At 47.2% G+C, this 268,435-nt stretch overlaps 8 protein-coding genes, 1 long non-coding RNA gene and 1 pseudogene across 14 annotated transcripts in view; 7 read left to right on the forward strand and 3 right to left on the reverse strand.

Annotated features, from left to right (window-relative positions):
• LOC149336334 (XK-related protein 6-like) overlaps positions 1 to 2,806 on the forward strand; it is a 20,125-nt gene extending 17,319 nt beyond the window's left edge. Inside the window, exons 6-7 of the mRNA XM_089554130.1 lie at positions 1,431 to 1,531; positions 2,699 to 2,806. Coding sequence (XP_089410256.1) covers positions 1,431 to 1,531; positions 2,699 to 2,806 — 209 coding nt within the window. The remainder of the gene's footprint in view (positions 1 to 1,430; positions 1,532 to 2,698) is intronic.
• Positions 2,807 to 40,632: 37,826 nt separating this feature from the next.
• Positions 40,633 to 56,540, reverse strand: LOC149336335 (dermonecrotic toxin StSicTox-betaIB1i-like; annotated as a pseudogene). The gene is made up of 7 exons (XR_016284562.1): positions 56,469 to 56,540; positions 53,455 to 53,544; positions 52,629 to 52,866; positions 49,785 to 49,913; positions 45,464 to 45,589; positions 41,090 to 41,330; positions 40,633 to 40,827 (listed from the first exon to the last, which is right to left on the reverse strand). The product of XR_016284562.1 is annotated as a dermonecrotic toxin StSicTox-betaIB1i-like (transcript).
• Positions 56,541 to 69,499: 12,959 nt separating this feature from the next.
• Positions 69,500 to 87,003, forward strand: LOC149336336 (uncharacterized). Its single transcript, XM_089554699.1, has 7 exons — positions 69,500 to 69,601; positions 75,034 to 75,140; positions 77,836 to 78,031; positions 79,492 to 79,635; positions 81,885 to 81,967; positions 85,031 to 85,259; positions 86,912 to 87,003. Exons 1-7 carry the CDS (start codon positions 69,500 to 69,502, stop codon positions 86,927 to 86,929), a joined length of 879 nt encoding a protein of 292 aa, XP_089410825.1. The 3' UTR covers positions 86,930 to 87,003.
• Positions 87,004 to 111,096: 24,093 nt separating this feature from the next.
• Positions 111,097 to 119,702, forward strand: LOC149336337 (neprilysin-11-like). Its single transcript, XM_089554131.1, has 3 exons — positions 111,097 to 113,690; positions 116,179 to 116,527; positions 119,388 to 119,702. Exons 1-3 carry the CDS (start codon positions 111,097 to 111,099, stop codon positions 119,700 to 119,702), a joined length of 3,258 nt encoding a protein of 1,085 aa, XP_089410257.1.
• An 11,385-nt stretch (positions 119,703 to 131,087) lies between these two features.
• On the forward strand, positions 131,088 to 149,831 carry LOC149336338 (endothelin-converting enzyme 2-like). The gene is made up of 9 exons (XM_089554700.1): positions 131,088 to 131,119; positions 134,722 to 134,856; positions 137,940 to 138,275; positions 139,892 to 140,143; positions 142,948 to 143,172; positions 144,891 to 145,049; positions 146,758 to 147,243; positions 148,063 to 148,266; positions 148,709 to 149,831. Exons 2-9 carry the CDS (start codon positions 134,788 to 134,790, stop codon positions 148,877 to 148,879), a joined length of 1,902 nt encoding a protein of 633 aa, XP_089410826.1. The 5' UTR covers positions 131,088 to 131,119; positions 134,722 to 134,787; the 3' UTR covers positions 148,880 to 149,831.
• A 4,929-nt stretch (positions 149,832 to 154,760) lies between these two features.
• On the forward strand, positions 154,761 to 167,084 carry LOC149336339 (astacin-like metalloprotease toxin 5). Its single transcript, XM_089554701.1, has 6 exons — positions 154,761 to 154,866; positions 155,513 to 155,583; positions 161,499 to 161,571; positions 162,103 to 162,220; positions 165,326 to 165,501; positions 166,800 to 167,084. Exons 1-6 carry the CDS (start codon positions 154,770 to 154,772, stop codon positions 167,021 to 167,023), a joined length of 759 nt encoding a protein of 252 aa, XP_089410827.1. The 5' UTR covers positions 154,761 to 154,769; the 3' UTR covers positions 167,024 to 167,084.
• A 14,845-nt stretch (positions 167,085 to 181,929) lies between these two features.
• On the reverse strand, positions 181,930 to 195,128 carry Gmppb (GDP-mannose pyrophosphorylase B). 5 transcript variants are annotated; one of them, XM_089552825.1, is made up of 8 exons: positions 195,000 to 195,128; positions 194,363 to 194,508; positions 194,211 to 194,291; positions 192,593 to 192,784; positions 190,280 to 190,435; positions 188,013 to 188,222; positions 183,925 to 184,107; positions 181,930 to 182,164 (listed from the first exon to the last, which is right to left on the reverse strand). In XM_089552825.1, the coding sequence occupies exons 2-8, from the start codon at positions 194,489 to 194,491 to the stop codon at positions 182,033 to 182,035; spliced, it is 1,083 nt and encodes a 360-aa protein (XP_089408951.1). In that variant the 5' UTR covers positions 194,492 to 194,508; positions 195,000 to 195,128; the 3' UTR covers positions 181,930 to 182,032. The 5 variants fall into 5 exon arrangements, with proteins under 5 accessions (XP_089408951.1, XP_089408953.1, XP_089408952.1 ...); XM_089552827.1 differs by lacking the exon at positions 195,000 to 195,128 and adding an exon at positions 194,587 to 194,968; XM_089552826.1 differs by lacking the exon at positions 195,000 to 195,128 and adding an exon at positions 194,587 to 194,968 and having other exon boundaries at positions 194,363 to 194,534.
• Positions 195,129 to 195,301: 173 nt separating this feature from the next.
• On the forward strand, positions 195,302 to 203,745 carry LOC149336341 (uncharacterized). Its single transcript, XR_016284256.1, has 4 exons — positions 195,302 to 195,731; positions 197,567 to 197,893; positions 199,892 to 202,352; positions 202,403 to 203,745. It is a non-coding gene; the product is annotated as an uncharacterized LOC149336341 (long non-coding RNA).
• Positions 203,746 to 213,942: 10,197 nt separating this feature from the next.
• LOC149336342 (signal peptide peptidase) lies at positions 213,943 to 231,391 on the reverse strand. The gene is made up of 11 exons (XM_089552830.1): positions 231,121 to 231,391; positions 230,344 to 230,442; positions 229,608 to 229,690; positions 227,814 to 227,923; positions 225,342 to 225,427; positions 223,095 to 223,220; positions 222,900 to 222,957; positions 219,662 to 219,782; positions 218,723 to 218,825; positions 217,768 to 217,853; positions 213,943 to 215,256 (listed from the first exon to the last, which is right to left on the reverse strand). The coding sequence occupies exons 1-11, from the start codon at positions 231,310 to 231,312 to the stop codon at positions 215,115 to 215,117; spliced, it is 1,206 nt and encodes a 401-aa protein (XP_089408956.1). The 5' UTR covers positions 231,313 to 231,391; the 3' UTR covers positions 213,943 to 215,114.
• Positions 231,392 to 234,244: 2,853 nt separating this feature from the next.
• Positions 234,245 to 238,200, forward strand: LOC149336343 (protein FRA10AC1 homolog). Its single transcript, XM_089552831.1, has one exon. The coding sequence runs from the start codon at positions 234,724 to 234,726 to the stop codon at positions 235,672 to 235,674; it is 951 nt and encodes a 316-aa protein (XP_089408957.1). The 5' UTR covers positions 234,245 to 234,723; the 3' UTR covers positions 235,675 to 238,200.
• Positions 238,201 to 268,435: the final 30,235 nt, after the last annotated feature.

Here is a 268,435-nt window from a genome sequence, read left to right on the forward strand (position 1 = left end):
TTTTTATTCATTAATGTGAGAAACCGAAATTTGCACAAAACCCTTGAGTGACCGATTTCTTCACCTGAGTTTTCAGCGCTTCTAGATATTCTTCCCTTCACGGAGTGGATTCCAAGACAAAGCAAACGTAGCAGGGGACGGCAGAAAGTTAGGTGGGCGGATGAGATTAAGAAGTTTGCGGGGATACAGTGGCGGCAACTGACAAAGGACAGGGTTAATTGGAGAGACATGGGAGAGGCCTTTGCCCTGCAGTGGGTGTAGTCAGGCTGATGATGATGATGATGATGAGATATTCTTCGTTCACACACTGTGTATGCACCACAATATGCAGTTTTCAACGCTGTCCTAGCCGGAATCCTCCATAAGGATCGTACCCTCTTAAATAACAGCAAGAATATCAAGTATCGTGGATACGAATTGAAGCAAGGGAGAGCAGCGAAATGTACAGTCGATGGATTTTTGCCGAAGTCAGTCAAAAGGTGCCAACTACTAACGCAAAAAGGCTTAAGCAGCACCTTGTGATCGCGATGAAGCTGAGTCTGTTCCTTGTTTCTGTTGTGTATGTAACTATAACTAGAATACCATTTTGACGCTAAATTTTTGTATGCAAAACGTCTCTTTATAACTGGGAAGTTACGGCGCCCAATCCAAAATTTAGAAAGCAACATAACTGTTCAGTTTGTTTGACTTGCGCGTACCACTGATCTTTCAGAACTGCGACTCGATTAAAAAAGAAAAGACGCCGATTTCCCGCTGCTTCTTAATCACCGCAAAATTGTCACACCCATTTTCATGGACATTTTTAGATTAGTCTACGGCACGTACACATCGTGCAACGCTCTCATTTCTCTTACGGCAGAAAACATAGCTGAGAATTTCATACTCTCTCAAAACGACTGAGTCATCCGAGCTCTTATTCTATGCCCAGACAGCGAAAGACTGAAACTTCCTTTCGAAGATATTTTTCATACCATTCTCTTAGAACGGTTCAAAGAAAAACTGACAGCAACGGAAAGGGAGCGCCCTGCTTTCTTTTCGTCTTACTTGTGTACAATTTCTTTTGCCTTTCTCCAGCTTTAGTCGTATTACTTCCTTACCTTATCAGTATTTTCAACTCTATGTACTCGTGTTATCCTTTGGCTTTTCTTAATTTTTTTTATCTACGTTCACCTTTTTCCTCTGCGCATGAATCGTATTCTTTCTTTCTACAGCATATACGATGTAGTGTGCGCTCATTGCAATTTCCTGCTGGTGTCAATCACTGTAGTTTGCTTGGTTGTAAGTGCCTTTCATCCGGCACAATTCCTAATTCAGTTTCGAGCATTTTTTATCCGGCAACGTTACGTATCGCAGCCTTCCATGTAGCGCTCCACGTCTGAGTTGTTTGAAATATTTTCATAAATAAGCAAAATCGGCCTCTTTCACCGCAGGCGTGGTGTGCATGTGCGGCTACCACTGCTGTTACCGCCAAGCGTGCGAAGTACCCCTGTTCCCCAGCAGGACCCCGCTTGATGCGGACGCCGATGAACAGGTAACGCCAGCGATGGAAAGCAGAAACAGTCGCACTCTTTTCACTTCTCCCGGTGATGAAGTGATAGCGACAGTTGCGCGCTGTGCACCCCGCCCTCCACCACAGCGCGTGCACCCGCTTTCAGGCCTGCCTAACCACGTGACTATAAATAGGACAGTAACATCGTAACCATGCGGACTTTTTAACAGCGATGCTGTTTAAGCCGGAAGTTGTTCCGTGAGTCCTACGCAGCAGTGGCTGTGTTCGCATTAATGAGGTCACGGACGGACGGACGGACGGACGGACGGACGGACGGACGGACGGACGGACGGACGGACGGACGGACGGACGGACGGACGGACGGACGGACGGACGGACGGACGGACGGACGGACGGACGGACGGACGGACGGACGGACGGACGGACGGACGGACGGACGGACGGACGGACGGACGGACGGACGGACGGACGGACGGACGGACGGACGGACGGACGGACGGACGGACGGACGGACGGACGGACGGACGGACGGACGGACGGACGGACGGACGGACGGACGGACGGACGGACGGACGGACGGACGGACGGACGGACGGACGGACGGACGGACGGACGGACGGACGGACGGACGGACGGACGGACGGACGGACGGACGGACGGACGGACGGACGGACGGACGGACGGACGGACGGACGGACGGACGGACGGACGGACGGACGGACGGACGGACGGACGGACGGACGGACGGACGGACGGACGGACGGACGGACGGACGGACGGACGGATGGACGGACGGACGGATGGATGGACGGACGGATGGATGGATGGATGGATGGATGGATGGATGGATGGATGGATGGATGGATGGATGGATGGATGGATGGATGGATGGATGGATGGATGGATGGATGGATGGATGGATGGATGGATGGATGGATGGATGGATGGAAGCGCCCCCTTTGAAACGGGATGGTTGCAATTGTCACCATGCTCAGCTTTTCTTTCTTTATTATCTTTTTAACTGTGCTGTCAATTCTCATTAAGAATCGCCATCATCTTTACCTACAGTTTCCTACAATTCTAAGCTTATGCCACATCCCCTCTTTTCAGCCACCAATCCTCCAATCGCATTTTGCTAACTTCTACTGCAGATCTATTTACGTGACCATTGTTATCTTTAAACCCTAGGGCCTCAGGAAGAGTGACTGCGCCTGCATCGACATCCGGATGGATACCATCACATTTGATTATGAGGTGTTCAATTGTTTCCACAGATCTACCACACACGGTACATGAGTCATCTTCTTCATTAAATTTCTTTTGTAGCTGCGCGTTCTAAGACACCCTGACCTAGCTTCAAAACGTAGGGCACTGCCTCTTGAGTTATCATGGTAAAATTCTTTCCTGATCTGCCTTTTCCAGTATCGATATAGTTCTACACTATGTTTCTTTTCCATTGAATTCATTCAATTTTTAACTTCCGCGTTTTTAACCTGTCGTTTAATGCTCTTTCTTTCTCCGTCCTCATGACCGGCATACTTAGTGGTTAGTTTTATAGTTCTTTTCCGCCACTGTGAGTCAACGCTCTTTCTGTATAAATATTTAAATACCTTAGCTGCCCACCTGTTATCGTCCAATTTCCTCAGGCGTTCTTCATATAGTATTTTACTCTCAGCTTACCGTGTTTCGAACGATGCCCAGCCCATATCCCCTTGTACTGCCTCGTTTGTGATTTTGCCGTGGGCACCTAGTGCTAATCTTCCAACAGCTCTCTGATTTACGTCTAATCTCGGCTGAACTTCTGCCCTTAAGCACAGAACCGCATTGCCGATAGTAAGTCCCGGCACCATTATTCCTTTCCAAATACCTCTTAGTACTTCATATTTGTTGTACGCCCATAATGCCCTATGTTTCATTATCCCGGCGTCTCTTCGTCCTTTTGCCCTAAGAGCCTGTTCGTGCTTTTCCGTGTATATCTGCCCTTCGTTTAGCCATATCCCGAGGTATTTGTATTCGGCCACTTTGGGTATTTCGTGGCCTTGTATTGTAAGCACCTGGTCAGTTGTATCGGTAAAAATTATCAGACCTGATTTAGTCGCGCTAAAACTGAATCCTAGAGCGTCTCCTTCGTCTCCACAGCAATTAACCGAAGTTTGTAAATCTTCCTGGCTATCTGCTAACAGTACAATATCGTCCGCATACATTAAACCCGGGAGTCGCTGCTCAACTACATTTCCGCCTAATCTGTACGACAGATGTCACGTTGTAGTGACGGCAGGCCAGCGGTGAGGAATACAGCAACAAGGCTTGCAAACGAAGCTCTTTATTTGGGCTGACTTGCGCCCGCAAAATAACTGAATCACTCGGCGGCGGCGCAAGCAACAAACGTGCTCGTCGGTCGTCGAATTACGAATGTCCGCTGCTCGCGGCATCGCTCAATTTAAAGGCGGCAAGGAAACTTCCAGATAACAGGTCAAGATCATCTACGGTAATCTGGAAAAACCTAGATGCAGCCTTGCATGGCTGCGAACAATCGAGATTAGTCTGGTCGCTTCTCGCGCCACGAACAAAAGTGATAACGACCCTTTCCTGTTGCCTTGAGCGTGAACGAACACACACTGCAATGATACGTGGCATTACCCCCCTTCCAAAGAAGCATCGTCTCGATGCTTTAAAATGAAAATAAACACGGACAATGAAAACTTCCAGTCCTTTAGCGTTCATAATATGGCTTCAGGCGTACGACATGTACGACTTCCGGGCGTGTGCGGCGTCGCTGAGATGCTGTCGTGCCGTCGGGGATGACTTCGTAGTCGAGGTCACCGATGCGACGGAGAACCTTGTACGGGCCAAAGTAGCGTCGCAGCAACTTTTCACTCAATCCACGGCGTCGAACTGGCGTCCATATCCAAACACGATCACCTGGCTTGTAATGCGTGTCTCGCCGGCGCAGATTGTAGCGTCGGGCGTCGGTGTGCTGCTGGTCTTGAATGCGAAGCCGCGCAAGTCTTCGGGCTTCCTCGGCGCGATGAAGGTAGGCGGCGACGTCGAGGTTGTCTTCGTCGGAAACGTGCGGGAGCATTGCGTCGAGTGTTGTCGTGGGCTTCCTGCCGTATACCAGCTGGAATGGGGTAAACCTGGTTGTCTCCTGGACGGCAGTATTATAAGCGAAGATCACGTAGGGCAGAATGGAGTCCCACGTCTTGTGTTCGGCGTCGACGTACATGGAGAGCATGTCTGCGATGGTCTTGTTCAGACGCTCTGTGAGTCCGTTGGTTTGTGGATGATAGGCAGTGGTCCTCCGATGGCTTGTCTGGCTGTAGTTTAAAATGGCTTGCGTCAGCTCCGCTGTAAACGCCGTTCCTCTGTCTGTGATGAGCACTTCCGGGGCGCCGTGTCGCAGGAGAATTTGTTCGACAAAAAATTTTGCGACTTCTGTTGCGGTACCACTAGGCAACGCTTTTGCTTCGGCGTAGCGGGTCGTGTAGTCGGTGGCCACGATGATCCACTTGTTTCCTGATGAAGAGGTCGGAAAGGGGCCGAGGAGGTCCATCCCTATTTGCTGAAAGGGCTTAGTTGGCGGTGGTATGGGGTTCAGGAGTCCGGCTGGTCTAGTCGGAGGCGTTTTGCGTCGCTGACACTCATGGCACGTTTTCACGTAATGGGAAACGTCGGTAGCTAGCCGTGGCCAATAGTACTTCTCCTGGATGCGGTGCAACGTGCGAGCAATCCCGAGATGTCCTGCAGTCGGCTCATCATGACATGCCTGCATAATTTCTTGCCTGAGATTTTTGGGCACGACAAGAAGATGCACTGTCCTGTTCGGCGCGAAGTTCTTCTTCAGGAGGACATTATTGTGAAGTACGAAGGACGACAGTTGCCGCTTGAACCCTCGGGGAGGCGATGCGGTCTTGCCTTTCAGATAGTCAACTAGGCTTTGCAAGTCAGGATCCGAGTGCTGCTGCTGCGGGAAACTGCTGGTGCTTACCGGTCCTAAGAAAGCGTCGTCGTCTTCCTCTTCGGATGCTGCGTCGACAGGAGCTCGTGACAAGCAGTCTGCATCGGAATGCTTGCGGCCAGATTTGTAGACTACGGTTATGTCGAATTCTTGAAGACGCAGGCTCCAACGAGCAAGGCGGCCGGAGGGATCTTTCAAATTGGCCAGCCAGCACAGAGCATGGTGATCGCTCACAACCTTGAATGGTCGTCCGTATAGGTAGGGACGAAATTTTGACGTGGCCCAAATAATGGCGAGACATTCTTTCTCTGTCGTCGAATAGTTGGCTTCGGCTCTCGACAGTGAACGGCTAGCGTACGCGATAACTTTCTCCTGTCTGCCATTTTTCTGAACGAGGACCGCTCCTAAGCCCACCCCGCTTGCATCGGTATGAACTTCGGTTTCGGCGTTTTCATCAAAGTGCCCGAGCACAGGAGGGGACTGTAAGCGACGCTTCAGCTCGTTGAAAGCTTCCTCTTGTGGCCTTTCCCATTTAAAAGGCACGTCAGCCTTGGTAAGTTGAGTCAAAGGTTCAGCGATGCGCGAAAAGTTCTTGACGAATCGTCGGTAATAAGCGCACAATCCAAGGAATCTGCGTATAGCCTTCTTGTCATTAGGCTGTGGAAACTCTGCGATCGCAGCCGTCTTCTGGGGGTCTGGGCGAACTCCATCCTTGCTTACGACGTGACCAAGGAACAGCAGCTCCTCGTAGGCGAAGTGGCACTTCTCCGGTTGCAGTGTCAGGCCTGAAGACTTGATCGTTTCCAGCACTATCCGAAGCCTTCTGAGGTGGTCTTCAAAGCTTGCGGAGAAGACAACAACGTCATCTAAGTAGACGAGGCAAATCTGCCACTTCAAGCCTGCGAGCACCGTATCCATTACTCGCTGGAACGTCGCTGGTGCAGAGCAGAGGCCGAATGGCATCACCTTGAACTCGAAGAGTCCGTCTGGCGTGATGAACGCAGTCTTCTCGCGATCTCGTTCGTCGACTTCAATTTGCCAGTAGCCGCTCTTCAGGTCCATCGATGAGAAGTACTTAGCGTTGCACAGCCGGTCGAGTGTATCGTCGATGCGGGGGAGGGGGTAGACATCCTTCTTCGTAATGTTGTTCAGGCGGCGGTAATCGACGCAAAAGCGAAGGGTGCCGTCTTTCTTTTTCACTAGGACGACCGGTGCTGCCCAGGGGCTCCTCGATGGCTGTATGACGTCGTCACGAAGCATTTCCTAAACTTGCTTGCGGATAGCTTGGCGTTCTAGCGGCGATACGCGGTAGGGGCTCTGTCGGAGTGGTCGTGCGTGCTCGTCTGTGATAATGCGGTGCTTGGCAAGCCGGGTTCGTCGCACATTCGATGCTGATGAGAAGCAATCGGTGTACCTTTGAAGAAGACTGCGTATTTGGTCTTGTCTGCTCCGGGGTAATGCCGGGTTGATGTCGAACGTGGGTTGATGGCCTTGGTCAGATGGTTCTGCTGGTTGGTCGGGTAGGGCAAATACGTCTCTGATGTCTGCCAACTCGTCGAGGAAAGCGATCGTCGTACCTTTGTTTAGATGCCGGTATTCTTCCGTGAAGTTGGTTAGCAACAACTGGGCTTGGCCATTTCGGATTTCGGCGACTCCCCTCGCGACGCCCAATCCTCGATCCAGGAGTAACTGGGTGTTCCCCTCGATAACGCCTTCGGCATTTTCGATGTCTCCAGTACCTATGCCGACGAGAACACTTGATCGGGGCGGCACGCTCAATGCTTCATCGAGGACGTTTAAGGCAACGTGATGAGTCGCGCCCGTCACAACAGGTATGGCTTTTTCCGTGGAAAGCTTGATCGACTTAGATCGAAGGTCGATGATCGCCCGATGTTCGTTCAGGAAGTCCATTCCCAAAATCACGTCTCTCGAGCATTGCTGTAGGATCAGGAAGGTTGTCGCATAGGTTCTCCCATTTACAGTAACTCTCGCGGTGCAGCGTCCTGACGGCGTAATCAGGTTGCCACCTGCGGTGCGGATCAGCGGGCCATCCCAGGTTGTTGTTACCTTCCTGAGTCGGACAGCGAGTGGGCCACTCATGACAGAGTAGTCAGCTCCCGTGTCCACCAAGGCAGTAACCGCGTAACCGTCGACCGTAACTTCAAGGTCACTTGTTCGCGTTCTCGTATTGTACGTTGTCTTCGGTGTCCGATCTCGGCTTCGTCGAGTAGTGAGGCTGCGGTGGGCGTACTGCGAGGTTACTTCTCTGGGCAGCGGTAAAAGCTTCAAGTCTGGCCGCGTCGTCGACGTCGGTGTCGTCGTCGTCGTCGGTGTCGTCGTCGTCGTCGGTGTCGTCGTCGTCGTCGGTGTCGTCGTCGTCGGTGTCGTCGTCGTCGGTGTCGTCGTCGGTGTTGTCGTCGTCGGTGTTGTCGTCGTAGTTGAGGCATGGTCTTGAGTACTCGTCGATGGAGGATCTTTGTCATTGCGCTTAGAAGCAACCTCACCTCCAGAGGCTGCTTTATTTAGTTTAACCTTCGGGGGCTCGGGGAGCGTCCACGCACGGCGTAACCTCGGCTAGGAGAAACAAAGCGCGGGGACGATGGCGACGGGGAACGTGATAGGCGGCTCGGCGATGAGTATTCTTCCCGACGCAAAAACTCCTCGATTTCGGCTGGTCGCTGGCCGGGTCGGGGTCGTGGAGCGTCGTAAGAGAACCCTCGGATGCCCAGTCTTCTGTACGGGCAGTGCCGGAGGACGTGACCGGCTTCGCCACAGTGGAAGCACAGTGGGCGGCGCTGGTCGGGAGTTCTCCACTCGTCGCATTTCCTCGGCTGCGCGCGTCGCTCGTAGGACGGGCGGGTTGGGGCGAGTGGGCGGCGGTCCAACGCAGCTGGCTGAGGGCGATTGGGGCTTGGGTCCTGGCGTCGAGGGGCAGGGCGGCGCACAGCTGCGGCGTAAGTCATGGCTGGGGGCTGCAGTGGCTGCGTGGGTGTCGGCGTCACACCCAAGGCCTGTTGAACCTCGTCCCGGATGACGTCAGTGAGCGATGAAAGTTGCGGCTGCGTTCCCGTTGGCAGCAATCGTTGGAGCTCTTCTCGCACAACTTGACGGATAACCTCCCGCAAGTTATCGTTGTTAACGGTGTCCAGGCAGTTTGCTGAGAAGACGCGCTGCTGGCGGTCATATTGGCGGGCTCGGGCGTCAAGGGTTTTTTCCATTGTGGATGCCTCTTCTACGAATTCCGCGACGGTTTTCGGTGGGTTGCGGACGAGGCCGGCAAAGAGTTGCTCTTTAACTCCTCGCATAAGCAACTTCACCTTCTCTTCTTCCTTCATGTTCATGTCGGCACGCCGGAAGAGACGCTTCATCTCCTCAGTATACACTGCAACGGTCTCGTTTGGGTGTTGTATGCGAGACTGTAGCAGCTGCTGGGCTCTCTCCTTTCGCACGACGTTTGTGAAGGTCTTCAGAAGCTGTTCCTTGAAGGTTTCCCAGTTGGCAAGGCTGGCTTCCTCATTCTCTAACCAGACTCTTGCTGGTCCCTCCAGGGCGAAGAAGACGTACCTAAATTTCATGGCATCGTCCCAGTTGTTGAAGACAGCCACACGGTCGAACTGCTCCAGCCATTCCTCGGGGTCGGCGCCAGGCGAAGCGTCGAAGGTTGGTGGCACCCGGGGCTGCTGCAGAATGATTGGAGTGGTCGTCTGGGGCAAGGTCATGATGGACGTTGGTACTTGCTTTCGCTTCCGGGTAGGGTCCGGCAGGGTCCCGAACTCAGGTGCGTCCCCTTGCAGGCGTCGGCTTGCGCGGTGGACTGGACTCAGGTCCTGCGGTAGATGACTCAGAGGGCTGGCGTCACGACTTGTTGGGGGTGTCCGGAACATGAAAGGCTACCCAGCACCTCCACCAGATGTCACGTTGTAATGACGGCAGGCCAGCGGTGAGGAATACAGCAACAAGGCTTGCAAACGAAGCTCTTTATTTGGGCTGACTTGCGCCCGCAAAATAACTGAATCACTCGGCGGCGGCGCAAGCAACAAACGTGCTCGTCGGTCGTCGAATTACGAATGTCCGCTGCTCGCGGCATCGCTCAATTTAAAGGCGGCAAGGAAACTTCCAGATAACAGGTCAAGATCATCTACGGTAATCAGGAAAACCTAGATGCAGCCTTGCATGGCTGCGAACAATCGAGATTAGTCTGGTCGCTTCTCGCGCCACGAACAAAAGTGATAACGACCCTTTCCTGCTGCCTTGAGCGTGAACGAACACACACTGCAATGATACGTGGCAATAACCTAGATTACTTTCTTCTAGCCTTCTTTCCATATTTATCACGTAAAGCATGAACAGCAGCGGTGATAGAGGACAACCTTGCCTTAATCCTTTGTGCACCCCCACAGCTGTGGTACTTTTTTTTCCTTCCCATGTAATTTCAACTTCATTATCTCGGTAGATTTCCTGTAGAAAATCAATTACCTCATGACCGATACCTAAATCCTTCAATATGCTCCACAGGAGTTCCCTGTTCACGTTATCGTATGCACCGCTTATGTTCAGAAAGGCTAAAAACAGAGGTCTGTTTTCCGGCTTAGCTATTTCTATGCATTGGGTAAGCACGAACAGGATATAATCTAAACGCCTACTCCTTCTGAACCCATTCTGGAGTTCTCCGAGTATCCGATCACCTTCTACCCATGCCTGCATTTTTAATTTCACCGCCTGCATTGCCAGCCTGTACATAACAGACGTTATCGCAATCGGGCGGTAGGATTTGATGTTCATTTTATCTCCTTTCCCTTTATAAATCAAATTCATTTTACTCTGTCTCCAGCTGTGCGGAATTTGCTGATTTGTTATGACTGTCTCCAATGCTTTTATCAGCGCTTCCTTGCTTCTTGGGCCAAGTTCATTAATCAGCTTAATTGGAATTTCGTCTATCCCTGCGGATGTGGTTTTAGGAATATTCGCTTCCCCCTTTTCCCAGTTAAGACTAGTCAGTTCTAAGCTGTTCTCTATTGTGCTGTCCTGTGTTGCCGCCTCACTTGGGGAGATTACCCCATTGTCGTTCCTAAAAGACCCAGCTATAAATGATGTAATGTAGTTCACAGCATCGTCTCCCTCTAAACATTTTCCCTCAGTATTTATAATCTGTTCCTGCGTTCTTTTATTTGTTTTTCCAACCAGCTTATATGGTTCCAGAATTTTCTTGGCCCCCATTTATTTGCCTCGCGAACTTCAGCCAGCCATTTATCAGAGGACTGCTTCATTTTAGCCTGGACTAGGACCTGAACTTGCTGTTTCTTTTGTCGATAAGATTCCCATTTTTCGCCTATTTCCTCTTCAGATAACTGCGCCTTCTTTGCTTCTCTGTGCTCCCTTGAAGCCACCCGTCGTTGTTCGATGGCCTCCTTAATTTCCATATTCCACCAGCTTCGTGGCTCCTCTTTCCTTCCCAGCGGTTTACTCCTTTCACTTGTTTCATTTTTGTAGCGATGAGCAGTTCTAACTGATTATAATCCCACTTTTTCATGGGGCGTTTCTCGATTACTTCTTCTATTTCGGCTGATCTTAGCGCTATTTGTTCATCGTTTAATTTTGCGTTGTCTTTTTGACTTCGCTGCATTTCTCTTTTCACTAGGGCTCCCAAGTGTAGACTAATACGTTTATGATCACTTCCTAGGCTGTACTTCCCCTCTTCGTCTATTTCCATTATTGCGAGCTTGCTATAGATGCCCTGAGCAAGCTCGCAATAATGGAAATGGAAGATGACAAGATAATGGAAGATGACAAGATAATGGAAGATGACAAAGGTCACCCACGGACGCCTGACGCCACCTGTCGGAGCGGACGACAACTATTGTATTAGTTGTCGTGCGCTCCGATAGGGGGCCTCGGGCGTCCTGGATTGAGCTCATTACTGCGAACAAAGCTCAAGTTCAGGATTTCCTTGGACACCAATTTTAACTGTGAGACCAATGTAGAACGTTTTAAGGTACTGCTGTAGAAACATTGAATGTAATGGTCGATTCTTCCGATGCGTAGCATGGTCCTTTTTATAACACTTTGTCCATCGCTCGCATCAAGTAGTTAAGACTACTATCGAAAAGCAATGAAGAACGTTTTCGACGACAACAAAAACGCTAATAGCAAACTTAGTCGAACCAAAATCAAACAGCATCGCTGTGTCATCAGTCTTACACGAGAGTGTAATCCGCCCTACATTTTTTTTTATGCGAAGCATACTACTTTAGCTACCACTTCAGCCTTTTACCGTGGTTATGCGCCTCCAAATCACGTGATACATGACGTCACACCATGTGACACGATGACGTCACGACAGTAGAGAAACGGGGGCCCACCTCGCGCCGTCGCTGTGGTTGTGCGCCTCCAAATCACGTGATACATGACGTCACACCACGTGACACGATGACGTCACGACAGTATAGAAACGGGGGCCCACCTCGCGCCGTCGCTGTGGTTGTGCGCCTCCAAATCACGTGATACATGACGTCACACCACGTGACACGATGACGTCACGACAGTGGAGAAACGGGGGCCCACCTCGCGCCGTCGCTGTGGTTGTGCGCCTCCAAATCATGTGATACATGACGTCACACCACGTGACACGATGACGTCACGACAGTGGAGAAACGGGGGCCCACCTCGCGCCGTCGCTGTGGTTGTGCGCCTCCAAATTACGCGACACGATGATGCTTCGCATTCTCCAGGCTTAACCAAGTTAAGCCTCAGCCATTTTTTTTTTGGCAGTGCAACTGCATAATGGGACAAGTGATTAAACACGGGAGCGCCAATAGAAGACGTACGCAGGACAGCGCTGGACTTTCATGTCAAGTTTTATTGACAGGCGGTCAAGCCAGGAAGCCAAACGACGCATGCGTACCACGCGCAAAAAGCCCAGGTGCAGAGTCACCTAAAACACGTGCAAGCTTCAGGCACCCAACCCTCAGACAAGATTACTCTTTTCGTTTCCCGCACGTGCACAGAGCTTTTTTAGCAGCTGAAATTCTTTATTCGTAAGCGACAGGGACAAGGACTATGCAAATGATCCACATGTCACTTCCTTGCAACCTAATGTAGAAGGCTTCCAGCGTCTCTTTTAGTGGGAAAGCACTCAGGCGCTCACCAAACCCGACGATGAATCTTGTGAACGGGTCTTACAGTCTTGAGCCGTTGCCTATAGCAACAGCGAGGACACGTAAAGTTCCTTGTTTGTGAAATAAATAAGCAAATAATGAAAAAAATAGGGAAAGAATGTTTGCAATATTCGTATTGCAAACAATTCGTATACACTGCGAAACCACGGGGTAAGATGGCAGGTGCTGCCAGCGGTGGAATATGTGCGATCCAGGTTGGTCTCGGACAGACAGACCGAAAAAATTTAGGTGATTTCGCTCGCTTCACAACCACCGGATCAGTGAATATTGCCGCGAATGGGATTCGATCCACGGCAGCACGAACAGATCTTCTTCGTTAGCCTGTGCATGACAGCATTATATGCTGTCGCTGCAGCCGATCACGCCTCGTGTTAAACTGCAACACACTCTCGCGCTGTGCAGTGCAGATCAACTTCCACAACTTCATCAACTTCCACCTGCGACGCGAACAGATCAGATCAGCTTAACCTCGATCGCAGTCTGAGTCTAATATCGTCGCCAGATGTGCCGACGCCCCAGCAAAGCAAAGCCATGAGCTATTCAGGCTAAACGCATGCTTTCGCGCACCTACTCGGTTCAACTAGGTTAAAACCCTGCAGTTTTTTTTCTTCCTGTTTTTACTTTTGCTCTCACCGAAATCTTATCGAAAGCCGGCTCGCAATTTTTACATTGTCTACAGTAATTCGGGAGCTTAATTTGACCAGGCAAATTTTCAAAACACTTATTGTGCCCACGTGCCCGGACATTCACTCAACCACCCGCATGACTTGTATGCACCCTACCGCGGGAGAGGGGTACCATGTACATGAAACCAGTGGCACACCCAGTGACCACGTTGGCATATTTGATAGTGCAGCCGTTGGATGCTTGCTTCCTTTCTGTGCCTTTCGCAGTTCTAGAACACAGGCTAGGCAGTTTAATAGGTGCACAGAAGACTACAGCCACGTCGTGCCGTTGTGCCACTTAACTTAACTTGACACCTCATAACCTGAAGAAAGTTTGCCAATAAAGAATTACATGACAAAGCATATATTAGGATTCTTTGAAGAGCACAAAGTACTTACCAATTTTCAGCATGGTTTCAGGCGTGGGTTTTCTACAAGTACACAGTTAGTTTTAAGTGTGCATGACTTTGCTCAGTCGATTAACCAGGGAAAGCAAACAGACGCAATATTCATGGATTTCCGCAAAGCATTTTATAAGGTGTCGCATAACAAATTAATTCATAAATTAAGTTATTACATTAAAAACGACAGGATACTTCATAGATTAAAGCTTACCTCTCGAACAGGTGTCAATTCGTCACTCTAAACAATATTTCTTGCTGCAGTGTCCGGGTTATGTCTGTCGTCCCCCAGGGATCTGTTTTGGGACCACTCTTATTTCTTTTGTTTATTAATGACATTGTGACAGATCTTTCAGTCCGCGTGAAGCTGTACGCGGATGACTGTACCCTGTATCAAGTGGTATCTTCAGTTGACGATCACTTGTGTCTAAATAATGACCTAGCGAAGGTGGTTGCATGGTGCAACAAATGGCAGATCTGCATTAATTTCGAAAAAACCGTCTTCGTGAAAATTACGCACAAGAAAATGCCTCTACAATTTGTGTACGGTAATAACAGCATATCATTATTAGAGGTGACGGAGTATAAATATTTGGGCCTATGGATTACTCACAACTTTTCGTGGTCAAAACATACAGATGCTATAGTAGCAAACTCAATGCGGAAACTCTCTTTCTTGAGGCGCTCACTAAAGTCATATCCACCTAGTGTTCGTCTATTGGCCTACAATTCCCTCATCCGTCCGTTACTACAATATGCCGTAATCATTTCAGACCCTTTCACGTTAACAAACATTCAGAAATTAGAGCGAATACAGCATAAGGTAGCTTGATTTGTTTGTAACTCATATGGCCGTGCATCTGTAAGTGAGCTCTTGAAGCGAAGTGGGTTACCCCCCGTCGCAGAGCACAATCGTCTTTGTCGATGAAAGTTTTTGTTCCAGCTTATAAAAAGGACATTATAAAGTTGATACTTCCAATTATTTTTCTTACTCCTCAGGTTATAACACGAGACAAAGGCATGCACTAACAATAACCCCTTTGAACGCGCGAAATAACTGCTTTAAATATTCTTTTTTTCCGAGGACAATTACTGAGTAGAACAAACTAACTTAATAGCGAGACTGTTAATCATAATTCTTCACTGCTGTTTGAAAAGTGCCTGCAAATGTTGTGAATTTGAGTGTGTTTATATGCTTGTATTTTGTTTTGTCCCACCCTGCTATGATCTGTACAAGATCGCAGTATCAATAAATAAACAAATAAATAAATTTAAATAATTCGTTTATCAGAGCGGAAGAGTCTTTTCTTTTTGTTGTTGAGACGTTTCAGCGTGCGGTTGAACCATTGCAATGATTGTTTATCGGTTACAGTGATAGTCGGTATGTACGTTTTTATCAGCTCATCCATTTCATCCTTGAAATGTAACCAGTTAGTCTCAGCGGAACGTTTTGAAAATTCCTCAAGAAGACAGACGAAAAATTCCCCAAGTCCAGTATTTATTGCGGAATAGTTTCCTTTGTCACATAATGTTATTGTTTTCATTACGGTTGGTGTACTCGGTCGATGACAATGGAACGAACCGTGCATTCTATATCCATCGACTCCTATATGTACCCATGTTTTTCTTTGCTGTATCATGATCATTGTATGTGAATGCACACCTGCAATGTCTCGCTCTGAGAGACAAAAGTGTATGTAAATGAATAAAATAAACGAGAATAATCTTTAACAGTCTGTTTTTCTAGCTTTCTTGTCCACAAGTGTTTAAAGGAACTGCAAGATCTTCACTATACATTCAAACACCTTCGATTGATCAAGTATCTCTTTTCTGATTGCCTAACGCTGTCTGGGGAGTGGTTTGGAACGAATTTCGGCTATTTCAACAAGTTGTGTGCACTGGAGAGGTTGCTCTGCCTGCAAGCTTCTTGAAGGCGCATGTATTTTGTCGCCGTGTAGGCAGAATTTGTTGCGCCACATCCCCGAGGGTAATCACATTTTCGAAATTCAAAAAATTGATAAGGATATTACTTGGGGTGGACTACAAGCTTCTCAGTAATTAATGAGCTTAGCAGTGAATAAAAAGTTAACTATTCAATTTTAGGTAGCCAGCATGCTATGTATGACGCCTTAGCTGCGTTCTGATGCACTTCCCCGCTGACAGTGCCATGCCTGAAAAATCGCTCTTCTAACTCAGAACGACTATTTTAAATATTGTGTAAAATATTAGGTGAAACACACTGTATGTTGCTGCAGTGGCAAAAAAAGGCATTACTTGAATGCGAATGGGACGGTTTTTGTTGCCGCTGTCGAGAAGTAGCGGAAAGCCGCTTGAGACTGGCAATTATGCGTTATGTTTCATCAGACAATGGCTCTTGACCCACAATGGCTCTTGAGAAGAATTCGAGGAGACATTCACTCATGTGTCCAGGCAAGTAAACCTACGGCCCATCCATTCTGGCCGTGACAAAGAGTAGCCTCTAAAGCTTGACTCCAAGAAACATGCTCGTGCAATAAGCACAGTCGATTCTGGGAGCGGAAATCTAGGCGACGGCTCGAGGGGTGTAGCAATGCGACTGCAAAGTGACGGGGTGCCGCGGGCAGATATCATGGGTAGGAAACGCCCCGGTTCCGGTCGACTTCTCTGCAGAGAGCTTCCTAGTGCATCCGGCTTTGTGCGCTCGAACAGAAGCTTCTCAAAATATAACTAGGGTGTGGACTTCTCGGTTTAATTTTTTGAAAATTCGGCGATCTTTTCCGGTGTTTATTTCCGAACTAGGAGTTGTTGCGGTAACTTGCTGCAATCATCTGCGGAAAAGCGGTAATCTGACTTTGCAACTTTACACTGCGCACGCGTGTCCCACATTACGGCCATCTTTCACCGCTCCTTCGGATGTAAATCACTAGATAGCAGGTACCAGATAGAACCTCATCATTTTACGTAGGCTTGCAAACATGAAAAAGTACTCTGCGCTGATTGAGGCTTAATAGGTGAAACTGCAACTGCACACTGCAAAGGCGCATGAAGTGGCTGCGCAGTGCATACGCCTACACTCCTGGAAAGGGAGCAACGTCACGGAAAAGATAAGGGCGTCACGTATTGTGGCCATAACAGCGAGTCAGCCACGCAAAATCGCGGCAACGATTCATCGCCCCTATAAATTGTCATCGCTTCCTTACGTCGCTGCACGACGCTTCGCTTACTGATCGCCGACGCCGCAAGAGCGACGACAGATGCCTCGCAACGATAGCAACATCTTGTTGCTGGGCTAGTTGGTGCATTATTCTTCGTACAAAAGTTAGCGCAAAACACGACACTCACAAGAAAGGTGGACAGGACAACGACCTGTCCTGTCCACCTGTCCTGTCCACCTTTCTTGTGAGTGTCGTGTTTTGCGCTAACTTTTGTACGAAGAATAATGCGCCAACTAGCCCAGCAACAAGTGTTACTTGAGTATCTTTCCAATACAGCGCGTTGTCCTGTCCACCTTTCTTGTGAGTGTGGTGTTTTGCGCTAACTTTTGTACGAAGATAGCAACATCCATCACAGTGTCTCACTGTCCGGTTTCGACGAGTTCCTGGACGGGAAGGCGCTGCTTTTCAATGCCCCGCCGACCAGGAATGTCTGCGTTGACTGCGGCGTTCTATCCAGTTCCGTCAAGGTGGCAGCCTGTTCCCACCCCTTCTGCTCCTGCAATGCCAGCGACGACACCAAAAACTCGACGTGCCCCGCCGACGGTCAACGACTTAAGAGAGGGTGCAACGGTCTGCATCGGCGAAAGCGGCTTGGCTGAGTTCGTGGTGCATTGCTTCAATTTCTCTCGGGGATGTCGATGGGAAGGTGAACCGGCCCACCTGAAGCAGTACAGTCATGGTCAAAATTTTGTGAGATGCCGGAGCGCCGTTTTCAAGCTGCCTCTGCGCCACTAGGCGCGCAGTGGCCGCGTCGAGGCTGCAGTCGACGATGACTAGGCGCATGTTCGTCCTATATTCGCCCGCTTGCCTGCCTGATAGCTCGTTTCGCTTGAGTAGCTGCTTTTTCCGAGTTTGGCCGCCGTCGGCCGCCCTTTTCACAGCTTGCGCTCGCCAGCCGTCGTCAGCTCGTCAGCCAGCGCTCGTGCAGACCAAAGCGCCAAGAAGAGAAAAAAGTGTGCGTGGAAGTTTTCTAGAAGCGCACGTCCCTGGCTACGCCGCTGTTGACCCTAGACCTCCTAGAACCTCCATCGATGGCAGAAAAGTGCAAGCGGTATTGCTTTCGCAATAAAACAACAACGCAATCCAGGTGTCCATCGCAGAAGCCACTTTGGGAGAAGCCGCCGTCAACAGCAATCGCGCTTGCGAAACGCCGCAGCATCTATTTGTAGAATTTGTAGGAATCGTCGAATGATTAGCGAAAGGAAAAAAGTAGTCAGCGCTTCATTTCTGTCCTACAAAAACACGCCATAAATGTGACGGCCGCCGTGAATGCGCACTGTCATCACAGTAGGCTGGACGCGCCCCAAGTATGGCGGCCATATGCAAGGGCGTCCGCAGAACTTTTTCGAGGGGTGCGTGGGGGGGGGGGGGGGGGGGGGGGGGGGGGCGGGGGTAGGTTAGCACGAAAAAGGAACTAGGACATAAATAATATCCGTAATTCCAGGGGGAGGGGGGCCAACCGCCCCCCCTTGACCCCCCACCCTTTTCCCCCCCCTTCCGGATGCCGATGGCCATATGGCTCCTGACGAGCGTGAACAGCGAAAAGCGACCGCCCGCTGCCAAGCTCAGAAGACGCCGCTGCTCACTTCAAACGAGCTATAAGACAGGCGAGCGGAAGAATATAAGACGCGCATTCGCCTAGTCATCGGCAAGCGCCGCCTCGACGCGGCCACTGCGCCGCCTAGTGGCTCAGAGGCAGCTTCAAAACGCCGCTCCGGCATCTCGCAAAATTTTGCCCATGACTGCACTTCCTCGAGCAGTGCAAGTACAGCGAAGTGTGCTGTCGAAGCTCGGAAAGGCACATCGTGCAACTACAGGCCATTGGAGCAGGAACGCAACAAGCAGGCACTGAAATGTGTAGCTGCGCTGGAAACAAAGAACTGGGTGGCCTGTTTGAGGAAGAAGGAAAACAGTCGAGCACGGCTACGCCACGAGAGCAGTCTTCCGCGGTGGACGCTGACGCTGCGGACGCTGATGCTGTGTACACGTGTGGGCTCGCGGAGCCTTCGAAAGGGGGCCAAGAGGTGGCCGTTGTAGCCTTTAGTGCTGCCATCGGAAGTCCCGGGGTAACCGAAAACCCTACAAGCAATACCGGCAGTACCGCAGCGGCCGAACGCTGCGGGACTGCAGAAACGGCAGAAAATGCCAGCGAGTTTGAGGGTGCATTGAGCACAACCATCTGCGACGCAGCCTCAGTGTCCAGACTGGGTGCTGCAAGCAACAGCAAAGATGTAGAAACCGTAGCTTCGTATCGGACCGGGAACGACAATTTTTCATTCAGAACCAACTATGCAGACTTCCTGGCTAACAACGTGAACTTGGATCACGCCGTCCGACATATGGAGCACACGATGTCCGGGGATGGGAGCAGCGGTAGGTTAGCACCAAAAAGAAACTAGTACATAAATAATCCCGCTCTTGGCCGCCAAGCCGGCGCCTGGGCTTCCCCCTTTTGGCTTTCTCAGCCAACCGCTTCGGTGGGATCGTGTTCAAGAGGCCGGCTTTGTTGCTGACGACGTGCTGCTAGTCGACGTAATGTTCGTATGACTACTGTTTCCTATACTCTGCCAGTGTTTTTCTAGAATGTGACCAGGCGCCGTGCGTCAAAAGCCGAGTTTTTATCAAATGTCAGTTTCTTCATCGACACAGTTCCAAAGATTTCTAACGCTCTCCTTCCACCAACTAAAGATTGGCTTTTAACGTATATCTTCAAGCGTTGTTACCCTCTGGACTATCATGGGCGAACGCATCTGCAGCCATTGTGTTGGCAGCACGCGGTCCTGCACCTCAGCTTCGCCATTTTTTCCAGCATGATGTGCATAAACACCAGTGCGGATGTCGAAACTGAGCACCGTTCAGCTCCGCCGCGTTTTGTAGCGAACGCTACATTGGCCACGAACTTGAAATTTCGCTGTGGCGGTGCTCCCTTGGTGCTCCGAGCAGGCACAGAGACCAATCCTGAGCCGTTGCCTAGCAACCGCCGCACGCTTGCAGCGACATCTGGCATGACGTCGCACTGCGCGCCTCACCGCGGAGACAACGCCGCCGTTTGGTATGACGTCACACAGCTTGCCTCGTCGCTGCGCTCGCCTCAGTTCGCTTCGCCAGCTTTGTCGCATGCCTGATAACATGTCGGAGGATTGAAAAGGAAAGCTCGCCTGCGCGGCAACCACAGTACAGGCGGCAGTATGAACGGCAACAAGTCTGCTAAGCAGAAGGAGGCCTGGAATCAACATCGGAACGAGATGAAGGGCAAACGAATCGCACAGGAAACAGTAACAGCGCGCCGAACGACTGGCTAAACACTTTCGTTCCGTGTATCTTGTCATAGCCGAGGTAAGGCAGTGCCAATTTTTTAAGCATTATATGCAACAACAAAAGTAAGGCTGTCGAAACAGAGCAGCGTTAAGCTCATCTTGTGTTTTGTGCGCCTGTTGGAACGAGATGTATCGTCGTGGGATTTTGAGCCCGCACGCGGGAACGGCTACCGCGCAAGCAGCGCTGGAAATGACGTCACGTGAGGCAATAGCGCTATTACGGCTGAAGTAGAATCCACATTTGAGCTAGTTGGTATAGCGTGATAGAAAAAATATAGCGCACTCAGGACAACTGACAAGTAAGACCAAACACAAGCGCTGCTCTTCCTTGTCTGTTGTCCTGAGTGCGCTATATTTTTTCCATGATGCTATTACGGCTGTTAGACAAGCGGATGCACTCCTATCCAGAGTCGCGTGGTGCGGGCAACGTACGGCGGTAACTAAGAACGAAGAGCATTAAAGGGCTGCTTGTTCATCACGCCGAGAATATGTCGCTTTTGAGCCAGCAAGGAAGCCAGTTTCCCTTAAGGACAAGAACGTCTGACCTCGGGCGCACACCTTTGTAACACAGAGGAGCGAGAAATGAAAAAATTGCGGCGGTTTAGTTTGCAGTTCGACACGAACAATTCCGCGAGAAGCTGAAGTTGGTGCAGCTTAACTCTTTATAGCTGATACGAGCACACTCTTTCTCTTTACTCTTCCCCTCCAACGACGCACAATTTTCTTGGTAGAGTAAACGACGAGAGCTGTGCGCATGCGCTCGCTGTGAGGCTAACGTTGGCCGAGTTGTCTAAGGCGTCGGGAGACGAATTAAACTGCTCTGCTTGCCCCAGCGGTGGTTGGAATCCCGCTCAGAGACATTTCGTTGCGAAAGCAACACTACGCCCACGGTTTCGCCTAGTTTTGCCTCTTCAGCGTGGCCGCAGTTTCGCCATGGCGGCGGCTCTACGACTGGCCTTCAGCCGTCGGCTAGCAACCTAAGAGCTGCCGCCGCCGCGCGTCGCCAGATGGCGCTGTCGCCGCCGGCGCTCGCTTCTACGCCATCAATGCTGTAGAAACCAAGACACACTACTTTACTGACCATCGAAGCGTACTCATTGGTGTAAATAAAGTTGTAACCAATGCTTGACTATGTCTCTTCTGAGTGTATAAACAACAGGGCTTAGCCAAGACGCCTAATCACAAGCGGATCCTAAGCGTAACCAGGCAGCCGTTGCTTTCCCAACACAACCAGGTTTAACCAGAGCTAAACCACTCCCATTTTTTTATTTGTCACACACTGTCACACACTCGTTCGTTTGGCGGACTATTGTCGTTCATTTGGCGGGTGAAAGAAATGCAGCTTCTCGCCGTAAAAAGAAAGACATTGGCTCTCGGCTGCTATGTGATTACAAAAAAGCAAAACTGGAAAAGTCGGCATTTGGCATTTCTTTAAAATTCTGTTGCTGATTGTGAGCAGTATGCATCGCTTCTTCAAGTCCACATTTCGTTAGTATTTATCAACGCTTGACAGCGTGCACAGCAGGTTGTAAAGTGAAATAGTGCCACCGACAACGACACGGCGGTTAGTGTGCGTGTTCGCCAAACTGCTGTAGCCACGCGAGTTCGAGGTATTACGTCACCCAAAGCGCACGCCACTCAAGTTCTTTAAGGGAAGCGGTAATTTTTAAAAAATATGGTTTGTGAGATATATAGAAGCTTTTTGGGGTATAGTAATAACGTTCTTGGCGTACGTCAAAAAGCACGCGAATCGTGTTTTGTGTCTGTGTTCTTCCTTTCTGTAGTCCCGCGTTTTCACGCTGTTTCGTTCCAGAATCGTGTTAATTAGACAAGTGCTTGACTAAATTCGCCGCCGCGTTGGCTCAGTGGTTATGGCACTCGGGTGCTGACCGGAAAGACGCGGTTTCGATCCCGGCTGCGGCGGCCAAATTTCGATGGACGCGAAATTCTAGAGGCCCGTGTACTATGCGATGTCAATGCACGTTAAAGAACTCCAGGCGGTCGAAATTTCCGGAGCCCTTCACTACGGCGTCTCTCATAGCCTGAGTCGCTCTGGGTAGTGATGCAAAACTATCGATAGCACTATCGATACTATCGATAGTTGGGTCAGCATCGAACTATCGATGGTAAAAAAACTATCGATAGTTAGTGCTTTCGATAGTAGTATCGATAGTACTACCGATAGCCGTATTGATACTACTTGCTATATATTGTACTATCCATCTTATAAAATCAATCACGCATATCCACTGCATCCTAAATTTGGTTTCCCGAGTGTGGGGTATGGAGGTGATGGTATGAGTAACTGACAGGACTCGCCCGTTTCTGCAGCCTACGCGTCACCGGGGCTCTGCAGACATTCCCTACGTAAAGTTACTAGATAAAGTGTTATATAGTGTCGCTAGTATCCTAGTTGCGAAGCATTTGTGCGAAAAGCATTCCTGCAGCAGTTACATCAGCAAGACGACGCCTGCAGTGCGCGATGGTGTCGTGTTAGCCAGCCCAAGTTGTGCTGATTGTTCTTCAATCGTATGAAATTCCAGACGTTTTTCCAAACTGTCCCAGCTACCTTTTAAACTGAACTGTCCAGATTTTGTCTCAGTTTAATGTGGTAGCCAATTTTTTTTAACTTTAGTGTGTTCTCACGACCACGCCAGTTATCTTTAAAATTGGTGAACTTGCGTACAGGACGGCGCATAGAGGAAAAAGGCATGTGACATGGGCAGTGCATATGCCATGCTATCACGAGCCTACAAATAATGAGATGCACACCAATTAGTGTTCATTCTGCTTGTTTCAGCTATCATGCTATCGAATGCCTTCATTACGATGTGACACATAAATAGATATATTTATATCTGTATATTTATGTAGAACTACTTCCTGTAATTTGCGATATTGTGCTTATATGTAGCTTTTATCTCCATCATGTATCAAGGTGTCCTCATCTGTTATTCTATTGGAAATACTTCCGAGGTCGGGCGATAAACCACAGCAACGCTTACAACCTCAGGATCGACGAAATGTTTGGTAAGCATCGCAACGCGTTTATACGTGCACTCAACACAAGTTAGATATGACCGCGCACGTTCTAGGCTATCATGTATGTTGCAATGAGGTTGCGACAGTTCAGTACACAAAGAGGATCGGTCAGCTCAAAGTCGCGCAACTTGAGAAAACCTTGTGAGCATGAATGTATCGATGAACATACTCCGGCTCTTTTGCTGCGGAATTACAGCTTTCATTCGTCCACAAGATATTTCATAAATGCATGAATTGAGTATTGCTGGTAGTCAGCCATCGGCGACACGGGGGTGATGCCACTCGATTGCTGACTACAAAGGCGCGGGTTCGGTACCGGGCCAAAGCAGCTCTATTTCGATGGAGGCAAAAGGCACGTGTGGCGTGCGATGCCAGTGCACGTTACAGAACCACAGCTGGTCGAAATTTATACGGAGACCTCCGCTACGGCATCCCTCATGGCTGAAGTCTTTTTGGAACGTTAAGCCTCATAAGGCAGTGAAACCAATCACGTATCGCAAATGTTTTGGCAGAATCGCTGGCCAACAATTGCATAATATCAACAATGTTTTTATAGTCTTACTAGTGACAGTCTCACTATCGATAGTTTTGCTATCGATAGCGGTACTATCGATAGAATATTATCGATAGCAATAATATCGATAGTAATACAGTTGAGTTTCCCCTTCACGTGGCGATGTGAGGAAACATTTGATGATGATGAATAGATGCTTCGGACTCGCAATCACATTACTCGATGGCGGGACAAGGAGGTTAACTATTATGCGAAGCATATTACGAGAGGTACACTACAGCCCTTCGCCGTGGTTACGCGCCGTGCACACCACGTGACACATGACGTCACGACAGAGGAAGATGAGGGTCCACCTCGCGCCGTCGCTGTGGTTACACGCCATGCAGACCACGCGGTACAGTGACGACACACCACGTGACATACCACGTGACACATGTGTCACGACAGATCACCGTCACGCGCTGGGAGAGAGAGAACGATGCCATCGCCCAGACACCGGAATGTCCTCGAGCGGCATTCCCGCGCATTTCGAACGCGCGTTCACACTCGGTGTAGGTGAAACGCTCGCTCCACCGGGCAGGCGGACGCGGCTTCCGTGACAATCCAGGCGCCCACCCAACGCGCGTCTCGGGGTTAGTCGGCGTTCCGCTGTAGCCATGCCGTTGTCTTCCCCCACGACGAAGGCTTCTAGTGGTTGTATTAAAATGATCAAGTATTCAACCAAGGAAAGCCATGTATTAACAAGCCTAGCCATCAATATGCTTCGCATCTGACCAGGGTTAACAAAGTTAAGCCTCAGCCATTTTTTATGAACACATGATTAAACGACAAGAAACAAGCAAGGAGAAAAGTATTTACAACATGACTGAACCGTTGATTACACGAAATCAGCCCCACTTAACTGGGAGCGTTCCGTTGTAATCCTTCTCCAAGCAACCAATCAAATACTGGAGAAAGGATGCCAGCCAATCAAATACCTAGGAAAACAGAGGTTCCGAGCACGAACACAAAAAGCACTGAACTCGCCGCGTTCCGCCTTCCTCTTCGTTTCCCTTCCCACACACGTGCATACGATACGCACGTATGCAACGGGAACAATCACAGAGGGCTCCTTATACAATAAAAAAAGGAAAGCTGTCGCTGGGGGGTCCAGCGTCCAGTGGCAACAAACACGACGAATGCAGGCGTTCAAACCTGCACGGTTAAGTGTTTAGGACGGCGTCAGGAAGGCCCCGTGCACCTGAAGCATGTCCTTGGACCCTGGAGTGATGTGGCTTCATCATCATTATCACCATCATCAAAACTTTTACTCCCACCGAAATGAAGATCCTTTTTGACCCCCCGGTACGCAGGCCTAAGGGATACCTACTCAGGAGCCTCGCAAACTAAGGTCTGGTGAAGATACATTGTGGCTTCGGCAGCGCGAGTGTTGAGTATGCTTGATGTCACCTTTCACCCTTTCTTTTTTCATTTTCCTCTCCTTTATACCCTCTTCTTTCACCCTCACCTGGAGTAGCATGCTAGGCTAACAAACAGCTAGACGTCCCTCTCATACGACTGCAGTAGCTGCATGAAAGTTTCCTCTTTACTTCGTAAAACTACGGAAACAGTGTCCCGCGCCTAACGAGCTTCTATGCGGATAAATTCACTCTTAATCTAAGGAATTTCCGTTTAAGACAGTAATAATAATAATAATAATAATAATCTTTATTTCCATCGGTATGATGGAGGAGGTTTTGGGTAAAAGCTGCTCGTAAACGGCAGCTTGACAAAGGCCCACAGCCCCCCTCTACAGGGCAACAGCAGCAAGGCATGGAAAGACACAAATATACACATCTAAAACTCTTCGCGATTTAGCAATGAAAATGAAATTATTGCATATAGTGTAGGGTAGATTTTGTCGGCTGGCTTGGCATGTAGCATCGTCATAACCTTTAACTTTATACAGGGTGATGTTACCAATTTAAAAAATAGGCTTATTTAGCTGGATATCACTTACGGTGGGCTACACGCGTCTCAATAGTCAAGTAGGTAACAATAGTAGGTAAAAATTTAACTGTTCAATTTTAGTTAACCAGGCTGCTAGTTAGCATGCCTTAGCTGTATTGTGGTCTACTACACCCCTGGCAATGCTATGCCGAAAAAAGCGCTCTGCTAACTCACAAAGCCTATTTTTAAAAAAATAGTGGCAAATGTTATGCGAATCGCCATCTACACAATCGATATCTTCGGTCCCAATTTCTATTTAGATATTTTTTTAAATTACGTTCGATTACGACATTTACCGCCTTCAATGGTGCAATATGACCAAAATATAATTAATAATAACAGTTAAATAGCCATGTTTGAACTGTACTGGAATTGCGGATTTATTGCTCAGCTTGCCCAAAAATGTGCCCGCATAGGTTACTTTTCAGTGCTTGTCTCTAATTTGGAAAGAAAACTCAGCACACAAAAATAAAAGGGTGATGATACTGACTAGTGAAGAACAAAAGTCATAGGCTCTACGTGACGAACAAAACGTGTTTCAGTAATTGCAGGAAAATTACAGAATGGTCAAGATCGAGCCAGGCTTCATACCGCCGGCTGCACAAGATTGTGAAAGTTTTAATGTCATTGATAAAAAACGAATTCGTTCTGGCCTCAAAAAAAAACTTACTTATTGAGTCGAAACGAATGAAACTGGAGAGATTCAATTTTAGCGGGACACCAGGTGATTAAAAAATCGTTCTGGCCTCAAAGAAGAACGTACTTCTTGAGTCGTAACGGGTAAAACTTGAGGGATCAATTTCAGCGGGACACCAGGTAAGCCTGCACTGAACTCATTGCTGTCACATGACCCTCGGATGATGCCACGAACTTTTTTTTTGCAAGTCATCCTTGTCTGATATAAGTACACATCCCCAACACAATTCACCGGCGTAGAAACGCGTTCGCCAGGTACCCCTGTAACACTGAGGGCCCCTGTTCGAACCACCGTGTCTGCTCATTCCTTTTTTTTAGTGGCCATTACGTGCGGACTCGCTGTGCCCACAAGCTCTGCTGACAGGTCCAGGACACACCACTCATGAGACAAGTGCTTTCGCATTACTAGCTGAGGTTAAGCCTGGATAGATCTCGAAGCGAAAAGCAGCGGCAAGGTGGAGGAGGAGCCGCGCGTGTAGTGAATACGGTGCTGTCTTAGAAGGTTGCTTTAGAGACATGTACTGTGGCGTGCATTCCTCTCGGGTGTACACCAAGATATGAGAGACAGGCATTTCCTTTCCTTAAAACCAATTTTCATTTCATTTCACTTTTCTTAAGGTCCCTACGGCGCGGTTCAAGGTATCCACCGAGATATGAGAGAGACAGGCGTCGTTTCCTTTCCTTAAAACCAATTTTCTTTTCATTTTCCTTCCCTTACGGCTCGGTTCGGGTGTCCACCATGACGTCATGCAGTTCTCGCATGCGCACGTGTGGATTTTTCTGACGACGGCACCCACGCTAGCCTCGGTGGGTGGATGGGAACAACCTTATTACAAAAAAAATCTTCCAGTGTGGTTCCCCACTGGTCCAGGAGTCCACGGGCTTGTGCTTCACGTAAAGCCCGATCCACCAGCCATTTCTGGCCGGCGGGCTGAGCGGTCCGTAAAGCAGCCTCCCAGGAAGAATGAGTGGGATTGGGGATGGGGGGGGGGGGGTACTGCCTTTGGGGAAGGACATTCCCAAAGGTAGTGAAAAAGTGTGGATCTTGGCACTCCACAGGTGGTACAATCAGGAGGAAAGGTGGGGTGAAAGCTTGAGAGACGGTGGGGGAAATAAAACAGCCTGTCTGACGCCTTCACCAATGACATGCGGGGTTTCCAGACCCAGGTAATGGACATGTTTAAACAGCTAAATGCTATGCTAGAGGTTAGATTGCCTCCCGTAGTCGGCCAAGAGCCGATGTTATTGAACCTAGGGCCGCACCATGGCCCCTCGCCAGCAAATTGAGGTTTGGCAGTGGAACTGCAGGGGCTTCCGTCGCAAGCGGGGGAACCTGCAGTTTGCACATACAAAATCTGGATAGTAAGCCGGACATTATAGCTTTACAGGAGGCTAGCGGCTCGGTGAAATTACCGGGATTTAAAGACATTTACACCACCAGAGATTGATCGAGGGGGCGTATCGAGCGTCTTCACGGCCGTGCTAGTCCATCGCAACACTACAGTTATTCAGCATACCATAGATAGCAGCAGGGAGGACTACGTCCTGCTGGAGATTTTGCCCAAAAGAAAGGACGATAAGAGTCTATTTGTTCTTAATGTATACTCTTCTCCAAAAGATAAGGGGGTGGGCTTGCCAGACCTTCTAATAAAGACGCAACGGCTAGCGGCTAGGTCTCAACTCATCGTGGTGGGAGATTTCAATGCGCCTCATCCGGAGTGGGGCTACATCCGAGCCAGCCCGAAGGGAAATAAGCTTTGGCAGGTTGCCCAGGACCTGCGATGGACGATCTTAAGCAACCCGCTAGATCATACCAGGATAGGCAACAGCGTGAGCATAGACACCTCTCCAGACCTCACATTTGTGAATGGTATTAGGGATGCAAAATGGGTAAACACGGGACAGCCACTGGGAAGTGATCACTATATCCTTTCCACGATATTTAGTGCTGCTAAGCACAAAGACACGGTGAAAGGAACTCGAGTGACGGACTGGGACCGATTTCGAAAATACAGGAATGAGGCAGTGAACGGGGAAATCGAGGACTTAGGAGCCTGGATTGACACACTCAAGCAGGCCGTGAAGAGTACCACAGAAGACGTTCCGACGGAGGAGGAGGGCTTTACGGCTGACTCTAGATTGTTGCACATGTGGGAAGCACATGCGAGTCTCCTTCGGAGGTGGAGGAAACAAAGGCATAATGGTGTCCTCCGTAGGAAGATGGCCAAGCTAGACCGAGAAATCGAAACCTACACATTGTAGTTGCAGTGCAAACAGTGGGGCAGATTTGTGACAGGATGAATGGACAATTCGGATGCAAAAAAACATGGCAGTTGTTGAGGCACCTTTTAGACCCGGCGGCAACCAAACATGCGCAGAAGGGACAAATGGCTAGGTTAGTGCATCGGTATCAAGGCACGATTGGGGAATTTATACATGAACTCCGAAGTCGTTACATAAACAGAGAGGCGGGCGGTTGCTTGCCGGATTACTCGGGAGAGGAAAACCTAGAATTAGATGCAGACTTTACGGTGGCGGAGGTGGAGTTTGCAATGGGCCAGCTTCGTACCACGTCAGCAGCGGGTCCGGACGGGGTTACTAATAAAATGCTGAGGAACCTGGATTTCAAGTCAGTGGGGGCACTCACGAATTTGATGAATAAATATTTGGCGGCCGGGGAGATTCCGCCAGAGTGGAAGCATGCTAGGATTACATTTATTCCTAAAGCAGGGAAGAAGCTCTGCCTTGAAAATCTGCGTCCCATCTCGCTAATGTCGTGCTTGGCCAAATTGATGGAGCATGTAGTCCTGAACAGGCTTCAGGGTTATGTAGAGGACAATGAGTTGATACCTGACACAATGATTGGCTTCAGGGCTAATTTATCAACGCAGGACGTCATGTTACAGCTCAAAAAAGACGTGGTTGATCCTGGGTATGGCACGGGCACCAAGGCTATCTTGGGGCTCGACCTCACTAAGGCCTTTGACAATGTTACCCATGAGGCAATATTGAGGACCCTATCGGACATAGGACCGGGGGGTAGAACCTTCCGGTACATCAGATCGTTTCTGGAGGGTAGGACTGCGGAGATTGTAGTCGGAGAAATGAAATCGGATCCCTTCCCATTGAGGGGCAGGGGGACACCGCAAGGGTCGGTATTATCGCCCTTCCTATTTAATCTCGCCTTGATCAAGATACCACCCAGGCTGCAAGGGATATCGGGACTTAAACATACATTTTATGCGGATGACATTACTCTATGGGTAACAAGAGGCAGTGACGCACAATTGGAAGAAACTCTACAACAGGCGGTGGATATTGTGGAGGAGCTAGCAGGGGAAGCAGGACTCTCGTGCTCTCAGCCCAAGTCCGAGCTTTTTGTGCTGAGGGATAAACCAAGAGGGACACATGCGAGGCACTATATGCCGCCACCATCTTTAGAGGTGAAAGTGGGGGGAGTACCGGTCGCTGAGGTCCAAACGATCAGGATCCTGGGTATGTATCTGCAGACTAACAGGAAGAATAGCGAGTCCTTGCAAAGGCTTAAAAATACGGTCAATGCTAACGTGCGGCTAATCAGGAGAATCGCCAATCGTAAGAGAGGTGTTAAGGAAAAAGACTTGTGTAAGCTAGTGCAGGCGTTTGTGCTGAGTAGAGTAGTGTATGCGACGCCTTATTTGAAGTTGGACGCGGCGGAAAAAGGAAAGGTGGAGGCTATGATTAGGCAGGCGTATAAAGCGGCCCTTGGGTTGCCGCACAATGTGTCTACTGAAAGGCTGCTGGGATTAGGGGTGCACAACACCCTAGATGAACTACGGGAGGCGCACTTGGTGATGCAGCTCGGTAGGCTTTCAAAAACAAAAGCAGGAAGGGACATATTGGAAAGGATCGGCATTGGAGTTGACGTTCCAGCCGGTGACACGAAAATTCAGATGAGGCGGGAAATGCACAAGGGCTTGTACATAAAACCTTTGCCCAAGAACATGCATCCAATACATCACGAGGACCGCAGGAAGGCAAGAGCCAAAGCTTTACATGCTAAGTACGGGAAGTACAACGGGGCAGTCTATGTAGATGTCGCCGAGTATAAGGACAAGGATGCATTTGCAATTGCGGTGGTGGACGGGCGGGGACGCTTGATCGCCTCTGGATCAGTCAAAACCCGCTCCCAAGAAACTGCAGAGGAAGCGGCGATAGCACTAGCTATAACTAGTAGTAATGCTGACCTGATCTTCAGCGATTGAAAAACAGCCATCCGAAATTTGGCGAGGGGCAGAATATCTGTCACAGCGGCTCGATTGCTGAATCGGGCCACGGAGCGAGGGATTATGGAGGCGGAAATTGTATGGGTACCTGCACACTCTGGGAACCCTGGGAACGAGACGGCTCACATGAATGCTCGAGGTTTCGTCAGCCGAGTAGGTTAGCCGGACGTCCCGGGAAGGTCCACGAGAGATGGGCTGGTATCCTTTCATGACATTACTAATCATTTCAGACTTGAGCGGAGGATTTACCCACCCCCGGACAAGCAATTGGTGAAGGCGCAGGAATGCGTCTGGCGACGATTGCAGACTAGATGTTTCTTCAACCCATACGTGTTGAGCAAAATCTACCCGGACATTCAGCCGGAGTGCAAATGGTGTCACGAATTGGCAACATATGACCACATATTATGGAGCTGTAGCATAGCACCGCTACCGGCGGACATTATGCGTGATCCTTTCCTCGAGCAGTGGGAGGCCGTGTTGGCCAGCTCAGACCCGGTCGTCCAGACCAGGGCCGTGGAGTGGGCCACCCAGGTCGCCGTCAGCCATGGGTTGATGGCTATCTAACACGGAATCGTCCGCACGTGCTCTCTGACGAAAATAAAGTTTTTCCATCCATGTAATTGTCGCCATGTGGCGCTGGATGAGGGCGACAGGGTACTGTGGGATGGTGGCAGTGTCATGCGGCTCAGTTTGTAGAATGTTGTGATTTGATGATATGTAGAGAGGACCCATGGGGCCTCTTTCGCAGGGTTGGGTGACTGATCATGCGGGGTCCGGGAGTAGAGTTCTCGGGCCACCGCATGACCACGCTCATTACCGGGGATCGAGACATGCCCAGGGACCCACGACAGAGTAACCGTTCGGTCGAGAGAGGTGACTGTGGCAAGAATACGATGTGCTGCCGGCGTCGCCACGCCCTTTAAGTAGTGGCGGTACGCAACCTGGGAATCTGTGCAAATTTCCGTTACATTTTTGTCAATGGTGGAGTGGGCCAGAGCAAGTGCGATGGCGGCTCCTTCCGCTTCTGCAGGCGAATTAGTCTGGATAGTGGCGGCGGCCCCCACTGTGCCGTCTTCATAGGCTGCGACTGCCGTGAAATACCCTGGTTTCAAATTTTCTGCCGCGTCAACATAACGGATATTGGAGAGGTTGCTGTATGTTTTCGTGTAATAGCTCGCTCGTGTCTGCCACCTACCCTGATGGAGACTAGCGTTCATATTGCGCGGTAGGGGCTTCTGATATATGTGATCCTGAGTGCGCAGAGAAATCATGTAAGGTGTAGGACTAGTTGGGGTGGGAATGGGTGGATTGAGACGTAGCTGTCGCAGTAGGCGTTGTCCTGTTTCTGTGCGACTCAGGCGGACTAATTGGTTGGTGTGTTGAGCCTCTATTAATTCGGTCACTGTATTGTGGGTACCAGTGGCCAGGAGACGTTTCGTGCTAACCGTCCGTGGAAGACGTATGGCGGAGGTGACAGCCGTGCGTATTAGGATGTCTGCCTGCTGTGTTTGCCGCTGAGAGAGTATGTGGTATGGGAGGTGGTATATAATGCGGCTAATGATTAGTACATTTGTCATATTGAGGGTCTCGCGTTCAGACAGCCCATGATTGTGTGCTGCCACCCGCCTGATAAGTGCAGCGGCCTGTTTGGTCTGTCTTGGCAATAGCTGAACGGTGGCGGTTGCATCGAGTGTGTTTTTAATGAGAAGGCCGAGAATCTTCACCTAAGGCACAATGGGCACTGGATTCCCGTACATGTGCAGTTCAAACTGGGGGTCACTGGGGAGGGGCTTGAGCTGCAGGAGTTCCGGTTTATTTGGAGAGCAACGGAGGCCTGTGTTTGCTAATTGAGTGGTGGTGATGTCTATGGCAGATTGAAGGATATCCTGGGCTGTTCCAAGGGATCCTCCCGTTGTCCAGAGGGTAATATCATCTGCGTATATGTCTGTGTGGAGCCCTGGGTTAGCAGCCAGGGCCTTTGCCTGTGGCGCTAGGGCAATGTTAAAAAGTAAAGGTGGCAGAACCGCCCCTTGTGGGGCACCCCGGGTAGGCAGAGGGAAAGGCTGGGAGGCAATATCCCCAAGGTGGAGTTCCGCCGTGCGTCCCTGAAGGAAGGTCATATGCGGGTGCCGCATCCCGGGGTGGCTAATGTCGTGACGATATGGTCATGGCTTATTGTGTCGAAAGCCTTATGAATATCCAGGGCTAGTATGGCTCGCGTACTGGCTGTACGGCGCTTGGTGCAAAAAAGGGACTCTTTAAGGGCAAGAAGTATGTCTTGCGCCGAGATGTTTGGGCGGAAGCCGAATTGAGCGTTGGAGAGAAAGCCTGTTGTTTCTAGAAACGGTTGCAGGCGATTGAGAATGATATGCTCGAAGAGCTTGCCGACACAGCTCATTAAAGAGATGGGGCGCAAATTTTGAAGGGTGAGGGGTTTACCCGGTTTGGGTATAAATCGCATGCTAGCATGGGTCCAGGCTGATGGGAGCGTCTCAGCTTGCCAGTGGTTATTAAAGAGCTCCGTGAGTTCCTGGAGGGAGACTTCGTCCAGATTGGTGTAGTGCCTTGTACGTCATGCCATCCGGCCCCGGCGCCGTAGAGCGGCGAATAATGAAGAGTGCTCGGCGGTCTTCGTTTAAGGTGATGTCGGCATCAAGTTCTGGGTTAGGTGGAGGTAGTTTGGGTGGATCTGCTGACTGAAAGGGTGTGGGTATATAAGTGTCGCGTAGTTGGCCAATTACGTCGGTTCCCTTTTGGAGCTCTATTTGTATTAGACGTTGTGTGATTACTTGTGTCTGAGACTTAGTGGTTGTTGGATCTAAGAGAGGGCGTAGGAGGGACCATGTGCGTTTTGTGCTTAATGTACCGTTGAGATCGTTAAAAAAGGTTGCCCAGTTTGCGCGGGCTAGCGCGTTGGCGTATTCTTCTGCCTCGCGAGTGAGAGCGGCTATGCGGAGTCTCAATTTGCGATTGTGTCGCTGGTGACGCCAGCGCTTGAGAAGTCCCTGTCGGGTCTCCCATAGATGATCCGGATGCGGATCAACCTGCGGTGCCTTAGCGGTATTTTTAATGCTTTTTCTGTTCGCCTGAATGGCCTTCATCAGACGGTCTGTCCAGTCAGCGACAGTACGGGGTTCTGTAGAATCAGCTGCCAAGTATGAGCGCAATTTATCTCAGTCAGTGAGAAGCTACGAATGAGGGTTCAAAATCTTGGAATCATAAGCAATAATAGTGCAGACTGGAAAGTGATCACTTCCAATCCTGTCTTGGAGCACTGTGTGAGATTTAAGGATTATGTTCGGTGTGGCCCATGTGAGATCGGGTGTGGTGTCGAGGGTGACACTTGTGCCAATGCGTGTGGGTAAGGTGGGGTTTGTGATCAGGCTAAGGTTGGAATCAGCCATTTCGGGAGAAATTAGGTTACCTTTGAGGGTATTCGAGGTGTATCCCCAGTGCGTATGACGTGCATTAAAATCACCCACCACAAGGAGCTTTGAGGAATGAAAGAAGCCCAGGACGCCCGGAATAACGCTGCCTTTATCTTCAGGATTGCTGTATATGTTAGAATAGTGAGGCCATATGTGTGTCCCGGTGAGCTGAGCTCTATCGCGGTATACTGATTTCCACGAAAGGAAATCAGAACAACGGTCCAAACAAGGCACTCACCGTCCATCAAAAGAAACCTTGGAACCGAAACACAGGGCCACCCTCGCACCACTGAGGAAGGAAAACCCAGTGGCCACCACGGCTGCCCAGACACCTTTGGAGCAGGCCATGGAGACCGAGAGCCCAGAACCGTCGGACAAACAAGATAGTAACAAGCACACGGAAAAGCACAGAGTGGACTCCGTGAACGCGGGACATAAGAATTTGGAACGCGATTTCGCACAACTTCAACCTCTTCGGGGGCCCAGTGGTGCCAAGATAGACGCCATTGAGCCGCGGGCCTGTACATCGAAAGCCAGTGATTGCACAGCCCACATCCAGCAGACCCAGGAGACGCAGTCACTCCGGTACGCTACACCCGAGAAAGGAGCTGGCACTGCTGGAAAGGGTGAGTTGTCCGTCCAAGCAGCCTCCACTCCTACCTCTTATCCAACCACTGACCCCCCCTTTACACCTCAAGAGGGAGTAAGGTAGTACATACGTTCCGCTGAATTTCGCTCAGAAATCACTAGCATAATCAACACTATAGCTGCTGAACAACTCGGAGCGATGCAGCAACAGCGCAAACTAGCCCAGGCACAGCTGATACAGACCATTACTGACAGGATAGAAGCTACGATTAACACACGCTTGGAAAAACATGAAACCGGCATCAACAAGCTTTTCGAACTTGTGCCTCATCAGGAATTGCCTCGCAAGCAGCGCGCAGTTCAACCCGCTGCCTGTCCTCATCCAGTATCTAGACCAGCAACATGGCGCAGAACAATAGCACGCGAAAAGGTCGGCGGCGACGCCAATCCACTACACTAACAGAAGCAATTATATGGCAATGGAACGGTCGCAGAATACGCCGATAACAAGCGCAACTAGCCGCATATATCGCAAACTCCCCAAATCCCCCCCCCCCCCATGTCATTGCTCTGCAAGAGACAGAAACAAATCGCATTCATATCCGCGGTGATCACACGGCAGCCCTTACACCACGTACGGCAATCCTGACAGTCGCATCCATACAGGTGCTAGACCGCACACCGACAAACACACCCGACAGCAAGGGCACTCAGCCTCGGTGTTGGCTAGCCTAGTGAAGCTGTTCGCTTCAAAAACTGAGGAGCATGCACTGAAACGACGGGGAGAATTGTTGTCTAGACGGTGGAAGCTGCTGCCCGATACAAAGGGTAAAGCCACTTACATCTATCCAGCGAGTGGACAGCTGACAGCATAGACGGCCGCTGGGCTCGCTGCGGCGCGCATCATTTCTTTGCTCCATCGCGCGAAGTTTTTCGGTAAGCGCTGCTTTATTGATTTTTGTGAACCATAATTACTACGCCCCTTATATTTCATGCGTTACATATGCTTCGGAACTCGCGTTGACGGCGCATTGCATTCTGCGCGTTTTTTTTTTTTATTGTCGCGCCGGAGATGCTTACTTCTGTCAATTCATCGACACAGAACCGTTGGTCGCATCTAGGGACCATCACAGGCAGGGCAGCAGGCATAAAGAATGGGGTAGACAAGTTCATTCCAATCGCTAATTCTAGAACACGAACTAAAGTGATAAAACCGCGTTCATGCAGGCACATTGGCATTGCTGTTCTTTAGCTATGGACACTTGTATATTTTTCTGAGCAGTCACGCATGTCTCCCCTTTTCTAGCGGCCGTACATCACATTCCTTGCTAGCTACGCCAGTTTACTGCAGGAACAATGTTTTATACGCAGCTTCAGCGTTTGTTTGGTGGCTCAAAACATCAAAACTTGTATAAACATTGGCATTCATGCACTTAGCTCCGTGTGTGGCATCATATACACTTACCGTGTACTTCTTACTGTTGCCCTTTTCATGGTAGATCCATGTGTTGCACTTCCGTCCACCAAGCTGGGCAGTGTTATCAGCAAATCCGAGATCGCAGAGGTGTTTCCCGTCAAATGCTATCGAAAGCCCTTACCAATTCAATCCCCCTTATACCTTTTGCAAACACTAAAGAATAACTGTGAAGAGGTTGTGTCATCTTGCAAAACACTTTGATTGGTATATTTAATCACATTTCCTACGGAAGACTGTGATCACTTTTCAGTCACCAAAGACATTTTCTGGCACCTTTAGAACTGTCTCTTTTGTTCCTGGACTTTGCAGTTCCACTGTGACAGCTAACATTCCAACTGAATCGAATGCTTTTCCCTAATATATATGAAGTCTGCATAGTATAGGGGCTGGTTATATGCTGTGCATTTCTGTACAACCAAGATGATGTTAATGTGGTCTGTAATCCAAAAACTTCTGGTGTTGATCAGTAGGAGATGAATACTGTTAATGATCTGTCGCTGAAAGCAGAAGAAAAAAACAACCACATGTCTGCTATATATGTATAAAGTGCATGTATGTGTATGAATCCCACCGCATGTTACAGAGAGGCTTCAAAAACTGCAGTTGACTTCTCAAGTGCGATTTAGGGGGTACTCCACGTAACTTGAACCAAATATTAATAGAAGTGGCTACCGGAGCTGGGCGATACAAACTGCATATTGTTTCCCGTCGTGTGAAGCTCCTCAGAGGATTTTTAAAATTCTGTTTAATCATTTCTTATTAGCCATGGTCCATTTTTCTATTATTCACTTCAGAGTCCAGTGCGTTTCGTTAAGTTGTAAACAGCGTTGAGTAAGAACCGATCCATTTCCTCAAAGCATCATACCTCCTACATGCTTTCTTTCCGGCATTTAATAAAGCCCGCGAAATATGAAAAACCACGTGTTTGCACTCATGCACTTCCAATTTCATGCGCTTCATGCGCTTCCAGCATAGCGGCCATCAAAGTGGACTCCCCCTCGGGGCCACCATTTCCATAAATTTTGGGGGCCACCCCTTTTGACACAGGATGTTCCAAGTGGTGTCAATTCGCTTGTCATGTTCCTGATGATAAAAGTACAAACTGAGATGAAGCCCAAAACATGTTTGGGATTCGCAACATTTCCGCACCCCAAACCGGGCAGTCCGAGGGCCTTCAGGCGGCCATTATGGCCGAACTGTTTGTCGCAGGGGTTGCGGATCGTGTCAAACGATTGGTCGTGTTGTGGCGCACACGTTTATAAAATTTATTAACTGCCATAACGAGGAAATATACCGGATATAACAAAGGTGGCTGTAAATCGCAGTAGTATACTGCAATATCCATGAGGTAAATCGCACTGATTGTGTCCTAGGAGGGATGTTTGGATTTGGTCTTCTCCGTGTTTGCCGAGCACACCAACGTAAACACTTGAAGTTCGCGCAGGTAACGCTTTTAAGTCGAACAATGAGGCATTGGTGGTGGATTTTGGATGGGATGACTTTTATTATCAACTTGAGTAAGAAGTAGATTAGTTGATCTTGCTAGGCGGACGGGAGTGGTGACTGGCGGCGACCTATTGGGCTCTTGTCGCGACCTGTACTTGGGTTGCCAGGTCGGAGCTCAGCAGCAAGGTCTCCCGCGGGCCCGGGTACGCAGCCTCTGAAGCGATATTAGTGAGGAATCTGTCCTACAGTAACACAGGATGTGGTCTTCGGTGGCTATGCCGCCACATCTGCTGCACTCCGGTTTAAATCTGCCCGGGTACAAATGGCTTAGGACAGCGGGGTTAGAGAGAGTTTAAGTTTGCAGTTGTCTCAACAGTATACGTCTTGTTCTTTGCTTAGGATTTATACGGAGGTGGGAAAATTAACCTTTCTAGCCTGTAATGCTGCGTGATCTCGCGATAGGTATTAAGGCCATCTCTTGTCATTCCGACGTCCGAGTTAGCATCCACACCTTGACCGATAGATCCTCGAGCTTTATCGTGGGCTGCTCCACTCCCCAGGTTTGACGAGTGAACAGGTAGCCAGACTAATTTCACGTCTTTCAAAATTCCACGTCGCCAAGTCGACAAACCCGCGAGCGGGAGTATCAGCGATTCAAAAGGAGCCATTCGATATTTTGCCAAAAGCAGAATATCTCCCATATCCTTGAGAATTCTAAAAAATTACTCGGAACACAGAGTTGGCGGATAACTTTTTTTTCTGTTATCTATGGGATGCCTGTCATTGACCTGCCCTATCATTTACCGCAGACCATGGAGTGTGCTTTCCACGTTCAGGGAGAATGTGCTGATACACTTTCAAGACTGCTGAGAGCGGCGTAGACCGCTGACTTCGAGACGATGAGCGCGCTCGCCTCGGTTATTCAGGACGCGCTTGGCAGCGCTACGATAACATAGAGCAGTTGCACAATGACATGTTTTTTTTTTCATATTTTGCAGGGCTTTCTTTAAATGCTGGAAAAAAGAACTACATAAAAGATAAGTTGCTGAAAAATTGGGTTCGTGTTTCGTATCCCTTCCTACAATTTAAGGAAACGCGCGTGACCTTCAAATAAGTATTTTGAAATTGCATAATTCACCTTAGCTAGTTACCTAATAAAGCGGATTTAAAAAATACTCTCAGGAGCGCCAAACCACAGGAAACAATATATCGTTGCTTTCACCAAATTCCGGAGCCCCAGTTTTTTTTTACGCTTGGTGAAACTTACGTGCCACGCGCTGTATAAATCTATTATTTCACATTATAATACATACTAGAGTGATACTCTTTCATCAGTCGTCAGCGCAGTCCTCGTGAGGCTTCGCAATTGCGTGGGTAGCTCATTTTGAGTTGAGAAGTTATCGACATGGTTGTAGCCATGCGTACACCATCTGCTTCGCAACTTCGTCGAACTTAAATGACGCCTTCAATAGCTTCTTTCAGCGGTCCCAACTCATGGATTCACTGCAGTCGAGATATTGTGTACATGGTGGATGTAGGAAGCACTCAAATTTCGTATCCTTGGCGTTGGCAACAGGTGTACGGGCAGTGTAGGGTTACGCATTCGCGCGTAGCTTCAAAGCACAGTAGTCATAAGTAAAGTTCGTTTGCCTCAAACATGAGGATAAGTGTTGGTTTGTAGCAATTCTGCATCCGCTGCACTGGTGTCATTCTACGCCCGGCATGTAGCGCTCAAAAGATATCCGTGACTTCGAAGCCTCGTTGACAGCGAGTAAGACGAAGCAGCAGTTAAACCCCATAGCCCACCCACCTGATCCCAGCGGCACCTTCAACATCCATATCAGGAAGAGGAAGAGGAAAAACTTTTATTAGAAAACTATAGCATGCTCGTCTTCGAGAGCACTTTGGCCGAATAACAACACAGGGCTAACTGTCGAAGATGCCGCTGCAAGAGAACCTTTCTGTTTCCCAGCATTCAAACGTGGAAATTCTTCGTTGGGAAGCACTATGAAGCCAGAGTCTACGTTGAAGTTGATGTCTGTGCCACTAATGTCGAATAAAATCCGTCTATCCTTCTAAAAAAAAACTTATCCCTGCGAAATCGGGTCTGAGACTGACATCATTGTGTGTGACCCTAGGCGAATGCGTTACCTTCAGGATACGAACAGATAATATTATCGTCTCTACGACAGGCATGTAGAGGAGAAACAACCATTCAGGAGTGCACCAAGCAATAACAGCGATTTGCAGAAAACGTTTTATGTGTGAAGACGTGTCACAGTCAATTTTCATTGTAGGATAATCAGTCAACGTTGCAACAGGTGTATGAGTCACAAACTCGAACCAAAAGTTTGTAAAGTTCTAAAATGACGTAGTACAGTTTTTTTTTCTTTCCATCTACCTTCCTTTCCCACCGTCCCCTGGCCGAGGAGAACTAATGGTTGTTTCAGCAGAAGAAATAAGCAGCTGTGCTAAGGGCTAAGAAATAGTTTGATTGAAACTCTTTATTTTAAATGGAATGTCTCAGTGCCCTCATTATCCAGTGAGGAAGTTGGGAGGGAGGTCACATATATAAAATTTCTATAACAAAAAAACGGAGGTCCCAGATAGGCAGAGTGTCAGCGGAATGCGGTTTCTGCTCGGATAATGTACAAAAGCTGCTCCTAGCATCCTGTTAATTTCTTTACGTGTTTTTCGCTTCTGATGAGCGGTGTTTTTATTGCTGAAGCTGTCTCTACCATGTTTGCATAACTGCGAGCAGTGCAGTACGCCGCGGCGCAGAGAGGACGCACTGCGAACTGTGCAGCGCAATCAATTGACGCTGCAAAGAATTTCCTTCACGCACCAAGTAATGCAGCACCTTGACTCAAGGTAGGCGGAATGAAAAGGTCTCCACTTCACATCGATAACCTTCAACTGACCAGGGACCACTTTTCATAATGTTTTCCTTCGTTTTCGTAGGCGTCACACGAGACTGCGAGATTTATTCCAAACTTGCAGGCATGGCCAGTGATATGAGGTTGATGTGTTTCTCAGGGCATCCTCTTCCAAGGGTCGTCGTCGCTTGTGGCTAGTCTGCAGCATTCGGTGAATTCTGGATCGGCCAGAACAGCCAGAACAACTGGGGGAAAGTTGGTAATTACTCCGTCGATCTGGTGCCTGCGAGAGGGAGGCGACAGATTAGACTATTCATGAAAGTTGAAAACTGAGGATTAAAGAAACTACATCTTCGCATCTGTTTCACCTTTAGGCTAACGCTTAAATTTTAGATTAATGTAGAAAAAAATTACGAGTTGCTTCATTTGACCCTTTTTTTTGAAAGGGTCAGTCAAGACAAATATGAGCTTCAAAATGTCCCTGAGTAGAGATGGAATTGCTTGCACCTTAAGGAAGTTTCCCGTTAGTGAGCATTTATCCCTACCTTAGTAACAGTCGTATCGGAGGTGTTTTGTCGACTGTGTGAACATAGACCTTGTCCACATAGTTTTCCGCGGAAGCGGGATGGGTCCTCAAGGTGGTGACGCTGTGAACGTATCTTGAATAGCTATCCTCCTTCCAGCTTCCACGCTGAAATGCGAACCCCTGCCAGAGATGACGTTTGATGCCGAGTTGCTGAAAGGTGCTTGCTATAATTGATAGCTTTCCGCTGATGAGGTCAAAACCTGCGAGGATAGGTTGTGCATTTTTTATTTGTCTCGAGTGGTTCATGCGCCTACAAACACCATCTACACAGGGCCTGTTAGAGTCTGGTAGCTGAGCATTAGCTTTCTTTGCATCAGTAACCTACTTGTAAGCGCTGACTCTAGTGTACAAATGCCGCATCCCTACACGGGCACATTCATTCATTTATCGCCATTACCACCACCATCAGCCTTACCACGTGCTATTCAAAGCGTCCAAACTGTGCATCATTGCAATACATGCTTTCTCACCTGCTGACAGCTGGCGGTTCTTCCTGACATCCCTATAGATATACTTCGTGACATAACTGAAAAGCCAGAGGTGGTATAGAGGCGAGCAGTACGCGAAAAAGTATTTTTCTTATATGAAGCCTGCAGTTTTTGTGTAGTAAACCAGAGGAAAGACCGATGCTGAACATACCACCAAAGTCCTAATTCGCGTTTGCGCCCGCGTTTACAGCATATGGGGCTCTTGGCAAATCACGGCGGATGGCCTATTGTTAGATAATGCGCGTGTTGCGAGGTGAGAAGTGCAGCACGCCTTGACAGCATGCGTGACAATGCGTCACGCTTAACCGTCACGCCTGCCCACTCATGAGCCCCATGCTTCATGGCTGGTTACTGCACCCGGCTACTACAACACCTTCAGGAAAAGGCATTCACAGCAGCTTAACTATGGAGCTAATGACTATGTTGTGGAAAGATCGCAACCGAGATCCCACATTCCTTCCTATAATTCCTAAACATGGCGTTTAACATAAGCGTTTCCCGTCACCTGAGCTGTGGCTGAAATTCGCTTTACAACACGGGTAAAAATCCAGTAATTTTTTAGCATCGGGAGTTCTAAGTGGGCCGCTCAAATGTTGCGCACCGTCGGGATGCCAGTGAAGTAAGGTTCTCTACAAAGAAAAACCCAATCCAACTTGGCTAAAATTTTGCGTGAGCCACCAGTTTTGTTGAGGTGAAGGATAGATACACGAATAATTCAGCCTTAAATGTGCCCACCTAAAATTTTCGGAAGTTGTGAACTTTCTGAAAGTCAGACCAGCGACTTGAAAATCAAGAATGCAGGTTTGCCGCTTTGAACGCAAGTAGGGGCACAATCCCTTTACTGTACTGTGAAACACACTCTAGATGATAGCTTTCGTTGTGACCGATTTAGAGCAATATCCTTCAGCGATTGGCACTGCTTTGCAGAGAGACTAACATCAATACAGACGTGCCAACCCTGAGTACGCGACTTGACAACTGCTGCTGTCAGACTAGACGGTCCCGACGCCGCCAATCTCGATCATTCATTGTAAAACAGGCCCCGCTGCTCCGTTTCGGGGAGTAACGTTCATCCGCTACCAACATAAAACCACCACGTTCAGCACAAGTGCATTTTTCACTAATGAAAATCTTGGCGCTAGTCGCACCGACAGCAGCTCAACGGAGTGCACTAGATCAAGAGGAGATTCTGTTGTAGAACGGCATCACTAGAAAACTTTCACTGCTCAAGACATCGGAATACTCTCAATGTGTTCTTCAATGAGAAACAAAACAGACCTTGCGCAGAAAGTATGCCCACTCTGCGACTTCTGTTCAAGATGTTCAAATTCCAATGCAGTTTATTTCCGTCAAAAATAACGAAGGGGCGCTCCAATAAAAAGTCAAACAAGTTCACTTGATAATGTTCAATCCCCCTACATACAGGCATACCGACATCCGTGGCATACAGTGACGATCGAATTCTATTCAACAACATGTACATTTGCATTTTGCATTCCAAAGCAATATTACAAAGTGTACAGAGAGATCGAAGTGAAATAACTCACATAATGCCATTTTTTTGGTTATACAATTCTAGATACACTATGCAATTCAGAAAAAAAAATTATAGTTTACCGAAAGAAGTTCTTTTTTTTTTTACAACACATGCACAAAGACCGGAGGTCAATCAGATCAGGCAAAAGATAATACTATTGCTTTCACGGTGTTGATAAATTCAATGGTCTGATGTTTAATCCTCAAGGAAAACCTTAAGATCGGATATGGTAGTAAGGTTAATATTATTTTGACTACAGTGAAGATTGTTCGGTAATATTGTAAGAGAATGAGGTAGCATTCGTTGGCCTAGCTTTAACCGTGAAAAACGAATCTTCCAATGTTGCCAAAAACGCAAATAACGTAAGCTTGTTGACTTGTTCAATTGTACTACATTAAGTTCTTTCCGGTTATAGCAGAGTCGCTGTCTGTATCTTTTTGTCAATGGGGTGTTTTACCTAAGACTAATTTTTAAAATGTTTTTCGCGTTACTAGAGTGCTTTTTTCGGCATAACACTCTCAGCGGTGTAGTAAATCAGAATACAACTATGAATTGCTATATAGCAGGATGGTTAAATAATATAAATATATAACTTTCTACCTATTGCAGTTATACTCCTTAATTATTGAGAGGCATGTAGCCCACCGTAAGTAATATCCACATCAGTTTTTAGAATTTCGAAAACGTGGTTACCCTTGACACTGTTGCCCAAGAAACTCTGAATGCATTGCGCCAAAATAGACGCGTTTTCAAGAACCTTGCAGGCAAAGCACCCACCCAAGCGTACGTAACACGTCGAAATAACCAAAACATGTCTGGCAACAGCACTGAGGATAACCGCGTTTTTGAAACTTAAATCTGATATGAATATCTTTTACGTTGGGCTACACGCTTCTCAATAATTAAGGAGCCTAACGGTAATAGTTAAAAAGTAAGCTATTCAATATGACTTGACCAGCGTGCTAGTTATCACCTCTTAGCTGTATTGTGAGGTGCTACACCCCTCACAACGCCATACTGAAAAAAGCGCTTTTCTAAATTAAAAAGCCTATTTTTAAAAATTGTGTAAAGTCTTAGGGGAAACATTTTGTAAACTATACGCACTTGTGCTTTTAAGCAGAGTTTGTAAAATATTCGTCCCTGTGAGCTTGTGTAAATCCAGTCGCTGGGTGAGTTGGTATATCACGCTTACGTTTACGCAGCGCGCAAGCGAATGTGGACAAGAGGGGAGACATCACAAAGCGCTATCTTCAGCGAAGGTTTATGGTGGCGCGCAGTGTATACATATACAGTAGAACGCGCATGCATGCCAACGCAAAGGAGATGCGGAGAGTCACGCTAAGACTGGCAGCGGCACCGACGCTTTGCATTAGGTGCTTAAGGTGAGATGTTAGAAGTGATAAAGCTGTTCCTGTCACTCGTTATATTTCAAGTCTCTTTAACACAATGTCTGATGATTAAGACAATCAAAGGCTTTTGAGTAATCTATGTACATACCACCTCCTATTTCCTTTTCCTCAAATGCTTTTAGTACTAATTGGCCCGCCGCGATGGCTCAGCGGATACGGCGCTCGGCTGCTGACCCGAAAGACGCTGGTTCGATCCCAGCCGCGGCGGCCGAATTTCGATAAAGGCGAAATTCTAGAGGCCCGTGTACTGTGCAATGTCAGTGCACGTTGAAGAACCCCAGGTGGTCGAAATTTCCGCAGCCCTCCACTACGGCGTCCCTCATAGCCTGAGTTACTTTGGCACGTTAAACCCCAATAAACCAAACCAAACCTTTTAGTATTCTTTCTGTGTTAGCAGTGCTAGCCTTGTTGATTTCCGTTTCCAAAAGCCGAATCGTGTCGGTGTTATTAAGCCGTTTTTTGCAACAAATTTGGTGACGTTAGTATAACTTATTTTTCTAATCCTTTTCAAAATATCAGTAGCAGCAAAACTAGACCATAGAAAAATTTTTGCGCTATAAGCTACATTTAAACAGTCTTTGTGCTTGCGAGAATTTATGACTGCCTTAGTGACGCTTTGGCTGAACTGTTCTGCTGCTAAGCTAAGGGTTGAGGGATGGAATCTTGGCTACGGCTAGCCGATTTCTATAGCGGAGTGATATTGTACGCTGCGTTTTGAGATTTCATTGTAATTTAAAAACAAAAACTTCAAGTGATAAGCAAACCCGGAGCCCTTCACTACAAAGTGTGGGACATTAAAACACATATACTCTGTGATTTTTCTAGGAGAAGTTCCGCGAAATTTGTCGAGAAATTTCCCCTCCCCTATACTTCTAGGGTCGTCAACAAGCAGCGCTCACCCAGATGGTCAAGAAAAACCGACGACAACTGATGCCGGGAAATGGTCTCGAAAGCACTTCGAAGCAGTTCCACGTCTTTAGGTAAATAACACGAGATCAACACGTTCATCATATCTTGAGGTTGAACTGAAAGAAAGAAAAAGAACCCATAGCCTTTTCTTAAACAAATTAAGAAACACAGATTGACATCTTTATCACATTAGGTGAGCGCAGAATAAAGAAGCAGAGTTAGTTGTAATTCTCAGCCATGAATACCTTAAAAGGCTGCATCCGTATGATTTTACATTCCTTGAGGTTTGAATTTATTTCAGAAAATTTTTTATTCTATTTATTTATTTTACTGCGAACCGTGCAGGCCTAATCAGGAGTGGGATACTGTACTGTAGGTCACCATTTCACGATTCTAAATGTAAGGTTCTGTACAAGCGATGAAGAAAAGAGAAAAGGCAGAAGCAGAAAGCAAGTTGCGACTAATTCCAAAGGTTATCGGTCTAACTCTCGTTGCTTTGGAGAAAGAGGATGTTCGGATTCCAACAACACAGGAGGGGGTAGATCGTTGTATTCGGCTGTAGTCCAAGGAAAGTAAGAATATTTAATGCTGTTTGTGCGGGGCAATAATGGAGGCAGCTTATGTGGCAATTCCTTGTTGTATTAAAGAGCTCCAACTGGGTTCAATGGTTAAGACGGAGCTGGAAATGATAGAGTTTAAGGTAGGGTGAGATTTTGACTAAGGATTGCGGCAAGCTGGTTGTAGAGGAATTGTAATAAAAACGATGGCTATTATTTATTTTTTATTTATTTATTGATACTGCGATCTTTTACAAGACCTTCGCAGGGTGGGCACACAATACATGAATTCTGGAAACAACAAAAACGACCTCAGGAACAAGCAAACAATACAAGAACAATTGATCGATAATTTAAGATCAAGAACACAATTTCAAAAAGTACAAACGAAACAAAGAAATGTAGCGGTACGACATTATAAAAAAGTTAAAGGTGGCTTTCAAACCTTTTTAGTGAAGTTTGGGTTACTACATCATTAGTTAGATTATTCCAGTCAGTAATCGTTCTGGGGAAAAAGGAGTACTTAAAGGTGTTAATTCGTGCGTTTAATGGTGTTACTGTAAAATCATGGCGTTGTCTTTTGTTGTACCCTGAGGAGAACGATATAATATTGGATGTGTCAATATTGTACTGACCTTTGATTAACTGAAATAAAAATTTTAGACGACAGATGCGATTTCTGTGAGAGACTGGAAACAAACCACTTTGATTAAGAAGTGCAGTGATAGATGTGCAGTTATATGAATTGTAAATAAACCGTGCTGCTTTCTTTCGGACTCTGTCTAATTTAGCAATGTTAGATTTAGTGAAAGGATCCCAGATTATGACGGCATATTCTAACATAAGAAGAATAATAGTGTTATACGAAAGTGAACGTACACTGGGGGGGCCGAGCTTCAGAGCACGTCGGAGGAAAAATAGTTTGCGTAGGGCATTAGCTGTAACGTTGTCAACGTGCTCTGTCCAGGAGAGGTTATTGCAGATCCGCAGACCTAGGTATTTGTAAGTATTCACTTGAGAGAGAACTTTGTTTTTAGCAGTGTAGTTAAACAAAAGAGGCTTCTTTTTGTGGGTTATACGCATGAACACTGTTTTATCATAATTAACGCACATTTGCCATTGGTCACACCATGTTATTATCTTAGTGAAATCGTTATTTAACCGTACTTGGTCCTCAGTAGTAGTAATCTTTTCGTATAACACACAATCGTCAGCATACAATCTAACAGAAACTGAGATGTTATCGACATTGTCATTAATAAAAATCAAGAAGAGGAGTGGCCCAAGAACAGATCCTTGGGGAACGCCGGAATCAACAGGAACTGGAGGGGAAGGGGAATTATTTACTGCTACAAACTGACGACGGTTTCTTAAGTAGGCTGTAATCCATGCGAGTAATTTGTCATTTTTTAGTACATTACCTAATTTGTGAAGAAGCTTGTTATGCGAAACTTTATCAAATGCTTTTTTAAAGTCCATAAATATAGCGTCAGTCTGCTTTCCTTCATTTATTGCCTGCGCAAAATCATGTATAGTTTGTACTAGCTGAGTGACAGTGGAAAATCCTCGTCTGAAGCCATGCTGTGCATTAGTTAGAAAATTGTTTTGTTCAAGAAAATCTGCTATATGTTTATGAATGATGTGTTCCAAAACCTTGCATGCTGTAGATGTTAACGATATCGGACGGTAATTCTGAATAGATGCTTTGTCTCCAGTTTTGTGAATTGGTTTGATTCTTGCCGTTCTCTAGTCATCCGGTAATGATCCTTTATTTAGTGATTTGTTAAATAAGATGCATAAGTACTTGGCACACCATTCTGCATAACGCTTCAGGAATGCGTTGGGAATGTCATCTGGGCCGGGAGATTTTTTTACATCAAGCTTCAATAATAAATTGAGAACACCTGCCTCGGAAATCACAATATCAGGAATTGAAGGCAAATTCACGGAATAGCAGGGAAGAGAGCTGTCATCCTGCGTAAACACCGATTTGAAGTAGTCATTGAAAGCCGTGGACACCAAAGCATCATCACGCTCACATATTCCATTTACTTTGAAAGTATCATGAGATCGTGAAACTGGAGTTATCTGCCTCCAGAATTTCTCAGGGCATGTTTTAATGAAGGTAGGTAGCTGAGTAGAAAAGTATTTTTCCTTGTCATGGGCAATCAGCTGTTTTAGTTTTTCTGTTTGTTCATCAATGATTGTTTGGGAATAGTTTCCTGCTTTTAACCTTTTTTTCATTCTTTTTAGCTTTCGTTGTGAGCGTAATGTCTCTCGTGTTATCCAAGGGTTACATTTTGGGGACTTTTTAGCAATTTTTGGAACGAAGCGTTCAATACACTGAAAGACAACACTTTTGAAAAATAGCCATAAGTCATTCACATTTCCATTAAAATTCATAAAGCGGTCATAATGAAAGTCGAGCATATCAAGAATATATTCATCATGTGCACGAGAAAAAATTAGGAAAGAAACTGACAGTATTTCGGCGATGAAAGTTTGCATTCATCAATGTCAATACAACAGCTTTGTGATCAGAAATACCGGTCGTTACATAGCATTCGACGTTTTCTTTGACAGTACCATTTACAAAAAATAGATCAAGAATTGAATATGAACCATTGTCGACTCTAGTAGGATCTTTAACTACCTGAAGCAGGTCAAAGGCAATAGAAATATCAAGCATAGTTTGCTCAATGATGTTATTAGAATACGAAAAGGCAGTCCAGTCTATGTTTGGTAAATTAAAATCGCCAGTCAAGATTAGCCTATCATTCTGTTTTATATGGCGCTCAATATATTTTTTTAGATTCGCTAGGAGTGCTACAGAGGAATTGGGTGGCCTGTACACGGCTCCTAAAACGTAACGAACATTGTTTTTGTAAAATTGTAACGAACATTGTTTTTGTAAATATACTAGTAATCTTCTAAGTAGATGCAGCTTGTATTAGCGCTAAAATTTGACTGAAAGTTCATCTATAGTCGAATAAAACATAAGAACGCAGAGACTTCTGCGCGCAAAGAACCCCCTTGCAGCCAATGACATCCGCTGATTCTCACGACCCTGCTAGCGTGACAATGCACAGAGCGGCGCCACAATGGAGAGAGGGTTCGATTCCCTACAGTAGAGGCAAGGACATAACTCCATCATCTACCACTCCCTGCGTGACAATGCAGGAAGCGGCGCCACAATGAAGGCGACAGCAGACGACCGGCTTATTCAAAGAACTTGTTCTGCATAACCTGAGGGCAGCTTTTTCGCGGGACATTTCCTAGACAGAGATTGGCTATCCCCTTTTCACTATCTTCGAGTGTGGCAAGGTGAAGGGTAAAAGGCCTCTCCTAGTTCGAGGAACATGCTTCCAGGAAACGTGGCCATCGTCAGAAAAGGTGAGAAGCGAGTCTAAGAACCGGATGTTGTCATTCAGTGCCACCTCATGAATGAAGTTCAGGTCAGTGGAAGTATAATGAAAGACAGATAAAATCTCATTGGCTGCTAAGCTGACGCTGTCAAGAGGAGTTAGTTTTAAAAGGATCAAAAAACGATCCACGTGTCAAAAACCTTAGCGAACCTAAAAAAACAGCAAACCGTCTTAGTTACAAGCCATGCATTTATAATCAACTATTGGGCTACAAGTGCGAAACCCATGAATTTTTTTTTTCATGTGTAACTGGACAGTCGCAGTCGCAATACTTATCTATTATCATTTTCATGCTTGTTAAGTGACCAAAAAATGGTATGCGTACTCACTACCATTCCAGAGGTGGTCTATCAGGTTGTTTGCGAGGCTAGCGCCAGCTGATTCCAGGTTTCCTTCAGCGCCGGCACTTTTGACGCGGATGTTGAAAAGGAGCATTTTGTCGTGGTACTTGGACGCATCTCGAAAAGGGTAGAAAAGAAACGCCAAACCATCAGCTGAGCTTATAGCTAATTGGTCCTCTATTCAAAGGAAAGTGAAAAAAAAACCATCAGCTGAGCCTATACCCGGTTGGTACGGTCTTCAAACGAATGTAGGACCCACATGAAAGTTGTACAGGCCCAAAATTTCAAATGTAAAAGAGCGATGTGATTTCTTTCATCGGCGTAAGGGGCGTATTTCAGCCCGAATTGATGACGTCAAGTTGCACTTGCCCCACTTTTTCTGACATCATTGAAACAAGTGGTCGCTCCCAGGACAAACCAGTGCTTGTCTGAGACGCCGACGCCACCAGGATGTGTAGCCAAGGTAGGCAGGTTGACCATGGCGTTAATGTGCATTCCAGTGCTGGCGCTGACCAAAACACACTGGCAGCACAAAATTGTTTGCAATTAATTATTCACACTGGGTACTGATGTTTTAATCTCATTTGCATAATAAGTAGGTTCCTCGGCCCCCTTCAGGACAAAAAACGGATCCCAAAACCTTTGTGTCTGTGCTCCTTTAAGAGAAAAAAAAACTCCAATAAGCATTGTCAATAATTGAGTAAGCCCACTCAGATTTCAAACTATTGATGGTATTTAGGTGCAAATTTCTTCCTTTCCCGTGAATTTCCGACGTCACCACGTTTGTCCTTGGGATAAGGTGAAACAGGTTGACGGGCTTTGAAAAGCGAGCGCAGAACGTTCCCCTCGTGCAAAAGCCCAAACAGTGCATTGAAAGCAAGAGTACTACTAAGGGTCTTGCGATCGACGATCATCGTTGTTCTTGGAGACGGGAAGCCTCGGAAGCGACTTTCAGAAGTTGGAGGTAAATGGATCGGGTACTTGCCAAAGTAACAATGTAGGCCTTTAGGGATACGATAGTTATGACCTGCGCGCTTACCACACCTTCTGGAGATATGTAAGGTGTCAGTAAACACGGCTTATAGGATTTAGCTTCGTTTCACGAATCATCCTGTTCATACAAGTAATAATAGATTATCGCCAATGTATAAATACGGCTGCCTTCAAAACAGAACTCTATTTTTTTCCAGCCAAAGTGGGGGCTCTGACTTCAGTCGAGAGAATGTCACGAAGTGCTTAAGAACTGGTATGCAAGGACAAGGGCCTTTCAATGTAACGTTCATTATATATAATAGTTCGCAGCAATTGGGGCTTTATATGTCTCTTTCGTTCAAGAACTCTATAAGCACTTTTTAAGTAATGACTGCTTATGGCGCTTTATTGGTTACTTCTTCAGCTACAACCAGAGCTGGAACATCGCTGTGAATATTTCCACGCATAGTCTCTTTTTGACTTCTATTACGAGCAAATAAGCAAACAATACGTACCCCACTCTTTTTTACCATGATAGCTGTAAGTCGCTCGTGTCGCAGAAAAGCCAAAAAATCGAGGAAAATATCCAGGCAACAGAGGTGGGCTCCCTAGGTAACGTGACCTTGGGGTGACATCAGAAACTGCCCATTGAATTCTGAGGAAACTGCCCCGCCGTCATAGGTGGCAGTTGCATTAATGGCTGGTCGCAAGAAGTTGCTCGGGAAGAGCAACCTGGGTCGCACAAGCCCCACCTGTGGCAAAACCTGCCATCGCAGGGCAGTGGCGCATCGCTTAACTGCTGCACCACTGCACCAGCAGTGGTATTATGACTCCCAGGGATCTACGAATGTGAAGTTCAGTTCAGTTCAGTTCAGTTCAGTGCATTTATTTCAGTCATGTACAATGGCTGAGGAGAAAGGAAAAAAAGCCGCGCACGCGGCTTGACAAAGCTCCCATCTCCCGTAGCGGCTTGGCACGGCGATGACAGACAGCAGTAAAACAATAACAAGAGAATGCATGAAATAACAAATATGTACAATATCTTCATAACAGATCACCAGAATAGTCTCGGTACTGTTACACACACGCAAATGATAGTTTAATCACAGCACATGGACACTTTGTTTATTTTACAGTTGGATATGATTCATTCTTTTGTAAGAACATATTTCTGACAGCGTTATATGAAACGGAAAGAATGGATTGATTAGTGAAAGCGTTACTATTAAGGAAAGATGGCAACACATACCTGAGAGTTTGAAAACCGTAATTTGTGCGTGGACAAGGTACATACCAATATTCGTGGTGTCTTGTGTTGTGAACAGCGGTATTTTCCCGTAGATTCGCAAGGTCAGCAAAAAATGTGGTGTCACTATGTACCTGAGATTTGTACTGCTGAATTACACGGTACTGATGAATAACCCTTGCATCCATAATGCGGTATTTTGCAAATAGAGCACTCGTATGTGCTAAGTATGTGGCACCCGCAATTGCTCTGACTGCATTTTTTTGTAATGTCAAAACCTGTGAAGTTGACAATTGCCAATTCCGCATGTAAGGACATTCACGCTATCATGTCATGACGCTATCATATCACACCCTTAATGCGGAGCTTGAGTATATACCCTCCATTTTTTTCTCATTGGGATTTGTCCATTACTGCGCACAGAGGTCAGGAGGCTTGTGAAAAGCCCTTCAAGCCTCCGCTCCAGAGTAAGGCTGCGCCACATTACGCTCCTGGGGAAACACTCTGAGTCACTTTTCTTTCGTCATTTCAGTCCAACTTTAATCCTAAGAATGACTATGTATCTGTGAAAGCTGGAATACCTCTGCCAGCTTTCCCACCGCAAGGCTACTCACAAGCGCTCGCTGTGTCCCTAACGTAGGTCAAGTAGTGCACGACTCCCTCTTGGGCCGAGCAGTTCAGTGGCGAGTTGCAGGGGGCACCGTGAAAGAACTTGGTCGCCGATCCGTTGGCGGCGAAGGACAAGTCGGCCTGGATGGCATTCGCCCCTTGGGCCAGGAATGCGTCCAGATAGGCAAGGCTGTTGGCCATCTGTCCGATCACGTACACTGGTTGACGGGCTACGTCGTGGACCTGGAAACGCCAATGCACCCGTACGTTCGCACGTAAGGTCGAAGGAGAGCCTTGTCTGCGGCGCAGCTGATTGGCACAGATAACGTAGGCATGTACAGCCGGCCAAATCTTTATCTGGCGTGCGTGACGGCCGCTTTTTCTGCGCTCCTGCGCTTTGCTACGAAGCAAACTCGCGGAAAGCTCAATATTACGCACGGGCTTAGTGAGCCTGTGCTTAGATTTGATGTTTTCGCAAGCTTGCTACGTCATAAGCTGCAGGAGCATGGAAAACGCGGCCATCGCGCACGCCAGCTAAAGATTTGGCTGGCTGTACTGTTCCTGAAGGTAAGGAAGCAAGAAATTGTTTCTTTCGAACCTAAAGACGTGTGCATCTTGCGCGAGCCTTCGATATCTCTTTTAAGCAGAATGTGCATGAATACTAGAAACTGGCATGGGTTTTCATGAAGTCTTCCTGTGTCAAGCAGTAACCATGGTGGAGTTGAGTCGAGGCTTGTGGGCAACATTTCTGTGACCAAGAATACACATTAAAAACTAATTCTGGAACTCGTTGAGGCCCGAGCTTCCCTCTAAAAAAAAGGCTTTTCATACCTGGCTGGAATGTTCTAGGCCTTGGTGACTCCTGGGTTCTTGATTGTCACTAAGATGTCCTTCAACTGGTGCCGGCGTTCTGTTTCCAATCTGTAGTTTGATCAGCAGAAAGGTTTGCTCTTGTTAGTTTCTCTTCCCGCCACGATCAAGAATCTAGGTACTTTGCCAAATTTTTAGCTTCTGATGTACGGCCTTAAAGTGGGACATCGAAATCGTCTCTGTTTTGTTTTATAGGGGAATTTTTACCTTTGGAAACCCACAGGCCGTAACCTGAGATGCTTCTTTGCAGTCATGATGGAAACGTTGCTTCAGGAAAATATTGTGTTAGAGGTGTTAAAAAAGCTTAGCAGCTTTACGCTGGAACCGGCAAACGTAATCGAACAAGCCCTTATTCTGTTTAAAAATGCGCAGTGCGAAACTGATGCGCGTGTCCGTGAAGAGCGACAAGCACCATTGCCTGAGACGTTTGTTCAAATATTCACAGACCGCTTATGTCATATTGTACACATCGGACAGATTGTGTAGATTGGCAGTCCATGTTTTTTAGATATTCTCAAAGCTCCTGTCACTGATGGGGCTGGCAGACCACCATGGGACACAAAGTTTCTGTACCTCACCAAACTTTGGGCACACGCTGTTCGTGTTGAGGACAGCGTTTCTTACCTCTAGCAAATAATTATATTGCGATGTTGTTAGAAATGAGTTTACGAGGGCAGTTATCTACAGGAGCTTACGCTGCGGTATGCATTTTGACATCATCACAAAGATTCTTTAATTTTATCCTCAGTAGATCAATAGGAAATAAGCTGCTGAAAATTTTAGTCGCCATTAGAAAGTCCGCCGAATTTTCAAAGCATAAAAACCAAAAAGTCCAACGCCTATAAGCTATACCTTTGCCAGTGACGCTGCGAATTCTAACCTCCTGTCAGAGGCGTCCAGTACGTTATAAGTGTGATAAGGTCACCATTCTGAACACCAATTAGAAGTTTCAAAGGGATCACGTTAATGATCATGCCACGATTCTTAGATCGAATCAGAAGCTTTGGTGAGGTCACGCGATGGGTTTACACCATCACCAGCATCTGTGATACTCTACCCGGGAATACGCCATTAACAGGTGCACTGTAAAGTTGGGAATTGCAAGAACCCATATTAAAGCAAACACCAGTAGTCTCTGATTAGCGATACAAACATGTATTAGGAAGCGCGATCTGAAGGTTGTGGCTGCCTGCCTTTGTTCAAAAGCACAAATATTTTATTGCACAATTGAGGTCCAAATATTCGTCAAATAACTGAGGCGCAATATCTCCCAATTACGTTGTGACAAACGCGCTTCGTAACATAGTACGGGAGTAAGTAAGTACTCATTAGCATGCGCCCAAGAGGCCCGTGTACTGTGCGATGGCAGTGCATGTTAAAGAACCCCAGGTGGTCGAAATTTCCGGAGCCCTTCACAGCGGCATCCCTCATAGCGTGAGTTGCTTTGGGAAGTTAAACACCAATTAAATCAAATTAGCATGCGCCCAAGTGAGCCTACATGGCTTGCTACCCTATCAGGCTCTGTGCGAAGCAGATATTACCTCCTCTGATTGCAAGTAACTTTTTAATATATAGATGGATAAGGTTTTGAGGTGTGTAGAGTGTGCGATTTTCGGCACAGCTCGTAACCTCGCTGTTCGTGTTTTTTTCTTGCCTCTCCATTCTTCAACAAAAAATGGCTGAGGCTTAGCTAAGGTTAAGCCTCGTCAGATGCGAAGCATATTGATGGCTAGGCTTGGTAAAGTTCCTCGCTTTGTTCTTCAGTTGTTGTAGAACGTTGTCGCCGAGCCGCATATTGAGCACGCCGCTTATCCAGACGTTCATCCCGCTCCTCATCGGTCTCTGGCACGCTGAAGCTTTCGCTTCTCGTTCAAATCAGCCCTGCTTCTAGGCGGCATCCCAACACGTGGCCGCCTCGTAAGTGCCCGGAGAGCGAGGCAAGCTCCGCTTTATACCGCTGCTGTAGCGTCACGTGGTCAGCTGCAGCTCCTCTGATGTGGAGCCTCCACCGCCGCGGCCGACCGCGCGAGCCGGCAGCCCATCTCTCCTCTGCTGGGACGTCATGTTGTCACGTGGTCAGCCGCCGCGCCTCTGATGTGGAGCCTCCACCGCCGCGGCCGATCGCGCGAGCCGGCAGCCCATCTCTCCTCTGCTGTGACGTCATGTTGTCACGTGGTGTCACGTGGTCACGCTAAAGGTCAATGGTAGCTCCACCGCCGCGCTCGACGGGCTGTAGTGTAGCTCTAGTAATATGCTTCGCATAAAAATTTATTGACAGTGAGGACCTCTGCCTCTCGCCGTATCCTTACCATCATGCTTTCCTAAACACTGTTACGCTTCAGTAATGTCGGGAAACTACAAATTTAGATTTTCAGCCTGAAATAACAATATTTTGGATATCTTAAGCATTTGTTTACCTGAGATAGACTAAGGATACCTTCTTGGCAGCTACGGTTGAAGCCTCTAATCATACATCTATCGGGGATTTACTGATCTTAAATAGCTTCTAGGCACGTGTATTATTGCAACTGCTGCCATTTCATTCATGCCTCTGTTACCATTTGCGACGTCAGCATGATCGTAGTGGTGATATTGGCGCAACGGCAATGCCCGGCATAGGGAATAAACACAAAAAGCGTGTTCTTTGAATGACTCCGTAGTTCATTCACACCGAAACTCGGTCCAGCCACTGTTTTATTGTGCGGCCGAAGGTGTTAAGCTGCGGTAAAAGTGGTTTTCTAAATATTTTTCTTCCTAAACCTTAGGCAGTGAAATATTTCGTCTGACTTCCTTGCAATCTTTCATTTCATATGCTAGTATAAATCAGGAAGATAACGCTCTAACGTAACGGCAATATTTTAAATAAAATATTTTATCTTTCATCAAAAATAAAGGAGCTGCAAATAAATTTTTATATCTATTTAATTTTAATGTTTCTAATATAGTAGATCATTGCAAGAAAACGATATACTCACCGAGTGAGCCAGTAGCACAAATATTGTCATCCTCTGCAGCATGCTTCTACTGCTTCCAAATACTATAGACATCTCTGAATTGCAGGCTCAAAGGAATCTGCTTAGTCGGGTTTCCACCTACGATGTAAAACAATGCTTAAGTGCGCGATATGAAAGTGGTAAACCTGAAAATCGAGAACTAAGCGGCACATGAGAAAGAAACGGAAACATGCACTGGGACTCCTGCTTCAAATGCACGATGTCAAAAGAAGAAAGCAAGGGAAGCTGAAAGCAATGACAGCTTTTCGTGGAGCGATGCTTTCGAATTTAAACAGCGAGAACTGGCTGCTCTCCTAAGAATGAAAGACGCCAGCAGTCAAGCCGACAGTCACCTGTCACAGTGTAGGTAGAAAAAAACAACCGCATGCATCCGATGGGATCCGAACCGACGACCTGCGAATTCCACGTACAGTGCTAGCGTATGGTGGAGCACCGTACACTTAATTCGGACGTCATCGGCTCTTCGGATCCCGCTAGCAGCACTATAGTTGTTTTTCTTCCTCTTTCTGATAAACTATCTTTCAGCTGTGAAACGATCAAACTATTGATTTGCTATAGACTAATGGTACAAAAATAAACAAAATTTAGAAAACGTGTCTTATGTTTTTGTTGCTTTCGATCACGTCAGCTTCCATCGTTTGTATGTGATGACGAGCCCTGATTTTCCTGTCATCGCCTGCTCAGTGCTCTCGTATGAGTCGTAATAGTCGCATTTATACAGCTCTCATTTCGGCTTCAGTATTCCATTCGGCGGAGTGCTCTAAAGAACTTTTTTAACGAACCTTTTAGAAGTTTTCAAAGGGATGAAGCTGATGATATTAGGGCAGGATCTTTGTGAAAAAATGCCATAAATCTTGGAGTCCCACAAATACCTCTTTTAAAGCTTCTTTTTTTTTAATTTATACTGCCTACTGCAGTATGCTTTTCACAAAAGGCGTACTCAATATACCAGGTATTTCGGGTAGGTCGCCACTAATTTTTGAAATATGAGTGTTTGAGATAAAAAGAAGCTTTTTGTGGCATAATAATACTAATACTGGTGGACATCAGAAAACAAGAGGGGCATAATACTAGCAGCGTGATTGAAAATTTTTAATTCTTGTCTTTTAAAAATTCCAGATAGGAATTGTAGGCGGCCGTGAGTAGTACCTTATCCGTTTTCAGAAGGATCAACACGCAATTACCCTCGCAGCTGTGGCTCAACAAATTTGGGCCATTGGGCTCGTTTTCGAATTGTGCAAGAAATAGTCCAAATTTGTTGAGCTACAGCGGTGAAAGTAATCGCGCTTTTAAAATTCTATAAACTCTACGGCTATTACCGACGGCCGCCTGAAAATCTTGATCTGCAATCAGACTCCTGTAGGAGTTAAAAAGGTAACTATTAGAATTCGGTTATACACTTTGCTAGTTAGCATGATCTCCCTATTTGCCCCCGAGGTGGCTCAGTTGTCACAGCGCTGGGCTGCTGACCCGAAAGACGCGGGTTCGATCCCGGCCGCGGCGGTCGAATTTCGATGAAGGCCAAAATTCTAGAGGCCCGTGTACTGTGCGATGTCAGTGCACGTTAAAGAAATCCAGGTGGTCGATTTCCGGAGCCCTTCGCTACGGCGTCCCTCATAGCCTGAGTCGCTTTCGGACGTTAAACGCCATAAGCGATGAGCCCTCATTCCTCTGTTTTATGACGTCCGCCAAAACTGGTATTACTAGGCAGCAAAAAACTTCTCTTTGCCTCATAAAACTATGCTTTTAGAAATTAGTCCCGAGCTTGCTTCAAACACCTTGCAAAAGCTTTACAAAAATGTGTTTGCTCTTCAAAATCGAATGTTTAGCAATGGCCACCCATGCGAGTAACCAGGTTAACGAATATTATGACTTTAGGAGGTTGGCAAACTCGTATAGATATGCAGAATTATTATGGCATTCGCACTGATATGTTTCCAAGAATGATCATTACACAGCTTTCCGCTGCCTATAGTAAACAGGTCGCTAGCCAGAGCTAACATGTTAGACGCCTAAAGTAACAGCAGTAGAAAATAATGGTGTGTAAACATTGCATAAGTAAAATATAATTCTTAGAGGTCCGAAAAAAATATTAACACCGCAATTAATTTAGAGGAACGAGCTCAAAACAACCACTGTACGTTTTAAACCTCATTAGGGTGAGAAAAATGAATATGAGAGATATGAAAACCATCCATTTGAAAGAGTGCATGGCGCGATTCTCAAAATGCGCATTCTTTAGCGTGTCCACCAGCTTCACCTTTACAAATATGGCTGTCACATGTGCACTCACAAAAAAGAATAATGTCGTGATTTCATGGCAAATACCATTTAAAATAAAGAATTTTCGTGTGAGCAGATTTCATTCTAATTTTTTTCGCATTAAACCGCCTTATATGCACCAAGGTTTGGTACGCAATGCTGCTAAGTTTTTAAACGACAATCCATATGTTTGCATGCTCTTGAGTGCCTACTAATCTTTCGGATGCTGTTCAATAATCACACTGCACTTGTATACTATGTTCTGCCTGCAGATGCCTCTCCTTTGCGAATTACGCCTTTATGAAGAATGGTGCACGGCGAGAGGCCACAAACATGATCTTGTATGTAGATTAGTGCTTAGAATAATTTTTTTTATAAGATATACAGAACCCTCCGTATGACTTCGTTAACACGCAATTATGCACCGTCTCATCGATGCTTCATAATCTGGTCTTCTTTTTGTGAGTGGATGCACACTTTCTGCCAGCGCCTCTAGTATTTTTTTATAGTGGCTAAGGCGTCCTGACTGGCAGGATATCGAGCCCATACGGCACTAATGCATGCTATTCTAAGGTATGTTTACTTGTGGAAACGTGCGTCCCAAACGAAAGAAGGTAACCCGAGGGCTGTGGTCGTAGTAATGTGTAGACTGGTTATTCGTCCGTATAACACTCACCGTGGCACTTTGCGTCATCGAATTCAAGTTGGTCATGAGTTCTCAAATACGGCCCAACAGCGCCCCGAACAGTCTCAATATCGCCCTAGCTGCTGGATGTGATCGCGATCCTTCTAGGACGGTCTGCTGGTGTCTAGAAAACATACTGGCGGCACCTCACGATGTTTGACATGATATGACAAGATAACGAAAGAATTACAACAGGGCTCAGCACAAAAATATCGCAAGCAACTTGGCACTACGTTCTTTTTTTTTTTGCCTCAATCTCGATAGAGAGACAGATTGCACTGACGTTCACTTCGAGCAACCATATCCTGTTTCTGATGCGCAGTACCCATCAAATAACGCTGCAGTAATTCTGTGCCTTCGGGTCGCGACTTCGGTAGAAACTTTTATCCGTGTGCGCACGGTCGAGAGTACACAACGGAACTCTCGAGGAAGTAAGTACAATCTACCGGAGAGGCGTTACTGAACTACGCGCTTTCTAACGTTTCATAACATATGAGCGTGTTAAGACGCTTACCATGACGCTGACAAACGCCGCAATGTTTAAAATACTCAGGCGCTACGTAAAGGTGAATTCTCCGATCCTAACGCAGTGGTGGCTTGCACAGTGTACGCACTACAGTCGCAGGGTTGATACTTTTGTAGCGTTCCAAATTCTCGCCATTTTCGGCACACATGTTTAATGTGAAAAACAGACACAAAGGAGAAGTCAACCGCACTGAAGGAATTCAGCAGTTGTCAACGATTTCTTTGTTGTTTAGAAAAGCGGGCTTAAACTCTTGCGTCATGCTAGCCATGTTAAGTTGTGTGTGTTCTTTCTTCGCCTGCCTCGTATGTTTTTCTTCGCTGGACCCTCACCTAGCGTGCGCATATACAGGCTATCATAACAGCGTGGGAAAACAGAAATAGTGGCCAAAAACGCGTATAGACCTGTCATGAATCTGATTCTTACCTACTTAACGCAAGAATGCTTGCTAGGAAGTCTCGGCATACATAGAAAGGCACTGTATACAAAAATTAGATAACCATGAGGCTACAGTCGAGGATGGGCTACTGATGTTCACTCTCCACAAACAAACTGCTGTGAAAGAGCTTCTATCATGAATGTTTGCAAGCCCTTACCTCATCCGAAGCGGGGTGCGATTTGTCACTGAGAACAGCGCAACTGCGAGCGGTAAACCCTCCCTGTTACATTGGCCGCGCCGTAGGGAACTACATCATTGCGTTGCTTCACACTTGATTGGAGCGGCACCGCGAGAAAGAGACGACGCGTACGGTACGTCAGGCGATGCGGGCTACCGGAGAAAGGGTAAAAAAAGAAAAACATGGCGCAAAGAGCAGCGGAAGACGACGACGCCGCTCAGCGAAGACTACGCGTGCCAGAGGCGCGGACCGAGCGCCCTAGATTGCGTGGTGCAGGCACGGGCGAAAAAACAGAAGCGGATGATTTTTATTCAGCTCGCTGGTTCTATATGCCGGACCCCGTTCTTTATGGTCATTGCAAAGGTTTGGCAGTATCTATGTGGAGCGTTGCGCCCAAATGATATTTGCTTGGCACTTTCCCTATGCTGTGTCCAAATTCGCAAGCAGTCATTCATTTCTTTCAGAAATACGCTGCTTCAACGAGACGACCGTAACAAAACGGGTGTAACGAAAACATTTTTGCCTTGTTATACATACTGAAACGAAGTGATCAACATAAATTTGCCTGGTGGGGTTAAGACCACTTGTGGCCCTTAATGGAACTATTTGATGCTGCTGCGTGCCAGGGTGTCAAGGTTCCTGGAGAGTTGCCACCTTCATCGCGGGAGCGGAAGGGTTGCTTTGTCTTTACATAGGAAGAGAAGCGGCTGGACTAGAGCATGCGCGTGCCCAGTGACAGTGCATCGAAACTTTGCTCGCGTCCAAGCCGCGTTGGCCGAAGGGTGGCGCCTTCCACATGTTATTTTAATTACCATAGAACTTATGACTGACGGTTCGTGTGGACACCTCTGCGGCCATCTTCCATCTACGACCATCATCCACGCCACTCATGATTTGAGAAAGGCATTCGCCATGAAATATGTTGTTTAGATGTTGCAGAGCCGCCCAAATTTTCTTCTTATCCACCACGGAAGCAGGCCACATATGTGCCCGCTTTTTTCACCGACGTCAAATTCTTTTCCACCCGCTCGATTCGACTTTACTGCTTGCGTACGCTCCAATACACTGGACGCGTATGCTACCGGCAATGCTCTTGGTTTTTCTGCTGCCATCGGAACCGTTGCCTCTGCCGTTACTCTTCGAGGTGTTTCGCGTGTCCTCACAAATCTGTTGACTGAAAATCAGCTACTCCAAGCACCTCCAGGAGCATTTCCTTGCATAGGGAAGGTGACTGCGTATCAGAGCTGATTTCGCTGCATGATTTAGCTACGTCAAATGTCTCTGCCGCAAAGAGGCCCCATTATTTTTATCTGGGACAACCACGCTAGCATTCTTCTGCTATGCCATACGATCTGAAGGAATTAAATCGTGTACCGTCCGCACCAAACGATATTCCGCGTTACGCGAAGTTCTAGCTTTTGAAGATGTATATTCGGCGAATAGTAGTCCAGAAAGTATGGTGTCTTTATACGAAAGCAGCATTCTCGTACGAGGATGTGTGTTTAAAGTTACTATAGTTTTATTACGCCATATTTTTTTTAAATATCGGTGTGTTCGTTGCAATATACTTTGGAAATAATGCGTAGCGCGCCTTTCCACATCGGGGATATATTTTAAGATTATTCTGCATTATACTACCCCACACCAAGTGAGCTTAATCGATGTGCGAAAGATATGCATTAAAGAGCAATATAATTATTGTTGGGGGAAAGATGTTTGTACGGAATAAGTAGATCAACTGCACTACTAAAATTGTTATGGACAGAATATGAGTGGTCATCGAAGTGCAATATACTAGGGAAGGTTACAGAAAAAAATTTTATTCTGTTGGCAACTTGATTACGCAAACTCTTGAACATTATTTGATGATTCAGTTTGCTATCTGTAATATTGGTTCGAAAAATTACAGCGTTGCGTTTATTGGAATGGCATGTAAACTCTTTTGCCTCTATCAAAAAGAAACTGTGGTTTTGGTTTTAAGGCGAAAGCCTTTAATGCCCCATACTGTCGTTAGCAGCAGTGTCGGCAGATGTGTGCGCGTTTTGGCGTCACTACTTAAAGAAACTGTGTCGAGGCTGGGAATTGAACCAGGGCCTTTGACATTTGAAGTGGAGACGCTACCACTCAGCCACGAAGGCCCAGAGTTTGAGCATCAATAAAGGCGCATTTAGTGAATGCATGGGTTTCATAAATAAAATAAAATAAATAAGAAAGAAAAAAGAAGAAAAGAAGCAAAAAAAGAAAAATGAGGAAAGAAAACAAGAAGAAAATAAATATAAGAAATGAAACAAAAATAAAAATAAAAATAGAAAAAATGAAATAAAAATACGAAAAATAGGAAAATAAACAGTGCGCCAGGAAACGCTTTCGCCTTGCAACACTTTAGAGAGCCAAAGTGCCCCCCGAATTTTTTTTTATGAGTTCAACTTCCGAAAAGATGCTGTAGGAGAGGACTGTTGAGAACAACGACCACCCGTGGGTACACGGGCCTCTAGCATTTGTATTACATCGACATGCAACCAGCGGGGCGAGGGTCGAACCTGCGTCCTTGGGGTCAGCAGCCGAGCGCCGTAATCATTGAGCCACCACAGCACTTCCAAGTAGAAAGTTCATGAAGTTCCTTTCGTGTTCGCATAAACTTTGCGTAATTAGAACATGTTAACAAAGATACTCTCTGTAATCCGCGTACACTACGTATTCTCCTGGTTGATAGGTACACACCACATCATTAAAATAGCTAAAGAACAGCGGCTTGAGAGAACTTCCATACGCTACAAATAAAATATTTGATGACGGTAGTGCGTTTTTGTGGTTCAACGGCATCTGCGGCCAACGAGGGCCATGGCTCAGGGTATTTTCTTCTATTAGAGGTAGGGTCACAGAACCATTTCCCAAGCATTTCTCCCTGAATAAGCCGAGCACCAGGCCACAGGAAGCTTGTGCCCATTGTATCACCGGTGGGTACCCGGCGGCACTGGAGATCGAACCCCTCACACCTCCCGCGTGTGAGGCGGATGCTCGGAACACTAGGCCACCGCTGCGGCAGATGAAAAAAATTGTTTTACGATCTCATTGCATTCATTGGCACAATTTCCTTACTAATACGAGCGGCGTGGCACTTACGCCATATCATTCAAGTTTATTTAGTAAAACGTCCAGAATTATACGATATAAAGAATATATTGAATAACATTTTTAGATAATGTTAAATAACAAACGCACGCCATTGAGGTTACCTCTGCATCGGAGTTAGGATAGCATTGAAGATGTAGCTGAAAATGTCATAGACAAAGGCAAATGTGAATGAAGCAGTGTCAGCTACAGCGCAGTCAAGGGCTACAGACTGGCGCCGAGCCGTAGGATCCAGTGATGGCAGCAATAAATTGCTCCCAGTTTCCTAGTACCTCAGGTTGAAGGTATCTGTTCATTGTTTCAGTTTCTATGTGGGCAAGAGGAGCCCACATCCGCCACTGCAAATCAGCACCCGTCAAGTCACTGTGCATAAGGCGCCAAGCTCTGAAGAGAGGCACATTAATAAGCTTCCCTATTGGAGCACCCGCTGCGATGATGCTAAGACAATTAGCAGTGGAGGTAGGAGAGCTACAGCGACTTTGTCGTTTTCGCCTGTAGAAAGCGAACGGTACTCGGTCACCAGTCGAATCAAAAACAACTTTTCCAAATGCAACCGCTGTGTTGCGAAAAGGGCTCAAAGATAAAAGGGAAGGAGAGAGAGTTACAGCTTCATTTGGGTAACGCTTGATTGAAGACTATAATTTCGTGAAATAAATCGACTAGCCCTATTTTGGATTGCTTCTAGCATGTCAATTAAGTACTTCTGGTGAGGAGAGCAAATGGAAGACGCCTACTCGAGCTGAGACCTAACAAATGTTAAATAGGCTTGTTTACGCACATTAGCAGTAGTGCTTTGTAAGTTGCGGCGTAGGAAACCTAATGATCGTGAAGCATTGGCAGCAGTGGTGGTTATGTGAGCAGTCCGCGAAAGGTTTGATGAGAAGTGAACATCTAAGTATTTGTATTGAGTAGCTCGACCCAATATGTTGTTAATAATGTGGTAAGGGAAGTAAGAGTTGGCTGATTTTCGAGAAAAAGAGATTATTTTACACTTGGAAACATTTAGGGTCATTAGCCATGTTCTACAACAATCATAAATTAAATCCAAGTCACTTTGAAGTGAAATGTGGTCGTCAGTACTCTTTATGGATCGGTATACAATACAATCGTCAGCAAATATTCGTATGCGAGATGAAATGTTTCACGGCAGGTCGTTTATGTAAATTAAGAAGAGTAAGGGACCAAGGACGCTCCCTGGTGGCACACCTGACGTAACATCAGAAAGATAAACTGCCTGATTTTTTTGACGTCGGCTTCTCTTCAGCATGTGCGAATTAGACCACCATATTAACTTGTGTACGCAGGGTCTTACACTTTATTTAAATTCTCAATAATTGAAGAGGGCCGACATACTATAAAACTGCTTGAGAAGCCCTAGGCCTTCTTTACAGGCACCTGCATCGGGAGTACTGCATTATACAAAGAATTCTGTTTTTATCCGGGGGATTCTAAAAAAATCCTGTGAGCAAACTGCTGGCCTAATCGAGAGCAGACTTCGCTCACGGGGTAGCATATTATGGTCTACGTTTTTTGAGACGTAATTAAACGTCGGTACTTGCCTGCATTTCCTGAAATTAAGAAAAAACTGCTGTCAACTGCGAGTAAAGCTGTCGCAGACGAGAACTATACGCGAGCCGAGCAGGTGGTTTGACAGGGCGCGCCATCTTGCGGAAGGCGAGGCAAACGATGCTCAATGAGTGGAAGGGTAGCGCGCTAGCATCGAAGATGCGGCTCGTCTGCTCGTCGAATCTCGCCTTCCGGCAGATGGCGCGCCCTGTCAAACCACCTGCTCGGCTCGTGTATAGCTCTCGTCTGCGACAGCTTTACTCACAGTTGACAGCAGTTTTTTCTTAATTTCAGGAAATGCAGGCAAGTACCGACGTTTAATTACGTCTCAAAGAACGTAGACCATAATATGCTAACCCGTGAGTGAAGTTTATTCTCGATAAGGCCAGTAGTTTGCTCACAGGAATGTTTGAAATCCCCCAGATAAAAACGGAACTCTCTGTACACTGTCCGAAAACTTTCAAAAGAGAACTAAGCGCTCAAGTATTGAACATAGGATGTGTGTAAGCTGCTTCTCCGAGAAAAGAAAAGACGTAAAGCCGATATATCAAAAAGACGCTACAGAAAAACATGCCACTAAACATTTCGTGGAAGAATACTCAAATATAGAACCACTGGGAAGAATTATTAAACATTCATATCCCGCACATGCAGAACTTTGTTGTAGGAAATTTTTACCCCACCCCCCCTCCCCCCTCGCTATATTTAGTCCTGTCTACCATAACGTTCCACATTTCTATACGGCAGGTATATGTCAGCCTTGCCGATGCTCAGGGGTTATGGTGCTCGACTGCGGACCCGAAGGACATGGGTTCGATCACGGTTCTGTCGTGTCGGACTTCAGTGGACGGGAAATGCTAGAGCCTCGATGATAGTGTCACGTTAAAAAACCCCAGGTGGTCGAAATTATCCGCAACCCTCTCGTACGGCTTCCCTCATAGCCTCAGTCCTTTCGTACCTTAAACTCGAGAAGCCAAACCAATATAAACCTGCAGATATATTCTGACGTAGGTAGGGGACCGTCACTAGCGCAAAATTATCGGCCGTATTTTCAGTAGTATAGTCTGCACCCGGTGTATTGTCCGGAGGGGCAAAATTTGGCTCGATATAAAAACACTTTTGCTTGAACATTCTCCATCCTTTACGAACTGGAAAAACAGCGCAATGGTTGGTTTGGTTTGTGGGGTTTAACGTCCCAAAGCGACTAAGGCTATGAGAGACGCCGTAGTGGAGGGCTCTGGAAATTTCGACCACCTGGGGTTCTTTAACGTGCACTGACATCGCACAGTACACGGGCCTCTAGAATTTCTCCTCCAAAGAAATTCGACCGCCGTGGCTGGGATCGAACCCGCGTCTTTCGGGCCAGCAGCCGAGCACCATAACCACTGCGCCACCGCGGCGGCTAAACAGCGCAATCAAAGACGAGGCACAAGAGAAGGACAAAACACCAGCGCTGGTGTTTTGTCCTTCTCTTGTGCCTCGTCTTTGATTGCGCTGTTTTTCCAATTCGTAAAAACATGTACCAAGCAGCCCGTATTTGCCCTCTTCTGGAATTCTCCATCCTGTGTACTGTCCTCGGGATCAATTTTGAGCTGAAAATAACTTTTCAACATTTTCCACTGATGTTTCAGAGAAGTAGCCCAGATTTTCCTCAGATACGTCAGGGCAGAAGCCCACATCCGTGTCATTTGTTCACCGACCTCTAAATCTCTCTCCCCGCCTTGGTTTGACTTGACTGCTGGCGCGCGCTCCACAGCACTGAGCTGGAATTCGTCTCGCAAGGCTCTTCGTTTGTCTGTCGCCATCGGAACAGTTGCCTCTGGCGTTAGTCATAGAGGTTCTTCACGTGTCCTAAAAAATCTGTGCTCTGGAAAGCAGCCACTCTAAGTATCGCCAGCAGGACTTCCTTGCATATCGGATGATTTCGTTATATTGTTTAGCAGGGTGAAATGTCGCAGCCGCAGACAGGTCCCATTCGTTTTTATCTTCGACGGCCACGCTAGCCTTCTTGGTTATGTCGAACGATCTGAAAGAAATAAATCACAAATAAATCTCGACCCATCGATAGTCCATACAAGGCGAAATTTAAGCTTTTGAAGAAGTATAGACCGCGGAATATAATCCGGAAAATACGGTATTTTTGTAGGAAAGTAGAACTCCTGTACGAGTTTGCATGTGTAAGGTAAATGAATTTTTATTTTACTTTATTTTTCGCTCAAAGAGTCTGGATGTTCAATGTTACACACATCGGCAATAGCACGTTGTGCCCCTTTCTGTACCTCTGATATATTTTTAAGAATAAACTGCGTTGTTTTGCCCCATAAACAAATGAGTTTAATTTATGTACGAAAAATATGATGCATTACACAGCAATATAATTATGGAAGTTGAAACGTGTGTCTTTTTCCACATATTATACCGTCTGTACTACAGAGATTGTTAAGGACACATTATGAGTTGTCGACGCAATAAAATTTAAAGGATATACCAAGAAATTTGATTGTGTTTGCAACTTGCTTAGGCAAGGACACGAACATTATTTCATAATTGAATGCGCTTGCTGTAGTTTTTGTTTGAAAAATTACAGCTTTGGGAATATTGCAGTAGCCTGTACACTATTTTGCCTCGGCCACGAGGAAAATGTGGTTGTGGTTTGGATTTGTGCAGTTTAAGGTCCTGAAAGACGCTGTAGCGGAGTACTCCGGATAACTACGGTAATTTATTTGGGGCGTTCTAACGTGCACTGGCATCGCACAGAAAAGGGGCCTCTAGAATTTCGCCTTTATAGAAATGCAACTGCCGCGGCGATGACCGCACCCTCGTCTTTGGGTCAACAGCAGAGCACCGTAACCACTGAACCACCACAGCGCTTCCAAGTGGAAAGCTCACGAAGAAGTTAATTACTGATTCTCACAAACACTGCGTAAGTGGAGGATTGTAAAAGATATACTTGTGTGATGCGCATACACCGCGTGTTTTCCTGGTTGATAGTTACACAGTACGTCATTAAGATACAGGTTAACAAAACACACAACCGAGAATACTTTCGTACAGTACAACTGAAATAATTTCCGTTTTTCGGTTGAGACAAATTTGGTTCTATGTTGCTATAGGCTAGCAGTGCGATCGGTGTGCCTCTTATGTCACACACCATTCAAGTCAATCGAACAATATGTCGTGATTAATACGGCCGAAAGAAAATGTTGGATAATATTTGGCGCTTTTAGATGAAAGCGCACGACAGTGATGCTAAAGGAACCCTGAAATGATTTCGATGGGCATGTTCTAGTAACAGATCTGTAGAGGTTGTCTATGTGGGTATTCGAGTCAAATTTGGAAGCTCTGCGTGGACCCTAATATTTAGAAAGTAGTTTTAAAATCTGCTGCTCGCATGCGTTCCCAAACGATCAGGGCAACGCACCTCACATAACGTCGCCTGCCCCGATGACGTCAGTTGGCAGAAGCGCCTCCCATCAAGCTCACCCCGTCTGCCCACTGACGTCATCGGGGTAGGGGACGCGCGTAGAGGTGTTTCGCCCTAATCGGTTGCGAGCTACTGCGAGCAGTGATTTTTTTTATATTTCTAAACAACAAGGTCCTCGCAGAGCTTGCAAATTTGACTCGAATATCCACAAAGACAGCCTCTACACATTTGTTGCGCCAGAATGTATCCATCGAAATCATTTCAGGGTCCCTTTACTCAGCAACAAAGGATAGCAACAAAATTCCAGCTGGAAACGGCTTGCACAGAGTAAACTTTGAATAAAACAGTGCCCCTTGCGCCCTTAGCAACAGCGCTGCTAGGGGTGGCACATTGGCGCCGATCGGTAGCAGCCAGTGACGGCTGCAATAAATAGCTCCGAACTTCCTCGCTGTACAGAGTGAAGCTATTTGTCCATTGTTGCAGTTCCTATATGGGAAGAGGAGCGCGCACCCGCCACCGCAAATTAGTACCCACCAATTCATTGTACAGACGGCGCCAAGCTCTGCACCGAGGCGCATTAATAAGCATCCCGACTAGAGCAGCGTTGCGCGTATAGCTAAGACAATTGTATGTGGAAGTAGGGGAGCTGTCAGTCAGGAAGCCTTCTTCACCGGCAGACAGCAAACGCTACGTCGTCACCGAGCGAAGCAAAGAAAGCTCTTCCAAACGCAGCCGCTGTGTTGGTCGCCAAGCAGGCATCGGGTGCTGAGTTCACTGGGAGTCATGGCACTGGTCTTCACGAACCCCAACTTGCGTCCGAGCGTCGCTCAGGTTGAAAGAATGCAGTCATTTCGGGATCAGCTGGGATACCACGTCTATTTCAGCGTAAGTGACTAGAGGTGCATCGCCTATGTACGTGTATGCAAGGGAGGTGCGTTTTCGCAAGAGAATGCTATCGGAAGTTCAACGCTAGAAAAGAGGTGATGGATGGTAAATAGAAGGTATAGGAGATTTTCTAAGATGTAGGAGGTCAGGCACTGCCTTTTATTCAGTCTTAGTGTCCGCTCGTCCCGTCCATCATTCTGCCTAGCTGACTGCCTACGTATGTACTATCGGGGACAAAAGTGGTATACTCCACGCGGCGGGAGCCGGAGCAACAGAAAACTGCATTTCAACGCCATCTACAGGCGGCATCTTGGACCCAGACAGCTAATCTGTGACCTTTATTATCAGCAGGCATGTCGCTTGGCTAGTTTCAATGTTTCAAAAATGCGCTGCTTCCACGACAAGTTAGCCACGCGCTCGGGCATTCAATCGCATCATGACGGTGCGCGCGCCGGCTCTCAAGCCGTATCTCGAACGCGCGTTGAACAACAGACGACACAAAATGAAAAGAGGGCCACCAGACTGCTACTGCTGCGGCGCCGCTCGGCATTTTGGCGAGCAAAAGCACTAAACATTGAAACGAGTCAGGCGACATGTCTGCTGATAGTAAAGGTCACAGATTGGCTGTCTGGGTCCGAGATGCCGCCTGCAGATGGCGTTGCAACGCAGTTTTCCGTTGTGCCGGCTCCCGCCGCGCGGATTATACCACTTTTGTCCCCGGTAGTACCTACATACCTACCTACCTGTCTGTCTGTAAATCCGTCTGTCCGTCCGTCCGTCCGTCCGTCCGTCCGACCGTCCATCCATCCATCCATCCATCCATCCATCCATCCATCCATCCATCCATCCATCCATCCATCCATCCATCCATCCATCCATCCATCCACCCATCCATCCATCCGTCAGTCCGTCCGTCCGTCCATCTGTCTGTCTGTCTGTCTGTCTGTCTGTCTGTCTGTCTGTCTGTCTGTCTGTCTGTCTGTCTGTCTGTCTGTCTGTCTGTCTGTCTGTCTGTCTGTCCATCCGTCCGTCCGTCTGTCTCTCTAAGGGCAGAAGTTCAGACGCCGTGGTGGCTCGGTGGTTTTCGTGCTCGGCTGCTGACCCGAAAGACGAGGGTTCGAACCCGACCACGGCGGTCGGGTTTCGTGGAGGCAAAATGCTGCAGTCCCGTTTACTGTACGATGTCAGTGCACGCTGGAGAACTACAGGTGGTTGAAATTATCCGGAGCCCCCCACTAAGGCGTCCCAATAGCCTGAGTTTCCTTCGGACGTTAAACCTCGTAAACCCACGAGTAGAATAAAAAGGCGGTACACTGTCCTGCAGGCAGACTGCAGTGCTAAAGTAGGCAAGATGCAGGCAGGCGACCAAGAAATGGGGTCTACGGCTTAGGTTCTAGGAACTGCAGGAAAAAATTATCAGTACTGTCTGCAGAACTAAATATTTTCGGACTAAGAATACCGTCTTCAGCAAACTGGTGGACCGGAAACGGACGTCGAACATCCCGAACAGTGAGAATAACAATGAAAAAGACTACGTATTGTGCGCCCGTCCTGATGTAGTGCAGGATGTAGAGTTCCTCGACAAAAGTCAGATGTAATGGCCATGGTATGATAAGGTCCCGAATTATCAAATATCTTTCTTGGATATTTGGCTTTACCGGAGCAGGATGACCTTAGCATTCGTGAGATTAGTAATTATTTCGGAAATATCCTAACAGAGTTCGCAATAACAGTAGGGTGCGTGGTAGCTAAACAAGCTAGTGTGAAGATCCCAGATTGCCCCAGTCGTCAATAGCACAATTATTTGCAATGTTGATAGAGCCCCTAAGGATGGCCTTTGCGATTTATGCCTCCGATATTTCCGGTACCAAGACGATTTTCTTCTGATTGTCCCTGAGGATACTCGTGGGAGGGCTGTGGTGGATGTGTTAAAGATGCCTTATGTATACGGGCGCTCTCTCATGCATTCCTGTGAGATACACAGGGAAAACAAACGTAAGTTTCTTGATATTCGATTGCATTTCGGGAGTGAACACAACAACTGGCCTTTTCAGGCGAGCGATTGGCACATTTTTATTTGTTGATATTCAGAAGTGATAAAGAACGTATATTTAACGCAGTGATCGGGTTCTGAGCTGAATCACGTTGCCATCGCATGACGAAAAGCTTTGCTGGTCATGTCAGAAGAATGCGGCAGCTAGCTATTCTGATGAAGTTATCATCGGAGCCCCTCCGTTTTACAAAACATTTTCTACTCTGTCTATAGACAAAAGTGTACTAGAAACGTATGGCCATCATTAATTCCAGCAATCATTAATGTAAGTGCCACCTGCCACGGTGGTCAGTTTGCTCACAATGAGGTTGGCAGGTTGTGGTGGCACAAGAATGTTACTTGACCTAGGTTGCTTCTGCGGAGATTTTTCGCTCACAACGCCGCCAACGACGACGCCGGATTTTCTGCACAACGGGAGACTTAACGCTATTGCGTTAAAAGCTCACGGAAAAACTGTAGACTACCTAAAGAAATTTTTTTGAGGGAGAGAGACTCATGCCGTGGACTAAGCTGGATTTGAAGCGAAAAGCTTCACTACGCGGGTCAGAGCCGAGCTTCGCGTGAGCCGAACTGGTGAATTCTGCGCATGCGCGAAACCGAGTGACGTCACGCGCCGCGCAGGTGGTCGCTCCTCGCTGCTGCCGCAGCCGTCGCCGCCGCCGACTCCGTCGCCTGACCTTTCGGCGCAGCCGCGCGCTACTGCGCATGTGCGTCGGCTCTCGCTGTCTCTACAGCTGCGCTCTTCGCCTCCTCGACCACCGTTTGACCTTTCGTTGCAGCTGCGTGTTGCCCGCGTCACAGCCGGCAACCCTCCTATCCGCATTCCTGCGGGTAGTTTTAACCGCGCCGATTTCCGTCTCCTCCTCTGCCTCTGTACAGGCAGTGTGTGGCTGGCCGAACGCCTCCACCGTTATCGTGGTGCTCCCATTGCACTGCGCGCGAACTACGACAGCCATGACGTCAAACCAAGCATAACTGAAGCTTTTCGCTTGTATATCCAGGCTTAACCAGAGCTAAGCCGCTGCCTAATTTTTTGGGATGGCTTTGTTTTGTAAATATGCACGCACAAGGCCAGAATGGAAGGTGCATTAAACAGACACTTAGCGCGGAAAAGCAGGGAGAAAAAATGACGTTAATTCGCGTGTAGAAAAGCACTGTCGCAAGTGCAAGTCGGAATGGAAGCCTCTGTCAAGTCCAGTATTCTTGGACATCAATTTTAATTGTAAGCCACCTGTGTAATATTGTAAGGTACTGTTATCAAAATATTGAACGCAATGTTTCATTACAGAAATTTCTAGTAAAAACTGTGTGAAAGTTTGTCCACTACTCGCATGCAGTAAGACTGCCATAGGAAACCAAAAGGGAGGGTTTTTGACAACGGTAAAAACATTACTGGTAAAAAAAATGCAAGCCTCCCAAGGGGAGATCTTCGGATATATTGATTGATGTAATGGGATCCAGGAATGTATGAAACAATTGTTTTCATAAACAACTTCCTTTAAAAAATGTGCTTGTCCATAATAACCGGCAAAGTTTTTTGAGAGGACCTCTTCGACCAGTGTGAGTGATCAGTTTGTGATGTTAAAGCAACGTTTTTGATTAACAAACGAACGTTTGTATCGGACAGCCTTCGAGTTACTTCAAAAGGGTGGAAATTTGGGCTGGTTGGTGCATGATCTGAGGCTAAAAAACAGCGCAAACGCTAACCTTTTGACGCTAACCTTTTTAGACAGTCATGTTTGTTGGCGGTACGGACCACGAAGAAAAAAGGGACTGCTTCCTTACACCTCAGCCCACTCCAAGATCATCAAACGGGGAATAGTGAAAGCAGCAATGAAAGCCGCATTGACAAGATCTTGCCACCATGATGTACAAGCTAGTTTCGACGCACAAATTTGTCGGCTGGAAGCAGCAGGTTACCCGACGCAGCTACTGTCCAGTGTCGCAGAAGGAGTACTGCAAGAGCTTAGCGGCAGGAAAAAGATCAAGGCCACATCACAAGAAAGGAAGCCGTATATAGTAATTCCGTACATTCATGGCTTTTCACACAACCTCAAGAAGGTAGGCGAAAACGTTGGCGTAAAAGTGCTGATGTCAGCCCCTAACAAGTTAAGGAGCATGTGTGCCAAGGTAAATAGTGAGCGAACGGGAAGGAAGCAGTGCCAAAAGAAGCACAAGAACATGCACGTGAAATGTATTAAAAACGTCGTCTATCAGATACCACTGTCATGCGGGCACACCTAGATCGGCCAATCAGGGCGCTGTTTAAATGAAAGGCTGCAAGAGCATAAAAGATCTTTGAAAGGCGCCATCAGCAGTGAACTGGCAAGACATTGCCGAGAGCATGAATGTGCTCCCCAACTTGGCAACACCACAATTATATCTACCTACCCAGACCAACGGACGAGAGAAATTGAAGAAGCCATCAACATTCGGCAAAATGGTGAAGAGTGCATCAGCATCCCTTCAATTTCACTTCGCGACAGCGAAATTAACTATCTATGTATGAATGCATAATCCCATGCCACGTGGTTTTTCGTCTATCACGCCTTCCCTCTTTCTCTTTTTTTCTTCTTTTTCCTTCCTTTTTGCACGAACGAGAGGTATTTAACCGGTGAGCGTGCAATAAAACTTGGTTGTTAGTCAGCGTCGTGTCCCTCTCTCTGCTTCGTCCCCGTTTGCGCTGTTTTTTAGCCTCAGTTCGCTTTACTTGTGTGATGAGAAATTTAAGCCTTTGGAATAACTATAATTTTTCGGTTTTTTAGTGTCTAGCGCTTTGCGTATGTATTCTCCAAAAAACTGCGTTTGTGCGTGTGTGTCTTCTCAGTTTCTTTGCGTTTTCCTGTTTTTTCAGCGCAGGGTTTCATAATGCGTGCAATAGGTATCATGTTCTTTGGAGCAAGTTTTTGAAACATCACATTTAAAATATTTATTTTCGCAAACAAAAACCGCAATCTTCCAGCGAAGAAAAATCGAAACGTCGGGTTACAGAACGCAGCTCTAAGTCCGCAAAAAAAGTACAGTGCCACAAAAGGTGTGCGCTATAGTTGGTTTTTTAGGAGTGTAATGAGCAGTTCAAAGGAGAGCGACAAGAGCAAGCAACTGTGTGTCGTTCCAGTCTTGTTCTTGTCTCACTTGCTATGAGCATTGTAGTTATGAGCACAGTACCGACTGAATGTTAGAACGAAATAATGCGGGGAAATTCGCCTGCTATTTTAGCAGTATGTCACGCAGACACAAAAGCAGCATCTTGGAAGCGTCACTCATAACTTGCACGTCATCTCCGAGAGTATGCTTGAGCACAGGCTTGGAATGCCAAACATCGTATATTTGGCTGGCGAATGTCGGGATATGACTGTGAATTATATTTCTCCTGCAGGGGGACGGCGTCAAAAGCAATCCCTTCGAGTTCCACCTGAGCGCAAGCCTCAACGTGTCTACTCCATCGGCCGTCGCTGCCATTACTTTGGCGGGAAAGAACGTGGAGTGAGTGTCCTTTTTATACGAAAGGCCACTGTTTGTTCATCCCTTGCTTTGGGCGTGCGTCTTCGCCGCTCGAGATCAGTGCTGAGGACATTAATCCGTAGCCACAATCTTGCGCTGCAGTGGTAGAATTCAGAGGAGGGGAAACAGTTATTGAAACCAACGATATTATTGATCTCGTTGGTGTGGCCGAGGGGGTGGATTCCTCATTCCACGACTCCTGTGGCCACGGTTGCTGGACGAACTTGCTGGACGAGCGCTTCTTGTCCCGCCAGGGTGTCGCCTGAAAGCTGTACCTCCCACCGCTCATATGATGTGCTAGGCGTCTTTAAGCGTTGGGGTTTGCACCCGCACCCTCACGAGATGTGGAAGAGAGTGGCATTGGGACCATGGGCAAACGTCACGATATATTTGGGGGGGGCATCTTGCTGTATCAGTGTAGATTTGGGAACGTTTTTGTTTGAATAAGTCTAACAGCTGTGGCATCTTCAGAGGTGAGCTTTGGGGAGGGTAAATCCTGTGATTAAGCCGCTGGATCACGACGTGTTCGCCGTAAATGAACGGCGGGGGCTCAACGATAAAGGACGGGGATTCATTGGATGATTGGTTTTGCCCCGCTGGGCCGGTTAACGCTCGAGCTAAGGAGTGTGCTCTTTCGTTTCTCTCCAGTCTCGCGTGTCCCGGCGTCCACGTGATTTGATGGTATTCTCCCATCCTTAGAGCCCAGGATCTGAGCCGCCAGCAGCGGTGTTCGTCCGTCGGCAAAGTAGCAGCAGTGCTGTTGCAAGTCGGTGATGGCATTAACTTTTCTGCCTGCCCTGTGCTGGTGCTCGATGACTAGCGCCGTGGCTAAATTCCAGAGGTTACGGCAGCGAAATGAAAGCTTGAGACCAGATGGGCCTCAAGTCGCCTGCTTACAATCATCTCGATCGGTACCATTTCGGACAGATGTAGGCAGCCCACGTAGCAGCCTAGGGAGCCTGCATATGAAGAGCAGGATGCCTAGGCTGCCAAATGGGCTGCCTACATAAAATAGATAGACCTCTCCAATACCGCAATGGGACCGATGCCGGTTCTACAGGCGAAATTCGAATTTGGGCTTAGCCACATTCTCCCAACAGGGACCGATGTGGGTAGTCTGGGGGCAGCCGCTGACCGGGGAAGCCTCATTTGGGCTTGCCACTTTTTCTCCTGCATAGAGCCCGCATTAGTGTTTAATCAGCCCTCAAATCATCGACAAGACCGACGTAGGCACGCGCCTTTTGCAGCAGGTCCATGTAGGACCCACTGAAGATTTGTTTGGGCAGCCCTTACTGCACTTGAGGAGGTTTTTCCCGTATAGGGATCGATTTATTTTATACCTCCCTTCAATAGCCGACAAGGGACCGATGTGGGCAGCAGGTGGGCGTGCCCTTTTTCTAACCCCGCTACGGCCGATGCGGGACCAATAGCAGTTTAGAGTAGGCACTAGGTAACCTCATTAGGGCTTGAGGAGTCTTTTTCACTATGAGCCTACATTTATGCGGCATCTGTCCTCAAGTTCCATACAAGTACCGATGTGGATAGAAGTAGGAAACTGGTCTTAGTTAGCCCTAGCCACTCCGACATGTAGAATCAACAGGGCTAAGGCGAACTTGTGCTTTTCCACTTATTCCCCATCAGGAGTCAACGTAGCTTTTAAAGGGGTTGACCTCGCTACACTTGCCCAAGTGGGGCCTAGAGGGGCCCCACATCGTGTGCTAGCTGTTCAAGAATTTCACCAAGAGAGGCCGAACACCAGCCTGGGGATGTCTGCACTCAGTATGAAACCCGCGGGTACTCGGTGGCACTAGGAATAGAATGCGACACCCCCCGCATACGTGAAGGATGCTCTAATCACTAGGCCACCGCTGCGGTGTATCAGTGTGAAGTGCGATAGACACTACACGGACCACACACGAGAGTATTGGGGGCAAGCGTTTCCAGGCCTCAGCAATAGAGACCCCTAGAAGGCCTTCCAGAACTATCATTTTGCGAAAACCCGGAGCAAAATTATGAATGTCACACAAAGCTCCAGGCCATTTGTGACATGTGAAAAGCTGTGGCTGAAACTGCATGACAATTAATGCCTGCGTAACCCGAAGGTCGTCTTATAAAATCCCTTCGGGAATGTTTAAGAAGCACTGACCACGTTGCATATTCTTTACGTAATAAGCTTGGACAATTGATGTAGTGAGATAAATTATAAGCCCTTTAACACATAACACATACCTTTTAGTGGTTCGATCCCGGCTACGGCGGTCGAATTTCGATGGAGACGAAATTTTAGAACCTTGTATACTGCGTGATGTTAGTGCGCAATAAAGAACCGAAATGTGGTCAAAATTTCCGGAGCCATTCAATACGGCTTCCTAATAGCCGGATTTGCTTTGGGACGTTAAACCCCCATAAGCCCTAAACCATGATCTCCAAAGTCTACCTCGCGCAGCGTTCAATAATAGCGGCCACTGCACATGATGTGGTGATAAAACAAGGAGCAGCTTTCAAAGGCTCAAGATGCGCAAGACCTTTTCAGTTCTAGAGTCATGAACAGAGATTCCTAAACAACAGCAATCTCTACTTTTTGTATTACCTGCCACTCTCTGCAGCCATGATATGTTCGGGTAACCTCTTCTTACCAACTATTCTGAATGATTTCCACCTGTCTCAACATCTGCAGGTTCAGCATCACCCTGACTAATTTTGAGCAGAAAGAAAGGCTAAGCTACACGCAGTCGTATCAGGGCCAAGTTCGGACAGCGACAGCGTCCATATACGGAAGTGATGGTGTGCAGAAGCCGAGAGACCCCACCGATTTCGTGGTCACAGAAGGAGTGCACATCGTGCGGGTATCGCTTACGAAAGGATTGATAAACGTAAGAATGAGAGACGCATCCTTCACTTGTTAACTAATTATACGTGTTAATGTTGTTTGAGTTTACCCTGACAGGTGCCGGTAAGAATTATTTTCTCGCATAACGAATAATTATGAGGTTAACAGGAAGCGATATGACGCTGCACGAATCCCCCTGCACCAAGAAATGCTGTGTAGGCGCGGAAACATGATACCGGATTGCAGTTTATTCTTTTGTGGCTGCTCCCACCTCCTCCTTAGATATAATAAGAAACTCTGTGCATGCGACAAAATGACGCAGAACTTTCCATCTGAAAGCAGCGTGTAAAAAGCAGGTATCATCCATAACCGTGGGAAAAATTACAGGATTGCACCTGTCTGCTTAAAAGCGGAAATGCGCCAGCCTTCCATTTCCTCTCTTTCTCCCCCCGTTTTTCTCGTTTTTCACTTTTTATTTTTTTGTTCCTTTCTAATTTTTATTTTTATTCTTTTTCTTATTTCATATCTTTATTTGTATTATTTTAGTTTTATTTCCTTTTTACACTTCATTTTTTTATTACACATATATTCTGCTTCTCAAGTGTTGACCGACAGTTCGCGCGGACAACTTGCGTCCACAAACTTCCGTCTACAACTTCGGTGCACGCAACTCATCAGCCAAAAAACGGCTTACGCCTTAAAAGCGGCTCGTGTAACCCTTTCTAGCCCATAGGCACACTAACCGGGGAGCTCTAATTTCTTTCTTCAGTCATTGCTCTTCGCGTTCGTCTGACAGCAAAACATGCGAAAATTAAATACTTAATTGGGAGAATGAACTCACACAAACGTGTGGGTTTGTCTTTTACGGATGAAATTGTAGTCGCAACAAATGAGAACGGTACACCAAATTACTCGAAAATTAGGCCTTGGTATGAAAAATGCAGCGCAGTTTTCTTCGCATAGTTAAACAGAAGCAAACTTCACGCTTAGTGTAGCGGTCAGGTTTACTAGATATTCGTACAGCTGTGGATTGTTTAGGTATGCGCACTTTTGATGAAGCAATGAGGGGCTCTTTTTTGGTATTTTGATAGACCATTGTCACATGCTTACTTCTGAAACAGTAACAAAAATTTGGGCTGCGCCCTAACTTTAACATTTCCAACTTGCGGTGCAGACTACTTTTTTTTTTTTTTTGCGCAGCAACACTTTTTTTTTGGTTGCGCTACAAAGGGTCACCGGCAGCTCAGGTTATACCTCTTACGTACAGTACTATGTGACTTGCGCTTAATGTGCTCACGTATGTTGTGACGACAACATTGATAGTAGTAAAATGGAGACACAATCCTTTCGAGAAATTCTTTAGGCTTCTTTTTTATCTTCGATGAATATATAACCATGCGGATCTGTAATCTGAGGTAAATAAAGCTGTAGAGTGCAAATGAATGCCAAGCGGTCCCACTTGCTGGTCATAAATCTTGCAATCCTGCCTACGCCCCCACCCAGTTCTTCATGGACGATCAGCCACTAATAAAGACGGGAGAACTGCCCTTCGGCACGCTGAGGACGCTGGTGATCAGTGGAACCGGCCTGAGGGTGTACGAGGTTCATTTCGTTGTTCCCAAAATTCGCCTCGCCGTCTTCACAGGGGTAAGTCGGCGCCGCCTGTGCACCACCATCTCTGCCGAAACGCGCAATGCTAGCTCGCCCATATATAATAAGTTTTCGTTTTGTTCGCGTCCGAATCAATAAAAATTACTGCATAAATAAAAAAAAATTGGGTTAACAGAATGCAAACTCTGTGTGGCCGCCTTATAGACCAAAATCGTTAACCTGTCTAAGCCTCCTGCGCTTTCAGACGTCAGACGACGCGTCCTCTCTAAGCCTAGGAGCTGTGTAATTAGGAAAGGAATCTGAAAAATTTGCGCGTTTTACCGCTGAAATTTTCTGGTGCGGACAACTTCGGACAAAGCGAAAGCTTCGTGCGCCTTTCGTTTGCATTGAACGTGCCAGACATTGGCGGCAAGGGCGAATCGGTGGTGAAGCAAGAATCGGTGGTTTCACATGCATGCGAATTTCGCCTGCACCGCTGAAAAATTCTCGGTCTGTGTCTGGGGTGAGCCGTCGGTCTAACTACAGACGGCGGAGCGATTGAGTTCCGTCCGGTTGGAATTCAGTCGCAGCGTCGGTGTGCTCGCCCGTCCGGTTGGAATTGAATCGCCGCGTTGGTTAGACCGCTCTGCCAATGACCAATGGGAAGAGCAGAGACGACGTGTGAAGTGGAGTCACGTGGGAATTGTTGCTGCGGTGGAAGCAAAAATTTATAATTGTAATAAAAACGTACGAAATATTGCCCTGCATATAAAAGTGCGCTGTTCACAACGTTATCAACACATTCCGTGTAGTGTTTCTGACGCATTTAATCAATGGTCGCCTATGCGAGCATCAAGCAAACTTGCGTGCCCTCCGACCGAATTCGATGGTTACGCGTTGCATGTGAAAGCATTTACCGAAAATCGCATTGCGGTGTCAACGACTAGGCCAGTATTTTCTTTCTAGTCGCAGCAGGTGAAACGATCCAGACCCCGCTTTAACCGGAGCCGCCATGTTTACTGAACATAGAAGTTTTCTTGCACTGAAGTGCCCCACCCCGCGGGTGCGCACGCATTCCATTCGCTGAATGGGAGGAAGAGGTCTACGGAGCCACGCGCTCCGGTAGTGATCCGGTGGGACGCTCGCGATCTGCCATTGGAATTCAACCTAAGATTACACAGCCCTACGCATCCACATTCACTCACGGCTACAAATATTGAAGGGTTCTATGAAGACATAGAGTCGGCAGTGAATAAAGTAAATACGTATACAGTGTACTGGTAGGCGACTTCTATGCAAAGATAGGCAAGAAGCAGGCACTCCACCAGGCACTAGGAGATTATGCATACGCTCTGGCAATGGCAGGAGACTCTAATACATAGTCGGATATTAAATTAGTATTATATGGCATTAAATTACAATTCAAAATAAATTTAGTTATCGCTGAAATAGTCAACGAACCAGGCATACCTTCTTCCACAATCGACAAAAGCGGAAGTGGAATATGAAGAGCCTGAACAGCGGAACTAGAAATACACTCGCATTGTGCGCCCACCAGGGCCTCGAGTAGGACGTGGAGGTGCTATGTAAGCTGAGGTTTAGCGACAGAACGATGTGGAGGTCGTCAAATGACTAGGTTTAAACGAGGAATGAAGCAGGCTAGTGAAGAAGAGCAGAATAAAGTTTGCGATGGGAGGTAAAGTCGAGGGGACTCGCGGGAACTGGTATTCTCTATTAACCTAGGACCACGGCCTCACTGTAAAAGCAGCGAACGATGCAAACTACTCCGTGGAAAACTTCGTAGAGGGCGCTGAGAGAAAATATGATTAGTGCGAAAGCAACGATACGATTGTCAGAGCAGAGCAAAAACGTTGCTTGTGCATCGCTCGATTGTTGCAGCAGCAGCTGTGATGCCAAGCGGCAAGAATTTGGCCCTGGCCACCCCCGAAATTTGGACCGATGTGGACCAAATTGGATATCGAACCATACTTGGGCGTACTGGACACGATGGTGACCTCCAAATTTGACCCGGGTCATTTACAAAAATTGTAGCCCCCCCCCCAAAAAAAGTACTTCACAGCTTCGAGATTTGTGCCACCTCTTTGCTATGGTGCAGCTTGTGGCGTCAGCATTTACGTCACTGGGCTTTCGCAAGTCACGCATCGGTTTAAACGGAGTTAATGTTTGCATTGTTGGCTAATTTGCGACTAATTTTTGCATTATTGTTTCGAGAAGTTATCTCAATACGATGCAATTTGTCAATTACGAAAGCGTGTCTTTTTTTCTTCTTCCCTTCTGTGGTGCAGAACGGCATCGAAGTGCCCGAGACGCCCACTCTCTACCCATCTTCTTACGTGGAGTTCACCGGCTTCCCACTCGAGGAGAAACGGTGCGTCCGCATATTCTTTTTATGCGACATGACAAGTAGCCCGTCGGGCCATTTGGATTTGTTGCCAGCTACAAAATAAAAGAAAACAGAATTAATTGGCTGCAAGCGGAATTTGTGCCCGCATTGCGAATGTATCAGCTTCACTGGCTGCTGCATCCGACCGCTACGCCATCGTCGTTTTTTTTTTCATTGCCAACCAAATCATACAATACGTACTAAAGAACCGCCAGTCAACCTGGAACTGACTTCGAATGTCTTAAATTTGTAATTTGCCTTCAGGGTTTCAATGTACGGGAGCCAGTCAGGTGACGCGTTCTCACGTTCAGTTATTTCAGTATATCTTGATTGAACAATTATTGAATATTGCAAATAAATTTAATTGACCTTAAAAAATTGCTTCCTTAAAATACTCTGTAACTGGCAGTGCGTCGAGATCTGCGTGTCTCAACACCATCTTGTTCCCCTATATACAATGCAATCCTAAAGCAATGAAAAAGCTGTAAGGCAGGAGCGTTGTAAGTCGGGAAGTATCTCATGCCATGGGGGTCAAGCGAATAATCCCTCCTAACAGTCTTTTGGAGGAGGTCCTAGAAAAAAAAAACCACGTCCCAGCAGTGCAAAAAAACATGCTCAATAATTTCATTCTCTTCAAAAAAAACTTGCACTGGACCCCCCCCCCACACGGCACACATGATCCCTTCTTCTACTGCCACGTTTTTGCGCGCCAGGTGCCATTGCAGAGATGAAAAAAGAAAGGCATCTGCTGCAGGCAACACCATATTCTTGGCGCTTTTTAAAATACCTTCACCTGGGCTGCATGATCCTGCAAAATGGTGCCCGGAAGGGTGACTCACAAAGACATTTGTAAAGGTTTCTTCGAGTCACTCTACTGAGATAATCAGAGGAAACGCGTGTATGCACGAAATGACAGGACTATAAAACTTCCTACATATATCGACGAATAGTTCCTTGAACAAAGTGTTATACAATGGCAAATTCTGACAAAAATCTGGTCAGTTTCAGCTGCATAACAGCACATAAAAAGGGGCCTCTAGAGGTGCTAAACGAAGTGGTTAGTGGTTGGCAAACTGTCGGACAAACAAATGGCATAATAACCAAGATGCCCATCGCGGAGCAGCCTAAAAAGGCTGACTCGGCGTGTCCGCTCCCAAGAGGAACCCCACACAAACACTACGCATACTCTCTGCAGCTTTTGTTCATTCAAGCGGGAAGAGTGAAAGACCTGCATTACATACCGCATTTTTTAACCAAAAAAAATATTGAAACTGTGCCACATGCAAACACTGACAGGTTCAATCCACTAAATCCTTCTCCTAGCCTATCATCGCAGGTAGGGCTCCCTATCAAAATAACAGTGGAGTGGAACAACTAAGTACATAGATGAGATTGTGGTCCACGATGTCTCGCCGAAAACGCTCGGGGCCCGAGGTCATTCACCGTTCCAAAGTCCCAAGCACTTTTCCCAGTTCACCGCGCTCATATTTGCGTCGCATAAAACTTCCACTTGTTTACCTTTACCAAATGCTTTCATATTTAGGAGTGAAAACAGCAACACCATTAGCATATGCCAAAACAAACTTCTTCCATGTGCAACTGAAACCCACTAATGCAGTTGCTTTGCAGGATACTTAAGCAGAGTTATTTCGCCACCATTTCGCCTAGATCTAAATTCGACCGGCCGCGGCAGTCTAATTTCGATTCAGGCGAAATTCTACAGGGCCGTGTACTGTGCGATGTCAATGCAGGTTAAAGAACCCCGGGTGGTCGAAATTTCCAGACCCCTTCACTACGGCGTCCCTCATAGCCTGAGTCGCTTTGGGACGTTAAATCCCATAAACCATAAGCTAAATGACTAAGTGAAACATGGTTGCAGGGCACCTCTACTTCTTTCCTATTTGCACCTGAACGCAGCTTATTTTAGTTCATTAGCTCGTTCTGTTTAGTGTGAGTTTAACCTTTTAGTAACCCAAATATGCTGAAGTACCTGAGGTGCACGTTTTTTTTTGTGCTACACACTGCGAACATTATTCTAAGTTTATATATGTGCTTCAGTACCTCGTGTCCCTTTCGGGGGAATGCTTTACATGGTAGCCTTGCACACTGCATTCTGGGCTGCCATCGAGTATTGAAGTTTGCGGGGATACAGTGGCGGCAACTGACAAAGGACAGGGTTAATTGGAGAGACATGGGAGAGGCCTTTGCCCTGCAGTGGGCGTAGTCAGGCTGATGATGATGATGATGATGATGATGATGATGATTATGATTGAAGTTGTCTCATGAGTGGGCTACGGCGCATTGTCATCGCTGCATTTTGTGCGGATTTCTGCACAAAAATAGGTCCTGCTCTCAGTTGAAAGCGGCAGAGTCAACTCGGTCGAGGATACACCCCAGCAGCACTGCTAAATGGCTCAGTATTGGGAATGCATTGGCAAATGTCGGTCCTACAGAGGGCCAGAGTGAAACCATCCATTTCCAATATTGGCTGATTACCTCCTCTGCTTGGGATTTGGTTAGTGTTCCGTCCCGCGGTGCGAGTCGGGAATGTACCAACAGCAACAGCTGGTCCTTAATTTCACACACTCATTACACCAGAAAAATAAAAATTTATAGAGGTTGGTTCAGATGCTGGCGAAGTGCAATGCACTGCACTTTGCCAGCATCTGAACCAGGAATATTGTCAAAGTTGAGAATATATGTGGTAACGTACGTGTGCGCGGGATGCGACATACTATATCTAGACGCTTTACAAGTAAACTGTTGACGATCTTCCGCCCTGAGCGCAAACACGTAACGATGCTTCTGGAAGCCGACATGATCGTGGCACCAAAATGAAACATGGTATACATCCTTCCTCGCGTGCATGGAGTTTAATTTAAATGTTGCGGCGCATGGGAAGAAAGAACCAACAAGCGCCTCGGCCAGACAGTGTGCCTGTGTGTCCCGTGCTTGTCTTGGGTCTTCACTGTTCTTCGCTGTGTGAGTTCAGTCCAGGCGTGCCAATTCCTAGCGCACTGCTCAATGGCTGACTGACGGCTGCTGCAGGTCGTGGATTCGTATCCGTATGAAGCTCTCGGAGGAGAACCCCAGAACGGAGTTGTACTTCCGCAAACAGACTGGACCGGCTGCCGAAAAGATACTGGTGGTGGTCAAGTTCTACGAGCAGCACATCTCCTGCTGGTCCAGCGAAGGCGTGCAGAGCGTCGCCGCCACGGAGCTAAGGGCGCCACGCTGCCTGTCCATCTACGAGTTCGTCCTTCACTCACTGCTCATGGTACGCCCGTCTCTGGCCAACTGGCGCCATAAGATGAAGGAATGGCACATGGACACGGTTCATGTTCATTCTTCACCTTCAGTAGAATTAACCGCCGCATGCATGGTGTACTTCCCTTGGGCCCTTTTCGGAGAAGCGCTCAGGGTTTTCAGATCTACTTGTAGCCTTGATGCAGAGCCGTGCTGGCCGAATGCTGACAAACGTGAGAAGCAATCTCGCCTACCAACCTGCCGGTGATTCGGTTGATGTCACAGGGCGCCACGCAAGTTAATTTGTAGTTCTTCAGCAGGCTCTGTCTCATCATCTGCAGTTTGAATTCCGTAATCATATACAGCGTCGCAATTAATTAATACTCTTCGACAGTGGAAAAACAGTGACGCTGAATGGTGAATAGTTGTGGAAAGAATGAAGTCAGTTCTATTTGTGTCAGGATACAACGCTTTCGCTTGCTGTTCGTAACTTCCGCCCATTCCTGTTCGCGTTGGTAACAAAATTTACGTCGCGTCTGAAAAATCTTTCTTTGCTTTCAACAATAAACAAACAAAGATGGCGCATGCAGTTCCTCCTCGTTATTGATTAGGTACTCTGCATCTACTACAGGGCTTTTTCTGCTAGGGGATTTGCCGGTGTTCTTGAATTTTTCACACCACAGGCATCGTGTGCAGGCATTGTCAGCTGGATCGCATTAAAAAACAGTGAAATGGTTGCAAAAAGCATCAAGTATTCTTTCGCTCCACGGATGCGTAAATACATCGAGTATCTTCATAGCATATTTTCACCGGAACAGCGCGCACTAAGACACGGACAAGAAGGGAGACACGACACACACGAGCGCTGCAGCGCTCGTGTGTGTCGTGTCTCCCTTCTTGTCCGTGTCTTAGTGCGCGCTGTTCCGGTGAAAATGAGTTACCAACTTGCCCAAGCATCTGTTTTAACGAATTTCATAGCATAGACCGATCGCTGTGACTCAGGGGGTTTGGCACTCCGCTCTGATGCCTACGCAGTGGAATAGAATCCCGACCTCGGCGGCCACGTTTTGATCGACATGAAACGTATAAATGCCTGTGTGTTATGCGGTGTAAGCGCACGTAAAGTACCCCAGGTTGCATACATTATTCTTCCCGAGCCCTCCTCTACGGCGTCTTCCTGACCCATGTGTCGGCTCGCAACGTTAAATCCTCAATATACATTTTTTGTAAAGCAGATGTGATTTCTGATATTCTAAACTGGGCTCACGTTTTTGCACAGCTACACCGATGATGCGAAGGATGACTTCTTTTGTTCCTTGCGGAGGAACTCCAAACGATGGATGCGGTGTTTGCTTTGATTGTCGGCAGTCTTTTACGAGCTGCCGTTTTCTTTCGGTATAAATGTGGCGTCGTAATAAACCCCGTAAGGACCAATCCAATGCTTCGCCGGGCTGGGCTTATGCGCATGCCGCTGTGCATCCCAAGAGATGCTGAAGGTGGGCACCCTTCGTCAGGACCAGCGTAATTTATCTAGTGTGCCAAAAATGAGTCGTACGAAGGAGAAGGAGACTGTTTTACGGAGAATGCGCACCTGACTTGACACTAAATAGTATACTTTAATATGTCACGCATCTCCACCTTGTGCCCAGACTAATATCAATTTATCTCTCCCTTCTTTTTCAGGTCTTACCAAGCAGCTAATGACGGCCTCTCCAGATGAGGATTCTTACACAGATACTTCAAACAAGTACATCTTCTCGACAACAATAAAACGGTTCATTTAAATAAACGCAAATTTCATCGACATCCTTCGGAAAATTTTGACACGCGGTGGGCTCCGTAAGGCGGAACAAAGTATCAGCCAAACTTTTCATCTGGTGGCAGCCACTAAAAAGGTCGCAAGAATGCTTTAACCTTGTTGTTGCTTTTTATCCAGGTGAATAGAGATACAAATGGAGAAAAAAGCAAGTTCTCCAGAGCCAATATTATTCGATTACAGACAGTTACTAAAAGAGATACTCGTAGCTTTTACGTTTCATGGCACAACTCAAGTGGAAGTGGAAAGGCTACTTTTTTTCTAATGTACACTTTTATTCGCACTTTTTGGCGTTAAAAGACGACGTATGACAACTAACCGATATCCTTTCTTACAGCGTGAGCTATTAGAGTGACAGATCAACTAGTAGTCTTGATCTGTCCGCAAAGAATAACGTTGTAATCCTTGTGACCATTCCTTCATCAACACCACGTGTCGCTGCACGTAACTGGGTTTTACCGCACTGGCTTGATCCGGATTCTTCGACAGCACAACGAAGCGCTATCCCAAGAGCAAACCGTCTAGTGAAATAAAAGCCTAACAAATCTGCTGGTTTTCGCACGTATGATGATCATATTTTTCAATGTCAGCTCCATCGTGTCTTCTTCAGTGCATTCCTCGTCGTCTTGACGCCGTTATCTCCTATGCCAGCGGTCATAAATTCGGCCTAATTAATCCCCTTTTGAGGAAGGCAAGCGGAGCAGGCGGCCGCAGAAAGTGAAGTGGGTGGTGGTGGTGGTGAAAAACTTTAATATGCAAAGAGAGTTTGAGGGTCAAAAAACCCTGCTACATGGTCGGTATCCTTAGTCCGGGGCACCGCACGACGAGGCCCCGTCTCGCGCCCGCTTTACTAGAGCCCTTTGAGACTCCAGTGTGGAGCAGTTGAGGAGAGCAGTCTCCCATGCCTCTCGGGTGGGGGTGGGGGAAGGGGGAAGGTGAGGATTCTGAGTGCATGCCCACACCATGTGAAAGATATCGCAGATCTCGGAGCTGATTAAGAAGTTTGCATAGGTCAGGTGGCCACGCCTGGCAGAGGACAAGGTTAATTGGTAAGATATGGGGGAGGCCTTTGTCCGGCGGTGGGCTTAGTCAGGCTTCTTATGATGATAATTATGATTGATCTCCATTTTTAGCCAGTCGTCAACGTTTTCCCACGTTAGGTTCGCGAACGCGCACCTCGCTCTCTAGACGCCGCAGTCGCCTGCGTTCCATGTCGACGTTGCAGTGCTGCTCTCCTAGCGCAGCGGTCAATGCCCTTTCCTTGGGGTGAGCATCGGTGTCATTATAGGCCGTCGGCGCAACCGGACTGTGGTTACGTGATAGATGGTTACTGTGGAAGGGGGAGGGTCTGGCGAGAACGGAGTCGTGGCTCGCTCCGTCTGCGGCGGCAGCAGGGAAACGTGTCAACCTTAACTACTGGGTGCTTAGCTACGCACTACTGGGTCCTCTCGTTGCTACGGTGCTGCCTGCTCCTGGGTTTCCATGCAACGGCGCTTAGCCTCTGCTTCAGCGACACGCACTACTGAGTCTATCTACGACGGCGCTTGGCTTCTGCTTCGGCGACGCCCACCACTGGATCGTAGCGCCGGCATCGTTGAGCCCTTTCTAAGTGGCGCGTTTAGCAGCTGTGTCAGACGAAGGACTTCTGCGGGCCTCGTTGCTCGTTGTGCATACGGAACGTGAAGAGAAGGGACGTCCACTGATTTGTCATCGTCGTGTGATTGGATTCGTCATCGCCGTAATGGCGATGGCCTACATAGAAAACTTTTCAATCCAATGAACTGGAGCTTACCTGGCATTCCCTTCCAGTCTGCCGCTCCAAGTGCACGGTGCTGCCACCGCTGAGACGAGCTGGCCATCCGCGTGGCCGGTATAGAGGCCAAGAGCAGCAGCCGATGATGCTCTACTGGTCGCGTGGCTAAAGCTGAAGCCAACCTTAAGCAAGGATCGAAATCAATGCAATTGCTTCATACTATCCAGCGGTAGTTTGGAGACACTTTGCTGGTGAGTTTGCCTTTATCAGTATCTTTATCTTCAACTATCCTGGGGGGCAAATACCTCGGCAGCAAAGTTAAAAATTCATATTACCGCGTATCGCAATCTCTCAGTGAGTTTTTTCTGTAAAAACTCAGTTTCGTCCACCCAGTCAGGCCGGTGATTATGTCACAAAGGACAAGCGCCGGCGTCGAAGGGCTTGAAAATGCAATACAGTGGAGTCTCCGGCTATCGCTTAAACTGTGACAGCGGTTCAACTCTTGTTGAAGGTGTCAATGGCGGTAGCTGTTACGCGTACATTGCGGACACCAAACAGATGGTGTGAACTGTACATATCCTTCCTTTAGAAGCTGACGCCCTAAAGAAACAGTGGCTCGCTAATTAATCTACAGTTATCAAACTTGGCTTCTGAAGCAGCCATTGGTTTTCTTCTATCTTCTTTAGTTACCGAGTTAAACGCGTGTAACACTCTATGTTAATGGACGGACGACAGTATGAGCCATTAAAGGCTTTCGCCTTTAAAAAAAAAGACAACTACCATGCGCTAACTCCCAGTGGAATTCGCACTTCTGACGGCGCAACAGGGAAGCTGCGTTTACTGATTCCATAAGGTACTCGGCCTTCTCCGAAGCTGATTTTTATTGTTGTTGCATGGAATATCAACAACCTCTCTAACCCTCCTCGTGCCTTGCTTGACCGGGTCGAATTCAGCGATCTCGGCTTACGGCCTCGGACTACTATCACTCTGGAAGGCGCTCACGTGAAGAAAGGCCAACCAGTCAAGAGGTGGAACTTGCGCAGCACATGCTCGTTTCTCCGGCGCGAAGATGCTTTGGTCCCTGAACAATGACCTCGTTGAACGCGGTGGTTCTGCGTGATCATCCATCATGCAGGTTTTCCACACGCTAAATAGTGCTACTAACACGAAAAATTCACGCGGAATTCCCTAGTCTTTCATCGTGGGCAGAAATCTTATAGTGTAAGGCCTGATCTCAGTGTCCATTTTAAGGTGGTGCAGCAAGTATAGCCCAGAAGAGCACATCATCACAACACAAATTATTTAATTTTTCAGTAGTTTTTTCGTTGCTCCCACACGTAAGCAATCTGCTGACCATGGCACAAACGTCCCCTTGGCGCGTAGGCATGTCCTAACGCGTAAGGTTCATGTTGGAAGTCTAAAAGGGGTTTTGCGGCCAATTGAATATACATCACTTGAACTCGTTTAATATAGTTGTCAATAAAGGCTAGGTAAGGCTGCAGGTATACGGCTAGAGGAAGTAATGACTGATCAGAATCTTTGTTGTCTGCCTTCTGGAGAGGCCATCCAGTATTCTAAGGAACAGCGAAGAATGAGGAAACCGGCACAAAATTTTCTCAAGGCTATGTCCAGAAAAGAGAAATGTGCACTTGGTCGCCTATTAAGCCCAGCTGCCAGGAAGGAGGGGGTTCGTGGTCTTGAAGAATGTAAATCATGAAACATGGTGGTGGACAAACAGTGCACATACAATTCACTACACTCTATCAAGGACGAAAAAAATTCCGTTGACGCACAGAGTCCCTTTGACAACACCCCAGAAAAGTCACAAAAAGTTCCTTTTTAACGCCTCTATCTTCTTCCTCGCACACTGCATCACTTTGCAACAGCGTCCCAAAAAGATCTTGCAGATTTGTGCCCGTGCAGACACGAACTACTCCCAACGTATCCAGGCCTGCTTTCAACGCGTGAGTGTTAGTACCCCGTTGTTGTAAAACAAATTGGGCGGTGTCGATGTTGGCGACGTTTGAAGTGTTGCAGCCGAGGCGGCCGGAGCATGCAGATGGAATGTGTTCCCTTGAGGGAGATGGGGAGAAAGGAGACGCCCCCTTCCCGGAGATTCCAGAAGAAGCAGCCTAGTTGGGCCACCGAGGTCACGCGACCGTGGACGTCATCAAAATATGCCCACCAGATTGTGATCAAACTGACCATCGAGGTAGGTGGCAGTTTTATTAATGATTGATCGCGAGAGGTTGCTTTGGAAGAACAACCTTGGTCGCACAAGCCCAACCGATGGCAGCACCTGCCGCATATATGGGAATTAACATATTAATGGTATGGCATTATAACCTTGAGGCGGAGCTTAAGTAAGTTCCCCTCCAATTTTTTATCCCACTTTGATGAGAACAGAAGAGGACGACGACATCAACTTAGTCCGCCGCCGCGGTGGCTCAGTGGCTATGGTGCTCGGCTGCTGACCCGAAAGACGCGGGTTCGATCCCGGCCGCGGCGGCTGGAATTTCTTTGGAGGAGAAATTCTAGAGGCCCGTGTACTGTGCGATGTCAGTGCACGTTAAAGAACCCCAGGTGGTCAAAATTTCCGGAGCCCTTCACTACGGCGTCTCTCATAGCCTCAGTCGCTTTGGGACGTTAAACCCCATAAAACCAAACCAAAACCAATCATCAACTTAGTCCAAAATCTTAATTTTACACTACAGTAGCGAGAAGCCACGTTTACCTGCGTTTTTGAAGATACTGAGCTCGAGATATATAATCTGTGTTTCAAAGGCGATGCAGAACAGTTAATTTAAATGGAATATGTTTGGTAACCTTTTGGCTGTTGAGGAGAGGCAGTTCTCCCGGGTGGCTCATCATGGGTGGGGGATGGGCGGTTGAGGGGCTCACGCATATCCTAAAGTTGTGTGGTAGAAGTTGGAGAAGGGGGGGGGGGGGGGAGGGGTTCAGCTGACTGGCAAGTCGGCTTTGGGGCGATGGCAAGGTGTCCCTATGTATATTGATACTGACACAATACAGCTTCCTTTCTAAATAGTGTGCGGTAACATAGAGGGTGCATGCGGCTGTCCTGACGACGCCCGCGTATTCTACGTAAGAGAAATTACCGACTGACACGAGCTTCAGGGGAGACCTATTTACTCGCGCGACGAGGTCAAGTAACCTGCTGAAGCTGGAGAGTTTTGTAGGCGCAAAATACATCAGCTTTTCGGTTTGTACCCATTAGATGGATTCTAGTGCATAAATAACTAGCTTACATTAATTTAGAGTTCATTTGACTTTGCTGTTCTTGCCGCAAATTCCTCCTTTTTTTTAAGTGAGTTCTAAATTAAAAGGGGTAAAGTAAGAACATTTTGTGTGAAACAAATTTTGCCGCTCTTATTTTATATGCCAATGCCACACAGAAGATAAACAGCATAACAGAGTTGATTAAAACCCATATGATCATCTTGGTTATTCTCACCTCAGCTTCGGGAGGGCGGGGGCACGTCTTCTACGGGCGCCGGTCTACCCGTCAGTGTTATTAGCGGTGACAAATTGTGAACGATTAGTGAGAAACGAATGCAGCCACCTAAGAACGTTAGGGTCAAGGTTAAGTTTACTCAGTTTAAGAAAAAGCGGTTGATGAGAGACCTTGTCAAACGCCTTTGAAAAATCGTGGAACAGGCAGTCGACAACGAAACCCATGTCAAGGACTGAATTTAGATCATGCGTGAAGGTTAAAAAATGTGTTTCGCAAGACAACAACTTCCGAAATCCATGTCGACTGTGAGTAAAGAAGGCATTAGAGTCAAGGAACGATGCAAGGTGAGAGTAAATAATAGGCTCCATAATTTTACACGGTATGCTGGTATGTGAGATGGGTCGATAATTATGCGGGGAAAAGCCCCTCCGTGGCGGCTCAGTGGTTACGGTGCTCGGCTGCTGACCTGAAAGACGCGGGTTAGATCTCGGCCGCGGCGGCCGAATTTCGGTGAAGGCGAAATTCTAGAGGCCCGTGTACTGTGCGATGTCCGAGCACGTTAAAGAACCCCAGGTGGTCGAAATTTCCGGAGCCCACTGCACTACGGCGTTCCTCATAACCTGAGTCGCTTTGGGACGTTAAACCTAAATAAACCAATTATGCGGGGAATGTCCATCTGGTATGCCGGCTGTTTCGAGAGGTTGCTGAAATAGGTGAGAAAGTATTGTTGCGCTGTACGCTTTGGTTTTAATCAAGAACACAGAACTTAAAACAAAAGAAATATTTTGTTTTTCGACTATTTTTTCCACTCCAGCAGGATCACAGACAATAGAATCCATCGGCAAAAAGTCAGCACTGGTATTAGCAGGCGTTACAGAACACAAATTTTTGGAAAGAGCTTAAACGAATACGCTGTTTAGGACATATGCACATTCATTAGGTTGAATTAGCTTATTACTGCACTGTTTAAGGCTGATGGATGATTTGTTAGCTATCAAAAGGAAAAGTAATGAGTCATTCGAAAAATACAGCTTTGGCATCCTTCAGTGCACTATTATATTCAAGGGCCGCGGCCTGATAAGCAGACCAACTTTCTTGGGAACCGGTTAGATTTGCAGAGCAGAACATGAGAGGCTAACCGCTTGCCGGTTGAGGCGAAGGGAAATGAGAGTGCACAGAGGATGGAAAAGACCAGCGGTATAAAGTTTATCGGAGGAGGTAGCTATCTTCTATGTAGACTTCGGAGTGGCCCTCAATATTGCAAAGGATTGATGCGCACCAGGAGCCTCTTAGTAATGCCAGAAGAAGAGAGAGAGAGAGAGAGAGAAAAGGACGGAAAGGCAGGGAGGTTAACCAGGCGATGCCCAGTTGGCTACCCTACACTTGGGGAGGGGAACAAAGGGGAAAAAAGGAAAAAGAGCGGCAAAGAAATGAGTCTGTCAAGTGTCCATCGACCACTATGTCACAGGGACAGAGGGCGCGCACAGAAAACTTAGATTATAGGCGGGAATGCAACCCTGAGTCCCTTAGGAAATTCAGGAGCGCTTTCACCGCTTTCCGTTGTCTGGAAGGTTGCGTCCAAGGCCCCAGAACGTTAGACTCTGTTAAAGGACGCGAGTCCAAGCGGAGCAGAGAAGCAACTAGGCAACCGCGCTCTCGCTCAAAACGAGGGCAGTCACAGAGGAGGTGGCTGATCGTCTCGTCACAACCTGACTGTAACATCGTGGTCTGCCCCTGGAGGTTGGACACCCCGCTCGCATCACTTCAACCTCTTGCTCCAACATCATATACCATTCGGCCTCCCCCGCAGTGATACTACGCTGTTGTGCCGCCTGTGGCTGGGAGTGGCGTTCACAAACGCCTATTCCCATCTCATCTCAATGGCTGACTCTCCTGCGTGTGGCCAGAAGAAGAAGAGACAGTGAAAAACATTGGCTGCACGCACGTGTTTTTTTTTTTTTGTCTCGTGCCCACCGACGGCGGCAGCAGCCCTAGCTGCTTTCACAGATCGAGCGTCGCAACAGAATCCACGCAGCCATGTCCGAGCGCAAAGGTAGACGGCGATCGCGGGCGTCGCCGAAACGCCGAGCTGACGACGAAATGCGAACCTTCTTCGGCGACAAGGACCCGGTGAAAGACTTCGAGGCCGAGCATGGGGGGAGCCTCTTCTCTCCGGATCCATACGCAGAGGTCAGTGACATCAGGCAGAGGGCGAGGTCTAAAGAAACTCCTCGGAAAAGAAGGCCATCGGAAACAAAAATACTCGTGTATTCTTTGCTTTCGGCGATCACTACGTATCACTCCGCCGATGGCAGAGCGGCAAGCCGCCACCAGTCTGGTTTAAAGGTTGGTTGACTCCTCCCACCGTCAGCGGGGAATTAAAAAAAGAAAGCGTGAGCCTGGACGTTTAATCGCATTTAAATTAGTGAAAATGGCCGCACAGGGCAATAACTCGAAGTTTCTAAGAACGCTCGGAACGTGTAGGTCGAGTTCTGGAGGTAAAAATAGGAGTTCAGATTCCTCTGCAGTGCACACCGAAGCATGTACAGAGAGCACTGCATTTAAATACTTGTAGGTATTTTGATGATAAGGCAGTCATTTTATATCAAACGGCGCGCTTCAGAGAAATGACGTCTTTCGCACCGCACGAGTGTAGCAGTTGTTAAGGGCACTTCAAGCGTTTGGCATAAAGGTCACGTGTAATATGATATGAATAAGGTATCTTTCTGCTGATAAGACATGTTTGTAGCTCGATGCATGCTGTTGCACTAGTCGCGTCTACCTTAATAGGTTTCAAAACAAATACAATAACTTTTCCGAACGCCGGCAATTAAGGCTCACAGTAGGATCTAGCCACCCAAGTCGAGCATCAATCCTCACAAACTGCTGATCTTTATCCGTATGTATCGAGAAAGTGTGGGTCCTGTACAACCGACGGCGGGAATTTCTCGTTCTTCACGAGTTTCTGCTTACACAAATCAGAGCAGGTACTCGTTGTAAAACTAAAACCAATGTTTGTGGGCGCGCCCCGTTATCTGGACGGTGGATTCTGGCCGGGCCGATTCTGGCCCGGGTGTTTCTCCTGTTGAAAGATTATGCGAGTAAAGGGTCCCGTGTTGCCGCCGTTCACTACGGGGAATTTTCACCGCTGTGTCTCACCATTCTTTCTTATTTCGAACCAAAATAAATCATTTTTTAGCTTCTGCGAACAAAGCATTTCATTTCCGACTGGTCGAACGATCCCGAACCCAGTCTTTAAAAGGGATGATGGAAAAGAGAGAGGCATGTGTAGCACATGTGCACAGCAAACATGTGACGCGTGTTGTGTCGTCGATACCCGCAGGAAGGCGAGGATCAGTCTCAGTTCGTGACAACCAAACCCGAGGCCGTATTCGGCAGCACCGACAAGATCCTGGCCGACGCCGATGATTTCTCCAGACGCATCGAGCGACGACGATCGCTGGCCACCCCGAGGGATACCACCGATCTGAACTACCAGTCCGAGGCGGACAGGTCCAGAGGTGACTGACAAACAAAAACTGCCAGTGTTGTCCACATTCAGCTGGCGATGTGGAGAGAAATCACTGCCCTGTCGCGCATTCTTACTTTACAAGTCCTAAGGCTAACAATCCCTGCCTATTTTTCATTGATCATTCCTGTCAGACTGCTCAGGCGGAGTTCGAAGGAAAGCAGCCAAGAGCCGTCTTCTTCATGAGTTGTCGACTCCGAAGTAAAGCACGACTGATAAGCGGCATCAATCTTATTCTTTGAAGACAGGCTGGTTTCGGGACCGCAGCGGTGGCCTAGTGGTTGAGCATCCGCCACGCAGGCGGGAGGTACGGGGTTCGATACCCATTGCCGCCGGGGACCCACCTCAGTGGCTACCCGGCGGCAATGGGTACGATCACCGAATCGTACCCACTGGTGATACGATGCGTACCAGCTTCCCTAGGCCTGGTGCTCGGCTTAATCAGAGTGAAGTGCTTAGGAAATGGATCTTTGACCCCACCTTGAGCAAACGAAAAATACCTTGCGAAAAATACATACTATGAGCCTGAAGCCCTTCACTTTGTCTTTTTGAATGAAAAGAAGTGTTCTTCTCATCCGTGTGATTGCCTACCTTCTGCGCCCTTGTGATGCGCCGTTCATTTCTTGAAGTATTTCTAACTGACAACATTGCGCGGGTATCGGTGCCTGCTCACGCGGGAATCCCGGGAAATGCACCAGCTCATGAATTTGCCCAAAAATAGTTTCCGAACCCTCTATGATGGCCCTGGCTTTCTCAAACTAGGCCTCCTTTCTCATACTCTCCTTCCTCAAACTATCTGCTACCCTGCTCCCGCTTCGACTGCTGCATCTTAGAAACGGAACATCCCTTAAGTATAAAAAAACCGGGGGAAATTTAAGTATAGCTGAAGAGTACGACGCCATAGCGTTAAACTGTTCTTACAGTCGCTTGGGTGTCGCCTGGCGCACTCTTTAGCAGACATTGACCTGCTTGTTGCCATAACATACTGCTTTATTAGATATCATAGTCCATATTATTGGTGTCGATAATCAGTGACCCTAATTAACTAATTGTTCCTGTGGTGTAATTCACCTACTGTACGGAAAGAGGTGCTCGTAAATGGCATCTATTTATACCAGTGCACGAAAGTTCCTAAGTCGTGCAGAGATAGCTCTCCCAGCTTCCGTCCAAATGGACTGCAGTTCGATTACGCTTCACCACGTCTTATTCTTTACAACGAAACTGCTTTTTCCGTGTCACTACCCTCTCAGCCAGTAAGGACTTTCCAGTGACAACGACGCCAACGCCAGGTTTTTTCGCAGAACGGGAACCTTCGTCAGTATAAACATTTGTCAATAGATGAACACGGTGCAAGCCCAGCTTTTGTGACCATGCGTTCGCAACTGACAAGAAAGCATTCCTTGGCTCGGCATAGACACCGCTGCAGCGAAGTGTACTGCAGCCTGTATGCTCAGTCACCCTCACTAGAGGAGCAGATTATCATATCTTTCCGCGGCTCGTCGGCCCGCGTCTGAGAACAGCCGTATGGCAGAGTAAATTGCCGGGAGAACTGCACCAAAATTGCTTAATGAAACAATCCTAACTCAGCTATTAATGGGACAATGATGACTCCACTCAATAATTGCTCTGAGTAAAAATATATTCTCCGGTTCTTTAAAGATGTGTTGACTTTTTTCCGGCAGCACAAGACGGATTTATCGACTAGAAAATAGGATTTGAAAAGCTTGCCTTCAGTCGATTAAAACTCTGTACGTCCTGACTAGAAAGGACGCAGAATGGCACTCTTGCGGTCTAGTTGATGTGATTTTGTTTGTGGGGCCAGCTTAAGCATTGGGACTTAGTAATGTGTGCTAGATGCCTCCATATATCCCCATGTACAGATCAATGTGTTTTGTTTGTCAACCTACGTCCCAATATTCAAGCTGGCTCCACGAACAAAATGAACGATTTCCACCGTTTTGAAGGGATGCCGGTGTAGGGTAGCCTCTGTGATCCTCAAGTCTAGGGTTACACACCTCAGACGAGTTTGGTTAGCTTCTGTCTCCCTTTCTATTCATTTATTGCCTCACCTATGCGCTGGCAAGAAACGCATCCTTGGGTGGCATTTACGAGAGCCAGAGCACGCAGTCTTCACCACTGCGGATCCTTATCTGGCACATGAGAGACGACTTCGTGGGCAACGCGGTTCAAGCCCTTGACTAGTACCGTTTCTTCTGCAGGGCCGAAGAAGGCGCGACGTAGACCGCAGAGCAGGAATGCGAGGGTCGCGAAGAAGGCCCAGGCAAAGAAGGGTAAAAGGACGTCGATGGACTCATACGAGCTAAGCGAAAGGGTTACGAAGACGAGACCAGCGCGTCGAAAACCTGCTAAGAGCACGGCTGGAGCCAGCGACGAGAAATATTTGAAGGCAGAAAGCAATCGGGAATTGTCGACCGACAGTGCACGCTCTTCGGGCGGCGTTTCCAGCTCAGCGCGTGACGACACATCTCAGCCACCTGCGACGAGCTCGCCGGAGGCTGCTGACGAGCGAATTACAGCTACCCAGGAAGAGCAACACGTGTCCAGCTCGTCTTCAAAAGAGCAGCCGAAAAGGCCCGCTCGGGAGAGTAGAAGACGCAAGACCCCGGAAAGAAATGATGATGGAAGTCCAGGCACTGCGCAAGACCTGACCGTCACAGATCTAGCCATGGTATTGTTGGATGTGCTCACGGCCGAGCAACAGCAGCAGCAGCGGCTGAGTCAACTTCAACCGCAGCCTCAACAGATGCCACCGACTAGGCAGAAGCACGCGTGCGAAGCCTGTGTGGCCCAGGAAAATCTTTGCGACCGGTGCGCCACTTCTCATCGTGGCAAGGAGCTCTCGATTTCCTGGTGTGATAAGTGCGGGTCCTCGGACGAGGAACGTGTTAAGAGCGTGTCCAGATTGTCCAAAGCTCGTTCGCCCATTCGCAGACCTCAACAGGCCGCTCGCTTCTACGAAAAGGAGGAAACCGACCACGATGATGCGGAAATCCGGAGAAAGCCAAAGAAGTCCTTCTCGCAGACAAAGTGTGGCAGTCGCGGCAGAGGCCGTCACAGGTCAGAGAAGCCGGCCGCCGTCGAAGAGACCACGTCCACAGAGGTAGCTGAGACAACGGAGGAAGCGCCGTACTGTCCCTCTGATCCGTGGTACGGGTATGTACCGGAAGGAGCGGGCCCGTACTACGGAGACGGGTGGGGCCTGGTCCCACATGACCATTATGGACAAGAAGCCTTCTATTCATACTTCAATGACCTGTACCCGCAGTAAGTACCAGGACACCTATCGACGGAGTTCATATTTAAGTGCGTATATATATATATATATATATATATAGGCCTACCGTTGACCTAACAATTCTTCGGCCGCGTATACCTTTCTTTCTGGAGCTGAGTAAGCCAAAAAACCACCACCTATTTGTCAGTGGTTCCCATTTAGAAGCTAGTACCTTTGACAGTCATTTCACGTATTGTTCAGTATTTCTTTTAATCTGCTAAGTTAAGTAAAAAGTAATTATCTAACTTTTAAACCTTTGGCATCATAAACAAACCGCTGACCGGTAGGCAGTAGACCTCGTTGGGAATAAACTTCCGGTTGTAGTGTTTATAATGACGCAGCATTCACTTTGCTGATTTGCTGGCCTTCAAAGGCGCCGAAAGACTACACCACGCCAGCGTCGGTGCTTCCATGTTTCGAGACTTTCCCTGACATTTTTTGTTATTTTTTTTTTTCATTTCTGAAGCACGTGGTTAGCCACAGCCTCCTTTCTGTACCTTAAATCCTTGTCTGAAAACAATCGTGGGTGGCCCACTTTAAAATAGCTGAACAATGTCTCGGTAGATCTTGGGTGCCGAGTTTGTGGACGCCACCGCTTAGTCCTGGTGGAAATTTTCGTACCTATGGACTAACAAGTTACACTCAGTGTATGATACTTTCTCGAAACGTATCTGTAGTCTTCTTTTCTTTGCTTTCTTTTCTTTTCATGCTTGCAAAACACACCATTAAGAACACAAATCGGATGCTAGTATGAAGTCGATAAGCACCAAAAATAAAACTCTTATAAAATGCCTATTTAGCGTCCCCAAGAAGCCCTCTAGTCGTATTTTATATTGCGTGACCGTCATTCTTCCATGTCATCCGTCTTCGGCTCACCGTGCGTACTCTTGCCAACATATCACCACCGCCTGCCTGACTGCGGGCAAAGGGCAAAGGCGTCTCCCATGTCTCTCCAATTAACCCTGTCCTTTGCCAGCTGCGGCCACTGCATCCCCGCAAACTTCTTAATCTCATCCACCCACATAACTTTCTGCCGCCCCCTGCTACGTTTGCCTTCCCTTGGAATCCACTCCGTTACCCTTGAGGACCAGCGGTTGTCTTGCGTTCGCATTACATGCCCTACCCAAGGCCATTTCTTCCCCTTGATTTGGACTACGATGTCATTAACCCGCGTTTGTTCCATCACCCACTCTTCCCGCTGACAGTCTCTTAACATTACACTTATCGTTTATATTTCCATTGCTCGCGGCGCTGTTCTTAACTTAAGCGGAGTCCTCTTTGTTAACCTCCGCGTTTATACCCCTTAAGTGAGTACCGGTAAGATACAGCTGTTGTATACTTTTCTCTTGAGAGATATTGGTAAACTACCATTCATGATCTGAAAGGACCTGGCATATGCGCTCCACCCCATTCTTATTCTTCTGTTCATTTCCCTCTCATGATCCAGATCAGCGGTCAATACCTGCCATAAGTAGACATACTTCCTTACAACTTTCATTACCTCGCTACCAATTTTGAGCTGCTGTTTCTTGGCCAGACTGTTGAAGATTTCTTCGGTTTTCTGCATGTTAATTTTTAGAGCCACCGTTTCACTCTGCCTGTCTAACATATTGGCCATGCCTTGCAGTTGATCTCCTGGGTGACTTAGCAAGCCAAGGTCATCAGCGAAGTGCAGGTTCCTTAGGTATCCTCCATTAGCTCTTATCCCCAACTGTTCACAACCCGGGCACCGAAACACCTACTCTGAACAGGTGATGAATAGCAATTGTCAGATTGTGTCTTCCACCGTGACATCCTTCGTTATTGGAATTTTATTTCTGACTTTATGGAGGACTACAAGAGCTGGACAGTTGTTATATATATATTACAGTATTTTCGCATAAGGCTCTTCTACGCCATGATTCCGTTATGCCTGCATGACTGCTAGGGTTTCCACTGAATCAAATGCTTTCTCGTAATCAATGGCATATATTATTCGCAATTCTCTATGGTCCACAGTCGAATATCCTATACGAAAGCCTGCCTGATCATTTGGTTGGTTGAAGTCTAAGATTTTCCCGACTCTGTTAGCGATTGCCTTAGGAAATACCTTATATCCAACGGATAGTAAGCTGATGTAATTTTGCAAGTCTTTGACTTCACTTCTTTGACGAGTGGCCTAATCAAAGTGTTGAATTTGTCCTCAGCATTCTCGCTTTCATGCAGCTACTACGCAGACGCCTGGAATACTGGGCCACCGCAAGCGTGCCCCTGGACCGGCCCTTACGGTGCCGCCTTTCCATTGGAGTGGTCCCAGCAGTGGCCTTTCGCAGAACAGTGTCCCTGCGTCACACAGGCGCCGCAGGAAACCATATTGCGCCGTGAAGAGGTCTGGACTGAAGACGGCAAGCACCGCCACCGGGTGCAGGAAATCTTGGAGGGCGTACCTGCTTCACCAATAGGCGCTGATGGCGGGCATGAACGCTTCCAGGTACAATTGTCTGCACAGACTTTGGTACTCAGCTTTATGGCTTCGCACATTTTCGAAATCGCTGCTTTTGCCACTCGTGTATTATAACTACAGCTCCTAAACCAGCACATCTCCGCGGTGACAATAGCTATGACTGTCGTCTTGTCAGCTGAGACACCGCACCGTTTTACAGCGCCAGCTGTATGGGCATAGTTCGGGGGAAGTGCGGTGTCGTCGTCGTCCGTGCAGGCCACACCTCCACAACCCAACACTCCTCACCACCGCATTTCATGGATGCTTCCTGCACTATCTGCAGTGTGCACATGCTCTAAAACACGCCGCTGAAGTACGCGTTAAGAGACCGATTACGACTGTCAGATTTTTTTGTTTGTTCGTTCACAATTTCTACCTTTGCTGTTTCCCAGCGGTACAGCAGCACACATTAAGAGTGACGTGTAATGTTTACGTTGCTGTCGACCTTTCAACTCTAACACGATAAACCCACAATTTACTAAATGTACCTCAATTAGCCAGTACAATTTTAATACAAGCAAAACAAATATGTGGTCACACAAACAGGCTGATAAATTTATGCAGCAAACTATTTATTCGAGCAAGCATGGGAAAAATAAAAAATTACCCCCCCCCCCCTTGCAGCTTTTGCGCATCCACATAAACATATGTGGCAAGACAAGTGAAAGGCATGTCGTAGCAAACCCATGTGGTTACAAAAAAAAAGCGAAAGTTTTCGGTTTACACAAATGTTAAAATATTTCATCATACTAATATTTCATCATACTTTCAACTATCACATCAGCAGGAAAACCTTTCCCGAAAACAATGTCACCATCTCACCTTTTAATATTATTTTAATTGAAGTGATCTCAGCAACAGATTGGAAAGTACGTACAACATACCACGCCTCTATGGTAACATGCCCAAGATCGCTGTCAGGTGGCGACCTACAAGGCGAGGCTAGTCGCATTCTCTTCAGTCTGCCGTGACTTCTAGTATCGCCATGGCATTAGTTTTAAATCATGCCGGGAACCTTGCCATTCCTTAGTCCCTGCGTCCTAATATGTGCTCAAAAAAGCTATTCGAACAAACCTGCGATTTAGGTGCGTGGTTAGGGCGCAGCTCACCTTGAACTCTTTTATTTTAACGAGACAGTGTTAAAAGCCTTGTTCACCAGAAAATCCGGTGTCGGCGTTGCCGGCATTGTGAACGAAAAATCACGGGCATGGCTCTGGCAGGTGGTCCCCAGGGAGCAAGCTAAGAGGCAGGTAGGCCACCTAGGTCACGTGACCTTGCGGCATCTTCACAACTTCCCACCGTGGCAGTTGGCACTCAATGTAATAATTGGTCGCTCGGGAAGAGCTCTCTGCGTCGCATAAGCCCTAGTGGTGGCGGCACCTTCCATCGTAGGGCAGTGGCGCATTGCCTAACCGCCGCACCATTGCGCCGCAGGAGGGGTATGGGGACTCCAAGCGATCTATGAATGTAAAGTACATCGAGTATAGGATGACCTTCTGCACATATGGGAATTGACCCATTACGCTATCGCGTCGTACCTTAACGCCGAGACTGAAGTGTCCCTTCCAATTTTTCGTGCGCTAGCACTTATAGTGGCCATTCCCCGCACTTGGCCGTTGTGTGTTTGTCTGAAGGCGGTTTTGTGGCACGCTGCTCACCTGCCTACCGGGTCGTAGGCAAGTTGCACCCGTTTCAGGCGGCAGCTCATTTAATCGTGAAAGGTTGCTCATGAAGAGGAACCTGGGTCGCAACCCAAACCAAGTCCCACCAATGGCAACACCTGCCTTAACAGCTGCATTGCGCCACTGCGCCATCGCTGAGCTGCCCACCGGATGGCTTACCACCTTAACCTAGCACAGCAGCGCAACACCGAAGCAAATCATGCTAGCGCATATATCCGCATCTGGCCTAAATATCCAAATCGACTGATATTTTTTTCTGCACATTGTTTTCCCCGGCAAGGAAAATCATTTTCTGACCATGTGTACGAAGCTATCAATAAAAGGCCCAACACGCCGTGTGTCCTAACGCAGAGTGTGGGGCGGAAGACGCTAACAACCGAATCGCAGAAACCGCTCGACTAAAAAGTTCCTTTGCAGGAGGCACCAGGCGGCTTCATGCGCGACGCCTCCACACCGAAGACTGCGGGCAGCCACGGATCACCGGGGTCAGAGCATCGCGTTCCTGGCGGACGAGTCGTGCTGGACGCCTACGAAGAAATACGGCCCCCCGGCAGCCCCCCGTCGGAACCCCTGTTTCCAAAACCCGCTGGTGCGGCTTTTTCCGCTCCCGGCCCACAGACGCTAATGGCTGCCAAAACCACCTCCGAGTCGGGGCTGCCGCGCGGAAAGGTGCTCTACTTCGAACCAGACAGATATCCTGCGCTTAGGTGAGTGCCCTTTTACTAAAGCCCGCTAATGCAGAAACATCGACGCGCCCAAAAGGGAGAAGTACAAAAGCATGCATTAGTACCTACTGCCTTTTGTGCACGTTTTTTCCCTTCGTTGATTACGCCACGTGGCAGAGAAGACGGAAAGGATAATGACGTTATAGGACGGAGAGGACATAAAAAGAAACGTAACTTCAAAGGGAAAAGAAAATAGACGGATTAGAGGCAGGTGTGCCGAACACTTCGGTACTACAACTGAGCACACAAGCTGGAACTATCGGTGTCGTCCGTCGTCCATACGTGGAAATGGGAATCGTTGTACCAGCTCAAGCAGGAGTTATAAAAAAACTGGTGCACACAGTTAAGCCACATCTTCCATCAGCTTCTGACAAGGTTAGCGTTGTTTTCAGCGAGCACTCGAGCATCTCTTCGGCATGAAAATCCCTTTTTCAAGTCCCCTAAGCAAAACTATTCGTGTTTCGTCTGGTAGGCTTTTTTTCTGACAGTGTTGAAGAAGTCGGAAAAGTGAGAAGCAGAAGAGGACTACTCTCCCTTATTTCCACCATGTCGGCACTGCCTTCATCAGAGGCTAGAGGCCCAGTGACGGGCTTTGAGCATGAAGAGAAATGGCACGTTGCAAAACGTCCTGAAATGAGGCTTGAATCAAATTACCGTATGATGGTGCATGTCGCTTTGAAGCGGTACTGAAAACTACTACTCGGTCCTTAAAAAATTCACTCTAGAAACTGAACTCAGTGCCCTGTTACTCCCTTTTAGCTTATGTTCATTTCAGTGTAACCCGAATGAGGAAGGACAGCTATCAAACTCTGGTGTAAAGCTCTGGTGTATTGGTAAACTAGACTCGGTTTGGCGTCTGTAACGTTGAGTGCGTTCTGCACAACAGCCAGCACCGGAATTCGTCAAGGCGACTTCGTCTTCATCCCCGTCCATGTCACCGCCGTCTGTGACGAGAGCAGCCTCGGTAGGCGCCTTTTGAACGCGCCGGTTGACGTGATGCTGAGTATTGACGCGGTAAAGCACCAGTTAGCTCTGTAACTTAAACTTTCCGCAGGTGTAGAAATTAACGCAGGTGAAAATTTAATCACTCTTATGTAGCTAGAAACGAAGAATAAGGAGGAAAGATAGCAGGAAGCTGGAACATGAAGGCTGAACATGACAGACATCAGAGGCAGCAGGATTCAAGTCGCGAAACGATAGTGTAGGGAGGGGGTCATCCAGAACATAATACAGAGCTGCTAGAAATTTTTTTTTTTTTTGGTGGCGGGGGGCTAAGATGAATTTTATTTCCTATACTTCGGAATAGAATTAATCTGAGTCAACACATGTCCAATTGTATTCCGTTCCAAGTCCTCGTCATCAGCAATCATGATTGCGCTTCCTAATTACTTACAGCAGACTGACTGAATGGAGCGCTTTCCCCTTTCAGACTCTACGCCCCGTCAGAGCCAGCGATTGCGATGGAACGCAAGATTCGGGGCTTAGATGATCTACCGGAGAGCGCGCCGAGAGCTCGAAGAGCCAGCACTGCGGAACCTGGAAACTTGTGGTACGCTACTATCGGTGACGAGTGAATCAGTCAAAATAAAACTTTTTCATGCCTTAAGATTCGATCTTCAGTAACGAATTTTTTTTTTGACCACTGAAAGCACATGAAACAGGGAACATGAAAGGGTTACAGTACAGCAAATCGTCTGATATTCTGACGCGCGCAAAATGGTTGGCGTGTATCAACAAGCGGCCGACGCAGAAAACAGTGACAGCTGCGTTTTCAAAGCAAAAAAAAAAATGCTTAAAGGAGGGGAATAAAGCGTAACAGCGAATCTACCACTCACTGTCATCAGTTATCGTGTGCTCAAACTGTATTTCTTTTAATAAATGGCGTACTGGGCTAATTGGTTTACAGAAATCTTAGCACCCGCGCCGCCTATTCTTTCCTGTCCTTGGCTTTTGCTGCGCTAAATCAGTAAAAAAAAACTCTCTATTTTTTCTAAAGTGGTTTGTTTATCGTGACTTCGCGTAGAAATGTACGATGCCAGCTAATCTGCCGGCACATCACAAGGAAATAAAATGCAACAGCTAGTTACGATAACCGCAAATACAAAAAATGCATCCTCAGCTTTGACGTGGTCCGTGCACTTGGTGGTGATAAACATTTTATTCAAAAAAGAGCTTTGCCCCCTCCTTCCCCATCCCCAAACTGGGAGGTACTCCTAGACCAAGGTTCCTACGGCCTTAGCTATTTATTGCGCCCGCTGAACCAGCTGTATTTGGTCCTCTAGGCATGAGCTGGACAGCATAGTATCACACTGCTCAGACTGTGGGTATGGGATTTTCGGGATGCCCTGCATGCTTTCTCAAGCTTATAGAGTGTTATGCAGTGCGGCGTGTTCCCCGCATAGAAGCCATGTGTTTAGGTATAATGTCCACGCACTTAGCACTTCGAAGAAGCTAAGTAGCAGCACAGTGACATTTGAAGCAGCTATTTAGAAAACCTTTAAAATTGGTCTCAAAGCACTCTGGGGATTGCCCACTTTACAGTGTTCCTGTTCTCGTTGCGGCACAGGTAGTTTTAGTGCCTCTTACGATATCAGCAAACCCATCCGTAGACAATGCATTTAGTTCAGAGAAACATATGTGTTGCATTCTTTTTTTCCTTCCCAGTTTCTAGCCTAATAAACAGCAGGCAAGTATCGCGAATGCCTCGTGCGTATCATCACAATGCCACAAACCATTTACCCTGGTTCATGCGCAATAATGACGCCTTCGCAAATGCAAGTCAGAAGCCTTAGCTGCTTAGGCACGAGCATTATTACTCACCTGCTCGTATTATTACCTTTCTGGCGCATGGAACTTTAACTGCGCAACAGCTAGAATACACAAACAAATGAATGGCTTACCCAGAACAGTGAAAAAGCAACAAGAATTCAGTTGCTGGTATTTCGCTCTGAAAATTCCCGTATTGAAGAGGCCGTCTCCTTCATAACGCTAATATACCTGGGGCGCCTTAGAAAGTCTAGCCACTGAACAGCAGGTTTTTTTCAGTCACTGTTGCAGCAAAACTGCGCGATACTTAGATTCACCTTTTCTGCTATTCAACACCTTTCTGCCCTACTGTCAAATTATTCCGAATGCATCTTTTCAAACGCAATAAAATACTAATTGTTTACAAGCTGCCATTTCTGCATACCACATTTTGCTGTGATCACCGGGAATTTGTTTGCAGTGTAGTTTCTATGACATGCAGAACTTCCGCCTTTGTTTTGCTCGCACTCTTCAGGTAGATATTCCATCCCAGACTACTTTCCAAACAAAATTAAGACTCACGACACGGAGACTGCAACAACATAAACCAACAGAAAGGGATAGCGTATCGCTGGCAGCGGGTGAATTTTACTCGGGTTTGTGAACTTTACTGCAAACTGGCAAGAAATTATTCGTTAGCGGAAAACAGCGTATTTATTACATCGCAACTAATTCGACTTTGCAGGAGGCCTCAGCGAGTAGGGCAAACACTACAGGAACTCCAGGGGAATACCATCGACGGACAACGTCAGGTGATTATAGCATACAAAATGGCCCGCTTAAGCACAAAAACTTTCCGACAGCATACTAACTTCAAAAGTGCGTACGGCATTGCAGTCGTTCCTGAAACGTGCTCAGTGAGCTGCGCTGAGGAATTCTGCGGTGCCCTTGAGTCCGCAGGGCTCCTCAGCAACTACAGAGAGCCAGCAGTGGACATCAGTAGCTTTAGACAACGTGAACTGCAGTTCCACCACAGAAGTGGTCAGCAGATGCTCCAGAAACTTTAGTTTGCTCTTGATGGGCATTATAGACAGGTTTCGACCCGCACGACGGAAAAAAAAAATAATTTGATGCTTAATCGACAGTGCGGATGTCCACCACACTTAGCTTACATGTCGCATTTTTGTGTGCCACTGCAAAATGACCAGGAAGTGGACCGTGCCGCTTTTTGTGGCGGTCGCTGAGTTGCGCAAATGGCTGCTGTGCCGGGTCTACTTTGCAATCAAGGAACGCTTATTTAGTGAGAAGAGCCGAGTGTTTTCTTCCCAGGTAAAGGATCTATGATTTATAGGCAATTCTGCCTCTTTCTTCTTCTAACTTTTCACGTTAGCTCCCCACGCTGATGCCACACACGCTCCACTACACTGATTATAGCAGTTGAAGGTTTCAAGTGGCACTGCTGTTTTTCATAGCAGCACTAGAGGTTTGCAAGCATCAACGAACGCTGTTGCAACCATCAATCACTCGAGAAAAGAAATCGGGAGGTGCTTGGGATGCTCGAAACACCGGAAGGTGGAACATATTGAAAGAAAAAATTGGCAGTGGCTTAGCTGAGGTTAAGCCTGGATATACAAGCGAGAAGGTTCAGTTATGCTTGGTTTGATGTCATGGCTGTCGCAGTTCGCGCACAATGCACCGGGAGCACCAAAATAATGGTGGAGGTGTTCGTTCAGCCGTGGGGTCGGGTTGAGGGTATCTGTTCTCGCTTCGGCGAGCGCGGCTTCGGCCGCTTATCTGTTTTTGTGCGAAGCATACTATTTTAGCTACCACTTCAGCCCTTCACCGTGGTTATGCGTCTCCAAATCACGTGATACATGACGTCACACCACGTGACACGATGACGTCACGACAGTAGAGAAACAGGGGCCCACCTCGCGCCGTCGCTGTGGTTGTGCGCCTCCAAATCACGTGATACATGACGTCACACCACGTGACACGATGACGTCACGACAGTGGAGAAACGGGGGCCCACCTCGCGCCGTCGCTGTGGTTGTGCGCCTCCAAATCACGTGACACGATGACGCCACACCACGTGACACGATGACGTCCCGGCAGTGGAGAAACGGGGGCCCACCTCGCGCCGTCGCTGTGGTTGTGCGCCTCCAAATCACGTGATACATGACGTCACACCACGTGACACGATGACGTCACGACAGTGGAGAAACGGGGGCCCAGCTCGCGCCGTCGCTGTGGTTGTGCGCCTCCAAATTACGCGACACGATGATGCTTCGCATTCTCGAGGCTTAACCAAGTTAAGCCTCAGCCATTTTTTGAGCAGCGTCCGCTCCGGCGGACGCAGTTGTTGCTGCGACGCGCGTCTTTTCTTTCCTTTTTCTCTTTCCTCTGATCTTTTAACTCTCCTCTATTTGCACGTGGCAGCGGTGGTGGCTTGGCTCGAGCCAGTAGGCAGGCCCGTGCAATTTCCTTTTCATCCTTCTTTCAGTCACAACAACAACAATAGCGTTCAGCCGTCCACACACTCTCTGTACAGAGGCGGACGAGGGGACGCGCGTGTAGTAAACACGGTGCTGTCTTAGAAGGTTGCTTTAGAGACATGTAAGTACTGTGGTGTCCATGCCTTTCGGGTGTACACCAAGATATGAGAGACAGGCATTTCTTTTCCTTAAAGCCAATTTTCATTTCATTTTCCTTAAGGCCCTAAATTGGTTTTTCAGCGAAGGAAATGGCGCATTATAAGTCTCACATATCTCGGTGGACACCTGAACGGTGCCGTAAGGGAAGGAAGGAAGGTAGGAGTAAAAGAAGAAAGAGAGAAAGAGGTGCTGTAGTGGAGGTCTCCGGAATAATTTCGACCACCTGGGGATCTTTAACGTGCACTGACATCGGCGCGGTTCGGGTATCCACCGAGATATGAGGGAGACAGGCGCCGTTTCCGTTCCTTAAAACCAATTTTCTTTTCTTTTTCCTTCCCTTACGGCTCGGTTCGGGTGCCCACCGAAATATGAGAGCTTCCTGGCGCACTGTTTGTCTCTTATTTATGATGTTTTATTTCTTTCATTTTTCTTTATTGTCGTTTCTGGGCTTATTTTCATTCTTTTTATTATTACGGAGTCGGCGGCCACCTGCGCTGCGCGTGACGTCGCTCGGTTCCGCGCATGCGCACAAGCGGCAAATCAGGCCTCTGGCTCACGCGAAGCGCGGTGTTGACGAGCCTAGTGGTGCTTTTCGCTTCAAAACTGGTAATGGCGCAAGAAACGAGGACACGGAAGACACACACAAGACACGACTTACACCATATTTCGTATAAATATGCGTACCAAGTTTCCTGGTACTTATTGCTCCACATGTGTCTTGCTTTAAATATGAGGTCCAGATCATGGTGACACGTCCATGCGACTTTCTCTGCATGTTACATGATCACTATTTTGGGCGTGTACCATTTAAACCAAGCAGATGGGCTGCTGGGTTTCTTGTAATGTGGTTAGGTACTCTAGCCGGTACTAAAGAGTACGCAAGTATGGCGCACAAAACGAACTCTGGAAGCGAATGGTAAGCCTTACATCTCTACGAGCGAGATTCAGTGCAGTTTCACACAACAGGTTTCGTTTTTTATTGAATCAGAAAAGTAATCAAACCTCTTGTTATCTGCGTTATTTCTTCTGTTCCTATACGTTGGCCGTTCGCTTTATGGATATAAACTTCCTAGTCTAAATTTGAACCAATTCCAGTGCTCAAACAGAACGTAAGCCGCCGTTTCGAATCGCAGGCACCACCGTGGCTGGGCAACACCTCGGCATTTCCGATCGCCCTAAACGACGAGCATGTCGGAGACGAAAGGTCGGGCACTTATTTTCGCGAAATGACCTGGTCCACAAGCAGAAGAACTGCCAGGTACGAGACGTTCTCGTGGTCCTCTCAAAAGGCCGCAGACAGGCGACGAAGGAGGCCCTCAACGGTCAGCGACAGGAAGCTTAAGGAGAGGAGGAAATCGACGTCGCATGAAAAGAAAGATGGGAAGCAGCGCCCTCTATCCAAAGCCACCAGTAAAACCTCGATAATGTCTACAGACACGAGCGGCTCAACTTCCAAGCTCTCCAAACGAACAGGAAAGGATTCACGAGCGTCGAAAAGGAGGCAATCAGGGGCGTCGTCTGTAGCATCGGTTGCTGCAAAGTCCACTGCAGCTCCTGACCTTTCGGCGGAAAGTACAAAACTTTCGCCTTTGTCTGGCCGGAGGCTGCCAGGAAAGGCAAAGGCCGAGACTAAGTTATTACATGAAAAGCACCCGGCGAAACTTTTGCCGACGCGAGAAGCAAAGCTGAGGCGAATCTCCGAGGTTGCATCGGAAATGTTGCATTCTGACACCTCAATATCTTATATCAACGACGACTTGCTGGAAAAGACGGCCTCCAGAAAGCCGTCCATAGCCGCAGACAGAAGAGCATCGAAAGCATCCGGCCGTGGAGAAACAGGCTCTCCTAGCCCAAGCTTGAGGAACGTGTCTCACGAAGTGATCGGCGCTGTGACTGTCGCCAAGGAAAAAAGGACAAGTACCGCTGGAGTGACAGAGGAATCTCCTGCTCAGGCACATCATGGAATCTTAAAGACTTGTCATAAGACGGATGCACTTGATGAACGTAGAGAGTCTCTTCTGGAGGGCGAAGCCAAATCACCAAAGCCCATTTCAGAAGACACCTCTAAACCGGGTTCTGGAGCATTTGAAGTTGCCGCTGGCGAGAAACTGCCGCCTGAAGTACCCTCTACGAAACCAGCACCTCAGGAAGCAAAGGCTCCCGTCGGAGACGCTGCTTTGAAGCCAGAATCTAGACGAGGTTCCGTTTTACCGAGTATTTCAGGATTTGGTGGCACTAAAGAGGGCACCGCTAGCACCCGTAAGGAATCAATAGGACATGACACTACAGGCTTCACGCAAACCGAAAAAACTATACACGAAACTGCTGCTTCCAAAGAACCTGGAGATGCGGATAAGGAAGCCAGGGAAAAAGCAGAAGACAGCGATGAAGACCAGCTCGACGATGATTTTGCCTCCGCTCAGGGCACACCGAAGGCCGCAAAATCGCGTTCCCGGGAATCCATACCGGGCGCTGGGGCAGAAGGCACGAGTTCAGTTGTCACAGCTGCAAGCACAGTGCCCCCCAAACATGAGAGCGGGTCATCAGAAAAGTCACAGCAGTCGTCAGCCTCTAACAGGAGTGTAAAGGCCGCGGCTGCTGAGAAGAATGGCAGCAGCGAAGAACCATCATCAGGACAGGAAAAACCGTCGGGTGAGAAGCATTCACATGAGGCTGAGCGAGAGGTACAACAGCTTCCACCAGCCACTCAAGCTGACCCAGAATATGACACAGAGAGCAAACAGGACATGGATGAGATACTTAGAGAGCTTGAGAATCAGACGACCGTTATATATCCCGAGAGCAACCTTGTCGTAGTCCTGGCGATTGTGTGCATTGTGTGGATCTGCGTCATAGTCCTGCTCTCTCGCGGACGTGGTCCAGGCTGGCAAAGCGCGACACTAACTACGCCCATACTAAGCACTGACCTACCACCTACGGTCCCACCTAGGCGAGCGTACGAGTGCTCAACTGACTCTTGTGTAAAAGATGGTCAGTATTTCGCTGGCCTCTTCAGCCATGACGTGTCACCATGCGATAACTTCTACCAATATGTGTGCAGCCAATGGGAGCATTTGATGCAGAATCCAGCTGCAGGAATTGGTGTGGCGACGTCCATAGATACAATGATGGAGGATACCATGCACACCGACGTTCTAGAGTATATACTGGACTCCGCGCACAATGATGTGATCGAAGCGAAGCGACTGTACCAGGCCTGCATGAGTCCGCATGGCGATGAAAGCACCATGGAACTGAGACAACTGTTCGCTACGTGGCCTTCCGCGCAACGCTGGCCTGTCGAGAGCAAAGTCACTGTCACAGTGTTTGACGTGTGGTCTGTCGCCGCGAGGCTTATGCGGGAGTTCGGGCTGGCTGCTCTCCTCAGTGTTCAAGCGGCACTTGACAAGATATATGGACAGCCAGTAATCGAACTCCAGCTTCCCCAGCTGCTTTTTTTTCGCGGCGACGACCAGCACAGCGCTATTGTCTCAATGTTTCATGCCGCTATCTCTGAGTCCGCTAAACTGCTCAAGACATCTGGCATACTTTACGAGCTCGCGTCAGATGTCATGGCCGTCTTCAAGAGCATCGCAAAGAGGAAGCCACTCTTCCAAGGTTTAGAAGTAAAACTTGTTCCTCTTGAGAGTCTAGACCAGGGTCTGCAGACCTTTGTCAACGTCGTGTTCGAAGGTACTCTAACCAGGAACACCACAGTACAGTACAGCAATCCTGTCTACTTCGACCACGAGCTGACCGAGCTTTTTAAGGAGTTAGAACCAAGATCTCTGCTAAACTTCCTGGGCTTCCGCCTAGTTGTCTCTGTGGCGCCTTTTCTGCCAGACAGCCAGAACCTTATGAAGCTATACAGTGTCCAGGTCACTGGCCGCGTCCTCTCTCCTATGCCCAAGTGGGTTCTGTGCCTGCGCGCAGTCGAGTCTGTGCTCCCCGTGTGTGTGGTAAAGGCCCACGCGAAGATCACCCTTGCCAGTGGCACTGACCTCACCAGCCGAGCCTGGATGTCTCAGCTGGAGAGCATGTTCTTCCGCAGTACTCGGCGTTACTCTTGGATGGACAGCAGGACGCGCGACATGGTTCATTTCATGCTGAGACGTCTCCGACTGGCCCGCTTCTATCCGCCGTGGTCCCTGAAAGAAGACCAGTGCGCGGGAGGGGCCCTTCCACCCGGCAGCAGTCCGTTTCACATGTTCCACGAGGCGTCCAAGGTTTACCAGAGCCAGCGGCTGGCGCAGCTTACTCGAAGAGCACGGCCGCGCGACGTCGGCGATGCTTTCGGGACACTTGCCAGGTATGGAATCCTCAACGGCTGCTGCTCGCCGCGTTAGCGCCTGCGATAAGTAGCGCCGCGAATACCTATGGCAAGTGCAATACGAGTGAAGCATATCTACGGTGTTGAATAGTGTGTCCTGTAGAACGAGCTGTCAATCGCAGCGGCATGCGAGAAGTACGAGAGGCCGGTCATAGAAGCTCGCTTTCTCAACAGCTTTTCACCTCCCCTACGGAAAAAAAAAATTACAAGCACTATTTGTTCGCTTTGGTGGCTTTCTCATGCACCGCATAGCGCTGGAAAAATAGCACAAATGCTCATCCATTACTGTGCCTCTCTCTCAAAGAGCGCGTGCGGCAAATTCAAGGAAAGTGAAAGTCCAGGCAGCCGGTAGGAAGCGGCAACGCGTAAGCGCCAGCACAGAGCGCTGAAAAACAATTTAGATATTGGCGCCCTCTGTGCCACCGGCACCTTTTCGCTACTAAAGATATTTTGAAAGAAACTGAGACCCAGTCCTTCCTGCATTCTATAGACATAGGAAGCAAGATACCAAATATACCATCATTTGCCAATCCTTGCTCAAGGGTCTCACTGCAGTGGCCGGAACTACTACAGAAAAATAAATTATAGAACATGTTTTATTGATTGTTAAATCTTATATAAAGGAGGCTCTGGGGACAAAGTTTTAAAAACGTAATTTTTTTTTAATTGTCGTAAGAAGTTTTCATTGCTTTGTGTTTTCTTCAAGTTACCGCAATCATATCTCTTTGTCGAAACGATATATAAATAGCAACTTCAGCAGTTTGATAGGTCTAGAGGCCCGTGTACTGTGCGATGTCAGTGCACGTTAAAGAACCCCAGGTGGTCGAAATTTCCGGAGCCCTTCACTACGGCGTCCCTCATAGCCTGAGTTGCTTCGGGACGTTAAACCCCAATAAACCAAACCCGTCTGATAGGTCCGTTTGCACAGATTATAACGCGCAATCCCTGACACTCTGTTTCAAGGCATTTTTGATATAACGACCCGCAAACTAGATTAAAAAAAACGTTTTTTGGGCGGATTTCGAGAAATTTTACAAAAACGTGTATAGATTGCAGATAGAAAAAAATAACGGGGCTCAAATAAAAATGTCAATATATTTACTCAAATATTTTTCAGGTGTCTAAGTTCAATATATTTTATGAAATTTGTAACCAAAGTTGGCCGAAACAGCAGAGCACTGAAGCGCGGAACTCCACTTATGATTTATAAGTTCGCGTGCTTCGAAAAATTTTTGGGAAAAAAAACAATGGCGGATCGCTCCTTTCCGTTAATTAGGCAGCAATATATAAAAATTTCAAAAAAATTTAAGATGTTCACCAGCCATCCTTTGTTCGATCTTACGTGGAACCACCAAAAAGCAAACTCAAACGCAGCCCAGTCGTGTGAGACATATATCACAATGAAGCCTTTCACATCTTAATTATGGTGGCTCAGTCGCTTACCAGCAAGCGCACATGCAGATTGCAAACACTAGGTGGAAAGCACTGTGAGAAAAAAGGACCTTGGGTGGTCCTTCGGGTTGGTAGCTGCAGAGTTTTCAAATGTCCCTGGTGCGACGAAAAACCTACACTATACCACATCACATGGGCCTGCCAAAACATAGACGTGGTCCCCAAAATACAAAACCCGAGTGCGGAGCAGTGGGAGACTCTGCTGTCCAGCGACCGCTGCGAAGACCAACAAGGTCTGGTACAGCGAGCTCAACGGGCGGCAGTGGCCAGCGGAGCCCTGGACTGAGGGCAACCGACCACTGATTAGAGGCGGACGACTTCGACAGAGAAGGCTCCTGGGGGTAGAACCAAGACGTCTCTGAAGATGCCCCCAAACCGCAGGAAAAACCATTAGTGTAAATAAAGTTTTCCCTTCCCTTCCTTCCTTCCGTGAAGCGTTCATCCCATTTTGTAGCGCTATTGTCGTGTCGTGTTTTTCATTCATTTTGTGTTTGTTTACCCGCTTATACGTTTGTAGTCGTATGGTAAATTGGTAAATTGGTTTTTGAGGAAAGAAAATGGCGCAGTGTCTGTCTCACATATATCGGCGGACACCTGAACCGCGCCGTTAGGGAAGGAAGGAAGGTGGGAGTGAAAAAAGGAAGAGAGAAAGAGGTCCCGCAGTGGAGGCCTCCGGAATAATTTCGACCATCTGGAGATCTTTAACGGGCACTGACATCGCACAGCACACGGGCGCCTCTTGCATTTCGCCTCCATCGAAACGCTGCCTCTGCGGTCGGGTTCGAACCCGGGCGTTAACATGAAGTGAGTATTTCCATGCGCGTTTTTGTGTAAGCCGTCAGTACTTCTACTTCGTGCTCTAAAACTGAGAATCCAGCAACTAGCCAACTGAACAAACTTGTTCATAAGTTAGACTACCCGTAGAAAGTGATATTCGGGTTAAAAGTTTGAGCATGCTGCAACACCTTCAATTTGGTTCCACAGAAAGTGTGCACGACCCTACTTGTGCCCTTAGGTACAGCCCGGGACACCATGCGGTGTACGTTCCATTCGGCATCGTGAACGCCTCGGTGCCGGGCAACGGCACAGCGTTCGCCTTTCAGCTGGCGCGCATGGCTGTGAGGCTGTACTTCGGCCTGGTGCCCGCCCTGCTGGACGAAGGTACGGCTGACGACAGCAGCACACAGCTTGGGTACACGGACAGGGCACAGCGACTGCTGGACGAGCTGCTCGACTGCCTGGCACGTGACTACCGCATGACGGCGGGGTCGGCGCGCCACGAAGCCGACGTCGATCCGGACGAGGCGGGCTACGCGCTGCTTGCGCACACTGCGGCCGTCGCCCTGACGCACTCCGCCTTCAAGGTGGGCGTCGACATTCGATGGGTGATTACAAGCGCTGATCGAAACTTATGGGAGCGCGATAGCGCGGGAATATGTAGAACCAGGAATATAAACCAGGAACTTGCTGAAACCCATCTACTAATGTACGAAAGAACACAGTCCGTTAGATGAGGGAGAGAGAGAGACAATAAACTCTAACGTAAAACCTTCCCGGTATAGTCTGCTCAGTTAGAGAGCCCTCTGGCCTCCCCCTCCAGCCTAGCCTGACCAGTCAGCTTTTGCTGCTCACCGACTTGTGAGGCCAAAAGGACGGTGTCCCCGGATATTGAGATGGGTGAGCGAATGGACTGGACACTGACTGGACTGGATTTCGGCATGATGACATCAGAATCTCAACTACAGTGTCTTGACTCGAGAAGCATCACATAGACATTCGGCCATGGGTGCTGCGGTACCGAACTTTAGTAGTCAATTAGGCGTAAACAGTCTTGACAGTTGCACGATGCGCACCGCGTCGTGCGCGACAGCTGCGTGCTTCGCGCGCGTGGCTAACATGGTCTGCGATGCGGAGCTTTGTTCTTAAGCTGGTGTAAGAACACGCCTTGCTGCTGTTGCATGTACCAGTCATTTGTCGTCTGGTGGGAAAGCACCTGAAACCGCTTTCAGAAACCATTCCTGGCACACTTCAGCTTTCCTTCAATGAATGGCCCTGTGCGCCAATCTGATTCACTCGAATACTTTTCCATGTGCAGTATTCCACTTTTTGTACAGGAACTGAAGCTATGCGTTTATCTTGTACAGATCTATAGTATTCTTACGTGTGGATACGTTGGATACGACAATATTTATGTGGCGCAGGGTAAAGCGTGAAATTAATAGCCATCTGACGAATATGTTTGCTTTGCCTGGCAACAATAGATTCTCCAACATTAGCACTACTTAATTATTCCATTTCTGCTTGTACGTGTGTCTACATGCACTTACGCGCAGTTCCCCACCTTTTTGTCTAAGCATCACTTCTATGACTACTGTTATCTGTTGCATTACAGAGATTTTTCGTAATATATGATGGTAATGCACACCGACATTTATTATCTACAGATTATTTTTTATCCACATGGAAACCATTTCATATGACCTATTCTACAGAACCCGTCCAAAACCTAGCCTCTTTGTGGCCCGATAAGAATGTCTATCTGGCGTAAATAATGTTAGGCAGTAATTCACAAACACCTTATTTGCTTGCAATCGTGTAGAGCTCAGTTACTCGAAGATGAAATAAAGTACTGGACAGCGGGCCGCAGAAATCGACTCCAAATATAGCCTTTAAAGATTAGAAAGAATAAAGAAGTCAATTAACAGCAGCTTACGGTGGCAGTTAGCAACTGGAAGTATTGAGACATTACTTCTGTTTAGACCAAGCAGTCAGTGTTAGTCGGACCACGCCTGAAAATTGGGCGGAGAATATATATTCCAGTTCCATGGAGAGCAGCTGGCCTATAGGTGCTCGAAACGAATATTGCCTCTTCACATCGCCAGCATGCAACATCGTGGGGGGCGGGGGGGGGACAATAGGACTAACGCAGAAGTTTGCAACGATAATAATGTCAAGTCAGCAAGATTTGAAAGGAAGAACGATAGGTGCAATTTTGAAAGAAAGGGACAAGTCCACAGTGAGCAACGGTGAGTGAACGATATTGCAGATGAAATTAAACGGGGAACCTCATCTTCTCAGAGTACGCATGGTCGTAAGAAAGAAAGGGGCGATAGATATTCAGAAGATGTTACGATGTTTGGAAATAAGAGGAAATAGCGCGGAAGTGACTTCCAAGTGGAAAATGTGCAAAGAATGAGGCGGCTGGAAATCAGACAGGGTTAATGAGGCTCTCCAAAAGTATTCCGGTTCTGGTGCCTATCTTCTGTAAATACGTAAACTATGTGACCCGCCTATCTTCTTTGGCGGCCGCACTTAAGAAAAAAAAGTAGTAGGGTTTCAACGCAGTTAGACCGAGTTGACATGGAAAAGCATGTGTTTAGCCTGGTTGCCTCATGGTTTAGTTTTGCTGGGGCGTCGGCATGTTTGGCGACGATATTAGTTCGATAGTAGTATTAGTTGATGGAGACGGCGACGTGAAATACACAGCGCGAGAGTTTGTTGCAGTTTAACACGAGGAGTCATCGGCTGTGGCGATAGCATATTGTGCTCTCATGCAGTGGCCAGCCGAGCTTATCTGTTCGCACCGCCGCGAGTTCGAAAACCAGCTGTGGCAATATTTGTTTTATTTATTCAGACCCACAAGGTCAATTCGAGGTCAGGCCTCTGCGGTGAAACGTTTTTTGCAGCTTTGGTCGGCTTTGGCTCCAAAAGGGATAATGTTTTTATATGGTTGGCGACCAGAAAAGAACTGAGAGGCATCAATATGTGTCAATCATCCTGCTCTTTTCCTTTCTTGCTGGTGCTTCTTGTGTGTAAATATACTTGGCATAAGCAAGAAATAAACGGCTTGAAGGCAGCACTCATGTTGTTATGCGGGGTTTCTTGTTCGGTCTTGGTCTAGCGCTGTTAAATAGTTATGAATGACCAACTCGCCTAACAAGCATCAATTCTGGGCTGTAACAATCCATGCCCAAGCGCCAAACCTATAGCCACGCACCTATAGCCGCGTCATTGCGCGTGTGACGCAGTTATCGGTGCAGCATTTGCAACCGCAGTAACTAAGATTCGCAAGCTTTTCGCCCACTTTGTGTCGGCTGTTGTCCTATCGTCTGACGCACACAGATACCTACATTTTCCGCCATTAGAGATAAAAAATTACGCACAGCCCCTGCAGTTGGTTCATTCAGTCTTCTAGAAAAATAGTCTTTTTTTTTTCACCTGCAGGAGATGCTGCATGTAAACCGCATCTGGAACGTCGACTTCCGATTGGCGCCGCTGCCGAACTTCACATCTGAGCAGCTCTTCTTCGCCCACTTTGCGCGCGACAACTGCGAGAACAGCGACGACGCCTACAAGGCGCACAACTACGCCACACACCAGCGACTGCCGCCCGAGCAGCGGGTTAACTTCCCGCTGCGCCACCTGCCGGCGTTCGGAGAGGCGTTCCACTGTCTACGCGGCGCACCGATGCGTCCGCCTGATAGTGCAGTGTGCCGAGTCTTTGACTCCATTCAAAGACATTGGTCGCCTTTGTCATAACCAATGATTGAGATCTCCGCTATCGGCTGACCTCTGCGACGCTTGGACCAGGCATGTTTTTTCAAGCGAAATAATTTAATCTTTTTTAGTCATTCAGAATATGTAACGCTATGAGGATGAAGCAGGAGTGATTTTTAGACTTACCTTCTATAACTTTGCAATCATATTCAAGCCGCTTGGCATCAAAACCCACGAAGTTAATCCTCGATCACGGTAGCAGACATATTTGCTGCGATCTGAACTCTGACTGTTGCTATTGCATGTTACTAGTGCTGCTTTGTTTATTGCGAGGCCTTGAAACACACACTGTGGCTGATTTCTTTTATTTTGCTGTTATTATTGGCTACAGTTTCATTTCTGATGGTCGATTTCCAAGCCAGGTGCATGTGATTTCACAAAAACGTGAATTTTGTGTAGCCACTCTATTAGGATATAATCAGTAGCTCTCTGAAGTCTGCGAAGCCGAGTGCGACATGATAGATTTTCAAGCCGCCTATTTCTGCGTTAAGTGTTGCCGTATTTCAATTTCTGACTGAGCTGCGTGGCACAGTAGATCAAGTGCAAACTGTTGCTATGCATGAACCGTGGAAGCAACTTGAATATAAACTTTATGCGAACTCTGCGCAACGTGTCCGGGAATGAAAGCGAAACTATACGTGGTGCTTTAATAACGTGGGATCTTGGCGCCAATGTTGATAACGTTCGGTGTATATGCTTGCAGCGAATATTGTTCAATCATATGGTCATGACCTGTCCTCAGGAGAGTATAAGCATCGATGGAATACCTCAAATAAATATGACGTATTCCCTGGTTTTCACTTCATGAATGTGCTAAATCTAGGAACGCTGAATGTATATGGATTCCCACTCTAGGTGTCGCCCCCTGCACTGGTTATCGAGACGTGGCAAGAGCGCTTGTTCAGCTAGGAATCAGCACCTTCAAAATAATCTTGCTTTATGCGATCAACGCCATGTTCCTCTAGGTTTGACGGCCCGGCCGCTGGTTGATTTCCTTTTACAGGAGTCTGTTAATCGTGATACGCTTCTGGGCGCCTACAAGCCAACAGTAGCATGGCATAGAGTGTGGCTATTTTGAGTTGTCATTTTTATGGTATTTTGTCCATGTATACTCACGAAACAGCGGTGATCTTTCTTGCCGCAATAACATGGAAACAATAGCTTGAAACTTACGAGCTAGCTTTTCGCTTCTCGCGAAGACTGCTACAATGACTGCATGGTCAGGTTAAAAATGGCGCGCGTGCCGCCACGCAAGCAGTGTGCGCGCGTTCTGTGTATTACATTTCCCGCTAATGTAATCGTCATGACGCTTGCGTTTACCAAGGTATGCCTAGATATTCGAGTTTGTGTATGTATGATGCCTACAAAATATAACAAAATATTAGCATGTGTGCAATGGCATTTAAGTTCTACAAAGTTCACGCTTTACTGCTGAAAGCACTGGGTGATTTTTCATTTTGTACATTATATGTTACGCACACATTAATCAATAGTTCAATAGTGAATTGGTTTGAGAGAAGGCAAATATATCGGCTGAGAAAAATTGGCGGGGGCTGAGCTTTGGTTAAGCGTGATAGGTTGCGAAAGCGAGCGCAGCGCCTCTAACGGAAGGAACGCGGCGCGCCGCGTCTAAAGGTTACGCGTGGCATCCGGCCGCCGCTGCGCGACGACACGACTTGGTAGCCCATCTCTCACCCTGGTATGACGTCACGTTATGACATCGCTAGACACGGTATGACGTCGGAGGTCATTCTAAAGGTCATGCGTGGATACCGGTTGCCGCTGCGCGACGACTCGACTTGGTAGCCCATCTCTCACCCTGGTATGACGTCATAGGTCATCTAAAGGTCTAACGTGGCTACCGGCCGCCGCTACGCGAAAGGCCGTTCTTGGGAGTAGCATTGCTTTCCCAGTAAGTTATGAACGACACCGTGGCAGAGGCCGCATTTTCGCGCTGAACGCTCTTTAGCAGCTTTGCAATGATGTAAGAAACCCCGTCCCATTTTGCGGAATAAAATTTTGTACGACTACTGCTACTACTACTTGCCAAATCATACTTGCTGATCGTATGAACCGCGAAGCAACAAGCCTCTACTTCCATTCGCATCGTCGCATTCCAAGCTGGTTAAACGCGCCGTGGCTAAGTCATACTATAACAACGCTCTAAATAAATCATGCATTCACTCTCAACAAGATAGTTTCAACCACCAAACTTGTGAAGGCAGGCTATCCCAAGCAACTGCTCGTGTCCGTATCTGAATCGATGCTCGCAAGTTTAAGGAAAAGCAAACGAACTGTCAGAGTCCGCCAAGGCGAAAGAAAAGCCAACAGTTGTTCCTTAAATTAATAAGTTTTCCCATAAACTAAAGGAGGTAGGCGACCGAGCTCATGTAAGGGTTTTTTTCGGCTCCCGAAAAGCTTGCAAAATTGTGCAAACAAGCTAGCGAGGAATTCACGCCACAAAAGTGCTCCATAAAGCATGAGAATCATTTTGTTGCATACCAAGAAGGTGTCGTCTGCTCCATTCCACTTTCTTGTGGAAAACAATACATCGGCCACACGGGCAGATGCCTGAATGAGCGCCTGAGAGAACACTAACAATGTTCACAATACAGTTAAAGGGCATCTCGACATCCACGGCAGAGGTTGTGAAAGCAAAACTTGCCAGCCATACTTCCAACAAACAAAAGATTGAGTAGACACCCCAACACGCAAACTCAAGAAAATATTCAAGCCGCGCTAAAATCACCTGGTTAAAGGACGCATGTGTCAGTAGTCCCTACTTAGCGATGTCAACAAAAGAATTGCAGGTAAGTAATGCTGCTGTATAATATTGGTTTTTTCATGTACATAGACACATGTGTGTCACCCCTATGCTTTCTTTTTGTTGTTTGGAGTCTGATCTATTTATTTCCATTTTTCGAGCAATAAACCTTTAGTTGCAAGTCAGCGCCTATCTGTGTGTATATTCTTTTAGTCCTTGTCCATTTCGCGCTGTTCTTCTTGTAAATGACATACCAACTTGCCCAAGCATCAGTCCTAACGAGGTTGACTCAAGCGCCGCTCACGCCCGCTTGTGTTTATGCCAACTTTAATTGCGATCAAGATGAATGCGAGGCGTGGCTCACAGGTAATGAGGTTAGTTCCCGTGTATATGGAGAGGAGCTGGGAGAGCATGAGTAATGATAGACTTCGAAGATTCGGGAACAATCGAGTTAAGCCGAGTTACAAGAAGATACACCAAGCCAAGACGGGGGATGACAAAACTGAGCAACTCGTCAATCCTTGTGAAACTCGAGAAGTCTTGTGAAACTCGAGAAGTCGCAAGTTTTGTGAAACTCGAGAAGTCGCCCAGGGCATGCCGGGAACTCCTGCGGTCGGTGTACCTTGAAAATGGAATCCAGCATGCGCGAGTTCAGACTAGCACAATTCTCAGCCTTCAGCGTGAAGCCGAACCACAACGAACTTCTACAGCCCTTGACGGAACCTAACAGTCACCCAAACCAAGGAGCACAGGACATTTTCTTTACTGATATGGGCTTATCAGTGGGGTATTAATAGAGTAATTACTTAAAGATAATTGATTAGAGAGCAGAAGAAAAACAACCACATGTCGCCGGTGGGGTCCGAACCCACGAACTCTGAATTTCGCGTCCGGTGCATTTACACACTGAGCTACGGCGCCGGCTGTCCAATTTTCTGACTTCAGGTGCATTTATATACATTGTAACAGAACCTTGAGAGCGTTCACCAGCGCTACCTTAGGGTTGGCGTTTGTGGTTGTTTTTGTCTGTTTTATAATCAATTATGTTTAAGCAATTTCACTATTAATCTCCCAATGATGAACACATCACATTAAAAAAAACATTCCCTATATTATGTTCCCTGGATTCGGTGACTATTAGGCTTTGTCATGCATGTCATAACGAGATCTCTTTTTCCCTTGCCATGTCTGTTTTACAGCTCTCATTATGGCCGATTGAGCAGAGAAGCCCTGTGCGCTGAGGGGTGGTTTCTTTTGTGTTCAACACTGCTTGCGAAACATTTTCATTAGGTGTTCGTCCTCTAGGGTGGGATGTATAGTACCACCTTGAGCATTCATAGGTAATACTGTGTAGTTGTTTTGGCTCGCCAAAATGGACGCCTGCATGCATTCGCTGTCATAATCGGCAGACTGCCTCCTTTAAGATGAGGTGCGCTCATTAGGCAAGGGGGAAAAATATAACTTTTTGACAGCTACAGTAATGGATACGTTCATTACGCGCGCAAATACGGGAATCTATAAAAGGATGGGTCCCCAGAGAGTGATCTAACTTGCACAGCTGGCTGCCGGCGTCAATGCACAATACAGGGTACCGAGTGCGCCGCAGTTAAGGCAGTGCTCAATCTTTAAATTTAAACAGATAGCGCCTATAGAGAACGGAAGACTAGATATGCTTGGGCACCCAGTCATTTTCGAAGAGAATAATGATGACGGACTCTGTCGAGACCATATGTCTAAAGTCGAGGATGGGAGGGTTCCGTTCGTGACTGAGACGGTCCTTGATGTCTTCGTACGAGTGGTCGAGAGGGACCCCGTGGAACACGCCGCGGGCGCAGTCCTCCGGGGCTGCTTGGTAGGAATATATGTCATAGGGTGTGCCTTTGATGAGCACGGACTTGATGGCGAGGTTGCGGAGTCGGCGCTGCGGGTCGGGAGTGTTGATGAGGATGAGGTGTTGGAGGGTATTGATGATGACTGTGTCAGGCTTGGCCTCTTGAGGTCCGAGGCGGGCTCCGTGCAGAATGGCATCGCGAACACAGCGCCATTCACGACCGGACGACATCGCACCGAACGGGGGGCGGCGTTCCATGGACACCCTGGCAGCGCTACAACACGCTCTTAAAGGCGAAGGTTAAGCGTCGTTAATTATCAGTAATTAGTGTTTGGTCATCAATGAGTAATTATACAATAATTTGCATTTTGTCATTACTTTGTAATTAGTCATTAATTATGTGTGACGTCACCAGTGCCATACAGGCAGTAAAAGTGTTGCGTAAAACTCTTTCGCCTCTACGCACTTTAGACAGTCAAAGTGCCCCCTGAATTTTTTTAAAGTTGAATCCTACTATAACAGTAAACAAGCTCTGCGGACGTCCAAGAACAGATTCACCGGCGTTCTTGACCGTACCCCATTTGAAGCCGCGACGGAACTTCAGAGGCTGGTAGTTATAACTACGAAAATCTCGAACAACGTAGAAGCAGTTGCGCGTGCTGCAATCATTCGAGATAACCCTAGTTGTGTCTCAAGTCACACGCAGTCAGAAAACCGTGTGCCGGCGTCTTTGAGCATGAACAAACAATTGTTAAAACTAAAGCTTGGCGGCGATACAAACAGGCTCTGCCGCAATCTTACGAAAAGCGAACCACAGCGTCTGCACAGTCGCATCGATTAGCGTGTCGGAGATGTCTCATATACTACTCATGTTTCCCTCGTTTGCATTCATACGAAGCATGTTTTATGCGAAGTATATTGCTAGAGCTACCACTCACGCCGTCGCCGTGGGACCCCCACGGGACACCGTGACGTCACACCACGTGACATCGGATGAGAGAGCCGACCTCCACCTCGCGCCGTCGCCGTGGGACCCATGGACCCATGGTGGGACCCCTAGCCGTCACGCCACGTGACACCGTGACGTCACACCAAGTGACATCGGATGAGAGAGCCGGCCTCCACCTCGCGCCGTCGCCGTAGGACCCCTAGCAATACCCCTAGCCGTCACACCCGCGCATTCCCGCGCATTTCGAACGCGCGTTCACACTCGGTGTAGGTGAAACGCTCGCTTCACCGGGCAGGCAGACGCGGCTTCCGTGGCAATCCAGGCGCTCACCCAACGCGCGTCTCGGGGTTAGTCGGCGTTCCGCTGTAGCCATGCCGTTGTCTTCCCCCACGACGAAGGCTTCTAGTGGTTGTATTAAAATGACCAAGTATTCAACCAAGGAAAGCCATGTATTACCAAGCCTAGCCACTAATATGCTTCGCATTCCCCAGGCTTAGCCAAGCTGAGCCTCAGCAATTTTTTGACAGATATAGCACGTGAGCATCACGATAAATTTTTACGAGGCACATTTTTGACAATTGTAGCTGGCACGTAGCATACACAGAAATTCATACGAGATTTCTTGATAGTGGCTTGAAGTACAAAAAAAAAGCCCCCACCGTCTGGAAGGCGTTGAAGTAACGAGCGTTAGCTGTTTGGTTGGTTTGGTTGGTTTATGGGGTCTAACGTCCCAAAGCGACTAAGGCTATGAAAGACGCCGTAGTGGAGGGCTCCGGAAATTTCGACCACCTGGGGTTCTTTAACGTGCACTGACATCGCACAGTACAAGGGCCTCTAGAATTTCTCCTCCAAAGAAATTCGACCGCCGCGGCCGGGATTGAACCCGCGTCTTTCGGGCCAGCAGCCGAGCACCATAACCACTGGGCCACTGCGGCGGCTTAGCTGTTTGGTTTACTAGAATTGATATGAATGATATTAAAGGGGGGTACACCAATAGAACTACGAATTTTTAAGTTTATTTCCTCATATGATAAACACACTCACAAACATTTCACGTGTACACATTGCAATCAACACACGGCGCTACAAGTCTTAATGCGAGATGCATGCTGTTTTCTAGTTGCTGCCACAGATGGCGCGGCGATCTCAGGGTGGCAGCAGACCCCACGAAATCTCGAAACATGACGAGTAGTTGCTGCCATAGATGGCGCTCTTAAAAATATTGCGGTCATGCGCACTATGTGCTTACGCTTTGTGGTCAGAAGCTCAATACCTCAGGAGCATCAGCGTTTTCTCTCGACAGGTGATCAACGTAAAGTTCGCCCTTTCGGAACGCAGTTTTGACCGAAAATTCTCCGGAGAAGCAATCTAGGTAGACCACCTAGGCCACATGGCCTTGTGGCGTCATTATACAACATGCCGACCGGATTGTGAGCAAACTGACTAGCGTAGCAGGTGGCAGTTAAATTATTGATTGATCGAAAGAGGTGACTCGGGAAGAGCAATCCTCACCGATGGCAGCACCTGCCATCGCAGAGCAGTGGCGCATCGCTTAACCACTCCACCACTGCATCAGCCAGGGTATCAGGACTGTAAGGGATCTATGAATGTCAAGTGGGGAGTGTCCGATTCCGCGTATATGAGGATTGACCCATTAAAGCTATCACGTCATACCCTTTCGGTGGAGATTTTAAGTGGCCCCTCCATTTTTTTCTTTCAACTAGGGGATCAGTTTTGTTTTTGCGCCTTATTGAGCGTGTCATTTTTATCAGCATGTGCAAGGCAGCTATCACTAAGTTTTTGATCCCTGAAGAAAGAAAAAATATCTGTGTACGGGTTTTTTGTAATTTCATGTGAAAGCTAGAGTAGACGTGATTAAAAATTTTTTCCTGTAACCATTAGTGTAAATAAACTTTTCCCTTCCTTCCTTCCTGTGTGGTGTAGGTCGCATTAATATGACGCACCGATAGGCAGTTAGTGCTTTTGATACTGTACACAAGCCAATTTCACGCGCTTCGAAGCGCGAGAAAATAAGGCCACCACGAGCTCCCCGCGAAACGCGTGATAAGAAGAAGAAGCAGCCACTGATGAACAGTGCCAGCCCGCTGGGCAACGTTCCTTCTTCCGAGGCTGAAAATACCAAATGGATCCCGCCGCGAAGACCGCTACTTCTTCCTTGAAGAGCCCCAGGCGTGAGGGCTCATCGGCCACCAAAAAGACCGTGGCGAGTAATTCTGAAATCAGCAATCGGAAGAAGGCGAAGTCCAAGCTGTCCAGGCCTGCCAAGCCCCGCCCTCCACCATCTGGACGCCATGAAGCGCGTAAGTGCTGCATCGAGCAGATTGGACGGAGTTTCGGAATCATATATGTTTACCATGAATGTATTTACTCTTGAGATGACAGTCACCGCGTTAATCGGTTCCCTTTTAATTAACGCAAGATTCTTGCTACTGTAGTCATTGTGGTGTTGGGCTCAATTCAGTGCTTATTTGGGCTTCTTAGCACAAACACTGTTGCGATTAGTCGCTGGCGTTTTGTTTATGATCACGGTAGACAGCGGCCTTGTAGGTCTGCGGCCTAGCCGTCAGAAAGCGGTGTTGAAAATAGTTCTCAGCATGACGCCTTAGCCCCTAAAAGTGCCGCGTCCAGTGGGTAGAGAGATAATAAACGTCACTAGTTGAGTGGAAGAGGACGGAGCCCCTCATAGCGCAGCGGGTCAACCGCACCTTGATGGCCAAGAGCTTGTGCGCCTTGGCGACCCATTGAGCCCGTAAGACGAACCGAGCCTGAAGGCCCGGCTCTGAGCTGAGCAGCGCGGTCTCCCACTGCTCTCCGTTAGTGATTAGGAGGAGGGGGTTAGGGCAGGCCCACATAATGTGAGACAGGAAAGCGTGCCCACCGCAGAATCCTGAGCTGAAAGGGAGTAGAAGGTGGGGTAGATATGGGAGAAAATTGCCGGATTTGGGAAGGCATGCATTTTGAGCTCGCGCGAGGAGATTTCTTGCGTGAGGAATAGGGACATGTCGGCCAGTAAGAAAATGTGGAGGTCTAGAGATGGGTGGTGAACCGGTCCTTTGCTGAGGTCGCTTAGGGATGATAGATATTATTGTCTTGGAAGAATGCGTGGTCCGCCTCGTTCGTTGGGAGGCCGGAGTGTGCGGAGGTCTAGATACACTGGTTGATGTGTGCGTATGTGTGTGTGGGGGGGTGGGGTTGGTTAGATTGTAGCAGGTGGAGGGTTATGGGAGAAATCCGGCCTTCACAGATATTACTGACTGCAGTTTTGGATTCGCTCATAATGCTTTTGGGGGTGGGGTTGGAGGTGACGGCTAGCGCGGTGGCTCCCTGCTCAGCGATATCGGGGAGGCGGTCACCACGGATGCGGAGAAAGTGGGGCTGCCGTTATGGTACGTACCCGCGACCGCTAAGGTGTGTCGGTGTCGATACTCGGCAGCATCCGCACCTTGTTAAGGCGGTACCGTTGGTGTAAATTCTCCGTCTTTTGTCCCCGTCGACTGGTGTGGAAGACAGGGCATCTTACGGGGATAGGGGAGAATGTCGAGGTTTCAATGGATTGAGGGGTAGAGGGAGGCTTTTGCGGATAAGAGGGGCTCGTAGCGGTGGCATACAAGGCTGAGGATGTGGCGTCCCGTCGTCGTGTGCGAGAGGCGCTCATATTTCTCTACTAGGTGGACTTCTGTGAGTACCGCCGCCTAGAGATGGGGGGGTGGGGGGCGTCATGTTAGGGTGACTACTTTTAAGGGGTGAGGAGGGCACAGATAAAGGTGCTTATAACACCGTCTAGCTTCTGGAGCTTAAATTTTAGGGCATTCGATATATCCATTTCGGTCTCATAACATTTCCGCGGCTTATACGGCCGAGCATATAGCACTAAGCCACTAGGTCTTCCGCCATTACACACAGCGAAGCACTGTCGGCCACTGTTGTGTTGCACTCTACCTACTCCCTCGGGTGGACACCAATCCTCAGGCCCACTAGACAATTCGGAGCGCATTATCAGGCATATTTGCGGCTGTTACTTTACCAATGAATCCGGCACAAAAGAGATATCGACGAAGGAGAGTAACAGAGCGCCCGTTTAAAACCTCATGCGAAGACACTAACAATAACAATGGTGAGCTACAATGGTGGTCTTACCGCATGAATGGCCGGGCGCATTTACTCTTCATTCAATCGTATATCTACTCAGACAGCAAGGCATCCTGTCTGGGAGATGGAGAGGCAAACTGCCGCTGAAGTTCTCGTAGGACTGCATGCTAGGCCCTCCATCAAAGAACAATTCATGGATTTCATGAAATGTTAAGAGTACAGGCTTAGTTTGGAATTAGCCTTTTTTTAATTTGACCGACTGAAAAGGAAAAAAGCTGCTTTCTACAACCAAACATTTTCAGCCTTCTTCGAGTAAGCCCCCGTCAACGCTCTTTCGGTTGAATAGCCTAACATTCATTGCAAATCAGCAGACTGCTTTTAATTTCTATTCGTGCTAGAGGCTGTTTTTCCATTTCGAGAGGAGCTCTTCCTATGCAATTTTCTGTTCATAGCGACCGGAGCGTGGAAAGAGGCCTCAATGAAGCCAATGCCACCGCCTGCAATAGCGGAGTCTTCGAAAGATTCGGGGTCAGGGCAGGGGCACGGCTCAACTACAGAACCGGCACTTGTCTCAACATCGACACTTGCGGCTGAACATCCCGCGGCTGGGCCGAGTACTAAAGAGACTCACGTGAGTTCTGCCTGGTCTTTTGCTACTCTGTGTAAACATCTTCAGTCTACATTGCGAGCTCAAGAAGAATTGCAGCGCAACACATAAAAAAAGACACACAAACAAGTTTAAAAACGAGCGCTGAGTCGTGTCACAACTCCTTTGTCGGCTTTCCGGTCTTGTAGGCGCTGGTTGAAATGGAGACACAGTAACAGATGTTCCATTTTTATTCTAATCTGGCCGGATAATAGGCGCGTTTTCAAAGTTTTTTGAAAGTGCTGTGTCTGTATTTTTTTTTTGTTTTCATTGCGTACTGCATTAATTGCTTACATTTTCTTAAAGGCAGAACCTTTTGTTTTACGTTTGTTTTTCATATTCGTTACCTGACGTCAAAACTGCTGCTGTAAATCAGATGTCTTTACCTTTAATAGGGTGCCTAGCGAAGCTAAACTGAAAAAGGTTTGTTCCAGGTTATCGTCCGAAGATTTAGCGGTCGTAAGAGAACGATTAATTGAATCCATTTCAACTAGCGACAGCAGTGCCACATAGAGCCGAAGATGTGATATTTACTGAGAATAAAACTAAATGGTCCACTGCGTTGCCCGAAAGAAGAAAGCGTGTTCGTCATTCATCGCTTTTGGCCCAACATGTTTATAATTTATATCTGATTTTTTTGTCTCTCAAGACAGTCGGATATTGTGCAGAAAATAATAAATTTAGTTCCTGTGCTTATTGAAGTTACAGCATGGTATTTCAGACTTGACGTCCTGAAGCTTGATGTGGACAGTGAGAGACGCCGCTCTGGGTGGGTGCGGAATAATTTCAATCACCTGGGTACCTTTAGCGTGTCCTGACATCGCACAGCGCATTTGCATTTCGCCTCCATCATAATACGGACGCCGCGGCCAGATAACAGAACCGTTGCCCCAGCTACATTCTCTTGTGTTGTGTTGTGTTGTGTTGTGTTGTGTTGTGTTGTGTTGGGCTTGATGGCTGTATTTTCTACAACCAGGTACAAACATGAGTGTCTCGCAGGCAGCGCTCCCCAAAGGCATGGCCACGCCTGGATCAAACATCCTCAGGACCATCGTGCGGGGGCCGGCGAAATCCGAACACTCGAAAAAGGAGCCTAAAGGTGAGCCCACTCGTACATGTGCTTGAGGCACGTACACAGAGACACGCTGCAAAGCTACCACAGCTACCAAGCACGGAATACTTTTCGTGCATAAGTGAGCCTTTTCCTTCAGCCCGTGCTTCACCCGAGTTAGATCTACACTTCTTTACTGCCTCACATTAGACTTCAACTGTGGGAGGTGCGAACGACGTTAGAACACTAAAAATGATAGACTTTTTTTCATAAAGTACGCTGCCTTAGGGCAGCATGTTGAAAATTATAAACCGCTCGAGTTAGCTTGTCATATTCTTTAGTGATTTCTTCAATTTGTAGAGGGGAATGCTTGAGGAATAGGCAACACTGTTTCAGGCCTGAAAGCCAAACATGAATAAGTAAAATATCGTTAAGAAAGATGACTGCAAAAAACATTTATTTATGCACTAATACCCGCGTAGTGTAATTTAATGTGGAAATACCAAACAGCATATACGCAAGTCAGCATCATGTTTTTTGTGTGCGCCTACAGCTTTCTGGCCATCAATTGCAGATCCTAAGAGCGGCCACAATTTCACAGGAATTTTCGAGTGTTCCGCGTAGTCGGTGGTTGTACGGCATCAGCACTGGTGTCCAAACGAATGCGCGCCATCATCTTCGAGAGTTCTTACGACCGACGTAATGGTTTCGCCCCGTCACCATGTACGGTACAAGGATAGTATTCCCCATATTTTAAAGCACTACAGTGCCTGATAAGATATTGACATTATTTGCTCATTTGTCACCTCACGAAATGTGCCCTCCAGCAAATGCCGGCCACGAGTGCAACTTGCGTGTGGAATCGGTATGACTGTAAGGTCGTAACTTTTGTTGTCGTAGTTGACCAGCACAAGTTAAGAGTGACCGGAGGTTACAGATGCAAAGGCATGCTTCGTCGGCAGCGCATATCCACCTTCTCAAATATCTCCATCGCTAGAGGACCGAATTGGGCGGTGGCTTTTCTCCGCTTAATGTCTTCTGTCTTTCCTGTGGGTCGTTATACATGAACCTGAGCACATATATCATTAAGGCTACATATATGAGCCTGTCGACATTACTTAGCCCGGCTATTGTATACATGAAAATGGCCACATTTGCCCTTCTGAGTGCAGAATTTCACTGGGCTGAATGCAATCTAGAGTTAAACCAGCTCGAAAAGCACGAACACCGAGGGAAGACAGACAGAGGGGTGCAGCGTGGTGCATTGGGAACAAGCCCAGTTCGCCGTCCTTACTGCTGAATACAAAAGGGATTAGGCTCAGAGGATTCATTATATTCATGAACCTGAAGTGCTGTGCAGCTTGCTGCACTAAAAGCAGCGTCCCTACTTTCCCATTCAGTGAACGCAGCGCCGAGTCCAGCCAAGCATAATGGACGCAGCTCGCCACCAGAGGCGCCCTCTGTCCGCCCAGCACCCACCCCGTCGTCAACCATGAGGGCCTTCGAGGGGATCGCATCGCTATTCGGGTTTCGGTCAAAGGCACGTGTGCGCACGTAGTGAACAAATGAGTACACGTAGTACGTGATGAACGTTAGGGACAAATTTAATTTTGAGCTGCTCTAGTATAGGCGATAAAGGGGCAATTTTGAATTCACTGCTTACATCTCCATCAGCGAGGCCGATCGAACATCGTACATAAGCGAAATCACTCGGCCAAACCGGCGGTATGGAGACAGGCAGGTCGTCCGACGACGGCCTAATACTTCCTGTTAGCACTCTTGACCACGAGGTGGCCGCAGCGACTAAGACGCCATACTCTCCTCGAACAGGTTATACATTCGCGGGAGGATCTTCCACGGGGTCATCTTAGCGGCATTCGTCGCCGAGTTCAGCAGTTACACAGAGCAACGGCTGAAGCTACTAAATAAGCCATTTAGAGTCATCAAGTAGGTTTGCGTGTTGTGGAGATGCGGCCTAATCATTCAAAGTTGGCGCGTTTGTTTACCTAAAGGGTTTCGCCCCGTGGTGGGACACGGGCGATCTTTTTGTGTGCGCCCCTAACATCTGGATGATGTAAATAAAAGAATTTGATTGATTGATTGATTGATTGATTGATTGATTGATTGATTGATTGATTGATTGATTGATTGATTGATTGATTGATTGATTGATTGATTGATTGATTGATTGATTGATTGATTGATTGATTGATTGATTGATTGATTGATTGATACCGACAAAATTGGTTATGGATTCCCCATTGTTAAGCCTTGTCGATGGACGACGCATCTACCTGTCGCCGTGGCTAGACCATACAGCTACCCGTGGAAATGCTGTTTAGTTAGACGTTCTAGATTTGGAACTGTGCAAAACACAATTTGTAGGTTTGCATGTCACCTTGTAGTTTTCATGCAAAATTTTGTTTGCTGTTGGCACTTTTTTGAAGAAAGCTGTGCTAGCCTCGTGGTTTGTAAGCTATACCTGGTGGTCTTGCAAAACTTTTTTGCGTTAGCTCTGTGACTATGACGTTGGCGCGCCGAACACAAGCACTCTGAGGATGCATTTCTATTGAGTACAAGTGTTGACGCCCCTTTGTGGTAAAATCTGCTCCTCAATATTAATCTGAAGACCTTGCCCATAATGTGCTTCATACACCCTCAAAACAGTCGGAGCACGAAAATGCACGTTATTCTTCAATTGATTTTTTTACAGCCTTCAACTCGCATCCCACTAACACAGACACGAAACAGAACAACAACAAATCCCATCTAGCAAGGCTCCAAAAGCTGTACGATGCAATTTATTCGCAGGCGCGTTAATTTGCGCAAATGGCACGTATTAGGATTCGCAATTTTAGCCCGTTTCCGTTGCCTGGAAGTGCTTGTCTTGCGAGGTTTACCGCGGTAAAGTCGAATGCCTTCCCTTAAATCTCCCGTGCTTGTTTTTATTCATTTTCGTGCTGTGGACACTCTCGTCGAACAACTGTTGTGTAATCCCTCTGCACAGCAATATCTACGCACCAAATTATGTTGTTCTTACGACGGTTATAGATAAGCAAAGCATTAAGAGGTTTCGACCTGTCACTTTAAGCCACCATGAACCATATCGCGACACCGAAATCTCGACAAACTTGATTCTCAGGTTTAAATGTTGGCATGCACCGCTATCACCTCTATGGCAAAAATGTGTATTTTTTTCTTTATGAGATGAAGACATATCAGCCGATTCTCACTCTCTTAAAGCTGCTATAGCCGGCGCAACTATCAGCTGATTCACGCTTTAGCCTTCCAGTTAACAGCCGAATTCAAGTGTGCTCAGCTCGCAGCATTCCTTTCAAAACTCCGGGACACACTCGCCAAAGAAAATGTTTGAGGTTGGTATTTAAGCACCGAGTACAGAGGAACAAAAAATGAGGCATGTTAATTAAAATTGCCAACAATAAAGCTAAATATTTTAAAAAAGAAAACTCAGCGTCACCTAACTTTTGACGTCACATTTTAATATTTGTGGAAAAAAGCTCGAAACAGACGTCATGCGCCATTGCTGGCATAAGGCCTCTATGTCCGCTGCGGCGGAAATGGACGAGCTAAAGGACAAAGATGCGGATACCAGCTGTCGTGTAAAGCTGTCCGAAATACTTTTCGCGCAGGGAGCTTCTCAGGTTCCTACGCCGCAAGCGCAGTGTGCCGCCAAGGAGGAGGACGTCTCGGTGTGCATGCTTCCCGAGGAAGAAGTGAGAGAAGCCCAGGCCCTGTGGCAGACCACCTGCAAGCTTCAAGACATGGTGAGGAATACCCAGTCGGGATGGGATTAAGTGGTGTCGTTTCTAGCGCTCCGTTGCTCATTTGCGAGTGGACCTGGCAGCCAATCGATCTACCAGTAAGCCCATACGAATGAAACACAGCAACGAAAGTTCACTTCAGTACACTAGTTAAAAGCGCTAAACACTCTGAACACGAATAAGCCTGTATGGCAGTAAGAAGAGAGTGAGCTGTCCTCCAGCACAGTCTCTTTTAAGGGCAGCGTGACTGCCCGAGTTCCGGAGCTTTTTCAATTGCTTAATATACGGAATGCTCACTCTTGGCAAAGGAGGCAAATTCCCACTGCAAACCGTACCAACCTGATGCAGTGAGCAATGGGAGGAGGTTTGTAAACTCGGCACCGGGGGTCCTGAGTTTAGCCAATACAGAAGACTGAAACGACGGTTAAAATATTCATAACTGACTTCGCTTTTTTTTTAAGAGGAAATTTCTTTCCTTTCCAACCATAAGTATTCCATGTGTTTAGTAATGGAAGTCTACTTCAAGGCATGGGGAGAACACCCTTCCCCTAAAAGGTAGTGCGTTAGAGGACAGCTGATTCCATTTTCACTCCTTTCGTGTTTAGAGATGTATAGCAACGCGGCAATGTAATCACGTATTGTTTTACACTTAAATTTATTCCCGGATAACTTGCTGTTCATACAGAAGGCACGGAAAAAATTAGGAGACACTTCGGCGACTAAAGTGGTGCAAGGCGAAAGCCTGAGTACAGCATTTTGTCACGAATGTGGTTGTGAATGATGATTCGAGTAAAGTGCCGCCAGAGAATGACGCGTCCATTGGCTGTCTGCTTGTGTCACTGATGGTTGGTTAAGATATTAAGCTTGGCCTGTAATAGTGGAACTCGACAGCGTCTTGCAACGCTGCCAGGGAGTCCACAGAACGCCATATCCCATTCGGCTCTACGCGTTGCTCGACGGTAAATTTCTTTTTGAGGAAAAGAAATGTATCTCTCTTGCATATCTCGGTTGGCACCTGAACCTCGCTGCAAGGGAAGGGAGGAAGGTGGTGGTGAACGAAGACACCATATCCACTACACGCGGCTTTGTTCATTCCAAACCATCGAGCTGTGATCTGTGATACGAGCCCGGAGCGTACCCCGAAGGCTGGCTTCCGTGTTCTTGCATTGGCTTTCGAAAGGTAGGCTAATTTGCTCACTAATAGGTAGACTAGAGGCGTTTACAGATTTTGCGCGCGCGCACGACTTGCCCAGGTGTCCATAGAAGTTGTCAAGGCACGAAGTCAGTCATAAAACCCGATTTTCTCCTTGCCCGGAATATAAAGTTTACACTGAGTGGTCCATTGTAAAGATAGCGCACGAAAGTGCGCAGCACGACATTCATTTAGTGTCGACATGCTTAAGCCACAAACAAAAAAAAAAACGCTATTTCGCTCCTTTGCGACCTGAAAATTGTCTGCTCACTACTGCGCTTGAAAGCACAACCTGCGTCTTGTGAGACGGCCTCCGCACAGTCCTAAAAGCTCGTGTGAAAAATTGCACTGGAGATGTTAAAGGTGAAGCATAAATGTAGGCGAGGGAACAAACGCGGGTTAATGACATCCTAGGCGAAATCGAGGGGAAGAAATAGGCTTGTGCAAGGCATGTAATGCGAAGGCTAGATAACCGCTGGCCGTTAAAGGTACACTGAAAAGGATTCTGAGCCCGTCTTTTTACCGCGAGAACTCGATCTGCAAGGTCCGAGCATTCAAAGAACCTTCGAATTATTGTCAAGTGTGGTTGATTTTTTATTAAATCGAATTAAACGTCCCGGCTCCCGCCTTTTTCCTTAATTCACCTTCGAAAAGGGATTGGCCGCTAGGGGGCCGAGTAGTAAAGACGCACTTTAACCCAGGCTCAGGTGGCCTTGGATCGGGGATTCACGAAGGATCGCATGCACTCATTCAGTGAGCTGACCCAGGCATACAGAGCCTCACGCCATCTCTACCCCCCACCCCACCCCTCCCTAGATAACAAACACGCAACACTCTGGCGCAGACTACAGACACACACTCACCCCTTACCCTAGCCCCCTATCATCCCTCCTTCCCCTCTCCTTCTTCCGCCCTATGCCCAGAACCCTTCGCCTCTTCCCTCCACATCATTTCCCTCTGCCCGGCAGACCCTCCCCCGCGGGACCTAGAGAACCTCAAGACCTGGGAGGACTGGGAGACCCTGCTGCGCTCGGAGGACCCGGCCGTGCAGACCATCTCCACCGGCCGGGCTGCCAGTGTTATTGAACTTAGGAATGCAAACACTTCAGTGCAGTGGGGTTGTGCGGGGACCCTGGAGCGTGCCCCGAATTCAATTTGAAATAGTTTCTCTCTCTCTTCGAAAAGACGGAGTCAGCCAAAGCGCGGAGGGCCTTTCATCAAGCAAGCAACTAACCAGAGTGCAAAAAGAGTGTGACTTGCTCCATAAAATAGACAGGAACGTGCATTTGGTCGCGTTGTCTTACAGTGCTCGGCATATTTTTACACCCTTTGTTTGAAAATGCTTGTAAAACCATTGCAAAAGTTAACAGGGACGCCCTCTATACCCTCCACTGGACGACATCAGTCAGGCGTCAGTTTTCCCGACAGTATTCGTACGAAAAGTATGACGCAACTGTTTGGCCTACAGCGTTGCGCTTGATGTCATACAATTTTAGTTGAATGTAGCTTACATGTGCTAGTCTATTTGGAGACTAGCTGAGGAGCGGGATTCGAAGACGACATATGCACCCTCAATGGTATGTCTTCTCAAACACTGCGTTATCCCTTTAAGGCGCGGTTTGGTGTTCACCGAGATATGAGACAGTTACTACGCCTCTTCCTTTCCTGAAAAAACTAATTTTCATATCAAAATTGTGATGAAGCCGTTCGTCGTACAGAGTTTCGTGTGATATCATACGGACGCGCGTGTGCTTGGGGAGGAGGGCAGGGTGTGTGTGTGAGTGGGTGTCAATGCACCCAAGTACATTTATGTTTTCGCATTCCCACACGCAAACAGTCTTAAAAAGTGTGTCTGCCGAGTTTTTGCAGCGTATATTGTGTGCCGTCACCGCAGATTGGACAGACCAATATGTCCCATCATGGATGGCAGTCGTACGTGAAGACGCATGGCACGAAGCTGTCGCTCGCGGTCGCCGCGGGTCTGTTTGCGGCGTTTATGTTGCTGCTGGCCCTGTTGGCTCGTCGTCGCGATGTCTCTGCGACAGCGCAGAAGATCTGCAGAACCGAGGACTGCGTCATCCACGAACGCCTCCTGCGGCAACACGTCAACACCAGCGTGGACCCGTGCCAGGACTTCAGTGCTTACGCATGCTCGGCATGGAGCCCGTCCAAAGAGTTTGTGAGCTACGCCGCGGCCACCACGAGCGACGCGATCGAAGCGTGGTTCAAGGCACGTGCATGAACAGAGCCTCTTATCTCTCTGAAGCGCATACTTGTCAACTTATATAACTTTTGTCAACTTTTTCTGAGTATTTTTTGTCAGCTACAGTGTGTCACCATTTCAAAGCCATTATCGTCTTGATAATAAATTTCAATGACCGTTTTTGACAGCGGACAAAATAAACGTTTTTTAAACATCCGCAACTAGAGGCTCAAAGATTATTCGCCCTTGCGCGGACAAATGTTACGCATGATGCTACTCAGCAGCAAAAATCTACTGCACGAATGATTCCCGGACGCGGTCCTATATAATAGCAACTCCATCAAAAATCCAACTGCGAAGACAGCAATGCTACATCGCACTGATCTCTCAGTGTAGCCGCTTAAACAGCACGTTCTTCTCTCCTCTTAAACTATTTTTCACTTCTGCTAATGAAGCCTGACTACTAAAAAGTCGGAGAACTTATTTACATCTATGTACCATTGCGCAAAAACAACTCCTTCTTGGTCGGTGCCCGATCGGTCGACACGGTCCCCGTTTCAGTTCTCTCTTGTCTCCCTCCGTTGACCACCTCTCGTTGTAGATTTCTTTTTCTCGGGTTCCACCACTTTAAACAGGACTGCGCCTGTATGGAAGCAAAAAGGGAATAAGCTGTCCTCTAACGAGTGCGCTAGAGGACAACTTAGTCTCTTTTTTACCCCTTTCTGATTAGAGTATCCTTGCCCACAGATTCTTTCAATGTCGCCAGTCCTGGCGACGGCAGCGAGTGCCTGCGATGTACTTGGGAAGCCCCAGCCGTAAAGACCTCCTTCACTTGCAGACAGGCTGGCCCCACTGGGAATGGCTGCGAGAGGATCAGTGCCCCTTTCAAAACCGTCGCGCCTTCGCGCTGAAAGCGTCTCTGTAGTCCCCAAGCCATCTGTCCGGCGCCAGCTTGCCAACCCACTCGCCATTTAGAGCTGTTCTGCGACACGTAGCGGCTGTGACACTTTGCCTGCGCGTGAGCGCACGCTTATGCACACGCACGCCCACGCACGCGGACACACGCGGACACACGCGGACACACGCGCACATACGCGCACACACGCGCACACGCACAGCCACATACACACACACGCACACACGCTCGCACACGCACACGGACACACACTCACACACTCGCACGCGGAGCTCCTTCCATCAGGCTGTTGGCCGTTTTTTTTTTTTTTCAACAGGCACTATGAACTGACGAGAAGATGGTGGGTGCAGAAAGCATCGGGTTTCATAGGCTTTGCGCAGCCTGAAAAACCATCAGGAAATGTAATAGGGGTTGATTCTGTCTTACGGCTATCTTCTGCTTACAATAATCTCCTCGGCTAGCCGTGCTAATGTTGGTCCTGTTTAATAAAGTGCAGTAAGGCACTCCTGAAGGAAATCTTCATAAAATTCCTAATGCAGCATCATTTGACCAAGTTCTACCGGTTGTTCGTGTGAAGAACGGTCTATATTAACAAGGCGACCTACCACCATCAAGTATAGCGTTGAAGTTTTCAGGGTTATGGGAAGCTGGGTTGTATTAAAAATTAACCGCAGGGCAGGAACGGTGGACCCTAATAGTTGCGTCATTCAGTTTGTTATCGCTGCAGGGCTTCGAGGCGCTCCTGAGCAAAGGATCTGAAGTGAGAGTCGCAGGTAGGAAGGCGCTGGCCATGTACAGAGCCTGCATGGATGCAGAGCTCCTGGGTTCCACAGATGAGGCCGGCATGGCGGACCTCAAGGAGTTCATGCGGGAGCGCCGCATCCCGTGGCCCGGCGAGCCCGATCCCGGAGCGAGTCCACTGGGCATGCTCCTGGACTTGGCCTTCAACTGGCAGACGCCTCTCTGGTTCCATGTACAGGTGGTGTATTCACAAATTATCGCTGTGGCACCATGTGGCGTTTGTGGTTGTGCATGGTATACGGGGACACGAAAAAACAGCACACGACAAAACAGCATACGTCTAAAGAGCGCACAAAAAACAGCACAAGGAAAAAACGGCACAGCGACAAAAAAGTACAGGGAAGAAACAGCACGGCGACAAAATAGTAGAGAGGAAAAACCGCATGCGTCAAAACAGCACGCTAGACAAAACAGCACAGCGAAAAAAACAGCACAATGACAGAAGAGCACAAGAAAAAAACGGCACAACGACAAAACAGCGCAGCCCAGTATGGTGTAGCATGCATAGGCTGCTGCGACGGCCGAGTGCTCCAAGGCATCCGAAGAGTAGCTGTTTTGCGCGTCTCTGATTAGATTTCAACATTTTTTTCTACTTCATACGCTCTGATGCGCGCAAAATCTGGAGAATTGCTTAGGATTCTCTAAATATTTGCTCATGTCGGTAGTTCGTGTCTGACAACCATGGTTCATAGCGCTGAATTACGTTTCACAATCACGTCACTCATGCCAATTAATAGTGCTGCCATCGTGGCCGGGATTCCATCCACTGGTCTTGTGCTCAGGAGCTGAACGCAAAGTCCGCGAGACTATACCGCAGCGTATGGGGCACTTAATAAAGGATAAAGCAAGCGTCTTGAAACACATGGAAATCCGTTTGTCATCTCAAGATTTCATCACTAAGCCGAATAAGTGTAAACTAAATCATAGATCACGCGCTCGCATGTTTGGCCATGTCAAGCATCGAAGTACTCACCCACAAGTTGAGCAGACGTGCGGCAAAGAAATTTGCCGATGTTGAGAAATTTCGATTTCTTTTACTGTTTCGAATCGCTGGGTCTTCCTCGCAATCGTGATTTAAAATTATAGCGAAATATGCAGTACAAATTAAGAAAATGACGTGTTTTATTGTGTGGCGGTCGAAAATTGTAAGCAAATCAAGCCAGCGTTGGGCTCGGCGCTACCAGATTCCCTTGCTTACTGACAACTTAGAATATCCATACCTTCACAGAAGAGAGGCCAGAAGTTCAGTTGGACGCGATAGCACATTTCTCTGATTAAAAGCAAGAGGAAATAATGCGCTAAACGAGGTAAACGAGGGAGTAAACTTTAAGATTCCTTTTCTCACCTTTCAGTTCAGTTCAGTATAACTTCTTTTTGCGCAGTTACTACCAAGAATTTTTTCGGCATTTTGTAACGACTGAGTCCACAGACGTTTAGGACTGCAATAAAACCTTCATTGTTCTATCTACAGATGCATTAGTTTCTGAAAGTTATTTATAGATGAAAAGTTCCTATTTAAACCTGCGTACTGAAGTTTATCATTTATTTCAATGTGTATAGTGCGCCTAAAAAAGGAGACGATAGTTTTAATGCACAAAAATGTCTGGTGAAGACGCTGTTATATAAAAAAAGTGTGTTCTCTCTTCCTAATGATTTATCGTCATGGGAGCGACTTCACAAGTGTGTTAGTCGCCACTGCTCAGTAACTGCAAGTCTAAATACAAGAGCTAGCCAAAAATATCATGGAGTTCAGAAATGAGCATAAAATTTGCAAAAGTTACAAGCGCCCATATGCTGCAGGTGTGGCAGAGTCATAGCGGCGACCGCAATACGCTGATGCTTCGCTCGGGCAACTTCATGATGTTCTGGTCTAACTACCACGAGACCCTGATAACCGAGCAGGTCTACTACAACTACTACATCAGTTACTTCCACGCCTTTGCTGGCGTTAAGGAGCTGAAGCCGTCCACAGAAGAAGTCGCCAAAACAGCGGCAATGCAATCGGATGTCCTCAGCCGGTTCATGGAGCTGCTGATTCGGAAGAACAAGGCAGGTAATTTGCACACATTGATGAACACAAGTGAATGAGAAGGAAAGGTAAACAAAAATGGCACGAACCCTTAACCCTCTAACCAGCCGATAATCAAAATGACAGAAAATAATTTGGTACAGGCACGTCTCATCGGCTCTTAGTTTTCGATTGAAAGCATATTTCAATACCTATCAAGGCATAAAGAGCGAACTATCTCGGCTGATTGCTTAACTTCTTGAGAAGATAAAGCTAGGCAAGCATGCACTTGCATAGGCAGCGATTCATTTCCTTTCAGAAACACTGCGTAAAGCCTCTTTTCGATGCTGGCTAGTACGGTCACTTGCGTAATGGCTCGTTTTGCATGGAGGGTATCCGGCCAGGGCAGTCATTTATGCGGTGTAAAAAGCTGTTTCCAACTCTGGTTATTTTCTCTAATGCCTCATCGTTGTCGACAGAAGGTTGACAGCAGAGGTGTCACGCTTTTTCTAGTCAGACCAGAAAAAAAAAATTTTGTGCACAATGGGATTCGAACCACCGTCCCTTCGTTCCACAGCCGAGCGGGAAAATGGCTACGCTACTTCCTGCCAACACACATACAGTTCTCCTTGTCTAGGACGCTGTTTACACAAAGGCGTCGAATCATACGGATGCCTCCCAAACGCCCTCGAGTGTCTACAGCATTTAAGATTCACAAACAATTGCGTACTTAATAAACATCTTAACCACACATCAGTGACACAAGCAGCAACACCGCGCTAAAGGCTTTCGCCTCACCGCACTTTAGGTCAACAAAGTGCCCCCCTGAATATTTATGTCCGCAACTCCGCGCCACAGTTACAAAATAGATAGATATCATAGACACGGCTGCAGCACACCCTGGAGCAAGCGCACAGGTCCAAGCTGAAAGCTCCTGAAGTAATGCTACATTCCGCTGACGGGTCTTTGCGCAGACTCCTGCCGAAATCTCTCTGTCGGAGATCGAGCACCTCACGCCGACCATCAACACTTCCGAGTGGCTGTCCCAGATCGGGTTGCAGTTGGCGTTGTGGCCCGATTTCAAGGCTGGCGACCGCGTCCTGGTCGAGGACACGGCGCTTCTCACAACGGTCGACGAGCTTTTCGCCAAGTACAGCCGACGCGATATAGTGCAGCACATCGCGTGGTTCTTCGTTCAGGTATTAAGACACTCAAAATAAGTCAACAGCGTTCCAAAGTTTTAGGGATCGTAGGCTTACGTTAAGCCAAAGGACTGATAGGATGAGATAGTCAAACCTGACGCCGACCTGATGGCACATTTGTTTGTTCTTTTTGCAAGAAGTGTTCAATCCGTTTCGCTTACAGGGTGGCGAATAATTTTTAAGTGGTGAGATCGAAATAAGTTGCGATGACAGGAAAGCCTTTAGTATTCTTTTAGCCTGCAGCAAAGTACTCTATGGCGTCGTACCTACTATTCGGAGGTCGTGGGTTCGTATCCGACCGACGGCATGTGGTTGTTTTTTCTTCAGCTTTGTAATCAATTATGTTTAAATATTTACGCTATTAATCCACAAATTAAAGTAAAACCCAAAAAGGAACATCCCCTGTGATCTTTGGTTGCGGTTATTGTTGGCTTCCGCCATCTACTATAAGCAGGTACTTTTCCTACGTAAAACACGTTGCGGGGCTAGTTGGTTATGCATTTTCTTTCGTTCAAATTTAAGCAGCGCTAACTTTTAGGACGAATACACAGAGGACATGACAGGACGGGCGCTGACTCCAACTATGTTTATTGAACACGTTTTCCGTAGAACATAAGAAAAGACGACCGTGAGCGCATGCGCATCTGCGACAGATCACAAAAGCAAAGGCCAAGATGACAAAGATGACAGCAAAGGTAGATTAATGAGGGCGGCACGCATTTCGTCCCTTATTTTTAAGCAATCTGAATTCGCTGACATGCAGGGAGACAGAAGTGGTGCTGACACACATGTCGCCTTTTGGCTTGATGAAAAATGCTTCGGATAATTCCCGAGCTAATCTATCTTTGCTCCTGGCTAGAATTTTGATTTTGTCAAGCCGTGGCTCACAGTTCTGATCGTTTAGGTCCTTGCAAGAACGGCAATGGGCGGGTAGATTCAGGCATGAGTCTGATGCGTTTCCCAAACTTCGTTCATGTTCCCTGGCACGTTCGTTAACACAACGTCCTGTCTGGGAATTCAGATTGCTTGAAAATAAGGGACGAAATGCGTACTGCTCACCTTAATCTACCTTTGCTGTCATCTTTGAAGAGAGAGAAAAAAAAAAAGTGACCTCACTTTACCCTTGCCCCCCGTCCCGTTTTCTTGGCCTTTCCTTTTGTGGTCTGTCGCAGATGCGCATGCGCTCACGGTCGTCTTTTCTTGTATGCCCTACGAAAAACGTGTTCAATAAACATAGTTGGAGTCAGCGCCCGTCTTGTCATATCCTCTGTGTATTCGTCCTAAAAGTTAGCGCTGCTTAAATTTGAACGAAAGAAAAAAAAACTTTTCCTACCTCCTTGTAAAAAAATTAAGGGTGAAAGTTTCTCCTCACCCCCATGTCAGTCCCGACATCTCGGTATTTGATCGTTCTCTCTGAATATAAAAGAATATGCCACAGGCGCGCGCATCGTATCCAGTGAAAAGAGCTCCACTGATGAGCTCGGCTTCATATGGGAGGGAAAATGCCAATGTCACATTACATGAATTCCTCATTAAGACCTCTTGTCGCGAATATCCAATGGCAACCGGCAATGTCAATTTGCAATGTGACACCGTCATTTTATTGTGGACGACAACGACGATATATCGGGTATCTGGAGGGCCTCAACAGCTGATGCGCTAAACAAATCGCGAGACAGAAAAGTTGGAGCCACAGAACCGGTTTTGTGCCGCAGGTGTTCGCCCCGCTTGGAAGCATCGAACTGCTAAAGAACAAGTTCGGCGAATTCGAACGCGGCGTCAGCAATCGGCCGGTCTTCTGCGCCACCGAAGTGGAGGCATCCTATGGCGTGCTGATCAGGTTGCTCTTCGTGGAAGCGCTCCTGACGAGAAAGGTTGGGGCGATGGTATTTCATCCTAGAGCCTAACTGTTTAACCAGCACAAACAGTATTAAGGTTTATTTGGATATTTCTGCTGCTGAGTCGCTAAGTGGAATGGTAGACTAGTGATTAGTTGTTACCTAAAGCACCTGTGATTAGCCGTAGTCTTACTGGCTAAAGGAATTGGATCTGCGAATAGCTCGGGTGACAGTGAGGGCTAGTTTACGCTCCAAGCAAGGCCTCACTCGTAAACTCGCCGCGGTGCAGCCTACTTTATGCAGTAGAGCACTTGCAAGAGAGGAGGGTGGTTTTACCTATATTGTTCCTTTAAAACCAATTTATGGGGGACGCGGGAACAACTTGTCAACATAACATGACCGCTGCGGAACTCACCCAGTGCACGTGTGCAGTTCAGCTTGTTCTAGAAGCATTTTGTTCACAAGGTAGATGCAGGTGGCGGAATAAAGTGTTCCATCAGTCATTCACCACATTAAGAACATTTTGTGCCAAATTGAAACGGGTTATTTGAGCTATCTTGCGCCAATGTTTAAAAATTGGCAACATGCACTAAAGATTCGAGGAGGGCACGGCTGTTCGTGGTTGCTTCGACAAAGGTAGCATATTTTCTTGGGCGTTTGATACTCGTATTAATAATGATAAGGAGACAAATTTCTATTATTAAACCTAGCAGAAAATTTTGAATGCGTACATCTCTCGGGATATTGAAAAGTTTTTAATGTCGATTTCATCAAAGGTACTCCAGCGTGCGTCCTTGTTATAATCGTGAAAGCAATGCCGCCAGATGCCTCGCCACGCTTTAGTGACGCATGCATACTCTTTTTTCTCTCTGGAAGCTTACCTTGGCAATAATAGTATCCTTTATCATTCATTCAGGATGCAAATATGAAGAGTAACTTTGAGCAATAACAAATGGCTTAGTTGCATCTATCTGGCGTTTTCTTGAACAACTGTCTTACCGTTTCACTACTAGATGTAATAGATTCGTTTCGTTTATGGAGGTTTAACGCCCCGAAGCGGCTCAGGCTATGAGAGACGCCGCAGTGACGGTCTCCGGAAATTTCGACCACCTGGGGTTTTTTAACGTGCACTGACATCGCACAGTACAAGACCCTCCAGAATTTCTCCTCCAACGAAATAGGACCGCCGCGGCTGGGATCGAACCCGCGTCTTTCGGGTCAGCAGCCGAACACCATAACCACTCAGCCACCGCGGTGGCGCTAGTTGTAGTAGGGCGCACGTCTTTAATCTCTCTAAATGACAAGACACTAACTTTTATTTTAGCGTATGCATGGTCTGTTACAATCTGCTGTGCAAACAAATGGTCACAACAGACACTAGCTTGGGCATGTTGGTTATTCATTTGTGACGGAACAGCGCAAAACACAGGGACAAGAGACAAGCGCTTGTCTCTTGTACCTGTGTTTTGCGCTGTTCCGTCACAAACACAACAGACGCCAACCATTTTCTGTTCTCCCCACTAAGTGGTATTGTGAGAATTTTGAATGTCTGTTCGAAGGCTAGAATTTTTAGAGAAGGCAGGAGGTCAAGCTCATGTTCTGCGATTTCTTTTTTTTTTTGCAATGCTCCTCTGTTGACATGACAAAAAATGAAGTTACTATTCTTATTGTGCTTTTACGTACTCTTCAGTTACTTTAGGAGCAATAATTCCAGAATATTTTCATACATCGGCAAATTTTCAAGGCTCGCTCGCTCGTGGACCGCACTCTGGAAGACATCACAGAGTCGGCCAGGGAAAGGTTCGCCACGCTCTCCTGGGGAAGCAATTCGTCCAGCTCCAACGCTTCCGCCGCCGCCAAGAGCAAGCTGGACAAGCTTCGCATGTCCCTGTGGCCGCCCGACCCTCTGCTGCAGTGGCGTGCCTTAAGCGAGATGTACAGCATCTTCCTTCCTGGCCAAGAGTCGCTCGCCCGCTACTGGGTGCACGGACACGAGCGCCTGAGGCAACTCTCGGAGCATCCGCAATACGCTCAAGCGCTGGCGCAGAGGGCAAACTTCCTGATGCCATTGATCCGCTACGACTACCTGCTCAACATTGTCTCCGTGTCCGTGGCGGCGCTCGAAAGGCCACTGTTCTACGCCTACGGCACGCCCGCCATGACGCACGGTGGCCTGGGATTCACATTCGCGAAGGAGCTGGTCAAGGCCGTGGACAGCACGGGGCTCATGGTGAGCGGGACAAAGCACAGGTTTCACATATCGGTGATAATGGCCGAAGAGAAGCGGAATGAGCTTATGATGAATATTTACTGAGATTCTCGGAGATAACTGTCAGAAGATAGGTGGTGGTTTCGGCTGAAATGTTTGTAATTGAAGGAACGCCCCACACAAAGGTTGACGCTATACTGAACACTGTACAGCACAAAATGAAAAAAAAAGATAGACACGTAGCAAACAAGACTAAAGGAGAAAGTCCAGTTGATAAGGTAGCTAAGTCCCTGTGGAAGTACAAAAAGCAGTCCACGCTTTGCGCCTTCCTCTTTTGGACGACTTCGGTCCCTCTCTTTCTTGCCGTAGGCTCTCAGTATCATCAGTGTAAGGGGGCTCTATATGTCACCCTCCATACCTATGTTGCGAAGTACACCTGTGTCATCATCTGTTCGAAAAACACACTTATCCGCAGATATCAGCATAGAAAATTTTTACGCATCCTGAATGACTTCTTGGCCATTACAAGTCCGCACGGAAGCTGAAAAGGTATCCTCTTCTTAAAAGTCTTCAGACATCTTGGAAATCCATATTTCAGTGCTTCGAGCCAACCTTCTAGGCTCCAGTTCATTGCAAGGCGCTCTCAAATCATGTTGCACGGACGTCCTTATGCTTTACCCTTTATTGAATTGCGCCTTCCATTGTCGAGGGCGCAGCACTCAACATGCTTTTCAGAGGCAGGCTGTTGTAGACGCTTTGCCAAGCTCACTGGTGTTGAAGTGGCTGAAGTAGGGACAGGAAAAACTTTCGACACGCACTCTTCGTCCTCTGTGCCCTCAGGTGGATCCGTCCGGCCACATCGACGATTCGTGGGTGCCGGCCGAGTGGCGCGAGCATACTGCGCAAAGGGCGCGCTGCCTTCCCTCCGGCGACGACATCTTCCCGGAGGTGCCCGCACTGCGCATCGCCCACGGGGCCTTCCTGCAGCGCCGCCGTCGAGAGGCGGGTGGCACGCGAGTCTCAGCGCTCTGGTCCGACGAACAGGTATGCCCTGCTTTCGCCACTGTTAGCGAGATATCAGTGAGTGCAGGACTTCCTCGAGGATTCGCGGCACCACCGCCGGTTTAATTTGTCCTTATTAATGCCAAGTGAAAGGGAAGACAGAGAAGAAGGTGCCGCAGTGGAGACCTGTAGAGTAACTGTGACCTCAGTTTGGTTATTAAACTTCCGCAAACATTGTACAGTATACGGCTGTCTTTTGAAGTCGACTTGCATCAAAACATGGCCGCCCCGGCTGATCTTTAATGGCGGCTCTACTTTCCCAGCAATTGAGCGTACAAAGCACTAACTACACTGAAGGTTCTGAAATTGATAATGATGTCACGACTTATATGAAGTTCCTAGTGACTGGTCGGAAGTGGATCTCGGTGTGGTCTGACCGCACATGTCTGCCTCACTTTGACGAAGATTCCTTTCCCACATGCAGGTGTTCTTCATCACGGTGTGCTTCAGCATGTGCGGCCGCAGGGGATCTACTGGCAGCCTGGGAGGCGACTGCAACAAGGCGGTCAGCAACCTGTCGCCTTTCGCTCTGGCCTTCCGCTGTCCCAAAGGCTCACCCATGAACCCGAAGGAAAAGTGCACCTACTTCGAATGAGCCTCGTCCCTTCACACCGATGTTTAATCTTTTTGTGGACTAGCTGCGCTTAAGTTTTCCGTTTTCTTTGTGAAACCTGTGTGGACGTCTAAAAACAACTTGTGTGCATTTAGCAACGCAAAGGCGCTGATTTCGCCTGTTCCGAGCCTTTTCCTGATCTTCTTAATTGATGCAAAGCTATTAACCTGCTTTATCTGACCGATTGTTTCAGCTTTAAGTTTGCATCTAACCATTATTCTGTTCTTTGTGGAATAACAATCACAATTCCTAAGGCGCTTGAGGGACAAGGCTGCTTCCTGTGAAGGCGATGAGGACCGCTCTTAGTTATTCTTCCTGGACTCTGCTGCTCAGTAGCTGATGCTTTCTGTGTTCTTAGCGGAGCTTTTGGTCTGCGGTACTCAATTTGCCGATAACGCAAAGAGGGCAGTACAGTGTTGTGCAATTTTTCTCGTTGAAAGTACACGCAGTGTTCGTGTTGCAGTGGTTTAGGAAAAACACGTATTATTGAGGAGTACATGACTGAGGCGCCAGAGTTCGTACTTTGGTGTGTTGAATGTAGATCAAGTATGAACCATATCCTTTGATTTGAGAGTTGAGAGGAAATCTGTGCTATTAACGTGTTGTTCTTAATTGTTTCGAAAGGAGGTGATCGGGCACGTTTGTCATCCATGCACAGGGCCCCGAACATCTAACCCTCATTCTCGCGCCATATCGCTTTGTATGTATCTTTCTAAATCTTCTCTAGGAAACTGCAGTTACGTGCAACCCTGGGTCACTCTGTTATCACGTGCATACTGCATACTCCTAGCATTTTTTCGCGTTGATATTGTACTTGTTAATTTTTTTTTCGTCCTTCAATTTTCGTACAGTTGTTACTGTGGGATTATATGTTGCTGTAGTTCAAAAGGGTTGTGTGCTCTTTTCAGCCTGCGCTACCTTGGGCATACGTCGCATTTCGTCCTAGTGTCTTGATTTTTTTCTGGAACTGCTGATTTATTATCCCACTTTTCTTTTGAACGTGTAAATTTCAATAAATCACTACGGGAATTTTCAAGTTCTCTACGTCCCGTAATTTTCCCTAGGCTAGAGTTTGGTACCAAAGAAATGCGACTGCCGTGGTCAGGTTTTGTTTAGTTGCCGACCCTAAGTGGTTTTGCTTTCTTACCTTGCACGTCGGTGCAGGGTAACCAAGTTAAAAGTAATTGCACGTTAAAGAAACCCAGGTGGTTGAAAATTCTGGAGCCCTTCTCTACGGCGTCGCTACGAATGTCCCACTTTGGGACGTTAAACCCCGGGCCATAATCCAAACCAAACTAAATTCGAAGTAATCTATAATTGAAACGTTACAGATTGTTTCCAATGGAAGAACCCCCGGTGCTTATGATACTGTTGCTTCAGGCAAAGTGGAGATGTTGAGCCCAACCATCGTGACTTTCAAAAGCCGAAATACGGCACTTCAGCTACTTCATTGGCGAGGCTACCTGTATTATGTTACGGCAAGATTCGTTATTGGAGGCCTTCCTGGATCGTCGACGGAGCCGAATCTTTTTATTCAAAATTCAATTTTTTTCTTTTACCGTTTATAGTTTTAAGTATGTATTTAGATTTAAAATTTTGCAGTTTTCAATTTTAAATTCTGCACTGGACAGATTTCGGTCTCGAGGAGAGCTAATCCGTCGAAGAGGGGTGGCAGGGGGTGGCAAAACACCCTTTTCCTAAACATTACGGCCAAGAGAGCCGACGAATACTCCCACTCAAAAAGAGGTGAATGCTTGAAGGCACCGGGATCTAACTCGGCCTCTCCCGAATGCCAGCCCTCGACACCTTCATGTGGAAAGCCGTGGAAACGAGGTGGTTCCCGCGGATGGCGGAGCAGAACTGGCGCTGTTAGGTAGGTAGGTAAACTATATTCACCAAAATCAGGGGAATGTTTCTTGAGGCCTGATGGGTGGGGTCCTCATTCCAGGGCTCCACTGGCTTGAGCTGTCAGACAGACCTGCTTTATGAGGGCTCTTTGGTCCTCGACACAATCGCTGGTCAGCATCGCCTCCAACCGCTCGAATGTCCTGTACTGCGTCTGTAAGTTCTTCGGTTTCGCCCCGCTTCCCCACGAACTGTGTAAGAGTGTTGGACGGGCCTGGCACCATGGGCACGTGTCAGCGTATAGTGCTGTGTGTATGTGGTGAAGTTAATGCTGACGAGTTCACTGTGTCAACGCCAACGCTTCTTGTTATCTTGCGGTCAGGGAGAGGTCCGAATTCAGGAGGCGGGTCTCCCGAACAGTATAACAGGGAAAGTTCTGTAGGTGTTCTGAAAGAAGACCATTTAGGATATCTGAGGGCGTATGTTTTGCATGGGACGGAAAAATATGGTCGTAGAGGAAGGCATGGTCAGCCTACCCATCAACAACTCGTTGCAAGATCAGATCGACCTGAAGCGGGCCAAACGGGTTCTGCGTGAACTTGAATTGCGGAAGCTGATACCTTGGCAATTATTAGAGAACACTGGGGGCCGGGTCAAAATACCTGGGAAAAGTACGCACAGTGAGAAGTTGGAAGCGGCAATAAAGATTGGAGATACGGGCTTCCAAGTAAAGGACAGTGTAACTGTTCTTGGGAGCCGGAGGCAGAGCTGTAGGGCACGCCTTTCCAGTAAAGCTGAGGGCTGCAGCTTGTAATTTTCGCTACGAGAGAACAGGGCACAATCAAATTCCATAATCGGTGTGACATAATTGTAGAGAAACAGTAACTTGTCGCGGCACATGCCATATTTTTTATTGCCTACTCGTGTCAACCAGCCCACAGCACGTTCTCTGTTAATGCCAATATTCTTAACATATGCTGCAGTGAGTCAAAACTTGGGTCATAAGTAACACCTAGGTATTTAACCGACTCCACCTGCGGAATAGGGGTAGAGCGGTAGACTAGCGAGATGTAAAAAGGGGTGTGTGGCGGAATACAAGCACGCCACATTTGCTGTCATTAAGAGATAAACTAATTTGGTCCAACCGGACTTCAAGAGCATCTAGGTATGCCAGCAAGGACAGGTCAATCTAGGAATATACTTTGCTGAGGCGAAAAAAGCTATTTCATCTGCGTATACAAAAACTAATATCAGGATGAATGGGGATGTCCCGAACCAGTGTGGTAAAAAGCAACGGTGACAGAACGAATCCTTGCAGCACGCCTCTTGATTGAACATAGGTATGAGAACAGAAGGATCCGTCTATACAGAAGAAAAATCTGTCCTTTAAAAATTCACAAATGCAGGCGCGTAACTGTAATGCGGCGGATATAGCTGAGCAACTTTGTTAAGAAGGACCGTGTGTTTCACGCTGTCATAGGCCTTAGCAACATCAAGTGCCACCAAGGCCGAAACTTCCCTCTTGCGCATTGAGAGTCGGATTCGGATCTCTATATCCACTTGCGCGGACCATATGGAACCCCGACGAAAGCCAATTTGCGCGTAGCTGAGGCCATTAACGTCATCAACATGCAACATTGGAGGCGACCGTGAAACTACTGGACTCTCGCCCTCTCTCTGAGGAAACTCTTCTGGGCGCCAGGACGAGACGTTCTGATTGGTGCCGTGTGACAAAGGCCCTGCTCAGCTTTTTGTGTGAAACAGGCCTGGATACTCGTCTGTGACCGCCTGTGCACGACCTACATGGTTAATGACATGTGTCGGTGTTTGTATTGCTGACACCAGTTTTATGAGTTTTATGTGCGTCTACTCACCGCGATGCGAGTGCCAGCCAGTGTGGTGTGTGTGGTGTGTGTGTGTGTAGACATCACCCGAGAAACTCACTGTATTATGCCATCATCAGCCTTCATTCGCACTTTCCTTTTCCTCCTCTTCCCTTTCCCCTGTGTGGAGTAGCAGGCAGGGGCCATGTTACCACCGGCCGACCTCTCCACCTTTCCCTCATTAAAATTCCTTTCTCTCTCTCTCTTTCGTGAGGGGACTGTGTACTACTCTTTCTATAAACTTAGCTACATTTGAGGTTGACGCAATTAGGCGTATGTTGTCTAATTGAAATCCATTCCCTCCATTTTTCAAAAGAAATATTTTTTTCCAAGTCTTCCAAATGAGTGAATTCCATGTTTTTTTCCAAAGACGCATTTACAACTTTCTCAGTAGTCTTCGTTATCCTCTTCAGCTCTGGCAGCAATATTTTTCAGTACAGTACAAAAGGCTTTATACGTGTCATACGTATTTCATCCTTGGTGAAATATTTAGTTTGTGTAATTTAGGCGCAATTCTTGCATTCAAGACTATAGCGAGTGTCCCTAGTAAAACCCAGCCTCAGGGCATGGTTAGGCGACGCAGGATTCTCGGCACAGGAAACTGCAATCGAATACTTAAATAAATCCTGTCAAATCCAGCTATATGTTTCCAAATTTGTACGATCGGCATTGCGCCTTCTGAGGTGAAGTGGCAACCTGGGCTGCTACGCTCACGGCGGTGAAGGTGAAGTGGCTGACTTATAACATATTGTATGGGCATGAAAGAAAAACCCAGCTATACAAAGAGTCAATAACCCAACAAATGAGGACTGGGAGACCTGGGAACTGGGAATTCGGAAGACCAGCTTTAACTGGTGAACGGGGCAAAAGCGGCGGCAAAAGTCAATGGGCTCCTGGATTGAGAGCCCACCCAACCATTTTATGCGTTAAACGTTTCTCTCTCTCTCTCTCTCTCTCTCTCTTTAGAGCAGTGCACTCTTCCTTCTTTTCGCAGTGGCACTACAGAACCAAAAAAGTATAACATAACAACGGAAAAAAAGGTGTGACAACTGACGTTCCTCATCTCCTGAAAGTATTGCCGTAATGTCTACTCGGAATAAGGCTGACCATCAGGGCAGAATCGAGTGGTAAAATTAGAGTGGCTTTCACCCATTTTATTTCAGTGGAACGAAAGCTTTCTGCTTCAAATCTTCATTAAGTTTTTGTAGTACGCCATCCGCTGCCTATGTTACCCTTATAAAAATAATCTATAGACAGTCTATAGACTTCTTATTGACTCTATTCACTTCCTATAGATATTGCTTTTTGTCTATTCATAGTCTATAGACTGTCTATAGACAAAAGTCTACTAAAAGTGTATGGCCATAAATCTATAGATTATCTATAGACTTTCTATGTCAGTGGTATTTCCTATAGACTTTTGTCTATAGACAGTCTATAAACTTTATAGACAGAAGTCTATAGACACTCTATAGACTGTCTAAAACATGTAGTAAGGGTTGTAGCACCTTCTCAGAGCACAATTATACACACATTGCAGGAAAACCACATCCCCTCCCCATGCCGACACTTTTAGCCAAGTTAGTTCGTTGTTCACGAACGTGGCAAAGAACTGCCTTATCATTCAGTTGTGTCAGAAAGCCCCATTCAACCAGTCTCTGCCACTTAGAATTGAGGCCAACCTCGCACATTCTCAATTGTTCGCTTAACGGGCTGAATCTCATATCAGTGCGCTTCAAGTTACTGAGATGAAGAACCTCCAGACAAAGCCGCTTGGCAATGTAATATTGAGGTATGTGTATTGCAATGCACTGTCTATCACAGTAGATAATGCCGGTATGAACGATTCGACGGGTCACTGCACTGTTAGTTGCTCCCATTTGACAACCGACAACGACTTCTTCGCAGTTCATGTTGCAACTACCACTTCATTATGCACTGCACGTAAAGCGAACGGCATAAGGCCTCATTGCTCTATCAATTATCGCGGTCGCCGCGCTTAATTAAAAAAACACCATGAAAAAGTTGGCTGACGTATATAAATGCTCCAGACGCGTCCAGTCGCCTGCAAGGACGATCCTAGCGCAGTGGCGGCACTTGTAATAGAGTTAATTCTTCAGGGACGACAGACGAGAATTGGCAGCATGCTTTTCCAGTCGGCATCTTGGCTTCGGCTGCTCTTCCTGACGTCAGTTGCGTGGCAGGCGCTGGCAGCTCCCTCCGCTCATCAGAAGCACACAGGTGACGTGTTTCGCTACGCTAATGTGCAGGGTGTTTCAGCTAAGGATATCAAAACGTTTGTAGGCTCGATATTTAAGATTGATATAATCGTTCATGTTAAAACACCGTATATGTACGCCAAAAAGATATGAGTGCTTTAGCATTTATTTATTTCTAAACGAATAAAACTTCATGATTGCAGAAGGTACGTAATACGAAGATATGAATTCTGCAATTACATATGCGGAGCTCTCGAAGTGCTAGGTGTCTGAAAGACACGTCACCGCAGTACGAAAAAGACACAATCAAAGAAGACACGAGAGGACAGGAAGGCAGAGAAGACGAAAGTATTGCTTTCCTAGTAAAAAATATCCCTCTTATATTTTAACTCATGATGACAAACTCAACTTTTGGTCATGTCTGACGAGGACATGTGCCTGTTCTGACTGCGACATAAATGTGCGATTCGTTCTACCTGTCGACGAGGCTGCAAAATATTCAATGATTCTCACAGATAACACAGGCAAGGAAGGTGCTTGCTTTCGAGTATTTGTGCCATTCGAGGTCAGAAGCCCTCTTTAAATGCGTACTGTTGACTCAGACGCCTCGGAAAGGAAGAACCTTGGGGCGCCCTTTGGCTGACAACTTTTTTCTGCTTTTCACCCAGGAAGACGCATTCTGGAAGAAGAGGAGCTTTTCGAAGGAGATATTGTGCTGCCCGAAGGAACCTCTGAAGACGTAAGACACCTCACGTTTTACGCGCCAGGAGATTAGCAGTGAAGTTTAGCAAAGAGGTGAGCCAGGTGCGCCTGCCGCTAACTAACAAGCTCACAGCAAGGAGGCGTAAAATAGCGCATAATGAAAAGAGTGATGGCCGCTCCAACTCCATGAACTGACTTAAGCTTGCAACATAAAAGCCTAGCAGTTGTCTTCAAGTTATTCATGTAAGAGCTCGGGTTGCTGAATGTTCACCAAAGCAGGTAGCAACCATTTCCTTCTTTCTCTTTTTCATTCTTTCTCTGTTTCCTTCTTTCTTCCATTTCTTCATCTTTTCTTTCTCCCTTTCATCCCTTCGTTCTGCCTTTTCTTCGATCTTTCTTTCTTTCTAGCTCCCTTTCTTCTCGTTTCTTTTTCCACCTTTCTCTGTTTCTTCTCTATTTCTTCTTTCCTTTCAGTTGCTCTTTCTTTCTTTTTTCTCTTTCTTTCAGAGAACTATTTCAGAAAGATTATAAAAATAACGTACTGCCATTTATTATGCCCGTGTGCATTATTCTGCCCATCCATAATAATTTAATGATGGTGTAGGCAATGATTTTCTGAACTTCATGTGGATAGTTTCGGGAATGCAGTAAAAAGCAAGTATCGTAACGGCTTTGTAGAAAACTACGCAAACACAACCAGGTGTTTTCCTTAAATACAGTTTAACTCACTCTCTACACTGCTTGCTTATTTGTAATTGTTGCGCTGGTAAATGTTGAAAGTAGCGCGCGAGGTAAACAAAAAATAATAAAGCTTCAGGGAATGTCATTTCCAAAATCTTCCGACGTATGTGCGGCCAAGAGAGATGAAGTAGTGCGCAATGTTCGACCACATGGAGGAAGGAAAAAAAAGAGGAGAGGCCCTTTCCACACAGCACCCTGGGAGAAAAGTGTGGAGGAAATCACGTGGTTTTTTCTCGATCGGGAGGCCATCTTACCCCGGCAGCTTAGGAACGGCGTCGTAGTTGCTGTTTACAAACCAGGCGATAGCAGACGGCCGCGGCGTAGCATTTGAGGTGCGGCGTAGGCGTGCTTTCCTCAACTGCTCGAGTTTGATTTTGATCGTGCTCACAGGCTCACGTTGGCGCCGTTCACTCATATCTCAGGTGGAATTCGCTGCAAAACTCTCGTTGTTGCGTGCATTGATTTCAACGTGCTCGGCGACCACGATCACACGGGCATTTCGTCTACTGCGTCACTGCTCGGAGCCGTCGGGAGACCGCCGCTGCATTCGCGCTGTTCGTTCACCAGTGATTCAATACGGCGTGCGCTAGAGCGGTCGTCGGCGCATTGTGCGGACGTTTCGCGTCCTGTACGTGCAGTGTGTGTGGGCAATTCGCGCTCCCGTTTACATCGGCAGGGAAACCTCGTTGCTACCTATGCGTGTTCTTGCAACGCTCCAGCGATTGTCACTGACGTCGGTATAACTGTCATTTTCGTTTTTCTACGATTGCGCTTGTTTGAGCGGCGGGGGCCATGACATGGGCGGAGAGCGATATTGTAAAGGAAGCAGCTGCGCTCGCTTTGCTCTTAGTATATACAGAAACTTTGTTACATGCCCGTTTGAAGTGTGTACCGTTTGAAGCGTCTAGCGAGCTATTTGCCTCTGTGACGTGCCGGGCTCAAGTGTATTCGTTCATATTGTAGCGTGCAACGCGAAATCGAACATCGGAGTACGAAAAACTGCGGCGGCCCCACAGTGGTCCGAGCGCGCGAGCGAGAGCCAACTAACCTCTTTCTCTTCTAGTGCATGCACTACTTCTGTCTCTTCGAATGCATGTATCAATATCGTGGCCAATTCTGTGCTTTTGGTCACGCGCTATGTTTAGACCGGTTTCCTGTAGCAGGTTTGCAATTGCTTTTCTAGCTGATGTCATGGCCAATTCTGTGCTTTTGGTCACGCGCTATGTTTAGACCGGTTTCCTGTAGCAGGTTTGCAATTGCTTTTCTAGCTGATGTCATGGTCAAGAAGTGCGAAAAAGGCGAAGCTCTAACTGAATTTGGAGGCCTTTTCTCACATGTGTTTATTGTGCCCATGTCCTGTGATAGTGTTATTTGTCGTAAAAAGTACGTGGTGAAATGAGGATCCGCATGTGCGCTGAATTTCATTGATGCTTGTGGTGGTTATTGTGTTCAGGAAAGTAAAAACAGCGCTAAATTTTACACAATAAACCACACAGAAAGACGGACAGCGCCCGTCCTGTCCATCTTTATGTGTGGTTTGTGTAACATTTATGCTGTTTTTACTTTCCTGAACATAATGTCACACCAACTAGCCCAGCAAAAGGGCCTGTGGTTATGTTGGAGAAAAATAATTTGATGCATTCATTACGTACAACAGATCGACTTTCATTGCCTGTATTGTCGATCACAAGTAAAGTGTGCTACTATGCAGTGACATTACAAGCTAGTATTTCACCAAGTAGAGTGGAGCGTACAGCTGCAGCTCTGCACATCAAATATGAAACACAGCATTGAAATGAGGCACAGCACCATGAAACTTATACTGCAGCCACTGGGGACTACTAGACTTCTAGAAGTCTGAAAAGCTACGGTCATATATATTATGCACAATACTAGATCTGTGGATGTGAAACATATGCGATGTTGCCATGCTACAAAGGGTGGATTTACGGAGGGGGCAGTCACATTTTAAACGTATATTTTCTGAAATTTTTTAATTGAGAAAAAGGTGTTCAGAATGGCTGTCCTATGTAAAATTTCAGTCTTTTGGAGGGAAGCGACGCCCCTCCCCCCATTCATAAATCCTCCCCTGCCGTCCACTATATGCACTTTGGCCCTCTCCGTTTCTGTCGCCTCTATGAATGGCTTTTGGAGTTGTGAATCAAAAGTCATTGTTGGCACGGCCACCATTACAACACCTTATGATACTACATTTTGTGTTCAGGGTCAAGAACTCAAACTTATGAGTATATTTGCCCATCCTCACTGCTGTATGAGAAAGCATTCCTTGCATGGCCAGCCGCACGAAAACATGCAATGAAGATAAGTATGGTATTCAACACCAACAAAAAAATACTGCAGAATTTTTCTAATCCTCACTGCTGCAACAGAAGGCACTGTTGACACTGCCAGCTTCCAAAACATACACAATGGAGGCAGATTGCAACATTCAGGGACAAGAGCTGCAATAAAAGGCAGGTTTAACTCTAAGGTGGGGTGTGGTCATGCATGGCAGCATTTTTCACTGCTGAATCCAAAGCAGACAAGTGCACACTCATTCAGCATAAAACTGAGAGGTTTGTGCTATCCACCAGAGAGCGCGATTAAGGTGTGGCCAGTAAGTGGGACACTTTTATGCGAGCATAGCATGCAGACAACCCCACATCAATAGCCTTGCTCAGGGATCTCATGCATGAACCTCTAAACTCGTTCTAGAAAAGAAGGATTTTGTTTTTACAACCTCATGAGCACATTTGACAGCTGCCCACTAAAAGACCATTATACTCTCAAATAGAAAGTGTTGCAGAGTACCATTCAAATATAAGCCTCGTGCCAGCAAGCTGGACATGTAAGGCTTCCAGGGTAGCCATATACTGGAACATTTCAGGAAGCTTAAATTTAAAGGCAGTACTTTATACTGCATTAAAGTGGGATAGTTTGTTTGGAAGCTTCATGAAATACGCTGTGAGATCCAAGACACACAGCATTAAAAAAAAGAAATTTAAGTGCTTTCAGGCGATCGGTATGTGAAATCTTAATTTTAGAACATCCCCAAAGCTCTTATAAAATTTGATAAAATATTTATGCTGAAATGACTAAAAAAACCTGAGCTAGCGGTGACTTTTGCATGCAATACTGAGTAAAGAATGCAGGGGCTCATTCGGTCGAATGTAAAATTTACCGTCTATTTTGTATGCGCCTATTGGTGCGTACCTTTATGCACTCACTGTAGTTTCTAGCGGCGTCTTGGTTATACCTGTGATTAATTCGATCCCGACTTAACGTATTCTAACGTTATTCTAAACTCAAGGTAGACTTCGCGTGATATTTTGTTTACTTAGTAAACACGCAAAAACATGGGAGCATTATTATCAGTTAACACGATTTTTGATCGAGGCATACGAATATACATTCTTTTATTTTAAAGAATACATATTTCACTTTTCTAGACAGTGAGCTTTATCTAATGCACAATGGCATTCTCAACAGCAATGCAGTTATTATATATTCTTGCGTTTGATCCCTCCGCAAATTCTATGAGGAGGCCGCGTTGCAACACGAGCCCCCCCCCCCCCCCCCCCCCCAAACATCTGGCTACGCCACTGCCAGGGAAGTTTAAAAAAAAAAACGTAGCCAAAAGTGGCGACGGATACTGCATGTCAAGATGCGTCACCGCAGTAATTGAAAGCGGAGGTCACTTCCTGCGCTTGCAGGAGTTGAGATAAGCATTTTTCCCGGCTGCAACTAATTGTGACCAGGGCCGAGCAGTTGGAGACGGCACGAATACGACGCAGTACGAAGCAGTAACTGGAAGTAGCCGCCTGCCTGACACGGGTATTTCCGCTTTATTAACTTTTCCGCTGACGAATACCAGCATAGGGCACCCTAAACCGGCGAGCAGCCAAGCGCCACTCGCGCGGGGGCCTGCGCCCATGCGGTAGCACGCTCCTTCGTTGGCTTTGAAACGCGCGCGCAATCGGCGCGGCGGCGAAATGTAAACAGAAGCCCGCCGGAGTAAGATGGCGCCGAGCTTGTTTCCGGCTTCACAAAATGTCACGTGACGGCCTCTCCTCTTTTTTTCCTTCCTCCATGTTCGACCATTATAAACTTAGCGCGAATAGAGTGATGGTCACCTGTATCTTAGGTGGAAAATCAGCACTATGCAGGATTTGTACTACTAGCATTTCAGCTAGTTGATACACCATCCTGAAAAAAAAAACAATGCAAAAGACAACGTACGTTAAAGGCAAGGTGTCTGTTCTTTCTACGTCTTTGCGCTGTTTTCAGAGCGAAAGCTCTACTTTTCACACAACTCCCAAGATCAAGTTTGGTGTGCTTTTGACCTTGAGCCAGCATAGCGGAGGTGTGGCAAGTGACGTCATACCACGTGACTCGCTGCAGAGAGGCGCCGCACCTGCGCTCGATAGGAGCCTCGCCGGCGCTGTACCACGTGATTAGCGGGGTAAACAGCTGCTTTGCTGGCGCTCGGTCCCTCATTCTCGCCATTAATGAGGCGCGCACCGGACCGACTCTAGCGCCAAACCAAGCGTAACCATGCTTAACAGAGCTTTTACTTTCATTACGAGGTATAACAAGCGCTGAGCCTCTGTTAGTTTTTTTTTTTTTCCAAGATTTATCTTCCCCACCTTTTGTGCACCGCAGTCTCAGCGCATCAGTATGTGGGCGTTCTGCCATTTCGCTTCCATCGTAAGCAAGGGTTAGGGCAAATAAATATGAAAACGTGGAAAATGACGATGTTCTTGTTGCCGTTTATTTGCTATTGTTGCTACCCGCACACACTTATGGGCAGCGCTACGGTATTATATTGATTCTTTGTGTGAGGCACTCGCGCCAAATTATCGCACTTCCTCCTCCGTACTTCGATTTGTGTTCTTGAACTGTGAAGTGCTCTTATATTTTGGAAATTTTGGAACTAGTTCCGCAACTCTCTTATACCAGGCGTGATTGCACTGAGGCATGTGCTGGTTATAAAACATTAGCGAGTGTCAATAAAGCAGCGCTCATTAGGCTTCCGCAGTGCAATTTCAGAGCTGCGGCTCTGGTTGCCGCCGCGATTGAGCTGCTAAACCTTGCTCTCAGTCTTGCCCAGTTTGTCTCGAGCATCGTTGATCCGTCACGCTCCGCCCTTAGCTGGCCAAATTGCCGTGGCATTAATTACAAAAACTTGTTACTTTTCGTTCATTTCTGCAGAGGGCGGCTGTTCCCATAGAGGCGAAGCTCTGGCCTAAGGGTGTCATTCCTTACACCATCGACAAAAGTTTAGGTAAGTAAACGTGTTATTAAGAGGCAGTATCATTTGAGAAAGTACTTGTATGTATCCATGCACGTTAAAAATTGCGGAGCAAACAGAAACACATGCTCAGGCCGTTACGAAGCTTTGGGCGAGTTGGTGGAGCAGGATAGCTGACATGGCATGAAGGATCGCACGCACAATAATCCAAGAAATACATGTGCACACGCACGCACGCACGCACATGTGCACAGTGCGTTTTATGATGGGGCAAAAAACCAGGAATCTCATTTACTTGTCCCGTCCTCTAAACGTTCATTGTTCCTCTGTCGGCTCTGTGTTGGTCGCATCGCTTGCGTTGTAGTGGTAATTATGTCTACGCTTGTTACGCTTGTTCATAGCAGCCAGCATACATATAGCAATCAAATTATATATCATCACATTTAAGGCCGACTTTACACTTCAGGGAGTGTCAAGAAGTTACAGACCGATCTTCACGACTGCTTTTTCTCTGGAGTGCACGCAGCGGTCTGTTAACATGTTTCGCATCTTTTTTATCGACAGACGAAATAGCGCCCCGCATCCGCAGAGGGATGAAATCAATTGAAGCCGTCACCTGCCTGCGCTTCGTGAACCGCACAAAGAACGACAATGACTACGTCTTCATCTACAAGGGATCAGAGTAAGAACGAATGTTGATATCGCTTGAAGGAACTGTTTTGGGCAATTACTGCGGAGGGCACTCAGCTAACTTTTGGTGGTCACTTGTTGTATGTCGCATCAACATGGCATGCGAAAATGAGCCGTTATTCACAGCTGTAAAGGAGACGAGCGCTTTCCAGGAAAAGTTTAGTACGCACTTGTGCAGCAAGAGCTGTTACTGGCTCCCGCCTCAGCGAGGCTTCAGTCGGTCCGCAATCACGTGACTACCTCCTGCGTGCCTCGCGCCACCTTTGTCGTCAGCGGGTGAGACGCTCCTCAATTACTTCGGAACGCCTCTCGTGCGTTGTACGTAGCCGAGAAGTACGAGCCTGCAAACACGCGGCGGTAGTGCGCAGGGAGCACGTCCTGTAGGGACGCTGCCAGTAAGCACGCTCCCTGAAACATTGTCCGCTTTCTGCTCACACGCTTCGTTCACAAAAAGTGACAACGAAAAAAAATGTGGCTGCGAAAGCATGTGTTTAGCCTTGTTGGCTCATGGTTTTCCTTTGCTGGGTTGTCGGTATGTCTGGCGGTGATATTAGACTCAGGTTAAGCTCTCATCGCGGTTAAGCTGATCTGACTTGTTCGTGCCGCAGATGGAAGTTGACGAAGAGGACGATGTGCAGTGAACAGCGTGAGACTGTGTTGCAGTGTAACGCGACGGGTGATCGGCTACGACGATAGCATAGTGCTGTCGGGCAGTGGCCAGCGTACCTGACCTGATCTGTTCGCACCGCGGCGTACTCAAAACCCATTCGCGGCAATATTTATTTTATTTGTGCATCCTCAAGGTCGCCGACAGCGCAAGTTTCTTGGTTGGGTTTGACCCAGTGAAGTAGCGCTTTAGCACCGAAAGCACGAGTGCTAAGCGACGAAATGCGCATTCGGGAGCAGCGTCGAAAATGTATTCGTATCTCTGTAGAAAGGCTGCGTATTTCTTTCGTCCGCGGTTTGTCTTCTGACTGACAACTCTGGATGGTGCGAGTGGTGCGCCGCTACCATGACGCATACATGCAAAGAAATGGCTAGGTAAAGCACAGGATGCCAATTTCGGGCACCGTGCTTGCACGTTCCAGAGAACACAGCTGAACCAAAAAAAAATGTGCCGTTGGTATTAAATTCCGTAGTTGCTGGACTGAAATGACGTCACCAGACCAGAAGTGACGTAACTTCCGGTTAAGACATCAACAATTTCTAACGCTATCGCATTGCAAAACACAGAGTAAATTAGGTGTTCCTCAACTAACATACCCCATGACTGAAAAGATCTATATGCAAATGGAAAAGTTTTACTGAAGTTATCTGGTTATATATGTCACGGCTGGTCGCCTATTATTTTACCCTTTCCGACCTCTGAATATATCAAGTTCTTCTAATTCGATAATTCTCAGTTAGTTCTATAATTCCTATTAATTAATTTTCAGTCATCAAGTCATTGCACAACTAGTTTTCAACTGATCAACATCGCAAATAAAAGAAACCTTCCCCAGGCTTTGCTTAGGTTCAGTGACTGTTGGCTTCCTTAATATGAGCATATTTTAGATATTACCTTAAGCATTTAGTAGGCGAAATAATGTCAAGTGCGATAGACTTTTACCAAATCTTTGGACACTCAAAACAGTTCGAAATTAGCATTGTAAACTTTCGATTTTGCGATTCGCTGATGGCATTGCCTTGCTAATCACAAAATGAACAAAGGAGGGGAAAACCTCAGGTTGCTTGAGCCAACGTTTCGACAAGGGGACTTGTCTTCGTCTGGGCAAAGCGTTCATCATTGGCAGGGATTAAATAGGGCCTTCGCTCCGAGGAGGAAGGCCCCGGGGGTGGGGGAAGGAAAGTGGTGTGAGAGGGGATGCGTGTCAGGAAGGGGAGGGAGATGAATCTTGATTCGTTAAGCTGCAATAGTGGAAAAACTTATATCCGGGGGGTGTGTAATGAACAAAGGCTCTGAAGGGGCTGCGTTGGGGGGGGGGGGGGGGGGGGGGAGCTGGTGCCCTTGCTCGTTCGATAAGCTGAAGGTGGTGTCTTTCTTCCGAGCTAGACAGTGCCGCCTTCCATCCCTCCCGCTTTGGCCGTGTTATAAATATCAATACTTGGTTTCTTTCTCAGGCCCATACCATATGGCACAGGTCTGCCTCCCCGCTCACCAGTTTGATTCGATGAAATCCGGATTTTTGGCTCGTAATATATAAGGGCTGTGTTAGAGCGGCAGACATAACCCCCACCCGCCAAACACCTGAGAAAACACGAGGAGATTTACCTCCGTAGACTACAGACTGAGACATTCCACAGCCCTTCTTATTTATTACGAGCAAATATGTTGTGAAGGACGGTCAACACCCAGTGTACACTCCAGCCTCTGCTCTATTGCCCGTTTCCGCTCAGCATCATTTTCACCACGTTTCAAAGCGTATCACAAAACATGTACGCCACCAACTATAGGTCAACATTTTATCCAAACATCTTCACGTCCACAATACAGGCACCATCACGTCCACAATTTGCTCCCATATTCGCGCGCACAATTTTTTTCAAGTCTTCATTCTTTCCACGAACTACAACTGAGTGGAATGGTCTTCCTCCAGTAGTTTTTTCTTCGGAAAATTTTGAGCGTGCTTTAACCACTGTGCTTCAATGTTGATGCACGCTTGAGGTTTCTTTGTGACATAATTGTGATTATTCTTGGGCAAGCTCAGTTCCGTATTCAACTTTTTTTACTCTGTTTATCATTCTGGGACGCAAGCCTTTGTTACTAGTGCATAATTTTATCATAATTTTGTTCTCTTTATGCATTTTTTTGCTCTGATAAGCCATTGTGCATTCCGTTTTTTAGTTCCTGCTTCTCTTGAATCAAGTTCACGTTTCAAGTATGCTTCTGGAAGCACTACTATGTTAAAATTTGTACTTGTATGCTCCCACCTTCTTTGTCTTCCGAGACTGCAGTATCTCCCAAATAAATAAATAACATGAAAGCTTAATACATGCTGCTATTGTGAAGGAAACATTAGCTCTCCCTCTTCACCAGGGCAACATTAAATGCGAGAGTGTCGTGTGAATAAGGGCCGTTCTTAACTATGGCACGCAGCTGCTCCTCGTCCGTCGGCCGCCGTGGAGGAATGCAGAAGCTGTCCCTGGGCAATGACTGCGACTACAAAGGCACAATTGTGCACGAGCTGATGCACGCCGTTGGTTTCTTTCACGAGCACTCGCGCTCCGACAGGGACGAGTACTTGGACATCTTCGAAGAAAACGTGGAGAAGGGTATGGATTTCGTTTGAGACACACTCGGCATCACTCGACCTCTGTACTGCTCCGTTTAGAGTGGAGTTTGAAAACCTGCGTTTTACGCGCAACTAGCCAGTACGAGTCCTTGCTCTCGCGCCTTCCAGTGACCACTCAATGCGCACGTAAGTCCCGTCTACGAGGTTTTCAAGCGTAGACGCAGTACAATCTCAAACGAGCATAGTTAACGGTCCTGTAACATAACCCTTTCACTTGCCAGCCGGAAAATACGGCAGAACCCGATGCGGACACTGAATGCCTCGAACAAAACCTCCTGAACAGCTGTCACAGGTAGATCAACGCCGTTGCCTTGCTTTATTTTGTGGCACTCTGTTGGGAGTTTGCTTCACAGAACGCACGTAACAAGTCCACCTCGGTCAGCCTTCTAGATGCACAGAACTACTTGAGTAGCACAAGACACGGGTAGCTGGATGGCGCTAAGATCATCGCGGAGTTAACATACATATTTAGCATACCGTGTACAGAGTTACCGTCACCGTTACCGAAGCGCCTGGAGCCCGCCCACCGCCGGTGAGCACGCGCCGATTGGTCTCGATGCTGCAGGCGCGCGAGCAGCTGCCGGGTACCTGGCGCCATCTGGCGCCGTCAAGGCGATCTGCGCATGCGCATTGGCTCGGCGCGAGCTCCCAGTACTCCGGTATCGGTAACGTTAACAAGGTACACAGTACAGCGACGATGAAGGTAGGGAAAATAACACATCTGGATCCAAGCGCATGGTGAGGAGTTGAAACCGACTTTTTTTTTAATAAAAAGAATTGAGTGGTCTAAAAAACTGAAAAAAGTTAACATGCGGCTTGAGAAACGCCAGTGAACCTCTAAAGGTGGATTTTTTTATAATGATGTCTGCCGCATGCGGTGTCATTTGACATCCTGCAGAGAAGGACCGATTGCTGATTTTAGTTTTGGTGCCGCAACTACCCAGTCACTGCAACAGCGTCGTTCAGGCTCCGTGCCCACTATTTGTCGGCAGAGCTATATGCTTTAACGAGGCGCGTCGACGGGCGAGATTGTTTCACACTCTTTACAGAAGCGTAACGTGAAAAAGACAAGGACCTCTGCGTCAGTCTCGTTTCCAGTTCCGTCCATGTCTTTTTCGTGCAGTGTGTCTGTGAAAGTCGTGCGTCGTTTCCGTACTGCAGCAAAAAAAAGTAAAAAACATACTTACACAGGGCCATTAAAGTAAGCCGTTTTTGAGCAAAATAGAGCAATAGTTTGTTCTTCCTTCTTCATAAATAAAACTTTCCTTCAATGTGCAGGCAAAATGCACAACTTCTACAAGCTACGGCCGAGTCAGAACCGACTGATCACAGCATTTGACACTAAGTCGATCATGCTGTACGGCTCGACGACCTTCTCCCGTGCTCCGGGCCTGCTCACCATGGTGACCAAGGACGGAAAGCGGATCCCTGAGGTCTACCAAAAGAAGGGACTTAGTTCCGTCGATACACATCGCATTCGCACCCTTTACAAATGTCCCTAGTGACATGTAGACTACGATCCGCAAGGAATTATTTATTCAATAAAATGTTTATTATACCTTCTTTACTTTACCAAAGTACAGTCCAGCCCGGATATGTCGAACTCGAAGGTGATCGTAAGGCAGTTTTTTACATTGAATTCGATATATAAAAAAAATGGCAACAGATAATCTTATCTCTGACCTAGAAGCATGAATACATTGCACCCACGCTAGTGACGCACATCTTACCGCGACGTTCCACCCGCCGAAGTGCTGATAGCACACCACTCGCAAGGCGTTGCTAGGCCTAACATGCTTCACATCGAAGCCGCAGCGGACGGTGCTGCGGAACTAACCGCTGACTGATATACGATGTGTTATACGCGACGTTAACTTACCGCGACGTTCCACCCGCCGAAGTGCTGATAGCACACCACTCGCAAGGCGTTGCTAGGCCTAACATGCTTCGCATCGAAGCCGCAGCGGACGGTGCTGCAGAACTAACCGCTGACTGATATACGATGTGATATACGAAGCCACTTTCAAATATAGCAAAATAAACACAGGTTTGGTCTCGGCAATGCATATGTTTTGAGCGGATTTTCAGGTGAGCTTTCCTAGGTAGGTTTGCGCGGCTATTAGTAAAGAAAGCACATGTCGGCTTTTTATTTTTTGAGCGACACATTATTGCGCATGAATGTCTGGTGTCCTTTAGGCCCAGATATAAATCGCGAGCAATAAACCGTGATTGAGGGCTTGCCTGTAGAATAAGGCCATCGGGAAATAAGTTTTAGATATGAAAATCGCGTAAAAAAACACATCATCACAATATCTTTCCTTTACAGTTTTACGCAGCAGGAATGGAAAGCCGAAAATATAAAATAAGGATAATAGTGTCAGGAAATAACCTGCGAACTGTTTAGAGCCGCAGTGCTTGTGGCATGAAGGTTAGTTTCTTTGAAAGTTGGAAGCTTCGGTTTCTTTAAAAGGCGCCGCCCGCCCCTGCAAGAGGGAAACGCCGAGCAATATTCTGAAAACCGCAGTTTATTCGAGTATCCAACAATTCGCCTTTTCACTGGTGATTGCGTACTGTAAGTTGAGTAACTGCCAATAAGGGTGCAAATTGCACTGAATGACAACCACCGAAGGGCAGCCATACCATTATACAGGAGCTTCCGCAGAAACTGCGTAGTTAAAGAAAAATTCATCCTGATCCGGGGCTCGAACCTGGGACCACCACTTCGCCGGAGTAGTCGCTCTACCAACTTAGCTAATCGGGACAGCGAGCATACGGTAGGGCGGGAGCGAATGGACCGGACTTATGACAAATTTATTCCACCTTGGGGGATTCCAATAGACATATGACCGAGTAACTACTACCTGTGGTCAGTCATCCCAGCAGAAAGACCTCGATATAATGGAAACCTGTTGAACCATCCGACTGTTTAAACTGAATGTGTCCAAATGCAAGAGTATGCAGTTTTAACGAACACTTTCCACCCTAGATATTCATGCTCATTAATTAAACTCCACGACCATTTCACGTGTTCAGTCGTAGCGACACCGAAGCCGAACCGACCTGAGCATATTGCGAAACCTGCGGCCTCCATACCCCAAGCAACTGTCTTCATTAAACGTTCTCTTTGTTTATCCCTTGTTTATATCCGGAAACTAGCCTGTGAGGTATATAATAAGGGAGTAATTACTCATTGACATCCACCCGAGCGCCGCCATATGGCCACATAGGAAAGCTATACAGCTTTCTCATTGCATTAGTCTCATTACACTAGTCTGGAGCTCGAATATGGTTGTGCAATATGGAGCCTTCACGAGAATTACCTAATTGAATTACTTTAAAGCATCCAGAATAGGGCGGCTCGCTCCATCTGTCAAAAATTACGATACACACATGAGTTAGCGTTAGTGCCATCAAGTTGTCAATTAGTGTTGACTCATTAGCTCATCGAAAAAAGACATCGCGGTTAGGCCCATTTCATAATCTGTATTGAAGTCCCAAAGAACTTCCAACCTACTTTCTAGTACCACTCATACGAAGATCAGATCGGCTCTTAGTGCGCTAGCTTTTATAGTAAAATTGTAAATTGGTGAATTGGTTTTTCAGGAAAACAAATGGCGGAGTATCTCTCTCGCATATCTCGGTGGATACCTGAATCGCGCCGTAAGGGAAGGGAGGAAAGTGGGAGTGGGAGAAGAAAGAGAGAAAAAGGTGCCGTAATGGAGGTCTCCGGAATAATGTCGACCACCTGGGGATCTTTAACGTGCAATGACACGGCACAGCACACGGGCGCCTTTTGCGTTCCGCCTCCATCGAAACGCGGCCGCCGCGGTCGGGTTCGAACCCGGGTACTCCGGCTCAGTAGATGAGCGCCTTAACCACTGAGCCACCGCGGCGGGCGACGTCCGCCGAAATCAAGACGAAGAAATGGGCTTGGGCAGGGCACATAATGCGAAGGCAAGATAACTGATGCTCCTTAACGGAAACAGACTGGATTCCAAAGGAAAGGAAGCGTTGTAGGGGGTGGCAGAAAGTTAGGTGGGCGGATGAGATTAAGAAGTTTGCGGCGTTAGGGTGGTCGCAGCTGGCACAGGACAAGGTTAATTGGAGAGAGAGAGAGAGAGAAAGGAATCTTAATGACAGGAAAAGATGGAGAGGTCGACCGGTGACAACATGGCCCTGGCCTGATACTCCGCACAGGGGAAAGGGAAAGTGCGTATGAAGGTTGGTGATGGCATAATGCCATGAGTTTCACGGGTGATGTCGAGAGAGAGACACACACACACACACACACACACACTCGATCCCGGCCGCGGCGGCTAGAATTTCTTTGGAGGAGAAATTCTAGAGGCCCGTGTGCTGTGCGATGTCAGTGCACGTTAAAGAACCCCAGGTGGTCGAAATTTCCGGAGCCCTTCACTACGGCGTCTCTAATAGCCTTAGTCGCTTTGGGACGTTAAACCCCACAAATCCAAACCAAACACACACACACACACACACACGCACGCACGCACGCACACACACACACACACACACACACACACACTGGCTGGCTGGCTGGCTGGCTGGCTGGCTGGCTGGCTGGCTGGCTGGCTGGCACTCGCATCGCAGTGAGTAGACGCACATAAAACTGGTGTCTGCAACACAAACACCGACACATGTTATTAACCATGTAGGTGGTGCACAGGCGGTCACAGACGGGTATCCAGGCCTGTCTCACACAAAAAGTTGAGCACGGCCTTTGTCACACACAACCAATCAGAATTGGAGAGGAATGTGAGAGGCCTTTGTCCTGAAGTAGGCGCAGTACGGCTTATGATGATGCTAAGGCACCGCACTTCCTATCAACAGGTCGTCAGTAAAGACTTCAAGTACAAATTGGTTTAACTTTTTTTATCTTGAAATTTTTTGCCCGCTAAATTTAATTTGTGACCAAGCAACGAACCTTTAAACAAAATGTCGCCCTCACCGTCCGTACATAGTCTCCAAGGAGGCTACGGTGCGAGACAAACCGAGAGAAGAAGCAACAGAAGAAGAACAAGAAGGAGGGCGTCCATCCTCCTTGGGATCATCATCATCATCATCATCCACCACCGTACCTTGGCCAATCCCCCAGCGTGGGTATGTGCCATTTTCATGTCGAGAAGAAGAAGAAGAAGACCGTCCATGATGGCGGTGGCCGGGTTTTCCACCGCAGCTCAAGTTCGCCGCGTCATCTCACTGCGGCACGCCCTAGCCTGGCGGCATCGCGGCGGTAAGCAGCTTGGACGCCGAGCTGCAGACGCTGGTGACCCTTCCGGCGAGGCTCGACAACCGCGCGGGCCTTTACGTGATCGTCGCCGGGCTGGGAGTTTCCATTCTCGGCTGCGCATGCATATGCTGACCGACTCGCCCACCAACCACGGCAAGCTGGAGCGGAACACCGCGGATGTGCGCAGCTACATAGCTTCCCGGACAAGGTGGCCGAGCAGTGGGACAACGCCCGCTCCGCTACAACGAAGGTCGTACCGACGTCACTCTCGGAACATCGCAGCGAGCCAAAGGCAGACAGGGTGGCGCTGAACAGAAGCGACGTCTCCTTGGGCCACGGCGCAGACCACACGCTCGCTGGGGCGGCCTGGCAAAGAACGGCTCCATCGTGGTGGCTCACGTTAGTTCGAAACTGATGAACTTCGTCAGACTTTCGTGAACCGTACACAGCTGGTGCATCTCCTCCTGCATTTACGGAGCTCTGCGCTGAGGTTTTACAAGAACGTCGCGCGCATTTAGGAACCTGTAGCGCGACAGCACTTCACGGCATAGAAGCGTGCTAAGCCCGAAAACTGCGCCTGCTACGATTGGCTGACAAAGAAACAGGGAAGTCGCATGTACAGGTCATGTTGTGTCAAGACTCACGCGGGGTGATCAAAGATCATATGCGCAGCCCAGTAAATACAGCCATGGCACCAGTACACCAATCTTAGTCGTTATTTGTCTTGTTGTCTTACCAATACAGTATTAACCATAAAATGGTTTTAACAACTGTTTTGCAAATTTCGACCCAAAAAAATGTAGACTGTGTCTGGTAATGAGCAGGCAGCACATTTCTGTGCTTCCTTGACAAGAATTCAATTTGTCTCGCATTAAGTGCTGGTGTTAAATAAAGAGGATTTGCAAACGTCTAATTCCTGCCTGCCTAAAGCCTGCCTGCTTGTCTTTTGTTTCAGCTTAGAAGTACGGGTTTTCGATGGACTTCGCTTGTTCAGCGCATTGACTGAGGTACTACATCACACTTTTTTCTGGCGGTAAAACTGAATTTTCTACGTCCGCAGACCGGAAACTAAGAGATTGGGTGAGTCTTTTTAGATAGGTATAGGCGACAGAACGCTGCAGCGTTGGTACGTCATCCAGGTCGAGAAGAACGGTCAGCTAATTTTATCTGACCGGCGCGGAATTCGGCAGGCCACTCCACTTCGTGCTGAGCAGAATTAATCTTGACATTTAGCTATGCTGGCAGATTAGAATGCACATATAGGCTCTTGAGAGAATACAGCAGCTGCTTTACTCTCCGGTCATTGTTTTTACACAAGCTTTCCCTTGACCTGGTGCCCGACTTTCCGAGGCGGAAAATTCTTTTATTAAAGGGTCGTTCCCTCCACCTCGTGCCAACCAACAATGTTAGCATTGGCGCTTTTTGGGCACCCTGCCCATGTACGCTTAAAAAATAAAATCATCCTCATCAGAGGGCTCGGACATGGGCGACGATAACGGAAAGCTCGCGAAACTGAAGTGATGAATTCTGCTCTCACATGTGAAAATCACAACTGGTCTAACTGGTTTAAGGAACAATTTCCCAGTTGATTCCAGTTGGATACCAGTTGGATGAAACTGGAATTCAGCTAGGACCCAACTGGAAACAACTGAAATCAACTGGGAAATTGTTCCTTAAACCACTTTGACCAGTTACGATTCACGCCTATGGAGGCGTCCCCGTTTGGCGACTCTGTAGCCTAGAATCGGTAAATGGCAGCCCACATCCGGCACTGACTGCCTCGGTGCACTGAGAGGCTTTCTGAGTAAGTTTTTCTACCTATCGTGCACCGTAGGTCTACAATGTTATCTTTAGCGTCTGTTGCAGGGTAGGCTTATCGACTCGTAGGCTTTGTCGACGCGACTGATTATTCGCTGGAGAAGATATGGAAGATACGAAACAATCGCGATCCAAGCTTTCTCTTTATACCGCGTCGATCGAATAGAACACATCCTCTTCTCGCAAATTACCACGCTTCCGGAATCGAATTAGTTGTTTCACGCCGCTCAACAAGTTTTTCGCAAGGCATACACACATGTAATGCAGCTTCTTGTGATCAGCCGCAAGTTACGTGCCATTCTTGACCGCCGCTTCACTGCGACTGCATATTTTTAGACTTCACTAAAGCATTTGATATAGTATGTCGCCAGCTACTGCTACTAGAATCACGCATTATAGGAATTGATACTGATGACGATGAATTTTAATTGCGCCAGGGCAGCTTAGGGTGCCTTGATGTCCGCGCGGTGGCCATCGATGCACCCTAGGGCAGTATTGCCCAGAGCGCCATGGCACAAGATATTTTTCTTTTTACTCAAGGTACGGTCAAATGCCTATTTTTCAAGCATTTAACCCCAGACAAGCCGTGCACAAAGTCATGAAATGGCTCGTATTTGTTGGAAGCCAGCGGTTACCAGGTGGTACTAGGAATCGAACACCACACCCCGCGCATACGAGGCGAATGCTCAAAGACTTGGCCACCGCTTCTGTGGTACTTCATACCAATGCACTAAAATGGCTAGAATGATTTCTGACCTCCTGTCATGAGTTTGTCACCGCCAACGATGTCAACTACCCCTTGCATCCTGTTTTCTCTAGTGTTCCAAAAGGTATACTGTTATTGGGCCTTTACTTTCCCTCACATATATTAATGACCTGCCCAACCGTGTTTCATCATTCGTCCAGTTATTTGGTGATGGTTTAGTTTTCTTCCGCGAAATGGCATCGGAAAATGACATAGGTGCTCTACAGGCCTACATAGTCCAGTTTTAGCTGCGCGTCCGCAAAAGCTTTGCGTGCGCAACGGGAACACGTTGCTGCGCGGTGCCGCCCGATTTAGCAACGACAGTTTTATCTGAGAGTTGCAAGGGCAGCGCCCGAGAAGCACCCTCTACCCAGTATTTATTTATTTATTTATTTATTTATTTATTTATTTATTTATTTATTTTACCCTCAGGGCAAAGCATTACAGAGGGGAGTGGGTAATACATAACACTGCAAAAAATACAAACAACAGCAGAGAACAATAAATTGTCAATACAGAGAAGTTAGAATAAGTGATAAACACAATATATCATTCAACAGAAGCGGTAACAGCAGTACGAAATAATACAGGGTCAGGAATTGTGGCGACTGAAGAAGGAAGGTGGTTCCAGTCATATGACGTGTGAGGAATAAAAGAATCCGAGAATGTTTTAGTTTTGCATGCAGAAATGCCTACTTTATGTATGTGATCTGTGCGGCGTGAAATATATGAAGGGGGAAGAAGTAACTCGCAGCGAATGGACTCATGATGAAATATTTTGTGAAAAAGACACAAGCGTGCAATTTTGCGTCGTGATGCAAGCGAAGTTAGGCCCAATGTAGCCTTCATAGCCGTTACGCTTGACGTACGCCGGAAGTCACAGAGAATAAAGCGCGCTGATTTGTGTTGTACCATTTCCAGTTGGTCGATCAAACTCTTAACACCAGGGTCCCAGACTGATGACGCATATTCTAGTTGTGAACGTACGAGTGTGGTATAGAGTAGAAGTTTGATGTTAGTCGGCGCTGCGTGAAAGTTACGTCTCAGATATCCAAGCATGCGAATAGCTTTGTTAGTGATGTGCTCAATGTGCGCATGCCAGCTAAGGTTAGACGTAATATGAATTCCGAGGTACTTATATTTTGTAACTGAATCGAGTAGCACACCATTAAGAGTATATACGGGAAGATCGCTATTAACACGAGAAATGCGCATAAGTTTGCACTTTTCAGCATTCAAAGTCATATTCCAAGTTTTGCACCATGTTGAGATAGTGTTAAGGTCAGATTGAATCATGTGCTTGTCGTTATCATTTGTTATTTCCTGAAAAAGGACGCAGTCATCGGCAAAAAGATGTACAAAAGAAGAAAGATTGCTGGGTAAGTCGTTGATGAATATAAGAAAAAGCAGGGGACCCAAGACGGTGCCTTGGGGAACCCCGGAAAGAACAGGGTGAACGGCGGAATTAACATTATTGACGGCAACAAACTGCTTTCGATGAGTAAGGAAAACTTCGAGCCATTTTAAAATGTTAGTGTCTAAACCTACCATGCGCAGTTTTAGTAACAAAAGATGATGGGAAACCTTATCAAATGCCTTCGCGAAATCTAGGAAGATGCAGTCGGCGATCGAGTGACGGTCTAAAATTGCGTGAAGTTTGTGTGTGAATAAGAGTAGCTGTGTTTCGCATGAATAGGACTTCCTAAAACCGTGCTGAGAAGGATGAAAAAACGAGTTTGATTCAAGGAAAGTGACAATATGTGAAAAGAGTATGTGCTCTAAGATTTTACATGGAATACTGGTAATTGATATTGGCCGGTAGTTAAGAGGCGAGTGTTTATTACCAGATTTATACACTGGGACCACCTTACCAATCTTCCAATCAGCGGGTAGTTCACCTTTCTCCAATGATTGCTGAAATATTTTAGTTAAGGCGAGCGATGAATACATTTTCGTACTTTTCAGGAACTTTGTAGTAATGCAATCAACACCAGCACTGGAGGATATCTTAAGGTTGTCAATTATTTTAACTATACCATCCGGATGAATGACCACAGGGTACATTGGGAGGAAGTTGTTATGATCCAGTTGGGGGAAATTCGCAGTATCACCACTTGAAAAAAAGCTCGAAAACACATCATTCAGTACATTTGCACAGTCAGTATCTGATATAGGTTCGTCACTTGAATTCGTTAGTATTATTCTAGATGTTTCAGAAGGGTTAATGACGCTCCAAAATTTTCTTGGGTTATTGAGCAACATACTCGGTAGAGTGCTAGTCAAGTAATTTGCTTTAGCGTTCTTGACCGCAGAATTGTAAGTGTAAGCTGCAGAGCGATAACGGGACCAATGATGTTCAGTGCGTGATTTTTTTGCTGATCGGAAAAAGCGTTTCTTACGGTTAGACAAGCGCTTAAGATGCGTGTTATACCATGGCGCATGCAGGTGATAAGATATTACGCGAGTAGGTATGAAGCGGCTGGTGAGATCTAAAACTTTGTTCTTGAATAAAAGCCAGTTTGCGTTCACTGATCGCGAGTCGAATTCGTCGAAAAAGGTGGCCAGGAAAGAACCTAGTTCATTATTAATTTTGTTGAAGTCAGCGCGGTGATACATGCGTATTATTTTACTGTGACTCGGAGTTTTTTGTATGGGAATGTTCACAGAGAAATTGAGCAACGAATGGTCGCTTAACTGGGGCATGTAGGTTATTTCTGAACACAGTTCTGGGCATGTTGTTAGTACAAGGTCTAATGTACTTGCTGTAACTTCAGTAATTCTTGTAGGCTGAGTAACAATTTGGGTAAGATTAAACAGTGAGCATAAATTAGTGAATTCCTTGCATACTGTCGAGGATGAGGATGGTTGCACCGAGGACCAGTCAATGCCCGGAAAGTTAAAATCACCCAACATAAAGATAGATGACGAAGGGTAATGCGTTACGATGACATTAATGGTATCATGAAGCTCTGCAAGAAATGTAGGAGATGCATTAGGCGGTCGATAGCATGCGCCTAAAATTATTCTGCGGTAGCCTAGTTGAAGAGATACCCATATAGTTTCGATGCTTGATGTTATGTGAAGGGAATAGGACTCTATTTTTTTACTGACTGCTATTAGTACGCCACCACCTTGCCGATCTTTCCTGTCACAACGATAGAAGTGGAATTGATTAGATGAATCGAATATCTCACAGTCACGTATGTGTATTCATGCAGCCAAGTTTCAGTTAGGACGACGATGTCAGCAGAACACGCACTTATGGCAGAGGAGAGTTCCGTACGTCTTTTTATGGCACTTCGGATATTAGTAAATAACACTGATGTTTGAGCTGCGTTTACACAACGGTCACGTAACCGTTATGCAGATTTACAAGGACTAGATGCAGCGGGGAGAGACGAAGGCGTGTGCTGTGTAATCGGCTTGGTGCGTTCTGCGATAATCTCAAATGTTTTATCGTTTACAGGGTCATACATGTAGGATCTGTTGTTCACGACCAATTTATTGTATTTTAGCTTAAAAGATGGAGAGCCGGCCAGTGATTTGGCGAAGCCAATCAATTTTTTGCGTGCTTGGCGTGTGGCAAACGAGTAATCTTCTGTTACTTGAAATTCGTCTTCTTTCATGTCTTTTTTGCATTTCAGAATTTTTTCTCTGGTTTTGAAGCTGTTGAACTTCACAATCACCGGACGGCATCCAGAATCAGAATACCGCCCTAAGCGATGAGCCCTATCAATATCATCTGGCGAGAGTGTTGGGTCAACGTATTTTGGCAGGACGTTTAGAAGTTTTTTTCCGTTTCGTCCCATGTTTCACGGTCATTGTCATCGGCAATACCCTGAAACACCAAATTGTTTCTACGGCTCTGGTCTTCTAGTTCATGAATTCGTGCCTGCAGCAGTTGATTTTGTTTGCGAATGTCAAGAGCAGTACATTCGAAATCCTGCTTTACTTCGTCAATTGCTTCCAGTGAGTGTTCAACTGTTGTAAGTCTAGAATTTATATTCGCGAGGGCTGAATCAATATTCTGCTGTCCGCGCCGTAGTTCTTCCATCGTTTTCTTTATATCTTCATTACTGGCTGAAAGCGCGACTGACCGTGTCTGCAGTTCCTTCAAGATACGAAGTATTTCCATGTTTTGTTCCGATTGTGTTAATATGACATTAGCTGTAGGATTACTCTCCTCGCTCGACGCGTCTGTGCTCGAATCACCGGTTATTATTTTGGTACGCGTGTGAAAAGGACCTGGGTTTACTTCCACATCTCCCGACAATAGCAAAAGACAGCTGTTGAAGCATTCAGTCAACACGCTCAAAAACACCCGTGGGCACGGGAGCAGCAGTAAGCATCGGTTGTCACTTTTCTTAGCATACGCGGAAGGACGAGATATCCGTGCGCCGGATTCGGGCAGAGGCGGCTCTCACTCGTGTACGTCATCAGTGGCGTAACAAACTCGCTAGTGACTGACGAGGTGCCTTACTGTGGATCTTCACCTGCCCTGTGTGCTACGCGACCCTTGTGGACGTGCCCAGCCACAGCCTCCGCGCGAAAATCCCTCAGGGAGGTGGGCTTGCAGTGTTGCCGTGAATGTGGCTATGAAAAATGGATCACAGACAATGGGTGCAGCAGCAACCTTTGCCACAATCGGAACAAAACTAGCCTGCACTCCTAATTTTCTCCTAGATTCTTCCTTTTCCTCACTGCGCCTTGCTTCTCTAATAAAAAGAAAGAAGCCTACTCCATTTTTATGCTCCAGGTCCGGGCTTTACAACGCCCACTTCAGGTTCTCCCGCCGTGACGCAGATATGATACAACGCGAGACGCTCCATCCGCGCCGTGATGATGGGTCGAACTCACGACAACCAACCCATCATCCACTTTCATCCTAAGCAAGTCGGTTCGAGCAGGCATAGCCAAATTTACTATCACGACGTTGCATTATTGCCGCACGTTGGCACACATTTCATCATGAACGCGCACTCCTTCGCTTAATGTCACGCTGTCCGCTTGCTGGGTTATTCCCGACTCTGCAAGCCTTCGTTCTCTAAGTGTGCCGACTGTTTTATGACTTTCGCTCCCGCTTCTTCGCAGTTTTTTTTTTTTGCGTTGTCCCTTTTCCTGCAGAGCTTAGCTGAGGCTGTTCGTGCGCGCTTTCTTTGTCTGCGTTATTTACAACACGCGTGTGCGCGGCGACGGAGAAGGCGAGCGGCTCTCAGCCTTTCATGTTGGCCTCGTGTATCTCAGACTGCAGAAACTACGTCTTTTCGGGGACGTTCACCCTAAGAACCAGCGCTCTAAAACGGGAATTCGTAACGGGCATGCACAGACAAAAAACGACAGCCCGGAGTACGGTTCGCGCCACCACCCTACTCTCAGACCGTGCATCTTGCCCTCTGTCCATCAAAACCAGCACTTGAAGACACGGACAGAAAGGCGACACACACTCACACGCAAGCACACGCACACACACACACCTTTCTGTCCGTGTCCAAGCGCTGGCTTTGATAAATGCATAACCAACTCTCCCAACACGTCACTTTGTTTATCTCGTCCTCACCTCGCCATGTCTTCCCTCCCTCACTCTCGCCCTCACCATGTTTTAACTCCCTCACCCTCTTCCTCACAAACTTGGGTCAATCTTTGCCAACTGGCGAGCACAACTGGTCTTAGCAACTCCATCCGAATTGTCTGTCCAGTTGCACCCAATGCATCCATGTGAACATTTGCCTATTCGACAAACAGGCTAAATCTAATATCGTTCTTATAACTATCCGCAGCTTGATCTGCTAAATTGTTTGCATCATTTGTGCTATCACTGCAGTGGAACCCAGGTAGCACCGAAGATTAGAATAGTGTTATAAAATGTTATGCAAGTTGCAGTAAGGTGATATGTTAGGTTCCAATGTTACACACAGACGTTAAAAATTAACATACATGTTTTATATCGGAAATTTTTTTTCGCAATTAAAGTGAACATTGTTTTAATATAGCCTTCTGAACATTAATATAATGTTTGAATCATAATTATAAATTAACATAACAAATATGTTTTAAGCACTTGGTCCCAGGACTTTTCCTACTGTTCTTACAGTGAACATGTTTTTCAACTAAGGGCATTTTGCATCATAGACTGCATGCATAGCCCAATTTTTTTTTTCAGAAAATTTTGGTTATTACCCATTTGCCACTGTTATTTATGGGGCGTCCCTCAGTAATAAGTATATAAGCTTGACTCCATGATACCCATTTGGAGATGAGTGAATTTTAGTTGCATGTTGCGCTGTATAGTGGGGCTGAAGTGTCGCCCTCCCAGGTAGCACCGAACATTAGAATAGTGTTATAAAAATGTTATGTAAGTTGGAGTAATGTTACATGTTGCATAGCAACTTTACATTAACATTAAAAATTAACATATAATGTTATAAGTTACATAGGAAACGTTACTTTCACATTCTAAACAAACGTTGTTTTAATATAATCTTCTAAATTTTATTATAATGTTAGAGTTGCAACTGTAAAACAACATTGCAAATATATTTCGAGCATGGATTTCCAGACATTTTCTCACTGTTCATGGAGTAAAGATGTTTTTCAACTAACAGTACCTTGTAACCACATCTCTTAGATAGTACTCGCCATAGATTGCATGAAGAGCCCCATTATTTTGTCACAAAACTTTAGTTATTACCCATTCCCCACTGTCACTCATGGGACATCCCGCAGTAGCGAGTATATAAGCTCGGCGGCATGATATCCGTTTGGAGGTGAGTGAATACGAGTTGCTGTGCTGTAGTGTAGTGGAGAAGGTGTCGCTCTTGTTGTTGGTTCTTGCAAAGTGTTGCAAGTTGTGTGCCGTCACCACTGGCACGCCTGCATGCTTGTGTGGGGCTGCTTCACCATTTTCGAGAATGTTGCATTTATGTTGTTTACATGTTTCGTGAATGTTTGGGGAAGGTTATTCGAACATTTATATGTAACATTACAAAAACATTAGAAAAAAGGGACATTAAGGACATTGAAATAACATTTGAGCGTAACAAAAATGTAACATTATTGCAATGTTTCGGTGCTACCTGGACTCATTGCTGGTTCTTGCTAAGCGTTGTAAGTTGTGTGCCATCATAACTGGCAGGCCTGCAGGATTGCTTGCGGTACACGCTCTACCATTTTCGAAATATCACATTTATGTAGTTGATATGTTTCATTAACGTTCTGGAGAGGTTATTCCAACATTTATATGTTAGTTAGTTAGTTATATTGATTTTAATGGCGCAAAAGCAACTGAGGCTATGATGCGCCAAACACAAGGTTAGAGTTTTTGTTCAACATTTATATGTAAAATTACAAAAACATTAAAGGGATACTGAACCAAACTTTTGGAGCTGCTCTTTTACATGTAAACAAGAGCTTGATTGCTAAAATTGATAAATACGACAAGCATTTTAGCGAAAAACGCGGATAACACGCTTTTTTTCGCGGTTTATTGCCATATCGTTGCACCTGGCGGCCGCGTGTGGAAGCTGCGACTAGACGTCATTACACCCGCGCGCCCACCGTTCCCGCAGAAGCACGGTTGCCATCGCTACTCGCGGCTTTTCCATGTCTGTCGTCTGCTCACGGCGTACACAGATATGTCAAGATGTTAATCGATGCTGTCTACATACATAACCGCATGCACGCTTACGTCCACTAAATGCAGCTACTTTTTCCGGACCTTACGCCATTTCATAACATTCTCACTTTTAAAACAGAAGCGCGACGATGTTCAGACTAGTGGCGCCATCTGGTGGTTAGGAGGGGAAGCATTGTTGTCAACAAATCGACACCCCTCTTAGCCTAAAGGGGCAGAATTGTCACTCTCAATATAAAAATAAAGCAAATATATTACTCGTAAGTTTTCTTATGGTCGTCAGGTGACGAAGCGAAAGACCGGTGGCCCATTTATGGCCAGTGAACGCGTTGAAGAAGCCAGTAACAACGACGAAACCAGTCCAAAGCGAGGTTTCATGCATCCAAGGGTGCCGCCATATTTGTCACCGCTGGAGGGTGCCATGAAGTCACGCTCTTCACCTCGCGCCGGCCGGGAGGGCATGGCGCGCGCTCATGAAACATCGAAAATAAAACCATCCGCTAAAAAATATGCAGAGTGACGACTAGATTTTGGTGTAATCACATTCCGAGAATCTATTTTCAGCGTTTTTGTTCAATTTTAAGATTTTGCTTCAGTATCCCTTTAAAAAAAAGGACATTAAGCACATTCAAATAACATTTGACTAAAACAAAAATGTACTATTATCGTAATGTTTCAGTGCTACCTGGGAAATTAAATATCTGAGCATAACTGGTAACCGCCACTAGCGCCATTGCATTTGATTGGTACAACGTTTATTTGAGCCTGTGGAGAAAGACTTATGCAAACACACGCAAACACAGAAGTGAAACAGAGAACAAACGTAGGACTGCGAAGAGACGACACTCGTATTTGCAAAACTAGGAATTCTTACACTGTGTTTGTTACCTTTGTGCACATTTATTTCTTCAGCCTAACTAGACTTTCTATTTGGTGCGTCAGACCAACCAATCAAGTACTCCACATATGTGCATCCCAGCAATTTGATCCTGGAACTTTTATTGCAAAAACGTTGCAGTAAGAAAGTTACAAGTAAAAAAATATGATGTAAAAAAAATGATAAACTTCATTCACATGATGATCTGGGGCTCTGTGACAGAGTCCGAGATGGCTTTGTGGGGCAGGACCTTGCCACCGTTGATGTAGATCTCGTCTTTTACAAACACATCCTCTCCTAGAACTGATGTGTTCTCCATCCGAACCTGCAAACACACGGTAAGGGCAGCGATTACTTGATTCAGAAACATTTTCGCTGCATTACAGTTAAGGGGGAACACTGGTCTTGAAAAAAAAAGTTTTATTAATGAGGTCACAGTTATGAAATCCTCAGGGAATATGTATTTTTGTGTGCTGATTCAAAATACGTCATTTAATTTCACATAAAACAATTCCTTGAGCACTTATGCACTTTTTATGCAAGTATTTTGTGGAGAGTTTTGAAGAAAATTTGCTGCAGGAAACTCACTGAAATGTATGCCATTGTGTTCTCTTGACACCAAGGAATACAATAAGGGTAAAATTGTCTTCCTGCCTATCATAGAACTTAAGTTATAGAGTTTTGAAGTTGTCGCATCAGAAATGAGAAGGAAAGTGTGTATTCCTGTTTCTGAAGTGGCAGCTTCAGTACCCTATTACTCAAGTTCTATGAGAGCCAGGATGATAATTTTACCCTTATTGTATTCCTTGGTGTCAAGAGAACCCAAGGCATACATTTCAGCGAGTTTCCTGCAGCAAATTTTCTTCAAAACTCTCCGCAAAATACTTGCATAAAAAGTGCATAAGTGCTGAAGGAATTGTTTTACATGAAATTAAATGACATATCTAGAATCAGCGCACAAAAATACATGTGTGCGGAAAATTTCATAACTATGACTAGATTAATAAAATTTTCTTTTCAAGACCAGTGTACCCCCTTAAGCCCACTTATAAAGACCACAGTTATAACAAACGCTTGCTTATTACACACAAGGGTGGTGCTATTGTCAAAATATGCACTAGGGCAATGGGACTGTACGTCAGATAAAGCGAACAATCGTGGCCGTGTAACTCTATTAGAACAAACGAGGAGGCGCTGTAAACTCAGCCCCACAGTCAAAAAACTCGTGCTTATGGAAGAGCGCCTCTGGGTGCCCGAAAAGAATGTGGGGGCCCAAAAACCCCAAAATCGTGAAACAATGCCAACAAAACGGCACAGATTTATCAAATGCTGCCGTTGAAGATGCATGCCTTGAAAGGCGACACATGTATTGGTGCAAGACGGAAAGCTTTTTGCATTAACACCCAACTGTGCATAAGGATGAACAGTAATGACTGGTAGTGACCGGCACTGGCCTTTAGCCATTGGCAAGTCTCGTGCACTGCAGTGCTTTGGAAGTTATGTTTTCGTACGCTACATACCGTACACAAAGACCTGGCTAATGCATGGCTTTTTGTTTCCATGCACCGAGCAAGCTACCAGGTATGGTTCCCTTTGATGAAGACAAATTGCGTAACAAACTTTTGCGAGAAATAAATGCCAATTTCGTTGAACTTCGTATTTCTGGCTGTAAAGTGAGGTGAGAAGTTCACTTTAATATGAACCTCAGATACAACGAACACAATCTGCACGACCGCAACGTTCGTTACAAGTGGGCTCGAAAGTACCATTCTTAAACCAGCTCTACGCGCATAACTGGTTTGGTTTGGTTTGTTGGGTTTAACGTCCCAAAGCAACTCAGGCTATGAGGGACGCCGTAGTGGAGGGCTCTGGAAATTTCGACCATCAAGGGGTTCTTTAACGTGCACTGACATCGCACAGCACACGGGCCTCTAGAATTTCGCCTAGAATTTCATCAATGCACACACCCCCTCAAACTAAAATGCTGGAAGTAAGAAAATGAATTTGTGCTTCAGATACCGCATTGCCATAGTAAGGCTCAGCCACAATATGCTGTGCCAAGGAGGCAGGGGGCAGGAGACTGACCCACTGGCCGACGGTGCAGCGCCATCCAATGATGCAGGAGTCGAGCCACGAGTGGGACTTGATGGTGGCCCCGTTGAGCAGGGTGCAGCGCTTGATGCACGCCCCGTCCTCAACCACCACGTTGGGGCCGATGGTGACGTTGGGGCCGATGCGGCAGTTCTTGCCTATCTTGGCCGTGGGGTCCTACGTGAACACACAGGTGGGTGGCTGTGACCACAAAACCAGTGCCACGAACGAACACTGCCTATCTGCAATTCAACACCATCATCATCATTAGCCCAAACTACAGGGTCAATCACACTTAGAGGGAACACGGCTCCGCGTGACTGCACACACGCGGAGCACCATTGTGACCAAGCTGGTGGCAAACCCGTGCAAAGGGGCAGATGACAAGAAGCACCACGTTGAGGTCCCTCTTCTCGTGCGGCGCCATTTTATATTGATTCATGAACGGGTTAGATGCAGTGGCACTCCGCAGGTAGGTGGCCACGCGGAGCCGTGTTCCCTCTAAGTGTGATTGACCCTGTACATCCACTGAAGGATAAAAGCATCCCCCAAAGATATCCAATTAACCCTGCCCTCCGCGAGTTGTGGCTGCCCTATCCGCACAAATCCGCCCATATGACTGACAATAAAAGCCTGTTGATCACATTAGTTACAAATCATCTCATAGTACCTATATACTCAAATCCAGAGGTCTGAGTGGGCAAAAACTTGGAGATTAGCAGAATGCTGCAACATCTGTGGGCAGTGGCATCAACTTTACTCAAGTTGAACTCCAAGATGGTTGGTAAACACACAACTGCCTGGAAACACCATCAATGAAACAGATGCAGTAACAAAAATGCGTAGATGCAACAACCAGGAACAAAAATGAAGAGCTAGAACAAGCAATGCATTTTAGCATTTGTGAAGGCAATGACGATGGACGACAACAGTTTCTATTTGCGGCACCTAGCTGGCACTTACACCTTACTAACCTCCACAAAGTGACTGCAGGGATTAGACAGGTTTTCGAAGAGGAGTTTTGGGACTGGCATGATCAAAGAGCTCTGCCTGACTCTCTATTCACAGTTTCCCGATTACACTTGCACTCCCTAGAAATTCACTCTGCTGCCCTGAATGACAATTCAATGCAGTGCCACAAAAGTCTGCCCTGCCATTGACACGAACATATTGTCTATGTTGTCTAGGTAGCATATTGTCTAGGTAGCAAATTGTCTAGGTAGCATATTGTCTATGTTGTAGTGACGGCAGTCCAGCGGTCAGTAGGACACCAACAAGACTTGAAAACGAAGCTCATTATTTGGGCTGACCTGCGCCCGCAAAAGAACTGAATCACTCGGCGGCGGCGTAAGCAACAAACGTGGTCGTCAGTCGTCGAACAACGAATGCCCGCCGCTCGCGACATCACTCAATTTAAAGCCAGCAAGGAAACTTCGAGATAACAGATCAAGATCATCTACAGTAATCTAGAAAAACGTAGATGCAGCTCTTCATGGCTGTGATCAACAGAGATTAGTCCGGTCGCTTCTCGCGTCACAAACAAAAATGATAACACCCCTTTCCTGCGGCCTTGCGCAGACACTACAATGATACGTGGCACAATGATACGTTGCACAGACACTACAATGATACGTGGCAATATACCATATTCACTCAATTCCAACACGCACCTGTTTTTTTTACGGTGAGAAAAAAAAGCGAGAAGTCTTCGATTGTAACCTGCACCAGATTTTTCATGCTTCACATACAAACAGCGAATGGCATGTCCCAAGCGAGCAGTTTCGGCAAACTGGAAGAACCACGTAGATGGAAGCAAAGAATCACGCAGAGGCACAAATCAACCTCCTAAATGGTGCACAACTGTGTTAGGTTAGCTGGCTGATGCACAGCTGATGGTGCCAGCCCTATTTTTTTTAATAAAGAATTAAAAAACCAATCAGCTGCCATTGATGAAGTTTGACGCAAAGCTAACAAATGCGAAATCGGAACTAAGTGGACAGTCAGTTCTCGGAGGCAAAGGGCCGTCTCTTTTTCATCACGCCTTCCGCTGCGCTCACCTCAGAGGTGCGCAGGCAACTCTGCAGCATGCAATTCAAGTTTGCGTAAGGCTATGTCAACTATCACTTGCCTTGGCAGTTGTACCTGCACGAGGCCTCCCTTCACAAAGCTGTTTGAATTAACCGGTGCGAGACCATGTTTGCCATGTGCCGCTGGCACTGATCATTATCATCATCATCATCAGCCTGACTACACCCACTGCAGGGCAAAGGCCTCTCCCATGTCTCTCCAATTACTACTGTCGTTTGCCAGTTGCGGCCACCGTATCCCCGCAAACTTCTAAATCTCGTCCGATAACCTGACTTTTTGCCACACCTTGCTACATTTCCCTTCTCTTGGAATACACTCCGTTACTCTAAAGGAGCATCAGTTATCTGTTCTCTGCATTACATGCCCCGCTCATATCCATTTCCTTTATTTTTTTTTGTAAATTGGACATCACGAACTTGTATCTGCTCCCTAATCAACTACTCCCTTCCCATCTATTAATATTACCCTGACCATTTTCCTTTCCGCAGTTTGAAGCATTGTCCACGATCTACCTGTTTTCATCGTTCATGGGGGTTTAACGTCCCAAAGCGGAGCCATAGTGAAGGGCTCCAGAAATTTCGACCACCTGGGGTTCTTTGACGTGCACTGACATCGCACAGTACACGAGCCTCTAGAATTTCTCCATTGAAATTCAGCCGCTGCGGCCGGGATCGAACTTGCGTCTTTCAAGTCAGCAGCCGAGTGCCATAACCACTGAGCCACCGTGGCAGCGTCGTCAATCTAATTTCATGACCCAAAAAACGTGAAAAACGTTTTAAGATCAGAGCAGTGTCACCGTGCTCTTTAAGTCTCCAAGATGACTGCACCTTCCTCCCCCACAACCCGAGAGAGCTTACCGTAAAAACCGGAATATCGGTCAAATTTTTTTTCAAAAAATCATGTCAAAAAGTCGACCCCCGTCTTATATACCAGTCACTGGAGGAAAAACTACGGAAGTCTTGCAACAATGGGCAGCTGAAGTCAACAGCTTCCATCACCATCGCCATCAGCAGCAGCGCGGTATGGAGACGCTGTGGCCCTGCCAATTTGCATTTCCATTGTCACAAAGCTATTTTGGTTTGTGGCTGGGTGTTGTAAGTGTGAAAATCTCTCCCCGCAGAGATGGCGCGCGAGCCTTTTAGAAAATGCAGCATAAGCAATGCGCTAGACGGCACAGAGGATGATGCTGTATGGGACGTGGGCAGCAAGAAGCAATTGTCATCTGACTCGAGTTCGGGCGACTCTAATGACTCTGAGTAATGCTTGCGCACTTCGTGCCCTTCTCTTCTGTACTCTACACTCGGCCAATTCTTTAGCAGTGTCGCACATCCATTGCCTCATGTGTTTGTCACCACCTTATCACGGAGCGACGAAAGAAGTGAAAGTAAGCGCATGTGTACACATGTACGTATCTCGCTTGTTTCACCACTCAGCGTTGTTAATAAGCCGCTGACAAGCACATGGGTCAATGGTAGCGCGATAGTGTTAAAGAATTGGCTGGGTGTACAGGCGCAGACAAAAGTAAACGGAGCACGCAACTGTCTTCGAATATTTTTCACGCATCACCTAATTGAAATCTCCAGCAGTGGTACGCGCATGATGGTGGCGGAGGTTGGTGGGCTTTCTTGTAGACAAACAACGCTTCTTCATTACAAATGGAGAATGCGTGATTGCATTTCGAACACAATAGCGTGCTCCGTTTACTTATGGCCGCACCTGTACATACAAGCGGCATCTAAATGAAAATAAATACTGTCACCATTGTGCGACCGGTTGAGTCTCATCTGTTTCAAGGTGAGGGTGTCATTCGGTACGATTGCGGTAGAAAATTATTTTTTTCATTTTTAGAATTGGGTAGTTGGGGGGTCGACCTATATTCCGGTTTTTACGGTATTTTTAGTACAAACTAAACTGAGTTTCCGGATAAACAACAACTACACTCGCAGCTGAGCCTTCGCTCAACTGCGAGTGAGACAACAGCAGACAACACAGACCATGAGCACGTTTCCGACGACGCCCGGCCCCTGGGGCAGCAGGCAGCCGGGGTTCCTGGTGCGCAGCGACTGCAGGTAGAGGCACATGCCGGTGAGGAAGTCCTTGGGCTGGCCCACATCCATCCAGAAGCCCTGCAGCTCCATGGCGTACAGCTGCCGCTCCGACACCATGGCGGGGAACACCTCCTTCTCAATGGAGGTCGGCTTCACCTGCATGCGCACGCGGGGGGCCATTTTTCAAAAGTTATTAAAGGGGCCAAAGACTACGTTCAATCTCTGCGCACAGTAAAAGCCTACTGCTTGGCTCTTGGCGGTCGTGTTGGTGTTTGCCAGCAAAAGACCCATTTACTGCCCAGAAAGTTGCACTTAAAAATGGAACATTTCTACCCGCCTTCTGAATCGAACTTGTGACATCAAGACCAAAACGGACTCAGTGATCACTGTTAATAAATGAATGGTGGTGCATACTGAGACTGGGGAGCGCTAGATTCTAGATAAGGGAACAAAACCACCAACTAGCCCCCTACAAAGCTTTAATGGTGGTACAGCATAGCCTCAGAGATCTGCGCCTTAAAAACTGCCTTGACGTCACCACGGTTTGCCCGCGATAACGACCAGTGGTGGCAACACCTTTATTTCATTTCTTTTTCCCTTGGGAGCTAGTGAACACTCTGTTCCGAGTGAAACTTGCCTCTTTTGTCATTAAAACACAGTAATTCATCAAAGCTGCCCCGTGGGGACCAATCAGTGCGCACACACTAGCAGCGCGCAGAAGCGGATTGTGTCATGCTAAATGGTTACGGCCCGTGCCACGCGTAGACCAGGCAGCAGAGTGGAGGAGGGGAGGGGGGGGGGGGCTCAAATCACCCTCTCTTCCTTAAATCTTCCCCTGGCGAGGATAATTTTATTACTCGACCTTCGGGTAGAAGTATGGTCCCCTGAAGCTCATATTAAGCTTTTGGCAGCCCATCATGTTATCTTTAGTTGCTAGTCATGCGTCACTCATAGATTTTGTTTTGTTACCCATTTTGTATGACTACATTACAGGTTGCATACTGTTTTGCTGTCGGATCAAGCGGCATACATTCCAGTGCATATCATTTTTCTCAAGTATGCCACTCAGTCAGTCTAGTTTTGTTTATTTAGACTGGAAAGGCCATAAACAATTTCGAAAAAAAAGAACGGCAAAAATGTTTGCCTGTTTACCTCCTTCTGAAATTTTTGTTTCATACTTCATTTGAATTCACAGCATTCGATTCTTATTAGAAAATTTCAATATTTGCGCACCCCTAATTCCTATATAAATGCACACAGACACATTTCCGTGCTTTTAAATTCAGTTGCTGTTAGCACAGGTGAGCTGTGATAGCTTAGCGCAGAGGACTTCATCCAATGCCGTCAGACTCAATAACTAAAATAACTAAAACATCAGAATAAATTAAATGGTTCACCACAGAAGTCTCAGGCAAGCCCTCTAAAAAAAGAAAAAGTTGGAAGGAAACCCCACCATGTGTTGAATAATGTCACATGTGATCATCCGACTGAGCACTGAAGTGTAGTGGGTGTTTGAGCATTTGCCCCGAATCCTCTTAACACCGGTTTCATGGAATGCACAGACAGACAGACTAGTGACCCTAATGCATTTGATAGCTAGTGGCATCCTTTGTGCGGAAGTGTTTTACAAAGACTCTGGATAACACTTGCATTTAATGCTTCGTGGTTTAATCAGTCGGAACAGAAGCTAGCAGCTCTATGTGAGCAATATTAGTTAAGACCAACACTGCCAGCTGCTATGACAAGGGAAATGGCTCCAGTGTCCTATGAAACCCGAAGTCCCTTGCTAAAGGCAGATATCTTCATGCAGCAAAAACATCATCATCATCATCAGCCTGACTACGCCCACTGCATGGCAAAGGCCTCTCCCATGTCTCTCCAATGAACCCTGTCCTTCGCCAGCCGCGGCCACCATATTCCCGCAAATTTCTTAATCTCATCCGCCCACCCAACCTTCTGCCGCCCCCTGCTACGCTTGCCTTCTCTTGGAATCCACTCCGTTACCCATAAGGACCAGCGGTTATCTTGCCTTCGCATTACATGCCCTGCCCAAGCCCACTTCTTCCTCTTGATTTCAACTAGGATGTCATTAACGCGCGTTTGTTCCCTCACCCACTCCGCCCGCTTCCGCATGCAGCAAAAGGAGGAATACAACACGTGTTGATTTTTCACTGCTGCACAGTGCAGTCTTCTGAAGTAATGTAGCAACTGACCTCGATACGATCGAGTATTGCTGGTGTGAAGATGTACAGGCCGGCATTGATCTTGTTGGAGACAAACTCCTGTGGTTTCTCGACGAACCTCTCAATGCAGCCCACCTCGTCGTAGACGACAACACCGTACTTGGAGGGCTCTTCTACACGCGTCACCTGTCACAAAAAAAAAGAATAATTCCATTCACTGTGTCAAATACATAATGCCAGTACAAGCATGGACAGAAGTGAATGGGGCACACTGTGGTGGCAGCCTAGCTTTGCTGAAACACTGCTTAGCTTACCTAATTGGGGGCATATTTCAAACTAGGAATGCACGAATTCGAAACGTAATCACTCACATGGTCACACAAGAAGATAACATGTCCACTAATTTCTGCCAGCACATGAATGAAGGCAATCAGACAAGCGGATTGCACTCTGTCCGTTTCTGCACAAGTCTATGAATGAATTTATACTATTAAAATATCATTTGATAAAGATGTAGCGGATGTAAATAACCCCATGAGCACACCACACTGATTGCCTTATTATTAGATACTTTTGGCACAGAGCACACTGCTACCGCTTACCACCGAGCTGCCAGGTTGCCAACAACAGGCCGCAAACCTGCCGCGTCGGGAGCAATCAGCACACCTGAATTGGCTGAGCACGTTACGCAGTATGCGGTACATGCTACGCTAAAAGTAACTATTAATGGAGACAGGGAGAAATGCTCTGTCTGGCTGCACAAATCGCTAACTAGACTGGTGCGAGGACGTAGAGCCAAAGCCAACAGAGGAGGTATCATATTAGGTAACACCTACGAAAACAGCATGGATAGTGTGAAACAATGTCTTGCTTCTCACCATCTTCTGACATACGCAAACGCAGCGTTAATCCCAAGCACCTTGCGTCTTTCAAATCTAGCAGATGGCACCACCAAAGCACCCACCTGATGTTTCACACAGACTGCTACATAAAAAAAAAAAATGACGGTTGATTTGAGTAGTCAGGTGAAATGCGGATAAGATACGCTAGCAGTTTGGCTTTCCTTTTGGTTCTGGTGATCAGATGCAGTGTTCCCGGATGGCAGTTGTTTGGATAGCGATAATGGGTAAATGTTCATACATGCAGAATTGGTCATTCTCTCCATTCATAGATCCCTGGGAGTCTTCTTACCTATACTGGCACAGTGGTGCAGCGGTGAAGTTAGATGCGCCACTGCTCTTCTATGGCAGGTGCTTCCATTGGTAGGCAGGTTGCTATGTATGTGTATAGTGTGTGTCTATCTCTCTCTCTCTCTCTTCTCTCTCTGTGTGTGTGTGTGTGTGTGTGTGTGTGTGTGTGTGTGTGTGTGTGTGTGTGTGTGTGTGTGTGTGTGTGTGCGTGCGTGCGCGTGCGTGTGCGTGTGCAGGGTGTCCCAGCTAACTTGGACAAGCATTCGTCAGAACTGAAATCGCGTGGATGTTGTTAGGGTTTATCTAAAGTTACGCTACCATTTTCTTTGCTCGTCCTATTTGAATAATTAGTCGAGATAAATAAATTAACTGTGTAAATATAGCTTGAAACATTCAGGAGTCAATGGGAGAGTTGTGGGGCTCCACAAATATTGTCCAACAAACCAGGCACTTCCAACGAGATAGACTTAGCGTGGCCGTTTTTATTCAGGAGAAACGAAAGCCCGCGGAGTTTAAAAAATACCACGTGACAGCACGCTCCGTGCACCCGAATGCGCCGCGATTACAGCGCTCTCATCCGTGCTTTGTAAAAAACATCCCTCGCTGGATGATCGAAAAAAGTGACAGTGTAACTTTAGATAAACCCTAACAACACTCACGCAATTTCCGTTCTGAAGAACGCTTAGGTTTTTTTTAAGCCTTGGTCCAAGTTAGATGGGACACCCTGTATATATATATATAACTGATTTCTTGGCAGCTGATTAACCAATATAAGATAAAGTCACCAGAAATTGAAAAACATAAAAGGATTTAATCGACGACGTTTCGGCTGGAGGACCAGCCTTTTTCGAAAGGTCGAGAATCAAATCCTGTTATGTTTTTCAATTTCTGGTGACTATCTTATATATATACATCTGATACATGGGCAGGTCGCCCACCATCCGGTAGCCAGGTGAGCAGCCTGCCACAAAACCGACTTCAGACAGACAAACACACAATCGCTTAATGCGGGGAATGGCCACTATAAATGCTAGCGCACTACCTATGGTTGATAGAGGATGTGGGTGCATCCTTGCCCACTCCGCACCTAGGAGTATGGGGCCAGAATGGCATAATGATCCCGTTTCACTTACTAAGTGAACAAGGGACTCACAACAATGGTTCCCTCCTTGCCATGGTGCTTGTGGAACTGCACCATCTCCTTGAGAGGGAAGTCACAGATGACGTCGCTGTTGAGGACAAAGAAGGGCTCGCTTTCACCGGCAAGGAGGTCCTTGGCAAGGGCCAGGGGCCCGGCCGTTCCCAAGGGCTCGTCCTCTTGGGAGAGCGTGATCTTCACCCCCAGCTGCAACCAGTGCGCGAGAAACCTTCAGGGGGGAAAGAAGCTGTGTGCAAAAGCTTCGATGACAACACTGCATCCCACGCACACAGTCGCTTCAGGTGGACCCTGCTCATGCACCTAGGCAGGCACTTTACCAATCGGCAATGTAAGCACAAGTTGTCTGAGAAGGCAGGCCCCCGGATGAAATGTAAGTGACTAAGTGTTTTAATCAAGACCTACTGACAGACCTGCACGCATGGCGGGGTCCCATGGAGCAGCGTGCGCCAACTTTCGTTAGCTGTTTGGACGCTAAGGGCGCTCGGTTGACCTGTCTGTCTGCTATGATCATCATCATCGTTTGCCATTTTGTGCACGGTATTTAATACATTTGTTTTGTCTTTCTCTGCTATCTTAACATCAGCAATGAAAATAGCCATAGTAACGACTTTTTTCGCTCTGGAAGAGTATAAAGAACGTCTTCCTTTTTGTCCGCTTTCTTTTCGTCGCCACCACCGTGCCTAGCATAGATAAATGGATGATAATGATTACGTGGACAAATGACAAAACTGCCTTGTTTGAAATAAAATGATGGAGGAGGCCATTTTCACAACAGGTATATATTAGCGCCACGCCGCCCGCAGTGTTTCTATCCTAGCGGCGAAAGGCATGGACTTGAACATGCGAGCTGGAGCAGGTGTGTAGTTCAGTAGGTCTTGGTTTCAATGCCTGGAGAAGGCAGGGTAGCCATTGTGTGATGGAACATCAGGCAGAAGCCTACCTCAAGCAAGGACCGACCCCCTTTTGAGCAGATATGCTCTTCCACTAATATCGGCTTATCATTTTAACACAAATATTGTTCTCTTTAACGCTGTCAGTACCCTGTTTCCTTGCATGTTTAGTTTTCCCTTTCTCACGAATGAATTTGAGTTTTTGCTGTACCGCACATTTAAACATCAGTGCAGGCTATTTTGGATTAAATGCAATTAAACATGCTTTTTCATTTACCTTGCATTGCTTGTGATGCAGTTTTGGGCTTGTGGGCCCACTAAATTAGATGACACCGTTTTCAGCATAAAATGCTTTTTTTTCTTAATACTTTAATTTTAAAGGGAGCAAGACTGAACGAGAACTCGATTGCTGATAGATCATGATGAATCGCTTTCTATTTTAGCTGTTCCCAATTTACATTAATTACAATCAATACGCATTTGAAAAACGAGTGCTGTCATGAAGAGAGAGTTTTGACAGCTGAATGGACCAAAACAACCACAATATGCATCAGCATCAAATGCACCCCGGCAAACTTGAACGAAAACACGGTTTCACAGTTTTCCAACTGAAGAATTTGTCAAAAGATCTGTTTGAAATGTTGGCAAGATGAATGAATGATCACGAGTGCATTAAGTCTGAGATTTTTGAGTTGGAAGGCTTGGAAACACTTTTTTCTCACCTTTTCGCCTTCTGCCTTGACTTCTTTCTCAAGGAGCTCGGCGCGGTAGCTCACAGCCAAAATAACGTGGTTCACGCCGGCCTGCAAAAGACGTCATGAAGAATCAACACACGATAGGTATCTCGAAACAAAAGTTTCGATCACAACCTCACCTCGACGAGTGCCTCTATTTGATGCATCATCATCGGTTTGTTGCAGAACTCGACCAGCGGTTTCGGCCTGCTTAAAGTAAGCGGCCGCAACCGCGTCCCGTAGCCTCCGACTAAGATCAGCGCTTTCATCTTACTCCTTTAACGACCTTCAAAGAGAGGAAAAGCAGGGAGACTAATCAGGCAGGTTATACTCTTCGTCTTGCCTTACGCTACGAAATACGCACAGCAAACCACGCAAGTGGAGGTGAGTTGTATCCGTAGCTGGGGGATCGTAATACAAACAACACAACACTCGGAAAACCTCGAATACCCGCACCACGTCAAACGAAGAACACAAGCAGGTGCTTCGGCGGTGTCGGCGTGACGCTCGTCACGTCAGCAATAGATGCGCCGACGGCAGCAGCTTTAAGATACATCACCGCTTTTAAACTGTCAACAACGACACTATCGTGTTCCACGTCCGCATCCAAAGCTCGGTGCACGCAATATTGATCGCTGCCGTGGAGGCCCACTGAGTTTAGGGAGCGTCAATGTTTATTACGAGAGCACCGAAACTATACGGAGTTGAGGCGGCGAAGTTGACGTTTCGGCACGCGACCTCTCCGGAGGGACGAGAAAGGTGGGATTCGGCACTTACCGGAAGCAGTGCTCAGCTCAGCATTTTGACCTCCTGCCACGGCAACGATCCACGTGTTAAACGGAGGGGCGAGGCGGGGCGTGCAATCTCTGCAGGAGCTTGCCGCCTTGCCAGCTGCGGTCGACGACGGATAAAAACCGGAGGGCGTATTCAGAGGAAGGTGATCCTCGTTGCGATTGGCCAACCGAGAACAGACGTCACTGCTCTACTTACGTCACTCTGTGGGGACTTTTGGGGAACACTGCGCTTCAACCGACAGGGAAAATCTCAACTCTTCGTGAAAATCCTTGCTCACTATCCCGAGGTATCCCAAGGTGCATTTCTTGCTCGCTTGTTCATTTTTTTGCCTTGAGCATGGAGACGGACATGTGCGATGGCGTTGCTTCAGCGGTTTGCGACAAGGCGTTCTTCAATACTAGTAATTTAAAAACACCCATCAAGGATATTCATGGGGAAGGACGCAGTTGTTGCTGCGACGCGTCTTTTCTTTTTCTCTTTCCTCTGATCTCTCCTCTATCTGCACGCGGCAGAGGTGGTGGCTCGGCTCCAGCCAGTAGGCAGGCCCATGCAATTTCCTTTTCATCGTTCTCCCAGTCACAGCAACATGTAGTAAGGCACGGCCGTTCTTGTGCGACTTACGTCCGAAGCATTTTGTCGCCCTTCGTGACCTGCGACGGCACCACAACTTCGAGGAAGAGGTGGAGAATCTAGTCTTCGACTCTAATAATAAAGGTAAGAAACGAAGTCTATAACTGTTGCATGCACGCACGCAGTGATCAAAGCAATAAAGGGCCAAAGCGGGATGCAGTCGCGCGCTTAGATTACCGATTGAAAAGTTGCAGTTTATTGACTTTTCGAGTGCGCGCATTTTAAGTTTGTAAACACAAAGCGCGTTCTTTTTTTTTATTTACGGGCTTACACTCACCTGGGGAAACTTGCACGTGGTTTTGTGCACGAAAACTTGGCGATGACATGCACGTTTTTAAAGGAACCATGAAGATTTCAATGGGCTTAGTCTAGTGCGACAGATCTGCAGAGGTAGCCTTTGCGGGCATTCGAGTGAAATGTGCAACGTAAGGTACTATAACCTTTGAAAGCCATGACTTGTCATAGTCATTTTGCACTTATTTGTAATGTAAGGTATAGTTTGTACAAAGTTTAGGTAGTCATAGTTTTGACTCCTAGTAATTCTGAAGTGTAGCATGACTCAGCACTTTACTAGTAACATAAGGTGTGCAGAGTTTGTACAAAGTTGCGTAGTCATGCCTTGCACTCATGACTCATCATTCTGCAACATAGCATGACTGTGCACTTTAATGCTTTGGCATTCTCGCTGGTAAGCAGTCTTATGTGTGTCTGCAGAATTTTTTTTTGGTGTCCTAGCTCCTCCATAAGCAAAGTGACAAGCAGTGCACTCTCTTTCATATTTAAAGTGGAAAAAAACTGCAGGAAAAAAACTGGTCCTTGGAGCAGACTCGCTGCTACAGGCCTTGCTTATGCTTTGTTGCAGGCACCTGCAATGTCTCGACAGGACACACAACATTGTCGCGGCATGCACCAGCTTAGCAGCGCTGAAGCCATGGCAATCGCAACACACAGAAGTGTGTAGGAAGAATGCCCAGCATTGTTCTGCCTTTAGAAGTCAACAGCGCTGACCTGAATTTGTGGTCAAAGGACAGGGCCATGTTAAAGGTTGCTGTGCAGGAATGAGTTTTTGCAGGATGTAGTAAAATTGAAATACTTCCATGTAACAGTCCGTGTAATAACTTAACCTGAACTTAACAATTTTCTCCAAAAATTGTTCCCCATGTGCTATAGCAGGAAAAAACAGTAAGCGAATGACTGATAAATTTTTAACAATAAAAAAGCTGGGAAATGCAGTTCTGCACTGCAGTTAAAAGGCTAAAAATGTGAAGCTAAATCTGTGATTGTCATGCGCACTTGGCAGAGGCAGAGCGCCAGTAGTAGTGCGAGAGTACTGCATATGTGCCCACTCCATAGCACATGCATTTTTCATTAGTGTATGTAAAAAGTACAAACTTTAATTTGGCCTTGCTTTTCAAAAAATGAAAGTAGTGTGATACACAAAAAATTGACAGAGAAGTTTTGCCGAAATTTTATAAACGTGCAAAAGCAGAATTTCATGAACGTTGCCTTGTCTTGTTACTTTACTGTTGGCTTTCTAAGGATGCCTTATGCCGTTATTCATCTGCTATCATTGTGTACACGTTTTTATCAAAATGGAGCCCACCTTTGTTCACGCCTCAATTTTTAAAAATTTCATATTAGTCATGAGTTGTTGTTGTTGTGTTGGATTTATTGGCGCATAAGCTTTAGTCATGAGTGGTCATGGACTTTACATCATATGTTGGCATCGTGTCGTAACTATGTTACAATTCTGCTATGAGGCTGTGGTTGCTATGTCGCCGTTGCTATGCTCTTGGCACAAACCCACATACATCGCAGGATCTTGCTCGGGGTTTACCGTTCGGAATTGTGCTTTCACACTAATAATTAACTAAGACTATGTGGAGTGCTTAGTTATGTTTACAATCTTTCCATTTCAGGATTTTGCACCTGGAAAGACAGAGAAGAAAGCAAAACTTGCTGCCATTTTACAGCTTCTACAGGAAAGAAGGAATGTGCACCAAGGGTTTTTAAACGCTACCTGCACTGCCACCGTTCCGGCTCGTACGAAGAGCTTCCTATAGAACAGCGCCAAAGGCAGGAAAAGGGGCAAGGAAGCTGCAAAATCGGCAAACACTGCTTTGCTACTCTAGAGGTCATGGAGAAAGAGGGCAAGGTATATGTAGTGTTTCAAAAGAAACACTACGGACACTTCAATGAGGCCTGCCACCAAAGGCTGTCCCAGGATGATGCCAGAGTGCTTGCAGGTTAGCCACTCCTCTTGTACAAAGCATTTGTGCATGCTGTGTTGACTGTACCGGAATGTGAAAACGTTTGGAAGCTACACTCCACCAACCTTTCATAAATGGGAGACGAAAGTGCAATAGAAATGTATTTTAGGGAGAAGATATTGCTCATTAACTCGAGTGATCATTTCAATGATTTTTATTATTCTGCGATGCATCTATGGCACAAAAGCGGTGGGACAACACGAAAATGCCTATTGTAAAGTGGGAGAAGGCATGTCCCACAAAATGAGGGGGCGGAAGAAGTTATAGTAAGGCACAGCTTAAGAACCCAGCGGCCAATGCCCCTCAAAGGAAGCCTGCCATCCAATGGCGTCGACCGATTCTCATGATGTCATGGTTAATCCTAGGGGGTAGCATTGCAGGAGGGTGGCAGGTGAAAGGGGATTAGTTATGGCTTTAACTGGATTAACTGATGAAAATCAGCTGACGCCATTGACTGGGGGGTCTTCTTTAAGGGCCATCTGCCACTTCGTTTCGAGTTGTATCTGACTGTAGTGCAATTCACTTGAGCCTACTTGGTCGCATTGAAGGGTGAAAAACAATTGATCCACGGCACATCGCATGCACAGCACAGTCTGTACGAACTTCATGCCGTTTAGTTTAGAAATGCTTTGTGGAAGGGGTCCAGTCTTTCGAACTGAACATAATTAGGAATGTCATCTAGCACTGAACTACTCCAATGTCTGTTCTTTTGTTTTTCTGCTGGTTTCATTGACTATCCTAGGTCTGTCGCTCAATTGGCTGACGTTGAAACTTCATCCGTAAGAAGTCGGCTTGAGCTCCATGAAACGTGTCTTGAATGACTGACAGTTGCACTTGATGCTAGCCTCTTTTTTTTGGCTGCCTGTCAAAAGCGTAGGCATTTTGTTGCTGATCAATGCAACGCCACCAGTCTAATGGTTGTATAAGGGCCATGTTTTTTCTCATAAGATAGATCGTCTGCAGTGAACTTTCATTAATTAGAATTATTTGGCTGTTTTGGCACTTCATCAGTAATGCTCACAGGAACGGCTGTGGTTTGAGTGTTCAGCTACTAAGCTGGAGTACCCGGGTTAGAACCCGGCTGCGGCAGCTGAGTTTCGATGGAGGCAAGAGGTGCCCACGTGCTGCGCAGTGTCAGTGCCAAAAGATCCCCAGGTGGTCGAAATTATTACGGAGCCCTCCACTACAGCACCTCTTTCTCTCTTGCTTCTTTCACTCCTTCTTTCCTTCATGGCATGGTTGAGGCAGTTACTGCACCATTTCCTTTCCTGAAAAACCACTAATATAAAACACAAGCCTGCACAAGAGTTGAAATCGCAAAAAAAAAAACGAACAAGCAGCATTTATATTTCAGTTTATGTATGACTGGCATGCCCTCCAATTGTCTCTGACTTAGCAGCAGTCATTTAGGTGTTGAAACTGAAACAGCATGAGAAAAATATTCACTTAGAAATTACTCACCTGGCGTAAGTGAATTCTACATTGTGACTCGTGTACACTATTGTCTTGTGCAAAAGTCCAAAGAAACAAAGATCGCGTTCAAAAATTTGGTGTCCCTACTCCTTTAACGGTTGCTGTCAGGCGAATTGGTGCATTTTTTGAATATGCAGAATGAAATGGGATAGGATGAGAAGCACACGTCCTTATTCTTTTCTTGTCCACATTTTCAGTGCTGTTATATTCTGCATTTATAACACGCTGTATATAACTTCCCTGTTTTGCATTGCAGTATGCAAGTTTAAACACTCAAGCTCATAAAAATAAAGTCCATCTGCCTTTGAAACAACCATTTTGTCGTGTGCTTTGCAGTGCCACAAAAGTGAAATGAAAGTAAGATGAACTGTGTGTCACCTGTGAAAAGGAACAAAGTGCAAGACGAAGGAATCCGACCAGAAGTATTTGTCACTTTATTACATGGCTGTAGGCAGATGAACCACCAGAGATGTTAACAGTTTTTTTCTGTACCATTTTCAGGCCGGTTAGCAGAAGGAGTGCCAGAAAAAACCATTGTGCACAACATCCGAGCAGGTACAAGTGGATCAAGCCCACGGATGCAACTTGTGACCACTAAGGACCTCCGTAACATTGCAGATAAGTTTAGGATTGGCAAAACAGAGCAGAGAGATGCAGACAATTTTAAGAGTGTTGAATTATGGGTCGAAGAAAGGAGGGAAGAAAATGAGTCGCCACTGTTGTATTACAGGAAGAAGGGTGACCCCAACAGTCATGATGGTGACTTTGAGCGAGCATTAATGACGTTCCCACAACGAGAGCTCCTTTATGAATTGGGGGCAGCGAAACTGTGCATTGACTCCACCCATGGCATAAATAAGTACTAATTCCAACTGACAACCCTGCTTACAATTTCTCAAGATGCCTTTGGTATCCCGTGTGCCTACTTGATTTCAAAAAGGGTGAACACGGGCACTGTGGTGAGGTTTTTCGAGGCCATCAAAGAAAAAACTCAATACCATGTCAGGCATTTATGTCTGATGATGCCCCTGTTTATGGCAGTGCATGGGAGCAGGTGATGGGTCCCTTGAGGAGTCGACTGCTTTGCAGCTGGCAGGTGCTACACAACTGGAGCACGCACCTGAATACAGTCACAAACAAGGACTGCAGGAGTACAACAAGGGACATGCTGCACACTCTGATGAAGTGGACAGATGAGACTGACTCTCAACAGTTGCTCCCTGCACTTCTTGGTATCCACTCCAAAGAGCATCAGCTTAATTGCCTTTGGCTTCGTCAGAAATTTTGAGAGAACATACGCAATGAGGGCATGGTTGGTTGGTTTGGTTGGTTTATGGGGTTTAACGTCCCAAAGCGACTAAGGCTATGAGAGACGCCGTAGTGGAGGGCTCCGGAAATTTCGACCACCTGGGGTTCTTTAACGTGCACTGACATCGTACAGTACACGGGCCTCGAATTTCTCCTCCAAAGAAATTCAACCGCCACGGCCGGGATCGAACCCGCGTCTTTCGGGCCAGCAGCCGAGCACCATAGCCACTGAGCCACCGCGGCGGCGGTGCAATGAGGGCATGTCAGTGGGCTTACTGCTATAGGCAGTACATTGGATTAACAAAAAATAATCACTTGGAGTCAATGCACAAGGCACTGAAGTACTCTCACTTTGGTGGCTAGGTAAATGGGTGATTGAATACATTAATCAAAGTACTCTTCAATTTCACATCCGAAAAACTTTACAACAGGTGTCAAAGGAGGAGCAGACCACCGCAAATCTGCCCTATTTAGGAAGCGTAAAGTGGGGATTGAGCTTTTTAAGTCCAGTACTGAGAGAGTGGGAGATGGCCAGTGGCATGTAAAGTCACAAAGTTTGGTGAACTTCAAGCACACAGTGGAAAGAACTAGCAAATCGTGCAGTGGCTGCGAGCTTCATAGTGAGCAGTGCGAGGCTTGCCACAACATGTACACATGTACGTGTTGACCATGCAACGCATGTGCACATGTGCAAGCACATGCATGCTGTTGCTATAATGGAGTTACACTCGTGCCAGATGCACAGCAGCCAGAAAGTAGCATCTGACTGTGCTGGCGTTTTTAGGCCCTGCCAGCTGAAGATGGCAGATTTCAGGTGAGGGATTAGGATTATGTTATGAGCTAGTTGGCAGGCTATTCTGACAAAGTGCTTTAGCATAGCAAGCTCAAGACACAGCAGGGAAGAGGAGTGCCATTTGCTAATTTTCTTGAAGCCCACATGGTCATGAGAAAGGTGCGCCATCATATCCCATATCAAGCAGCACCATTGAGGGTGCACTACAGGCCTCTGGTATTTCTTTTCTAGTCATTCCTTTTTCCTGAAACTTTCCTCCTAGGAATGGAGAACTCATCCCGCCACGGCGCCTCAGTGGCTCTGGCATTCTTAGATTGCTTACCCGAAGGCTGTGGGTTTGATCCGGCCATGGCGGCCACATTTCAGTGGAGGCAAAATACAAAGATGGCCATGTGCTGTGCAAAGTCAGCGTGCATTAAAGGGCCCCAGGTGGTGTAAATTAATCCAGAGACCTCCATTATGGTGTCCCTCATAGCCCATGTGTCGCTCCCGAATGTTAAACCCGACAATTAAGAAATTGAGATATTTCAGGCCCCTCATTCCCTACTCAGAATCTGCTTGTGTGAGTACGCCCTCTCTGGCACTGCTCAACAGAGAACTTCTGACAATTGGCAAACATTTTTCATCTTTGGGAAATTAGTGCACTCATTTTCTTGTTCATACCTGCCTTGCATTCACTATAATTTTATTCCTTCGTCATCCCTGCTTGATTTCATTTTGTCTGCATGTGATGCACTCAGAGAGGCATGCGCTCTTCAATAAAATTAGTATGAAGTGTCGCTCCATGCTGCATTCCTCTTTGTTGCGTCGTGCTGTCACAGTGCACCGCCCTTTTAGGACATCTTGAGAAAAACAGCGCTTGTAGACAAAGGACCAGAACAAGAAGGACACACAAAAAAAAAACAGCGCAGTTGTGTGTCCTTCTCGTTCTGGTCCTTTGTCTGCAAGCGCTGTTTTTCTCAAGATGTACCCCAACCAACTCGCCCAGCAACACACCTTGCCTTTTAGGACAGTTGACAATATGTGGTTCCACAGTTCTGCAATGCATATGAGAAAAAGTATTCTTGACAAAAGGCTAAGCCGTAGCTGTCATCTTGCACACTGAAAGCTGCAGCGCAAACTACTATTCATCTTATTTTGCAAAGAGAATACTGCTGCAACAGAAAAACAGTATTACTCATTTTTCAGAGCATTGCTGGTGCAATTTGTGACACGAACTTATATTGCCATGGTAGAAACAGCCGTGGCAGCCGTGGTAGCCTTCCCTCACATGATAAAGCACTTCATAAATGAACTTGCTTGGCTCTTACACAGTGTCTCTCCACCAGCCTTCCAAGCAATGAGCCTTCTGTTGTGTGATGGGAACACTGCCAATTTTGTTGCCTAGAAATTCTAAAATGCCCCTATTTGTCGAGAAGGCAGCTTAGATGAAACATATAGTGCCCAGTTAATGTCATTTCCTTTTACTCATTAATGAAAAATGCTTCAAAGCCCAACTGCAACGAAATTATAATTTGGCTAGAATGCCTGTTAATGTGCTGGGTGTGTCATAAAACTAATTGCAACAAAGTTTCATACTTCTCAGAAAACTGACTCTGTTGCTACAAGTGTTTAAAAAGCTGTGTAGTAGACAACGTGGCATGTCCATATAGGCAGATACGGATACCCGAGTGCCATACGGCCTCATGTCTGGCCCATTGGGAATGAACAGATTAAGGACAGTGTAGAGTGAAAGGCTAGGGGCTAAAATGTGGCTTGGCAGTCATGGGTATGGTGCTGTGGCAAAGTTCTTAGGAATTTGTTTCAATCCTGCAGATGCTGATTTTTGTTTCCATTCCAGGTTTCTGTACACCATATTTACTTAAATAATGGATGCATTTGCATAATAAATGCTTTCCCTACATCAATCATCAAAATCTGGGGAAAGTTCAACTGACCACACCATGGTTTACACCATGTAATAAATGCACCAAACTTACCATTCTAATTTTTTCCCACAAGAAACTGCATCCATGATGCAAGTAACTGCGGTATTACAGGTTACAGAATGAAGCACTGTCAGCCGTATTATGTGGCCGCAAGACTGCCTGGCGCCATGTGAAGAGGAATGCTCCCAAGGCTCATCACATCACATTTACTCCAGTATCCAGATATGGCACCCATTTCATCCTGCACGTCACATTCACCTCGGGCTGGTGATAGCCTGCCAGCTAGATTAAGAATGTCGCAAATAAAATGTCTACCTAACTGAAAACTGCGGTTGTATATATCGGAGATTTTTATTGACTTGTGGCAGTCTACCTGCACAGGTTATGGTAATGCAAGGCAGCCCATTATGCACAGCATATGAGTGCATAGGCGCCACAACTTCGCATCTTTTCTAAGGGTTCATGTTTTGCACTATTGGGTGTGACCCGACCCATCTCTCCACAATCCTCGCGTAATTAATAATAAAGTGCTCCTAATCCTTTTTTGACAGCCAAAATGTATTTTCCTAGGCATATTGGCAATCTGCAATTTGTATTTCTCCACAGATTTGGTACTTCTGAGAAGTTGGACGGTCATTTTTATAAATGATATATTTTTAATAAGCTAGCAGATACTATTCTTGATTTAAACATTTGCAGGCATATATACGCTGCCATTGTTTGCCTTGATAAATACCGTGTCCATTGTGTAATCATAGTACAAACACGTTAATTGATTCTAAAGGATGTTAATGCTGCTTAATTACGCCGTACAAGCCCAGCTGTGGCTTTGGAAAGCTGCCCTTCCTTGGACTCTGACATTAAATACAACTTGTACGTGGGAAAGACTAATCTTACTGTGAGTGTAACGACAAAATTAAACAAATTCCATTAGACGCTGGTATGATCCCGGCTGCGGCAGTTGTATTCCGATGGTGACACACTACAGGCCCAGATGCTGTGCAATGTCGGAGCACGTTAAGGGCCACTGTTGGTCGAAATTATTGGATCCCTCCACTGTGGCGCCCCTCATAGCCTGAGTCGCTTTGAGATGTTAAACCCCATAAGCCAAAGTTAGCATTATGTTCCTGCCGGACCGAGCAGCCACTGACAGGGTAAGACTGTACGAATGGGTACCATCAATCACTACGTGACACCCCCACTCCACTCACCCGATGAAATCCCATCCATCAGTGACACATCCACTCTCTCCACCCTTCGACTCAGATTTTCAACCGCTTGCCAACCGCCTCCTCCCGCCCTCTCTTCTTCCCTCTTCCCTGCAATTTCGTGAAGGTGGATTTCACTCCCTCCACTCTGTCACCTGAGGCTTCAGACCGACGGATTATTCCAACATAGGGGGTTCTGATGCTGATGCACTAAAATGATATTTTTGAAAGGCAGCTACAGTTTGTTACATGTTAAGGAGAAGGGTACTCGCTGCACCATGCAAAATGCGAGGTCATTCCCTGGTGTGCACACACTGCATCACAAGGAAGTACATTTGGCACCTAAATTTAAATGTGCAGTACAGCGAGCAGTTAGCACCAGGTGCTGTACACAGACACGAACACAAAATGAACACGCTTATTACCAGGCCCTCTCTGTGCACTCTCCCTATACATAGTGCGAAGACTGCTTTTGAAGCTAAGGTTGGCCACATTACAAAGAAATAAAGACAGCATGAACATGAGAACCGGACACGCAGCACTGACAGAAATCTCGATAGTCGGTGCTGTGTGTCTGGTTCCCGTGTCGTCCCTTTCTGTTCGGCGACCAACCTTAACTAGAACAAACAACTTGCCCGAACCCTTGCTTTTGAAGCATTGCACATTGCATGCAGTAAGTAGCACACAGTACAATGCACAGACTGAGCCATGTGTGTTATTGTATCAGCAGTAAACCACGTGCAAAAAAAAAAAACGACAGCCAATATCTACAGTTGGTAAAGCGAAATTTGAGCGCAGCTCTTCACATGTTTTAGTTTTGCAGTATGCTGAAGTAAAGAATTCCAGAGAGCCACCTGCCCCGGCGAGAGGCAGTGATAGGTGACATTTCGCCCTGAGCACTTGGCTATCACATACTTTGTACACAAGTTCTGTCCCGCCTCATACGAACACCAAAACACTTTCTTGAATATCTTTTTCAATGAAGGCAAATACACTGGCTTACACAAACATCGAAATTACTTGCTATTACATCTTAATAAAGTGTTCAGTGTCACACTATTACGATGCTATATATCAATTTATGCATGCCAGCACATCATCTCTGGCTGACAAAGATCTGACAAATCTTGCTTTTTGACAGTATGTGGGCACAGAGTCATTGATTGCACAGACCAAATATGACTATACCAGCAGAACGAGAACTCGGAGGATTACCTTAGAACTCATGTGCCTTTGAAAACATGCAGTGAACATGGAAACAATTTTATTTTTAAGGTGCGCCGCCCAGCGTATGCACATGCGTTCAGTGCACTCTCTGCGCCATGAAGGACGACTCGGTCCCAAGAGCAGAAGTACACACTGCCAGTGCATTCCAGAACACTCAGTTCAGATAGGTACAACATGAGACGTAAGCAACGTATCTAGCGTTCGCACCGTGCAGCTTTATTGCAGCTTTATTGCTTCGCTCTGTCCCGAGCATTTTTCAGTCCACTGAGGTGGTTGCGAGCCACAGGTGGGTTAGTCTTGCGATTATTCTGCCGGCAATTGATTCTCTCTGTGATCTAGCAGATCTACGCCACCTCGCACCCACAACAGTCGTCAACTGGTACTGTCGCCATTTGGTGTCCAGATCAGTGTCTTGAAGGATCGAAGGCGGGCTGGAAACGACATGATGCAATGTTCTCCAACCCTTGCATCATGAGAAAGTCAATGCGACGACATATCACAGCCCACGCACTGCATCGTGATGATTATAACAAGAGTTATATGCACAGATATTTTCCAGAATGAGCTGGAAACACCCAGATCAGGGACGCCAGTACTGGACGGCGCGGGCTTGCGTCCTGCTCACTCACCTCTAGGGACGCATGGGCGGTAAACACGCATTCCATAGGCGGTCTACTGGTCACAAACAAAGAAGGGGCAAATTTAAAGAACTACAAACGCCACAAAGACGAGACACCGACGAATACTTCACTCGCAACAGCCGCCGACCGCGATTCAAACGTACGTAAACAACCGCCATGTTGTTTTTTTTTCTTCTTTGCTAACTGACTGTAGGGGGCGCTGTAAGAGCGCTAGCATCATCATCATCGCGCGCTCCCTCAAAGAAAATTAAATACAAATAGCCGACACCAGCAATAAACTAGAAAAAAAAAGCATTAAACGTTAAAAATTGCAACATAAATAAGAAAGTCATTTATGCAGTTGACGAAAATCAACACACTCATTCAAAGGAAACGCCAATAAAATTGATTCATACAAATAAAACAAAAATATAAATATGCATGTTTTCTTTTCCTTGGTTTTGACTAAAGCTAGGACGTGCGACTATTTTTTGGCAGTTTTCTAAATCGGGTCGCCCAGTGCGACCATAAGAAAATTAAGGCAAGAAAACTGAAAACGTAACAGGGGCACTTAAGGGTCAACATTGCATCGTCAACAATATGCACGCTTTCTCTCTTGCTGCTCATCCCAAGCTTGAATGCATGTCAATTTGCTGTTTCAAAGCACAACGGTCTTCTATCATTGTAGCGGATTGAACCGAACCAAATGTACTGTCATGAACAAAGCGGTCACATAACTTTCACTTATGCAGCTCAAACTCACATTATTTATTATTTGAGTTTAGTTTTAATGACATGAAAGAACCACAAGTACCATTATAAATGGTATTTTTCATCAGAGCACTTCGGATGGACTAGAAGCCTTACTCCCAACAGTGTACAATAAAGCCATTCACACAAATCATGTTGGCAGCAATGTTGAAACTGTGTGCGTCCACCTTACTTGAAACTGCAACGGATGCAAGACAGACAAAATTTTACCATTCAAAATCATAATGTGCCGAGATATTGCTGCAATCTTGAACGTAACCACGCTTGCTATTACAATCAAAATGACTCAACAGCACATGCAAACATGACAATCTTTTTTTCACAGACATTTTGACACTACATTTAGTTCACTATTTATGCAACTTCCGTTTATTTGCACGATGGACACGAATATTCACATGCACGCCAGTCTTAGCATGAGTGCCATGCATACGTAATTGTCGATATGCACCCCGTCACACATTGTGCATTTACACATAAAAATACTCATGAAAACTCAACAAGTGCTCAGCAATTACTGCAGCTTAAATGGTCAAGCACACAGAACACGTCAAAGTTATGGTATGGTATAGAATATGGGGTTTAACGTCCGAAGGCAACATGGGTTATGAGGAACGCCATAGTGCAGCGCTACGGATTAATTTTGACCACACGGGGCTCTTTATCGAGCACTGATGTCACTCAGTACACAGGCGCCTAGCATTTCGCCTCCACTGATAGGCAGCTGGCGCAACTGGGATCGAACCCGTCCTTGGGAACAGCAGCGGGCACCCTAACCACTCAGCCATTGCACCGGGGCAACGGCTGACCACATTATAAGCAACCAAAAGTCCAGGTCTCTGCTTTATGTCTTACATGTTGCCTAGGTATCGTCTACTTTTACTAAATCTGCAATCTAAAAATTAACAATAGACAACTTCCCCACTCCATCTAAATTACTATAATTGTCCCATGCCCTTCTTGGTTTGCTACACACTTAAGCTTATAATTTTCGGCTAGTTTTATCAAGGTGTCATACAAGTGTAACAGCTGCCACAGTATGAATTGTGGATTCTAAGAGAAAAAAGAACTCACAAATTTTGCACTACTTTGAGCAAAAATATTCAGCCAATATATGCACAACAGGCATACACCAATAACATTTCTACCGCAAAACCGTGAACCCACCGTACCGAGGGCCAGTAATAGAAAATCACTGGCCGCCGCGGTGCCTCAGAGGTTATGGTGCTTGGCTGTTGACCCGAAAGACCTGGGTTCGATCCAGGCTATGGCGGTCGCATTTCGATGGAGGCAAAATTCTATAGACCCCTACAAAAATTTTATTAGTCACCCCTTGTCATGCTATTATGCAGGTACCAATTATTTCTGTAACGTACCTCTTATCATTTCTGTAATACCCGTTACTAGGTCTTCAAGAAAATAATAAACTGAAATGTAGCAAAGAGCTGATGGTTGTCTTTTCATAGAACATTCTTCACAGCAGCTCTGCTTCTGAAAGGAGCACCTCATTCTTTGTGGACTCAACTAGTTTTCTTCTATTTTAATCACCATGAGGTCAGTTACTCCAGTAACACTCTGACTCCTAATATGCTACACTCTAGTGAGCCAGTTTCACAACTCTCATAAAAGAATGATGAACTCAAAGGTCTGCCACAAGCATGTCATGGGCTACATCTTTAATGGAGTAGAGAAACCAAATTTTTGGATGCGCATTTCTCTTTACACTGATGCACTAGGCAATGCTGTACACAAGCCACCATGTGGATTTTAACTTTGTCAGCTAAATAATTTACAATTGAATTTTTTTTCTCGTGTCATCTGGTTTCGGTTTTTAACAGCCGAATGACTGCTCTGAAGTCAGATACATGTTCAGGTCACATGAGGCATGCAAAAAGAGATATAATCGCTGCCTGTTCACTTTATGTGACTCCAACTCTTAGACAGGTTTGTGTACGAGTTGATGCAAATAACAATGAACAAAGCTGCAACAATACTGCTGTCTTTGTATGCCTCACATGACCTGAACACATCCCTGACATCACAGTCGTCGTTCGGTTGTTTAAGCTAAAGCAGTGCGAGAGAAAAAATGCAATTATAAATATATTGCTTCTTGTCGCAATCCATGCAGCGGTCTAGTCTTTCTAAAGTACTGCGCATCATTCTAACCGAAAGAAACAACTAAAATTTTGTTGTCTCTACTCCTTTAATACCTACTGGGCCTTGACAATATAAAAAGCACCTAAACATATCAGCGAACTGAGCTGCCAACCTTCAAAAATGTATCCACAAGCTCTTTTCACATTGTGCTTTTAAATATGTTGCCTCATACTCGTGATATACATATGTTCTGACTGTGCACATTACAAAAACAGTAATTCAGGAACCAGCAGACCCACCCATTCAGCAGCATGGCAAGCGAAGAATGAAAATTAGAATGCAGCTAGAAAGAAAAGGCACACAGCTTTTTCAGACCTTCTAATTTGAATACCTCAAACTTATGTGGCCAACTGTAAATGTTTCCTTACTGAAATCTCACACTCCTTTAGACGTTTGCCATAAAGCAGAGAAAAATTTGTCAACATGCTTCCCTCTAAAAGGAACAACCAAATATAAGTAGACAAGCCATGTTTACATTTCATGCATTTTTAAGCTCTTCACTGTATGCAGAGAAGCATGTCACATGCATGGCGTGTTGATGTTTGGTTTATGCTGCTTCTTCACTTTATATTGAAAGGTCATGGCTACTCTTTTTTTTTTTGTGTGTGTCCATTGCCCCACAGAGCTACCATCTATGGAGCAAGCTTATTTGCATTTAAAGGTCGCTTGCCTAGTCACTGCCGACTCCACACAAAACAGATTTTCCCCTCAAAACTGGCAACGTGCAGTAAAAGCAGGCGTGCAATTAATGTGACACCTCATACACTTCATAATGATGCAGTGGCCTACAAGGCCAAGCCAGCATGCTATTCATGTATGCGCACAAATTATATTCACTTATACAATGCTAATGTCAAAAAGAAACCCTTCTAGCTACAAATGCTAGCACAAAGTTAACGCAGCGCATTACGGCATGCATGGCATCCAACGTCCCTGTACAACATACTTTTACTAATAAGGCTAAAACAGTGCACCTGCACAAGGATGAAGGAAGATGAGACAAAACGCAGCATCTTCCTTATGCAGGTGTGCTGTTTTTGCCTTATTATGTCATACCAACTTGCCCATCAGTCTGTGTTTTCACTAACTGGTGCAGCAGAAAAAACAGCTAGCTGTGAAATTTGGAATGCATTCATGGCGTCTAGAAATTGAAGCTCAGAAAATGTAACACACAGAAAGTGCAAGAAACTGATCATCCCGAGTGTTTACGTTTCTCTCTGTGTTGTGTTTTACTTACACCGCAATAACCCAACATCGTTCCCAAACAAACCCAAGGGCCACACTGGCTACGCGGATGCTGAAAGCCTAAGTCAAGCCTCCCACTTCATCACAAACCATTACAGAAATGACAGAGCAAGCAAAACAAGCTTCGGCCTTGTCTGGCTTTATTCCAATGCTGAACGTTACAAGAAATACACCAAGAACCACACGTTCTACTTAATGAGTATAAAAACACTTCACCAAATAGATAAAAGAAAAGCAGCTTTCTACATATTCAAAGGTTCGGTGGTGTGACCATACTACGACATTCGCTAAACGTCTATCAGCGAAGAAAGAGGCGTACGGATCATAGTTCATGTGGCACGATGCGTCGCGTTAAGTCTCTCCGTGGGCAACGTTACGGCGTCGTACAAAGCAGCTGTGGCCTACCGTGTGCTTTGCGCAACATGGGTGTCAACGCAAAGTAATCCATTACAGCTTGGCTAGTTGGTGGGTAGACACTGCAGGCATATTAAACATTAAGACGGAAGATGTGTTGTCCTTTCAAAGGCTAGCGTGTAGTACGTCCAGTCCGCCTTCCTTCCGCATTTTAATTTTTTTTAGCATAGCTTGTCGCCGGTGGGCATACATGCAGGACTCCAGGAACATAGTTTATATGTACCGCAACTGCCAAATGGCTCGCAGTATCCACCATTTTTATGCATACGAGCTCGTCCTATCAGTACGTACAGGTCAGAATCAGTTACGCGCAACACAAGGAAACATAATTTTCGACACTCATCCAATGCTTCAAACCATTGCCTCCTTCTAGAGGAGGCAATGTTCAAACACGAGATACAATACCGAAAGGTGCCGAAGAGAACTGAAGTGACCTCAAATTCAGTCAAGCACCGCCTTGCAAAACGTCTCTAGGGGCTTCCGATATCATACCACGGCTGGAACAGGTCGCACTGCAAACTTGCATAATAAAGACAACACTAGGGCACTGGGGTACAAGTCCGGACGTTAGCGCGGTCAATATTACTCGCCATTGCACCAACCTTTGATGACTTTCACGGCATACTCCACGCGTCAATGCACCGCGCGGTGAACAGCCATCGCAGCCATGTCAACAAACCACCGTGGCAACCGTGGAGACGCCAGCGACCTAGAAACTATGGCTAGGGACGTTTCAAAATTTTGCGACGCCATTTTTACCTAATTTTGCAACAAAAAGTACCCAGAAATGTACCTAAACAAACGCCATTTTGTTATGACGTCATTAAAAGTCACGTGACATGAGGATCGTCTTCCTCCATTTAGCCTTACGCGATAAAAACCACACCGGCGATGACGCCATCTTGCTGATAACGATAGCTCCTACGCTGTAGTGAAGAGGCTTTCGATGTTATATATTTGCCAGAAATAGCTGCGCTGTCAACAAAGATAGTAGGCAATGTAAATATTATCTTTTTTTTCATTGAGTGAAGTTTGTGAGTTTATAACATGCGATTTGAGGTCACTTGATGCGCAGGGAACATTTGTGGCAAAAAGAAGCGGGGTTTTCAAATACACTTCTGCACCGAGCTTCACGAAGCTTTTTATCTTTTTTTTTATGATGCGCAACATCTACATAACACAAAGGCCATCCATCTGAATTGAGCATGGGGATCACATGGGCCTGAGCCTGGGCTTCGGGCTCTGCTGAAATCCCCGGAAGAAACGGACCTTTACTATCAGCTGCCCGGCGTTACTCAATCACAGCAGAGTCAACTCGGGGGCCAGCCTTCAGTTTTACAGCTAATTCTCTACGAAAACCAGAATTTCAGGGATGTTTTATAGGCATAGTGGTCATCAAAGCAGCTTGTGTGATGTCTTAGTAGAACGTTAAGTTGGGCGAGTTGGTATGGGTTCATGGTTGAAAAACAGCGCACAAAAGACTAGAGACAAGAGTAAAAGCATGTTTTCATGTATTATGCCTTCCTTATATACCTAGATTTTCGCAATAAAGCCTTAGTTGTGAGTTCAGCGCTTGTCCTGTCGTTGCCTTTACTCTTGTCTCTAGTCTTTTGTGCGCTGTTTTTCAACCATGATTGTGTGATGTGTTGTTTTGCAACAGACATCCATGAAATTCAAGACCACGCAGTAAACTCTGGGCCTATGCCACATTTTCTTGAAAGGACCTCAGGAAAATCTTCTCTAAAGCAGAATTTTTGATCGAACCGGTATAGTCAGCACTGACGCAATCGAGGTTAAGGTCTCATGGGGCTTTCACACGTGGATACTATCTAATGATGAAAGCACAACCAGGACATATTTGTAGTTCTAGTAAACACCACCAAGGCTCGTTACACTCTCATAGACATGCATACACCTCATCACAATCAGTAGAAGGTGGTGGTGGTGAAAATTTTATTTACAACTGGGGAGTTTGGGACACACAGGTCCGTGGGCACCCGCACGGCCCCACGGAAAGTCAGTAAATTATCGTGCATCACTCTTGCCTCCATTTCTTACCTTGCTGCCTCTTTTAAGCAATACCACGCGAAAACAGACTCGGTATTGTTATAGTTTAGCATCATTCAAGAATGGAGGAAATCGCCACAAGAGAAGACAAAAGGCTTAATAATCAACTCTGTCTAGAAAGGCAGCCATGCTTAAAGCCAAAATATAGATGCATGAAAAATTAGGAAATGAAATGGGTAAAAAAAATTAAACAATGAAATTAAGTTTTATGATTTATGGGGTTTCAACTTCCCAGAGCGACTCAGGCTATAAGGGACACCTTAGTGAAGGGCTCCAGATAATTTTCGAAATTATCCTCAGTTAATCCTCAAAAATTATCCGCAGGAGGCTCAGTTGCTGAAAAGGACTGTCCTTTTCAGCAACTGAGCCTCCGCTTCGAGTTATTGCTCAATTCACTCTCGCCATATCACGCGCTAACCATCCTGGATAGCTTGGTTGGTTGAGCGACTGCTCCGGTGAAGTGATGGTCCCGGGTTCAAACCCCAGACTATGAAAAACGTCTCTTCAACTACGAAGTTTCTGTGCACGCTGTATACCTTCCCTTTGTAGCCACATGGCTTGCGTTTGGGTGGATGCCAATAAGTAATTACTCCCTTATTACAAAATCTCCACCTTGGGCGATTACATTTGACCAACTGAGCCGAAGTTAGCACGGCCAGCCCACTCTCATCTTCAGGCACCAATGTTGGGTGCTAAAGTTTTTTGTGGCTTAACAAAAAGCAGCAAGAGTTAACTGTGCAAAGTCGGAGTTTGTTTTACAAGCAACTTTTGTGTTTTGGCAAGCAAAAAAACACCCGTCAGCATAAGACTGCAGTGAGGTGTGAAAGATATTTTATTCTCTTTGGCTGGAGAGCACACAACCAAAAAAGACAAACGGCACCATCACCTTTTATACAAAATCAATCGATAAAATGGTATTGACAGTCGATCATCCCAACCATCACTTTCATTTGGACTCTGGATTTAGGTACAAAAATATGCTGTTCGCAGAAATTTCTTTCCTTCATGAATGGTGGGAACATGTTGACAGAAAATCTGCAACCCTGATGGTAAAATTTCCTGCCACGGGTTTTGAGTTAAAAGTGCACAATTAGCACACGCCATTGAAATACTGAATTTATTTAAATGACTACTTTACACATATGCCCTGAGGCCCAAATTATTATTGTTTCACAAGTTGTTCAGCATCACAAGAGCTTACATGAAAAGCCCAAGTCCAAGGGCAGGTCCTCTTGCACAGTACAGGCGTAGTAACAAATCTCAATTCCAGGAACATTTGGGCTTACAAGAGCCGTAACGTCGCTGCACACAAACGGTTGCAAGACACCGGATTTGTTTAGAAACTTGACTTTTGCTTTTCAAGAAATGTAGATCTAAAAAGAGGAAGCCAGTCTAGAATACAGCAGCTTGAGCCAGTGCTGTGAAATCATCTCAAACTTTTCACTTCAAAAATCGTTCCAGCTGGTTTTGCACAACCTCAGCTGAACCCTGCTCGTTTAAATCGCCGAACTTAAAATGGAAGCAACAGTGAGAAAAGGTCCTTCACAGAGAGCAGAGATTTTAAACGGCATGTTTAAAAATGCCAGAGAAAAAAATGTTATCCCGACCAATGCAACATGACGGGAACAGATGACGTCTAGCCTTCTGATAAAAAAAAAAACGCTCCGCAATATAACATAACAAACCTCGAGACATACTCCAACAAAGACAGTTACGTATGACCGTGTATTTGCTGCTCTCAGGAGTATGCTCTCTCGCACGTACGACCAAAAAACAAATTTTAACTACACAAACTCGGTCAAGCCTGCGCTCAAAGGAGCATTAATCCTTCTGCGTGGTCCAAAGGTAGTTCACGCCAAGTCCTTTCCAAAGGGCGCACTTTCCAGCTCGGTATAGACTTAAAAAAAAAAAAAAACGCTCAATTTAAACACCTTCTAACGTCCAGAACGCTTCCGATGACAAGTCCTCCTAGGCGTATATCACTGCTCATTTGTCCTTCCGGGTGTTCTTCTTTGCGGACGCCGGTGATGCTTTTGGCGTTGTCTTCTCAACACCGTCGGCTTCCCTTTCGGGCTCCTGCTGTTCATCAGCACTCAACGTCTTCTCTTCGGAGGGGTGGTCTTCATACCTGCCATGAACGATATGGTTAACACTCGGAAGAGATCCCTAAACAGTTGCACGCAGTAGAATGAAAGCTGCGCTGTTGTAGCCAATACATACACAAAACAGATTCAAGGTTCGCAATGGGGATATTCAAAATTCCGCAAGTGCGCTTTCCCGCATAACATTGCTGCCCCAACCAAGATGGCCGACTTCGTTATAAAGGAACTACGTGGGCTACAGGACAGGCGTTAAAGGTGTGGAGAGAATGTAAGAACTGTATTTTGGAGGAATCAAACAAAAAACCAGTCTTTCTTGCTTTGTTTCAGCTGGAAATGCATGGTCAGCCATCTTGTTTGGGACACCATTGTTATGCGGGAAAGTGCACTTGCGGAATTTTGAATATCCCCTATTGGCTGTAAAGAAAACTCTCTAAAACAGGAAAAAACAAAACGCTTCTTGAAACTTGCAGCTCTTGTTCATTTTTTGCAATGCTTCCATTTTATGAATTGACATTCTTCCTTTAATACTGATGTGTAAACATTTACGTTAATTGGGAATTAGGCTCTGTGGCTTTTCCTGCAAATACTTTAATTTTAGACTGTAGCCGATCTGTGAGAGCAGTATTCCAGCCTATTCCAGTAGTATTCCAGCACACAAACTGAATTTTTGCCGTACTGTTCTGAACTTACTATGACGGAAAAAAAATTTTCCATAAAAGCAGGCCACAAAAATTTCTACACGCAGAACAGTTCACTTTACAGTACCACAAAAATTTACAACTAGTAGAAACCTACTTGTAGCGTTTTTATTCCTTGCGCTGTTGTAGCACAGACAAATGTATGTCAAAATCAGCATTTCGGAAGCTTTTATCGATTATTTCCAAAAAAGAAAAAATTTTTTGATGCTATTCTTTTCGACTAACTGGACTACTGTAAGACAAATACCACATATTGAAAGACTGAAAGGCAACAGCACCCAAATGGTTGCCCCAGAGCATCATTTAGCAGTAGAAACAATTATTACAATTATTTAATTCTTCACAAAACAGTAAAATGGCCCCAAGATCCGTACCCTTAATAAACTTGCATGCAGAGCAAACTTAAAGCTGTGTATTAAAAGAAAGAAAAAAGGGGAAGATTTAATTGCCAACACCCATAACTGGCATGCACTGGTTACATGCTTCTGGGAAAAACAAATTAAAGAAGAAACATCAATAATTCCTCAAGGCAGTGAAGTTAGCCAAGTTAGACCAAGCAGATCATGACCTTGAAAAGGTGCACAGATTCACTGTAGTGACAGTGTTTGCAGTACAAAGTGCAATGTTTCTCGTTTGATTTTAGTCACATCATGGTTTTTTTCTTTCTCATATGACCCCTACAAGGGCACAAATGAAAGGGAGCAACATACATTTGTGAGTGCTCAATACCTGTAGAGCCAAGCCCAGTTATAACAAACAGCTAAGTCACAGAAATTGGTTTGATACATGAAGTGGGTTCAGTATAACTGAAGCCGCCTATAATCAATTTCAATTACCAAGTTCATTACACATGAGATGGTGAACAATAGTGAAAATGCTGCGGATGCAATAACTGTCGTCGTTCGGCCATTACTGTGCGCTTGCTTCATTGGTTGACCTGGTTTTAAAATACTGAGCAAGCTCCTGCAACAAAGGATTTCTTTACGCTGCACTCGACACGGTGAATAACGTCCACTTCGTCGGGAAGCGGCAGGGCTTGACACTGCATCGCCATCATCTTGACCACACGATGCATTCACCGAGCGAAGTGCCAAAACGCAGTCTGTATGGAATCAGCACAGGGACAGCCAGAATGATGGTAGCCACAGCACATTCAGAGCACACAATATGAAGAAAGCATGGAGGATAAAAAAAAAAAAAAATCATGAGCACGACTGGTGTCTCCAGCACCACTCCATATTGCCATTGCAAGCCATGCTTCCCTTCTCTCTGTCGCCTCAAGCCAGTTCTGGCCAATTCCTAGTCTTTTTTAAAAAGTGTGATAGGCCCGGAGGTACCGTCTTTGTCAAAAGTAACCAGGCTGCATGGTTTGCTTCTAGCTCGTATAGTGGAGCCTTTGTGGCTTTCCTAAAGATCAAAACGTGTTGGAAGGTAAGAAGAAGACCCCCAAGTCCTTACCTTGAACGACCATTTCAGCTTCAGGGAAGCTGTAAGAGCTCCACTATACGAGCTAGAAGCAAACCATGCAGCCTGGTTACTTTTGACAAAGACTGTACATGCACATAGTTGGTCACGTAGGCACTAGCTGCCAAATAGGAGCGCTGCAATGCAAGGTATGGTGAAGGCACCAATCGAATGCGTGCGCTCAGTTCCATATATCCAGTGCACAGTTCGGTGTAGACAGTACATTTCACAAGAATAACAATAAAACAGCTTCATGTGTTTGACATAAACCTTAATTCGCTCTATCTGGGTCCGTTATAACTGGGTCTGACTGTAAAGCTTCCACGGTGCGGTACCGCAGAGCACGAACCGCAGTACACTCCCCGAGACACTCACTTGAACATGGCGGTGATGTCTCCCATGATGAGCGCAATGGTCAATGGGACTCCCGTGCATGCTGGCACCAGGTAGAGCAGAGCTGGCTGCAAGGGGAAGAAGAAGACAAGTGAATGAAGAACACCTCTCAGTCGCATCCTGTAATCACAACAACAGCTCATAAGAGCAGCACGCGAGCTTTACTTTTAAAGTGAGCGTATCAAGGTTTGACGCCCATTGCAAAGCAAATCACTGTCATTCACAGAGACTTACACCTCTGCCAAGGCAGATTTATTGGTTGTGCGTGAGGTCTGATGCCTTGAAGCTACACTCGGGGTATGAGGAATGGCTCAGCGGAGGAGGACAGCGGATTAATTTTGAGCCCTTTAGGTTCTTTAAAGGGGCACTCTGGATAAATTGGAGTTGATCCGTATTGACAGATCACCAAATTCATTCACGCAGCCCAACAGACTTTCCTTTCTATTCTTGGGGATGCTTACACAGCAGGAGTGGCACATCAGGTTGGATTCAACTGTGAAAAGTGGTGTCAATTGCATTCGCCAGTCTAGTCCTGTCTAGAAGGCTTGGCATTACCATCATCATCGTCGCTCACGACATTCACTTTGGGGCACCTTGCTGCTATTTAGTCCGTTCTTGTCGAGCTGATGCGGCAAGTCTTGTCTGACGCATGTTGGCGAGTCAGTGGAAGCACCCAAAATTTCAGCTGGTAAGTTTTCACGTCAGTGTAATGATAATGACTGTGGACTGAGGCCGCAGCCCAAGATGAAGCCCAGCTGTGGTTGAAATATGTACCAGAGATATCCTTCTCCTAGTACTATGTCTTGCAGCCCACACAAAATCCAATTACTTCTAGCAACTGGGAGTCTTCTCTGTGCGCAGCAAAAACAAGAACTGCCGGTTCCTTGCACCCATGACACATCGGTGAGGGCGATCTTCACGAGGTGTGCCTGCTTACCTGGGCGTGGTTGAAGTAGATCATGATGAAGATGGTCAACACCAGGCCGAGCACGTAGGCCACGAAGCTGCTCACAAAGTAGAGATTCCTCTGCCGGTTGAGGCTGCCAGAAGAAGACAAAATGAATAAGAAACAGTGAGGACACAATCAAGATCACTAAACAGCTGCTGTAATAAACCAAGTACTGTACCAACGCTACTTTATTATGACAAAGCGGGAGCAGACATAAGGTGTAGGAGGTCATCCACCCCTCACCCCCCCTCTAGAGTCCACCAAACAGCTGCTGTAACAAACCTAGTATACTTTATCAACACTGCTTTATGAGAAAGCAGGAAATGACGTAGGGTATACGAGGCTATCGCCTCGCCCCCCCCCCCCCCCACACACACACACACATTAAACCTAGATGGCCCTTTTTATTTTTTATTTTTGACAAAAACTGCAAGAAATAATGCATAGTGCAAATAGGAGTGACACCTCCCTCCTGCAAGCCCCTCCAAGAGTTGGCCATAGACAAAATCCGCACGTTTTTGGTTTTGGTTTTATGGGCGTTTAATGTCCCAAAGCGACTCAGGCTATGAGGGACGCCGTAGTGGAGGGCTCCGGAAATTTCGACCACCTGGGGTTCTTTAACGTGCACTGACATCGCACAGCACACGGGCCTCTAGAATTTCTCCTCCAAAGAAATTCTAGCCGCCGCGGCCGGGATCGAACCCGTGTCTTTCAGGTCAGCAGCCGAGTGCCATAACCACTGAGCCACCGCGGCGGCGAAATCCGTCCATGTGACTAAGAGACTAAGACTGTCGCTACATATATTTGAAGTGCCTGAAACACCGCAACACACTTGGATGACAAGAATACGTGAAGAAACCAAAAAAAAAATAGTCAATCAGTACTGCAAACTCGTCGGAAATAACACGCATGCAGCCCGGAACGCACCTGGAGTCGAACCGCAGCAGCAGGGCGATGAAGATGCCGGGGATGACGATGTCGCCCAGGCCCAGCATGGCAAAGTGGCTGCCTGCGAACCCACTCTCCAGGAAGTCCTGGGGAAACACCACTGGCAAAGAGAAACAGGAGTCAAACAAAAGCAAAAACAAAAAAAAAAATGCAAATGAATTTCACGAGGCCAAGTGAAACGAGCATGGGGATAAACTGTCTCCTCCTTCTTAATGATTAGCACAACTTTCACCCCAACGTTACCGTCTCCCTCGAGTTTTCATTCCAGCCGTGTTCATCGCAGCCACTTATCAAGAAAATGAGGCACCGTAATTGGAGGAGCACTTTTTTTCTTAGAACTGATATTTCTCCAAAATAGCGAATTCCTCCCTTTGCATGAGAGGCGGGACTTTGCTCCCTTTCCTCTTCTGTATTTGTACTTTGCCCGCACTCCTGTGATGCCAAATTTGTCACAAAGTCTTTCATGCTCCTATCATACAGGCACTTCTGATCCAGTTGGAAGTAATGCTGATCAGGCTGGACAAATCGAGTACTCTAGTACAGTCATCTTGAAGCATCATCATCATCATCATCAGCCTGACTACGCCCACTGCAGGGCAAAGGCCTCTCCCATGTCTCTCCAATTAACCCTGTCCTTTGTCAGCTGCAACCACCGTATCCCAGCAAACTTCTTAATCTCGTCCTCCCACCTTACTTTCGCCGCCCCCTGCTACGCTTGCCTTCTCTTGGAATCCACTCCGTTACCCTTGAGGACCAGAGGTTATCTTGTCTTTGCATTACATGCCCTGCCCAAGCCCATTTCTTCCCCTTGATTTCGACTAGGATGTCATTAGCCTGTGTTTGTTCCCTCTCCCACTCCGCTCGCTTCCGATCTCTTAACGTTACACCTATCATTTTTCTTTCCATAGCTCGCTGCGTTGTCCTTAACTTAAGCTGAACCCTCTTTGTTAGCCTCCACATTTCTGCCCTGTAGGTGAGTACCGGTAAGATACAGCTGTTGTTGTGACATCTTGAAGCACCCTAAACTTCTATGCTGCTTGACTTGATTATGCACTGTCTATAGAGAAATGGATTTGTAAAACGGGTTGCTGTCAAACGGGTTCAGCTCAGCAACAAGAGCAACAAGATGCCGTACAGATGTGGGAGGCTAACAAGAGAGACTAAACTTGGACATGCTCGTATAACGAATAGTAACATCGCCCAATAAGCTTCTCGTTCCATTCTGTGGGTCAATCTGCAAAGGCCATATACATTTAACTAATGGCCGTACTTTTCTTCTCACAGTTTTGGCAGCATGCAGCCCTCACATAAACACGGCATTTTTCAGTTCAGTTTCGCAACTACATTCCAGGGTTTCAACTATTGCACCACAGAATCTCATGTTATATCTGGCGCCCATATGCAAACCCGGCTCCCTGCCGTCCTCGTTAATTACCGTAAAAACCCGCATATAATACGAGGTTTTTTTCCCATAATTAGCGTCCTAAATTTCCGCCTCGTACTATTTGCGGATCCCAACAAAAATTTTCGAATTTGCTCGAAGTTTTGGTTTCGCTTTTGCGGCGTGGCTACGGCTTGGCTATTGGCGCGTGGCTACGGCTTGGCTTCGTTACTCTCGACAAACGACGTCACGACGTCTTTCTTTGTTGATCCGTTGGGTGCGCCGGGGGGTCGCGGTGTGCCGTGCGCCTGTTGACAACGCACGTGCTCGCATGTAAGGCACGCTTCGTGAAGTGGATATTGTTTTAGGGAGCACGATGTCACGGTCTCGAAAACAGTACTCGGCTACTTTCAAGCGATTTTAGCTGCGGAGAACATCGGCAACGGTGCGGCCGGGAGGCAGTTTGGTGGCGTCGAAGGAAGCATTCGTGGATGGCCACAACAGAAAGAAGCCCTTTTCGCGTGCAGCGGAACGCGACAAAGCTTTCGCGGCCGCTTGATGGCTGTGTAAACAAACCGTTCAAGGACGCAGTCAAGCGGTGCTACGCAGAGTGGATGCGCTCAGGTGAGCCTGCAGTGATGCCAACCGGGCGGCTGAAGCGGGCTTAAGAAGTGCGGCATCTCGAATGCCCTCGATGGCACGGAAGATGAGTACATTTGGGACGATTTGTCGGACAAAGAAATGTCCGAAGAAAGCGCTACTGAAGAAGAAAGTAATTGAAGTGAAGTGCGGGATGCGATTTGAATAAATGTCTTCTATGAGCTTGTGTTACTCGTATTATACGCGGGTGAAACTTTTTTTTCCCATTTCGCGTCTCTAAAACTTAGCCTCGTATTATATTCGGGTTCGTATTATACGCGGGTTTTTACGGTAAGTCACCTTCGGTATTCATCCATTGCATTAAGACTTTAAAAGTTTCAATTATGTCAGGGGACAGCCAAAATCCACGACGTAGCCTGTAAAATCCACGAACTAAAAAAAAATGAAAAAGAAAAGCAATTAGGTGCGAACAACCAGTTTAAAAAATTGTTTAAAAAATAGTGGGCTTCACGATTTCCCACGTTCCACTTGCAACCGATAATTACAGATTGTATTCAAGCGAGCACCAAGCTTTCCTCACCTCCGCACCACCTCATGTGACCAATACCAGACTGTGTGCCATGGCCACAGGATATGCCCTGAACATGCAGCTCTATGCACGCTGTGCAAAGCGAGAAAAGTGTGTTTCCTGGGACCAATAATCATTGTGAAGAGAGAGAGAGAGAGAGAACCGAGTGGAAGAAGCAGGATGAAGCGAGCTCCCCAGGCCGCACCCGCACATCTCCAAATCTATCCCGCACAACGTGCAGCGCTGTCTACGCTGCGGCGGATGTTACCGTTGTCCCATTTTCAAAGCGACCACGCACTCTTCTGTGTAGCCTGTAGGCCACCCCAATGGCAGCGAAGAGCACGCCATTAACTCGAATGGCAACAGCAAGAAACAAATAGCTAAGCCTACTCAAGCGAGTCTGTCAGATTTCCTTCGTTTAATTCCAAAACGGCTCCTTTCATGGCATCGATGGGCAGGTTATTTGTAACGGCAATGCCCGCTAACATCTATGCTGGGTCAGAAAATAAACTTTCGGTCGAAAAAAAGAAAGAAACGACCTCCACAGCATCAAACTGCTGAAGCAGGAACAGCCAGCAATACATACTCGGAAGGAATTACTCAAGACAAAGAAAAAAAGGAAATTAAAGAAAGAAAGAATTGGGAGGCGTGGTATTCCTAAAACTCACGTTTTATGGGCGCCTCGAAAGACTTGGCAACGGTCACCATGACGTCAGTGCCAAAGACCTGCACGTTGAGATTCAAAAGAAAATTGAGAAAAGACTTTAGCTCATGAGGCCAGGCACAGAACACGCACAACAGTACGAACCACTCCCCCAATGTTCACCAAGGACCAGGGTGACTACCACCACCCTTCCGCTCACCCAGAAGACGTCGTAGACAAACAGCCCGCCCAGCAGGATGCAGCCGGTCGCGACCGTGTTGATGTGGAGAAGCTCGACGCCGTTGATTGCAAAGGCCAGCCCAAAGAGGTTGTTTGCCACCCAGTGCTGCGAAATGCATGGAAGAAGCAGAGGACGCAGTGTAGTATCTGAATGCACAAGAGAGGCGAAGCCGCACAGTTTACAACGTAGCTAAAACACGAACAGCCAGTTTTTTATTAAAGGTGCAGTGAAGAGGAATCTGAACTCGTCTTTTTGCTGCGGGAACTCGATCCACACGTTCCGAGCATTCTTAGAAACTTCTTATTGCCCTGTGTGGCCGATTTCCCTAATTAAATCGAATTAACGTCCGGCTCCCGCTTTTTTTATTTGAATTCTCCCCGTACGGTGGGCGGAGTCGACCAACGCGTGGAGTGCCTTTCACCCAGTCCCGTGGCGGCCTGCCGCTCTGCCATCGGCGGAGTAATGTCCGCATGTATTTTTATTTCTGCGGGCTTATTTTGCGGCTATATTATATGCAAATGAAACTATTTATTCACGGAAACCTAAAAAACTAAATAAAGCGAAACCAAAGCCTCCACGGAGCTGGCTGAAAGGCACTCCACGCTAGAGCACTGCACGGGCCTCAATCTGAGGCCCGAGCCCGGCCCGGGCCCGAGACATGAAGCCCGAGCCCGGCCCAGGCCCGCGGCTTCAAGCCCGGGCCCGGCCCGGGACCGCTAAATTATTGTTCTAGCGAGCCCAGCCCGGCCCGTGAATCCCGGAATGAGGCCCAGCCCGGGCCCGGCATGGCCCGTTTCACAGTAACGCTTGAGGTATACTGCTCACTTTGAGCAAGTAGACTGCTACTACACCGATAAGGAACTGGCCGACAAAGGTTCTGAAACCGCAGTTTGGCTTCGAGAAAGTTGGTTCTTTTTAACCCAGAATGAAGTGATTAAGAGTAGGGCTCGCCAGGCCCGTCTTTTGGAGAAAGATCTTGTGTAGGTGGGCAAAGATAAACTCGGAAGTTCCGAGAGCTAAATAAAAAGGGCTGCATACACGTCTAGTAATCTACTTTGCGTTCCCCCATGATTTTAATTAGTTATATTCTGCCGCCCGCGAAGTATAAATATTAAAGCTGCCTAACAAGCAGTACGATGACATTTTTTTTAGTGAACCCGATCTCACAGGTTGAGCTCATAGCCGAACTGGTCGCCTTTCAGAAGAAACGGCCAGCTAGAAGGCTTGAGTATTGCGTCCTAAACTAATATGTTCTTGCCAAATGCATTTCTAATAGTGTATAGGTATGTTTTGGGATTAAGAACGATCAATGGCCAATTAAGGCCGGTTGAATTTTACTCTTTCTGCACCGCGGCATGGAAATAGGGAAATAAATAAGTCAATGAATAAAGCTTAGTTTTTTTCTCGGCGCGTACTATAACCCATAGCTCATCCGTGTCGCTGCTTCAATGCCGTAGTTCTGTACTTCACTCTGCAATAGTGAATGAAAAGTCGGACACAAGCCGTTTCTGTACGGACCCAAGCCCGGCTCGGGACCGCAGCTTTAAGCCCGAGCCCGGCCCGGGCCCGCTACTTCAGGCCCGGGCCCGGCCCAGGCCCGGCAAAACAAATCATGTCCCGGCCCGACCCGGCCCGCGGGCCGGGCCGGGCCCGGGTTTTCGGGCTGGCCCGAGCCCGTGCAGTGCACTACTCCACGCGTTGGTCGACTCCACCCACCGTACGGGGAGAATTAAAGAAAGGCGGGAGCCGGACGTTAATCAGATTTAATTAGGGAAATCGGCCACACAGGGCAATAAGTCGAAGTTTCTAAGAATGCTTGGAACGTGTAGAGAGTTCCCGCGGCAAAAAGACGAGTTCAGATTTCTTTTCAGTGCACCTTTAAAGGGAACACAGTATGGGCATTCAATGAATGAGCACCCTTTTTCCTGTTAGAGTAGTTTTCATCTGGACATGGAGCTGACCTCACTGATAACAATCGCCTTGTACGAACAAAGACTAAGCACACTGTCACAATGTACATTAAATGGTAGTGATACAAGCATTTACGACCAGTGTAATCCAGAGATGAATGAGAATGCGCACCTCCCTTGGACGCTCTAGTTTATATGGTCTAAAGGCACCATCAATTAGTTTTTCAACCACAGAAGGTGCTTTGCCAAGTTCTCAACATGTCTCTTATGTTAATCTAATCAATTACCATTCTTTATTCTTGAAAATGATGCGTACCTTTTTCCAGAGGTACCAGACACCGAACAGACAACAGCAGATCCAGCAGGCTACATCGTCATAGCTGAAGCGGTAGTCGAAGTATTCTGCAGAACGGCAAACGAGCCATCAATTCCACCTGTAGCACAACTATAAACATTAACCACTACTAATGCACAAACAACGCCATGCAGTACAAAAGTAATAAAATGCTGCTCTAGTGCATGAGACAAAAAAATAAAAGTTTTGCCCCAGGAAATAACCTGGTTTACGTAACAGTGGGAACATCATGTCCCGAAGCATGAATAAGGAAAGCTGAATTTAAGTTTTAAGCTACCTGTAAGCACCATCAATGACAATGCACAAACCATTGCCACTTGAATCCTAGTGGCACATCACTGGCTAGGTAGCAAAGCTACCAAAGTACCCATGGCTCTGCCACTACCAAAACAGAGCAAGACACACTGCTGTATAGAGGTTAACGAAGCGACAGCGCACACAGCAGTTGTGGGCACGTTATGACAGGCTCGTTGCCATTGGTGATCAGCCATGCATTTCTCGTTCGATAAAAAATAATAGCCCATACTGCCCATACATACTGCCTACATATGCTGCCTACGTATGCTGCCTACATATGCTGCCTACATATGCTGCCTACATATGCTGCCACTCATACATAGCCCTTCGTTCAGCAGTGCCATCGCTAGAGGCCACTTTTGTCTCCAGAACCAAACACACCTGAAGCTTCAAGCAAAGTTAAAACAAAATTGCGAGGACACTTTGTCAACTAATGTGTTGAGAAGCGAAAGCCAAGGACACTATGCCGTGACGACTTCTGGTGGATACGACGTCACACTGTTCCCGTGGCTATATCGATACCCAAATTGTACATCTTTTGGGGATCTTAAGTGTTAATTACACTTAATTACACTTTTCCATCTAATTCAACACAAATCAGACGTTTTTCCGACCATTCTGTGACAATTTTCACTATGCCGTGACGACTTCCGGTGGATGTGATGTCACACCGTTCCTGTGGCTATACCGACGTCCGCGCTATTTCGATGCAATTTCGACATTTTTGCCTATAATTAATTAACTAATTAATGTACAGTCAGCACATGTTTATGGAAAAAAAAGAATGGGGGACAGGGGGGGGGGGGGGGGGGGGTGATGGTTGGGTGCGGTTTTATAGCCCTGTGAAGAACATGCTTGTTTCTCAGTTTTGCATAGTGTACACTTCAGTTTCATTAAATTTCGTGGCACATTTTGTTTTCTTCAGTTGGATTCCCTCTTGATCTCGTAGAGAGAAATTTAGTTAAAGATGATGATTGAAGGATTCTTGACGTCTTCCAGATTCGTTTTGCTCAATAACATTGCAAGAGGACACTTTAGGAGAGGTTAACTTTTTCTAACAATTAAAAGCACAAAGGAGGATACAAGCAAGGAGAAAACATATTTACACTTGACTGGCTCGCAGTTCTAGGTGACGAAACCAGCCCTCGGTCCTGCCGAAGCAGCGGGTTTTAAATCCTATGTCCCCGCCCTCGGTGGGAGAATAACCAATCAAGTACTATACAAACATCCACCCAATAACTTATTGGGGAAAGGAAAATACCACCAATCAGCAATTGGGGAAAGAATAACACAACCAATGAATGATTGGGGAAAGAAGGTAACTCATCGCGACACTGTACACATATGCACACTTTCCACCATCACGATTTCGGATAATTATGCTTTCCTGCTGCGAGCTTCGCGAACACTCGCTTTCCCAACGTCCGGTTGCCCCAAGTTCGAGGAAAGCCACTTCAATCCATCTCTTTCCCATCGTCGCTCCTCATGCCTGCAGCTAGCGTGACAATAGGTCAAAGCATGCCGCTGCAGACATGGTACAATGAGCCACGCACTGTGACGCGGGTCAGCCTCGCCGTACACACGTGCACACAGGATGCCGCCTAACGACTCAGTCCATGAGGGGAGTTTGACGTCTCCTGTAATCCCCCGCCATTCGGCGCCTCGTTCTCCCGCTGGGTTCACTGACCCCTTTCTGTGCGGTTGTGCGGAGGGCCCAAGAAAAGCCCATAATGGGCATTCCACTACGCGACCGGATGCGGCAAACAAACTACAGCACCGCGAACTTCACTTCTATCTTTTTTGTAGTTCCTGAGTTAACAAAACGTGTCACACGAGTTTAACGGACGACAGTATGAGCCATTAACAGCTTTCGCCTTAATAATGAAGGACTCTGATTACACCTAATGGCAGCATTCTGCAAGTGTTTCGAGGAATGAAATTTAATGAAACTGAAGTGTACTCTACGCAAAATTGAGAAACAAGCACGTTCTTCACAGGGCTATAAAACCACACCCAACCATCACCCCTCACCCAATCCCCTTGCAACCCATTCTTTTTTTTTTTTCATGAAGGAAGACCCTACACCCTGCAGCCTGATCTCTCTGCGTAGCTTTCTAGTGCACTGTGAGTATTCACCTTCACATTCGTCACTCTGTGTGGTCGACCACCGTTGGAAAGAGATCCTGTACTCCCAGCGGTAGAAATGACTGGGCAGCAGACATCGCATGACGCGGCTGAACGACGGACTGCGAGGGGGGAAACAAAAATAAAAGGTGTAAGCAAAGCACAGCACAATTTTTTCATTGGAAAACTTTTGTGCCAGGAAAGAAGAAGAGCAAGGTTCAGATTGCAGCACTGATTCTGTCCTTTTCAGCGCACTACAGCTTCTCAAGGTGTCACCAAGAGCAGACGTCACTCATGGCTGTCATGAGTCATTTAGGCACTACTCATACCCATACCTTGCACCATATTACACTGCCTGAGCTCTTCATCAACATGAAATCTATCAAATTTATCCATCACATCTATCTGACGAACATGAACCCATCAAAGCAAATTTCCATCCTGACATTGTCAAGTATCCATCCTAGTATCGTCAGTCGAATAGGCTTCAGAAGAACTTGTGATCCCCCCAAACAACTGCAGCAAATGATGCTTGGCTGCCATTTCCAAATATGCCCACTGCAATTTGGAACAACACTTAACAGTGCACGAAACCATCATAGGTGGCGAAGAAGCATTGTGAAATCATTTCAGCACCAAAAACTTAAATCAGAGCATTAAACCTACACAAAAGGTAAACTTCTACGATACGAAGGAATCGGAAAAGAGATTGATTATATCGCTAATCAGGCCTAAGCTCAAATATAATACCAATATTAAGAAAATTGAAAGAATCCAAAGAAAAGCCGCCAGATTTATTCATTCTAAATTTTCACCCTTTGATTCTCTGTCTGAGCTAATGAAATCTAACCGTATCCAACCTCTTGAGGCAAGAAGAAACAATATTCGATGAGAATTTCTTTCCTTGCTCATAAGTAACAAATAGGCGCTTGATCCTACACCCTACTTATCGTTTTTAGCTACACACATCACACGTCACCATCATCCCGGTTCACTTACCCCGTACTTTGCTAGAACTGACACTTTTAAATTTTCCTTTTTCCCTCGTACCATCTGAGAGTGGAATTCTCCGACACGATGAATGTCAGCGCATAGTCATCCTGCATGCCTTTAATTTTTACTTTGTCTCTCTATTTTAATCGTTGCCCTTGTATCTGTGATATCTAATATGTATTTGTTCTGCTTGGATCTGTATCATGATCGGCAGTATGAAATAAATGAAATAAAAATAAAGAAAGGATAAATGCAGCTGGGAGGACAGAAAGGAAAGAATGAAATACATGCACCTAGAAGGACACTAAAATGGAATTTTAAGGTTGCATGTTGCATACTAAGCTGTAAACAACCCTCTCAGACCCGTTGGTTGAGTTCCAGGATTTTAATTTCCTTTCAAACCGCGGAAGTGCCGAACATTAAGACTGACTCTACTTACGCCTGTATTAACTTCAGTTCACAACATAGTAATATCTTGCAGATCATTTCAGACGCAAACCTAATTCCCGCTGAAATTGTTCTAAAAGAGCATCCTCAAAGATATTACAGATGTCGTTAATGACCAGAATGAAAAGGATATGCAATCGGCCACACTCAAATTGTTTTTGTTACAAAATATTGCATGTAAATGGGCGTAAATATTGGAAGTAAAGGGAAGTTTTCTTTAGTATTCCTTAATACAAGTAAAAAAGTGAGTAATGTCTCTCTCAGTACTCAACTGCAAACAAAGAAAATTCACTAATGAAAAACATAAGGGGGGGTTAGAGTCATTATGTATGTCTGGAATAAAAGTGGAAAAAAACGTCAACTCACCTTAATATGTGAGCCAATGCTAAAACTCCAAGTAAAAAGAAGTACCCAGTCAGGAGTAGGTTGATGTATTCCTTCGAGAAGAGCTGCACATAATGAGACGAACACAAGACTGTTATTAGACTATTTAGCCTGAAACGCTAAATTTATTTTAAAAAAAAGTAGTTTACAGCAATAACGAATGCCACTGGGAACTGTGACTTGCAAAACACAGATAAAAATAGTATGAACAAGACAGGAGCCCACCCATAACTAAAGGGTACCTAACAAAGTCATCATCATCATCAGTCTAACTACGCCCACTGCAGGGCAAAGGCCCCTCCCATGTCTCTCCAATTAACCCTGTCCTTTGCCAGCTGCGGCCACAGTGTCCCTTGCAAATCTCTTAATCTCATCCGCCCACCTAACTTTCTGCCGCCCCCTGATAGAGAACAAATGAAAGTTTGTTCTCAAGAAGTGTTTCGCTTCATGTGGTTCAGTGCAATATGTGAAATACTTGTCCTGGAGTCAGCAAATGAATGAAACGCCAACGAGGAGAAAACCTCAAGCCGTGCATGGACTAACAGAACACGTTTGTTATGAAGTGCTCTGAAAACACAATTTGAAACAAATCATTCAAGCGCACTAATGAGGTTTAACATCACACAACACACCCCCAGCGTGTCACGCACATTGCCCTACACTACTGCGGCCCTAAAAGTGACATATGGACCGGCGTTCCGAAACCTTTACAGCTTACCTTGAAGAAAATGTACAACCCAAACAACGCGCCGCTGGCTATGACAGGGAACATGGCAGCGTCTTTTCTCGTCATGGTTTCGGGTTTCTCACCCGACTCCTGCAAAAAGGGGGCGAGTTCGCGTCAGCATTTGAACACAAACAACAACGGCTTCGACAATACCTGCATTTATATACCTGACCTCAAAGTCTGAGGCGCTCCTTGACGTAAAGCTGACTGAATTCGTAAGGAAGTAGTACATACTCGCCGGCTCTAAACTTTCTCCCAGACATTGCATGCACCTAAAATTTCCGTATGGAATTTTAGGCGTGTTGGTCTTGCGCACATGCTGTTTTAGGCCTTAGTTTCTTGACGCCAAGGGAGCAAAGCTGTAGTTAACCGCGATAAGCATTTGAATCTGCTGTAGCACATGACACCTTTCAATGGGGCCGAGACGAAACCAGGCACTAGAAAAAAACGAAAAACTGCATTGCTAAACTTTTCCGCCGGCACGCCCAGAGGGGGTAACTCGAGTAAACGAGCGAAAAGTCGGGACAATACGTGCTGCGAACCGTGAGGCAATATGACACGTCTCCTTAGCGTAACGGTGCGGACTCCGGTCTACGGCGCTGTCGCCAATGGAAAAACTTAAGCGGCTTCACTCACATGTGAGTGAAAATGTGCCAAGTTCAGACGTCCGCTGTGCCGGCTGCGTGCGTCAAATGACGCTCGTTTCGTTGCATACGTGTAACTCGACGCTGACATATGTTGCGGCGAGCAAGGAGCAAGCATACTGGCCTTTTGTTTCCGCTGGTGCGTGACAGATTTGAAGGAACCAAAGACGATGGGGAAGAAAGCCATGAGCATGATGCTCGTGTAGGCGACCGCTTGACCAGCGGGAGTCGGTTGGAACTTGGCTGTTTCATTCTTGAGAGTTTCTTGAAGCGTCTCGTTGACCTGAGCTATCACGTCGTCCGCCGCGCCCGCCATGTCTGAAGCAGAGAGACCCGCTCAGGCAGCGCAAGGCGCAAGCAGCACGCAAGCAAGCTGATCGGCGAATGAGCCAATGGAGTAAACTTGTATGACGTCATAGTGACGTAGCACGCATGGTCAAATAACATGGATGCTATTGCGAGGTCCTCAGGCGCGGGTAGTTCAAATGCAATTCCGACGAATAAAATGTCATCGTAAAAAAACCAGCGCTTTAGCTATAATTTTGCTATCAACTTGTTTTGCTATCAATTTGTCATTCGAAAAGTCTTGCATATCAGTTCATCGTAGAGTAAAAGCTAAGATCGCGAGGTGGCGACTTTTTTTTACCCGTGTTTCAGCATGACTGAAATAAAAAATTTGAAGCTCTCCACAATTAATTAATTAATCCATTTTTTTTTACCTACACTGGCTACACTGGTGTAGCAAGTGGATCATAAAATCATGATGCATTACCTACTAGAGCACTGCACGGGCCTCAATCTGAGGCCCAAGCCCGGCCCAGGCCCGCGGCTTCAAGCCCGGGCCCGGCCCAGGCCCGCTAAATTATCGCTCTAGCGAGCCCGGCCCGGCCCGTGAATGCCGGAGTGAAGCCTAGCCCGGGCCCGGCCCGGCCCGTTTCACAGTAACGATTGAGGTATACTGCTCACTCTGAGCAAGTAGACTTCTACTAGACCGATAAGAAACTGGCCGACAAAGGTTCTGAAACCACAGTTTGGCTTGCAGAAAGTTGGTTCTTTTTAACCCAGAAGGAAGTGATTAAGAGTAGTGCTCGCCAGGCCCGCCTTTTGGACAGTGATCTCGTGTAGGTGCGCAAAGATCGGAAGTTCCGAGAGCCAAATAAAAAGGGCTCCATACGCGCGTAATAGACTATACATTGCATTCCCCCATGATGTTAATCAGTTATATTAAGCTGCCTAGCAAGCAGTGGGATAACATTATTGCAGTGAGCGCGATCTCACAGTTTTAACTCATAGCCGAACTGGTCGCCTTTCAGCAGAAACGAAAAGCTAAAAGGCTTGAGTATTTCATGGTGTGTGTTTTGAAGACTATAAGCGTCCTGAACTAATATGTTCTTGCCGAATGCATTTCTAATAGTGTATGGGTATGTTTTGGGATGACGAGCGATCAATGGCCAATTAAGACCAGTTGAATTTTGCTCTTACTGGTGGAGCAGAAGATAACGCGCGAACCATGTGATAACTTACAGGACAAAAAACTTGTCATGGCAACCAGACTGAAGAAGCGAGGAGGAGATGTGGTTATAAGATGAGATTTAGAAACTCTCGTGAACTTTTGTGGCTATTTAATTTACGAGACGTTCCGGTCAGCTGATCAAAAAGAAAACCAAAGGCGCTTTAGTTTGTGAATTTTCTCACATGATAAAAATATAGCTATAAAATAAAAGCTATGTTTTTAGGGCTTAAGGGCCCAAGGGAAGTCAGGCTGTGAGAGACACCGAATCAGAGAGCTCCGGATCATTTCCACCACCTGGGTTTCTTTAACGAGCAATGATACTACAAAGTACATGGCTGTCATGCTTGCCGCCTAAATGGAAATGCGGCCACCGAGGCTAGGAGAAAACCCTGGTTCCCCGGCTCAGTGATCAAGCGCCTTGACCACTAAGCCATCGCGGAGGTGAAATATAGAAATAAATAAGTCAATGAATAAAACATAGTTTTTTTCTCACCGCGTACTATAACCCATAGCTCATCCGTGTCGCTGCTTCAATGCCGCAGATGTGCATTTCACTCTGCAATAGTGAATGAGTAGTCGGACACTAGCCGTTTCTCTACGCACTCAAGCCCGACTCGGGTCAGCAGATTTAAGCCCGGGCCCGCCACTTCAGGCCCGGGCCCGGCCCAGGCCCGACAAAAAAAATCGTGTCCCGGCCCGCGGGCCGGGCCGGGCCCGGTGGTATATTAGCTCTATGGGGCCCGGGCTTTCGGGCCGGCCCGAGCCCGTGCAGTGCACTATTACCTACACTAGTGTAGCCAGCGTGGGTAAAAAAAAAATGGCCCTAATACAAGCACATCATTATACATATAACTGATGAAAACGACGATATGCACGATAAAGAAGTGACGTAAGAGGTAAAAAAGGAGCGACTGTAACGATCCATTCCATTTCATTTGGCCGTGACGTCAATGTGACGAAAGCAACATCAGGTAAGAAAGCGAACGGCTAATCGCATAAAGAGCTGGTCTGGTTTCGGCGCCGCCGCTAGCGAGCCTCGTGCCACCGTATCCAGTCCGGCTGAGTCACAGGGACCATATATTATCTGTTCTATGTGAAGCGCCGTAATTGGATGATTCTGAGTAATTTGGTACTCCTGTGGTTCTTTAACGTGAAATGACGCCGCACAGGACGCGGGTCTGTTTGTATTCCGCCGCCGTCGCCATAGTCCTTCGCGGAGACCACACGTGTATGGTGGGTGTGGGCGAGCAATACCTGCCGGAAACGCAGCTCTTTCGCTACTCCTTCGGCTAATAAAACGTACTGCAGCACAATGCAACAATAACTCAAGCCGGGAAGTCAATGCATATTCCCCGTTTGTTGCCATACGGCGAGTACATTGATTGATGGCAAAACATTTTATTCGTCAGAAAGAGCTTGTTGCTAAGATGTCGCGTTAAGTGGTCGAGAGTACACAACCCTCGACAACTTTGTCAGCCCACTATTCCGCACATGGAGGAAGGTTCCGCACGACCATGGATTTTAAAACATTCGAGTTTCGCGCGCTTTTGCTGGTCAATATTTTTCGTAGCCTTCTCGACAAGTCACTAAGCTGACACTTTAATGTAATTTGATTTTTTGTTAGGATTTCAGTAAATAGCTTTACATTTTTGTTTGTTTTTGTTAGTTCACTTTGACAGACTGGCCGATAGTAGACAAAGCCGAGCCAGTAATCGAGCTGCGCAGTGAACGCCGCACGAGCCGCACGGGCCGAGTGATGGCTGAGTGTATGCTGGCTGAAGTATCGTAGTACCCAAATCGCTTAAAGATAGTGCGACCGCCACTCTGAGTGTTGGTAAATAGATCTAACTGCCTGCAGCGTGACGCTGTTTGCTTCTCATGTGGGCAGCGTTTATCAGATGTGATTCAGTGTTTTGGGTGCAGCTCACGGGAGACTCTTTGGGTTGAAAAGCGAGTGCATTTGGGATAGTTGATGCTCGTCAGCTCACATAAGCCCAAAGTCGCAAATTCGCGAGCGAGTGTTAAAGACACGCCGTTCTGGCTGCTGGGCGATTAACGCACCCGTCGCACTTGTGTTTGCCGCTGACCTGAGGTTTCGAGACGCTTGCTGAAGTAAGCGTCGCGTATCGTTGACGTTTGCACTCGCGTCGTGCGATGCGCTGTCGCCCGGTGCGTTTCATAAATCGGTGCTTCTGCGCTTTCTAACTCGGGCCAATGGAGAACGACGGACGCGAAGAGGACGCCGACAGCGTCGTCGACTTTGCGCGCCATCATGGGAGCAACGAGTACGACTCCAACTTCGAAACGGACTCCGAGTCGGTGGTCAACGAGCGCATCCAGAAAGATTTGGTCGCGCCTGCTCCCAAGCCGCGCGAGCCCAAGGCCCACCGGGATGTGGTGGCATCCGAGTACAGCCTCGAGGAAAAGCGCCGTGAGCGAAACTGTTTCTTGGCTTTGGACGCCTACACCAGACACAAGAAGCTCATCAACGACTACCTGCTTTGCTACCCCGGCGCCACGTCCAAACTCAAGCGCGACACGAGCCGCGACCGCACCGACCTCGACATCATTCGCGAGAACCACCAGTTCCTCTGGGACGAGTCTGACGACGAGGAACCGCCGACTTGGGAGAAACAGCTGGCGAAGCGCTACTATGATAAGCTGTTCAAGGAGTACTGCATCTGTGACTTGACCTTCTACAAGGCGAATAAGATCGCAATGCGCTGGCGTACGGAGCAGGAGGTGATCTCGGGCAAGGGGCAGTTCAGTTGCGGTGACAGACACTGCAAGGAGAGCACGGGGTTGCGTACTTGGGAGGTGAACTTTGCCTACTACGAGAAAGATGAGAAGAAGAACGCTTTAGTGAAACTGAGGCTGTGCTCCGAGTGCTCATTCAAGCTAAACTTCCGGTTTCAGAGGAAGGAGCTCACAAAGAAGGCCTCGAAGAGGTCGTCATCGTCGTCTAAGCTTGAGGGCGGTTCCGGGAAGAAGAGGTCCAAGTTGGAAGATGCCAACGATGAAGACACTAAGAAGGAGTCCACCACCAATGAAAAGGAAGCCGCAGAAGAAGGCGAAGGGTCGGTCTGGAGCAAGCCGAGCACTGCCGAAGAAGAGAAGAGTCAAGAGGAAGAGTTTGATTCCTACCTGGCAGACATGTTCCTTTAAAACAAGGGCTGAATCTCAGTACATAGCTTTTTTCTTATTAAGCTTTATGGTTTTTACTGTGGCTGTGAATGTGTCCTGTTTACATGTGACAGTGCCTGTACAGAATCTGGATGTGCATCAGTTTCTGTGCTGATCCGAAAGGGATGAGAAAGTTTTTGCATTGAAAGCTCTTTTTGTTGATTGACTGTTGAGCAGCTACTGGGACTTTTAGAAGCTGTTATGCAATGTGGGGTGTTGTGAGTGGAGTCCTATGAGCGCACATTTAGGGACGTTTTCGCGGTTTGTGCTATGTGTTTGATGTTCTGAGGAGCACAGAAGGAAAATGACTGTTATTACCAAGCCAAGTTGTCCTGGACAACCCAGGAAACAGTGTTGTGGAGTTGCCAAACTGGAACCTGAATAGTCTACGTGATGTTTCTTGTATGCATGTGTAGCCCACCTTAGTAGGAGGCATGCATAAATGTGAGAAGGGAGATGCTTTGTACAAGTTTATTAGCAAAAAAGTAGGCTTGCTACAGTCTGAATCTGCCTCTCCAGAAATGTGCAAAATACAGTGGGACTGCTAACTTTTGAAATGTAAAGAGCATTTGCAAGGGTACTAGACACTGCTGAATAAACGTAACATAGTGCGCACAGCCAGGTTGTTTTAGTTGACAAATGCCTCATGTACTTCTGGTCATTTTTTAGCAACTATAATTCAGGGGTTAAACGTCCTTCCAGAGAAGAGGTCAACCTCAAAATTTTTTCAGAGGTGATTGGAGTGAAAGGGAGGGTAAAAGGCCAGTTTCGGAGTGGATTAGGTGCACAGCTAGACTGTATTTCTGTAGTCGTTGTTCTACATTGTTTTTAGTTGAGTGACTGTGCTTGTTGGTTTGGCCACAAATGTGAATGGCACGGGGAGTGCCTAAATCGAACAGAAACAGAGGATGGCAGGGAGGGTAACTGTTAGCTGCTCTGCACTAAGGGCAAGGGAAGAGGCGACGTGAAAGGGGAAGAATGGGGGGTGGATTGCGGAGTGAGAGCATGAAGTAAGGAAATGTTTGCTACAAAGCCACAATCCCACAGAATTTCACTTACATGCGCACAGGTGACCTCTTTCAGGCATCAGAACTACAGTGATGCCATGTGTCTTTGCCGTTTTATTGGCATCGTTTACGGTGCGCTTTTCGGAAAGTAGCTATGCATGAATTATCCCATTTTCCACTCTCATTTCACTTTTGTAAGAGACGCACATTCTTTGATTCCGCTACTATGCATAGTGTATCTCATTGCTATGCATGCTTATTTGTCTTGCTAGAAACAGCAGGAATGCAAGTACAGGTGCGCTTCCTTTTCTTTTTTATGCCTTATAATGCCATTTTATTAAAGGTGCACTGAAGAGGAATCTGAACTCGTCTTTTTGCCGCGGGAACTAGATCTGCACGTTCCGAGCATTCTTAGAAACTTCGAATTATTGCCTTGTGCGGCCGATTTCTCTAATTTAAATTGGATTAACGTCCGGCTCCCGCCTTTTCTTTTTTGAATTCCCCGCAGACAGGCGGGGAGTCAGCCAACACGTGAAGTGCCTTTCAGGCAGTCGCGTGGTGGCTTTGCTTTCGCTTCTATTTTGTTTTTTAGGCTTCCCGTGAACAAACAGATCTAGTCGGAGACTACACAGCTGCAGATTAGGTCCGTGGAAATAAAAATATGCATGGACTCTTTACTTTTGCCGATCACTACATATCACTCCGCCAATGGCAGAGCGGCAAGCCGCCATGGGTCTGGCTGCAAGGTTGGCCGAATCCTCCCACCAAAAAAAAAAGAGGTGGGAGCCGGGCCATTTAATTGGATTTAAGTTAGGGAAATTGGCCACACGGCATAATTCGGCGCTTCTAAGAACGCTCAGAACGTGTAGATCGAGCTCCAGCGGTAATAATACGAGTTCAGATTCCTCTTCAGTGCACCTTTAATGGCTGTTTGCCCAGATGTATCCACTTGCTGCACATGTATACATGTAAAAGCCATTTTACTGATGGCTTTTTCTTACTTCCACCAATTATGGCAAGAGGAGGCAAGCTTATGGGTGCTGGCGCATAACCAGAATTATTTTTTTTCCTTTGGGGAAGAGGGGAGGTAATTTATTGTTTTAGGGTAGGAGAGGGAAATACGTGCGGCTCGCCTCCTGCTATGTGTCTGTGTGAATGTAAGGTGGAAAGATACCACTGTGTTTTATTGACTGTGTCGCGAGAGCCCTTTCTGCTGTGTACACATGCCTGATACATTGACTGGCAAGTTTTAATGCGATAACAATAGAAGCCTCATTGGGGAAATAAAATTTGTCGTAAAATTCGCCGATTGGCTGGAGGGAAAGTGCGGTTATTTCCAGTAAAGTCATGATCAGCTACTAATGATATCGCATTGCCAACACATAACGTAATTAGGTGTCCCAGTGAGTTTTTCTCATTGGATTTTTATGAAGTTGAAACTTTTAGTGTAACAGACTTGCTGTATTGTTTGATATCTATTAAAACTGTAACAAATGACCCAGTTTTGCTTCTTGCATGACTGCTTTAAGAACTGCTTGTGTCTCAGGGTAATGAAGTGCAAAGGGATTTTTAAGAGGGTGCAGATAAAATTTTCTGCGCAGTTCATCTGTTTAGATGCACACGTTTTAACATTTGAGGTATGCAGACATCACTCTGAACTTGTTCGAAATTCTCTCTTGGTGTGTCTTCTGAACATTTGAAAATGCCCATTCACATACTTGTGGCGAAACTTATGTAATCATTAGGGGTGTGCAAATATCAAATTTTTTGAATACGAATCAAATACGAATACTTGGTTCCGAATATCGAATCGAATATCGAATAATCAAGGACAGACGTATTTAACCACTACAAAACATTTATTTGAGCACCCAAGAACATCCCAGCTCAACTATCAATAATTAAATGAACACAAAAGGTGTGTGTGGCCGCACAAAAAGTATCAAAGTCTCGAACATTATTCTTAGAAGAGTGCAAGTACCAGAGAAGATGACTAGTACACAGCATGTATTAAGGCTAGCTTGCCATAAGCACAAAAAGGCGTTGCTGGGATGAACATAAAAGGATGTCGTAAAGGGAAACAAGCTGCTCCACATGGTCAGGCAGGAGTCGTTCCCTTCGAGCTAAAACGACTTCTCCAGCCTCAGAAAATTCCCTCTGACTTGACACTGAACTAGCACGTATTGCGAGGTATTTCGTTCACAGCTCTGACTCTACCAGCTTTGCAGTTATATCCACAAAGAAGCGCACCAGCGCACCAGCGCAGTCAGCTACGTCATGTCCCAACGTTAAACATTGTTCTGGGCGCCGCCATGTTGTTATTTCTCTGTCGGTAGGACTTGCGGACTGAAATGAACCCCGGTGCTCGCAATAGAGTATTCGGCTAGATTCTAATATTCGCGTTGGATCGAATATTCGAAACAACACGAATACTTGGATTTCGAATCGAGTACGAATACCAGAAATATAATATTCGAAATGTATTTGAAAATTTCGAATATTCGCACACCCCTAGTAATCATCGTTAAGAAACCATGGTGTTTCTTCATTTGTGTGCATTGAAATTGTCATTCTGCTCAGCGTGGGTCTCGTGATGAAGGAGATGTTATGCATAAAAATATAAAAGCCCAACCTGTACGGCACATGAAATGTGGGACGGAAAGCAGTACTTGCTCCGCATTCAGAGTGGGCTTTATTTATATGTTGTCTGTGCCTGTTCTCATACACTGTGCAGCTTTGCAATCAAATACTAACTCTTCCAAACAGTTTGAGCTGGGCCTTATGCAAGGTAATTTATTTGTATGCGAGGGTGTAGCCAGAGGCTTGTGAATGTCTGAAGTATAGGATACGAAGAAGCATCTGTTTGTTTTAATTGAAGTTCATGTTTTATAGACCAATTATGCAGACAGAGTTTGTGCAGAAAGTGTAGAATGCCATAGATGGATACAACTCAAGTGCGAAGCGGCTTTTCCCCATCAAAGCACCCCCTTCCAGCCAGTGGCGTCTGCCGATTCTCATGAGCCTACTAGTGTGACAATGCATGTAGGGGACTGTCCCCTTTCATCTGCCACTCCCTGCATTGTCCTCTAGCAGGCTCATGAGAATCGGCTGATGTTATTTGCTAGAGGGAGCTTTTGACAGGTAAAATTCCCTTCATTCTTAAGTTGTGTCTGACTATAGTTGTGATGATACCCCTCTCTGTGCAAGCGTCCTGCACCTTGCTGTTCATTAATTGGAGCCACACAAAGCAGCACATGCCCACTATGACAGAGATGAGGAATGGTGTACGTAGCCTCATACGTCTGCATAGGAGCTTAGGTAATTTGAAACACTGCTGAAGATTTGTCCACTGCAGGACACAATTGCCTGTTCCATTGATACCCAGTAAGCCCTCTGTTGCACCTGTCACGAGCACCCTCTATCCCATCAAATTTCCTTATCTTGTATCCTTAACCAAGTAACGACCTGAACTGACTGCCTGCCATTAATGAATTTCCCTTTCTTTGAGATCCATTCTGTTCCACTATCCAATATTACAGGAGAGAATCGCGTCTGTGTAAATGCCCGCACTTAGGTTCAAAGACTAATAATGTTTTGCTTCAGAGAAAACTTGAGAAAAAAACCAACAGTCATTGAAACCAAAAAGCACAAGGGAATGTTTTTCTTTTTTTATTTGTTTATCAATGGTAAATTAATAAACTATGTTATCGTTTGAAGAATATTTATTAGAAAGCAGAAAAAAAAAAACATCCCGCCGGTGGGAACCGAACCCACAACCTACGAATTTCGCGTCCGGTGCTCTACCAACGAAGAGCACCGGACGCAAATTTTCTAGTCCGTGGGTTGGACCTTACCGACGGCATGTGGTTGCTTTATCTTCGGCAAATTTTCTAGTCCGTGGGTTGGACCTTACCGACGGCATGTGGTTGCTTTATCTTCGGCTTTCTAATCAATTATCTTTGAGCGCTAATGTAGTTAAATTTTTAGTTTAGCATTGACAAACACCACAATTAAAAAGAAAAGATATAACAGAAACATTACGTTAATATCACCCTACGCGCGGCAGGTCATCTCGGAGGTTATAAGTGGCGCCAAGTAGTGTATACAACAACCGACAGATGGAGCCACCATGTCACATGGCAGAGATTTTGTAGTTTGCTCGATCCCGAAAGTTTAGAACTTGGTCGGCCGACGGCCAGACCATCGGAACAGCGAGGCGTTTTGGCTCCACGATGCAGATCAGAGGTGGAAGCTTCCAGTACCAAAACGGCGCAAACTTCCAAACGAGCTGTCAGATGCACCAGGCTCGGAATGTGCAGGAAACATCAAGAAACATCCCCCCTGAATTCCGGCCATTTTTTATGCACTAGCAGAGTGCAATTACACATCTTGATTAGCACGCTTAGGCATGGGCGTCCGGAGGGGGGGGCAAGGGGGGGGCGGCTGCACCCCCCTGGAAAATCACTCACTCTAACCGTGAGTGATGGCCGCACACCAGGGGCGGCGGTGCGCTCAGCAAAAAGAGTAAAAGCGGCCCCGCTTCCAGCTTTGGGTCACATCTGCGAAGTGCCGCGTCCGGGGACGCGTCGTTGCAGACATACAGCGGCACCGGCGAGCATGTGTTTCGAGGCGTCTTGAGATGGGTGCCTGTTTCTTTGATCTCTAGAGAGATAGCCACACGGAGGCAGACAGTGCACATTCCGGCCACCGATGAATTCTTCAGGAGGGAGGGACAAATCAGCCGTGTCCACCCCCGCTTTGTCGGGCTGCTCAAGGGCAAGCAGGCGATGAGTTGGCGCCGCCGCCGCTCGCTGTCTCCTCCGATCCACGGGAGAGCGCAGTTCGGTAGAAGCGCCGCTTTCAGAATCTTCGGCAAAGGGGATTAGCAGTTGCTTTTGTTCACGGCGACGCAGTCTCCAGAGGCGCCCCCACACCAGCGTTCCTTGCATCTTCTCCGGAAACCAGCGCCTTTGGTCAAGGCAGCCCGATGGCGCCTGCCTGGCTCGCCTGGCTCGCCTGTCACCTCTGGCTGGGCCTCAAATCCCAACAGCGCCCATGTACTGTGCGATGTCAGTGCATGGTAAAGAGACCCAGGTGGTCGACATTATCCGGAACTCTGTACTACTCCGTCCCTCATAGCCTGAGTCGTTTTGGGGCTCTGAACCCCATAAAAACACACAAAACAAATTTTCCGACCGGAGTGGCGAGTGTCCCTTCCCCTCGGAAGTCACGAGGCGTTCCTTTCACCCCCAAAGTGCGTATTCGGGGATACTGCGGCAAGTAGGCCCTTGCATGTGTGCGCGCCTCTGTGTTTGTGCTTCGGTATTTTTAGTGGCCGGTTGTCAACGAAGCTGAGAACAATCAAGACAGCGGACGAGAAAACGACGAGCGGCGAGTAGTGTGTGTGCAAATACTCGACTGTGCGGTTGCGCGAGCAAGATGGAGCGAGGTGTATGAAGCTGCGAGCGTGCATTTATCTTGTAAATAAGTTTTCGTTGTATATATAGTCATTTTTTGTTTTCAACGTACGCATTCAACCGTTTTTTCAATCAATGTGTATATATTTTTAACACTACCAACCCCGAAGAACTCCATAGCCAGCTTTGTCTCGCGCGGTTCCGAATGATGGACATTCGGCGCTTCTTCAAGCGTCAGCGGTTGTCTGACGAAGCGTTATCCAAATGCGCCCCTGCAGATTCTGGTGTGATATGTGACAACGGTGTAGCATTTGAACAGAGTGATGCAAGCTTTTATCACCGGACAGTAGCTGATGTCGTCGACTCCATGGAAGGGACTCTGTCAACAGTGAGTTCAGGTAATGCAGCAGGCCGAGATGATTCCATTTCTCCTTTCTTGGGATTTAAGTCCGGATTTGACCAGAGCGATGCAACCTTTCATCACCGGACAGTAGCCGACGTCGTCGTCTCCATGGAAGGAACTTCACCAGCGAGCTCCGGTCACGCAGTAAGCCGAGACGATTCCCTTTCTCCTTGCTTGGGATCGAAGTCCGGAGACAACATCAAGAAAACAAATAACTTGCCTCAAGAATATGACTTAGGAGAGTTTCTAGGCAAAGCTAAACTCACTGGCATACCGGACTTTTTGAAGTTACGTCTTCTTACTAAGCCATGGTCGCCAAATGTTACATACGATTTTAAGAAGGATGTAACACCTGGAAAGAGGCCTTTTCGACATCAATGGCTGGGAGATTACGCCCCCTGGCTTGCGTACTCAGCGACAGCGAAAGGCGCTATTTGTCGTTTTTGCGTCATTTTTCCTCCACGTGTTCACCGGGGTACTCAAGGAAGTTTTATCGTGCGCGCTTTCAGTAACTACAGAAAAATGCACGAGGCGTGCAGGGATCACGTAAAATCCCAATGGCACCAGGAGGCAATGACGGCCTCACAGAACTTTATGGATGTGATGAAAGGCAAGCAGCTACCCGTTGTAGAGCAGCTGAACAGAGCACTGCACGCGCAAGTTGAAAGGAACCGTGAGAAACTATTTCCAATAGTTTCCACCATTGTCTTTTGCGCGACGCATGACTTGCCAATTCGCGGCAAGCAGTCCGATAGTGGAGCCTTCAATGATCTGCTTGACTTTCGTGTAGAAGCTGGAGATACTCTACTTCAGGAGCACTTCGCTTCTTCTGCTGGCAATGCCAAGTACACTTCTGTCCGCGTCCAGAACGAGATCATCACAATCTGTGGCGACATCCTGAAAGAGCAGATAGTTACCGAAGCTAACAAAGCGTTTGCTTTTTCCGTTCTTGCTGACGAAACTGCAGATATTTCAGGAAAAGAGCAGATGTCTATAGGCGTTCGCTTTATTGACAAGGCGGGAGCCGAAGTGTGCGTTCGAGAGCAGTTTTTGGGATTTGTAGAGCTGGAGCAATTAAACTCTGCTTGCATCGCCGCGGCAATCTTGAAGTTTTTGACGAATGTCGGGCTGATTCTTTCGAACCTCGTTGGACAGGGGTACGATGGATGCTCTACAATGGCTGGAAAAGAAGCTGGAGTGAACAAAATTATACAAAAACAGTTCCCGAAGGCACTATTTTTCCACTGTGCAAGTCACAAACTAAATCTCGTCATCAACGATCTGAACGACGTCTCTGAAATTCGAAACACAATTGGCATAATCAAACAAACCATAAACTTCTTCCGCGAGAGCGTACTCCGGAGAAAATTGGTGCCGAACATTCCGATGCTGTGTGAGACAAGATGGTCTGCAAAATATAAGTCTATTAGGATCTTCTCTCAGCATTACGTGGCCATAGTCGAAGCACTCGAGGAGCTCGCGTCCACGGAATCATGCTCGAACGCTGCAACTAGACAACGAGCTCACATCCTCTACTGCGCAACAACAAGCTCATCTTTCATCGTCTGCTTGCATATTGTAGCGAAGTACAGCGCTCGGCTCGAACCAGTTACGAACATTCTGCAAGGTGTATTCATGGACTTCCATTCTGTGCATGACCACATCACTGAGCTGCAACGTATTTTTCGCGGCCACCGGACGAACGCTGTAGAGGAGTTCTCTAACATCATGAATGCAGCAAGGGAGGCAGCCAATCACTTAAATGTGGTGATATCTGTGCCAAGACAAGTCTCTCGTCAGGCCCACCGAGACAACTACGGGATTCAGTCGCCGGAGGAATACTACCGTGTGGCAATATATGTGCCGTACTTGGACTCCCTCACTGCTTCTTTAGCTCGGCGCTTTTCTGAAAGCAATGAGAGGAGCTTCAAACTTCTCCAGCTGCATCCATCAAAAATGAAGCACTTGAGCCGTGTTGAGTTCGCTGTTCTCGCCGAAGAACTCCAGTGCTTTTACGGCATCGACAACTTCAAGGAAGAGGCCATCTCTTGGTACGAGATGTGGTGCAACAAAACTGGGGACCCATCAGAAATAACTTACTGCGAGCTTCTACATCAGGCCAAGACATTCTTCCCTGGTGTTGCAAAAGCCATTGAGGTGGCTTTGGCTTTGCCAGTTACTACCTGTACGGTCGAACGCTCCTTCAGTACAATGAGGAGAGTGAAAACGTGGCTACGCTCAACGATGACAAACGACAGACTGGACGGCCTTTGTATGATGAGTGTGCACCGAGAGCGTGTAATGAAGCACAGGAATGAATTTATCACCCGTGTCATCACGCAATTCGCCCAGAAAAATCCGAGGCGTCTACAGTTGCTGTTTACTGACTGACTGTCCTTGCGTGTTTGTGAACATATTGCCACATTCCTGGACATTCTCGTGGCGCCGTCTCCTGGCCGAACTGTCTCAACCGCCATCCTGGCTAGCCTTAGCCATGGTGGCGGGCGGTGCTTCTTCGTCGTCTCTTCTTCGGGTTCCGCTCGGGAGTTCGCTGCTACCTGGCGCTGTTCAGTAAAACGTGACCTGGCTGTCCCGACTGTATAGCCGTGACATATTTGGTGGAGCCGGCTGGGTATCGTCCCATGTACACTGACTCTGAAGACACCTTTGAAGCCAGCCCTCAGTGCGTGGACACAACCCCCGTCCACAAAGCGAGCCGCCGCCTGCGAGGCCTACAGCCAGAGTTCAGCGGCCTGACAAAACCGGCAAGAGATATGACATCAACCACAGCTAGCCAGACCACTCAACATTTTGGAGCTGACACTCCCTTCGTACTTCACGCGCCCAGGTCACCGCCGACGTTCCACGGTGACAGGTTCGAGGATGTTGAAGACTGGTTGGCCAGTTTCGACCGTGTGGCAGCCTTCAACCAGTGGGACGGTGAGCGCAAGCTGAGGAACGTTTACTTCGCGCTAGAGGACTCGGCAAAGATCTGGTTCGAGAACCACGAGTCCTCTTTTGCCACCTGGGAGGTTTTTCGTCGCGAGCTGCTGGCGACATTCGGCAGCAGTGAACGAAAAGAGAAGGCGGAAGTCGCTCTGCACTCGAGATCGCAGCAGCCTAATGAGAGCGTCACCATGTTCGTTGAGGACATGATGCGCCTCTTCAGTCGAGCCGACCCTGCTATGGCCGAGGCAAAGAAAGTGCGGCACCTGATGCGGGGCGTTAAGGAGCAGCTGTTTGCTGGACTTGTCCGCGACCCTCCAAGGACAGTGGCCGATTTTACGAAGGAGGCAGTGAGCATGGAACGCTCCTTGCAGGAACGCGGTGCACAGTACGGCCGGCAGGCTAGTATGGCAGCCGCTCAAACCTGCACGCCTACGACGCTGCCTCCTGAAGATCTTCGAGACCTTGTAAGGAGCATCGTTCGCGAAGAACTCGCGAAACTCCGCTTCGAAGCTCCACAGGCCAGCGTCGCCGCCCTGTCGGACGTGGTACGGGATGAAATCCGTCGAGTGGTGCAGCCAGCACCAGTTGTTCCGGAGCCGCAGCCGCAACCCTACATCATGACCTACAGCGAGGCACTTCGACGGCCTGCGGCAGTGGCACAAGCTTTTTCACCTGTGCCGGCTGTGCAGTACCCACGTCCAACTGTGCCCACCACCGTGCCGCAGGAATTCCGACCCGCCATGCGTAAAGCGGACATGTGGCGAACGCCGAGGAACCGGCCACTCTGCTACCACTGCGGTGAGCCCGGCCACATCCTGCGCCACTGCCCCTACCGTCGGATGGGTTTAAGGGGTTTCGCTTCAGACGCTCCTCGACCACGCTACGGCGAGCGACCCCAGGAGATTGAACAATACCTGACGTCCAACGTGCAGGCTCAGACCGTGCCGCGACGCCAGTCTCGATCCCCATCGCCCAGGAGACTCTCTTCTCCCAGCCGCCCGTCGACCTCTGGCGAATTCAGAGGCAGGCCCCCACGGCGGGAAAACTGAAGACGGCGTCCTCTGGGGGTAGGGCCGCCGCAGCTAGAAAGAAACAAGAGCCTCCACTCGACGATCTGCAGCGACGACGAGACCAACGACCACCTGACCCGACGAGCCCACCGCCGACGAAGAGCCAGCAGTTGGCTTCTACGGAAATTCCAGTAACCGCCGATAACTGTGAAGTAACCGCACTGGTAGATACCGGCGCTGATTTCTCTGTGATAAGCAGCCGGCTAGCCACGACCCTTCGAAAGGTTTTGACACCTTGGACTGGGCCCCAGATCCGCACAGCCGGCGGCCATGTTGTGACGCCGACCGGCGTTTGCACCTTACGAATTCAGATCCGCGGCGTCACTTTCCCCGGCTGCTTTGCTGTGCTTCCTGAGTGTTCTAAAGACCTGATTCTCGGTCTGGATTTCCTACAGGAATATGGGGCTGTCATCGACTTTAAGGAGCTGATCGTCTCGTTTGCCGCACACCGTACTGTTGGCGACGAACCGCAGCAACGCAGGACTAAGTTGCGGGTCTGCGATGATAACGTGGTGATTCCGTCGAGAACCACCATGCTAGTAACTGTGGAGTGCGATGACAGCGCCGGCACTCATGGCATCGCTGAAGCCAACATGTCACTACTCCTGGGTCGGCAAGTGTGTGTAGCTCGCGGGCTTATAGAACTGAACAATAAGCGAGCCGAACTACTGATAACAAATTTTGGTTGTGAACCCCAACGTTTAGCGGCCAACACAACGATTGCTTATTTTGAAGAACTCGGGGAATGCGCCGGAGAGTACGCGTTGACAGGGACTACCAAGTCCGTGGAATCAACGAATGCTCCGGTTAAACTCGACGTGAACCCGAATCTCCTGCCTAGTCAAAAACGCAACCTGCAGACTGTCATTGACTCTTTCCAGGACTGTTTTGCGTCAACCTCCCGAGTTAGGCAAACGCCGATAACAAAACATCGAATTATCGTTGATGAAAGCCAGAGACCATTACGCCAGTCGCCGTACCGGATATCTTCAAAGGAACGGGATGCAATTCGAAGGCAAGTTCAAGAAATGCTCCGCGACGACGTGATCCAGCCATCGAAGAGCCCGTGGGCGTCGCCTGTGGTCCTAGTTGCAAAGAAAGATGGGACCCTCCGGTTTTGTGTTGATTACCGACGTCTGAACAAAGTCACTAAGAAAGACGTTTATCCTTTGCCGCGCATTGATGACTCCCTAGACCGTCTGCGCCACGCCAGATACTTTTCATCACTCGATTTACGCAGCGGCTACTGGCAGATAGAGGTGGACGAACGTGACCGGGAGAAGACCGCATTTATTACCCCGGACGGTTTGTACGAATTCAGGGTGCTCCCCTTCGGCCTATGCTCAGCTCCGGCAACTTTCCAACGGATGATGGACACTGTGCTTTCTGATCTCAAATGGCAGTCGTGTCTTGTGTACCTGGATGATGTTGTCATCTTCTCCGACACTTTCGAAGAACACCTCAGCCGCTTACGCGCTGTTTTCGAAGCTATCCGTTCAGCTGGTCTGTCCCTTAAGCCCGAGAAATGTCACTTCGCTTTCCAGGAGCTGAAGTTTTTGGGCCACATTGTGAGCGCCAAGGGCGTTAGTCCAGACCCCGACAAGACTGCCGCCGTCGCTTCTTTTCCCATTCCTGCTGACAAGCGAAGTGTGCGCCGTTTTCTGGGTCTCTGCGCCTACTATCGGCGCTTTGTGCAGAACTTCTCCCGAATAGCTGAGCCCCTTACTCGCCTCACCAAAGATAACGAACCGTTCGTCTGGGGTCGGGAGCAACAACATGCCTTTGAAGAGCTACGCACGCGTCTTCAGAATACACCCATACTTGGGCACTTCGATGAGGCCGCTGACACAGAACTGCACACAGACGCCAGTAACGTTGGCCTTGGTGCGGTACTTGTACAGTGGCAGGATGGTGTCGAACGCGCAATCGCTTACGCAAGCCGCACGTTATCACGGTCTGAGGTGAACTATTCCACCACCGAAAAAGAATGTCTAGCTATTGTGTGGGCAGTAACGAAATTTCGACCCTATTTGTATGGCCGCCCTTTCCGAGTGGTGAGCGACCACCACTCGCTGTGTTGGTTGGCAAATCTCAAGGATCCCTCAGGGCGACTCGCACGCTGGAGCCTCCGACTACAAGAATTTGATGTCACCATCGTGTATAAATCAGGGCAAAAGCACAGTGATGCAGACTGTTTGTCCCGTGCCCCACTTCCTGCCAGTCCCGTGGACCTCGATGACGATTCCCTTTTCCTTGGGGTCATTTCCGCGTCCACCCTGGCTCACCGCCAACGAGACGACATTGAATTACGGTCCCTGATTGACTATCTCGAAGGAAGCGCTCAGACTCCGCCCCGCATCTTTTCCCGCGGCCTGTCATCATTCTGCTTACGGGAGGGTATCCTGTACAAAAAGAACTATAGGTCGACGGAGCCTGCCTATCTGCTCGTTATCCCTAATGCCTTTCGCGATGAAGTCTTGCAGGCGTCCCACGATGATCCTTCCTCTGGCCACCTTGGTTTCTCCCGAACGTTGGCCCGCATACGGCAAAAATATTACTGGCCCAAGCTCGCGGAGGTTGTGAAACGCTACGTCCGAACTTGCCGCGAGTGTCAACGTCGCAAGACGTCGTCGACTAAGCCGGCCGGACTTTTGCAGCCTATTGATCCACCACAAGTTCCTTTCTACCAAGTCGGCATGGATTTACTCGGCCCCTTTCCGGAGTCTTCGCTGGGTAACCGGTACATTGTGGTCGCCACCGACTACCTCAGTCGATACTGTGAGACGAAAGCTCTTCCCCGCGGAACAGCTGCGGAAATTGCCACCTTCTTCATGCACAACATCGTGCTTCGTCATGGCGCACCCACGGTCGTTATAACTGACAGAGGAACGGCCTTTACCTCAGCGCTGACACAGGAAGTTATGCGACTCAGCGGCACGAGTCACCGACGAACAACAGCTTATCACCCCCAAACTAATGGACTCACTGAGCGCCTAAATAAGACGATCGCCGACATGATTTCCATGTATGTCGACGACGACCACCGCAACTGGGATGCAGTCCTCCCTTACGTTACTTTCGCATATAACACCGCGCTGCAAGAGACTACTCACTTCACACCATTTCGCTTAGTCCATGGTCGCGAGGCCGTGACAATGCTCGACGCCATGCTGCTTCCTGGTAGTGAAAACTCCACTGTCGTGGGGGCCGACCGCTTTGTTCACGAAGCCGAGGCCGCCCGCCAACTTGCTCGGCAGCATATCCAGCATCAACAAGAAAAAGACGCTCGCCGTTACAACCATCGCCACAGGGATGTCACTTACCAGCCCGGAGAACATGTTTGGGTGTGGAGCCCAGTCCGTCAACGAGGGCGCTCTGAAAAGCTTCTTCGGCGGTACTTTGGCCCCTATGAGGTGTTACGCCAACTCGGCGAGGTAAACTATGAAGTTCTCCCTCAAGGAACTGTTCGTTCCTCTAGGCGACCAACGTCCGAAGTTGTGCATGTCGCCCGAATGAAGCCTTACCACGCCCGCTAGCAGCTCACTCGTCTCTACCTTCTCTCTCTCTCCACTCGGCTCTTCACCGTGCGCACCCGTCGAGATGGTGATCGGCCAGAACCGCCTCATGGAATTCGGCAACGTCAACATCCATTCCACACTTGCCGTGCTGTTCAACCACAACACGCTGCAGCTTGAATATTTCGTCGGACGGAGTACCCACGCTTCACTGTCGCGAACGCTGAACGACCGCGTGCTGCTCCCACTGGAAGTAGCCTATGTCCAGACGACTAAGAGCGCAAAGATCATGGCATTCTCCATCCTGACCGTCCATATGCTCCAGCTATCCGCATCTATGATTATTGTCTTAATGCCTTCCTCTCCTCGCGTACGAGATCACGACGGCCGAGAAAGTGGATTCCGCGCCCGTCGCCGATACCTACTATATACACCAGGACTACTGCGCCTCTGCAAGGGCACTCTATGATCAGCGGATGTTCGTGCCCCAAAAGCCTGTGCCCGGGGAAGCGGCTGCCGGCCCACACGCCCTCCAGCGCCGCGGGCGGCGCTTTCCAGAGGGGGGGAGCAATGCCACATTCCTGGACATTCTCGTGGCGCCGTCTCCTGGCCGAACTGTCTCAACCGCCATCCTGGCTAGCCTTAGCCATGGTGGCGGGCGGTGCTTCTTCGTCGTCTCTTCTTCGGGTTCCGCTCGGGAGTTCGCTGCTACCTGGCGCTGTTCAGTAAAACGTGACCTGGCTGTCCCGACTGTATAGCCGTGACAATATTGTGCTGTGTGCTGGTCATCAATCCGGGTGTGTCGAGAACCCGTATGCAGCAAGACTGAGCACTCTTCTCCACGAAGTGATAGTATCTTATTGCATTTTTATTAATTTTAATCGTTTCTTCGTTGATAAACTCCAATGTATCTCTCCTAGCCACGCTTTAATTTGCTGTTTGTAATTTTTCTTTCATGTGTGTATTTTACTTATTTATTTTATTTATTTATCAATAAATAAATTTACTCCGCAAATAGTGCCTTTTTGCTACGAACATAACCCCCCCCCCCCTCCGGCGCCAACAGCCAATGGGCCCCCCCCCTGCAAAAAATTCTGCGGACGCCCTTGCGCTTAGGTGATAGTAACTTTTCGCATTTTGTTTACTAAGTTTAATTCTATTTTCATTAATAAAATCCAATGCATGTTCCCCAAGCCTAGCACTAATTTGTTTCAAAATTTTGTTTCATGTGGGTAGTTTAGACCACAAGTAGTGCCTTTTTGGTGCTAACCTACCGCCTCCCCTATCCCCGGCCATCGGATGCCCTCCACCCCTGCAGAATGTTCTGCCGACGCCCTTGAATGCGGGACCCCTCAAGGCGGTAGTTGACCATGCATGGTGGGCGGGACTGTGTACGAAACACTGGATGAAAAGGCCATTTCACACCGCTATTCTGATACCCACCTCCGCAGCTTAGAGGAACCAACCTTATACGTCCTGATGTGCATTGGGCCAGTTGAGCTGGCAAAAACCGTGATGGCGACGACCGAAAAGGCCAAGGGCTCGGACTGCTGTGGCGAAGAGGCGCGTCCTTGACCAAACTATGCCCCTGCACCGGACACGTGGATATCTAGTAGCCTTATGGACATTCCAGTTCTTGTCAGAGTTTTCCAGCTAGCAGTCACCAGCGGAAATTATGAGGGCCACATCGCGATCCTGGAGTGCATTATCGCAGATGGGCTCCGATGGCCGCCTGAACGCGAGGGGATAATTACCCAACAAACACAAAACCTCCTCAAAATCTCCCAAAAATAACCCATCGGGACAATTGGAATCTCCCCAGGAGGTGCTCATTTTTCCCGAACACATCCAAAAAACGTCCCCACAACTAGCGATGTCCAAAAAGTTGTGCGTCCCATGGAAAGCCCCAAAAGGTTAATGCTCGATTTCTCGGCTCTGGTTCAATAAAATTATTCCTCCTTTTTCATGCAGCCTGCAGGCATCCAAGCGCACATATTTGCCAAATTTCAGGCGCATACTTACTTTACAGGTGATGTAATTCACCTGTCCACTTGTGTGAATGCGTGCTGGCTCGGCCGTTCCGCATTGTGAAATGTCCTAGCATTTTACACACAAAGGAAATATGAATTCAAAAAGTCACCCCATCTTGCCCATATAAGAACAAATAGCAGCACCACACAGAAGTCATTTCAGTTTACTAGCCGTACTCTTAGCACGACTTGTCAAGGGCGTCCGCAGAACTTTTTCCAGGGGGGGCACCTGAAGTCCGGGGATGGGGGCTGCGGTAGGTTAGCACCAAAAAGAAACTAGTGCATAAATAATATCCATAATTCCAGAGGGGGGGGGGGGGCGACCGCCCCCCCCCCCTTCCGGACGCCCATGCGACTTGTAGCCTATTGTCCATACCGGCGACAGCACTATACACCACCACAATCAAAATGCAAGTCAAATAAAAACAATACAGACGAATTGAGAGTCCGTGCTGAACAAAACTTCTGGTCAACGGCGCAAATTTGAATGAATACAAACAGCAGACGCAAACGCAGGCACTTTTTAATACACAATTTGTACATAGCACTACGGCGCCATGCATATACTGATGACCACTTTTTTGTCTAGCTCTGAGAAATCTGCAAAATGAAGAAAGTAAAACAGAACATGGGCTGGAAGTTGATGCACCTTAAACAAGTATTCTAAGGGCTACAAAAGCAGATATGCACACGCAAAAGCAAACGTACGTAAAGAGCAACTTGGATGACAAAACAAAAGGCGAGATGAGCGTACGCTGCAGACACGCAGTTTCAGGTCATGGATTTTCTTCAAGTTGAAACCCCCCTCTCTCGGCACAAGCTTCAGCGGCACGTTAACAAAACAGAAAAAAAAATAGTTCTACCAGGCGAAAATAAAAATGCGAAAAGGTCCTGCAGTATGTTTAAATAAATAAATAAAATAAACCAACATACCTTGACAACTTTGCCTACGGAAACCCAGGGATGAAATAGGAGGCTGCAACAGCTGAAACCATGAATTAAACGCAGCCTTCTGTCCTGCGCGTTCTCACAGCACAGCGAACGCTCAAACATACGCGTTACACCCTCGTAACGATCCTGGGAGTTTTATTTTCTTGTGACTAAGTGTGGGGATAACACTGCTTGAAGCTAGGCGGGAGGGGGGACGTCTTGAGGCAGGTGCGGTGGCGCGCTGCATCCATGGTGCGGCAGACCGCGCATGCGGCACAGTCCGGCGTGGGAGTCGAGATCAAGGCACGATTAATCCGATGCGGGAGAGTCAATATAGCCACGCGAACACTGCACAAACTACACCGCTGCGACAGGATGGCTGGGCGGTGGCGAAGTAGGTAGAGCAGGCTAATCCATGGGCACTCGCAGAAAGAGTGGTGGGTCTCCGAAGGTCCTTCCCGCCTATGACTGTAGTTGAGGGCCACGCTTCCACCACCAACGCGCTGCAGTCGTCGGAGGCGCTGAGGAATGCAGGTGCGTATGAGGAGTCGCCTATTGCCACGAACTCCGCCGCCTCGAACAGCGGCATCAGTAGGGCCGTGAAGCTGCGCAAAGGACTTGCGATGCGCCGCCGCTGCATCAGTTCCAAAAGGAATGGTATGGGCATGCCGAGATGCGCGGGAAAACTGCCGTGAATCCGTAGCTACGAAGTCCACGACAGCCCATAGCGTAGTGATAAGAGCAAGAACTGTCGCGCGCTGGGGCTTGTGCTCGAACGGCTGAGGCAGCGCGAATAACAACGCGCAAAATGGCTTCCGTCCAGCGAGGAAGCCGAGCGAGCGACGGAAGGCCATTACTGCACTTCTGCTAGACAGCGGCGCAGCTAGGAGCGCCGATAGCCGGAGATGCCTGGAGGGGCCACCACACAATGTTGCAGTTGGACGGCAGCAGGGGAAACGCTAGAAGACGGGAAAGTTGGTGACCGCCGCTTACGGCGGCGCGATGAAAATGGAGACCGCCGTCACCTGCCTGCAGCATGGAGCCGACGGCCCACGTGCAAGAAACGCATGCGCCAAGAGAGATGCGGGGCTAACTGCTTCCTTCGGCTGTTCGAATGAAACTGCCGTTTCATCTCTCAAAACGACGCGTGCAAGAGCAAAACCTCCTCTCGCCGCACCTTGTGGCGTGAGGGAGAGAGAAAAGAACGCGAGCAGTCGATTTTTGTTTCTTGTTGAAAATCATTGGTCCCGAAAGCGTTATGCCCAGTTACCTTTCTGGAACCAAAATCCATTAACTCGCTTTTGTTGCTGCTTAAAACTCCAGAAAAAACGTTTCTAGACCTTTAGTGGGAGCACTGCCTTTTTGCTTGTGTTTCTATGTCTTGCCTCTATGGTCTGGAAACGTTTGAGAAACGTCGTACTGGGACTGGGACATTCCATCCTTTCTAGGCGCACATGGGGAGGTCTTGTGCTTGTTCGGTATGGGCCACTTTAGCGGGCGTCGAGCAACTATGCGGTTTTCAGGATTTAATGGCGAGCTTGTTCTCCGCAACTATACCTCTTGAGCCGCTAAATCGTCATGCTGACTGCGACGGCGAATATACGAATATAGGGAAATTCGGAACAACGACAAGCCAGGCAATGGTGAGTGCAGCCGCGCGCCTTACCGCCCACCTCCACCACCTGTACGACACCCCACAAGCGGAACCCGTAGGCGACATCAACATCAGTCAGTGCTCAACCAACCTAGGTGGTCACTCGGAGCAGTGCCATCCGATGGCAACCGTGAGTCTGCGACCCGTCTGACTATTACCGGGCCTTGTCGCGCATGAGGGCCCATACGTCGAAGGACTGCATGACATTCCCGCAGGGCTTGAGCAGAGTTATTCACCGGCTGACCTCGACCATTCCTGAAGAGTGGTTATGTGGGCGCGTGTCCCTCATTGCCAAGCGAAGAGGCGTCACGGGACTCCTGAGAGAATATCTTCCACGCAGTGACGAGCGGACTCTACCGACTCTTCGCACAGATTTTGAAAGAGTAGATGCACGTTTGGGCGGAAACAGACGGATTGCTGAGCGAACTGCAAAATGGGTTCCGCCGCAAACGTCGGTTCGACGACAACCTTTACGTCCTCACCAGACTGTAGAGGTGGCACGTAAGCAGACACGAGGTATTGTGGCATGCTTTATTCTGGACGTGGCCAAAGCTTATGATAGTCTACCGCATGACATGATGCTACGCTGCATGGTGGAATTGAACGCGCCTGTTGTCTGGATCTCACTTCGCAGTTTATACTCCAAAAGTACCGTGAATGCCTGCTTTAGCAGGTTGCAAATGGAACCTGCGATGGTGCGCACGGACCTCGAAAAGGATGGCATCTATCCCCACTCCTGCACACATCCCCACTCCCACGCAGTACGACAGCGAGCGCCCGTGGTGTGGAGACTAACCAACCCTATACCATACCACATGGGCTTGCCAGAAAATAGACGAGCTACCCAAATTAGAAAACCCGAGTGTGGAACAGTGGGAGAGGATGCTATCCAGTGACATCTTGAAAGTCCAAGAAGGACTATAGTAAGGCGTGCACGCAGGGCAGCTAGCCTCAGTGGAGCCCTGGACTAGGGGAACCGACCCTGAAGAGGACATGAAAGACTCCATCTGAAGCCGCTAAAACCACTGTAAAATAGAGCAAATAAACGTTTTCCACCACTACCGGAGCAACCTCTCGTGACCTACCATTAATTTTGCTTCCACCTCCCACAGTGCGCAGTTTGCGCACAATTCGATGTGCACGTTGTGATTGTGCCACAAGGTCACGTGACCTTGGTGGCCCACCTGCCTCCTAGGTTGCTTCCCTGGGGATTTTTCGTTCGAGATCAACGACGCCGATGCCGACGCTGGATTTTCTGCGACACGAGGTCCTTAACGCCGTCGCGTTAGAATGATTCATGCACGTTGTCAATGAGGGTGTGCTTGCCACCCTTAAGCAGCTTAAGGCTGTCCGGCGCACATTCCAAGTTACACAATCCATTCACCAACTTTGCACAAAATACCCCTGTCCTGTGCGTATACACTGGATTCGCGGGAATGCCCAGGATCCGCATAATATTCATGTGGATTCAATGACACACCTTGACACATCCGATATCCCGCCACCTTCCGCTCTTCCCTCAGATCCGTTCCTGTCCCATGTTTCCGAGAAACAGGCTTTGCGTCAGCGAACACGCGCTCTAATTCCTCCGTGTTCATACCCTCTCCCCCGGAGTCGCACTCGGGAGGAGGAGGTATCTGTGCGCCGGATTCGGGCAGGAGCGGCTCTGACTCCCTCTGTGCGTCATCGGTGGCGTGACAAACGTTACGAAGTGACTGACAAGTGTCCCCATTGTGGTGCTGCGCCAGACCAGTGTGACGAAAAACACTTGCTGTGGACTTGCCCGGCTACAGCTTCCGTGAGACGACGCTTCCTAAGGAAGGTTGGCCTGCGATGGGACGTTGCAGACGACTATCGCAAGTGGACTCAAGATAATCGCTTTATCGCGAAATTTTGCCGATTTTTAAGCGAGACTTGTTTACACTCCTTTTTATAACTTTCTTTCCCTTTTTCATTATGCCTAATGGCAAACAGCTCGAATAAAAAAACAACAGGTTAGGTTTAGGTTTATGGGGTTTAACGTCCCAAAGCGACTGAGGCTATGAGAGACGCCGTAGACGCTCCGGAAATTTCGACCGCCTGAGGTTCTCTCTAGAATTTCTCTCTAGAATTTCTCCTCCAAAGAAATTCGACCGCCGCGGCCGGGATCGAACCCGCGTCTTTCGGGTCAGCAACCGATCACCACAACCACTGAGCCACCGCGAGAAACCTGGGGCTACGTGAAAAGTCCTTACGTTCGAACAACAAATGCAGCATAATCGTGCGCAATTCGACGACTCTGATACTCTCAATTGCGACTACGAAGGACGACCAAATAGCCGCTGTCCCTTTTCAGTGCAGCCAGGAACTCTGGCACTCAGCAATCTGTCATAACTTGCTGTCATAACTCGTGTAGTCGGAGCGACTGCATCATGCATAAAACACACTCAAACCTGTCAGAACATTACTAGACGATACAAAGCGCAAAAGGGACAGGACGAAAGAAACAACACGTTGTTTCTTGTTCGTCCTGTCCTTTTTGCGCTTTGTATCATCTAGTCATGTACCAACTCGCCCACCAATCGATTCTTCTGAAGAACATTACTGCCACGAGTGAAACAACTGTGTAGTGCCTATTCCCCATTCAGTAGCATTATTCCCCACGCCACGCCGCCATGCCAGTCGCCACGCAGGCGCACAGAAACCAGGCCACTCGACCAGCGCGTGGGACCCAGCATGCCGCTGCGAGGGGGAAATGGCTGCACGGGGTGGTACAATGGGTCTGAAAGCTGATACGAGCTGACCCCTAGGCACCCTAGACAGCTGCGAAATGCACCGTCAGGGGAGAGGATTATCGGCAGCGCTGCGCTGCCAAAACAGCGGACTTTAGTGCAGACGTGGATGAAAAATTGGCGGGGGCTTAGCTTTGGTTAAGCCTGGTAGGTTGCGAAAGCAAAAGCGCAGCGCCTCCAACTGAAGGAACGCAGTGCGCCGAGTCTACAGGTCACGCGGGGCTACCGGCCGCCGCTGCGCGACGGCTCAAAGCGTCTTCGGTATTTTTTAATATTTTGTTTTTGATGTTGCTACTGAGAGAAAGAAAACATAATGTACAGCTGGTATGACGTCACAGCGGCAGTAGCGCCACAGGTGCGCGGCGCGGCGTAACTGCAGCCGGGCTATCTGAAGGAGCGAGTTGGTCGCCCATATTCACTCCGCTAAAGGTCAAACGTAGCTGCGGCCGGGTCACGCGATGGCTTGAAAGTGCGAGTAGTATTGCTATCGCAATAAAAACGACTACGTGTGGAAAACTGAAGAGGGCGCTCTCATATTGACGCATGCCTTCCTTCGAAGATGACGAAGAACGACACGGGCGATTGGGAAAAGACGAAGTGACTCAGCTCCGTCTCGTGCTGACCTGACTGGCTGCTGGTGTTCCTCGGTGCAAAAGTGACTTCTTTGTAACGTTACGTTACTGTATTAATTACCACATGTGAACACCCTAACAGCTGTCGCTGAATCTCGCGTTAAGGAGGGCAACCGTCCTGTCATCTTTTTTTGCCCATGTCCAACATTCTGGGTTAGAAATTTTGAAAATTGGAAAATTGTAAGGAACTCTTATGGAAATTTTGGAGGTAAAGGTCCATTCTTCTGTTATGTCGCAAAATCTTTCTTTTAAAGTGTTTGCATCGATCGCATCGAACAGTTAAGACTGCCATAGAAAAGCAATGGGGTACGCTTTGGTCGATAGCAAAAACGTTGATAGGAAAAAAGTGCAAGGCTGCCGCCGGGTGAGCTGCGGATTAGTTGATTGTTAAAGTGAAATCTTACATTATATGAAAAAATTGCGCTCATTAAAAGTTTCCTGTTCAAAAATGCTTTTGTCACTTAATTGTTGGGTATGCCTGGAACATTTAGCATGAAGACTTCTCTAACTTTGAAACTCAGTTGTGGCATATTAATGCTAGAAATGTACAGTACATTCTGGATTTTTGGTTCTCTTATTTTTCTCACTATCTGACGATCTTTTGTGCGAGTGTTTCAAATTTTGTCAAAGATTTTTTTTTTTTCATCGTATAAGCAATACGTATCCTGTTTTTTTTTTCTTTCCCATTACAAGGAGATCTCAATTAGCTACACTATGATGCGCTGAAATTAAGAAAAATGTTGGAATTTGTGAGCAAACAAATTTTTTAGGGATGTCAACCTGAAATTTCCTGCTTTCCCCCGATAAGACAACATTTAAAAGCGCGCATTCACTTTATTTTTTTTTTCGCAGGTGTTGTAATGTGCACTGCCGTCTTCTTCCTGGAGATGAAACCTGAAGTTGGGGTACTGTACCACTGACAGAACAGACAGCTAGAAAAAGTACGTAAGGCACAAAGGCAGCCATGTGCGTTCGTTTTATAAAAGTGCGAGCGTCCAGTCGCGCGTTTTGAAGAGGCGACGTAGGAGAGTAGTAGTATGCCTGGAGGATTTTGCGAGGCGGGTATTCATATTTTCGTCACGAAATAGGCCTAAGGGGTTGCGCTTAACGTATCAAAGCACACGTAATTTTGCAGTCTACGCGCGGAGGCAGGGTGAAGCGGAAGGGCACTGCCACGAATGTAAATTAATGAAAAGCCATCTAAGAGTGCAATTAGCTGAAGACTCACTACATGAATGGAAAGCAATGGGTGTGCTTTTTTCGAGAGCGTGCCGACGGATGGAAAATCATGCGATATCAATGACGGTTAATTGCCTTGCTCATGCATATTTAATAGCTATGCATTCAAAATGCCTGCAAGGTTTCATACAGCTTTTAACCAACGCCACGACAAATTCCCAGCAGTCGGTATGATTAGGCTTTTGCAATGCAAGAACATGTGGGAGGGATTGGGGGGGGGGGGGGGGGGCGAATCGTGTCCTTGCACGGCAGTTGAAAGGGAAATTTGTGGACGCTCTGGGCCATATAGAACACCACACACTTTTCATGCATTTAAGACTTCCGTCCACGTTGTGGCTGATCCTAAATTGAACTATGAAACAAAACAGCCGTAGATTGGGGATTTTGAGGCGACTAGAAGCCTGCAGCGATTGTTGCAGACGTATAGAGTGGTTGAATATACTTGCTCTTTGTTGCTGACTGAGCGACGTCAGAACTGCATCCTGCAGGGCGAAACTTCCCATGCTCTCCAAAGCCCCTGACATGGTAACTCGGCAGCACTAGCCATACCTCTGGCCTATGGAGTGTTGTACAAAAGACGACGGTCAGTCAACATCCACACGACATCGAAATTTTAGGAGAACCGACAAAATGTTTTTGGATGTACTTTTTTGTCTTGAAAGAGGCACTACGGGACTGGAAATTAATGAAACTAAATTGGCTCGAAACGATAGTGCTCAGGGTGAATAATTAAATGGAAACGATGTTGTACCGTCAATTTCAGTCTCGGTCGGCGCCAGCGCTGAAGTCCACCTTGACGTATCAGTCGACCGGCCAACCTGGGCTACCACAATACTGATGACGTCGACGTTGCCGGCAAGCTCTGCTTGCTCCTTGAACAACCACTGAGTTCGGTGACGTCACAATAATTGGGGTAAGTGCACCTTGACATCACTCGAAGTGGATGGAAATGACGCGTTGCACCTCGTATAATTAAAATTCAAAATCATATCAAATTATGTTTCACTCAACACTTGCTACTGAAACTTGCTAAAAGGTGTCTCCTTATGTCCATGAAACGAATCAGCTCGTTTGTCTGCGCTCGAAATTTTGTGTCTGCACTTTTAAGGACCACAAAAATTACGCTACAAGATGAGACGGCATAGTTGCGCGCGTGAGAGCACGAGTAGTCCTTCTGTTTTATTTCTTTATTCACCGCGATCATGAGCATTCACTGAAAAGTCCCTGAAGAAACTTATCTTCATTTCGACTTATCCGAACTGTTGCGGCGCTGAAACGTAGATGCTTTCACCCATATTTTTATTCCATATTCATAGCGAGTGCTTGTTTTTTCCTATGCTGTTTTAACTTTCCTCTCCCCACGAATTTCCTCCGAACTCTGAATGAACCTGCTGCACTGCGGAGTAGCGCTCTTAGATTTAACTTAAAGACCGAGAGTGTAATCGTTATTCTATATAAGTCTTGTTCTAGTTCCCCTACATAGGTCCTAGCGGTGTTGCAAGAATAACTGATCTTCAAGCTTAGAGTCCCCGCTTTTAACATAACGTCTTCGCTGTCATATCGCAATAGCATGCCAGCTAAACCGATTCACAAAAGTACTGCGCAATCAATGCTCGCCACATGAGACGCGAACTTCTCCTCGGCATATGTGCTTCGTAACGTGAGCAGATTCAAACTACACGTCCGTCTCTGTCCACATGAGTTAAGTTAGTTGCAGTGCAGTCAAAGGCAAACAGCACCCGGAGATAGTTCGCCACACCTACTCTCCGTATTGCCAGCTTCTGTGAAACGCAGAGCGCGCTGTCACGTATGCAACCTTATTTCTGATTCAGCTTTGTCTGCTTTGCACCCAGGTAGCGTTGTCGAAGATTTTTTCTTGGCGTTCTTTTTTTTTTAACACAGTAGCTGTACGAGGGAACTTCGTGATAAATGGCATCGATGTTGCGGCCTGGCATATCTGGAAACTACGGAGATGATGTGCTGCACAAGGAGACCGTTGTCCATGTTCGCCACGTTTTTTATCGTCTTTTTTTGTGTCCAGATTCAACCTCTTCCCCGTCAGCCATTGGTAGCTGCGACTTGGGACGTCATATCTGACAGCCGAAACAAACTGTGTCATTTGCCCTTCTGGTAGCTAAGGCGAAATTAACGAATGGCTAGGAAGCATACGAATGAAAGAATCATTACCGAATGCTGCCCCGGGCCAGCCCGGGAGGGGACACTTTTCAGAGGGTGTCTTCAACAAGCAGTGCTTATTTTTCTTCTTTTTCAGAATGGTGAAGAAGTAGAATTGGACTGAAATGTTTAAAACAGTGCGGAATTAACAAAACCACCACGTTACTCTAGGCCAAGTTACTACGTAAACAGCAAATTTGTGTTTTTTTTTTTATTCGAGCTGTTTGCCATCAGGCATAATGAAAAAGGGAATGCCGCAGCGGTGGCTCAGTGGTTATGGTGCTCGGCTGCTGACCCGAAAGACGCGGGTTCGATCCCGGCCGCGGCGGTTGAATTTCTTTGGAGGAGAAATTCTAGAGGCCCGTGTACTGTGCGATGTCAGTGCACGTTAAAGAACCCCGGGTGGTCGAAATTTCCGGAGCCCTCCACTACGGCGTCTCTCATAGCCTTAGTCGCTTTGGGACGTTGAACCCCATAAACCAAACCAAACCGAAAAAGGGAGTGAAAGTTATAAAAATGTGTGTAAACAAGCCTCGCTTAAAAAGCGCCAAAAGTTCGCGATAAAGCGATTATCATGAGTCCACTTGCGATAGCCGCCTGCAACATCCCCTCGCAGGCCTACCTTCCTTAGGAAGCGTCGTCTCACGGAAGCTGTAGCCGGGCAAGTCCACAGCAAGTGTTTTTTGTCACACTGGTCGGGCGCAGCACCACAATGGGGACACTTGTCAGTCACTTCTAAACGTTTGTCACGCCACCCATGACGCACAGAAGGAGTCAGAGCCGCTCCTGCCCGAATCCGGCGCACAGATACCTTCTCCTCCCGAGTTAGACTCCGGGGGAGAGGGTAATAGGCAGCATAGGTAATCGTCCCAATATTAGTAATGCATTGGCAAAACTGGTCCCTGAATGTACCAGGCTAAAGCCATCCATTTCCAATATTGGGGCCGATTGTCTGTGCTGCTTGGGTTCAGATGGAACTCAGGCAAGCAGTGGCAAATGCCTCTCAAAAGAGGCACTCCAGCTAATGGCCTCCTTTGAGAAGAACCATCCGGGAGGGGGGGGGGGGGGGGGGGGGGGTTCTCTGGCAGGAAGAGAGTATGGCAAAAGCGGATGAATGCGCAATCCTAGTGTGATTACCGTGGAAAGGGCAGGGTATGTAAAGGGCGTAAGAAGGCGCTACCGGAGGGTGGTTGCTACGGGAACTACCAGGAGGTTAGACACCCTGAAAGGAGTAGAGTTACCATGGAAAGATAAGGGATCGCGAATCCGAAGAAGCAGTAACCAGAGTGTAGCTGCCACGGGAACCATCCGAATAGTGGTTGCCGTGGAAGGATGAGGGAGAGTATGCTGAGAGCGGAGGAAAATTGCGAGGACACTTGGCAATTAAAGTGTTGAGGGGCGAAAGCCGAGGACACTATGCCGTGATGACTTCCGGTGGATGTGACGTCACATCGTTCCGGTGGCTATATCGACGCAATTTCGGCGCAATTTTGGCATTTTTGAATAAAATAATTAACGAATTAATCTACAGTCGTGAAACTTCGCTTCTAGGTTCATTTTTTCCTCCTCTATCTAACGAAACCGTGGGTTTTTTCCATCATTTTTAGTTCGCGAGTTAGACGCGTGTGACACGCTTTGTTAACGGTCGACAGTATGAGCCATTGAAGACTTTCGCCTTAATATAGCACTGTCCATCTGCGGCGGCAGCTGCAAAACGCGCCGCCGGAGGAGAGGGCCAGCGGCAGTGGCGCAGCGCGCCTATAGCGGCTGACTGGAGAGGAATACTACTGGTCGAAGAACGAGTATTTGTGGACAATTAAAAAGAGTGTGCTAGCTATAACTATATAGATATGAACACCCGTGCTACGTTAGTGATATAGGCGACGTATTTCTTCTTACACCTCACACTACTGCTTCCTACCTACAGATATGAAGTCGGTCTTGTATTCTATACCTCAATATACCGTGAAATGCAAACAACTCAACATCTGTCGCTGAATATTACGTTACACAGTGGTAACCGTCCTGCGACGTTTTTTCTTCTTGCCAGGTTTTGGGTGAAGGACCTGCTCTCAAGCGGCGTCATGGCACTCATAGTGATGGTTCAACAGCGCAAACACACACAGACCAAGAAGGAGACAAGACACACACATGGCATGGCACTTTTTTTTTTCCAGCAATAGCATTACCGGGTTATACGGCACTTTTAATTTGTTAGAGTAAGGCAGACCGGAATACGATTAAAAAAAAGAACAATATAGGCTAGCAATACAATATGTCTGCTGGTGTTTTTTTTTTTTTTCTCGCAGTCGGTTTCTGGCGTCGACCATTCGGATGTAATGAAGCCAAGTAACCCGAAGATAACGCGGTGGACGAATCGGGATATATGCAGCTCCGTCAAAAAAGAGGCGTTTACGCAGATACTACATTCGGATGGCGTTTTATCAACCAAGCGGCGTTCAAAGAACATTTAATGCTGTTAAACGGCGCGCCACAGAAATGATGGTCATCGCTGCCTTCTTTCGAAGCCATGCTAATTCTCTACGCGGCTCACACTGCAGTCACAGGAAAATATTTCCTTTCACACCGTCGGCTTTCAATGTAATATGACAGCTACCCCGAATGTTCCAAGCTCAGCGTAAGCTTCTTTGCAATATTCGACCACAACCTATACGGCACAGCATGGCAAGCTTCCGAGATATCGTTCTGTGGACCACCCACGGCAGTGATGGCGATGTAGAGGAAACATTACAAAACCTCCGCAAGGAACACACAACAACACGCACAAAGCACAGGTTTCTCATGTTCCGCGGAAAAGTATGAGCTGCTTCTCATACGCCCCTCACCACGTACTCTTCTCACCGCGCCCGTCACCATTACTCTGGACGGACGCCCTGTCCCGGAGGTTGACACACTCCGGATCCTGTGCATTCACATCCAGAACAACAACCAGAACACTTTCATTCTCAGGAAACTAAAGAGGGTGAAGGAAGCGCTCTCGCACCTCATCCGCAGAGTTTCCGGCAAACACTATGGTATGAAGGAGCACGATTTGTGCCGTCTCATTCATGCGTTAACACTCATTCATTTCCTCCACACAGTCCCATACCTCCGAAAAGAAGAAATCGCCATTCTAGATGTTATGCTCCGTAAAGCTTACAAGGTGGCCCTACACGTTCCCTCCCAACACCCAAATCACTAAGCTTCTCCTAGCTTGGCCTCCACAAAACTATACACGAACTCATAGAGCCCCCAGAGCAGCACAATGCTCGGTACATCCTTACCGACTCGAAAACTGCACTCTTAGATTTCTCACTTGGGCAGTCCATTACACCGCTTTCCGCCACGCTTCCCCTAAACCAGCCCCGCCATGTGGAGCTGATCTGGGTGCCTGCGCACTCTGGGAACCCCGGCAACGAAGCCGCCAATGGCTACGCTCGAGGTCTTATCAACAGGACGGCGGAGGAATCGGAGTCGGGCCCTTCTTGGGAGCGTATGCACTCCTTCAACGATCTGAACCAGGCATATCGCGCCGAACGCCAGCTATACCTCTACCCCACGAATCCCTTGACAATTACCACCAAATATTACGGCGCTGCCTCCAGACCTGCACCCTTCCCTCCCCCTATTTGATTTTCCCGCATCCACCCGAGAGCACACACCCCTTCCTGTACTCAGGTGCATCCACCCCCATGCTACTCTTACCGACATTCTTTTTGAATGCCCTGCGGACCCTCCCCCGCGGGGCCCGCAGCACCTGACCACGTGGGTGAAATGGGAGATCATCCTACGCTCGACATACCCTGCCAGGCAGAAGATCGCCACTGACCGGGCCGCCCACGTCATGGAACTCCATGAACTCCTGAACGTAAAGTCAAGTGGGGTCGTGCGTTGACCCAGGGACCTACGTGTCCCAAATCCCTTGGTAATTAAAGTTATTTCTCTCTCTCTCTCTCTCTCTACCACTTTGTTCATCGCATTATTTTATTAGGTGTGATTACCTTGAGGCTCTGTGCAGCTGATAAAGACGATTTCGGTCAAATAATAAATTAACGTCTAGAATAAAAGGAGGAAACAACTTTTGCTACCTGTTTAAGTCACACGTAGCGCATCAGTTAGAGCCTCACACAGCAGAGAAGCATTAGACGACTGCCGGTAGTGAAGAATTCATGGAAAAGTAGGCTCTGTGCGGGTAGTATAAGGCGCCGACAGCTATGTTCTTCGCAAGGCCACCACTCTGAAAACTTTTCCAGTGACTCTGATGACTAAACAAAATGCAAGGAAACTCAACGCGCGCGTCAAATCACAAGGCTGAGCGAATGGCTTCTCAAGACTAAACTTTGTTTTCGTGAGGCTCCATCCGAATGACGCGAGTGACCAAAAGGGGCGTCTGTTCGTATTGATGTCGGCTGTTGAGCACCTACGGCACCCAAACTATGTTAAACATCCAAAGTGGTCAGCGGTGGCTCAGTGGCTATGGTGCTCGGCTGCTGGCCCGAAAGACGCGAGTTCGATCCCGGCCGCGGCGGCTGAATTTCTTTGGAGGAGAAATTCGAGGCCCGTGTACTGTGCGATGTCAGTGCACGTTAAAGAACCCCAGGTGGTCGAAATTTCCGGAGCCCTCCACTACGGCGTCTCTCATAGCCTTGGTCGCTTTGGGACGTTAAACCCCATAAACCAACCAAACCATCAAATGTAGCCCTAGGATCATCGGGGCTAGGCAATCCTATCGCGCCTGAAAAAACACAGAAAACAAGAAACAGGGACTTTACAGGACGAAGCGATAAACTTTAACTGCAGGCTTGCCCGACGCTACACAGATAGGCCAGAGCGACTGCGGTGGAAATATCAGTTGCGCAAAAAAAGGCATTCACTAGCGGGTACGATATGGGAGAGCGATAACTTACAACTGAGGTTTGAAAGTTTGCGCTCGTCACGTCTTGTCCTCACTTGTGAATGACTTTTTTTTTTTTTTTGAGCAACCTGCCTTTATATCGTTACGGCGCTTGGCTGCTGACCCGAAAGACGCGGGTTCGATACCGGCCGCGGCGGATGAATTTCGATTAAGGCGAAATTCTAAAGGCCCGTGTGCTGTGCGATGTCAGTGCACGTTAAAGGGCCACTGACCAGGGTCCGGACATTTTTGAAAAACAAGCCCACTGCATAGATGAGGCATCGAAGATAACCTCTGCAAAATACTAGAGCCATGCGCGCCCCGAAAAGCTGCGAAAATTCAAATCAAAGCCCGTTCGTTCTTTCCTTCCTTCAAAAACGGGCCCGGCCCACTACTCTGCACCCCGCTGACGTCAAGGGGGGCTACTTTCGCTAAAGGCACTCCATTGGTGCATCGTTCTGACTGACGGGAGAAGGTTGGGCGTAGCCTTGGCGTCGCGTCGTCTGCACAACGCTTTCCGCAGCGCCTTCTGTTCTGGCTCATGCCTACAAACCCGCATGAAGGAACAAAAAAAAAAAAAAACTGCGGAGGGAGCGTGCGGCGACAGCCTTGAACCCTAGCCATAAAAAGTAAAAAAACAGTAAAACTGAGGGAGTTGGCTCGCCCCCCCCCCCCCCCCCCCCCCCCCCCCCCCGCCGTGATCCCGTCACGAGACGCTCTGCGTGCGCGCTCCCTTCTCAGTTTCTTTTCTTCTATGCGAGCCCCCCAAAACAAGGTTTTAATTAGTAGTGCAGCAGAGCCTTTCCCTCGCTCGCCCACTTTACCGCTCCGCACACATACCGCTTATCTTTCGTGCATCTTGCGTACGCCTTGACTCCAATGATTGACATATGCTTTGGAGCGGAGAAAAGACACAAACACACAGAACACAAACACGCATGGAGAAAAGCAAACGGGCGGTTGTCGGGTCCGCGCTTCGCCGTGTGTTTCGAACACAACCGACTTCCGCCCCTCCGCTCGTGAAACGGTGGGGAGGCCTAAAAGAAAATGAAAAGGTGGCTCGTTAACTGGGAATGACAAACAGATGTATGAAAGGATGCGCTCGCTAACAAGTCTAGGTGGTCGAGCCGATCGCGCCTCTCGATCGTTCAGTGTGCGGAGAAAATGCAAAAACCAAGAAAAGAATTCTATTGAAGGCGGGGCCATGACGTCGCCCTGTGACGCACTCCAAAGACACCACGCCTCCGGCTTACACCGGAGAAGGAAGGGGTGATTTTGCCTTGCCGAGCCTACTCGACGAGGAGCGGGAGAGAAAAATTTCGAGGAGGGAATGGAAGGAGAGGAGGCTCGCTCAAAGTGAGGTAGAGAGTGTCTGCTGGCCGCGGGTGGGCAGGGGGCCTTTAAAGGGCCTGTGCCCACCCCAGCGCAGCAGACACTCTCTACCTCTCTTTGAGCGAGCCTCCTCTCCTTCCATTCTCTCCTCGAAATTCTTCTCTCCCGCTCCTCGTCGAGTAGGCTCGGCAAGGCAAAATCACCCCTTCCTTCTCCGGTGTAAGCCGGAGGCGTGGTGTCTGTGGAGTGCGTCACAGGGCGACGTCATGGCCCCGCCTTCAATAGAATTCTTTTCTTGGTTTTTGCATTTTCTCCGCACACTGAACGATCGAGAGGCGCGATCGGCTCGACCACCTAGACTTGTTAGCGAGCGCATCCTTTCATACATCTGTTTGTCATTCCCAGTTAACGAGCCACCTTTTCATTTTCTTTTAGGCCTCCCCACCGTTTCACGAGCGAAGGGGCGGAAGTCGGTTGTGTTCGAAACACACGGCGAAGCGCGGACCCGGCAACCGCCCGTTTGCTTTTCTCCATGCGTGTTTGTGTTCTGTGTGTTTGTGTCTTTTCTCCGCTCCAAAGCATATGTCATTCATTGGAGTCAAGGCGTACGCAAGATGCACGAAAGATAAGGGGTGTGTGTGCGGAGCGATCATGTGGGCGAGCGAGGGAAAGGCTCTGCTGCACTACTAATTAAAACCTTGTTTTGGGGGGCTCGCATAGAAGAA

This window comes from Amblyomma mixtum, chromosome 7 (genome assembly GCF_055824585.1).
Source record: "Amblyomma mixtum isolate Tamu chromosome 7, ASM5582458v1, whole genome shotgun sequence".
Lineage (NCBI taxonomy): Eukaryota > Metazoa > Arthropoda > Arachnida > Ixodida > Ixodidae > Amblyomma > Amblyomma mixtum.

Bases quoted from the DNA above. Each gene is read 5' to 3' on its own strand.
- LOC149336338 (XM_089554700.1), top strand. From the start codon at position 134,788: ATGCTTCCCGAGGAAGAAGTGAGAGAAGCCCAGGCCCTGTGGCAGACC. The intron at 145,050-146,757 runs GTTGGGGCGATG...CAAATTTTCAAG, and splicing joins AAGCGCTCCTGACGAGAAAG to GCTCGCTCGCTCGTGGACCG. The intron at 148,267-148,708 runs GTATGCCCTGCT...TCCCACATGCAG, and splicing joins CGCTCTGGTCCGACGAACAG to GTGTTCTTCATCACGGTGTG.
- LOC149336343 (XM_089552831.1), top strand. From the start codon at position 234,724: ATGGAGAACGACGGACGCGAAGAGGACGCCGACAGCGTCGTCGACTTT.
- Gmppb (XM_089552825.1), bottom strand. From the start codon at position 194,491: ATGAAAGCGCTGATCTTAGTCGGAGGCTACGGGACGCGGTTGCGGCCG. The intron at 190,436-192,592 runs GTGAGTCCCTTG...TTTTTGTGACAG, and splicing joins GCAAGGAGGGAACCATTGTT to GTGACGCGTGTAGAAGAGCC. The intron at 184,108-188,012 runs GTCTGTGTTGTC...GTGTTCACGTAG, and splicing joins TCGTCGGAAACGTGCTCATG to GACCCCACGGCCAAGATAGG.
- LOC149336342 (XM_089552830.1), bottom strand. From the start codon at position 231,312: ATGGCGGGCGCGGCGGACGACGTGATAGCTCAGGTCAACGAGACGCTT. The intron at 229,691-230,343 runs GTAAGCTGTAAA...CATTATGTGCAG, and splicing joins GGTTGTACATTTTCTTCAAG to CTCTTCTCGAAGGAATACAT. The intron at 225,428-227,813 runs GTGAATACTCAC...GCCGTTCTGCAG, and splicing joins ACAGAGTGACGAATGTGAAG to AATACTTCGACTACCGCTTC.
- LOC149336336 (XM_089554699.1), top strand. From the start codon at position 69,500: ATGGCACTGGTCTTCACGAACCCCAACTTGCGTCCGAGCGTCGCTCAG. The intron at 78,032-79,491 runs GTAAGAATGAGA...GCCCCCACCCAG, and splicing joins TTACGAAAGGATTGATAAAC to TTCTTCATGGACGATCAGCC. The intron at 81,968-85,030 runs GTGCGTCCGCAT...CGGCTGCTGCAG, and splicing joins TTCCCACTCGAGGAGAAACG to GTCGTGGATTCGTATCCGTA.
- LOC149336339 (XM_089554701.1), top strand. From the start codon at position 154,770: ATGCTTTTCCAGTCGGCATCTTGGCTTCGGCTGCTCTTCCTGACGTCA. The intron at 155,584-161,498 runs GTAAGACACCTC...TCATTTCTGCAG, and splicing joins CCGAAGGAACCTCTGAAGAC to AGGGCGGCTGTTCCCATAGA. The intron at 162,221-165,325 runs GTAAGAACGAAT...TATGGCACGCAG, and splicing joins TTCATCTACAAGGGATCAGA to CTGCTCCTCGTCCGTCGGCC.
- LOC149336337 (XM_089554131.1), top strand. From the start codon at position 111,097: ATGTTGCATTCTGACACCTCAATATCTTATATCAACGACGACTTGCTG. The intron at 113,691-116,178 runs GTATGGAATCCT...TTGTGCCCTTAG, and splicing joins GCTTTCGGGACACTTGCCAG to GTACAGCCCGGGACACCATG. The intron at 116,528-119,387 runs GTGGGCGTCGAC...TTTCACCTGCAG, and splicing joins TGACGCACTCCGCCTTCAAG to GAGATGCTGCATGTAAACCG.